The 288,358-nt window shown below is 40.4% G+C and overlaps 4 protein-coding genes and 1 long non-coding RNA gene across 7 annotated transcripts; 3 read left to right on the forward strand and 2 right to left on the reverse strand.

Moving 5' to 3' along the window:
- Positions 1-6,629: 6,629 nt before the first annotated feature.
- ccn2 (cellular communication network factor 2) lies at positions 6,630-12,071 on the forward strand. Its single transcript, XM_062978578.1, has 6 exons — positions 6,630-6,799; positions 7,052-7,471; positions 7,578-7,797; positions 9,136-9,393; positions 9,551-9,762; positions 10,670-12,071. Exons 2-6 carry the CDS (start codon positions 7,061-7,063, stop codon positions 10,964-10,966), a joined length of 1,398 nt encoding a protein of 465 aa, XP_062834648.1. The 5' UTR covers positions 6,630-6,799; positions 7,052-7,060; the 3' UTR covers positions 10,967-12,071.
- A 17,056-nt stretch (positions 12,072-29,127) lies between these two features.
- Positions 29,128-81,289, reverse strand: enpp1 (ectonucleotide pyrophosphatase/phosphodiesterase 1). The gene is made up of 25 exons (XM_008122381.3): positions 80,999-81,289; positions 63,904-63,976; positions 62,781-62,897; positions 61,625-61,750; positions 60,381-60,441; positions 58,799-58,896; positions 56,517-56,596; positions 54,187-54,306; positions 53,601-53,710; positions 53,255-53,320; positions 46,292-46,364; positions 45,549-45,657; positions 44,281-44,412; positions 42,634-42,665; positions 41,898-42,025; positions 41,342-41,411; positions 38,878-38,965; positions 37,711-37,886; positions 37,088-37,133; positions 36,833-36,987; positions 36,205-36,340; positions 34,333-34,413; positions 33,138-33,270; positions 31,816-31,972; positions 29,128-29,994 (listed from the first exon to the last, which is right to left on the reverse strand). Exons 1-25 carry the CDS (start codon positions 81,173-81,175, stop codon positions 29,827-29,829), a joined length of 2,712 nt encoding a protein of 903 aa, XP_008120588.1. The 5' UTR covers positions 81,176-81,289; the 3' UTR covers positions 29,128-29,826.
- A 7,080-nt stretch (positions 81,290-88,369) lies between these two features.
- Positions 88,370-176,541, reverse strand: enpp3 (ectonucleotide pyrophosphatase/phosphodiesterase 3). 2 transcript variants are annotated; one of them, XM_008122374.3, is made up of 25 exons: positions 176,262-176,541; positions 152,292-152,364; positions 146,792-146,914; positions 144,154-144,279; positions 141,774-141,834; positions 135,831-135,928; positions 135,633-135,712; positions 135,374-135,493; positions 133,980-134,089; positions 129,331-129,396; positions 128,466-128,538; positions 127,776-127,884; positions 127,550-127,678; positions 126,626-126,657; positions 125,920-126,047; positions 120,078-120,144; positions 119,325-119,412; positions 117,170-117,339; positions 117,011-117,062; positions 115,592-115,746; positions 104,391-104,532; positions 102,676-102,753; positions 100,719-100,851; positions 99,402-99,558; positions 88,370-97,538 (listed from the first exon to the last, which is right to left on the reverse strand). In XM_008122374.3, the coding sequence occupies exons 1-25, from the start codon at positions 176,334-176,336 to the stop codon at positions 97,365-97,367; spliced, it is 2,619 nt and encodes an 872-aa protein (XP_008120581.1). In that variant the 5' UTR covers positions 176,337-176,541; the 3' UTR covers positions 88,370-97,364. The 2 variants fall into 2 exon arrangements, with proteins under 2 accessions (XP_008120581.1, XP_062834674.1); XM_062978604.1 differs by lacking the exons at positions 141,774-141,834; positions 144,154-144,279; positions 146,792-146,914; positions 152,292-152,364; positions 176,262-176,541 and adding an exon at positions 137,801-138,012.
- Positions 129,619-142,530, forward strand: LOC103281230 (uncharacterized). Its single transcript, XR_507612.3, has 3 exons — positions 129,619-129,715; positions 136,543-136,668; positions 141,170-142,530. It is a non-coding gene; the product is annotated as an uncharacterized LOC103281230 (long non-coding RNA).
- A 4,704-nt stretch (positions 176,542-181,245) lies between the features above and the next one.
- On the forward strand, positions 181,246-229,421 carry med23 (mediator complex subunit 23). Of its 2 annotated transcripts, XM_008122350.3 has the most exons (30): positions 181,246-181,390; positions 184,795-184,826; positions 184,925-185,012; positions 186,321-186,445; positions 186,564-186,675; positions 187,483-187,581; positions 188,680-188,781; positions 189,597-189,666; positions 190,351-190,463; positions 192,536-192,631; positions 193,251-193,268; positions 201,375-201,575; positions 202,510-202,653; positions 205,398-205,543; positions 205,993-206,238; positions 206,379-206,521; positions 207,250-207,424; positions 208,679-208,842; positions 210,521-210,645; positions 211,928-212,133; positions 216,443-216,623; positions 217,108-217,278; positions 218,231-218,447; positions 220,393-220,629; positions 222,355-222,520; positions 222,711-222,783; positions 224,244-224,458; positions 224,698-224,818; positions 226,429-226,560; positions 228,342-229,421. In XM_008122350.3, the coding sequence occupies exons 1-30, from the start codon at positions 181,289-181,291 to the stop codon at positions 228,510-228,512; spliced, it is 4,191 nt and encodes a 1,396-aa protein (XP_008120557.2). In that variant the 5' UTR covers positions 181,246-181,288; the 3' UTR covers positions 228,513-229,421. The 2 variants fall into 2 exon arrangements, with proteins under 2 accessions (XP_008120557.2, XP_008120564.2); XM_008122357.3 differs by lacking the exon at positions 193,251-193,268.
- The last annotated feature ends 58,937 nt before the right edge of the window (positions 229,422-288,358 follow it).

Consider the following 288,358-nt stretch of genomic DNA (forward strand, 5'->3'; position numbering starts at 1 on the left):
TAAATGAATTCCTTTAAACACAAATGATTAATTCCTTGAAATGATTTAATCCATTGGCAGCCTTCATTTTCATCTCCCTTTGCAGTAAGTTCTTTGGCTCACTAATACATGGGCCATCTTAAATAACTTGGCCTCTTGGTTGTCCAACACAGTCATTTTATGATTCAATGATCTGCGTAATAGGAATTCTTCACTTTCCAATGATCATCTACCATATTTGGGCATTTTTTGAGCGGCATTCTGTTTACCTGGTTAAGTTTCCATTTTTGTAAGCATGTTGTACATAGTTTGGTGTGTCTATTATTTACTCAGAAGTGGGTAAATGCAGCCTTTTGGTTGCAGCCGTCCAAGTAAATATAGGTTTTGGGATGCCTCATAAATCTGGAAATGTGTATTACTTACCATAACTCCTTTTAATGGAATTTTTACAAATGAAAAGGATTTTTTCCTATAAAAATGGACAGGAGATTTTTAAACTTTCAAAACCAATGTGGTGTTGGAAAGAGGTTACATCCTGTATTATGCTGTGGTGGGAAAGGAGGGGAGAGATTGCAAGCATAATTCATTGAAAACACATCCTCTAGACACTTATTTTGTAAAGGGTAGATGGGAATAAAATAGATTCCACAAATCATCTCTGAAAATTCTACCAATGTGTAAGGAAAGGGTTTTTTTGGGGGGGGGGGAGCTGTTAGTTTTGGGGACTTTTTGATTAGTAGGAACAATGATATCATCCAACAAGCCCCCAATTCAAGCCTAGACAAACTTTTCTGTCCCTTCAAAGTAGCCCAACAAGGAATGAATGTTTTCAACAAAAATATATTGTATTTGGGAGTAGCTTTGTTTTGAACACACAATTAAGATCTATTAGTATCACAAAAGACCTGATCTTGCTTGAATTGTTTGTTTTTTGCTAAAGATTTCCAAATTTGGGGTTCATCTTGTTTCACCTGCCATGATGATTACCTGAACTTCAAAATATACTATTAACCATTGCTGAATGGAGACAAGACATTTCACAACCGAGCTTTGTAGACTCAGGCACACAACAGCCAAATGTTCCCGTCTGCGTTCTGAGAGGGTCCACTATAACATATCAAAATGTGAGCATTCCTGTGCTTGAGACACAGTCACCTGGCCATGCCCACCAGCATAGTTGAGGACAGGGATCCAAGCTTCACCATGCCAGTGCCTGGTACATCCTATTGGCTGCCAGTTAAGCTGAAAAGATGTAGATTCACATTGCTACTCAACCATAAAGCCTATCTTGGATACCATTGAGCAACTTACCATTTGTCAGCCTACCCACTTCATAGGATTGTTGCAGGGAAATAAAAGCACCATAAACTAAAATCCTTTTGGGTGAGAGTGCTAGACTTGGATGGGGAAACCAGGTTCAAATCCTTACTTAGCCATGAAACTTACTGGATTAACTTAGACCAGTCATTGCCTCTGAGTTCTGTCTACCTCACAGGATGGGTGTTACTTAAACACACTGAAAGAAACCATGTATGCTGCCTTCAGCTTTAAGTAGAAAAGACTGAGTATAGAAGTTAAAAACAAATGAGCAGTCTTCATACATTCTCTCTTTTTTGTCTTTATTTTTTGATTTGTGTAGATATGGGGAGGACACCAAGTTTAACGAGCCCTGAAAGGTGGAATGTTTTGCTTACGACTGACTTCTACACACGCAGTGAGAAAAATCAGAGCCACATCTTCCATGCTGTAGACTCACTCAATTGTGCCAAGCATTCCAAATACGTCTCTCCTCCTGTTGTAGTGCTCTCTCTATTCATAGAAAGTACCTATTACGGAAAAAATATCCTACTGTGATTCAGTGGTCCACAGAGTCTGTTGCAAAATAGGAACTGCATAATATCTGTGATCTTGACTGATAAACTGAGAAACTTTCCTAAACTGCTTATTTTTCATGGGAGAATAGTCCACATCAAGAAGAAAAAGGGGGAGTGTTACAGTCTGCAAGTCCGCATGTCATGTTTCTGATATAAAATTAGTTTGAGATGCTGTTTTTGTTTTGGTTTTTTTGTTCACACATGGGGGGGAAATAGTAAGGGGGGACCTAGGGAATTCCCTTGCTTGGTTCCTAGCAACCATCCTTGCCATATGGCAACCTCCTTTTCACACACACACACACACACACACACACACACACACACACAAACCTTGCACTTGTCTGCTTGTCATCATCATCGTGGTCTGGGATGGATCAAGTAGCACATTCTTACCTGTTTCTCTGGAAGCATTACATTGGTTGCAGGAGATTTGGGGGGGCGGGTAAGTTAGACTCCTTCTCTGAAAAAGACAAGGGTCCAATCCAAGTTTATTAAAATAAAACAGAACACTTGCCATTGACTTCACTCTACACCCCAAGCGATTTACTCCAGAATTATTGCAACAGAGCCAGTGAGATTATCCCAGTGTTGACAGCAGAGAGTGTTTGTTGATGTGCTTGGATCCATTTATAACTGTGCGCATCATCCATCGGAAGTGAAATTATGGTTTGTTGGTTTGTTTCAAATGAATCACATGCTATATTGATGACTTTACATTTCTCTGGAGGGGGAAGGAAATATTTTCTTGAACCTGGAGTACTGCAGGAAAAACTTGACCAAAAGGAGGGGGGGCATGCGGGAAGATCCAATAATGTATATCACAGTCTCCCTTGAACTGGAAGAAATCTCCACAAGAGATGTTTACAAGCACTTCCATTTAGATTTAGTGCACAGGCCCCCAAAAGAGGGACAGATGAGAATGGGGGGCTGTCCATACCCCAAAACGATTGGGAAAAATGGGACCACTAAGATTGCTGTGTAGTTGAGCCTGCTCAGGCACCAATCAGAAGTGTACTTATTAAGCACTGGAAAATATTAAGGCTAATATTAAGGCAGGAGTAATACACAGCATCCTAGGTACATTTACTTGGAAGTAAGATACACAAAATACATGCAAACAGACTTTATGTATAAGGATGTTAGAATGAACACTATGTAACAAAATTTAAAAACTTTTCTGTTCCTGGTTTGAAAGTGTTCTTTTCTGTTTAATTGTGTAGTCCTTACTTTGAAAGTAGTTGTTACTCCAGAAACGTTTTTGAGACTGCCACAAACTATGTTGAATTGGTTGAGATACTAATTGAAAAACTATAGCAAAATGCGCTGCAGGATTTAATAAACTTTTTCCATGTTGTTATGATGGAACCAATTAGGAAATGACATTTATAACACAGGAACAAAAATCATGTTACATAGTGTAATGGTTAGTTGAATTAAAGTTGTTAGTCCTCTGTCTGCAAGCACCATGGAGAAGGCAAAAATGATAACAACCTGTTTGGGTTGCTGTGAGTTTTTCAGGCTGTATGGCCATGTTCCAGAAGCATTACCTCCTGATGTTTCATAGAATCATAGAATCATAGAATAGTAGAGTTGGAAGAGACCTCAAGGGCCATCTAGTCCAACCCCCCGCTAAGAAGCAGGAAATCGCATTCAAAGCACCCCCGACAGATGGCCATCCAGCCTCTGCTTAAAAGCCTCCAAAGAAGGAGCCTCCACCACGGCCCGGGGGAGAGAGTTCCACTGCCGAACAGCCCTCACAGTGAGGAAGTTCTTCCTGATGTTCAGGTGGAATCTCCTTTCCTGTAGTTTGAAGCCATTGTTCCGTGTCCTAGTCTGCAGGGCAGCAGAAAATAAGCTTGCTCCCTCCTCCCTATGACTTCCCCTCACATATTTGTACATGGCTATCATGTCTCCTCTCAGCCTTCTCTTCTGCAGGCTAAACATGCCCAGCTCTTTAAGCCTCTCCTCATAGGGCTTGTTCTCCAGACCCTTAATCATTTTAGTTGCCCTCCTCTGGACGCTTTCCAGCTTGTCAGCATCTCCCTTCATCTGCGGTGCCCAAAACTGGACACAGTATTCCAGGTGTGGTCTGACCAAGGCAGAATAGAGGGGGAGCATGACTTCCCTGGATCTAGACGTTATTCCCCTATTGATGCAGGCCAAAATCCCATTGGCTTTTTTAGCTGCCGCATCACATTGTAGGCTCATGTTTAACTTGTTGTCCACGAGGACTCCAAGATCTTTTTCGCACACACTGCTGTCAAGCCAGGCGTCCCCCATTCTGTATCTTTGATTTCCATTTTTTCTGCCGAAGTGAAGTATCTTGCATTTGTCCCTGTTGAACTTCATTTTGTTAGTTTCGGCCCATCTCTCTAGTCTGTCAAGATCATTTTGAATTCTGCTCCTGTCTTCTGGAGTGTTAGCTATCCCTCCGAGTTTGGTGTCATCTGCAAACTTGATGATCGTGCCTTCTAACCCTTCGTCTAAGTCGTTAATAAAGATGTTGAACAGAACCGGGCCCAGGACGGAGCCCTGCGGCACTCCACTTGTCACTTCTTTCCATGATGAAGACGACGCATTGGTGAGCACCCTTTGGGTTCGTTCGCTTAGCCAATTACAGATCCACCTAACCGTAGTTTTGTCTAGCCCACATTTTACTAGTTTGTTTGCCAGAAGGTCGTGGGGGACTTTGTCGAAGGCCTTACTGAAATCTAGATATGCTACATCCACGGCATTCCCTGTATCGACCCAACTCGTAACTCTATCGAAAAAAGAGATCAGATTAGTCTGGCATGACTTGTTTTTGGTAAATCCGTGTTGACTATTAGCAATGACCGCATTTGTTTCTAAGTGTTTGCAGACCACTTCCTTAATGATCTTTTCCAGAATCTTGCCTGGTATTGATGTGAGGCTGACCGGACGGTAATTGTTTGGGTCGTTCTTTTTTCCCTTCTTGAAGATAGGGACCACATTCGCCCTCCTCCAATCTGCTGGGACTTCTCCTGTTCTCCAAGAACTCTCGAAGATGATTGCCAGTGGTTCTGAAATAACTTCCGCTAGTTCCTTCAATACTCTTGGATGTAGCTGATCTGGCCCTGGGGACTTGAATTCGTTTAGAGTGGCCAGGTGTTCCTGGACAACTTGTTTCCCTATTTGGGGTTGGATTTCCCCCAATCCTTCGTCCATTCCATGTTTCGCCCACATCTATGGCATCCTCGGAGGTTGTGAGATTTTCTGGCAACTAGGCAAGTGGGATTTATTTATCTGTGGAATGTCCAGGGTGAGAGAAAGAACTATTGTCTGTTGGAGGCAAGTGTGAATGTTGCAATTGGCCACCTTGATTAGCATTGAATAGCCCTGCAACTTCAAAGCCTGGCTGCTTCTTGCTTGGAGGAATCCTTTGTTGAAAGCTGTTAGTTGGCCCTGGTTGATTCATGCATAGAATTCCCCCGTCTTCAGAGTGTTGTTCTTTATTTATTTTAGAGTTTTTTTAATACTGGTAACCAGATTATTTTCATTTTCATGGTTTCCTCCTTTCTGTTGAAATTGTACACATGCTTGTGGATTTCAATAGGTTCTCTGTGGAGTCTGACGTAGTGGTTGTTGGAGTGGTCCAGCATTTCTGTGTTCTCAAATAATATGCTGTGTCCAAGTTGGTTCATCAAATGTTCTGCTAGGGCTGATTTCTCTGGCTGAGTGAGTCTGCAGTGCCTTTCATGTTCCTTGGTTCGTGTCTGGGCCATGCTGCTGCGTTTGGTGGTCCCTATGTAGACTTGTCCACAGCTGCACAGTATATGGTAGACTCCTGCAGAGGTGAGAGGATCCCTCTTGTCCAGGCCCGTAGCCAGGATTTTGATTCTTGGGGGGGTGGGGGGGGCTGAGTCTGAGTGAGAGAGGATCTACCCAAGCAAACCTTTGGTATCGTTATCCCAATACCCCCATGCATATGGGATATATTGAGCATGGTGATCAGATCATGATATGAATAAACATAACAGTTTAAATAATAAATGTAAGGCCTTCTTGCGGACCACCCTGAGAATTTGGGGGGGGGATGAAGCCCCTCGAGCTCCCCCCCCCCCCTACATGCCTGCTCTTGTTCTTTGCTGAATGTAGCATTTGTTGGATTTTCATAGTGGGTCTGCAGATAGCTTGTAGGTTGTGTTTTTTCATCAGCTTCCCTATGCAGTCAATGGGTCTCTTGATGTAAAACTGCCTATATGTATTTTTAAAAAACTTTTAAAATCAGGACAGTAAATAAAGAATGACACCCTGAAAATGGGTATTCCAGACACGAAATAATCAGGGCCAGGTAACACCTCCCAACAAAGGAATCAGCCAGGCTTTGAAGCTGCAAGGCTTTCCAATACTAATCAAGATGATTAATTGCAACATTCACACTCCAACAGACAAGAGTTCTTTCTCCCACCCTGGACCTTCCACAGAGATATAAACATCCCTTGCTTAGTTTTCAAGGATGCCTGCCATAGATGTGAGTGAAACTTCAGGAGAGAATGCTTCTGGAACATGGCCATGCAAGCCGGAAAACCCAAAGCCGTCAACAACACATGGAATAAAACTTGTGCGTCCCCTGTCTGTAAGCACCGTGGCGTAGGCTAAAATGATAACAACCTGTTTGCCAGACCGATCCCCAAAAGACAGTTCCAGAGTCCCTTTTTGAATGGATAACTTCTCCCTTCTTTTGATATGTGCCTGCAATTGATGGCATCCCCATGAACACTGCACCGGAGAGGCTGGTGATGGTTTTCTGATGTTCTTTTCAAACCCGAAAAGAGAGAGAGCGACAAAATCCTTCTCAAGAAATAAACCGTTCCCCGCTCCTCTCGGTTGGTCTCCCAAGTGTCGGCGAGGACGTGATTTATGTAACTTGGAGGAAAGACGGACACACACCGAGAGGTCGCATTTTTGTGGCATCCTTTGAAAAGGTGGAGAAGAGGGGAATATGTATGTGTGTGTGTGTGTATTCCAAAAAGGATGTATTTTTAAGTCGTATAAATCAGGTCTGTGGTGGTGGGAAGAATCCAGGCTGGTGAGCTGGAGAAAACCCATCTCTCTCCCTCTCTCCTTTTTATTTTTTCCCCTTTCCCTCTTGGTGCAAAACACAGCGCCTTTTTTGTGCGCTGAAGTGCGCCAGCTTCTTTTTCCCCCTTCTCTTTTTTTTTTTCTTCCTTTTTCAGACGGGAGGAATGCGGCGTGTCAAGGGGTCAGGATCAATCCGGTGTGAGTTGATGAGGCAGGAAGGTGGAGAGGCATCTCAGGAATGTGGCTGTTTGTGTGGGACTCCATTCAGCCCATTGGCGAGCGCCGGGCGCCTCCAGCCTATAAAAAGCCGCCGGGCTGCCGGCTGGAGACTCAGACTCACCAAGAGCAGCTCTCCAAGCAGAGTCCCGCTCCAGGAACAAGCCCGAGACAAGTCGGATCCGCAGGAGACTCTTCCAGGAGGAAAGCCGGACCCTTGGAGAGACAGACCTTCGCAGGCAAAGCCGCCCGCCCGACGACGCTTGGGAAACCCTCTCCCTCTTGCAGACCGGACCCTGACTGCCAGGATGCCTCTCAGCCCCGTCGCCTTGGCTCTCCTCGCCGCCCTGCTCAGCCGGGTAAGTGGCGCTGGGTCGTGTCCCTGAGAAGGGAAGACTCTTCTTTCCCTCCGACTCCCTCGTCCCTCGGCGCTGCCCCTAACCCGGCTCTTCTCTCCCTGCTCAGGAGGCGTTTGCTCAGGACTGCAGCGGGCAATGCCAGTGCCCTTCGTCGCCGCCCGAGTGCCCTCCCGGGGTCAGCCTGGTGCTGGACGGATGCGGCTGCTGCCGGGTCTGCGCCAAGCAGCTGGGCGAGCTCTGCACCGAGAGGGACCCCTGCGACCCCCACAAGGGGCTCTTCTGCGACTTCGGCGCCCCCGCCAACCGCAAGATCGGAGTCTGCACCGGTGAGTAGGAGTAGTAGTAGTAGCCCACTCAGCCCGGGGAAAGGAAGCAAGCAGTCTTCCTCCAGGAGGCGGCAGAGAGCAGCGCTTGGTTCTGGGTATCTGGATGTCAGGCTTTCCTCTGTCATGATCCATTGCGTTCCTTTCAACCTGATAGCAGGGCTATAGCCAGAAAAAAAAATCGGGGGGGGGGGGGGGGATGAAACTTTTTTTTTAGCGAATCATGAAGATAGTTCCATAACGCAAAATAATTTAGAAATCAGGCTCCCTCGATAAACTTCAGTAGACACTGAAGACAGATAACCTTCAGTGGACACTCATGAGGATTTGGTTAACCAGTTAAAATTCATGAGTAAACCAGGTTTAAAAAAAACCTGAAAAATTTTGGAGGTGTGGTTGAACCCCTAACACCCACCCTCCCCTTGGCTACAGCCCTGGTAGTAGTAGTAGCCCACTCAGTCTGAGGAAAGGAAGCGAACAAGGAAGGAAGAAGCCCCAAAGCAGAGCTGTTGTGTTCAGAGCTTAGTTCTGGGTATCTGGATGCCAGGCTGTTTCCTGTAATGATCCATTGCCTTCCTTTAAACCAGGTAGGGACAAACTTCGGCCCTTCAGGTATTTTGGACTTCAACTCCTACAATTTCTAACAGCTGGTAGTTGTCATCCAAAACATCTGGAGGGCGGAAGTTTGCCCATACCTGGTTTAAAGGAACACAATGGATCATTATAGGAAACAGCCTGACATCCAGATACCCTGATTTAAACCTAATAGACCAGTGGTTCTCAACCTGTGAGTCCCCCGGTTTTTTGGCCTGCAACTCCCAGAAATCCCAGCCAGTTTACCAGCTGTTAGGAGTTGAAGGCCAAAACATCTAGGGACCCACAGGTTGAAAACCACTATGATAGACTCTTTGGGTTGTAGACGTTCCATCTTCAGTATGGCACCACTGTAACTCACTATCTTCCCCTCAAACTGTTGGCTGGGGAGGATGGGACTTACAGTACACACATCTATGCTACAAAAGATCCTTAGTGTCAAAAAAAAAAAAACGATGTGTTGCTGTGAGTTTTCTGGACAGTTTTTCTCCCCTCCTGAATCTTCCATAGATATATAAACCTCACTTGCTTAGTTTGCAACAGACTTCACAAACTCTGAAGATGCCTGCCATAGATGTGGGTGAAATGTTAGGAGAGAATGCTTCTGGAACATGGCCATACAGCCCGGAAAACTCACAGCAACCCAGTTATTCTGGCCATGAAAGCCTTCAACCCCACAATGTGTAGATTCCTCACAAATGCACATGTCCAAGAACTTTTAATGAACGTGTCCCATTTTGTTTACAGCAAAGGATGGTGCCCCCTGCGTCTTTGGAGGCATGGTGTACCGGAGTGGGGAGTCCTTCCAAAGCAGCTGCAAATACCAGTGCACTTGCCTGGATGGAGCCGTGGGCTGCGTGCCCCTCTGCAGCATGGACGTCCGCCTGCCCAGCCCTGACTGCCCTTACCCACGAAGGGTTAAGCTCCCAGGAAAATGCTGCGAGGAATGGGTGTGCGATGAGCCCAAGGACAAAGACCAGACTGCAGTTGGACCTGCTCTTGCTGGTGAGCTTGTGTTTCCTTATTTTTCTATGTTGATGCCCTATAAAAAGTCCTGCTAGTAGTTCCATTATTATTAAACTGATAATATAACATCATTTCTATGGACTATGTCATCTGAATTAGCAGACTCTAATCCTTTCCTTTTGACTCTTCTTTTCAGCTTACAGACTGGAAGATACCTATGGCCCTGACCTCTCCATGATGCGAGCCAACTGTCTGGTCCAGACCACAGAATGGAGCGCCTGCTCAAAGACCTGCGGGATGGGCATCTCCACCAGAGTCACCAATGACAATGCCTACTGCAGACTGGAGAAGCAAAGCAGGCTTTGTATGGTCAGACCTTGTGAAGCTGACCTGGAGGAGAGCATCAAGGTAAATGTCTGCCTGAGCTTTTAAAAAAAGTATTTACTATAGACAAGGCCTTTCATAGTTGTCATGGTGCCCTGAAATTAATTTTTAACTCAGTCCAAATACAATAATTGGGACCTGCAACAAAATTAAGCTGAGCTTCTGTTTAGTCCTGATGCGCATCACTGATGCCATGTTGATTATATTTACAACCACACTTCAGGCTTTAATACTGCAGATTGAGAGAGGACAGTTTATAACCCCCCCCCCTTACATTTTAATCTTCTGCCCAAAGGTAAGTCCTGCTGAATTTATTGTGATCTACTCCCAGGAATGGGGGCACATCATACAATGAATTCATTGGGGCTTTTATGTAAGTGTACAAGGTTTGGCAAGTATAAACTAGGTAGAAACGTGATTACAATTGATTATATATGTAAAAAATGAGTTTATTTAAATGAATATGATGAAAATATTCAAGGGAATCAGACCAGGAATAAGCAATTTGGTACAAGTAGATGCAGATAGATCAAACGACTGAAGAGAATGGAACTTAATTTCAGGTAATTGATTTCAGTCAACAGAATGCAAGCCCTTGAAGGTTGTTGTCCTATAGTACATGCAAATCCAGTAATAGGTCTCATAAAAGCCAGTGGATTTTATTATTTGAGAAAGCATGCCTATGCTTTCTATATTTCTCACTTCATTCATTGAACATATGCTCAGTTCTGCCAATGGTGCAATCAAACCATTCGTCCTGGTTTAGTTGTACTTGGGGGACTGGAACCAAACTAAGTTAGCTCCCACTGATGTCAATGAGATAAGACATGATAGATTCAGCATCCAGGCTGTTTAGATGTGGAAAAATATGAATGGGACCCTTGTACATCTGGCCTGTAACTAAATGAATTCTCTCGTTTTTCCTCATCAGAAGGGCAAAAAGTGCATCCGTACTCCCAAGATCTCCAAGCCTATCAAATTTGAGCTGTCTGGCTGCACCAGCGTGAAGACGTACCGTGCCAAGTTCTGTGGCGTCTGCACCGATGGGCGTTGCTGCACCCCCCACAGAACAGCCACCCTCCCCGTGGAGTTCAAGTGCCCTGACGGTGAGGTCATGAAGAAGAGGATGATGTTTATCAAGACCTGTGCGTGCCACTACAACTGCCCTGGAGACAATGACATCTTTGAGTCCGTGTACTACCGGAAGATGTACGGAGACATGGCCTAAAGCCCCCTAGAGACTTTTAAACTTGACTGTCAACTTGAACTAATTGCATCTCATTTTGTAAAACCTGATTCAATAGCACAAGTTATTTAAGTGTTTGTTTAAAAAACCTGTTCCATGTGACTTCAGACAAAGTTGTCTTCTGACCCCAAACGTTGGTTTGAAGGAAGAAAAAAATAACAGTGATAAGATGGACAGTGAGGAACAACACCTAAGTTGCACCTCAGAATAGAGTATATGAGGGGTAGGGTATATATAGGGATTACTTAAGGGGACCCATGCACTCTTGAACAACATTTGTCACAATGTGGTAGCATGTGGTCCACTGAATAGTGCAATCGAAAAGGACTCCTTAGTAAGGTTACTGGCACTTTTATTTTGTGACAGTGACCACTGTACTGGGATTCTCACCCAGCAAGATGTTAAGGAACTATGTCGTGTTAGAATGACAGCAATTCTCCTTTGAAGTTCTGATTCAAATGGTTCCTTCAAAAAGAATTGGAATTAGACTGGACAGCTTGTGGCAGTGGAACTGTCTGTCACAAGCTCAATTTTTTTAAAAAAATTACTATTGTAATATTACAGTATTGTAAGATTGTAAATACTGTGTGTATGTGTGTGTGTGCTTGAATGTATGTGTATATATATATTGTACAGTTATCTAAGTTAATTTAAAATGTTGTTGCCTTTTCTGCTAATGCTTTGATACATCAGTGTTAGCCTCTCTGTTTTTCTCTCTTTCTGTTTCTCTTTTTTACAATGCAAGGCTTTTCTGATTTAAATGTATTCATTCAAAACATAAAATAGATTCTGTAATGGCAGTTCTGATCAGTCAGTAGAAGGAACAGCAAACTGAACTGATGTTTTGCTGGAGGTGTGCCAGTATTCTCCCAAAGCAGTTTGTCAAGTTAAGGGCAAGGAGGTGGCTGGGGATACCAACTTCTCTCTGCCTTAGTGAAAATGACCTGAAGTCAAACAAATGGCTCCTTCATAGCTGACCAATCTATCCACCTGGGAACAATTTATTACCTGTTGAGAAGTGTGACCAAAAGTTACATGTTTGCACCTTTCTAGTTGAAAAATAAAAGTATTTTATTTTTTATATAAACCAACTTGTAAGTCTCTTGATTGAAACAAAATGTTAACTGGCACATCCCAATATTTCTTCGTTTGTTGTTGTTGTGTGCCTTCAAATCATATCCAACTTACGATGACCCTAAGGTGAACCTATCATGAGGTTTTCTGAGTGTGTGACTTGCCCAAGGTCACACAGTGGCTTTCATAGACAAGTGGGGATTCGAGCCCTCTTCTCCAGTATTAGTACTTCATCATACTAGAGTACGAATCCACTTTAAATCCAGTTTCTGCCTCTTACAGAATTCTGGGGTTTGTAGTTTGGTGAGGCCCAGGACCTGTCTGGCTGAGCTGTTTAAAGCCCCCTCCCTAAAGTGGATTTAAAGTGAATTTAAAGTGGATCCAAGCTCTAGTGTGATGAGGTCCATAGTCCAATACTCAGTCCACTACACCACTCACCATTCTCTCCAAGCACTTTGGGGGCAAAGTAGGGTTTGCATGGTGGAATGACTAAGCAGCAAAACATTATGGCAGCCTAACCTTCCACACTAGCTTGCAATAATACTATCTCAGTAGCCTAGTGTTTGCGTTCAACACCACCTTATCAGTGATGGTAAACAATGAAACAGTTAAAATGAGTTCTTGCAAGCTAAGCTACAGAGAATGTTCTATCAAACCTATTCCTAAAATAAGTCATCATCCTGAAACTTCTTTATGGCAATGAAATTATATCTTAATTGCTTTCAATGAATAAAGTTTGAAGTCAGTTTATCATCCAAACTTGAGTCTAGAAAAGTCAGACATGGAAAGAATGCCTCTAGCCTTTAGACTGAATTCCATGTAGGGCTTGGACTAAAAGTTCTCTTCAGTCCTATGCCTGTTCTAAGTAAACATGAACATTTGGTCACTTCTAAGTAGAGGACATGAATTCAAAGGGACACCCAAAATATGTTTATATAGGAAAGTAGTTCTCAATCTGTGGGTCCCTACATGTTTTGGCCTTCACCTCTCAGAAATCCTAACAGTGGGTAAACTGTCTGGGATTTCTGGGAGTTGTAGGCCAAAACACCTGGGCACTCACAGGTTGAGAACAACTGATCTAGAACTAAGGATCTAGGAGGCACACTGCTTCTCACCAACACTTTCTAATTGCATCCTATGTTTTTCTGTTGTAATTTTTTCTGGACATATTCGAGCCAAGGTGTGTCTTCAAATTGGCTGTCAATTTACAGGAAACCCATGAATTTCACAGGGTTTTCTAAGCAAGATATGTTCAGATGTAGCTTTACCTAGTTCCCCCCTTTGAAATATAGCCTATAGCACCTGGTATTCATTGTCACCATCACAGTACTAACCAGGGATAACTCTGCTTAGCCTTCAAGACCAGACAGGATCTGATGCCTTCTAGTATTTAGACTGAAGTCAAGTGTATTTTTTTATATATGGAGTCCCCCCCCCCTTCAAGGGTTTCCCCATTTGTTACAATGAGTGGGAACAGCGTCCTGTAATGTGGAGGAAAGCTCTAAAGGGGTTATGCTTTAGCGCACACATACAGAGCTTTTGATTTGGACAATGGGAATTAATTGGCTTAAAGAGTTTACATTATTACACAGTGCAGTTGGCTCTGTTTACACAGGAGAAAACATTACCTATTAACAGGAAATGCAAGCTGGCTGCAAACTATTCTGAACTCCAGTGAAGTCATGAATTTGGGAATTAGGCTAATTTAGGGCTATAGTCCCATCCATGTTTACCAGGGAGTAGGCCCTGGTCTTCTGATAAGACATTAATAGGATGGCTCATATTTAAATCCTAGCATTTCATTTTAAATTGAGTGGTGGGATGGCTGAAAATTAGAAGTATTACAGGGTTTTTAAAAAACATACAGATAAAGATGATAGTGAAAAATAATTCCTTTAAGAATTGATGGATTGTTACAGCACACTTCACAACTTGAGGATTAACCTCAGGTTGTAAACACACCTACCTAAGAAAGTTGGGTATAGGTAAAGGTAAAGGATTTCCCCTGACATTAAAGTCTAGTCATGTCTGACCCTGGAGGTTGGTGGTCATCTCCATTTCTAAGCCGAAGAGCCGTAGATGCTTCCATAGTTATGTGGCTGGCATGACTGCATGGCACGCCATTCCCTTCCTGCAGGAAAGGTACCTATTGATCTCCTAACATGTTTTTGAACTGCTAGATTGGCAGAAGCTGTGGCTAACAGTGGGAGCTCACCCTGTTCAGTGACACAATGAAAAGGAAAGCAATGACATTAGATATCAATTGTTGTGGTCTGTAAACTGATGAATCTTCAATCCTACATGGATTGCTTTGCCTATAGATTTCCTTTATTCTACTAAAAAGATCATATTTTTTAAAATAACTCCAAACTCATACTGAACATATAGTGTCATCACATACAGACTGAAAGCACCGCACTGGCTGTTTATTCTGGACAAAGTGTCATGCAAATAGTACTTGAAGTACTTGAGGAAGCAAAATTAAATCTAAGAATGAGTTTTATTCTCATATCTCCCATATGTTTTCTCTCATAAAACATCATTAACCAGCCATATATTGAGACAATCAAAAGATTACTAAGCATAGTTCAATGAATAACTCATCAAAGCAGATTTTAACCACAGAGATATATAATACTTATAACGATTTAATCTTTTGACACTGCCATAACATTTTCAATTGCAGAGGAAACATGCACTTCACCAGAAACTCAAAGAAAACAATAATTTATTTTCACTTCTGAATTCTGCCTCACTCTCTTCCTGCTTATTTTTTTCACAACAAAATCTTATTTAGTTATGACTTTTAGGCTCCCACAAGAATGTGAATTCCAGTTGGATTCATCTTTTCCAGTGTGTTCTAAACACTGAAATAATTAAAAGATTTAAGGGGCAAATGGATACCTATACTTATATATCTTGTTATAACTCAGAATGCAGTAAAATAATGTATTGTAGATCTGATATTAATTTGCAAATCGCTTTTATTTGAGGCAATGTAAATTGTTGCAAAGTAATCAATAGCAACTATTGAACCAACGCAGCAGATCAGAGCCACAATCTCAAGCTATATTGATGCAACTAGCTGGCAAGGGTAAATATTTTTCATGAGCCAAGTCAGCAGGAGCACCACATGGCCTTTGGGTAGCTTCTTGGCCATGCTAGCTTGGAGATTCTGGGACATGTTGTGTGTAAAATTAAATTTTCCATGTTCTCATCTAGTCATTGGACATGTTCCTATCATCTGTTCAGATGGCAAATAGTTAAATGTGAAACATACTTGTTGGAACTATGCTCCATAACAAATTTGCTTGGAAAACTTGTCTTTTCCCATGGGCACTTTGACTCATATCTCCCATATGTTTTTCTCTCATAAAACAGCATTAACCAGCCATATATTGAGACAATCAAAAGATTACTAAGCATAGTTCAATCAAAGCAGATTTTAACCACAGAGATATATAATAGTTATAATGATTTAATCTTTTGATACTGCCATAACAGTTTCAATTGCAGAGGAAAGATGCGCTTCACCAGAAACTCAAAGAAAACAATAATTTATTTTCACTTCTGAATTCTGCCTCACTCCCTTCCTGCTTATCTTTCAAGTGTTCAGGGCCACACACATGAAGTTATACTATTTTAATCTCATAACTCCATGAAAAAAAGGGAAAGATAAAATAACTTCTCATTGCCCAAAATAATGGCAGGCTGTCTCTTTCTAAAGGAAGAGACAAGAAAAGTCCATGCCCAACATTTCACTGATAAAAACCAGGATACACCCAAATAAGCAACAACTGTGGTCAAAATGGCAAAAGTTATTAAGGAGAAAGAACACACAAGATAGGAGAAACTGCATCACTTTGCATTTGTCTGAGCCAATGGAAAGGGCAAAGTATTTTGAGCTCAGTTTGCAGCAAGTGAAGTAAGCCAAGGACAAAAGGGAAAAGTGGGAGAAGGAGAAAGCAACTGGGAGATTTTATAAGCAGTTCAAAAAGTGAGATAGCATAATTAATTGGAACTTTGTTGTTGTTTATTCATTCAGTCACTTCCGACTCTTTGTGACCTCATGGACCAGCCCATGCCAGAGCTTCCTGTCGGCAGTCGCCACCCCCAACTCCTTCAAGGTCAAACCAGTCACTTCAAGGATACCATCCATCCATCTTGCCCTTGGTTGGCCTCTCTTCCTTTTTCCTTCCATTTTCCCCAGCATCATGATCTTCTCCAAGCTTTCCTGTCTTCTCATTATGTGGTCAAAGTACTTCATCTTTGCCTCTAATATCCTTCCCTTCTTGTGGTCCAAGGCACTCTCAGAATTTTCCTCCAACACCACAGTTCAAAAGCATCTATCTTCCTTTTCTCAGCCTTCCTTATGGTCCAGCTCTCACATCCATAGGTTACTATGGGGAATACCATTGCTTTAACTATGCGGACCTTTGTTGCCAGTGTGATGACTTTACTCTTCACTGTTTTTTTGTTTTGTTTTGTTTGTGTTTTGTTTTTTGTGGCTGGCTGGGGCTTTTGAGAGTTGAAGTTTAAAACACCTCAAGGGCCAAAGGTTGGTAACCACTGCTCTAGAACAGTGGTTCTCAACCTGTGGGTCCCCAGGTGTTTTGTCCTACAACTCCCAGAAATCCCAGTTAGTTTACCAGGTGTTAGGATTTCTAGGAGTTGAAGGCCAAAACATCAGAGGATCCACAGATTTAGAACCATTGCTCTAGATCAGTGGTTCCCAAACTTATTTGGCCTTCCGCCCCCTTTCCAGAAAAAATATGACTCAGCGCCCCTGGAAAGGGGGGGGGGCTGGCTTAGAGGGGTGGGTGTAGCTCCTGCTCAAGAGGGTGGGGCTGAGCCTCTCCCCTAATACAAGATGCGAGGGGCTGCGAGGGGAGGTGGGCGGGGCTACAAATGGACAGCCAGGACTGGGATGGGCGGAGTTACGAGCTCGGAGGCAGGGTTGAGCTTCTATCCCTGTCCTGCGGTGCCTGCCAGGACACAGGGGGCAGGGCTAGAGGAGGGGGCAGGGCCTCTTCCCAAGTGCCTGACGAGGCTGAACCTCTATACCCCGCCTCCCGTGTTCTAACAAGCACCTCAGCGAGGTATACAGAGGCTCAGCCCTGTCTCGCACTCTTGAGAAGAGGCCCTGCCCCCGCCCCTAGCCCTGCCCTTTAGTCCTAAAAGGCCTCTCAGGAGAGGTATAGAGGCTCAGCCCTGTCTTGGGTTCTTGGAAGGAGGCCCCGTTCTCTTCCCTAGTTCCGCCCTCTGTGTCCCAACAAGCACCTCAGGAGAGGTATAGATTCTCAGCCCTGTCTCGGGCTCTTCGGAAGAAGCCACGCTCACTCCATTAGCTCCACCTCCTGTGTGTCCTAACAGGCGCCTCAGGTGCTCAGCCCTGTCTCCGGCACTTGGGAAGAGACCCCGCCCCCGTGTCCTAATAGGTGCCATCACCACCTCCTTGGATTGCTCCTCTGCCCACCGGGGGGCGGTAGCGCCCACTTTGGGAATCACTGCTCTAGATCATCTTCATTGACAGCACAGATGACACAAAATGTAGGTCTGTAACTATAATCTTTCTTCTCCTGTCTGGTTCTTAACATCTTGGCCTGATGAAGATGCCAATGAGGGTTCAAAAGCTTTCGTGATGTATTTTATGCTTTAGAGGTAGCCTGATAAAAATATCACTGCTTTGAGGACCAAAGTGTTTTCTCCAAAATTACACAAAGACGTAACCAGATATACACCTTCACCATTTGCACAACAACAGCTCTGCCTGTTTTGATCCAAAGAGGCCATGGTCAGCCATGGTGTGCAATTCCAAACTGTTGTACAGTCAGGAGGGAAAGAGCGGCCTTTGCCCTCCTTGACCTGAAAGGCCCCTTGTGTGATTTATGGTTTTGTTTGTCCCCTTACTCCAGCCAAGAATGGAAGGGCCTAGAGAGAGAAAACTGTGTCAGTCCCCATGAAGTCCAGTGGATCATGCTTGCTGGGATGGAAGTTGCAAAACAGACGCAGGAAGCTTTTGAAAATGATGATTTAATTCAAAAACTTCTCCAGGCTTTTAAATTTTGATATTCTGACTCAGACATAAATCTAGTGTGATTATTTGACAGCTAATTTGCTATGATTCATGAAGTTATGCACTTTTTTTTCATACATCTGGCATTGCACACAGAGTGATGGGAAATAAGGCTGGAGAGGTGCCTTCTTCTCTTCCCTACATCTTAGAGTCATCCATCCCTATGACTGTGCCAGACTTTATGGGGCCAGGACAAATCATGCCCCTTTCCCTCCATTGTTTTCAGAGCAGTTACAATGCATCGAACTTGGAGATGTTGATATCACAATAACCAATAGGGTTGAGCAAATTTTTCGTTAGTCCGTTAAATTCGTTAAAAATTCGGTTCAAAAGTACTTTTGAATTGATTTTTGAAACATCTGCTCACTGCCTTACAAATATTACGAATTTGAATAAAAAAGTACCTTTTTTCGTCTGTTTCTGATGTCTTCGGATGTAGCTGTAGCTCCTCTGAGAGGAGAAGCCATGTTGGCATGCCTCTCAGCCAATCAGAGCAGAAGAGAGAGGGAGAGAGAGGCGTGGCCATCGATCTGCTAACATTTTTTAAAAATGTTGCTTCAAAAATCCCCAAAAATCAGTGGATGGGTCAAACATTATGAAACTTGATAAGCAAAGAGTGGTTAATTTTTGCTTCCATTCTGGCAAATTTCATCATAATAGCTTTCAAAATGCAGGAGAACGAAGCCTCTGAATTTTGACCATTTTTTTAAGTGGAAATGAAGCAAGTCGCCATTGCCAACAAAAAAACTCCATTTCCCAGAAGCCTTGCAGCAAGCCAATCAAAGTGGAAGGAAGAGGGACAGGGAGGCGTGGCCATCGATCTGCTAACATTTTAAAAAAATGTTGCGTCAAAAATCCCCAAAAATCAGTGGATGGGTCAAACATTATGAAACTTGATAGGCAAAGAGTGGTTAATTTTTGCTTCCATTCTGGCAAATTTCATGACAATAGCTTTCAAAATGCAGGAGAACAAAGCCTCTGAATTACCACCATTTATAAAAGCATTGGGCTGAAGCAAACGTTTCTCCAATAGTACTATGCCCACTTTAAAACTACAATTCCCAGGTGTTCCAGGCCCTCTCTCCTCTTAACATTCCCCACCCCCTTTTGTCCTCACTTAGAATCATAGAGTCATTGAACAGTAGAGTTGGAAGAGACCTCGTGGGCCATCCAGCCCAACCCCTTCTGCCAGGCAGGAAGACACCATCCAATCCCTCCCAACAGATGGCCATCCAGCCTCTGCTTAAAAGCCTCCAAAGAAGAAGCCTCCACCACAGTCCGGGGGAGAGAGTTCCACAGCTGAACAGCTCACAGTGAGGAAGTTCTTCCTAATGTTCAGGTGAAATCTCCTTTCCGTAGTTTGAAGCCATTGTTCCATTGTGTCCTAGTCTGCAGGGCAGCAGAAAACAAGCTTGCTCCCTCCTCTCTATGACTTCCCCTCACATATTTATACATCATGTCTCCTCTCAGCCTTCTTTTCTGCAGGCTAAACATGCCCAGTTCTTCAAGCCACTCCTCATAGGGCTTGTTTTCCAGACCCTAGATCATTTTAGTTGCCCTCCTCTGACCATCTTGACCAAACTTTCATACAGTATGTGAATTCTTGGAAGGTATGAGAAGTTTAGAGAGAAGGAGGGAGGGAGAGGTTTGAATTTTGGACTCCAATTGTGGCTTGATTCCCCACTCAGCCACCCACTTGGGCAAGTCACACACTCTCAGCCCAGAAAAGCCAATGAAACAGGAAATAGCACTTTCAAACCAGGAACTGATTTCCTTATTCAGAGGCTGATGGCCATCTGTCAGGAATGATTTGATGGTGTACTATGATTTCTGTTCCTGGGTGATAAATGTCATTTCCTAATTGGTTCTGTCATAGAAACATGGCAAAATCTATGACACTGCCTGAACTTTGTCTTTGTGCAAGCGACATGGAACATATTATGGTTTCCTGGGTCCACTAATTTAACAAAGTTTCAGCCACAAAAACAAAGTTTCTGAAGTAGAACAATGACTTTCCCAGTAAAGACAACCCAATGAAACAGGAAATAAGACTTTCAAACCAGGAACAGATTTCTGCAATTATTAAAAAACGGTTTATTATAAAAGCTATGAAAATTCGCCAAAAATCAGAGGATAAGGGAAACATTCTGAATTTTGGTGAGCTATCAGTGTTAAATGTGTTCTATCACTGTACCATGTTTGAAGAAGATAGCTCAAAAAATGAGGGTGGGAGAGTCCTGTAAAGTCTCCCCTCATACTGTTTTTTTGGCTACTGCGCATGCGCGTCCGCCATTAACGAATTAATTTTGAAACTAATGAATTTTCATTAAATTTCAAAAAATTTTGAGGGCAAAATTCAGAAATGACATCAGAAACGAAACGCTAGCGCCCCCTACTTTTGAAACGAGTTTAGAATCAATTTTTTCATGGATCGCTCAAGCCTAATAACCAGTATCCCATGAGAGAATGACTGTTCAAAAAAGGAACTTTTCCAAGATCTGACATAACATGGGAAGTAGGATGAGAATGGTGGTGGTGGTATTATAGTAAATAATTGGTTTCTTACAGGAAATTATAGCAGGCATTGGCCCGTAGAAATCAGCAGTTGAATGGTAAATTGACTCTTATATAAATTCCATTGATCAATAGTGCTACTCTAGGAGTTGCTGTAAATAGGATTCAGACTCTACTCTGCAACCATCTAGGAATTTTAAAAAGTCTCTTGCATAGGATCCAGTTGTTTGACTCATGACAAATCAGAAGTCATTAAGAAAATGGGCTTTCGAATGCTTTCTCTGGAAATAGCAAACCTCAGTTAGGGAATTGACATTCCTTCCTATTACTGTACGTTTTTTTTTTTACCAAACACAATGCTGTAAGAGGACTATAGCAATGACTATCGTAAAAGGCACAAAATAAATGGGAGAGTGTCCGTATTCTACCCAATGAACACAAAATTAAAAGCTATGTCTCTATCATGTTATGCTTTTAGAACACAGTCCTCGCCTTTATTAGAAAAACGCCTGGGTGGGGCTCAGGCTCACGTAGATTAGTCTGTGTTTTATGTTCTTAACATATGGAAGTAGTTCAGTGACCAAGGAGCCTGTCCAGACAGTTGGGAAGAAAAAGCAATGTAAGCCTTGGCCCAAAGAACAAGGGGAACCTGAGAACAGAAGGAGTTCAGTTAATATATTTTTCAACTTCATTTTTCCATTTCTCCTTCCCTGTCAAGCTCTGCATTTCCCACATATGCCCATAAATGGAAGTTACCAAAATACCACATATAAACAGAATTTTCAGCCTGAGTTGAACCAGGAAATGCCAAAGATTTCTTCAAAGAACCTGTTCTGCGACCACATTGAGACTGCAAACTGGAGCCAGATTACTAGAGAGTAAGCACTGTTCAGTTAAACGAGCCTTACTTCAGAGGAAACACATTTAAAACTGGCCGGCAGAGCTTTGAATGTCTTCAAAGCTTTTGGAATGAATGGTACACCTATGCAAATGTAAAATTATATCAACAGACTTGTTAAATAGCATAGCAATATCAATTGGCTCTAAGGCAGTCTGATCCAGCTGCCATATATACATGAAACAGTCTTCACATTTCTGCTTGATGTTGTCGAGCTATGCATACAAGCAGATGCATGAATTTTGATCTGTTCCAGCAACTGATGGGATGCTGATACTGATGATCTTTCATTATACCCTATCTTCCTATCCAAAATTGGTTCTCAAGTATACACTGCTTCTTTGTATTCTTCTGTGGGTACAGAGGAAGGCTGCTGCATCATGATGGAATTCTTATTTGACCCAAGATAATTTTTTCAAAAATCCTGGATAAATTAATATTATTTAAGAACTCATCCTAGACCAGGGGTGTAGGACAGAGAGTATTCAAGAAGGAACAATCAGAAGTCTGTTGTTGCTATACAGAGAGAAAGATAATGCCTGCTACCTCCCTTTTTAAGAGCTGAGATGGAAAATATTTTCATTATTTTTCAAGGTATGGGATTGAAAAGATGTGGTCTGTGAGATACTTTACCAGTGACAGCTTATTTGGATATCTGTTGTATCTATATACTGCCTTTTTCCACAGTGAACTCAAATATTTATTTATTTACCCTATTTATACCCCACCTTTCTCTACCCCGAAGGGGACTCAAGGTGGCTTACATATGGCAATTGTTCAATTCCTTAAACACATACTAAACATAAGCTTAAAATAAATTGAATTAAAATTAATACATATTAAACATTTAAAAGCATTATATTCAATATTGAAATCACACCATCCAAAAAATATTCTTTATTTTAGCCTCACAGCAGTCAAACTGTGGGATAATGGCTAGTCCTAGATTGAATTGTGAATTACATGACTCAAAAGCAAATCTGAACCCAGTATCTTTCAACTCCATGTAAATATATAGGAATTGTGTCTTCATAACAGTTACAAGTGTGTAACTCTAGGTTATGTATTCATAATTGCCTTAATGAATTCTGATCATTTAATTTCTTTCTCCCAATAGCAGATTCAAGGGCATTTACAACAAGGTAAAATAACTAAAACAACATATATATATGTGTGTGTGTGTGTGTGAACTAAATTAGCTATCATATAAAAACAATTTACAATAACTTAAAAGACATATGGATAACAATAAAAATGACACAAATATTCCATTAAAAACCCTTCTGTACACTCCATTAAGCATTATGTGCCCGTTTAGTTTAAAAGGTCTACTCACTGGTGAAAGGAAAGCAGAAAGGGAGGAACAATCCCAGGGAGCAGTCTAGGAGCAGCCACCAAGAAGGTCCTCCCACCAGATGCATACATAAACATATTTCCTACTTTCATAACTTCAATTTCTTCATTAGTGTGATACTTTTTACTGCGTCTGCAGTAATGCCCAGGCTGACTGGCACCAAAATGGAAATAAGTCATTGGGGGTGTAGAAGTCAACAGTGCAAAACCCACACTGAAAATCAGCGCAAAATGCTAACACAGAATTGAAGAAATGCCACTCAGAGCTCCTTTGAATGAAGGAGAATTAATAATACTATGGAATCATTACTGAAGAATTGCCAGGTAATGAGGTCTGAGGATGCACAATGACCATGGGTCCAAATCCCATTGAAATGATGGGGACTACAATGTATTGATTCACCATGAAACAATTCATTCAATAGGTGCATTCTGCTAATAGGATTCTGACATATACAGTATTGACTATTTGAAAAGATGTGTGTGGAAAATGTGAGGACAAAAGTGTGGTATGTACAGTATTCGGGAAGAGAGCATAGCTGGAGGTATAGAGTGCCAAACAGGATCACTTCGCACTGCACCATTTTTTGGCAGGTCCCACTTGTATTTATAATACAATGGAAAGGAAAGAAAGTCCATGTTCCAGCTCATATCATACTGGTCACTGTTCTTCCTGGGTCAAAGACTGTCTGATTATGCAAATTTCTTCTTGCTGTCCTTCAGAGAGGCAAAAACAATCCTGGAGTTCAACACTGAACATTCTGAATAACTAGGTCTGACTGACCCCATGTGGTGGAGCCTAATAAAACTCACAAACCAATGGAGCAATTCCTGCAACTTGAAACTGTTTGAAATTTCCCTTCTGTGTAACCTAGAGGTAGGGCTGGCCCTAGGTAATTTTCAAGTGTAAGCAAACAGTATTCCCCCCCCCCCCCAAAAAAAAACCAATCACTGAAAAATAAAAGGTAGAAGTAGAGGTGAATAGAATAGATAAAAGAGTTACCTTACAAACCAGAAGTTTATTTACATCATTATATTCATATAGAATGCCTCTGGAACATGGGCATACAGCCTGAAAAACCTACAGTAATCCAGTGACTCTGGCCATGAAAGCCTTTGACAACACAGTGTATTTTTTTCCAGACAATCAAGAAATAATAATAATAATGATGCCCCTGGCTGTCTGTCATTCAGGCGGCCCCACCCCCTTCCCTTCCCTTCCTGGCTGAGCACTCTGAGCTCAGCAGCGACAACCAGGCCTTGGCGCTGAAACAAGATGGCTGTCCCTGCCTGGGCCAGCTGTGCATCCCACCCGCATCCCGGTTCAGCACCGAGGGCCGGCCTTCACCGCTTGGCTCAGAGCACTCAGCTGGGAAGGGAAGGGGGCAGAGCTGCCTGAATGATGGGCAGTCAGGGGCTGTCAGTCATTCAGGCAGCTCTGCCCCCTTCCCTTCCAGGCTGAGGCTAAGCTGAGCGCTGAGGGCCAGGCCTCGGAGCTGAACCAGAATGCGGGGAGGTGCTCTTGCAACCCTTCCTGGGCGCTCCAGGCTCTGGCGCTGCCAGGCCCTAGCAGATTTTGCACCACCTGCAATGGCTTACCCAGCTTATAGCTTCAGCTGCCCCTGCCTAGGGGGTTTTGGGTGTGTGTGTGTGTCTGTGTGTGTCTGTGTGTCACTTGTCAACTTATGGTGATCACATGAATTTCATAAGATTTCTTAGTCAAGAAATAGTTGGAGGTTGTTTTGCCAATTCCTTCCTCCAAAATATAGCCTGAAGCACCTGGTGTTTATTTGTGGTTTCCCATATAAGTAATAACCAGGATTATCCCTGCTTAGCCTTCAAGATCAGACAGGACCTGGAACATTTAGGATGTTTGTGGCCATTTTCAGCAGCAGAAAAGTGTTAATAATCACCACCATATTGTCATGTTTCCAATCCTGCTCACACTTAAGTCCCCACATCCTCTAAAACTCATAGAAACAGTTTTACTGACCTCTAGTGTCATCAGGAGAACATTCTTGTTTTAGTTTATTTTCTGGTCAAAGGCATCTATTTCACACTAAGAAATATAGAAAACCAGTACAAATCTGCCAGTGGACCTTGGAGTCCTCGTGGACAACAAGTTAAACATGAGCCAACAATGTGATGTGGTAGCTAAAAAAGCCAACGGGATTCTGGCCTGCATAAATAGGGGAATAGCATCTAGATCCAGGGAAATCATGCTCCCCCTCTACTCTGCCTTGGTCAGACCACACCTGGAATACTGTGTCCAATTTTGGGCACCACAGTTGAAGGGAGATGTTGACAAGCTGGAAAGCGTCCAGAGGAGGGCGACTAAAATGATTAAGGGTCTAGAGAACAAGCCCTATGAGGAGCGGCTTAAAGAGCTGGGCATGTTTAGCCTGCAAAAGAGAAGGCTGAGAGGAGACATGATAGCCGTGTACAAATATGTGAAGGGAAGTCATAGGGAGAAGAGAGCAAGCTTGTTTTCTGCTGCCCTGCAGACTAGGACGCGGAACAATGCCTTCATAGAATCATAGAATAGTAGAGTTGGAAGAGACCTCATGGGCCATCCAGTCCAACCCCCATTCAAACTACAGGAAAGGAGATTCCACCTGAACATCAGGAAGAACTTCCTGACTGTGAGAGCTGTTCGACAGTGGAACTCTCTCCCCCGGGCTGTGGTGGAGGCTCCTTCTTTGGAGGCTTTTAAGCAGAGGCTGGATGGCCATCTGTCGGGGGTGCTTTGAATGCGATTTCCTGATTCTTAGCAGGGGGTTGGTCTAGATGGCCCATGAGGTCTCTTCCAACTCTACTATTCTATGATTCTATGATTCTGATGTTTGTCCAAATATGTATAGCAAATTTGGTAAAATATCATCTCATAAGTTTCTATTCACAGGGTTGTAACTGCATGGAAGACAAAAACAGTATTCATCCCCACCCAAGCCTTCTGTTATCAATCTAACCTATGAATTTAAATTTACATTATAGTAGTTTGGACTATAATAATGATGATTTTATTTCTTACCTGCTTCTCCTCATGGCTCGAGGCAGGTTAAAACATAGCTAAAAATACATGATCATTGTAAACATCCTATATAATGCATATATTAAGATGTATTTCTGTAAACAACACATTAAAATACACAGATTAAATTAAATTAAAATTAAAACATGGGACGTGAGTTTAAAATTCATTATAGTTTTAAGTAATAGTTTTAATATGTTTTAATTTTATATCTGTTTTTAATATGTGTGTTTTGATGGTCTTATCTATAGGTAAAGGTAAAGGTTTTCCCCTGACGTTAAGTCCAGTCATGACCGACTCTGGGGGTTGGTGCACATCTCTATTTCTAAGCCGTAGACACCTCTAAGGTCATGTGGCTGGCATGACTGCATGGAGCGCCGTTACCTTCCCGCCGGAGCGGTACCTATTGATCTACTCACATTGGCATGTTTTCAAACTGCTAGGTTGGTAGGAGCTGGGGCTAACAGCAGGCGCTCATTCCGCTCCCGGGATTTGAACCTGGGACCTTTCGGTCTGCAAGTTCAGCAGCTCAGCGCTTTAACACACTGCACCACCACCAGGGGCCCCGTTTTTATCTATAGTGTATTTAATTAATGTATTTATATAATGCAGGCATGGGCAAACTGTTTTCACTTGGGACTGCATTGTAGTCCCGGCTGGGAGGGCCTGGTCAGGAGAGGGGTGGCCATTTGCATGCTGGGTGGGGCAGACCTGTGAGAGATGGGGCCCAGGAGGGGGCAGGGCAGGGCCTAGGTCATCCTCAGAGTTGTCCTCCCAACATACAGATGGGCCTACTTGCCCCATCCTTATGCCAGGAGGAAGGCGACAACTGCCCTGATCCTTCTTCCCTAATGTTTGGGCTGTCCTCTTGGCATTATGTCAGGAGGGTGAGACAGGCAGTCTTTTTGAGATAAGGATGCAGTGGGCCGCCATGTTCTTATGCCAGGAGGACAGGAAAAATTAGGAGGGTCTGAGGTAAGTAACCAGGCCTATTGATCTACTCACATTGGCATGTTTTCGAACTGCTAGGTTGGCAGAAGCTGGAGCTAACAGCGGCCGCTCACTCTGCTCCCGGGATTTGAACCTGGGACCTTTCGGTCTGTAAGTTCAGCAGCTCAGTGCTTTAACACACTTCACCATCGGGGCTCCATGAATGTTATATAGGTGATTTTAATTCTAACTTGCTGGAATCCAGGAACAGATTTATTTTTTAAGACTTGTGGATCTTCCATGTTCAGGAATATGCATCACAAAGCATAGTACTATGGGGATACATAATACAGCATTCTGTATGAAATGTATGTAATGTGCATTGTAATGTGAATAAGCTCAGCAGAAGATACCAAACAGACATATCTACTTCTGGTGGGAGAAGGGAGACACTCTTGTCTGCCTGCTTAAGTATAGTATCTAGACAAGCATATAGGTATTTGGAAAGGCCTGAAAACAGCTCTCATAAAAAAAGCTTCCTTTCACCAGCAGAAGCACATCCAAGAATACATCTATATATTGTTAGCAAGAACAAAATATTTTGAAGTATAGAACATTATGTTCTGAGTCACAACATGGTTATTGAAGCAGTGATAACACTATGTAACTTTATTTTTGTTCCTGGGTTATACATGTCATTTCCTAATTGGTTCTATCATAAAAACCTGGAAAAACTTTGTTTTTGCAGGACATCCTGCAGCACATTTTGCTATAGTTTTTCTCTTTTTTATAATAATTTTTATTTATTTGTGAGTGCAGATACAGCAAAAGTGAGTGAACAAAATGTGAATAGTAAAAGCTAGTGAGAAAAAAGGCAGAAAGAGAACAAAAAGAAAATAAAAAAATAAAAAAATAAAAGTAAGAAAAATAAAAAATAAGTGCTATTTGACTTCCCATCTGTGCTTCGAAGACTCTTCTTTCGTTTTCCTTTAGATTTTCTGTCATTTTCTCTAGCCTCCTTTCCATTGGTTCACTTCTATATGCAAGTCAGATCTATTGTGAGATCCATTATTCTTTTCCTCAAGAATTTTGTAACATTTGTCCAATCAGTTTTATTTTCCCTTCTCTTATTTTTTGTGTCAAAATGTCCATTTGTATGATATCTAATATTTTGGTTAGCCAATCTTCCAAGTTTGGTTTTTTTTTTTTTCCTTTCCAAACTCTTGCTAAGGTCAGTCTGGCCACAGTGCTAATGTGGAATAGTATTCTATCCTCATTTTTATTTAATATTGGGTTTGTGAATCCTAATAGGTATGTTTCTGGTTTTAATTTGAATTTGGTTCCTATCATCTCTTTTGTCATTTGGTGAATTGTCATCCAAAATTCTTTGATTTTCTCACATATCCACCATTGGTGAAAGAAAGTTCCTGTTTTTTCCCACATTTTCAGCATAATTTAGAGTTCTTTTTGTTGAATTTTGCTAATCTGTCCGGGGTATAGTACCAATGGAACTGCATCTTGTACCAATTTTCTCTTATGTTGGTTGCCACCATGTATTTTATTTTTTTCTTCAAATCTCTTCCCAATGGTCCAAATTTAAATTGTGGCCCATTTGATCATTTCTGCCTGTGTCTTGATTATAAATTCATTGTTGTTCTTTTTTAATAATTGTTGATATGTTAGCCAATTCTCTTTACTGAATTCTCTTTTATGTTTTGCTTCTATAGGTGAAATCCAAAGGGGAGTTTTGTTATAAAATCTGTCTTTATATTTTTCCCATACTTTTATTAATGAGGCTCTTATAAAGTGGTTACTGAAGTTTTTCTGTTTTTCTTTTATGATACCATATGTAGACATGCCAGCCAGATCGGAGATTGTGGCCTTCCAGGGCCAATAATTTACTATGTTTTAGAGTGGTCCAATCATTTTGCTATAGTTTTTCAATGAATATCTCATCGAGTCTCAGCCAATTTAACAATGTGGGGGGGGGGGGGGGTACTCTCTAGATTTAGAAACACATCCTAAAACAAAATAGAAAACTCTTCATTTGAGTATCTCAGAAATCTTCTGAGATTGTTTACACATACATTATACAGGTTTGAGTATCCCTTATTCTTAATGTTTGGGACCAGAAGTGTTCTGTATTTTGGATTTTGGAATAACTGTATTTGCATGTATGTCCACAATGACGTCCTTGGAGATGGGACCCAGGTCTAAAAATGAAATTCATCTATGCTCCATATACGCTTTATACACATAGACTGAAGACATTTTATATACAATATTTTTAATGATTTTGTGCATGAAACAACATTTGTGTGCATTGAACCATCAGGAAAAAAATATGTCACTATCACAGCCCCCCCCCCAGCCCACACACACACATACAAATGTCGACAATTTTGGAGTATTTTGGATTTCCAGATAAGGGAAGTAAAACCTATGTATTAAATAGCATAATGTGTCAAATATAATAAAGAAATACACACTATATTACTGTACACTGGATTTATTAAACATCCAGTGCAGAAAAACAATATCAGGACATGGATGTACTTTAGTATTTATACTGTCATTGTTGAAATAGACATGCCACTTAGTGGATTAACAAAGTGAATCATTTCACTGTATAAAACAAAAAAAATAAACAGACAACAAATGAAGAAAAATTTGGAGCATTGATGTAGTTGAGAAGTATAGCTGATTTTATTCTCCTGTGTATTTGCTTGTATCATATTGGCAGATTGGTTTTAACAACAATATAAAACACTTCAGACCACATTCATGTGTTTAGTAAGGCAGAGAGAAAGTGCTCGTCTCCATTATATTTGGTTCATAAAATGTCCCTGAGATATAAATGTGGCACAGATTTCCTCGTGCTTGCATTGTGCTCAAGCATCCTCAAAAACTCTTCATATAGTCTTTCTGTACAAAAAAAACCCCAGCAAAGTACAAAAATTAAACCATCAGGCCTTATCAAATGATGGCAAGTATGTTTTCAACTGCAAAATATCAGCTACTGGCTGTTTTCTATCGTGGTAAAAACTAAGTCCTGTAAGAAGTTCTACATCTCGCACTCGGGCTGTATGCATTTTCATTCTCTCTTCAACCCACAAGGACTCTGGCTTACTGGTCTGTAAGAAAAAAGAACAAAGTATGCACAAAAATGCTATAAAAATACTTTGTTATGAAGATGATATACAGAGCAGTCTACAATGATGACAATGACTTGCAGTGAAAGAATACATTTTGAAGGGTAACTTTTGTGGAACAAAGCAATAACCCACTTTAGATTTGGCACCTATGAAAGCTCCATGTTTAAAGTGGGGCACTGGGGTAAGCATCTCCACTCCCTCCTACTCCATCAATCTTTAAACATGGCTGTTGACTATGTACAAAAGAATACCTTCTCTATCTGTAGGGTACAAGTAAAGGTTTTCTCCTGACATTATTTCCAGTCGTGTCTGACTCTGGGGGTTGGTGCTCATCTCCATTTCTAAGCCAAAGAGCTGGCATTATCCATAGACACCTCCAAGGTCATGTGACTGGCATGACTGCATGGCGTGCCGTTACTTTCCTGCTGGAGCAGTACCTATTGATCTACCCACATTTGCATGTTTTTGAACTAAGTTGGCAGAAGCTGGGGCTAACAGCGAGCTCTCACTCAGCTCCTCGGATTTGAACCTGCGACCTTTCGGTCCGCAAGTTCAGCAGCTCAGCACTTTAACATGATGCGCCGTGGACTCTCTCTCTCTATCTGTAAGGGCTTGCAATTTAGAACTCTAATTTCCCAGGATTGTAATTCATTGGAAGAGTTTCCACAAACCAAGAATGCTGTCAATTATACCTGTCATTCTTTGTGTACAATGGATAACAAAAACAGAAATGGGGGCATGTCATTGGTACATTCCTCACCACTCCATTCTCTCACATACGTAGATTATACATGTGCAATCTATCAAGCAGTATGGTAGGATCGAAAGGATCCCACCATACTGTTAAGAGGGGCTATGAGGATCACACATACTAAAAAAAGTCTGGGTAGCAGTTAAAGGCTATATCCCTGCTTTTTTATGCCATTGATGTAATTCAAATTAGTCTCTCTACTCCACTTTTACTAATAGAATCTTGGAGTTTCATGTTTTCATGAAACTGTAACCAGTTTCACACTTAACCATGATATGGAATGAGACACCTGACTATACTCCCACTAATGGAGCTTGGACTCCCATACTTTTCTGGAATACCTTGCACTGTGGTTTACTACTAAGAGTATTACTTGATTAACTAGGGTTATTAGGATGCAACTTCTATCAGTGACAGACACATGGCTAGTTGTAAGGAATGCTGAGTGTTGCTATGCAACATTTGGAAGGCTGCATGGTCCCCATACCTACTCTAAAATATTCTTACTTCTTCTGATACACGTGCTAATGAGCCAGCCATTGACTAGGATTGTGTTAGCTCTGGGTTGTATGAAATACAATCAGCCTTCCACATTCACTGAGTTGCGGAGCACAGGACCCTCATAAAAATGAAAGAATGTGAATAAACAAATTGCTATTTTTTACCAGAGAGAACAACTTTCTACACAACTCTAGGTTCAACTTCCACTAGAAACTGACCACAAAATCCCAATGGAGAACTTAAGATCTTCCCTTTTAAAATTTCTAGGTCCTCCAGCATGACTGGAAGAAGTCAACCATAGAACTATATTGGAAGACCTATAGATTCCAAGAAATAATATTTTTGATAAAGTCTGTGAATAATCAAAAGTCAACACAGCAAATGTGGAGGGATGGCTTTATAAATCACTAACAGGATGCTATGTATCAGGATGTTGTGAATTCTGCCTCTACCTTTACATTCATGATGTCTAAAAATCTGCACGCTCAGATAATTATGAATTATTTTGGAAAGAACTGTAAATGTATGAAAAAGGAAGGATTACTCACAGCACAACTTTCACTGTTGTCCTCTCTGTGAGGAACAATATAAGATACAACATCAAGAAATCCTTCACACTGCAAAGGAGTCTGGGAGACATTTTTACAACTTGTTAATATAATGAAGTAGTGAGTTGGAAGTGGGACTTCTGAATAATTTGAGAGTCTGGAATTGAAAAAATAGTATTTTAGTCTTGTGCTCTTAAGCTTCAAAATTAATATATCACAATAAAGCAAGTAGTTAAATTAATAAACCATTAAATTACACCATTATACTTTTACTAGTACAATTTGCTGCAACACTGGTCTTTTAGAATAGTACAGGGAAAACTTCCTGCTAGATGGCAGCCCTTGAAAGTAGTGACAGGAAACAAGTGGGCACCATTGAAATTAAATGGCCATCTTCACCATGCCACACAGCTGCCTTTTTGTGGAACTAGAAGTGACATTCTGCTCACTTCTTGTCAATTTCAGGAAAAATTCTTGGTGTTCCAAGTGGGTCTCCTAAAAGAGAGTCTCACTGGCAAAACTGTACTAATTTCTTTAGGACCAAAGAGTGGGGTGAGTAGTTTTGCTATTGTTAATAACTAGAAAAGCAACACTTGTAAAATTGTGTAACATGTTAAATGAATGGATGGAGGATTTCTTTGTGGTGATTTTTAAAATCTGCTACTTAACTTTTTTTCTTACTTAATTACTTAATTATTTTCCTGTGTTCAGAGACAACTTACTACCCAACAGTGTTGATTATTGATTCTAATGCATTTGATATTACCTTCATGTAAAAATGCTTAAGGAACATTTCAACATTTTCAAATTCTGATATAAGATTACCTGATTCACACCACTCAGAATACACCTTCAGTTTACTTTATCCATCAGTTTTCATGCTTCCCAAATGTTTCTGCGAACATTATGGTCATAAAGTTTTTAAATGTGTTTAAAAATTAATAGTTTGAGAAAAGGTGCTTTCAAATTTATGAATTTGAATCTGAATGTTTGCATGCATGTGGTATTTTTTGTTTATTTGTTTTAAAAAGGGTTCGTGCAGAAATGAAGAACAATGGGTTTAAGGCTGAAATTGCAGAGAAGTGATGTTGATCCAAAAAGAAATTAGAAAAGGAGGGATTTGCTCTGTCCAGAAATACAGATTTGCCCATCCCTAACTGTCTGTGTTAAGCAAAGGAAGTGAGCATCATAAATAACTAGACCATATTTTATCTTATATGTCTCCATGGAAATTAAGTTTATAAAGAATTTGCTTTGGCAACTAATGTAATTAAATGAACACAATAATATCATTTAAAAGCTTAAACTGAACACAAGCCTACCTTGTTAGTTCTTCTGATGTATCATACACACCATTGTAATCATAATCAAACACAGGGCCAGTGATCACATTTACACCATTTCGGGCTGAAGCATATGTTGGCAGTAGGACTGTATTAAAATAGTTCCAAATCACTGCAATTAGAAGGGAAATTTTTAACAAGGAAATCCTCTAATTTTAACAGAACAAAGACTATAAGCCATACCTGTTGGTAATTCCTGAACTAAGATGTCTCGGTACTATCTATCTTCTATATCCACAGATTCAGTTCCATGCATCATGCTGCCACCACAAACCTGATTCACCCCCCCCCCACTCCCCTTTCAGAGTTAAGTGTCCATTTAGATGTGCTCCTAGGGCCTTTCTTGACAGGCCCAAAATGCAGGACCTGTCTTGCTTTTTACCTGAGGCATCCAAACGATGCCTCAGATAAAAGTGAATCAATGCAGAGTAAACGACATTTTCCTGGTTTACTCTGCATTAATTAAACACCTCTAAAGATCTGGACCTTAAGCTAAGCTGAGTCTGAGGTGAGAGTCCTGTGAGGACTGATTTCTGGGACTGCTTCCACAGTCCCGAGTGTCAGTCCCCACAGCCATTCCACTTCTTCAGGCTTCAAAAAGCCAGGAGGAGCAGGATGGCGCTCACCCCTCCCCTCCAGCCCCCTGTTTTGGCCTCCAAACATACTGGAGAGACCGGATGGAAGTGCAGGCCTCTCTCTCTAGTCATCCTTGTGCAAAATAGTGGGGCTGGATCAACCTTTGGTTGATCCGGGATGCCATCTAGCCACCCCTCCCAGGAAAGCCCGGGGTTTAAGGTGGGGATGGGGACTACAAACCGAGAAGAAGTGGGTTATGTTAATCCGCTTCCTTTCAGGTTTTAGTATAGTGTAAAAGGGCCCCTAGTCTACAAAAACATGTGCTACCAACTTCGTTCTTTCAGTTAGTCCCCAAGGTGTTACAAGACATCTTTGCACATAGTTATAATGTAATGTAATCACATCATTCTGAATGGGGCTAAACATAATGGCAATGGAAGAAACTAGTTATTTGTAGCTAGTTTCTTCTAGTCTCTGCACCTCATCATAGTTTTCATTCAACTTCACATGACACCAGTGTGATTACAGCTTTTAGATATTTGCCTCAATGTATTTATTTGCATTTTTCGTAAAAAGGGGAAATATGTTTAATGTTTACCTTGAAAAGCTGGATACATTGGTACAATGTTGCTTGAAAAAAGCCCTTCATATTTACTGTTTCTTTCATCTTTTATCACATCTAGAAAAAATGCAGAAAACTTGAATGCCAAAGTCATCTGAGAATATTTTCAAAATAAACTTTGAATGAAATCACCAGGAGATTATTCTGAAATTTTTACAGATCAGTTGTACTGAACACCGAATCATAAATACATTCAAATATTCACACTGTAAAATCTGCACACACAGAGAAATGGTTGGCTTACGTGTTTCATCATAGTCCTCCACAATCCATGGCACACACTTCTTTGAATCTTATAGGCAATTCCAAAAGGTGTTTGTGTGCTATACCATGAGGGTGTTCTGTTTTTTAAAAAAACAGCTAAAATCTCTCTAGGCAAAGCTACATTTTTTAAAAAATATCTGTCAACTACAGTTTTTAGAACCAGCATGTAGTGCTTTGATTGTTAGCCGATGAATCAGGAGAGCAGGGCTCAAAATCCTGCTTGGTCATGGAAAGCCACTAGATGACTTTGGATAAGTAAAGTCTCTCGGCCTTATAAGAAAACAAAGGCAACTCCCCTCTGAACAAACCCTGCCAAGAAAACCCCATTACACATTTATATCAGAGTTGCCATAATTTGTAACTGACTTGAAGGCAAACAAAGCAAAACAGTTTTTTTAATTAGTTAGCTGTAATGTTTTTTTTAAATGGATCAAGCTTTGGTGTTCAAGGGGATGATTTATACATTCCAGTGGTAAATTATTGCCTTTGTTTTATTGCCTTTGCTCCTAGCTGTGTCATTGCCATTTGGGGTGTGTGGCCAGTGGGACCTAATGTAATGGCCTACAGACACTTCTTCTATACCATCTCAGAGCAATATGCAGACTAACACTCTGTGGCAGAGATCCCATATAGCATGGCAGGAAATTTCACTGGTGGAGTTGTGTTACACTTGCTTTACGCAGCCTCTATACTGAATATCACCATAGCAGAACGTATGTGTGTGGATCAATGGCCAAAGTGCTATGGTTGACAATCTAATTCATCAATGTGCAGAAGCCATACACACAAGCAATGCAGATTTGCATGCGGCTCAGTAAACCTTGATGCATATCTGCAGGCACAATTCCATTTACACTTTCAACTGAATATGAACATTGCTTGTAGTCCAAAACAATAACCAACAGGATGTCAGCAATTATTTCTCTTAATGTTTTAATATTTTGAATTAGCTGGGTATAACATTATCTAAAATAGCTATTAGATATTTTCTGTTTCTTCCTGGTGAATTACAATGATATTGGAATAAAGCTATTGTAATTTGCCTTTTTGGTAATTGTACAGGCCACAGTTTTGTTTTGACTACACAACAATCACCTTGTAAGCAGCAGCACCCTTAAAATGCAGTCATTTCTGCATTGTTGAGAGGAGGGAGTTCAATAGAAATATGTCTATTTTTCTATCACTAAATGTGCTACAACAGGCATTGTACACAAATGGGTATCTAAAAATAACTGGACAAATTCCCATTAACCCTTCCATGCTCTGACAATGTGGAAATAGCACAGTTGCTGAAAGGATCTGTGCTACTTACAAGGTTGGGTTTGGGAAAATAGCACTGGAAGCCATAGCTGTATATTACACATATGTTTCCTAATGCAGGATTCCGGCCTCTATCTTCTATACATTTTCAATAGGAATATTGATTCTCTTCAACATTTAATCCTTCATTCCTCAATATATGGAGCAAAGTTTGTCCATGCATTGTTAAAATGTGTATATTTTTTACATACCAGCAGAAATACCAAATGCATCATGCCTGCCAATAAATTATTCTGGAAATTACTAGAAAGGAAATGTATTTACTTGGTGGGAAAAGAAATCCATATTTAAGCTCAGGGTGGCTTTTGTAAAATGTACAGGTCTGGCTGCCATTCAAAGGAATACGGTTGTCAACTTGGAAACAGCTTGAGATGGCTTCTGCAGAGGCATTCCGGATATCCTACATAACAAAACAAAACCTTTAGTTGCTGCACAGGAACTTCATGAAAACCTTGGCCAACACAGAAATCTCATGATTTATTGGACTACAACTCTCCATATCCCAAATAGCAAATGAAATGATGGAAGTGATACTCCAACAAACATGATGGGTACCAGACTGGGGGAAAGTAATATAAATAATGAATTATAAATGATTTTTCCACACAGTTATTGTAGAACTATTTGGCAATATGATATGTTCATTTGGCAATAACAAAAATACCAAACAGACCTCTCTAGTCAATTTCATCAGTCACAGGTTTGTTTGTTTTTTATATAATCATTCTTCATATACACAACTTTCACATAGAGAACAGAGGCACACAAATATTTTTCAGACTATGTACATCTCTCACTAGGTCATACAGTTAAGTGAGAGCCAAGAGACGGCTGATTTGTTTTACTATTTTCTCTTTCAAAAACTATCCTGGTGTACAGGCATAATACTTACAGGCTTCTTAATAGTGTAGGCACTCCACAAAGGCATCTTGATGTTCTGGCTATATCCAGTGACAGAGTGTTGGTTGTGAAGAAGGCAATGAATCTGCTTCTTCTGGAGTACTCTAGGTCTCCCAAATGGTACACTGTATTTTTCTATTTTCTTTACTAGAAGTGTGGGGAAATTAAGAATGAATTCAACCTCTTTGGAAGAGATTATCTGGACAAAATTAAGTTCTAATTTTCTCAAGTAATTAAAAATCCTTACTTTCTGAAGCTGTGAGATTTATCCGTGGTCGAAAAGGTGGCAAACCCTAGATGGAAGTGGATAAAGAAGAAGTAGTCATTCCTAGTATCATTCTAAGCAAACACATTACTCATCAGAAATCAGTATGAAAATGACTCCAGCATCTACTGTCTTTATTTGCATGTTTTCATATTTGCTGGCATCATCTGAATGTTTTGCAACAAATCTTAATTTTTTCACTTCATTAAAAATATGACTGTTGGAATAATCCTATTTATGGACCATGTAAGAAAATCCCATGATAGGTTTGCCTTATGGCCACCATAATTTGGAAGTGATTTGAAGACACTCAACAATTACAACAACGAGTTGAACAGTATCTTAATGTATAGAGTATTATCAAGTAGAATTCTGACTTCAGATCCATGAGTTCCCCTTGTGATTATTTTACAAATGACTGAGATCTTCCCCCAAACAAAAATAACTTTGACTATTTCTAAATAGTGGTGGGAACAGCAGTAGTAGCACACAGAAATATAAGAGGTCTCTTTCTTTCTCATACAGCATGCTGCAATATATCCAACAGAACACCCAGAAACCCACGGGATGTGTGATTAAACAGTGTTCTTCATCTCAATACATACCAAAGAATTACATGAACAGTAAGGATCATCTGCAGAGGTTCTACGCCCTGTGAAAGGGCATGAAGAAGGACTACTTTCTTCTTTGGGATGCTTTGGGATATAACTGGCTTTCTTTAATAGGTGGTTTAAGCTCCCATGCGTTCCATTATTAGGTGCTGGTGTCAAGTCAAGGAGATCTATAATAATTCATAAAAAATATTCAGATACAATTTTCTGCTCTGCAGTTCCACTGTAACAGTAATGCCATGTTTTCACTGTTTATGCTGTTTTGGGGGCTACCTTGGCAACTACCCTTCAGGAACTGTATTATCATTTATTTGAAATGGTAGGCAGTGGCCCTATCTTCTAAAACAATCCTCTTTCAACTGTTTAATATGAACAACCAAGTGTTATTTTCCCCCTAATCTCACTATTGTCATTACTAATTTCAGTACTGAAAAAGGCAGCTCAGTAAATCATCTGTTGCAATAACCACTGCTTTCTCATTCGTTTTTATTGTTGGAGGGTAAACTTCGAGATGAGGAAAACACATTATAAGGAAAATTTCTCCAAAGATAATTGAAAAAAGAAGGGGGAAAATATACAGGTCTAGCATCCCTTATCTGAAATTCTGAAATCTAAAATATTTTAAAGTTGTCCATATGGGTGATTGAGGTGACAATGCCTTTGCTTTCTGATGATTCAATGTACACAAACTTTATTTCATGCACAATTTTTTAAAAAATATTCTGCAGCAAGTTACCTTTTGGCTATGTGTATAAAGTATATATGAATCATAAATGAATTTCATGTCTAGACTTAGATCCCATTTCCATGATATCTCATTATGTACATATATACAGATACAAGTATTCCAAAATCTGGGAGGGATCTGAAACTCAAAACACTTCTGGTCCTAGTATTTCAAATAAGAGATTCTCAACCTGTGTAGGGCATTTTGAACAATGAAATGAGAATAAAACTTATAAGGAAAAATGAAATGTGTGAGGGGAGTTTAGCCAATGACTAAGTCCAAACTCAAACTCTTTGAACATTGCCATTGATATGGACAGGGTATAATAGATTCCTAGATCTATCCAACAGAAAAATATAGATGCAACCAATAAAATTCTAGTTAAAGCAAAAATATTGTAAAGGCTTTTTGGGCTTAAGAAAGGTTTACCATACCACACATTAAATTGTAGAGTTCAATGTTTTCAAAGGGCTCAACTTCAGTTTGAGACTTGAATCCAGGTCCATATCCAATAAACAGAGCCTAGAACAAAAGCAACATGCTATTTTAACTTGGAGAATCCACTTTGTACTAAACTGATTCAAGTGTCAATGGGGTAAATTTTGAATTATTAGATTGTGCTCCCAGATACATGAAGTGAAATCCTGTTGGGGCTTTATGTAAGTGGAGTTATGTCCGCAGTAATTGGAACTGAAAAGTTGCTACTATATTATTACACAGCAGGCTGGCAAAGTAGTAAATGTGCAAGATGCAAATCTGTACACAGTGCAATGCACATCAGTGCCAAATACACGTTGGTGAGTAATGCACATCAATGTGAATCATGCATCAATGTGTATTAGTCCATCAATGTGCATTGTGCAGAAATGTGCACTGCACACAAATAAGCATTGTGCACCAATATGAATTGCACACTAGAGGGCCTTTTTAATGGCTGCTTCCAGACTGTGGAACTCCTTCCCAAGAGAGACCAGGATGGTCCCATCCCTGCTGGCCTTCCACAAGCATGTAAAGACTTTTTTCTGCAGGCAGGCATTTGGAAAAGGATAAGGGGCACATTCCTGGAAATTTTGTGGGTAGGATTTTGTATTTATTGTATTTTTCCTGTATTTTTAACCTAAGACACCTAACCTATTTTTCTAAAAAAATATGTATTGGCTTTGTTTAAAATTGATCAAAGTATGTGACTATTAGCCACCTTGGAGTATAAATAAAGATAATAATAATGATGCACATTGGTCCTGATGTGCATTGGTTGCTCTTGCCAGAAAACATCTAGATCTTTCTTGGTGTCTTTGCTACATAGATAGATACACATAAAGTTATGTAATTGAACGTAATGTAGAATTCTGGCAACTAAAAATTAACAAGGGGAAGGGGTTTACTTTTCTTATTACAAAACAGAAATTGTTTTTTCCAATCCCCCAAACAAGATGGCTGGATTCCCCTATCCCAACCCACTTTAATCAACATTAGGATTCAAATGGCAAACCTATTTGTATTTGTTTCCAAGCAAAACTGTATAGTATTGTGCTGTATAAAGCTGCAAAAGACAAGATGCTACTGAAAAATGCAGGTTTAGATGTGAAAAGAAGAAAACATTTGTATTCTAAATAAGAAGGTCTTAAGTCTAATAGGTATCATGCAGCTTATATCATGATAATTTGAAAAGGCAACCAAAGGTAATAGCTGCATACTGAAAGAGTCATCACACAGGATTATGCATGTCCCATAATCAAAATGTGTGCTGTTGCATTAACATGTGTACTTTAGAGGCCATGTCACAGGAAGGAAGTCAATAATTCCTATAACTAAGGTTAACTGCTTCAAAAAATTGTTTTAACGGAGCGCTAGTTAATATGTCTCTTTGTGCAAATGTGCATATATTGGGAAAACACGATCTAGCAAGATGAACTGTATATTTGGTTCACATCTGTTTGCACATCTGTTATTTCTTCAGAAGAAATAAACAATTTAATTTATACCCCTACTTGTAGTGACACATCCCTAAAATAGAGTTGCTTTTAATTTTGTGTTTACCTAATTAAAAGGCATACAGGAAATTCAGAGGGAAAAAGGCATATTTTGATCTAAGGCATAGGATTTAGGTTATTATAGACATTTGGCCTGAGCTACTTCTATTTTCCTTGAACAATCAGAACATATCAGGTCATGTATATTTCTTTAATACTGTTATTGCAGCCATGGTTTATGTATCACAGCCTTTCATTCAGGCTGCATTCATGTCAGAACCAAATAACATGGCACTGTATTCCAACCAAACAGGTTTGTCATCTCTTATAGTAAATGTTAGTTTCTGTCAAAATCTGTTATTTTAGCAACCATTGCTATAAAGGGTGAACATCTGTTCCTCAGCAATAAATAGAAGCCAGAACAATAACTTTTTCTTTCCTTTACGACAATGTTTGCTCCATGAAGACCCAGGAGTGGGGTGGGGAAGGATGGAACAGAGAATAAACCCAATATTTCCTCTTTTGTACATCTATATAGCATATAGGCCAGGTGTGGGAAAGTATGGCCATACTAATACTACCAATCCCATTGGCCCTACCCAGCATAGCCAACATGGAGGTGTAATCCAAAGTAACCAAAAGACCTTTTCAGCTTGGAAAAGTTGGTAAACAACACAGGCCCGAATTTGGATGGCCATCTGTCAGGGGTGCTTTGAATGCGATTTCCTGCTTCTTGGCAGGGGGTTGGACTGGATGGCCCGTGAGGTCTCTTCCAACTCTACTATTCTATGATTCTATAATTCTAAGCTGATACAAGAAGCTGTATTGCTCACAATAGAAATTGCTCAAGAAACATGGAACAAAAATGATGGAATGAACAAGACCTCAGCATCTCACCTAGGCTTGGGAGCATTGTTCTATTTACCTGCATATTTGGAAAAACATTGTCTGATCCATGGAATCCACCAGTGCAATACTTGAGTTCAGAGGGCATCCTGGAAAAACACAGCCATAAATACATAATTATTCCAGATAGAATGTATTGTAGAAGACTAAGGTAACCTGTTCCTATCTTGCATTTCTCTTTCATATAACAGGCCTCTCACCACTAGCCACAGCTCCTCTTCCAAATTCATTCCCATTTCTCAGTAATTACAATGCTACATTTCACTTCCTGCACCGACTTCCCACCTTCTTTCATGCTCAACCCTAACTTGCTTTTCTGTCCTTTAATGCTGTGTTGAAAATAATAGACTTCTATGTGTTTTTGGAATGTATCTTCCAGCATTACCTACTATTGGCTATGTTGGTCATAACTGATAGGACTTTGAATCCAACAATATTCAGAGGATCACATCTTTTTCAACCCTGCCTCAAAATAATCCTAGACTGAAAAATTCCTGTGTAAATCCAGGCACTGTCCAGGCAAGGTTGCAAAAATCTACACTTTTGTAATGAGGGATAAAGGAACACTGACTTACCGAGCAAGTTGCCACTGCTGATCCATGTAAAAGTGTACAGGTTCAATACGGTCGTTCTTGGCATAATGAAATCGTTTGGGAAGCATCTGCTTCATGTATGCCTTGAAAGGCTGGTCTGGAGCCACACACTGAAACGTTGAAATTAAAGTCCGTGTTTAATCCCAATGTTGGTCTGTTTCCCTGATCTATTGCTTCTGCTCCTTTTTCTCTCCTCTCCTTTGTGACCTACAAAGTGACTTTGGGGTCCCCTCCCCTCTCTCACACACATAGAAGCATGCCACACACCCAAAGCACCATAAGAGCTATTTCCATTTTCACATTATCTTAGTTCCTTCTTTTTGGAGGAGTGGTATGGGATCTTACATGGGCTACTGTGTCTGTCTGTGGGGGCTTCTTGCAGCTGACCACCAACCTGCTCAGAATACCAGTGTCAATCATGTTTTCAGCAACATGGGGTTTTACAATGGAGAAACCGTTTCTCTGTATCAAGGGTGTTGTTTGTGTGTATGTCAAGTGGTGAGAATATGTAAGCTGTTAACACATTCTAGGAAATTCTGACCTATACCCAATTATTAGTTTTGATTAGAGTACAACGTACCTAGATGTTACTAGTTCAATAAGTCTACTCTAATTAGAATTAACAGGATTTACACCTCTGTATCTGATAAAAAACAATTCAGTGGTAGAAATAAAATGTTGTAAGCCATGAAAGGCAGACAGTGATGACAGTACTTACACTAAGTTTTCTGACAATGCCTTCATAATCAACTAGAAGAGTTAGATGAAAGAATTAGTTACCTAAAGGTTAAAATAAAAAATAAAAATGAAGCATTTCCTAATAAGTAAGGGTAACTTAAATATAAAATATATCATAGTCTTTATCATGTAAAAAGTCCTTTATCTTTCAAGTTAACGCTTATCTTAAAACACCAAAGATGTAACAGGCCAGAATAGATCCTACCTAGCTGGGATGGCTAAAAACTCTCCCACTTATGTTAAATGCACAAGTTTTAAAGAGAAACCAGAAATATCTAAATAAATATACTGTCATTTCTCTAGAAACTATACAAGATTTTAACTCAAAAGGTATTTTCTAAAGGACAATTGATTTAACTAAGCTGAGCTGTAACAGTAGGCTGGAAAAAAATAAAAGGGCAATATTTATTTATTTTATTTTATTTCCTCCTTTCTGGTTTTTCTTTCTCACAGAAATGAATCCTTGCTAATAAGTACATATTCAGTTAAGTAAAACTACATTAATTCAAAATTTAGATAATACTGTACATCATCTCTAAGATTAGACTGTAAGACTAAGGCTAGGTAACTAACATTAACAATTGCAAACTATTAATGTGAAGCACTATGTACACTAATGACACTACATAAATAAAGCAGCAGCAACAAGAGGAAATAAAATCCAAACAACCACAATTCAGGGAGATTATGCTAATGCAATCTCAAGTGTTTCACCAAATGCAACCTAAATGACATCACCTGTGCACACAAAAAAGCTATCAGCAGGTTTGGTATTACCAAACATTTGCAATAATATAATACTATTAAATTGCATATATTAAAATACCCAAAACAAAGACTGACACTGCTACTAATAAAATTTAAAGTTAGAATCCACAGTTTAAAATTGATTCATTTTGTCCTGCTGGGAGATATAGGTCTTCAATTGTGCCTTTAATTTTGAGAACTCATTTAGCAGTCAGGCAGGTCATTCCAAAGTCTTGGGGCAGCCAATGAAAAGATCCTCTGGGTAACAGTTGTCAATCAGGTTCTGGCCAGCTAAAGTAAAAGTCCCCCAGAGGATCAAAGTGTATTGGATGGATTAATTTGGGAGAATGTGATCCTGTAGATAGCCTGTACCCAAACCATGTAGGGCTTTCAAGATTATTACCAACACTTTGTATTTTGCCTAGAAACAAACTGTCAACCAGTGGTATGATTTAAGTATGGGTGTAATAGCCTCACTTCTAAATGTTCCCATAACCAATCAGCCATTCCCAAATTTTGGTCCTCCAGGTGTTTTGGAATCAAGCACCCAGGATTTCTAAAGGTTGGCTTAGCTTCATGGGGCTTCTGGAAATTGAAGTTCAAAACACCAGGAGAGCCAAACTTTTGGAACCACTTATTAAATCATTTCAAGTGCATATACGGGCAATCATTTATTTATTTGTTCAATGTCCATTTAAAAATTCTGTCACAAGATGTCAGAAATCAAGCAATTCCAGCATAGAAGCAGGAAGAAACCTTACATGGGTATTTTGCAACCAACTTCCATAATAAGTAAAGTAGTAACATCATTTCATTCCTTATAGTTTTAAACCAAACAATATACTAATAAGTAGATCAAATTAGTCTAGTGGTTACATACAAGTATAATACTCATCTGGAACTTTTTGGGGTCTCAAGCGAGCTGCAGGGCCAGGTACCACAAACAAATCTTGAACATCATCCATGTATGCATTTAAGTATGCTGCTTTGTTACAGCTGGCTGCTTCCATCCCTTCCAAGGAAAAGAGAAATATTGCTTTTCAAGAAAACAGTAGGAAGTTTCCTCATGCACTGATAACATATAGCTCATCAGGTATAATGACCGGTTAGGGGAGTTTAAGGACTTATGGTCCAAAAAACTAGCCATGCAAGTAGATAAGTTGGACTTGCTTCCACTGAACAGATGATCTAAGATATTGCACAGTATCAGTGAATGATTAGGTAAGTCTCAATTCAATCCATATGCATAGGCACATGGAAACAGGACTCTGTATAAGCATCACCTAAAGGTCCTTAGCCTAATCCAGTGTTCCTCAAACTCTGTTCCTCCAGGTGTTTTTGGACTTCAGGTCCCAGAAATCCCAGCCAATTTACCAGCTAGTAGGAATTGTGGGAGCTGAAGTCCAAAATATATGGAAGAGCACAGTTTGAGAAACACTGGCCTAATCCAACAGTCAGGATTGTAGCTGAATAGCTCCAACTGCAAAATGTGCAGTAAGGTTGCTCATACTTTAGCAGGGTAAGCAACGCTTAAAATTTTGTTCTTTACAAGTGCTTGGTGTTAGTATTAACTATACAAGTAAATGTAGATGCAAGTCTCTGAGGTAGCATTAGCAGAAATGGTACCAATCTATGCAATGCTTTACTCCGCCCCAGTCTGTTTATATCACTGATTCCCAACCAAATCCAGTTACTAGCTCAAATGAGAAAAAACCACAAAACAACAAAATTGCACAGGTGTTAACTTACCATTCACCAATAGATTCAATACGTATTGTGCAATTGCGACTAGCAGCTGACTTTAGGCCATCTTTAAATATTTGAAGGGAAGTTATAAATAAAATGGGCTGTGCTAATTTATTGCTACTTCAAAGACTATCACAGAACCCAAAGTATTCAAATTACAAAATATGTATGTGTATCTAATCCACTGGATGGTATGAGCTCTTTAACAGAGGAACAGACTGCCATGAAGGATGGAGGACTCCTTTTATGAAGGCATCTAAACAAAAGTTGGATGGCCACTTTTCAGAAGTGTTTTAGTACTTTATAACTGCAAGGCAGGAGCTGGACCAGATTATCTTTGATGTCCATCCCAACTCTAAGATCCTGTAACTCCATGATTCAATACACATTAAACAGATTTACCATGATCTGCAAGAAGAAGAATATTAATGCAATTATGCAAGTTCATCTCCTTCAGGCCATCCATCAGCAATCCAACAACTTTATCTACTCTTTGTAATGCAAGAATGACCTGTGGAACAAAAATGAAAAGAGGCAAAGAGGTTGACATCTAACATTGGAGCAAAGGGGCAACATCAACTGGTGGGTTTCCTGATGCTGGTGGAAATCATCAAGCAGTGAAAGATGGAGAGACAGCTTCTCCAAAGTCTGCTCTAAGAGATGGAAGACCCTTCAGGTCTCATCGAAAGTGCCATGTGGGGCTGCAGAAGCTGCAGAGTCCCCTCTAATTGCTCCCTTCCTTCCTGTACTGGAGGGGCACCTACTGGATACCACCCACTGTTAAGTGTTTTAACAGAACAGTACTCATATGAAGTAATTTTTGCCCCCGCCCTCTGAACAGCTCCCATAACAATCTATATTGTCTTTCAATCACAATGTCTGTTCATGATACTCTAACACGACTGTGGGTAGTAAATTAGGATGAGGGATCTAGTCTGAAGCTTAGAAAAGTTACTGAAAACAGCCAACGTATTTGCATTAGTAATTACTCTTTTACAACCACTTCTAAAAACACAATCCTAAAACACTAGCATTAGTATTATTTTGGATTTAATTCTTTTTTAAAAAATGCCAGGAAATTTCTCCCTAACATAATCTTACCACTATGCAACTGAATTTGAAAACAAAAGTAATAAGTTACTTACTTCAGAGCTGACTGGTCCATAGACGTGGCCTGAAGAATCTGGTTCTTCTAAATACAGAGTGTAAAAGTGTGGTCTATATCAAACAGCACCAAAATTTTAATATTTTGCATAGATGTTGAAAGAAATAGTAAATATTTATATTCATGTTTGCTTAGCAGGAACAACCATGCATTGACCTATGCAATAAAATATGTGCAATAAAAGTTATGCTTGGTACCAGAAGTATTTTGGGGTTTGGATTTTTTCCCTGAATCATGGAATACTTGTATTTGCCCATATATACATAATAAAATATAATGGTGATGGGACCCACATCTAAACACAAAATCAATTTATGTTTCACATTATACACATATCCCAAAGATAACTTTATACAGTATGTTTGATGATTTTGTGTAAACAAACACAGTTTATGTATACTGAGCAACCAGAAATCAAGGTTTTCATTTTCCCAGCTACCCATCTCATTTCAGCCTTAGACTTTGGTCTGGATCTGGATCGTGGGCACATACTTGAAAAGGAACATAAACTGCAAAGTACATATTCTATGTAGCATGCAGTTTAGCAGTAATGCAGCTACATTACTGGACCTCTTAACATATATTACACAGAGAATAAAGATTCTCAGAATGAAAGCAAGCTTAGTTTGGTGGTGATAATACAGCAGAAAGCAACCTTTACAGATTCAGAGGTCCCATGAAAGGAGTTCTCTTCATAGGATTGTCATGGAACCCAGTTACAGGGCTTTGGTAATTCAGCCCTGTAACTGGGAGTCATAACATAAACAATCCCAGGAGCACCTGGCAGAAGAAGATAGAATATGCCTGGGAACTTGGGGCCGAAAGTATAAACAATTATAATTGGTCTAGTGTGTGAAAATGGTAGTAATGTGATATTTGGGGGTGGGACTTGATGATGATATTTACGTGTGGTGTTACGTAGCATCAAAAGTTATAAAAATAGTTGTATGTAAACATTGGGTCATTCCTGACTTTTCCAAAGTCATGTGTTCTTCAATAAAGATTGGATTTGAGAGCAGCCATCTCTGATCTGCGTTCAGACTGATCCTTTGAAGTGAGCAGGACAATTAAGTCAGGAATACAGTTCTCACCCTCCTGCAAATTTGCAGTGAAGTGATAATGAGCAGGGAAGGAGATCAAAGCCATGACGGAGCAAAGGGGCCTCCGCTGGGAGCTCTGCCGTTGGCAGAAGAGACATTGCAAGCCATAGCTTCCTCTACGGGGTACCCCAAGCCGGACGGCGTGACCCAGAGGATTCCCAGAGGGGGAAGAGGCGTTCCGGCGGCGGCAGAAACCAGTTGGGGATCTGGAGGAAGCATGCCGGAGACCGTGGCCCTGCGGCTATCCATCCTGGAAACTCATTTATCCAGGCTGACGGATACCGTGGGGAGAATAGTGCCAATATTGGAAGAGAATCTCCAAAAAGAGCACATCCGATATGGCGCCGAGAGAGAGCCAAGCAAAGGAGATGATTGGAGTCAGAGGGGACAGCGAGCTTCAACGCAGAGTCCCGCGGTGGCAAGGGACGAGGGAGACGAGGAATATTGGCAAGAGCTTGAGTTCCGGGACAGAATGGCGCGCGAAGTGGAGCGCCAGCAAACTCTGGGAATTCTGAGGCCGCCAACCCCAACAGAGCTCCCAACCCCCCGAATGGGAGTCGGAGTAGAAAGACCACTAGGGCCAGGGATCGGGTCCAGTGGATTAGCAGACGAAGGCGGAGAGCAGCAGGAGACCCAGGAAGAGGAGGAGGATGTGCCGTACGACGGGGAAAGGCGAGATGAGGGGGCTACAGCGAGGCCAGTATGCAGATGGGCGGAAGGGCCGACAGCGGCGGCAGACTTTCAGGAGCCGCGCAGAATGACCACCGGAGTGGGGCGCGGCGTGTTCCAAGGAGCCGCCCGAGGAAACCTGATGCAACCCCTCCCCATGCCTCCCAGACAGCATCAACGGGCCGCAGAATGGATGCCAAGAAGAGAAGATCTCAAACTGGAATACGGAGGGGAATCAGATGAACTGAACTTTTTTCTAATTAGCATCAGAGGATACATGGAAGACAATGCACACACATTCCCCTCCGAAGCAAGCAGGGTTCGAGCCATCGGCAACACACTAAAGCGAGGAGCAGCAAGCTGGTACGTGCAACTCCACGCCAGACACGACCCATGCCTGAGGTCAGTACCCCGCTTCCTCGCCGCACTGGAAAACCGGTTCAGAGACCGGCTAGAGCAATTGAGGGCTCGAGACCAGCTGAAAGGAATAAAGCAGAGGGACAAAACAGTGCCCGAGTACGCTGAGGAATTCCTTCACCTCGCGGAAAGGGTACCAGAATGGTCTGAAGTGACCAAAGTGGAGTTATTTAAAGAGGGACTGCGCCCCGAGATTTTCAGCTGGGCAGCGCACAGAGACGACCCCGAAACGCTCCAGGGATGGATTCAACTAGCGGGGCGCGTCGAATCCACCCTGGCCCAAGTAAAGCGCTTCAGGAGCGGCAGCGGCCAGCAAAGACCGGTGGCGAGGGGTCGAGGAGAAACGAGGAAGCAGGAAAGACCCGGAGGGAGGCCGGGGATTCCCTCCAGAGGAGACGACAACAAACCTAAACCGGGATGCTTTGTATGTGGGAAGACGGGCCATCGAGCAGCAGAATGCTGGGCCCGGAAGGGGGAGCCGCCAAAAGCCCCAAAGCCCAAGCCAGCAACCGGGAGGCGCGCGGAAGAGGAGGTGCAGGCCCCAGAATCTTCAGAAAAACTGGTGAGTCGGGACAACCGCATGATAGTAGTGCCAATCTGCCTCTCAGGGCTAGAAAATCGGGCCACCTGCAAGGCATTTGTGGATTGTGGGTGTTCTAGAAATATTATAACCCCGGAGTTAGCAGGAGCGCTGAAATGCCAGCAGATGGCGCTTGACTCCCCAATTGCATTTTCGCAGCTAGATGGATCAGTCGCTGCTGGGGAAGTATCTACAAAGGAAATACGAGGAATCCCATGTAAAATAGGCAAATGGGAAGGAAGAATATCCTTTGTGATAGCCCCTATTGCCACATACCACGTAATATTAGGGATACCATGGCTCGAACAGGCAAATCCTGAAGTAGATTGGAGAGGAAAAAGCCTAGCATTCAAAGAACAGAAGATGCAATGGGAGATAAGCAAAATTGCAGAAGAGGAGGACGAGGGAGATGAAGAAGGTGAAATAGACCCACAGCTATTGCCACCTGAATACAGAGATTTTGTGGATGTGTTCAATCAGAAAGAGGCGAGTAAATTACCCCCCAAAAGGAATGTAGAAGTAGAAATTGAAATAACCCCAGGAGCAAACTTACCAAAACCAAAAGTGTATCCCATGTCTGTGCAGGAAAAGGAGGAATTGAGGAAATACATTGATAAAAACCTGGCGCGAGGCTTCATTAAGCCATCCAATTCTCCTCTCGGGGCCCCAGTGTTATTCAGGAGAAAGAAAGACAACTCCCTGAGATTGTGCATTGATTATCGAAATTTAAATGCAATTACTAAGGACAATAAATACCCTATGCCATTAGTAAAGGATTTAATTACCGTATTAAAGAAAGGGAGCATATTTACTAAACTTGATTTAATTGAAGCATATCATAAATTAAGGATCAAACCGGAGGATACTTGGAAAACTGCATTTTCCTGCGCATTCGGCCATTTTGAATATAAAATTTTGCCTTTCGGTTTAAAAAATGGAGGCAGCTGCTTTATGCAACTTATAAATGAAATACTGCACCCATTGTTGTACAGAGGGGTATTCATATTTCTTGATGATATCTTGATTGTGACTGAAGATAAGGAAAAGCACGTGAAATTGGTCCGGGAAGTTTTGCAGAGACTAAGAGAAGCAAAGCTGTACGCCAAACTGTCCAAATGTGAATTTAATAAAACTCAAATTGACTTTCTGGGGTATCGGATATCTCCAGAAGGGTTAGCTATGGATCCAGCTAAAGTATCAGATGTAAAAGAATGGGGAGTGCCTCAAACAAGGAGGCAATTGCAATCGTTTCTGGGGTTTGCAAATTTTTATAGATCCTTCATAAAAGGCTTCGCGCAAATAACCGCACCCCTTACTGAACTTTTAAAAACAAAAGGGAAAGGAGAGACAGCAAAAGTAAAAGCTCCTGGCGCCAAACTAAGTTGGACGCCAGAATGCCAAAAGGCATTTGAAACCCTAAAAGAATGCTTCACAGAAGGACCCATTCTAAAACACCCCGATATCAGGAGCCCTTTCATAATCCATTGCGATGCCTCAGACTGTGCGTATGGGGCAGTACTATTGCAAAAGGATCAAAATGGGAACTTAAAACCCTGTGGATATTTGTCCCGGAAGTTCAGCGAAACTGAAAAATGTTGGCCGATATGGGAAAAAGAGGCACTAGCCATATTAAAAGCCTTAGAATGCTGGCGACACTTTCTCGAAGGAAGCGGAATCCCATTTGAAATTTGGTCTGACCATAAGAACCTCCAGTATTTAAAGTCCCCTCGAAAATTGTCCCCCAAACAGATTAGATGGGCACAATACTTCAGCAGGTTCGATTTCCAATTAAAGTTTTTTCAGGGGAAGCAGAATGTCTTGGCAGATGCTCTTTCACGCATGCCTCAACACGAAGGAATACCCACAGCAAAAGAGGGAACAATATTCTCTGACAAACAATGGGGTTTAGCTGTCAGAACAAGAGCACAAACCCAAAAGGAGAACACTGCTATGGTTGAACTCGACGGAAAAGATAATTGGGGAAACGAGCTGAAACAGTCTTATGAAGGAGACCAGTGGATCGCATCCAATGCAGAACAGGGGGAGCAGAAGGGGGGATTTTGGTTTGTGAACAAGAAACTGTATATCCCAGCAACATTAAGGATCAAGATTTTGCATCGTTTTCACAACAACCAGAGCGCTGGTCATACAGGAATTACAAAAACAACAAAAGCAATAGCAAAACATTGCTGGTGGCCAGGGATGAGGAAGGACATAAAAAATTATGTTGTTCAATGTGATGATTGTGCCAGAAATAAATCGAGAGGAGGGAAGCCAATGGGATTATTACAAACAGTAGCAGAACCTACCAGACCTTGGGAATGTGTAGCTATGGACTTTGTGGGGGAACTACCGGTTAGCAAAGGACATCGTTATATTTGGACGGTATTGGACCTGTTTTCTAAACAGGCCCACTTTATAGCACTGACGAAACTACCATCAGCCGAGAAACTAGCTGAATTGTACATAAACCACATTTACAAACTGCATGGATGTCCCAGTAGAGTGGTCAGTGACAGAGGAGTACAATTCACAGCAAAATTTTGGGAAAAATTCCTAGAAATGCTAGGAGCAGAAAGGAGTTTAAGTTCTGCTTTTCACCCCATGACAAATGGGGCGGTAGAACGTACTCAGCAGACACTTGGGCAGTTCCTTCGAATGTACTCTAACATGAGACAAAATGACTGGTCTCGGTGGTTGGCTTTTGCAGAACTAGCTTTTAATTCGACTATACATTCAGCAACAAATAAAACCCCCTTTGAAGTAGTTTACGGGTATGAAATACAGCCTCTGCCCCAGCTGCCAAGATGGACAGAGAATGAGGGAACAGAGGCAGGGAAATGGAAAGCGCAAATGATGGAATGCTGGAGTCAAGTGACTGCATCCTTAAAGGAAGCACATAAAAAGTATAAAGTATTCGCAGACAGAAAGAGGGTGGAAGGTGATAAATTGGAGAAAGGAGATTTAGTGTGGCTAAGTACCCAAAACATCAAACTGGGGCTACCTTCGAAAAAATTGGGCCCTAAATATATTGGACCATTTAGAATACAGGGTGTTATCAACGAGGTGACTTTCCAGTTGGCATTGCCAAAAAGTTTAGGGAAAATACACCCTGTATTCCATCGTAGCTTACTGAAAAAATATATGGGTACTTTGGACAAAATGGACACATAGAATTATTGTTTTGTTTCAGACTTGTGATGAAAGAAGAACCGAAGAGGAGGACGAAGAAAAGGAGGGCACCATGTCATGGAACCCAGTTACAGGGCTTTGGTAATTCAGCCCTGTAACTGGGAGTCATAACATAAACAATCCCAGGAGCACCTGGCAGAAGAAGATAGAATATGCCTGGGAACTTGGGGCCGAAAGTATAAACAATTATAATTGGTCTAGTGTGTGAAAATGGTAGTAATGTGATATTTGGGGGTGGGACTTGATGATGATATTTACGTGTGGTGTTACGTAGCATCAAAAGTTATAAAAATAGTTGTATGTAAACATTGGGTCATTCCTGACTTTTCCAAAGTCATGTGTTCTTCAATAAAGATTGGATTTGAGAGCAGCCATCTCTGATCTGCGTTCAGACTGATCCTTTGAAGTGAGCAGGACAGGATGCTTCTGCTGTACAACAAAAGTAGGCAGTTTTCACCAATTCTGCCTTCCCTCTTCAGTCACTAGTTGTCCCCGTAATTCATTCTGGACAATTGGAGGAGCATTTTGTTGCAGAAGAAAGGGTTCGCCAACAAAAATTAGGGTTAATTTTTGTCCATTCACAGAAGAACATCTGAATCAACACTGAGTAGTGTATCCAGTTTTGAATTTATATAACAGGACAGGCAACATGACCTGAAGGCTGCATGGATTGTCAGTTGTTGATATTTGCAGCCACCCTCCTCTTCTACCACTGAAATTGGTAGCCCTGCCAAAAAAAAGCATCACTATTTCTTTCAAACAGGATATGTTATTCCCTGCCATCTTATTTACCAAAAGCTGTCCTGACATACATCTCTGTTTGTAAACAAGATGCATAGGGAGCATATATCTTGTTGAAAGGAGAATCTTTCCTGTTGCCACCATGGTAGTGGCACTGGTGACAACAGTTGGGGTTTAGGAAAAATTCCCAGAAATAGCCCCTATCTTTCTAATCACAAGTATAACTCTAAAATGTCATACTTACTTTTTCTCTTCTGGTAACTGTAACCAACTAAGAAAGGTTACCACTCTTTCTTCAAATGGTATTGATCTATATCAGAAAACACAATTAAAAAGTCAAAATGTTGTATAGCAGTTTCATGCTATTTTAATGCCGGTTTAACACCTAAATTTGATAAAGTGGCACTACCAAAAGATTTTCTTGGAAAAAATGATAGTGTTGCACCACATGAATGGGGCAGTGAGTGGAGTAGCTGTCCTAAATGTATCCTCCCAATGAAGTGAGCATGGAGATGTTAGACTATTAGCAAAAGCAGAATTTCTTTGGTTCAGTTTTGATTGCTACAGTTCATTAGCTGCCAAAAACTTACCCATTGTATAATTTATAGATGTTTGGAAAAGTTCCATTAACATCAACATCTGAAGCAGGCCAGAAGAAGGTAGCAGATTTGAGTCCTTGATACATGGCTGTCAGCCAAATCTGTACAAAGAGAGAAATACCAGTTGCGAGTCTGACTGGGTTTATGCAAATAATAACAATCTCACAGTTTCGATAAAAATTGGCTCAAACCACCCCCACTCACCCCATTGCCTTAAAGAACTTCTAAAATCAAAATTATAAGTGCTGTTAATCACTGTTTATTTCAATTTTGGCAGATTTTCAACTGATTTTGATGTTTCTGGCACGTTTCCAAGCTATTTGGTAAGGCTGTAGAAGCAAAACCACTGAATTCTGCAGTGGTTTTGAGGTGTTTGGGAAAGTAAAAACTCACCTATTTTTATTTAAAAAATAATAAAGCTATCCCAGGGGTTTGAAATCATTTTAGGAGCAACACTTTTCCCATTCCGATCTAAACTACCTTTGTTCCCCTTGAATCAGGTAAAACAAATGTTTAGAGTTTCACTTTATTCTGTATGCATTCGTATGTCATGGCAAGATGTAAAATTACGACTTACTGGCTGTCCTTGGTACCACTGGGGCATAAACTTCTCCTTGTTTCTGAGTGTGAAATAAGCATTTCTCTTTGGGTCATACATTTTGTTATCCACTAGACCATGAGATTCTGGGTAAAGGCCCTGCAAAAAAGGTATACTTATTTCATACATATCAACATTTGCCAAAATCCTCTCCTATAATTACGAAAGAATAATCTAGAGTTATGCAAATGTACTTGTTATGTCTTCATGACTCCTAGGGACTGTGAAAGTTCCCAATTCCTGTCTTACCACTGTGATTGGGGGGGGGGGGGGTCTGTTCCCCGGGAAGAAGCTGAATGACAATCCAAGCCCACCTCATGCAAGTAATCACCCGCATGAAGGAAAATTGCAATAGGGGCCCTGCTTTTTGCATCAGAGATTGCTTAGAGGAGGGGGTGGGATCATGACCCAGCTAATGTATTTCATTGCATAAAAATCATACTGCCCCCTGCCATTTGAGGGGGCACAACTATTGTGCACGGTAAAGAAATCCCCATTTGAGGGGCTTTTTTAACTGCATAATAGTCAAAATGAGGGTGCAGCCATGTGGGTGTGTGGGCCCTCAAATGAAGCACTCATACAATGATACTCTACTCACAGTGGCACTACCAAGCACCCACACGGGTGTACCCTCAAGGGGGACAACCGTGCAAGTGGGTGATGGTTGACCCACCCATGTAGCTGCCCCCTTGCCTAAAGGGAAGTCACACTCTTAGTTCATTCACCCAGGAGAGTAAACTATGAGTAAGACTAATATGTGGGGGAAAGGGGGTGCAACTATTATGTAGTAGAGCAGTGGTTCTCAACATTGGGTCCCAAGAAGTTTTTGGCCTTCAATTTCCAGAAATCCTAACAGCTAGTAAACTGGCTGGGATTTCTGGGAGTTGTAGACCAAAAACCTCTGGGGACCCCATGTTGAGGGCCACTGCAATAGAGACTATTGTGCGATGAAATACAGTATTTCCAGAGTACAGGTTAAGTCTCTCTTATCTAGAATTCAAAATATTTCCCTTTGCTGATATCAAGAGAGAATACACAAAGAAGCAGAGAAGCAGAAGAGATGAGACAGGGAGGTGGATTGGAGCTTGGAAATATGACCAGCCTTCTTAGGGGCCGGGCTGTGGCACAGCTGGCTAGTAACCAGCTGCTATAAATCACTACTGACCGAGAGGTCATGAGTTCGAAGCCCGGGTCGGGTTAAGCCTCCGACCATTAATAGCCCCGGCTTGCTGTTGACCTATGCAGCCCTGAAAGACAGTTGCATCTGTCAATTAGGGAAATTTAGGGACGCTTTATGCGGGAGGCTAATTTACAACACCATAAAACTGCCAGCAAAACACGAGGAAAGGAATGAGGAAGTACAGCCACTACTGGACAGTGAAGCAACAGCTCCCCCTGTGGCCGGAATCGTGAAGCTGGAAAAATTTTAAAATGCCTCTGAGTCTGTGTAATGTATGTTGTTTGTCTGTTGGCATTGAATGTTTGCCATATATGTGTTCATTGTAATCCGCCCTGAGTCCCCTTTGGGGTGAGAAGGGCGGAATATAAATACTGTAAATTAATTAATTAATTAATTAATAAGGTGGCAATAGAAGTTAGGTCAATTGCCATATCCCTGAAGTTGCTCACTACCACTGCCAATCACAGGGCATCAGCTTCTGTGGGATGAATAAATGAGCACATGTACTCAGTGCTACCGATCACCATATACTGGATGTACAGAACTCATTGCTATCTTTGCTGCTGCCCTAAGCTAAAGTCTCCTAAGGAAATCCCAGCATTTAGTATTTTTGGTATCCACTGGGAGTCCTAGAATCAATCCCTGCCCCCAGATAGCAAGGGCCACTTTATTTCACAATAAATTTTTTTGCAGTGATTATTCCAATTTTGTGCAACAACTCCCCAAATAATTGCAGAGTTCCAAATAGCTTCAGATATTATCCCCATCCCCAAGTTAATATTATTTCTTATTTATTTCATTTATTTCATTTGATGTATATTCTTCACTTCTCTCAATATTGGACACAAGAAAGCATATAAAGATTAAAACAAGACAGAATGAATAGCTAGATTATTAAAAATAGAATGCAAATTAAACAAATAATCATATTAAAAAACCATTATGTATGAAATCACCTAAAATATTACAGTGTAGAGATAAACATACAGCACATCCTACTCCTATAGAGATCCAATTAATCATGAAATAAAAATTTAAATTAAAAAAATCTTTTGTATGCCAGTGAAAGGAAATCAAAATGAAATTTAATAAAATCCATATTATTTGAGTATTCAAAATATATTCTTACCGTGACAATGCTGTAATGATTGGGAAATGTTTTTGAGGGATACACTGGTCTCATGTTACGAGCGTATGTTCCACATTTCCCTGGTGGTGGACAAAAATAAAACGAGATATGTAGTTTAACAAGATCATATAACTGTCGCTGTTATTATTATATGACTTCAAATCATTTGTGATTAATGGCAGCCCTGTATCCTTTTGCAGGCGGGTCTGCTGGGACTCAACCAAGAAGCTGCATCACTAAACCATCTGGGAAGGAACATGTGGTCCTCCAGCCCTTATCTCACATCCAGATGTGTTTTAAGTGACTTCCATACAGCAATTTGCTTGTGTCAAATGACCCTCATACACATGAACAAAGAAATAATTACACAGGAAATTATCACATTCTTTTTTGTCACTTTGGGAATGCAGCTGTTGAAAAAGAACCCTGCCTCTTCTGGTATTTGGTTTAAGAGAACCACACATTACTAGCATGATAAATCGGGTATTTAAAAATCTGAAGAAAAAGCTTTAAAGGCATCCATTTATTTCTTTTAGTTTTTTGTAAAAAAACAAAAACAAAACAAAGTCCATTCTCATTACCCTATCATATTGGGTAATAACAACCCAGGACAATTTTACACTGCAGAGTTATAGCACAATTAGTGATTCCACTTTTACTACAAATCCTGGGGTTTGCAGTTTGGACAGAGAAAACAGTTCTAAATACCTCTCACTAAATTGCAAATCCCAGGGTTCCATATGGTGGTGCCTGAATCCTTTTTCCAGAAACCCTTGAGAAAGATGTTGATAAGCCTATGTTTAGGTCTCATGACCTTTCTCCTTAACTTCACCTCCCTTTTTCATACAACAGGCTTTCAAGATTAAGCCAAATAAGACAACAATAAATAAGAAATGAAAGAAGTACAACTTATCTATCTAGGGCAACGTTTCTCAACCTGGGGTCAAGACCCCTGGGGGAAGTTGTGAGGGGGTTCAGAGAGGTCGCCAAAGACCAGTTTTTTCTGTTGGTCATGGGGGTTCTGTGTGGGAAGTTTGGCCCAATTTGATTGTTGGTGGCATTCAAGGGACTCTTTGATTGTAGGTATACATTCCAGCAACTACAACTCCCAAATGTGAAGATCTATTTTTCCCAAACTCCACCAGTATTCAAATTTGGGCATATTGAGTATTCATGCCAAGTTTGTTCCATATCCATCATTGTTTGAGTCTACAGTGCTCTCTGGATGTAGATGAACTACAACTCCAAAACACAAGGTCAAAGCCCACTAAATTCTTCCAGTATTTTTTGTTGGTCATGGGAGTTCTGTGTGCCAAGTTTGGTTCAATTCCATCATTGGTGGAATTCTGAATGCTCTTTGATTGTAGGTTAACTATAAATCCCAGTAACTACAACTCCCAAATGACGAAATCAATTCCCCATCCCACCAGTATTCAAATTTGAGTGTATAGGGTATTTGTGCCAAATTTGGTCCAGTGAATGGAAATACATTTTGCATATCAGACATTAACATAACAGTAGCATAATTTGTTATGAAGGAGCAACAAAAATAATACAGTTCCACAACATGAGGAACTGTATTAAGGGGTCATGGCATTAGGAAAGTTGAGAACCATTGATCTAGGGAAATTCACACAGCCACACTTTGTAATCAGTTATGCAATGCCATTTACTTTTTTTTACTCAGTATGCTAAACACTGCATGTATATTAAAGCATCCAGCACTCCTGTTGTCTCAAAATGGTAAAAATTGGATAAATGAAACAGTGGGTACCAGCTTCTTAAGTACGAGGTGAGTACTGTCATATATTAGCAGCAGACACAACATCCTTTTCCAAACTGTCTCCCTTCTTCCAAATTCTAGAGATAGAAATCAACCATGTACACATACATACACACACACAAAGTGGGCTTCTTTTTTACTGTTGTAATTTTTAAACATTGTGCTGTCCTAACCTTCCCTAATATCAACTTCTAATAAATAAAATGTTTTGTCTCCTCAGTTTTTCCATGTTTGGGAATGTAGTCATTGCAAAATTATCACTCCCCACCACGGGAAGAGCTCCCTAATCATGTCAACATTTTGAGAAAGTCCAAGCCTGACTCCTCTCTTGAATCATCCCTCGCTAGAAAACCACTGTCTTTATTTGGGTCCACAAGTGTTTATAGGAAGTGTCAACGGGTTTAGGGCAACAGACAGTGTACATAGGGAGAAAAATGTCTCCTTCAATTATTTTTTAAGACATCAAGAGAGCTGTTGCTGAGACAAAGTAGCTACTCACGTAATTTGTTAATAACAGGAAGAAGTCCACCCCATGTGTGCAAATACTCTGCTCTGAATCCATCCAAAGAAAACAGCAACACTGGAGGTTTTGTAAATCTGAGGAGTCAGAAATGAGATGGTTAAAGGCAAGCAATTGATGATTATTAGCTTCTTTTCTAGGTAATTATTCAGAAATGCCTGTGATTTATTTGTTTGCTTATTGCATATAAATTCTGTCATTTCTTAAGAACATGGCACATCTCCTCAGCAACACTGTGCTGGGCAGAAATGCATACTCTCCACTCATCCTAATTTGGCAGGGGCAATCCCAATTAATCCCACTTTTTTAGTTTCTTTTAAAATGTTCTTTTCTCTGATCCTCCGTGTTATCCCTTTTGTCCTCAATTTATGTCAACTATAGATTGAATTTAAAGTTCAAAAGCAGTTGCACTCAGATAATTCAGCTGGGAAATAGCACAAAGGGGGAACAGAATTTTTTCTTTCCTGTAGGCTCAGGCAAAAGCAAACCTCTCCATTCTTTCCTAGCTTCTCTTTCCATCCTGATTAATAACTTCTGCCATTTTTGAGCACACTCTGATTCCCCTGGCCACACATTTTTCATCTACAAAACATTGGAATGTGCACAAGCACAAAGGGGCACGTGTGTCAAAATAGGTTCCTTCAACTTGCACATGCACCACTCTTATCATCTGCAATTTTAAAACAAACAATATCAGTTCCAATCCTACATCTAAACCAATAACACACTGAAGAGATTAGACATCAATAAAAGAGGAAATATAGCTGATGAGAACTATACAGGAGTGTCACAAAGAGCAAAATGAACCAAGTTCCATGAAGGGGCTTGCAACAAATTTGATGGAGATGCTCTAAGTAAGAGTCCTGATGTTGGCAGGGAAGAGGATCTGGTTTCATTTGATACCCCAGGTAACTCATTTGCTCTTTCTTTCTCTTTCATTTCCATCTGTCTCACATGCTTATACTGAAAACAGGGTCTGAACATTTTGTATAAAGGGATGTGTTTTATACAAATCTTGGCTTTTGACCTCTTCACACAGGGCTTTTTTTTTTTTTTGCCCCGTTCTTCCATTTGTTGACAGGACCAGCCAAGCATCATCAGACAACACTGACTTGGAGTACCCCAGTAATGTCTAGATTTGCAGTAGTTCGTCTCCAGTAAAGTAAACTTCCATAGACTTACAAACATTCATCCCAAGAGAAGTAAACTTATCTCTCATGAATTTAGGATATGATTAACATTATCGGTTGATATAGCAGTTAAGTTCTTCCTTCTGCAGAGTGTTTCTTAGCACAAGCATAATTGTTTATTAATTGTTCATCAGTCTGTTCATTGGAAGTCCTCTATGAATATCAAAAGTTACCATTCTGTGCTAATATTTACATTTCTATTGAAGAAACATAAGCAGTCTTACATATCCTATTACACACAGGCATAATTGTTTATGAACTGTGTCCAACAACCTGTTCCTTGGAAGTTTTATTTACATTTCTATTGATGAAACATAAGCAGCTTATCCTATGTTTTAGAATAATGTAAAATGATGTTCAAATTGCCTTACCCTTCTGGGCACTGCGGTTCATTTAAGTCCTCACATGTATCTTCCAGCCAGCTTGTCTTCCCTTATTAGGGTAAAAAAAAATTCATTATATGACACTATTCTTTCAAAGAGAAGAAATGGATAGGCATCATTCTAGCTCTGTGACTGTTTAGGGAAAACAACAACAAAAATGAATTGAAAAACATCACCGTGGGCTTGCAATGCATTCTAAAATATTGTGTGTGTGTGTGTGTGTGTGTGTGTGTGTATACATAAAATTATACATGAACCAAATATAGTATCTACAGTATAAATGCATCCTACAATATAGTAATGAACTAAAGAACAGTATAATTCAATTATTTTCTTTTGCTGGTTGCACACTTTTTATATCTATTTCTTTTAAGTTCATTATTGCAATTATTACTCAGTTGCTTTTTTTTTTTAGGATGCTATGTATACTGCCCTAGAATGCTTGAAAATGCTGACCAAAATCATGTTGTGGAATTACAAATGGGCAACCAGGATTGATGCATTCATAACTAGGATGCGGAACAATGGCTTCTAACTACAGGAGAGGAGATTCTACCTGAACATATAGAAGAACTTCCTAACTGTGAGAGCTGTTAAGCAGTGGAACTCTCTGCCCCAGAGTGTGGTGGAGGCTCCTTCTTTGGAGGCTTTTAAGCAGAGGCTGAATGGCCATCTGTTGGGGGTGCTTTAATGCAATTTTCCTGCTCCTTAGCAGGGGGTTGGACTGGATGGCCCATGAGGTCTCTTCCAACTCTATGTTTCTATTCTATAACTGTGTGTTATGCACATAGTTTAGGGGACATGTAGGGATCATGAAAGCCCCCCCCCTTCCACTTAGTGGGAAACAGCAACTGCAGTTGATGCAAATTGGTTCTCCTGTTGATTGAGAACCAGCAGCCTGGCGTTTCCATCCACCTATCACACTCAAGGGATCTCTGGCACAAAATGGAGTTGTGAGAAGAACCCAGCATCTGCCTCTTTCAGTGATCATTCATGAGAGAGAGAGAGGTGAGAATATTAGTGAGGATTCGAGGTGGCTGTACATGCTCGAATTCACTGCACAGCTCTGCAACTAGAGATTACATGTTTGTTGTTCCCCAGCAAGATTCCAGCCATAATAAATCAATATATATGATGCAACTGCTGGATGGATTAAAATAAACAAGAGATCTTTGTTACTGTCATTTTACAACTTTCAGTGACCTTAGGTTAAAGCAAACAATGTGGTTTACCTTCACAAACTGAGTAATAATTTGCACAGCAATTATTATTTTTCACACAGTCATCTGAACAGGAACAACGGTACTCTGGTCGGTTCTTCTCTCCACATCGAAATTTAGTACATGTCCATATATGAGCTGTAAATGAGGGAGGCAGCAATATTTTTACATAAACACAGCTTAATTGCCCACAAAAGCATTCTGAATAGTGTGATATGTCAGTTGATGATTGTATAGCCAGTGGCGACATATCAAAGAAGCCATATTTTCTTCACTTGCTTTCTTTGAAATTTTGCCAGCTTGTGATGGAGTAAGCTTTGTCATTTTAGTTTATACAGACCAACTTTGCATTTGAGAAACCCATAAGAAAGCTGCCTTCAATGGGACTTCATGCTTGTTCATGCCCTCCTCCTAGTAGAATTACTAAATCGTTTTGGCATATGGAGATTAGCTACAATGCAGGGGCATCACAGCAGATGTACTAAAACATAATTGGTCGCAGTTATAGTTCCAAGAGAGAGCAACCTTCTAGTAGTCAGTAACTACTAGGTTTGCAATTTTTAAAAAGTAATGTTTTGCTCTTCCATTTCCTCCAAGCAACTAAATCAGGTATTATCCAGAAATCTGTTGTACTGCACGCAGAGAAGCATGCAGTACCATTATTTCACTCTTCCACAATGTCACATTGCTAGGACACTGTGTGAACCAAATAACAGTACAAGGATATCATACGAATGGAAAAGGGTGTCCTGGAAAAGGACAACAAAAATAAAATGGAGAGGGACCCACCAATAGTTCAGATGCCAGAGCCATTGTAGGGTTCAGCATCCACACAAACATGGCTAGTGCTGAGAATGGGTCTGATGACTGTACAATATGTAAAAGAGAACTGTGCAATACCACAAGAAAAAATAGTTTACTTTCTGTCTCAATGATCCGATTCAGTATTGTCCCATTCACACAGCTGAGAGCAAAATCATACTGTCTTGCTGATCTCTTAGTTTGTTGGTAGCAGGAGAAATCCAAACTTTTTTAATTCAACTAATTCTGTGGTCATGACAGAATACAAAGGGGACCAGTATACTAAGAAACCGACTCTCTCTTCCAGAGCTCATCTGCCTCAAGGACTGGAAAATTTTGAAAGATGGAGGGTAGGAGAAATGCTTACCAGGTTCTATACAAGCTTCTTGGAAATCTAAGCAGCAGTTTCCAAGTTTAGCACATTCACTGTCACACCGGCAGCTTCCAAAAGTTCTCTCGTAACAACGCCCTTTGCATGTTTTAACTGAAATATTTAATATTTGCTTCATGTTAGGATTTGGACACTGATTAGGACTGGCATGTATTGGAGGACATGTGCAAGAAATAAAGGAGTCTGCATGAAAAAAACCTAATATATTTGCACAAGAATCAACATTCACATTTTCTGACCAACCACATGTTTTCCGAGCAAGAAGAGTATATGTAGTTTTGGCAAATGATATTTTCACTAATAACAGCCCCTAATCCTAAGAATACTAATTAATTGGAATTTCTTTAATCAAATGAGATAGTTGATAAAACATAATCAGCAAGTTTCATAAATATTATAAGTCCATTTGCCATTTTTGTTAAATACTAGGGAGACCAATCAACACAAACAGACGGAAAAAGAAGCAGTTAACTGTCTGATGTATTACACATATGACTGGTGCATTTTCTTTTTAAGAAATAAGTTTCACATTGGACCACATTCAAACAGTGACTCAAGTTATTACTAAAGCTGAATTGTTTCGTAACATTTAAACACTGAGTGAATGCATTTAAGATGTATCTTTTTCATCAAAAAGGAATTCAGACACTGATCTATAATAGCATCGCCTGACTCACCGGGTGAGGCCGTTGCGACGTAGCGTGCCCTCCTGCTGGCCATGGCGTCTGAAGGGGGCTTCTTCCTCCCAGAAGCCCCCTGTGTGGTGGGAAAGTTTCCTGCCACCCGGGCCAACCGGCCTATCAGCGGTGAGCCCTCCCTGTCACCGGATGGGCTGGGGCCCACCATTCATTGGCTGAGGCAGCCTTTATTAGGCTGCCCCCTAGCCAGAGAAGGCACCTTGCCTGCATGGTTTGTGGTATTGGTCAGCATTGGGCTGTCCGATCCCTGATCCAAGGCCCATACATGTCAGCCAACCCTTACTCCTGTAATCAATGAACAAGTTGTGGCCAGTTTTATATCCCAAACGTGCTTTGGTGCCATCTTTGGGTTTGTCGGTGGGAGGTGTGTCGCCCATGCACAAACACGTTTCATTACTTACCATCTCTTGTACAGCTAGGTTTTAGTCCGAATATACATCCTAGGATTACTGTTAGCACAATGACACACAACACCTAGAACCAAGAAAAAAAAGAGTAATAGCACTATTACATTTGTTTGCTTCATTCACACAAACAGAAATATCATTTAAATTGTTTTCATATGAGAGGATTTTGCTTTGGTTGGTCCAACACAATTACTACAAGAGCAGATTTCATTAGTGCCTACCTTAGAGACCGCATCTCCCCCTACGAACCCGCACGTTCTCTTCACTCGTCGGGGGGGGCCCTCCTCTCGCTCCCACCACCCTCGCAGTCGCGGTTGGTGGGGACAAGAGAGAGGGCCTTCTCCGTCGTGGCCCCCCGGCTTTGGAACTCGCTTCCTAGAGAGATCAGGCAGGCCCCCACCCTCCTCTCCTTCCGTAGGAGCTTAAAAACCTGGCTCTTTCAAAAGGCCTTTGATACTTAATCTGGTGTTGGACTGATCGATCTGCCCATTTTATAATAGCCCCATTCTTGAGGTGTTGCCAATGCTATATTGCACTTTGTCCATTTTAACTGTGAAATTACCTTCCCCATTTTGGCCCATTTCGGCACATGTTGCACGTTGCCTGGGTTCTATGAATTAGTCTCCAGTGTTAATATTGTATGTTTTATGTTGATTTTAATAATTGTTTTTACTGTAATTGATGTTTTTATTGGATAACTGTTTTATTGCTGTGTTTTGATATTTGATTGTTTTATCGGGCAAGGCCCCATGTAAGCCGCCCCGAGTCCCTTCGGGGAGATGGGGCGGGGTATAAAAATAAAGTTATTATTATTATTATTATTATTATTATTATTATTATTATTATTATTATTATAATCAAGACACTGATTAGCCTGCAAAATAGAAATCTACAATTTCCTTGATTGTAGTTGTTATTGTTGTTATATTTTTTGTATCCCACATTTCTCTCTGGATCAAGACCCAAAGTGGCTCACAATTTTAAAAATAATATTATTAAAACCTAAAAAAATATAAATATTTAAATAGAATTAAGCATACAATTATTAAAACAGATCAAATAAAATAATGTTACAAATAGGTAAACTATTGAAAACTATTGAAATGCCATACTGTGCCCCCTGGCTAATTCTTAAAAACCTTCTGTTTTAATTAGAGAATAAAACCCCCAAATGATCTGCTTTAAAATAGACAATACCATGCTGCCTCTCCAACTGCCACATGTGAACAGTTTCACATTACAAGTGGATATAGCTCATCTTAATGAGTAGTCCCACAATATCATCATGGGTAGAAGAAGGTCTGAATCTTTTCCTGTGGTCAGGAAGTCTTACAGAAATGACCATGTTACTGCAGAGTTGCACTGATTCATGTCATTTTGGGGTTTTGTGCAAACCACATACAGGCAACTTCATAGCACCACAAACCTCAGAACATTACAAAAATATTCTGATGCTTACAACAAGTTGGTCAAAGGTGAAGGGGGAGAGGATTTGAACTCAATGCACAACAACTAGAGTTTGAAACAGATTGACTGAAAAAATCATAAGAACTCTGCAGAATGAATCAAAGTGGGGATAAATGGGGTTTTTTTTAGAATGTTCAAAAACATTCCTTTTCTGGAGAGAACGGTTATTAATTAGTAAATGTCATATGAATCTCTGCTATGGCATTGCAATTCTATTCAGAATTACAACTGGTAATGACAAATAACATTTCCTGTAACAGAGGATATTTCCTGAATTTATTGTGGAACCGTGTTTATAGTGAACCCAACTGAAATGAATTACCTCTGGAAGCAGCATATTATAGAATTGCTCTGGAGAAAATGCCTAGAGAAAACATATTTTTTCAAAAAAATTCATGTCAGGAGCAACTTGAGAAACTGCAAGTCGCTTCTGGTGTGAGAGAATTTGCCGTCTGTCCAGGGGACGCCCAGATGTTTTGATGTTTTTACCTTCCTTGTGGGAAGCTTCTCTCATGTCCCTACATGGAATTGGAGCTGATAGAGGGAGCTCATCCACACTCTCCCCAGGTTGGATTCGAACCTACAACCTTCAGGTCAGCAACCCAACCTTCAAGTCACCATTCCTGCCAGCACAAAGGTTTAACCCACTGCACCACCGCAATAGGCAAAATAGTGAATACTGATCTTACAAATACCTGGGCCATATTATAGTGATTATTCTTCTTTTTCTGGCAAAAAAAAGAGGAGGAGGAGGAATGCATCTTGCTACTAGCTGAGAACTCCCTGCAAAAAGCATGAGATTTGGCCTTCAATCTTTTAAGACGTAAAAAAATAAAATTATTTTGCACTTTGTTTTCATATTTTGTTTCCACATTTCCAAAGAAGTAACTGCTCCTTTTTGATGCAATTAATATCTCTGCTGAGATGTGACAGGGAAAAGACTGCCATAAACAGTGCACACTTATTAAATGTTCTGGTAGTAGCTTACACGTCATTGGGGTAGTGAATCACCACTGGGCTTTAGTCAGAACTTTAAAGGAGCTTTGCAAAGTGTTGAACTTTTGTCCCTTTCTCCATATGCTTAGAACTTTGGACAGCTCATTTGAAGTTGAAGCTACAACCAGGAGCAATCTGAGTGCAACTGACATCTACATTCCCTCTTGACTTCACTTTAATGGATTTGCCATCCCATCTTTGTTGCAATTTGCTACCATCCCCCTAGATCGTGATAGGCAAAGTACAAGGACTTGACATTTGGAAACACTTCTGCTTTCTATTTTGCACCCTCCCAATGTGTATTCCCAAATATTAAAGTATTTATGTTCTTTGCTGACATTAATTAGCAACATTCAATTTAGTTCTATTATTACTCAGTTGATTTCTTATTGATTTAAACTTGAATTAAACTTACAGTAGAGTCTCACATATCCAACGTAATCGGGCCGGCAGAACGTTGGATAAGCGAATATGTTGGATAATAAGGAGGGATTAAGGAAAAGCCTATTAAACATCAAATTAGGTTATGATTTTACAAATTAAGCACCAAAGCATCGTGTTATACAACAAATCTGACAGAAAAAGTAGTTCAATATGCAGTAATGCTAAGTAGTAATTACTGTATTTACGAATTTAGCACCAAAATATCACGATGTATTGAAAATATTGACTACAAAAATGTGTTGGATAATCCAGAACGTTGGATAAGCGAGTGTTGTATAAGTGAGACTATACTGTAATATATAATAAATCTGCTGAATGAAGTATATGCAAATTTTCATCAAAGACGTGATTCACATTACATGGACACATCAGCTCAGACGTCAGAGCTGTATCTCCAGAACGCCTTATAAGGAAGCATTAATTCAAGCTACCTGTGGAAGGAAAAAACCAGAGCAGATATTTTGAATTACACAGCATTACCTAAAGATAAGAGCAGTGCCTGGAAAATAGTTTAAATTAGTCTACTGAAATCTGTAGTCCTTTATTCCAAGTAATTCCAATTACATGTTCTCTCTTCCATGAGCTTCCCCCCCCCCCCCCCCCCCCCAAGTCTGAATGGAGAAGAGTGGGCAGAAACAGACTACCGGTAATTCTTTTATCATGAATTATTTTAATCTCAAAATTACCATCCTTCTTTTTTGTGTGTGCTGACAAAGCAGAGTAAGCAATTTGAGCTGAATAACAATGGAAGGGGGAGTAAGCTTTTGAGGCTCGGTTTCCACTCATATCTTTTGGGAAACACAGAACTCTGTGTGACTTGAATCTATGTTAAAGCATTCAACTATAATTTTACCTTCTTCCTCAAACCAACACACAGAAACAGACTAGGTGAACATTTTAAAAGGTGTTTGAAGAGCAAGGCAAGAAAAGGAATCCACTTGTGATACTTCATAAGAGACCATTTGACCATCCTATGGTATACATTGTAGCATTCAAGCGTTCTTGATCAGGATTTCAGTACAGAATCACAATGCTACATGGTACTGGAAGATATATAGTAGACTTGGTTTGTGAGGTTTAGAAGGAAAGAAGATAATGTCCTGTTTTACGGTGAAATGTATTTTTGTCCATGTTTGTATTGGAACACACTTTTGTTTTCTAGGCATGAGTCCCTATCCCCTTATTGCTTCCTCTCTGTGGGAGGAAGATGGAAAGCTGTGGCCTATAAACAGTGTGTCATAATGATTATATGGCACAGAGAGCAGGTGGTGAGATAACTGGGAAAACACTTTTCCATGCGACACAGAGGACATTTGGCGATTGCTGCTAGAAGGTTCTTGCAGATAAACATTGAACAAATAGAAAACCCATCTCAAATTTGGTTACCCTTTTTCCACTCATGACCACATTTACCATTCCAAATGTAAGCATTTCAAGGAGATCTTATGAAGCACATGGGTGAGGCATTTATATCTCCCAAAATCAGCCCTATTATTAGACAACATGTGGTGGCTTCTTCAGGCGCCAGCAGATATTGTCCTTCTCGTTCTTTCTCTTAAATTCACTGGTTTTTCCCCCAGTTAAAAAACAGTGATCTATGCAACACAGCCTGCCCTGAAGCCTATAAATTAGCCCACCAACTAAATTTAAATTGTCTGTGGACTTATGGCAAACCTAGACAGTGTATAAGGTTTATTAAGTAATATATACTCATAAGTGGTTTTGCCAGTTCCTTCCTCTGAGCCTACAGCACCTGGTATTCATTGTGGTCTCCCATTCAAGTAATACCCAGGGCCTGCCCTGCTTAGCTTCCAAATCAGACATGGTCTGGTGCTTTTGGGGTACTTGGACTCAGCACATCCCCCAAAATTTTATAGATGAAAACTGACACACTTGTGGCCAAGCCACATATATGTGTGGTCAAGACAGCAAAAGTTATTAATGAGGAAGAACAGACAAACTAGGAGCAGTTACCTGAGCCTAGTGGGAAAAGCAAGATTCTTCATCCTCTCTCCCTGCCTTTCACTGAGTTAACTGAATATTAACTGTTTTTGCACATAGAGCTCCGTTTACAGCAACTGGTATAAGCAAATGGGGAAACTGGGAAGAGGAAAGAGAAACGGAGACATTTTAAATGCAGCTGAAAAAAGTAGGATAGCAATGAATTAATGAGGACTGTCCCTGCCAAACTGGAACAATTGAAGGGAATGACTCAGGTGTGGGAGGGGAGGAAAGCACTGTGTGAAGAGCAAAGGCGCAGTGGGAAAATCACCCATGTTATGGCTCATGTGATTTTCCAAGACACCTCTGCTCCTCCCACAGAGCTTGATCCTGAAGAGCAAGAGACAGGGATTCAGAATGCTGCTGTCTCCCAGAGCTGGCTTCTGGCACTGGAACGCTGGCTTTGACTCTTGACATCTGTGCTTTTTACATTTGGGATTTGGGTGGGCAGCATCAATGGCAGCCAATGGCAGCTCTGGAGTGCCATGTGGAGGTGGATTAGTGGCAGTTTTCAGAGAGGAAAGAGCCCTGCCAGTATTGGGAAGAAGTGATAAATTTGCTGACCCTACTGCCTCCTCACCTAAGGTACTGTCCCAGCAAAGCTAATGGTTCTTAGTGCTGCTGCAGTTTCCTGTCATCTAAGCTTTTTTAGCATTTGATCCTTCACATTCCCTCAGTCCACCAGAGTGCTATCTACTTAAGTACTACCATCACTCTATTTTTCTGTGCACCTCTTTGCTCTTTGTTTTCATTCTTCTTCCCTTTCTTATTTTCAATTGAATATCTACCTCAAAAGCAAATAGCATGACTTAATCTATCTTGACCACAGAGTTCTACATTCTGACATGTCTATCAGATTACTCTGAGATTTAACATGTCTTAGACTATTTGCCAAAATTGTATATTTTGACAAATCGTAGATTTGCATGTAGCCCAAAGAAGTGGATCAATGACAAATTGGATAAGACAGAATAGACTATTTGGATGAGTGAAATTTTACTGTCCTAGGACCTCTTCATGAGTCCCCTGGTGGCGCAGCGGGATAAACCGCTGAGCTGCTGAACTTGCTAACCAAAAGTTCAGTGGTTCAAATCCGGGGAGCAGGATGAGCTCCCGCTGTTAGCAACCTAGCAGTTCGAAAACATGCAAATGTGAGTAGATCAATGGGTATCCCTCTGGCAAGAAGGTAATGGCACTCCATGTCATGCTGGCCACATGACTTTGGAGGCGTCTACGGACAACGCTGGCTCTTTGGCTTAGAAATTGAGATGAGCACCAACCCCCAGAGTGTGCGCCACCAAAGGGAAGGTGTGTGGGACTGCTCATGGTGCCCTGCACACCTTCCCTCCTTCCTCCATCCCACGGTGAGGACGGTATGTGTTGGCACCCTGTCCTCATCAGATGGCAGAAAGGGCAGCAACGCACATTGCCCCGCCACCCTTTCTGTCATCATATGGGGAAAAAGGGAGGAAAATGCAATGGAGCTATCCAAACTACACTTTCCTCCTCACACTCATGCAGCATGTGGAAGTGTCAGTCTGCTGAACTCTGGTCAACAGATGGACAGACCTCCATTGTTCACAACAGTGGCTGCCCAGTTAATCAGTATTGGGGGACATTTACGATACCAACATATTCCCTACACTATTGAACAAAGTGATTAGGAGTATGAATCAGTCACAGATATGTAGCTCTAAATTATGCATTTGTAACTGTAACTGGGGATTCCAGCCTGTGTCTTTTGAGGAGTGTGAGAACAAAATATTTTAAAGTCGGCTGGCGGCAGTCCTGCTTATTTCCAGTTGACTCTTGGTGTTACTTTTAAAAATTATATTCTGTGCACTGGCAATTGTTTATACATTCAATGCCTTTAAGAACATTTCAGAAAACTATTCATTGTATTATATAAAACATGCAACTATAAGAAGAAATAACCTCAAAAGGCATTACTTGCATTCTTACCACATTCCTACATGAAATATTTCTGGTTATCTGGATATCCAGTTAGAGGAGTTAAGCATGGTCCAGAAAAGAAAACATTCATTAATCAGAGGCTCTCAAAAGCAATGACCAAACATGGATATAGAGATGATATGGAAATCTACCTCTCAGAAATCTGACCACTGCCCATGACGGCTGCTGCCTCTTAAAGCTGTAATCTAGGAATCTTAAAGAACCCAGGTTTGGGGGAGATGTTCAAACGGTTTATTATTTAATATAACTAGATGAGGGAATGCTCTTTTCAAACTGAACTAGCAAACTTAAACAGAAATGTACTCAGACTACACATTTTAGAATCTGTAGAATACCGGTACATCCGTTAACAAAAAAAAAATGCTCAAAAAGGCAAAAAAAAATACAATGAAGAGTACTTGAAATGGATCAAAGCAATCCAAAATCTAGACTGGGACATCCCAAAATATTTCTACTTTCCTAAAAGCAGTCTCAGGTATCCGATGCTGGGTCTCCAGAACTGAGGGACAGCACTGAGGGTGGTAGCTTTCCTGTAAGCAAACAGTGAATTCATTCTGAGTTTTTGCCTCAACTTTGAAAGAGCCATCCTAGATGTACAATCTATTTGTGGGATGGCTTCAGCACTTTGGATAGCTTATACAAAGGAATGGATTTTTCACCTTACTGCCCCTGGGGGAGGGGGGGGGGGCTTTAACAACTAAAATCCCACCATGCAGCAAATGGGCCCCAGATTAATTCCACAATACAAATAGTCCACCACTGGAGTTCTACAAACCATCTAATTCTTACTTTTTCCACTATTTGTTTATTCATGCTAGAATGGCAAAAACAATTATTTGAATAGGCTTTCCAAACACTTAAATTCATTGATATAAAACATAAAAATCTACTCAAAAGCAGTAATCAAAATTACACTTATTTAAAACTGGTAACAAATGAATTGATTTAAAAATATATCTAATTTGCGGTATAAATTTTTATTGTGTGTGGGTTTTTTAAATCTAGCACCCAAAAATCTATTAAAAATAAAAGTTTTTCATTGCATGCCTGTGAATGGACATTGCCATCTCTCCACACCCAAGAGGACCTATGGAAACCACTGTTTCAATCTATAAATTAAAATGCCATTTTTTCTAGTCTTGAATAAATGTTTGGTGTCCTCAAACACAAGTCCATTATCATGTTTATTTGTATTGTACTTGAACATTAGCAATCAGCAGACCATTTTCCCTGTGCTTAAGATATTTTTTTCACACTGTAGACGGTTTACATGCTGGTGCATATAAAACAAATGAAAGTGTTTTGGTACTAGAATTCCCAGAAATCCACAATCAAGGATTTTACTGCAAAGAAAATCATGTTGCTATAGAGAAGGAGTAGGAAGTCTTGCAACCTTTGCAGCTATTGGATGGCATTCTTCATTCCTGGCTGGGCCCTGAGATCTTCTGGAGAGGCCCTTCTCAAGCTCGGTTGGTGGGAATGAGAGAGAGAGCCTTCCTTTTCGGTGGCTGCCCCTTGATGCTGGGACTCCCTGTCTAAAATTGTATAATGTACAGGTGATCTTTTCATCCCTCCTCCCCGTTGTAGGACACGGCTCTACAAGGGCCGGAAAAATAGTACAGGTCAATAACTGGCTCAGAAAATGGTGTCAAGAGGAGCATTTTGGCTTCCTTGACCATGGTCTACTTTTCCAAGAGGATGGACTACTGGCAAGTGATGGGGTGCATCTCACACAAGTAGGAAAACATCTTTTTGCACACAGACTCACAAACCTCATCAGGCGTACTTTAAACTAGATCCATTGGGGGAGGGGAACAACAGCCTGGTGAACACTATATTACCCACGACCACAGGGAACCGCCAAAAGGCTAAACGGAGGGCTGCACAAACACAGCAAGGACCAAGTACAGAGAGCACAATAATCCCAAATAAACAGCTCGAGGGGAAGGTCACAGGGGCTTACATGTCTTTACACTAATGCTCAGAGCATGGGAAATAAGCAAGACGAACTCCAACTCTTTAGCACAGCACCACACATACGATGTCATAGGCATCACTGAAACCTGGTGGGATGACTCCTATCACTGGAATTTAATCATTGAGGGCTATAACCTCTTTCACAGAAATAGAACAAAGGGGAGAGGAGGGGGAGTAGCTTTATAAGTCAAAAACAGTTACGTTGCAGAAGAAATGCAAGACTGTAATCCGGGAAACCAGCTTGAAAGCATCTGGATAAGAATCAAGGGAACCGGGACTCAAAAAGATCTTGTCGTGGGTGTCTACTACAGACCTCCGAGTCAGGATGAAGGACTTGATGAAGCCTTCTGTCAACAGCTGACCAAACAGGCACAAAGAAGAGATATAGTAGTCATGGGCGATTTCAATTATCCCGATATCTGCTGGAAAACAAACTCAGCCAAGAGTACAAAGTCCAACAAATTCCTCACTTTGTGATGACTCATGGGCCTTGTAGTCCTGTTCCTAGTACTATTGTGGCAGACGAAGAAGAAAACATGGGGTTTTCGCCGGTTCAGCAAGAGCCGGAGTCTCTTCACCTGCAGGATGTTGATGTTTGCCCTCAAGAATTCAGCCAAACAGGCCTTGGGCAGAACTCCTCCCCGTTTTCCAGGAGGGAAAATTATTCTAAAGATAGGGGAGTCAGGGAGGCTAATCGGAGAAGCCTGAGAATCGCTGCCAAACAAATGGCTGATTAGGTCTGCTTCCCTTGGGAAATTCTAAGGAGTCATGCATCTGGACAGAGTTGGGTTTCGCTTCTCGTTCTCTAGGGAAAGAGTTCTGTTGGCGGGAAAACGAGACTCAATATAGGTGTTTGGCGCGAGGGATTCTTTGTGGAGTCAATTGATCAGCTTGAGGAGAGAGATCGTGTGTGGACTTCGTAATCCCAGTTCCTTGCTTCCCGGATCAAGCTTCAAGCCTTGCCTTGTCTCACGGTTTTACCACGGACTCTGTTCATGCTTCATGTTCGTCTTGCCTCCAGTCACGGGTCTAGTCAAGAATCAAGTTTATTTCCAGCCTTGTTGTCAAGCTTCATTGGACTTTAAAGACTCTGTTATTTCCCCACACTATTGCTTGGCAAAGTGTGTGTTTCGGTCAAGTGGATTAAAACTTTGAACTCTAATATCTTATATTGGACAATACATTTCTGGACTATATTTGACCTCATCTGAAAGGTCTGCTTCTGAACTATATTCTTCACTTGTTTTTATTGATTTTATATATTTCTTTAATAAAGATATTAGATAGAGACTGGCCTCTGTGTAAGGTTATTGGTGCTCTGCAGCCAGGGTCCTGACACACTTGCCTTGCAGACAATTTTATGGTCCAGAAGGTAGAAGAGGCAACAAGGGGATCAGCAACTCTTGATCTAATCTTAACAAATGTGGAAGACCTGATCAATACAGTTGAAGTGGTTGGATCCTTAGGGGCAAGTGACCATGTGCTCCTGCAGTTTACAATACAAAGGAATGCTGAAACTAAGACAAGTCAAACACGCATTCTGGACTTTAAGAGAGCTGACTTCCAAAAAAATGAAGGAATTACTGAGCGGCATTCCATGGACGCCAATATTAAAAAACAAGGGAGTTAAGGATGGATGGGAGTTTTTCAAAAGTGAAATACTCAAGGCGCAAATGCAAACAGTGCCAACAAAGAAGAAAAATAAGACAAGTGCAAAGAAGCCAGAATGGATGTCCAAAGAACTTTTAACTGAGCTAAGGCTCAAAAGTGACATGCACAAGAAGTGGAAAAGGGGAGAAATCACCAAAGAAGAATTCAAACGTATAGCCAATACCTGTAGGGAAAAGGTTCGCAAGGCTAAAGTGCAAAATGAGCTCAGGCTTGCCAGGGACATAAAAAACAACAAAAAAGGCTTTTTTGCTTACGTTGGTAGAAAAAGGAAGAAAAAGGAGGCGATAGGGCCACTACAAGGAGAAGATGGGGTGATGGCGACAGGGGATAGGGAAAAGGCAGAACTGCTTAATGCCTTCTTTGCCTCGGTCTTCTCACAAAAAGAAAGCCATCTTCAACCTCAGCAACATGGAATGGACGAAGGATAGGGGGAAATCCAACCCCAAATAGGGAAACAAGTTGTCCAGGAACACCTGGCCTCTCTAAACGAATTCAAGTCCCCAGGGCCAGATCAGCTACACCCAAGAGTATTGAAGGAACTAGCGGAAGTTATTTCAGAACCACTGAAATTATCTTCGAGAGTTCTTGGAGAACGGAAGAAGTCCCAGCAGATTGGAGGAGGGTGAATGTGGGAAAAAAGAACGACCCAAATAATTACCGTCCGGTCAGCCTCACATCGATACCAGGCAAGATTCTGGAAAAGATCATTAAGGAAGTGGTCTGCGAACACTTAGAAGCAAATGTGGTCATTGCTAATAGTCAACACAGATTTACCAAAAACAAGTTATGCCAGACTAATCTGATCTCTTTTTTCGATAGAGTTACGAGTTGGGTCGATACAGGGAATGCTGTGGATGTAGCGTACCTGGATTTCAGTAAGGACTTCGACAAAGTCCCCCACGACCTTCTGGCAAACAAACTAGTAAAATGTGGGCTAGACAAAACTACGGTTAGGTTGATCTGTAATTGGCTAAGCGAACGAACTCAAAGGGTCTCACCAATGCGTCGTCTTCATCATGGAAAGAAGTGACAAGTGGAGTGCCGCAGGGCTCCGTCCTGGCCCCGGTTCTGTTCAACATCTTTATTAACGACTTAGACGAAGGGTTAGAAGGCACGATCATCACGTTTGCAGACGACACAAAACTGGGAGGGATAGCTAACCCTCCAGAAGACAGGAGCAGAATTCAAAACGATCTTGACAGACTAGAGAGATGGGCCGAAACTAACAAAATGAAGTTCAACAGGGACAAATGCAAGATACTTCACTTCGGCAGAAAAAATGGAAAGCAAAGATACAGAATGGGGGACGCCTGGCTTGACAGCAGTGTGTGCGAAAAAGACCTTGGAGTCGTCGTGGACAACAAGTTAAACATGAGCCAACAATGTGATGCGGCAGCTAAAAAAGCCAACGGGATTCTGGCCTGCATCAATAGGGGTATAGCGTCTAGATCCAGGGAAGTCATGCTCCCCCTCTATTCTGCTTTGGTCAGACCACACCTGGAATACTGTGTCCAATTTTGGGCACCTCAGTTGAAGGGAGATGTTGACAAGCTGGAAAGCGTCCAGAGGAGGGCAACCAAAATGATCAAGGGTCTGGAGAACAAGCCCTATGAGGAGCGGCTTAAAGAGCTGGGCATGTTTAGCCTGCAGAAGAGAAGGCTGAGAGGAGACATGATAGCCATGTACAAATACGTGAAGGGAAGTCATAGGGAGGAGGGAGCCAGCTTGTTTTCTGCTGCCCTGCAGACTAGGACACGGAACAATGGCTTCAAACTACAGGAAAGGAGATTCCACCTGAACATCAGGAAGAACTTCCTGACTGTGAGAGCTGTTCGACAGTAGAACTCTCTCCCCCGGACTGTGGTGGAGGCTCCTTCTTTGGAGGCTTTTAAGCAGAGGCTGGGTGGTCATCTGTCGGGGGTGCTTTGAATGCGATTTCCTGCTTCTTAGCAGGGGGTTGGATTGGATGGCCCATGAGGTCTCTTCCAACTCTACTATTCTATGATTCTATGATTCTATGATTCTATGATTCTATGAGACCTTTGAAAACCCCGGAGAACCTCAGTAGATGTCATCATTTTGTGTCTAGATTCAGGAACACAGCCAGATGTTTCTCCAAGTTTTCCCCTGCTATCAATAGGCATGGAATCCCCAAGGACAACGGCAAAGACTTGACACGAGGTCCAGGAATCAGAAAATGATTGGATGTAGCATAGTTCCACTTATAGCTCTACTATGCTATAATGGATCATATAGGATTGGCATCCTTTCACTTTGTGAACCAAGCATTTATTCCCATTCTCTGCTTTCTATGCTTGGTCCAGAACATCCATAAGAGAATCATCTTATTCTCCAACAGGTAAGTTAACTCATAAATCTTTGAAGGTCTAAATAAAAATTATATGTGGAATTACTCTGAGTTTGGGAACGTTATGAGTGACAACATGGAGCCGTCATCCAAAAAAGTAACTTTTCTAAGATCTGTTCATGACTGTTCACCTATCTATTGATATCACCAAAGAACTTTAAAAGGTTAAGATGAGTAGAATTACATTTGCAGAAATTCTGTTAATTTTTTTTTCAGAATAGTTTGTTCTACCATATATATTAATTACAATTTTAATTTGGTTCAAATCCTCTTGATAAGTTATGTTAACTTTCTGAATATTGCACAGAGGTCTCCAGTACTTCCTTGCTTGATGCTTCTTTCCAAGCTCCACAATGGCGGCCAAATGGCAATCATGTGCAGCTTAATCACCTCATCACCTGGAGCCTCCGGTGGTGTAGTGGATTAAAGCCTCGTGACTTGAAGGTTGGGTTGCTGACCTGAAGGCTGCCAGGTTCGAATCCCACCTGGGGAGAGCACAGAAGAGCTCCCTCTATCATCTCCAGCGCCACGCGGGGACATGAGAGAAGCCTCCCACAAGGATGATATAAACATCAAAACATCCGGGCATCCCATTGGCAACGTCCTTGCAGACAGCCAATTCTCTCACTGCAGAAGCGACTCAAGTTGCTCCTAACACATGAAAAAAAATCACCTGACCGAAATGATCAATGACTGGCCACAGAGAAGGAAGCTCCTTCAGCCAGTAGTCCAACTTATAGTCACAACCTACTAGGATTTCCAGGTTAAGTAAATTGGCAGACGTTTACATGCTACCAGCATCAGATAGGAACTTAAGACTTGTCTCTCTATTATATTATAAAACGTCATTAGCTTGAATGTAGTGTCATCAAACTTGGTATGTTATTTAACAGAATCAAAACAAAGAATGCAAAAAAGTTTGAAGTCTGTTAAGTACTTTGGATACCTTCCAAATCAATACTTAAGATTTCAGTAATTTTTCATCTGGAATGCATATTTGCTCATTGGATTTGATTACACAATGGCCAAGAATCTGCACCATCTCCAAATCAGATCTGTAAAAACCACGGTGGAAGCAATATCTTTCTAAAGTCTGGTTTGTGTCGGGAGGAGATTACAGGCATCTCTCCACATTTGCAGTTTTTACATTTGTGGATTTGATAAAAAAAATGTTCTCTCCAGAAATCTATAGGTCTTCCAGTGAAATTCCCTGGCCAATGATCACAGAATCATGCAGGAAGACTTAAACATTCCTAGAAAGCTGTTCTCTCAGACAAAAGAATGGCAATGTCTTTGTTTGCAATTCTTCACTTTCATGATGGGGTGGGCTAACCCAAGCAGATGTGGAAACTTGACTGTACTTAGTTTACTTCCAAAATGGTCTTGTGATAGACTTCAACAATCTCCTTTATATTTCCTCTTCTGGAGTGACAACAGGAGGTTAAAAACAGGTATGTCAGTACCCTTTAATTATACCAATTTTGTTTAAACTGTCTGCAACCTAGTTCAGACTTTCTTAAAATAGAGATGTTGGATATAAGCCCAATCTGAGAGTCCCATCATCTCAACTGTAACCTCTGCTGTTTGATGTCTCACCCGCATGAATGGGATTTTAAGATCTTGAGGAGTTCCAGAGCTTGTGGAATAAACTCAAAACCACTGGTGTCTCTTCAAACTACAACTCCAAGTGTTCAACAGCATTGAGCTATGACAGTTACAGTGGTATCAACCTGCATTAATTCTATAGAGTAGATGCACCCAGGAAAGCCAGTACAGCTCTAAAACGCTAGCCCTGAATGGCAATTCATTTGAGCCAAAGTGTTACTCTGAAAACCCAAGACAGGTCAGTCAACTTACCCTCTGTGTCCAAAATAAATCAATAAAAAATAATTATTAATAGGCTACTACTTTAAAGTGCCACTTCGCTTCCTGGAAGAGAGGAGATGCATCTAAAGGCGGTTTGACACTACTTATATTGTCATCGTTCAATACTATGGAATCCAGAGAGTTGCAGTTTGGGGAGGCAACAGCCCTGTTTGACAAAGGAGGCTGAAGGCCTTGCAAAACTGCTATGCCTGGAATTCCACAGCATTGAGCTGCAGCAGTGCAATGGGTGGCAAACTGCATTCATGTTACAAAGTGGATGCACCCGGGGATACACTTCCATTGTATGCCCACAACGCCTCTGCAGGATAGGACCATATTTTTTCTCTCCTTTTAAATTATTTATGGAATTCAATCCCATGCCTTGAGCCTTTGGGTGCATCTTTTAGGCTTTTAAACAGAGGCTGGATGGCCATCTGTCGGGGGTGCTTTGAATGCGGTTTTCCTGCTTCTTGGCAGGGGGTTGGACTGAATGGCCCACGAGGTCTCTTCCAACTCTACGATTCTATGATTCTATCTACATTGTAGAATGAATGCAGCTTCACACCACTTTTTCTGCCACAGCTCAGTGTTATGGGATTGTGGGAGTTGTAGCTCTGCAAGGCCTTGAGCCTTCTCTGTCAAAGGACGTGGTGCCTCAACAAACTACAGCTCCTGGGATTCCATAGCATTGAGCCATGGCAGTTCAAGTGGTGATGAACTGCATTGATTCAACAATGTAGACCAGACATGGGCAAACTTGGGCCCTCCAAGTGTTTTGGACTTCAACTCCCACTTTCCTCACAGCCTCAGGCCCCTTCCTTTTCCCCCTCAGCCGCTTAAGCAGCTGAGGGGGGGGGGGGGAAGGGAGGAGCCTGAGGCTGTGAGGAATGGTGGGAGTTGAAATCCAAAACACCTGAAGGGCCCAAGTTTGCCCATGTCTGGTGTAGATGTACCCAAAGACATGCTTCTTTTTTATGTGCATAACAATCCCTCAGAGGAGGACCAGTTTTTTTTCATTGTCATCCAAGGAATTCAATTTCAGACCTGGAGCCTTTGGTTGTATCGGTGTAGAATGAATGCAGCTTGGCACCACTTGTTCTGCTATGGCTCAGTGCTATGGGATCATGAGAGTTTTAGCTCAGCAAGGTCTTCAGTCTTCTTTGCCAAAGAACAAACTACAGCTCCCAGGTTTCCATAGCAACTAAGCTGCGGCAATTCAAGTGGTAGCAAACTGCCTTCATGCTACAAAGTGGGCGCACCCAGGGACACACTTCCATTTAATGCCCAGAACTGTGCTCTGACCTACAAGAAGCACTGCTTGACTATCAAGAAAAAAGTGGGCTCTAGGAATAATATCATACGAAAGCTGACTGACACAACCTGGGGATCACAACCAGACACAGTGAAGGCACCTGCCGTTGCGCTTTGCTACTCCTCTGCTGAATACGTATGCCCAATGTGGAACACATATCACCACATTAAAACAGTGGATGGCTCTTAATGAGACATGCCACATTATCACAGGATGTCTATGCCCACACCACTGGAGAAATTATACTGTTTAGCCAGTATTGCACCACCTGACATCCGCTGGGAAGTGGCCGCCAATAATGAAAGGACCAAGGCAGTGACATCTCCGGCCCATCCCCTGTTTGGATATCAGGCAGCATGCCAATGCCTTAAACCAAGAAATTGTTTTCTAAGATCTACAGAGATACTCGCAGGAACAACTCAGCAAGCAAGAGTTCAGAAGTGGCAGGCTAATAAACTCCGAAACCTCAAGCCTTGGCTGATGCGGAATGAGAGACTCCCTCCTGGGCACACAGAAGACTGGGCGACTTGGAAGGCACTGAGCAGACTGCGCTCTGGCACCACCAGATGTAGAGACAACCTTAAGAAATGGGGCCACAAAGTAGTGCCACGGCATGTGAGTGTGAAGAGCAAACCACAGAGCACCTATTACAATGCAGCCTGAGCCCTGCCACATGCACAATGGAGGACCTTCTGATAACAAAGCCAGAGCCACTCCAAGTGGCCAACTATTGGTCAAAGGACATTTAGCATAATGCCAAGTGTTTAACTTTGTTTGTGTTTTTAAATACATTACAACTATACCCTCGATTGGCTTCTGACACGATAAATAAATAACCAAACTCCAAATCCCAGGGTTCCATAGGACGGAGCCAAGGCAAATTAAGGAGTGTCAAGTTGTATGCATTGGATCCCTTTGCTGCGCCCAACCCTCCCGCAGGGCAGGTGCAGAAGGTCCCCAAGGGCTCCGACCCCAGCCCTTTCCAGGGGCTCCGGCAGGGATGGTCTCCTTACCAGGGAGAGCACTTTGTAGGAGGGGTCCTTGGCTTGGCCCCTGGGCGCCGCTTTCTCCGGGTCCTCGGCCACCTCCATCCCGGCCAGCATCGGCGAGGCAGCATTGCCGGGGGGCTCTTTGGCCTCCGCGGGGCTTTTCTCCCGGCAGTTGCTGTGGTTCACGCCCTGGCTCGCCATGGTCCACTCGCCCTCCCGCCTGCAGCCGGCGCGGTTAAGAAGGGCCCGGGGGGCGGCGAGGGACACGCCTCCTGCTCGCTCCCTCCCCCCCCCCCCCCTCTCTCTCTCTTCGGGCTTCATCCAGGCGGGGGCGGCCCCACGCGCGCCGGATTCTTTGCTTTCCCCACCCACTCCGGCCCCGAATCTCTGGAGACTTTTGCTTCCTGGTTTACATTTGCCCACCTTTTCTGGCGCGCAGCCCGCCAAGGAGAGGAAGGCAGTCTCGGGGGCAGGGAGAGCCACGGGGAAAATCCTGCCCTGGCCGGACAACACGCAGCTTTTCAAGTTCCAGAAGTATTCTCTCCTGACCTTTCGCCCACATCTATGGCAGGCATCCTCAGAGGTTGTGGGGTATATGGAGAAACTAATAGGAGAGAATACTTCTGGAACATGGCTGTACAGCCCAGAAAACGCACAAAGACCCAAGGCTAAAGACCTTCCCTGCTATAGGGACCACCAAACGCAGCATTTCCCAAACAGGAATCAAGGAACAGGAAAGGTCCTGCAGACTCACTCAGCCAGAGAAGTCAGCCCTAGCAGAGCACCTGATGAACCAACCTGGACACCGCGTATTATTTGAGAACACAGAAATGCTCGACCACTCTAACAACTGCCATGTCAGACTACTCAGAGTCGCCATTGAAATCCGCAAGCATGTGGACAATTTCAACAAAAAGCAGGAAACCATGAAATTGAACAAAATCTGGCTACCAGTATTTAAAAAATTCTCAAATCTCGACAGTAAATAAAGAACAACACTCAGAAGATAGGGGAATTCCAGACATAAAACAATAAGGACCAGTTAACATCTCCCAACAAAGGATTCCCCCAGGCAGAAATAAGCCAGGCCTTGAAGCTGCAAGACTTTTCATGGTGAGTAATTGCAACATTCACACAGGCCTCCTACAGACAAGAGTTCTCCCACTTGGATCTTCCACAGATATATATAAACCTCCCTTGTCTAGTTTCCAACAGACCTCACAACCTCTGAGGATGCTTGCCATAGATGTGGGCGAAACATCAGAAGAGAATGCTTCTGGAACATTACCATATAGCCTGCTTCTTGCAGGGGGTTGGACTGGATGGCCCGCGAGGTCTCTTCCAACTCTATGATTCTATGAAAACTCACAGCAACCTGCTAAAGACCTTGTGAAATGGCAAAATCCACGGCAGTGAAAGTGGTGTCACGCCGCATTCATTCTACAGTGTAGGTGCACCTGGCAAAATGCCTTGGCCAGAACTGGCTTTGCCCAGCTTTGTTGTCTCCTGGGGGAGACAGAACTGGCCATGTTTTCATTACCTCACAATAACCTCCTTGAAAGGTGCTCAAAAGGTGCAAGGCACATGCCTTCAAGAGCCCCGTAAATTTCAGAGGAGTTTTTTAGGACACAAATATTCCGAAGTGTCTTGGTTATTCTTTCCTATGAAACACAGTCTACAGGTCCTATTATTTATTAGCAGTCTCCCATCCAAGTACTAACAAGGGCCAACCCTGCTTAGCTTCCAAGATCAGAAAGCTCTAGCACCTTTAAGGTTTTTTTAGCTTATACAGGAGAAGACAGGCGGAGATGTTAGAGTCAAAGGCTGACAGCTTGGCCTGCAGTATTATGTTATAACATACAGAGCTGACACAATAACTCCACCAGCTCATTGAAAAAGTGTGGATCTCCGCTGGGAAAATCCTCGCAAGGGAACAAAATGCAGGCTACCTCTGTACATGGTATTAATTTTCCTCGCAAAAGCATTTGAATCGCAGTGCTCTCTGGACCATCCTCCCAAAAATTGGATGCCCTGACAAATTTGTGAACATTCTGCAGCTCCTCCATGATGACATGATGGCAACAGTCTTGGACAGCAATGGCTCCCAAAGTGACTAATTTAAGGTGGAATCAGGCATCAAACAGGGATGTGTTATTGCCCCAACCTTATTCTCCATCTTCATCACTATGATACTGCAGCTTTTGATGAGAAGCTTCCTACCGGCATGGAAATCATTTATCGGACAGATGGCAAGCTATTTAATCTCAGCAGACTAAAATCCAAAACCAAGGTCATAACAACATCTGTTATATAACTCCAATATGCTGATGATAATGTCACCTATGCTTATTCAGAAGAAGACCTACAAGCTACTCTAAATGCCTTTGCAGAAGCATATGAAAAACTTGGCCTCTCACTGAATATCGAGAAAACCAAAGTGCTCTTTCAACAGGCACCAGCCAATTCCTCTGCAATGACAGAAATACATCTTAATGGTGTAACGTTAGAAAATGTTAATAATTTCCGCCACCTCTCCACAAAAATCAACATCAACACTGAAATACAACACAATCTGAGCTCTGCAAGTGCAGCATTCTTCCAAATGAAGCAGAGAGTGTTTGAGGATTGGGACATTCGTAGGGAGACCAAGATGCTTGTATATAAAGTTATTGTCCTCCTACCCCTGTTATATGCCAGAAAAATGTGGACAGTCTACAGATGTCACCCTCGACTCCTGGAACAATTCCATTAGCGTTTCCTCCAAAAAAAATCCTGCAAATCACTTGGGAAGACAGGCAGACAAATGTCAGCATGCTGGAAGAAGCAAAGACCACCAGCACTGAAGTGACAATCCTCCGCTATCAACACATTGTCCAAATGCCCAGTCACCATTTCCCAAAGCAGTTACTATACTCCCAACTGAAGAATGAAAAATGAAAAGTTGGTGGACAGGAAAAGAAATTTAAAGATGGGCTCAAAGTCAACCTTAAAAACTGACCTAGACACTGAGAGCTGACCCTTGAGCAGGTCAGCTCTGACCAACAGTGCTGTGGAATTCGAAGCTGCATAAATTGAGGGCAAAAGGGAGAAATGCATCAAGAGGAAGGCGCGTCAAGCCAACCCTGACTGGGACCGTCTTCCATTTGGAAAACAATGTCCTCACTGTTGAAGAACATGCGGGTCAAGAATAGGTCTCCACAGCCACCTAAGGACCCATCACCAAGACCCTACGCTTGGAAGGCCATCCTACTCGGACACGAGTGATTGCCAATGATGATGACAACTTCATAATTGTTATCCTTACTGTTAGGAGTTGTGGTGGCACAATGGGTTAAGCCCAGCTTTCCATGAGGGGATTTGAGAGAAGCCTCCCACAGAATGGTAAAACATCCAGGGTGTCCCTTGGGCAACATCCCTGCAGATGGCCAATTCTCTCACACCAGAAATGACTTGCAGTTTCTCAAATCACTTCTGGCACAATAAAAAAAATTCTTATTGTCCTTGTTTTGTCCTATAAGGCAAAAAGGATATCCTTTGATTGGAAAAAGAAAGTATTACTAATCCCTCCAAAGAGAGACCAGGATGTCCCCATCCCTGCTGGCCTTCCGCAAGTAGGTCAAGTCCTTCTTCTGCCAACAGGCATTTAGGGAAGGATAAGGAGTAGACTTTCAGGATGTGAGGGGGGATATGAGTTTTAAAGGCCATTTTAAGTGTATTTATTCTATTTAAATTCTGATTTTTTTACCACATTGTTACTATTTGTTTGTTTTTTTAACTTTTGTATTGCAGTTTTTAAACTTGTCTGGTGTGAGATTGTTAGCCGCTTTGAGTCCCCACAGGGAGAAAGATGGGGTATAAATAAAGTAAATAATGATGATAATAATAATTTTTTTTTCAGATTCCACCAATACAAGAAAAAAATGGCCATTGTTTGACTTACAGTAATATCATCATGGGTTCAAATGACTGGAAAAGAGATTCCACCTAAACATTAGGAAGAACTTTCTGATGGTAAGAGCTTTACAGCAGTGGAATATGCGGCCTCTGAGCATGTTGGAGTCTCCTTCTTGGGGGGGGGGGGTTAAGCAGAAACTGGCCATCTGTCAGGAGAACTTGATTGTGTGTTTCCTGCATGGCTGAATGGTGTTGGACTGGATGGCCCCCGGGCCGCTTCCAACTCTAAGATTCTATTATTCTTCTGACAGAGCAAAAAAGGTCATCCATTTATTTGAATGAGAGGATATGCTTGTTGTTACTATTAGTAGTCATTTTATTCTCCTTAGGACAGCTTGGGGTAGTTCAACTTTAGTGCCAAATTACCAGTTCCTCCACTGGTAATTCACAATACTTCAAAAATCTCTCTCAAATAAAAAAAGTTTGAATTGAGGGATAGACCTTTTGATTACCATTGCTATTGTTATTGCTGCTTTTGTTGTTATTGCCGTCATTATCGATTTTGCCAAAGGAGCAAAAAGTGTCACTGCTTGATTCAAGTGAGATAATTCCGTTTCAGCCAAGTGAGTAGGGCTGTTTACAAGAGAGAGTGAGGTGATGGTTTCCTCTGTGGTGTTTTTCTTTGTAGGGCAGTGGGAAGGATGGGAGGGGGAGAGAAATCCTGCTTGGCTTTCTGTTTACACAGTTTTTCCTCAGAACTCCCGTCAAGCTCTCCAGGACAAATTGGAACAAGATGCTGAAAAATTCAAACACTGAAGGACACCGTCTTCCAAATGTATCAGTTATGGGAAGTATTATTTATCACAGTGGCTTAGCAAACGCTTCTGCAACTGAACACACATTATCGCCTTTCTTTGCATTCGGTTGGAATCAGTCTTGAAAGACAGACTCCATTTCCTTGAATTTTAGCTACAATCTTAACCCATAGTTTTGAACTCTGTTATACCGCCAAGGAGACTAGTTGCCTGTGTTAGATCAAGCAATTCCCTCTTAAATACGTATAGTACCAGTAGGCACAAAGACAACTCCTTTAAAATATCCCAACTCCAAAAGAATTGCCTTAAATACAGAAAGTGACACAGATTTTCATTTATCCCTTTCCTCTGCTGTACACATCTAACATGACTTGATTTGACTTAATTTGTTCTTTATTTTCTGTTCTGTAACTTCTTTAATTGATTTTGGCTGTAAGTCTATATATATTACCCTGGGAATAAGTTTCATAGAACTGAGTGAGGATTATGTATGAGTAAAGCCATGTAACACAGTACTGTTTGTTGCAGTACCATTTACTTATTCAATGATTACAGTGCAAACAAGAAAAAGTGCTAAAAGTAGTGTCAGTTCTCTTCCACCTTCCAGTTCTCATATTTCTACAAGCTGTTACTTTTCCCCCCTGTGCATGCATTTCCCCCTTTTGTGTGATGTCTTTTAGATTGTAAATCTGAAGGAAGGAACTGCCTTGTTTTAATCTGTATTCAGCACTTAATTTTTAGCTGCTTTATAAATAATTTCAAGAAGAATAAAAAAGAATAATTGCATTGGCAATGGCCCATTCTTTCCTTTTTGTATGATCTTCCACTATCACCTGTACCCAAACTGTAATGTAAGCTCCATAAGGCCTTTTGATTATGTGATGCTTTAGTTGGTCATGCACCTTCGGGGATGCATATACGTTGTTCCACTTCATAATCAAATAAGCATTCTCTTGGCAGGTTAACAGGGTATCTTGCAGCAAACTACTTACTTAGAACACCTGTTTGAGTGCCTCCTTCACTCTTGTCCTTCATGGGCTAGCAGACCAGTTGGAAGTTAAACTTTTAAACAGAAGAAAGGAAGCTGTTCTCTCAAACTTACCCTTTCTAACATTATTGCTCTTCAGGAATACTCAACATGCTGGTCATATCCTTCCCAGCCCAACAAGTCAGTGCTGACTGGATGAAAAGGATGTCCCAACAATACCACGGAAACATTAATGTAGCCGTCTATTTCACAATACTTCTAGTGTTTTGAAGAGCAAAACTGCTGTGAAATCCTAGTAATTCCAGATGTTATTTTTCCATTTGTCTAAAGCCAATCAAGCATTAAATTTGTGGCACTCATCCTGGCTCAAGTTGTGTTTTAAAAGATCCAGCCACCACCAGTTTACTTGTCTCTACCTCAATAGGAAAGGGAGAAAAGGTGTTTGTTCAAGCCTACAACCTTCAACAGCAAACCTATTCTCTGAGAAGTGATGAATAGCACATTCCACTGATGGGATGATGAGAATAGGCCTAAATCCAACATGATGCTTGTAAACATCATAAAAATTCATTTCATCCCGTACAGTCTGTAGAGCTCCCTATAAATCAAATCTGGATGGTATTTGGGGCACAGAATTAGTAGAAGAGTAAACTTTGGGTTTGATTGGAGGACAGCAGAAGTGGAGATCTCCCCTCCCACTCCTATGCTGGATTCTGTGGTTGAGCATGTAGATACCCAGCACTAGATACAGCCAATAATATATATTTCCATGCTACACATAAAGAGCATGCTATTATATTTAGATCCCGTGTATCTCTAATGTTTTGCAATGATACCTGCCATTATCAGTTAGTTGGTGATTTTTTTCTTGGTTTTAGACTACACTTCAAAGGAGCTCTCTGTGGTGCTGAAATTATTGAAGCTAGGGTTCATTGACAAAGTTCAATCAATACTCCACTGACATGAAAACTGCTAATCACCACTTCTAGCAAGATCAGTGATACAGAATGATGAGCAGTGAGGTCTAAAACATACAGAGGACACAAGCTATCAATAGCAATCCCTTCTCTACCATATATTTGTGTTGTCCAATTTGATGTAATTTTTAATATATGGACATGTATGTGAGTTTATGTGTGTGTATATAGAGAGACTTTCTGCAAGAATAAATAAGATTTTTATTTTTTGAACTCTGGTAGAAGTGCAAAATTATTTAGATAGGTGTTATCACCACATTATAGAGTGAGACATACAATTTTAAACAAATGTACATTAATCTTAGCCATCTTTACTTAAAAGTAAATCTAACTGTAATTAATGGGTAAATGAGCAGCCCATTCTTATGGATGTACACCAATCAGAGCTGACATTAGGATCGATGCAACATTTTAGCCATTAGATACATTTAGAGTCATTATTAAATGTTCATACATTTCTAAAATAAATATGATTGAAGGTCACTAATAATTTCTGGAGGATGTTACCATGATATCAAGCGCTGAAGCCTCGTGTTCATTCCTAGAGGTTTCATATGGAAATTTGCATATGTATTGCTTGGCCTTTATACCAACATCTGTGGTTTTCACCTTGGCCAAAAGTACTCTTTTCTGAAACTAGCCAATTTAATTTTAGCTATAGCTGGTCAAATGGAGTAACATCATTTTTAAAAAACACAGTTCAAAAGTTGAAAAGAGCTCCTGCAGTGTCCAGTATCTCAAAGATCTTGGACATTTTGACATTTACATGGGCTTTGTTTTTAAAGGAAGCTAACTATAGCCTTCTCCCAGACATGCACTTTCATTTGCATTATGTCACTAGTTTTCCATTTTTATTTTATTTTTATTTTGTTTGCAGAGCTACAGTGCAGCTAGGGCTGTGAAACTGGTTTGACTGAATACAACGTAACAATTGGGCTGATTAAGACTTCTTTGTGCCAGCTTGATACAAACAGCATGATATTGGCTAAGTTCCATTTCAGAATGAAATGGCACTGAAAATTTGGAATTGAAAGTGAATGGGAAGAAGCCAGACAGTTTGGCTGGAATTCTGCATCAGCTACAAAGTACACATAATTAAGTACACTGAATTAAGTAACCTCTCTTGAGCCACCCTGCCCAAACCTAAGGGAAATATAGTTCAGCTGTACTTCAGACACCAGCAGAATGGCTCTCCTTTTCCTAATGCAACTTCTGTTTGGTAAAGCAGATTTGAAGAAGAATTACAATTGTGGCAATAGTGTCAGAATCATGATTGAGTAGCAGGCATGAATGTAAAACATTTACCAATGAATACATCTAGGTAATAGTGTGCGTTTACAGCAATTTAGTTGACTATACTAGGGGTGAGGACACCAAAGCATGCACAACTCCAGCTTAGGCAGCTTAGGCCATCTTGCTGTTCCACTGTTCTACTTTCAGGTGGATTTAGTTGGCAATCTCTGCCTTTTTCCAATCCTCAAAAGCAAAACATCCATCCTGCGTCCTAGTTGCTTAAATTTAAAAACAATACTATCCCCCTTCTCACCTCTCTTTGTCAACTCTGTAGTGTGTTCTCCAGACACTGTGCAGGAGACCTGCTGCTTCTGGGCTATGCTTGCTTTTGTTGCCACCTGTTTGTTAGCTTCACCTTATGTACATATATCCAGAGATTCCCTTTTCATTGTTTGTACAACAATCTTTTCTGAAACTAGTTGGGGCAGTGGGGAGTGTCAGGCCAAGTATATTTAGAAAGTCACCTCATTGTTGTTTGACCAGAACAGTAGCTATACATTTTGGTCCATATCTCAACTTGTATAAGAGCTAAAAACTTACTTTTTTAAAAAAGGGAAAGAGCATGGAATCCATGCCAGCTGATGGTACAAGTGGACACCTGTTGACACACCTAGATTCCAGATAAAAGCTGACTAATCAGGTAATATGACAATCCTCCTCTCACCCCAGCTTCCTGAAAAAAGCAAATGTATAATGCTTCTATTCAGTAACATTTAGCTGTACTTCACCTAGATAGCTATTTTTTTCTAAAACTGGGGCTTGTGACAGCTTACAAGATTAAGGCATTTACAGTTAAAAAGACACAGAGAAAGCACAGGGAGACACACATTACATATCATACACACAATTAACATTATAAATATTCAATTAAATGAACTATAATATCAAAACATTAATGAATGAAAAACAAATTTAAAACACATCTGAGTAATGTAAGAAATAAAAGGTCCTTTCCTTAAAACAACCTGGTTGTGACACTGGGCCAATCATCCTCTCTCAGCCATAAATCATGACAAACCTCCCCTGAATAGGAAAATCCTATAATAACATTTCCATAAATTGCAGTTGACTTACGACCTCATCAGATGCAGTCTTTTTTATCTCTTCTTGTTTATGCTGTCGAAAGAGTCCTATGGAGTCCATCATATGATGCAAGGCAACTTCTAACGGGACCCCATGTTTCGTCAGCCTTTTGAGGAGTCAAGTGTTTCCTGACCCCTAACTGGAGAACATGAAAAGGAAGTGGGGAAAGGACAGGAAACAATGTGGAGGGGAGGCCATCCCAGAAGATAGGGAAAGACAGTAGTGAACGAAGGAGGACAGTTCCCTTTGTTTTCCCCTGCTTTCCCCCTCTTTCTCCCTGCCCATCTGATGAGGACCTTAAAGGCACACAGCAAAGTTGCTGGAAGCCTACTGGAATAATTAAGAATAATGTTTGCCCGTTGGGAGAAGAACAACAGAGAGGAGACCAACATAATCCCTCTTGGGAGTTCTAGTTTCAGAGCAGCCACTGAAAAGGCCATCAATAATTTGTTCATCAGATATGTCTTAAGTGTAGCAGGACTAATGGAAAGCCTTCCCCCAAAGCCTTTAGAGCCACTGTTTGGCTTTATGGAAGAATGAGGATATTTTCCCAGTGATGGTCTGGGTTTTTATTCTAAAACCTCCTTGGCAAAACCTCACATTGACCATCACTAGACCTTTTAACAGAAGCACAGAGTTGAGACACATAAAGGTATTATTATTTACTTTATTTATACCCCACCTTTGTCCCAGTGGAGACTCAAGGTGGCTAACAATCTTGCATTTTGGTCATAATTTTAAAAGTGCAATACAAACATTAAAAACAGTTAAATAATACAGTGTAGTTTAAGGTTTAAAAAAGATTAAAATATAAGAAAGACACTTAAAATAGTCTTCAAAACTCACAACCCTCCTCCAAATCCCACCCACGCTTCCCTACCAGTGTGCCTCTCATCCTCCCCCAAATACCTGATAGCAAAAATAGTCTTTACCAGCTTGCAAAAGGCAAGCAGGGACAGGGCTGTCCTGGTCTCTCTTGGAAGGGAGTTCCAAAGTCTGGGAGCAGCCACCAAAAAGGACCTCTCTTGTGTTCCCACCAAACGCGCTTGAGTGTGTGGTGGGACTGAGAGAAGCCCCCACTATTGTTCATAGATGTCTACCAGCTTCATAGAAAGAGATATGGTCCTTCAGATAACCTGGACTAGAGCCATGCAGGACTTTATAGGTCAAAACCAGCACTTTGAATTGTGCCCAGAATCATGTTTGCAGTGGAGCTGCTGCAACAGAGGAGTTGTCCGCTCCTAGTAGCCAAAATGGCATCAGATAATTCAAGCATAGGTTCTCTTTTTTTAATGAAAACTTTGCTGCCAGCACAGGAAGTTTATAGTCAAAGGGGTTGACGTTTCCAGGGTAAGAAGGTAAACTCAGCACACCATGTTTCCATCAATTCAAGTTATAGAACAAAAAGGATTTTTCTCTCTAAATTCAGCAATAAGGACTTTACAAACTCAGGACTCAGGACCTCACAATACAACCAAAAACAAACTCAGCCACCACTACAGCATCTGATCACATAAAAATTCCTCGATCGATCAAAGTTTGGGTTCCTGGTTTTCAAACCACCAGACAATTTCCTTTTTTGCAGTTTGCAGACTTCCGCACAGCTCAGAGAGTTTAAAAAGCAAAGAGGAACATGGCTAATAAACCACTTCCTGCCACCAGCAGATTACAGCCCAGCCACAAGAATAACTTCATAAATTAATGCCAGATGGTTGTTGTATGTCTTTCGGGCTGTGTGGCCATGTTCCAGAAGTATTCTCTCCTGATGTTTTGCCCACATCTATGGCAGGCATCCTCAGAGGTTGTGAGGTATGGATAAACTAAGTAAGGAAAGGAAATGATTTGGCTATGACCCCAGATGATCTGGATATTATATTTGGTCACCCTATTCATTTCCAGGATTCACTGGTTAGGCTGTTGTCTCCCTTCCTCCTTCACTGCTTCATGTGCGTCCTTCCTGAACCTGTTCACTTGATGGAAGAGGGCAAACAATCCAAGGGCTTTACCATTCTTTGGTCTAGGGCAGGGGTCCTCAAACTTTTTAAGCCGAGGGCCGGTACACAATCCTTCAGACTGTTGAGGGGCCGGATTATCATTTGAAAAAAAATACAAATTCCGATGCACACTGCATATGTCTTATTTGTAGTGCAAAAACAACAACAACAACAACAACAACAATAAAAGAACAATACAATATTTAAAAATAAAAACAATTTTAACCAACATACATTTATCAGGATTTCAATGGGAAGTGTGGTCCTGCTTCTGGCCAATGAGATAGTCAAGTTAATTAGGGTTGTTGTTGTTGTTGTTGTTGTTGTTGTTGTGTGCCTTCAAGTCATTTCAGACTTTGGGTGAGCCTAAGTCTAAAATTTATTTATTTATTTATTTATTTATTATTTACTGCATTTATTTACTACATTTGTATCACACCCTTCTCACCCCAAAGGGGACAGAGTGGCTTACAAATTATATGTACATACAATATATTATATTATTAGCATAGCACAATATTAGCATTATATATTACTATATTGAACTATACCATTATACTGTAATATTATTAGTAATATTATATGTAATATAGAATATATAATTAATATTATTATATGGTATTATTATTAGTGTTATATTGTATTACATTATAATATTATTATCAATATTATATGTATATACAATATATTATATTATAAAACTGAGGGCGGGGGCCAGGTAAATGACCTCGGAGGGCCACATCCGGCCTCCGGGCCTTAGTTTGGGGACCCCTGGTCTAGGGTATGTGATAGCTACACTCTCCTACTAGAATTTCCATGCTCCATTCTCCCTTGTCCCAGAATTAAAGGACATGTTGAGTTGCAGCCAAGAGCACAAGACTAACATTCTTCACATTTTCTTCATAAGCCATCTGGGAGAAGTCTAGGGTAATATGTGTAAATTCAACCAATTTGTCGTGGGGAATGCTGGATACCTACAAACTTTGAGGATTCTGTATGTGGGCATCTAGACTGTAAAATTAATGCAGTCTGACAACACTTTAACGGCTATGGATCAGTGCTATGAAATCCTGTGATAGTCTGATGAGGCACCAGCACTTTTTGACAGAGAAGGCTAAAGACCTTGTGAAAATACAGCTCCTATGATTTCATACCATTGAATCGTGCCATTTAAATTGCTGCCAAACTGCATTAATTCTCCAGTATAGATACAATAGAGTCTCACTTATCCAACACTCACTTATCCAATGTTCTGGATTATCCAACACATTTCCACACATTCTTTTGAGAAAGGAGAACCTTTTGCTCTCAGTGCATGTTATCCCTGTAGGAAATTCCTCCATTTCTCCGAACTTATTTGTGTACTACCCATGTTATTTTCCAGCTCCCAGATATATGCTCAGGGTTGGGATAGAGGATTGCTTGAGCAGTCACAGAAAGAGGGCCCTCCACAAAGTTTCCATCTAGCTCATCTGAAACCCAGACATGTTGAGAGTCATTCAGAGTGACTAGACAGGTTTGTGGAATTTAGTAGGGAGGGTGTTTTGCCATGATGGTCAATGAATATAAACTTAGGAAAGCCCATGGTTTCAAAAAGAGTCATAGAGAGTGTTAAATGTACCTGTGTTTTTGGGCAATAATGTCACAGTCCAGAAAATGTGTAGTTTGGTCCTGATGTCTATCTGTTTGTCATTCAGTCAGTCAGTCAAGCTATCATCTATACAAAGTAAAAAATGGCAATCTTTCTAGGTGAGAGTTCCTATTAATAGATTTTATTAACTGGGCTCCATTACTGGGCATGTGAGTTGTCCTTCTCTTTTCTTTCTGAAACACATGACATCTTCTGAACTTTACTTGACCATCCACCAATAATGCTTTTAAGATCCACTGGCAAACTTTGGTGGATAATTTGGAAGTGAGTTCACTACATGTGTTTTTTTTTATTTTTAGACCTGGAATATTTTTGAAGATCTCATCAAAAGGCAGGACATAAATATAAATAATAAATAAAACTCCAAAACTCGGGATGACCTCCCCCAATGATTTCCTATACAGTAGAGTCTCACTTATACAACCTTCACTTATTTGACATTCTGTCTTATCTAATGCTTTTATCCAGCACCCCCCTTTTCCTCCAGCATTTCCCCTTCAATTAAAGGAGCGCTCTCCAACTCTCTCTCCATTCCTAATAAGTGAAAAGGGCAAGACGAGGAGGAGGAGGAGGAGGGGGGGGAGGAAAGGGAAAAAGAGGCAGGTCCGGAAGCAGAAGCGTCCTCCCTCCTTCCCTCTGTGATTTCCATGCTCCTTTTCTGCATCTGGGCACTTCCTGCTGGGCCTCTCTATGCCTTGCCTTAGCCCTTTGAGTCCCTGTTATTAGTATTCTAGGTGTCCAGCACGGCGCAGGATGGATAACAGTAGGAGACTCTGTATTATCCAACATTTTCATTTATCTGATGATCTGCCAGCCCCATTTATGTCGGATAAGCGAGACTCTACTGTAGATTTTAAGTATCAAGGGGGATAAAATCGAGCCTTGTGGGACTCCACAAGCCAATGGCCAGGGGTCCAAGCATCCCCCCAGCACCACCTTCTGGGTCAGGCCCTCCAGGAACGAGCAGAGCCACTGTAGAATGGTGTCCCAAGTCCCATCCCTGAGACTGGTACCCAGAAGGATACCATGCTTGATGGTATCAAAAGCCACTGTGAGGTACAGGAGAACCAACAGGGACACACTCCGCCTGTCAAAACACAAGGCAGCATTTATGTCCAATTTTGTGATAAAATAGCGCAGACTGGGACCTAATCAGGAAATACCCAAATGTTCCATAGAAACTAATTGGCAAGATAATCTAGCAGCAACATGTTAATAGGTTTTACAAACGGTTGCTTTACATAAGGAAACAGGTGCACAAAAAGACTGTCAACTGGAAATTCCCAGATTTTTATTTCAAGTTGCAAAGCCATATGCATCCACTCACACACACACACCTAAGAGAAAAAACACAATGAAAAATACTTCTAAGTAGGAAAACCTAGGATTAAATTGCAAATCACAAAAATTTCTGTCTGAATGTGTTGTTGTTTGTCTTCAAATAATTTCTGATTCATGGAGATTCCATCATGAAGTTTTCTTGGCAGAATTTGTTTGGAAGGGGTTTGTCTTTGCTTTTCTCTGGGGCTCAAGATCACCCAGTGGGTTTCTGTGGATTTGAACCCTAGTCTCCAATCACAGTGCAATGCTCAAACCACGGCACCATGCTGGCTCTCAAAAATCTGCTAATCCCCCAAAATGTGAGAGTTTTAAAAGGAGACAACAATTACACATCAGCTATGCCATTCTGAATAATGGTGATTTAAATTACACTTATTTATTACTCAATGCCATTGAGGTACTCAGGAACACAAAATAGTTTGTGATGACACAGGTACATGGATTACACTTTTCTTGGTGTTTTGGTTTTTAGACTTGTTCTGGGGTTATTGGGGGCACTGATTCAGAAAATTGCACTGGATAGATGGTATCAATTCTAGTTTCTTAGATATGGTTGAATTTATAATGGAAGGTTTGTAGCATAAATCTGTGCTTTTGGTATGAAATAAGCAAATTTTCATATAGTACACTGTTCTTTTAATGTGTGATATGTCTTCTTCGCTCTGAGTCCCCTCGGGTGAGAAGGGTGGGATAGAAATGATGGAAAAAAAAAATAAAAGATATAAATTTAAACACCGCATGAAAATATCCTGTTTTTTTATGAGTGAGCTTAGGAAAGAGTTCTACGGCAAATGTTCTATATATTACAAAGTAGAGCTGATAGGGCAGTGGTTCTCAATCTGTGGATCCCCAGATGTTTTGGCCATCAACTCCCAGAAATCCTAAGAACTAGTAAACTGGCTGGGATTCCTAGGAGTTGTAGGCCAAAACAACTTAGGAATCCCACAGGTTGAGAACCACTGTGATAGAGGCTGGTGCCATTTCTGGAACCAGCAAGTCAAATATACCCAGAAGCAGGTCTAACATTTGAAGCACCAAAATGTATGTTGGCAATGTTGGCTTGTTTGTGAAATAATATGGTCCAAAACAATTCTTCAATCTATAAAGCAGTGGAGCCAAAGGTTATCCACAAAACAATAAAGACAAAAAATCAAAACATTTTACATACTTTAAACTGTATTATCTGCAGTGTGAGAAGCCACCAAATTTATTGAGTACGTACCAATCACATGTCCTTTTTCAAACTGAGATACAATAGTTATGGGTGGCTTGTGCCCAGATGTTGGATTGCAATTGCCATCCTTCCGTGTCTCCTAGGCTATACCATCTACAGCCAATGTGGCTTGTAGTCTGAATATATCTGGAGGACTGCCTGAATCCTTCCTTTCTTTTAGACTCAGCAGAGTTCAGGAGCTTGGGATGTGTGATCCAACAATACACATCTAAGCCATCATACTTGTGCCATACCTGTGACAGAATACACATCTAAGCCATCATACTTGTGCTATACCTGTGGAAGCTGCTCCCTCTTTTCCACTTCCTCCCTGGGTATGACAGAACAGCTGGAAAGTGACTCATTGATACATCTCCTTCCCTATGACCATTGATTAGATGCACAGCTTTGCCTGGGCACATGCTGGCAGTCTTTAAAAACCCCAGAAAGAAGAAACAGCTTCAGTCTCCAGCATGAATTGCAGAATGATGATGATGATGTGATGATGCAAAGATGTAAAAATGCACAAGCATTTATTATTGTTTGTAATTCCAGCTGTCTTTATTATATTATGAACTTTTAAAAAATTGTACAGCAGTCTTATGATCTTCGTGTTAGATTGTATTTAGATTAGTAGTTGCATGTGGTCAGAAGTCCTGGTATTGTGAAACAGAGGAAGCAGGGATGGAAAGAGAGAGGGAGAGAGGCAGGAATGAGAAAGAGACAAACTGGATGAAACTTGAAGAATGTAGGAATTTGGAAATGACTTTTTCCCCTTGGGAGAAGAATTTTTCTTCTGTATTTGTTTATTTTTCTTAATCAGCTAATGATCAGAAATTGATTTATGAGTCCAGTAGGTTTAGTGAGTGAGCAAAGAGGGAGCTTTTTTGGTGCTGGGTGTCTCCAGATGATGGTTTTATTGTTTGAATGTTTTCCACATTCATTCCACAGACATCACTATCTTCTCCTTGTAAAATCTCCCATAACTTCTATTTTTTCTCTTTCCACAAAAATAAATTAAAAAGAAAAAGATGGAATGATTTGACAATGTCTTTTGATTGATAGCACCAGCAGATACCTATCAATAAGTATTCAAAATGTTGCTTTCAAGTAAACTACATGTGCACATGGACACACATATTCAGTAAATTAGGGTTTCAAATGTTGGCAGAAATGTCTTCAGTTGCAGAATTTCAGGGAGAGATTGGTTTCTCTCTTGGTAAAAATCCAAACCTGTTAGAAGCTCTATATCACGGACGCGGGCTGCATGGGCTTGCATTCTCTCTTCAACCCACAGATACTCTGGCAGATATTCCTGATAAAGCAAATAAGCGTGGAATTCAATCAAGTATGTTTAAGAGTAGTGTAAAGACTTTCAGCATTTGGCTACCCTTCATTATTTTTCCTAGGAAATTGCAGTAGCTCTGTAATGCAACATCTGAGCACTAGACCACCACTGGTTATTGCTTTCATTCCCAGACTTTGCTCATTACTTCACAGGAATAGTCAATGACTTCCATGCGAAAGGCACAAGGAATATACTCTGGGTTATAGGAGACATCTACGTTGACCAAGTAATGTAGGATGAAAATGGCAGAGGAAGAAGTGAATCGAATGTGCACCTAGTCACACGTAAAGCTCAGTAACGAGATCGAGGTCTGGGTGGTGCATTGGAGAGCTTGGCTCTGACCCAGTTCCAGGAGCTGCAGTATCCACAGATTCAGGAGTTTTTTCCAACTCCCCCCCCCCCCCAATGTGCATGTGTTGATTTCTGCAATGCGATCCCTTACTTGGTTTCACCATGTGATATGGTTTACACCTATGTGCATTGACTTACATTATGGGGTCTCTTTTGAAGTATCCCATGAATTTTGCTTATCTTGGTTTAAAGCCTGTAATGCATGTTCCTACGTATGCTTTCACTGTGTGTCATTAAAATACCACATCTTTGAGATGCCTTCAACCCATGCTAAGTGATCGGTGTAGATGTGCCCTTAGACTGAACATTAAAGGAACTCTACAAAGTTCTGAACAGGATTCAACACTCTGATAGCTCCTTTAAAGTTAAAGCTAAGGCCCCTTCTACACTACCATATAAAATCCAGATTATCTGCTTTGAACTGAATTATAGAGCAGTATAGACTCATATAATCCAGTTCAAAGCAAATAATATGGATTATCTGTTTTGATAATCTGAATTATATGGCAGTGTAGAAGGGGCCTAAATTATAGCACAGATTAGCCAACATAATGATATCACTTCTGCTAGTTCATTTCCCTTGCAGTGAATAGGGGTGGTAAGCTAAATTTTCCCAATTTCTACCATTGAGAACAACTGAGACATTTTTCATCCTGGAACACAGTAATTTGCAATGGTGAGACAATTGCACAGAATGGAGGATCCACATTCAATCACACTTCCAGGAAAAATAAACCTTCTGCCAAGTTCATTAAAGTAGATGAACAACTGTACTCCAACAGGGCAGCATCTAGGTCCAATTTTTGACTGAACAGCCCAGACTGAGATCTAATTAGGAAATACCTACGCATTTCATGGAAACGAACCGCTAAGGCTATCCAGCAACAAAAATGTATTTGTTTCACATAAGAAACACATACACAAGACTGTCAACTGGAAATCCCTAGATATCTATCTAACATTACAAACTAACATCTGTATATGTACACCCAGAAACAATAACATAACAAAACTTATTTCTAAGTAGGAAAATACAGGATTATATTGTAAATTACAGTTTGTATGAGTTTGTTGCCGTTGTTGTTCGCCTCCAAGTGGTTTCTGACCTTTTGCACCTCAAGGCAAATGTATCATAAGGTTTTCTTGGCAATGTTTTCTTGGCAAAAAATGAGTTGCCTTTGCCTTCCACTGAGAGTGTGTGACTTGTCCAGGGTGACCTCAGGTGACTGGCACTCCCTTACCAATTACTGTCTTTTAAAATTAAAATCCAGGAATAGATGGGATCATTTTTCCCATCACCATTCAATGTGTATCTCTTTCCAAGCATTTCAGCTGAACACAAAAGGAACAACTTATTGGTGTAAAACTTGTGTGATCTAATAATACTTTTCTGTGGCCTTTTTGGGAAGCCAGACCTGTAGAAATCACATAATGCGTAAGAAGAAGTAGGTTCCCTGATAGAAATGTTGTCATACTTACAGCACAGCTTTCAGAGTTGTCCGGCCGATGAGGAAGAACAAATGACAGGACCTTCAGTGAGCCCGAACAGTTCAGTGGCGTGTTGGTCTGATTCTCACAACTCGTCAGCACAACAAAATAATGGGTTGGGATGGGAATCTGCAGGTTGGTCATGTTCCTGCAAAAGAACATTGTTAAAAATTCTATTAAAAAATCCACACCTCTCAGGATTCTACTTTGGGCAGGACAGAGGTAAGACGATTTACTGTTGCTCTTTCCTTGTTGATCTTTCTACGTTGTTCTTTGTGCTAACCCAAAATGGATAAATGGATGGACAAATGGAAAATGAGATAGCCCCCCATCAGCTTGAACTGAAAAAAATGTCATGGAGATCCATTCCAAGGGTTTCCTATCCCATAATGCATGGGGTCATTCCTCTTTGAACTCTCCATTCAGTCAATGGACAGGGTTATCTTGCCATGACCAAGTCTGTACATATTTTGACATGTTTGTAAATGCTTGTAAACAGCACTATGTGGCTAAAAGGATATTAAAGTCCTGTGACTGGAAGGAAGCTCTGGTCTGTCATCTCATCCAACCTCCTACATTGTGGCAGAAATTCTTTTCCTCCCTCCAAACCAATCCATTAAAAATGTGGCATCAGGTCTGTCCAGAAAAGACAGCAAATCCAAGAATATCAATGCCACAAACCTTCAAGCTTATTATTTTCCTAGGCAAACTGTTCAAAACTTGCAAAGTTTCTTGCTTCCTTCATTGGATCAGTGTTTAGTACTGTCCTCTGTCATTAATTCACTGCTCAGCTTATTCTTCATCATTCAAAATGTACAACAGATTATCTGTGAGATAACACATACATGTTTTATTCATCTATTTCAATTTACAACATGGATTTGTACTGCCTATCATGGGGAAATGTAGTATCTCGTTACGTCTGATCTTGTTTCAATACATATGAAGAATATATAATGGATTGAGTGTCCTGAGTTGGTCATCCATGATGCTATTACTCATGTTGGTTGTTTTTTAACAACACGTAAACCTTACCAACATTATTTCTAAAAAATATTGGTTTTTTTTGAGGAAAGTAAAATCTTCCAATGGTAGACTCCTCCTTGTCCATATCTGATATCATAAATTCATTCTAGAATGATGAAATGATCCCATCTCTCTCTTATATTATAGAAACATCTATTTAGTGTGATGGTATTGCTTGCTAAAAAGTTGGTGGGGAATCATTTGGAAATCACTCAAGGTTCATTGGGGAAAATTAAAAGACATAAATTTAAAGATATATGTATTTCCTAACATCTTACTTACTGTGTAATAATATCTAATGAATCAAAATGTCCATCAGCATTATAATCAAAAATAGGCCCACTGATCACATTCAGTCCATTCCTCTCCATAACATACTTTGGAAGTAAAGTATTATGGAAATAATCCCATATTCCTGTGGGTAAGAGCAGAGAGCAAGACACAATCAGTTGCAGGTGACCAATTCCTGCTTGTATTTGGTACATTGTCAAGTGATGAGAATATTTCTCAGCATCTCTTCACAGAAAACAAGTCCTTTTTATTTCTTCTTGGGGCCCCTGGTGGCACAGTGTGTTAAAGAGCTGAGCTGCTGACCTTGCGGACCAAAAGGTGCCAGGTTCAAATCCCGGGAGCGGAATGAGCGCCTGCTGTTAGCCCCAGCTCCTGTCAACCTAGCAGTTTGAAAACATGCAAATGTGAGTACATCAATAGGTACTGCTCCGGTGGGAAGGTAACGGCGCTCCATGCAGTCATGCTGGCCATATGACCTTGGAGGTGTCTATGGACAACGCTGGCTATTCGGCTTAGAAATGGAGATGAGCACCAACCCCCAGAGTCGGTCACGACTGGACTTAACGTCAGGGGAAAACCTTTACCTTTACCTTACCTTGAAGAACACACTGAAAACCTCTGATTTCCCCAGTACAGATTGTAACTGTTGAACACATAGCTACAGCAGCCAAATCATGACTAGGGAAATGTAGCATCAACTTTCCAGTCACTTCAAGTGGGGAAAGAAGCTCCCCTCCTCACTGACCATTCATGGGGAAAGACCTGGCAAGGAGACTGCTGAGTGCGGAATTACAAAACTCCTACAGCCAGACAGGATCAGTCAGTTTCCTGCTGGGCAAAATTTCTAACCTTTATATATAAAAAAGAGAGATGTCACTAAAGATTTAGAAAACAAGGAATTACTAATAGTTAAGAAGATGGGATGTGGGAGATCACACACTTTTTCCTACAAGGGTTTTGAAGCAAACTGTTCTACCAATTCCAAAGGTCCCGTGGCATATCTGCCAAAACAATGAGTCTCCAAGAAGCCACTCCTATTACTTTCCTACAAGTGAAGTTCCTAACTTGAGAAGTCAGCAGGCTTCATGTTCTATAGCCAGGATTTTATTTCTTTTCCTCCCCTCTCTACCTTCCCCTCATTGGTTATTTAGAAGGAGGCCTCTATTTGAAAGGGCAATTTCCCTCTAAAGAAAGAGTATTTCAAGTAAGGCAAGGTGATCACTTTGGAAAGCAAAAAGAGACTGCTTTATTTTAAAAAGGTCCTTTACTCCAGACAGAACAATGTGATAGCCAGGGAATTATTTAAAAAAGGAAGACCACAGAAAGGCTTACTCGCATATTTAATTTTCAAAAGAGAGTCCCCAACACCCTGTGTGACATAGTAGTTGCCTTTTGTTTTTCCAACTCAAAAAAGCACTTGAGGTGAAGGAAACACTTCCATGGCATCCAAGACCAACCTGATGAAGTAAACACTGCACCGCCTGGGGAACAGGAAGATTGTGTGTCTCTCCTTGCAAAGACAGGCCAGCCAAAGATGCCATTAGAGCTGAGATGGATAACCACTCTTTCTTGCCATTGGAAATACTGGTTAATGTTGATGGGATGTACAGTCCAATAACATCTACAAAGACACATGTTACCTAGTCCTGCATTCTAACAATGAAACAGTAAACAATTTGCTTATCTCTTAGCCACACAAGACAACAGATGTGAATGCAACACCCTGGTGGCTGCTATCCACTGGCTTTGATGTAAATTAAGTTCAGTTTTAAAGTTCAGTTTTACTCTGAAGTTTAAAGGACCAAAGTAGCTTCAGAACTCTGAGTATTCCTTTAAAAGACAGGGTAAACCCATAGCCACCAACCACCACAGTCTCCCTGTATATGCATGAAAAGACAAAGCAACAAAAATTCATATTGAAGTGTAGGTCAATATGATCAGAACTTACTTTTGAATTCTTTATACATGGGGACAATATTGCTCGTGAGTAAAGCATCATATTGTTCAAAATTAGATGAATTGAAGTCTGTGGGAGATAAAAATATGTTCAGGGTGGTGTGCAGTCAAAATCATGTATTATTTTAAAATTAATACAGTTTAATTCAAAAGAATACAATCACTGAAGCGTTACTTAAATATTATGACTTAGAGATCCTTCCTATGATTTCAGCAGAGTATCATGGCATGAAACCAATAAAGAGATAACAAATAGAGCTGCAACAAAATATTGCAAAATGGAGTTGTGCAAAATATTGCAAAATGGAGCCAGCTATAATCTACACTTTGGCCAGATCTCTCAGTTTCCTGCACATTGGGACTATTGGGGAAGGTACCCCATGTTTCAGATCAGTAAAATATGTACAATATTAGCATAAGACATGTGGTGCCATATCATGCCCTCTTTTTTCTGGGAGCAATTCTTGCTCTTCCGGTTCACTGAAATGATATCACAGGAAGCTTCCTGGCATCATCAAGATAGGAGGTGAGAGCTTTGTGCCTATTGGTTCTTGCTCTGTGGCAAAAAAAATATTCTCAATCTTATAATATGATCCAATGGTGCCATCAGACTAAACCATTGAGGTAGATATCCAGGGCCCTTATTTAACAAAATGGTCAACATGGGCCCTGAGCACAACAGGGCAGGCTTAGCACCTGTTGAAGTAACTACAGCAATACACGTTTGCCATCTTACAAAAGGAATAAGGAAAATAACCATGTCTATTTTCTAATTTTCCTAATGGCAACATTGGCCAAATGGATTCAAGAGGTAATGCTGAACCATCCTAAGAATGAATTCAAAGCTTGGAGATTTATTTTTTGTGGATAGCATTCAAAAACATACCCATTTTAGTCTGGAATATCAGTACACAACTGAAGAAGTAGGCTATGTTTGCAAAAGCTTATGTTACAAGATCTTTCTCTCAGTTAGTCTCAAGGTGTTATAATATCCCTCTGCATAAGTTTTCTGGAATACAACTCTGCACTCCAACACCAACTCTACACTCCTTTTGGTGTTACCTTTAAATAAAATTCTCCAGTCTGTGAAATAAATATTCCATAAAACAGATTTTTTTTTTTACTCATTGGGAGGGCTACTTTCATATATCCTTATTCAATATAGATCTAAAGCTATGAAATAAAAGTATTTTGAAATAAGAAAGAGGTAACAGATTTGTTTTTTGCTGTCCTAGAGACTAGTACTCAGAGCAATTGGTACAAATTACAGGAAAGGAGATTCCACTTGAACGTTAGGAAGAACTTCCTGACCATAAAAGCTATTCAACAGTGGAACTCACTGCCTCAGAGTGTGATGGAAGCTCCTTCTTTGGAGGCTTATAAACAAAAACTGGATGGCCATCTGTCAAGGGTGCTTTGATGGTGCTTTTTCTGAATGGCAGGGGGTTGGATTAGATGACCCATGTGGTCTCTTCCAACTCTATGATTCTATGTCCTTAAGGACTCCATGGTCCGGTACTACAAAATGTGACAACAACTATAAAACTTTTTTATTTCAAAAAATGCCTCCCTTCACTCTCCCCTTGAATGCTAGCTAACACACTTATCCCAAGTGGGCTGTTCTAGTGCTGGGTATATGTTTAAATGCTTGGCCACATCCAGATGATTAAAATGTTATGCCCTTTCTATATAAAGAGTGCTACAAACTGGGAGGGTAGAGGAAGCCGTGGGTGATGTTGTTCAGGTCTGGCTGGTAGTTGGAGCACTTTTGGCTCTGAGCTGCACGGATTCGAACATCAGGCCGCAGACAGTCTGGAGCAGTGGGAGGGAGAGAAGGTGCATTGACCGGCTGGAGGAGAAAAGGGGGAAGAGAGAGAGTAGCATTACGCCCACAGCTGTGGCTAACCTAAAGTTTTGCAACTTCCTAGCTGAGCTTTCATTGATTCTTTCTTTTCCTATTTTGATAATGAATCATGACAGTGTTAAAAATAGAATGGATGTGAGACACATCACAGCTTGTTTATTCCTTGAATCTTCAGGGTTTGTAAAATGTGTAGCTGAAGAAGGGAGAAAGGAAGGAATCTCGCCCTGATACAAAGTAGTATGATCAAAGCAACTGCCCCGAGAGATCAATCATTACTTGATCCTTGTGGTTTTTCTCAAAATCAAAACATGCCAAAGTTTAACTAACAAGTTAAAATGGGTGACTCATGCCAGGACCTCATAGAGATTACTTGGTTTTGTAATGCATATGTTATTTTCTGATAGGGACTGAGGAGGTAGGTAACTGATAAGGAAAGAAAGGGCTTCTACTATTCCTAAAATGGAAGAGATAAGCCCATTACTCTTGGAAATAGGAACAGACAACGGCAGCTGATGTCTCATATAACAGAGAGGCAACGAAGGTACTCTGGTATACAACCTTAATTTTAAAACAGCTGTCTAAGGCCCTAAACCCCTTGGTGATAACGTTCAGCACTTTGTATATCTCTACAGGCTACATGCAGCCCTTGGTATCCATTTGTATGGCCCTTGGGACTCACCCAGATTATCAGAATTGTTTTTCAAAGAATGTGAGTTGATTCTGGGGTAATTATTTAAGGGAGAATCTCCTAAACCCATTTTAAAAGGCAACAGTGTGCTCACGTAACACGTCCCCTTTCAACATCTATTCCAAATATCCCCAAAACATACAAAGAGAGAAAAGCAATCAGCCAAAATTGTGACTGGAAATCATGCCACTTGGAGCACAGTGAAATGCACTGCTTTGGCTCACTAGGCAAGCTCAGGAAGGAGAAACAGCCCCTGCCTTATTTGCAATAGTCAATCCCTATGTTTACTATGTTTACAATGTTTACTATCTTTAGATATGCAGATATCCATTGCCACTTTTGTGCCAGTCATCATAAATACAAGCCTTTTTTAAAAAAAATTCCCCCTTTTTTCATTCATCATGAAATCATGTTATGCTTTCTTGAAGCAGTTATTAAACCTATCATCCTGGTGCATTAAAACTGTCTGCACAATATTTTATCCGCACTGCCTACACAAACTCCACCAGGATCCAATCACTGAAACAGATAAGGAATTAAAACAAATAATCCAAGCAAGGGCTATAAACAGCAGTGAATTATTTAATTTTTCTATCCTCAATTGGCAACAAAGGTATTTCTAGGTGGTTAAAAATGTATTTCAGTCGACAACATGTTTATTCATCAATACCAAGTTGTTCTTATTATATGCTGTCAAGTTGCCTCCATTTTATGGCAAGCTTATCTTAGCATTTTCTTAAAAATATTTTTTCAGAAGTAGTTTACTATTGCCTTCTTTTGAGGCTGATAATGTGTGACTTGTACAAAGCCACTCAATGACACTCTATGGCTGAGCGGGGATTTGAACTCTGGTCTCCCAAAGTCATGGTCCAACACTCACAACTACTCTGAAATTGTGATGTTTCTTTCTGGTCTATTTCAAACCAGGGATCTTTTGCATGTTATGTGAATATCATAACCATTACATCACAGAAACGAACAATTTTTCAATAGGATAGACTGACATATGTTTTAAATGCACAAGATCCTGTCTGACCTTGGAAGCTAAGCAGAGTCAGCTTTGGTTAGTACTAGAATGGGAGACTGCCAAAAAATACCAGGTGCTGTAGGCTATTTTTCAGACAAATGGGCTGGCAAAACACTTCTGAATATTCTTTGCCTATGAAAACTGTATGAAATTCATAGGTTCACAGGTGACCTAAAGGCACACACATACATGTGCACACACTTATATCTTCCCAAGAGCTGCAGGAGGTATAAATGGGTTCTCTTACTCCAACACAGCAACCCTATGACACAACTCCAGTGGCAAAGTAATAAGTTTCATAGCTCACTGCAGATGTTAAACAAGCTCCCTTAAGTTCGAGGCCAAGAGTCTCACCATTCTCCTCCATTAGCAAGGGACGAAGCCTCCATAAACCCAGTGGCACTTTATTTTTTAATAGACATATGTATCCCATGCACAAGGACTGGGCTCTACTAGGCAATCCTGTCAGACATACATAAAAGATTCTGTTCTGCTTCTCTTTCTCCCTCTCAACCTTCTGGCTTGTTTGTTTTAACTTTAACTAGGGGTTGGCTCTGCCTTGTCCTCCCTGCATAACCAACAGCTAATGATGTGCAGCATAATCTGGCAACCTAAATCAAGCCTTCTGCAACTCAATGTCTCTTATAATTCTTAGTTCAACCTACAGTTAGGCTCAAAGGAAAACTACAGTCATTGACTACCTTTGGCAACAAGAAGTTGTTCTAAAAGGAAAGCCATAATCAATGTGTCAAGAGGTATAATTTATCTGTGTTTTGTAGGACTTTAGCTACAACATTCGGAAACAGTTGCTTTGGTTTACGAGGCCATCTCTTAGCCACTTCCAGGCTTGCTGTTGATGGCAGTATTTTTAAAAGTGATATAAGTAAATAAAACATATGTACATATAAATAAGCTATAAAAAGGAAAGATCCCACAAACTCATTGAACCTGAGATGAGATTATTACATTCCAAAATTCTATTAAGGTATCAAATCCCTAAACAGTTCAGGACCTGCTTATCTCCATGATTGTCTCCTATGAACCCACGCAGGCCTTGAGATCTTCCGGGGAGGCCCTTCCCTCGCTCCCACCTCTGTCTCAAGTGTGGATGGTGAGGACGAGGGAAAGGGCCTTCTCGGCGGTGGCCCCCCGGCTCTGGAACTCTCTCCCCAGAGAGATCAGACTGGCATCTTTGCTGTCCACCTTCCATAAGGAACTAAAAACGTGGATGTTCCGGTACGTGTTTGAGTAAATTGCCCTGTTAGATAGTAATTTTGTTTATAAACTTTATTGCACTTTATTACTACTTCTCACCTTGTTAAGTCTCCAGTGTTTTGTTAAGACCGTCCCTCCGCCCTATCTCTGATTATCCCAATACTATCCATGAACCCTGCTCAGAGTCCTGTGCAAGTCTCCCTCCGCTTATGCAGTATCTATGATCAGGTTTTAAAGAAATGGCTGTGCTTTATGTTGTTTTATGTATATTTCTTGTTTGCATTGTTTTTATTCATGGATCATGTTTTAACTGATGTTATTGTAGGGCTCATCCCCATGTAAGCTGCCCTGAGTCCCTTTGGGGAGATGGTGGTGGGGTATAAGAATAAAGTTATTATATTTCTCATCTTTGTGTGATCTTGACTACACTCTTCATGAATGAAGGTTCAGATTTCATGAATAAGTAACCCAATCAAATGAGCATTTGCATTTTTGAAAAGCTGTGTATGCCTCATATGAGAATATGCCAATTAAGTGAAATGTTGTGTTTGCACAACACAGAATACACTCACTTCAGAATCAATGGCACATGCAGTGCATTTTCAGTGAAGCCAGTAGCCAGTTTGAGCTGAAATTTATGAAGCAATGGGAACTCAAGTGTAAGCAAGCGCATATGTGACAGGCCCAGTATAAAGCTCTACTTGTGAACAGCAGATTGTCCATGGAACAATGGGATCATCAGTATTGTGGGATCACCGCAGGCATTCACAAGAAATCAATGTAATTTTTTCTGTCTTGCAGCAAACATAAAGTGTGGCCTGTGTATGGAAAGTTGTACCTGCATATGGCTCACCCATCCTGTTGTGGAATGATGGAGCATGAAGTTTCCTTAACTTTCAGTTTGATTCCTATTCCAAATAAAATGTAGCAAATTCAAAAAAAAGTAGTATTATTAGAAGTATAAGGAAAGAAAGGAACCAATAGAAGATCAAAATGATAGTGAGCTCAACTTGCTCCATTTCATCCTTGTACTACTTGTCTTTATTAGGCTCACTAGAGTCAGAAAACAGCAGCATTGTGCTAAATGCAGTTATGCTGACCTGCTGTGTTTATTACCTGTTGGACCTCACAACTGAGAATCCAGTGCATAAGTTTGCTTCCCCTCCTTTTCCACTCAACATCCTTTCCTTTTGGGTCATGTTTTCTGGAATAAATTCCTACAGGCAGAAATGGTCATATTTATGATATTCTGAGAACTCTATGTAGTATTTGTTGCTGTTATATGATATCCAGATGACTTTGACTTATGGTGACCCAATGAATGGGAGATCTCCAAGATCCTTGATCAGCAAGAGCACTGCTCAGATCTGCCTTCTGTTTTAACAAGCATTATTGTTCTCTATTAAGTCATGCCATTTCATATCAGGTTTTAAATAAATAAATAAATAAATAAATAAATAAATAAAGTGAACTACATTCTGTTACATATGCACCAATATCATTTCTTTTCTTTTCTTTTGAAAAGGACAATTTAGCAGTGTAGCAAGAGAAGGAAAGGGCCAGGACAATCGTACAACTGGAAGGGTGGTTGGTCAAGTGGAGATCCAGGTTCTAGGTGCCACTGAATCATAAAACGCACTGGATGACTTGGGTCAATCATTCTTACTCAACTTAACCTATCCCACAGGATTATTGTGAAAATAAAATGTGGAGGAAGAAACTATGTATGGCACCTTGATCTTATTAAAGCAAAGGAAGAATATAAATAACAAACATCACAACATATTTGAGGGAAATTTAGAGAAAACAATGGTGGATGGAGGAACTGTGAGACCAACATCTCTACTCTCGATTTCCTTCCCCCAGAGTGGATTTTCATTATAAAAGAGACATTGCAGATGGGGCCCTAGTTGAAGTTAGCCACTTAATGCCATACATTCCAGATGTTAACAGTACAGAAGTTTACATTCTTTTTAAGCAGAAGCAGGAAACAGTCACATTTCTGTAAGATTATGTTATATTTCTGGAAGTCTCTTTGTGTGAGAGTGTGTATGGGTATGAGCGTGTATGAGAAAGAGACAGAGAGAGAGTCCTTCCACACAGACATATAACCCAGAATATCAAGACAGATAATCCACAATATCGACTTTGAACTGGGTTATCTGAGTCCACACTGCCATAATCCAATTCAATGTGGATTTTAAACAGCTGTGTGGAAGGGAGTGTGTGTGAGTGAATGTGAGAGAGGGGGGGAGGGAGAGCAGGAGCATGTGCAGATCTCGTGTGGGAGGAATCAAAGGCTTACTGCAACCAATTCCTTCCTCTCCAGGAGATGAATGTTTTTCCTTATAATTTTCCCCACAGCCAGAGGTATTTTTTCCCTTCTAAAGCATAGTTTCCTTCTAAAGCATAGTTGAAAACCTTGGGAAATCTGGCTACTGTCGCTGCTGCTATGTCTCTGACTCATCTTACAGTGCTTGAGAACTAATTCTGCATAGCGTGAAGATCACTTATTTAAGTTCTAAGAACTTCTGCAATGTTGACCTGCCTTTCTAGGTGTCCCATGCTATTGTTGTGTGCCTTCAGATCATTCTTGTTACTACCAAGAGGTGAACCTATCATGGGTTTTTTTGGCAAGATTAATTCAGAGAGGGTTGCCATTGCCTTACTCTGAGACTGAAAGAGAATGTGAATTGCTTACGTCACCCAGTGGGTTTCCATAGCTGAGCAGGAATCTAAATCCTAGTCTCCAGAGTCATAGTCTAAAGGCCAAACCACCAGAGCATACTGGCCCTCTGATATCCCAAAGGTTTTCACATAAGGTCAAGATTCAATAAAAACAGTATGCAATAGGTAGAAAAATAGATATTTTGATAATAAGGATGATAAACATGTCACCTTTGAGGCACATGGAGACCCCCAGAGCCATTTCTGGGTCCCTTTGGACTTGTCAAGACCCAACCACCACCACCAAATGTGGAGCATATCAGGGGAAATACATCATAAACACTATGTGATGGTTGTTCTCTGTTCTTCATTCACATATTGTTGTTCTTATAAAGCAGAAGTGAGCATCACTCCCACCCACCACTTTCAGGGGAATGTGGAGATCCATTCAGTCACATTTCAGCTCCCCTGGGCTAGTTTGGGCCCAAGGAAGGCCCTTTTTTCCAGTAGGAAGTGACACATACATTGATCTTCTCATAACTTCTTGTTTAGAAAATTTAGCTCCTGGGCCCAAAACAATCTGGTGGACATACTGTGGTGAAATACCTTCACATTTAGGGGATAACAGAATGAATTTGCAGGTAAAAACATCTTTATAGATTTTTTTTCAGAAGCTATGGACAAATAACAGGGAAAACCAACTTGTGATTATATTTCTTCCATACAAATCGATTGTAAAAAGAACTGTTAGGTGGTCTAGTTTTGATCTATTTTGGGCTCAGTCAGGCCACCTGCATAAGTTTGACTGCCTTATGAGGTTTGGCCTCACTACCTTCTGTTCAACCACTGAATTTCATTTCCTAAACAAATAAACAAAATACAACAGGAGACACAAATCATTAGCAAATAACCTTCCATGACAGAGAAAACTGCAACTGTATTTGAAGGCTATCACTCTTCTAACCTTGAAACATGCCAAGAAGTATTGTTGTTGTTGTTGTTGTTGTTGTTATCATCATCATCATCATCATCATCATTTAATACACAACAAGATTAGTACAGAGCAAACAAGATCACTATGCTGGTTGTTGTATTGGATCACACGTTGGACACTTCCCATGTGTCTAGGACTATGTGATGTATTGACAAATAACGTGTGCAGATGCAAGTAAGATGGCCTTTTGCAACTGACAGATCGTAATTTTGTTAGTGCTGATTGTTTTTAAGTGCTGGCCAAGGTCTCTAGGCACTGTACCCAGTGTGCCGATCACCATGGCCATAGAACAGAAAAAAATCGGGGGGTGGGGAAGAGAGCCTTTGCAGTTCGATCTTTAAATCCTCGTATTGCACCAGCTTTTCCATTTGCTTCTCGTCAATTCTGCTGTCACCTAGGATTGCAACATCAATGATTCATACTTTTTTTTTCTACTATCGTGAGGTCAGGAGTAATATGCTCCAAAACTCTGTCAGATGATGATGATGATGATGATGATGATGATGATTTGATACACAGCAAAGAAGATCACTATTCTGGCTTCTGTATTAGATCACAAGTCAGACACTTCTCAAGTGTCTAGGACTATGTGAGGTATTTATTATTATTATTATTATTATTATTATTATTATTATTATTATTATTATTATTATTATTATTATTATGTTTATATTCCGCTTTTTCTTTCCACAAGGAGACAAATAGCAGTCTTTCTGGCATTGTAATTACCCTGCTGGATCAGATCAAACTTTCCTCTAGTCCTGCATTCTGTTTCCACTAGATTCCAACGGGAAGGTAATGAGCAAGGTGTGAACACAATCACACTCTCCTCCTGTTCCTCTTCCCCAACAATTGGTATTGAAAGGCAGCATCAATGTTCTTGTGCTCTTGTGCTGGGCTAGATTTATGGGCCTGTATCCAGCAGAGCTTTTCTTATAATCACAGTTTGCTGAAATGATGCTGTTGACTTTTTCTGCATCAGCTCAGCCTTTCCATGAGTGTCTGCATTGCCCACTGTAGTTTCCCTAGAATGAGACAATGGCTGCTTTATGATGTGGAACTGCTCTCCTGTCTACATGCTCACTGACGTCAGAAAAGCTCCCTTGGCAATGAAATCTCTGTCTTTGGGATTAAAATGAAAACAACCCAAATGAAATGCTACCAGAGATGAGAAGCCACAGAAACCGACACACGTCCTTTGGCCAACTGTGTCATATGTAAACATAATTTGAACAATGAAAAACAGTAAGAAGTTTTTTAAAAGACAAAAGAGGAATTGCATATAACATTTCCTCTCTTTATGTAGGTTCTGTATAAATATAAACTTTCACTAGGTTAATTCATAATAAACATCAGGTGGAAGCTCAGGCTGTGGCGCAGGCTGGAGAGCAGCTGCAATGAATCACTGCAATGAATCACTCTGACCAGGAGGCCATGAGTTCGAGGTCCGCTCGGAGCCATGTTTGTCTTGTCTTTGTTCTATGTTAAAAGGCACTGAATGTTTGCCTATATGTATAATGTGATCCGCCCTGAGAAGGGCGGAATATAAATGCTGTAAATAAATAAATAAATACAAGTCCCTGTCACTGAATGGGAATAGTGGGAGCTGTAGTGTAGTCTATGGGTAAAGTGCCACAACATTTGGCTTGTTAAAGACTGACTTCCTGGATTTTTGTAACTAACTCTATCCCTTGTCCGAGCAGGCAAATATAGGGACAATAATGGTATCTAGGTTGATTGCAGAACCTGGTTCCTGTGTTTCTATTTGTCTTTGTAGTTTGTTTTGGTTGTTATAGATTATAGGGGTAGGCCTATCAGCTATGGCTGCTGCCAGCCAACATCATTGATAAAGAAGGGCTACAGTTGGCTATAGCTGGTTTCTTGAAGACACTGTGCCCTCAATAGGATCCCAGTTCATTCTCTGCATTTTGGAGTTAGAAAAAGACAACCCAAGAAGAACCTTAATGAAGAAGACCAAAGGCCTCTCTGTTCCCTGCATTATCCAGCCACAGGCATGTAGGAATCACACAAGAAGTTCATGAAACATGAATCCTTCTCTCACACTTTTGCCTCACATTTCCCACAAATACTATTCACTGAGTTGCTGTGAGTTTTCTGGGCTGCATGGCCATGTTCCAGAAGCATTCTCTCCTGACATTATCCTCCCTCTGAACATGGAGACTATATACCAGGGCTTGCCAACCTGATATGGTAACACCTAGATGGGATTGTCTAATTTCTTCTTTTTAAAAATGATTTAAACCTATGGTCTTCTGCAAACATCTTTTATGACAACAAGTTCCATGTATTAAATGTACACTGTGTCAGTATTTTCTTGTCCTCCTTGAATCTCTTCTTGATGAGTGTCACAGGGGATTAAAAATGGTTTGCCATCTGAAAAAGCCACTTCCGTTCCCTGACATCTTAAATCCTTTCCTTTTTTTAGGCACCAAGTAAAAGAATGGCTCTTTAATAAAGTTTTTGAGATTGCTGATTTATTTGATATACTATGGACAGGGTTTTTTAAATTGTTTTCATCATATAAACCTGTTTAACTTGCTAGTGTGTTTAATATGCTGAATTATGTTTACTGTGTTAAATTGTTTTTATCCTGTTAGTATTGATTTTGCCTCTACATTATTCTTAGATTTTTCAATATAGAGTAGGAATATGTGCATAACTAAGATTGATGATAGATGGATGGATGGAAGGACACATACAATTCTTCCTATAGTTGTTTCACTGTCTCCCTGCCTGGGAGAACTTTTGATAATTTCCCAACAATCTAGGTTTCTCTCAACAGTTTAAAAACACTTCAGAGAAGCAAAAAAAGGGGTCCTTTAAAAGATTCACCCATCATTAGCCTTTATTTGTAAACACCCACAGATTTTTGTTCTTTGAAAGAGGAAGGCAGCACAGAAATGTCAGCAGAATAATCAGTGTCAAAGATTTGTGTACAAAGAATGGAGCTAATGTCAACAGAGAAAATTAGTATTGCCGGCATCCCAAACCAGCGCATAAGCACAAGAAAGAGAAATGGGTCTTCAGCTGGCGTTCCCCTTGATTTCCTTATTCTTACAGATTTGACAAAAAGCAAACTGCTGCCTAGATTTGAAGTGGATGTTCGTATCTTCTGCAGTAGGAATCGAGGCAGCAAAAATAGCAAGAATAGCCATAGACTCCCTGTACTATGAACATCTTCCTTTTTTGAGATTAAAAGCACTTCATCAAAATATGCAATCGTGTTATAATTATATAAGCCACCCTGAGTCCTCCCGGGGAGAAGGGCGGGGTAGAAATATCGGAAATAATAATTATGGGCACAGTTGGAAACACTTGTTTTTGGACTACAACCCACATAATCCCTCATGTTGCCTAGCCAATGACTATGCTAGCTGGGGCTGGCTGGGGGCTTTAGGAAGTTGTAACACAATTTTTTACAAAGATCTGGTCATAGTGCTACACAGAAACAAGCTTTGGTCTGATTGCAATAAGTCTTGAGATTAATACCCTATTTCATTGCTTAATAGTTGCACTTTCCCTCCTTACACCCCCCTGGATCTCATTAGAATCAAATTCATGTCAAAATAGGCTTTCAGTGCAAGGTACAATATACATGAATATTTTTCTGGATATATTTTGTCATGTCAATGCATTGAATAATTTTTATAGCGGCTATAAAGATGTAGGTTTTTCCATTACATTTTCATCACATTAATTGGAACTTCCAATGGCACAATGGGTTAAACCCCTGTGCTGACAGGACTGCTGACCGAAAGGTTGGCGGTTCGAATCTGGAGAGCTCCCCATGCGGGGACAGGAGTGAAGCCTCCTACAGGATGGTAAAAACATCAAAACATCCAGGCGTCCCCTGGGCAATGTCCTTGCAGACAGCCAATTCTCTCACACCAGAAGCGACTTGCAATTTCTCAAGTCGTTCCTGACATGAAAAAAACCACACATTATTTCAGTAAATTGTAACATGTCTTCTTTTAAGGGAGTATATTGCAGCTCATCTTAATCACAATGTTGTGTCACTGCTTCCACCACATAGAAAATTTCATGCAATAAGCGGTACGTGACCTGCACAACTCTTGACTCACCCGGCTGAACAGAACCTTTGCTTCTTGGTGTCTGTATCCACAAAGCAAAAACGGTGTAAGTGTGAATGATGTGTAAGTGAGAGTCAGGGTGTGTTAAGTAAGAGTGTATGTTTGTGAGCAAAGGAAAGACTGAAATGTGTGGTTCAGGAGCAGTGCAATCAGATATACAGACCACTTTTATAAAAATCCTGCTTACTCTTAAGACTTTCCAGAACTCACTCTTTCTAAATTCACTGGCAATATGAAAAGTGCCCTAGATACTGAAGGTCAAAATTGTGAGGATGGCAAACCAGCTTGACTTTGAAACAAAAACTTTGTGTACAAAAGAGTAATTAAAACTGCAAACTTACTGATTTGCTAACTGTATATGAACTCCATAGTGGCATCAGGATATTTTGACTGTAGCCATTCACATATTTATTCTGGTAAAGTAGGCAATAAGAACTCTCCTTCTGTAGAACACGGGGCCTACCATAAGGCAAATTATAAGATTCGGAGTCTGCTTCTAAAAAATAAATAAAACCATAATTACTGTCTTTTACATTCATATGATCCTGTTGGGAGATCATGGAATAATACATTTTAACATTTTTTTAAAAAAATAAATGTATATACTTATTCAGGAGTTTTGCTTTTTATCTGTGCCTTAGAAAGAGAAGGACACAATCTTATACTTTAATGACTAAACAAGTCTACCTAACAAACCTAAGGTTTGATTTTTCCTGTCAAGTTCAACCCAAATCTGCTTATGATTCAAAATTTAGAGTCCAACTATGCATGATTTCAAATTCATCATTTGATGTTGTGTGGGTTTAGAAAAAATATGTAACAAAGTTGAACCATCAACTTCTTGGGAACTTGATCAGGATTAAGATAATGACACTCAAATAGGGGCAGAGAGTTCAATTTTTCCTCCTGCGTTGATCTTTTTTATATTTATCCCAGCAACCAGCCAAATGGCTCTCTGGCTTAGGAAAGCAGTTGACTTCAGTATCAATGGTCAATGCAAATATAAAGGGGGAAAACATACAAATTGGGGTGAAATAGTTTGAGTTGGGCTACAATAATAAACTGGAAGGAAAAATGGTTCTCACGATGGGGGACAAAAAACTTCTTTAATGTTCAAGTGCTGGTCCTAACATCAGGCTAAGTGAGGCACCAGCCTCAGGCCCTCAGGCTCCCAGTAAAGACTGGGGAGCAATAGAAGCCATCGCTAAATCTTTCTTCCAGAGGAGACTCATACCTCATCAGTTTCCTCTGCTAGATGAAAGTCTTGTTTAAGACACACAGCCTGTATGCTTATCATAATACACAGAAATAGCGCTGCATTCCACTATAACTTGATTCATAGGCAATATCTTATTCAATAGACCTATAGAATCAAGTATTTGAAATTTAAGGGAAGAACACTTAAAATTCTTAGATGAAGAGCTCTTGGGCTATGATCAACTTCATCCAGTTATGCTGGAAGACACAGAGATTTCTAAAAAGAACATCTCTCTTGGAATCTCTTGATTCTCCAAAGCAATTCTATGGTCAGCTTCCAGTGTAAATTGAGTCATGCTGGAAGTCAGAAATTTTTAGAGATGTTTTTTCAAGTTAAAAAAAGCATTTTTATTTGTAGTTTTTCACTTTGTGGTGCTTCTAATCTCAGTGAGAGTGGAGGGGTGACTGTATTTAGATTAGATATCATCATCTTTCCCCTTAACCGAAACTAAAGATATATGCTAAAAATGATTATTCCTTGTCTTTTCGTTTCCTATACTCACTTGCTTCATTGATGAGGTTTAGTCTTTGATTCACTGCTTCTAAATCTGTTATCTACAAATAAACAAACAGAAATCCAAGAGAATGGTCAGGCATAAATAGTTCATATTAAAATAAATTGGATTTTTTTAAAAAGAAAAATCTTAAGCTGCTGGACTTACGGATTTGCAATTGCATCCTAGGGTTTCAGAAGGTACAGAGGAGGTAAAGGGGCAAGAAGATGGAGGTGACACTTCTCTTTCATGTGATGGACTGTAGAAAGGGACCTTTAGAAGGTGATTCAGGCTTCCATGTGTTCCATTGTTTGGAGCCGGTTTAATTTTAAGCAAATCTGTGAAGGGAGAAAAACAGTTAAAGGCCGAACTAGAAGCAGATATCAGGCCATGCCATGCCATGCAGCATTACAGTGTAGATCAGGCTTTCAAAAACTGGTTTCAATAACAACAAGAAGACATTTTATTTCTTACCTAATGGCACATTTTAATTGTGATTATAATGTTTTAGGGTTTTATAGTTTTTTAACAAATATTAATGTTTTTCTTTTTATACACAGTTTAATGGTTTCATAAATAACGTTTTATGTATACTTCTATTCAGGGCCGGTCGGAGATAAATTTAAATATTAAGCGGGGGCGCTGAAAAGTGCCCCCCGCCGGCCCCGCCTCCTGCGCCCTGGCCCCGCCTCCCAACCAGCGTGCCCTGGCCCCGCCTCCCGCGCTGCGTGGGAGGCGGGGCCAGGGCACGCTGGGTGGAAGGCGGGGCCAGGGTTGGCCCCGCCTCCCATGCTATTCGCCCTGGCCCCGCCTCCCACGCACCGTGGGAGGCGCGGCCAGGGTTGGAAAGAGGGAGGCTTCGCCGCCCGGGGAGGGGAGGAGGGATCGCCTCCTCCCCTCCCCGGGCGGCGAAAGAAGCAGGCTTCGCCGCCCGGGGAGGGGAGGAGGCGATCCCTCCTCCCCTCCCCGGGCGGCGAAAGAAGCAGGCTTCGCCGCCCGGGGAGGGGAGGAGGCGATCCCTCCTCCCCTCCCCGGGCGGCGAAAGAAGCAGGCTTCGCCGCCGGGGGAGGGAAGGAGGCGATCCCTCCTCCCCTCCCCGGGCGGCGAAAGAAGCAGGCTTCGCCGCCGGGGGAGGGGAGGAGGCGATCCCTCCTCCCCTCCCCGGGCGGCGAAAGAAGCAGGCTTCGCCGCCCCGGGAGGGAAGGAGGCGATCCCTCCTCCCCTCCCCGGGCGGCGAAAGAGGGAGCCACAAGGCCAGGGCGCACTGGTCGGGCGGCGGGGCACCGTCAGAGCGGTGCCCCGCCTCCCTCCCAGCCTGACGGCGCCCCCCGGGACCTGCGCCCGAGGCGGCGGCGTCACTGGCCTCTATGGTGGGGCCGGCCCTGCTTCTATTGAAGTTTTCATAGAATCATAGAATAGTAGAGTTGGAAGAGACCACATGGGCCATCTAGTCCAACCCCCAACTTTTTAATCTTAATAGTTTTGAAATACATTATAAGCTGCCTTAAGTCCTGTTACTGGAAGAAAGAGGTGATATAAATGAATCAAATAAATAAAATGAATTTTCCTCTGAAGAAATATCATTTCCCAGTCATATTTTTTTTGTAGAAATGTCCTATGTATCGAAAGTGGACAATAGTAGGGAGTATAGGTATCTTGTAAACATATCCCACCTGCATGTACTGCTCAGGGCCCACAGTAGACTTCACTGGACATTTGGGAATGAAATTCAACTTCAAAAAGCACCCAGAAATTACTGGAATTTAACTACTGGCTTCTGTCTCTTGGGTATCACTCAATTTCTGACCGATTTGAGGAATTTGAGATTTGGTGGGTGAATTACAAGTAAACCGGATATTGCAATGGTAATACACCGTTGAGGGTGGAGGAGGTTGCACAAATTTGGGGAAATCTAAGGGATTTGAGGAGGTTGGGGGAATATGTAGTCCATGAGCAGCACTTTCCTCATCTCTGATTTATAATAATAGAATAGATCAGTGTTTCTCAAACTGTGCTCCTTCAGATGTTTTGGACTTCAGCTCCCAAAATTAATAACAGCTGTGTGGAAGGGTTACAGGGCCCTTCCACACAGCCCTATAACCCAGAATATCAAGGAAGAAAATCCTACAATGTCTGCTTTGAACTGGATTGCCTGAATCCACACTGGATATTCCAGTTCAATGCAGATAATGTGGGATTTTATTCAGCTGTGTGGAAGGGGCCTGGGAGCTGAAGTCCAAAACACCTGAAGGAGCAGAGTTTGAGAAACATTGGAATTGATTATTAAACAGTGCAAAACAAACAGGTTCTTCTTTGTACTCACCACACATTAAATTATAAACCTCAATATTTTCAAAAGGCTGCACTTCAGTTTCTTCTTTAAATCCTGGTCCATGGGCTACAAAGATGGCCTAGAGAGTCAACATAAAATGGTTTCAGGAGGATTCTTGTTGTTTGTAAATGAAGTCAGCTGAGAGAAGTCTTAACTCAAGCCATGTATAGGAAATATATATTGTTACTGATTTGAGTCAGTGGACTTGTTACAGGGGGAAAACCAAGGCACTTCTAACACGATTTTTAAAAATGCCATCACTGCACATGAGATGCTGAGGCAAACTTTTTTGGCAAGTACTTCAAATGGGAATGCTGGGATTCATCTTGTAATAGAATTGACTAAATATTGAAGTGGGCAGCTTCTCCAGGCATCAAGGGAAGGAGCAGCACAGAAATTTCCATTGCCGATTTACCATCGACCATATGGTGCAAAGCTCCAAATGGTGCAACTGAACCAGGTTTCACAAAAGGGGGCACCCATAATTTAAAAAAATTGCAATTAGAAAAAATAGGAGAAAACTTTTCAAATACAAATATACTGAAAGTTTACAAAAATAAACATTTTCCATCTAAGTGTAAATTCTGTTTCATTTTGAGAAATAGCAATTTTATTGTACAGTTTATTAGTGTTCATATTAGATACATCTGGGACACGAAAAGTGGTTAGGTTTTCAAAAAGTCTTTATCCATCTTCTCTATATCTATATATCTTCAAATCTTCATTCTAGGGCTTCTCACTTACCTCCATACTTTTGAATTCATTGTCATAGCCATGGTTTCCACCATCACAAAATGTATACTGTTTAGACCTAGAAAAAAATCCAGCATTAGTGAATTTATAAATAACTCTTATCAAGAGATGTTAATTTCTCAAAATTAGGCTAGAATAAAAAGAAGGACTATTTTTGCAATCAGTGTCAAGCTCTTCGAGTGGTTTTTTAATAGTTTCAAAATAATAATTTCACTCTGGCAGAATGAAATTCCATCTCAATTATTTCATCAAAATGTAGTTAAAGAATGAGGAACCTCTGGATTTGGTCAAACTGCTGTTCCACCATCTTTTAGCATTGGCTGTGCGTCCTCCACTCCAACAGCATAAAAAGGGGCAGAAGATGTGCACATCTAACATAGGCAAATCTTAATATAGCAATTATAATTTTATCTTCCTGCCAATAGATTCTGAGTGGAAATCCTGCTGACCTCCAAGTTTTGTTGAACTGCAACTCTCAAGATTATGCACCATTGGTTATGCTAGCAGGGACTTGTGGGAGTTGAAGTTCAGTAACATCTGCATGATTCTCACCTCTGGCAAAATGCATTCACCTTCTCTTTGCAGCCCTCAATACAAACATATACTAGAACCACAAGTATGAGAGAAATCTCTATCCCACGCTGTTGCAAGCCCCTACCATTAAATAATGTGAACCGGGCACTTCAGGAAGTTGATACACCCTCCAACATTTTGCTGATAAAAACCGGGACACTTGTGTCCAAGCAGTATCAAAGTGTGGATAAGATGCAAAATCATTAATGAGGGAAGAACACACAGCGATGAGAGGCTGCCCTCTTTTGCTTTTTGCTTGAATCTAATGAGAGGAACAAGGCTCCCTCCTCCTCCTCTCTTCTTCCCACCCCCTGGCTGAGTTAACTGTGCATGAGATACTTTTTCTGAAGTTAGCTGAGGACAAATGGGGAATGTGAAAGCAAGAGAGAAAAACTGGGGCATTTAGGAGCAATTTTTTTAAAAGTGTGACAACAGAGGATTTATGCAGACTGTTGCAGCCAAACTAGGACAATAGAAAGGCAGGAGGTGGTTAGGTGTGCCATGCAGAGACTGTATTTTTTATTGTTTTTACAAGTCTCTGTAAATTGTACCATTACAGTTTTTTACGATTACTGTTCTATTTTAACTTCCAGAAAAAGGAATGCTTACGATTTCCTATCACATGTGGAAAAATAGACTACATGGTTATGATTCCTCTTCATCTTGAGCTGAGGGTTTCTTGTTTTGCTTTATGCAATGAAAGCCTTTCACCAGTCCTGTCCCTGGAGCTAATTTGGAGAAGGGGGGGGGGGGGGGAGAAGAAGAAGAGGAGGAGGAGGAGGAGGAGGAGGAGGAGGAGGAGGAGGAGGAGGAGGAGGAGGAGGTGGTGAAATATAAAAGGTAATGGTTTCCCCTTCACATTAAGTCTAGTCGTGTCTGACTCTGGGGGTTGGTGTTCATCTCCATTTCTAAGCTGAAGAGATCTGTAGACGCCTCCAAGGTCATGTGGTCGGCATGACTGCATGGAGCGCCGTTACCTTCCCGCCAAAGCAGTACCAATTGATCTACTCACATTTGCATGATTTTGAACTGCTAGGTTGGCAGAAGGGAAATATACTTGTAAAATATTGTATGTTAATCATCAGTCCTGATTAATAGTTTCACTATAGAAGAAGGGCACACTCCATCCAGAAAGGCTTGCTTCTTGCCATATTCATATTACATATATGGGTTTTCTCTTTATCTGTCTATTCTTTATCACCCTTTTAAAAAATTTAACTTAGAACATTAGTGGTTTTAAATAGCAAAGTACCATGGCATTTATTATTTTGTGACTGTCATTTACTTTACTTCATTACTTTAATTCTGTTGTTGACTTGTCAAGTGCCTTGGAAACTGTAAAACTGAAATATGGGATTATTTAATCAAGTACAGAAAGAATGATGGCTTTATACATAAGCATCATCTTCTTTCAGACTATTAGTAAGCATATCAGGATACTGCTATTTAGAGTTAGTGCTTTATCTCATTAGAAGTGAAGACAACTAAACAGGTTGCCATACTTTGGATATATTATGAGATGATATTTCTCACTGCAAAGACCAGTAATCCTCAGCACAGTGAACAGCAGTGAGAAAACTGCATTACAGGTGAATTACTTCAATCAAAGACTTTGCAAGACTTTCGCAGGGAAGTTGGCGACCAGGGTTCTTGTGGGTCTCTTATTCATAGGGTTGCAATAAGTTGAAGTTGGCTGAATAACAATAGTAACTTGTGAAAAAATAAAGCCAGAGTTATGGCATCATTTTCTGCTCTGTGAAATATGTACAAAAGTTGCACATCTTTGGACTCTGTCCACTAATTGTATGTATTGTATTTTAACTGTATTTTTAACCTAACACACAGTATTGTTTAATTGTTTTTTTAATTTGCATTTGCTTTTTTTTAAAAAAAAAATGATCAAAGTGTGTGGCTGTTAGCCGTCTTGAGTCTTCTTGTGGAGAAAGGTGGGGTACAAATAAAGTAAATGAAAATGATGATAATGATGATGATGATGATGATGATGATAGAGATAGGTGAGAATTTTTCATCTCTATCATGGATAAGCACTGGGAGCCATAAAATCAACTAAGGTACTCAGGCTCATGTACATAAAACTCTGTAGTTCTGCTAGTCACTCTGATAAGAATGGTGCAATTTATAGAAACATGATCAGCACATAAAGCATAAAATTACTCTAAGTGTTCTTGGACTATGTTTAACAAACATGTCTCAGATTACAGGAAGAGTTCATTTACCTGTTTTAAAATTAATCGCTTTTCCAACTAGTCATTTTAATGCTTTGCCTTAGAGCTACATTTCCTGCTATTTTGACTAATAATGACTGCATTTGCCTGGAAATTCTTGCTTACTCACTCCTGTAATATTTGGAACACATAGACGAAATGGGGATGCCTGCCAAACTAAGAAAGTTAGTTAGGGGAAATATTTAATGTTTGTGCAACTATACTGGAAACCAAACAGTGCTCCTGTGTTGTGGAATTTCTTACAGAGGCGAGGCTGGTTCCTTCCCTGAGGTCCTTTCACCAACAGGTCAAGACCTTTTCATTTGGACAGGTCTTCGGCAGTTTTGCTGAGCTGCAATAAAGGAAACTTTCCAATTGGATGGGTGCAGAGTAGGTTTCCTCCTTTACTAATGTTTTTAAATCCCACGATTGTATTATATTCCATTAATAATATGCCATATGTTTTAACTACGCTTGCTTCATTTGGTGCCTGAACTTGTTATCCAGAAAGCTGGGATAGAGACCTAATAAATAAAAATAATAAACAAGTGGGTAATAATCTTTGCTTGACTCTAAAAAAGTTTAAACATTGAGCTATGGTTCTCAGGTTCCATGTTTAGCATCCCAGCTTTATAGGCAATTTAAGGAACTGTAGCCAAAAAAGAAAAAAATTAATTTTTAGATCAGATGCAAGCAACTTTCAGACACTAGGAGATGACGCAGGCTCCCCAGAAAATCCTGGAAGGGTGTACTCCCTGTCCTACAACCCCTACAAGAATAAAATAAAAATATCCTTCCACTGCCCTCTAGGTGGTGTGGAAGGCATCCCTGTCACGTTTTGAGCCATCTACACAGAAGAATTGTGTGTTTAAATGTCTTTATAACAAATGAAAAAGTCATGTTCTTCCCCACATGTTAGTATCCACCTACATATAATTTCTCTTCCAGTAGGAGTAAAGACACTTTGTTGGCTTTGAAAGATAAACACTTGGGTTTATTCTTCTGGGAACAATCTTTAAGTATCCCGTTTCTAGGGCTTTAAAAAAAGACTGACGGAAGAGATATTGTCATCTGGAAAGAATCTGGTCCTTATCCCCACTTACCTCTATTGCAGGCAAATGCACATCCACACACACTTCTCCAATGATGCATCATGCAATAATTTAAAATGTGGGGTTCATGTGCATACATATTGGCGAAAATGTTAATTATTCTTAATGAGGGTACTAGGGTACTGTGGCTAAATTAGGGCTTCCAAATCAGGACTATCCCAGATCCTGAGAGTTCAGGATCTGACACCTACAGATGACCCATGGGAAATCACAGAAGGCAGGCCTTTAAAATGTCTTTAAACATTATTAAGCATCAACTGCCTCTGTGCAGTATACATAATTCAAATAAGGAACATCAAACCTAACAAATGGCAAATATATATATCTTGTACAAAAAAAGAAAGATTTGTCCTATTCATTTTTGTCCAGAGATTACTTCCCTCACCCTGAAAACTGGAGAAGGTTTACATTCTGAGTCTCAAGGCCAAGCTTCGAGATTTTGCAACCATATGTGACCTAAGGGGAACGTTCACCCGGGTTCACACTTCAATTATACAGAATCTGGCTTTCAACTCAAGTCATGGAATAATACTCAACTCTCTCTCCACACATCTGTCTGTTAGGAGTGAGAAGGAAATAAAAAAAAGTGTGCATAAAGATGACATATAAATCATGGTGATCAGTTGCATCATCCTATGAGGCCACTCATTTTTGGGAAACATTACATACTTCTTGGCTGCAATTTCCAAAAGATTCTGCCAACACAACAACTGGGAACTGCAACCCAACATCTAGATTGCCTCATATTTCCAATCCCTGCTCAAGAACTACAAGCAGCAGCATAGTAAGAAAAATGAAAGCAACGGTTGTATGAAAAATGTGTTAAAACCTTAAGATGCCAAAAACCTATGATTTTAAAGGGTTGGCTGCATGAAAAGGCCATCAACTGAGGCAAAAAATATATGAGAAAACCAAAATAAAAATAGTTTGATCCACTCAGCTATTGGATTTAGCTCCAGTAAAGCTGTACTTCAAACATTTGAACTGTAACCCAGAATTCTGTGTTTTCACATATATCCAGGGAATTCCTTGTCCTTTAATTTCTTTTAACTATCCTTTTGTATATAGGTTACATATTGTTCATTTGGTTTTAAAATGGTAACCTGCTTTGAAGGCATACTCCTCATGCATATCACTTCTTGGATGAATAATGGGCCCAATTTTAAAGTCTATAGGGAAATAAGTTGTACACCTGCACATTGGAGCCTTTGTGCAGATGTGGTACCTCTTGATTTGGGCATTTATCTAGATTATCATTAAAGAAAGATAAAACAGTTTTTAAAAATAATATAAAAAATGGCATCACACAGAGACCTCTAGGAGAAACCAATGCAAGAAGACCACTGAATGACATTTGATAGCTCCCAAATCAGCAGGGCAATGGATCTGCTCTGTGGTTTAGACCAAACCTTAAGCGAGATATCCAAAATTCTGAAACTATTTGGGGCAGAGAGTTGAAGTTCTTGGATTGATACTTTAAAATTCAGACTAAAATCTAGAGCAGTGATACAGAAGCCACCATCAGACACTGGAACCACTACAACATAAAGGTCCATTTGTTTATTTATCATATATCTGAAAGGTCAGGGGAAAGATACTTTAGAATTTGTCACCATCTACACACAAAAAATAACGGACTGGTGTCAATTTCTGCAAGAATACACCAAAGAGAAAGAGACTTCTTAGGGATATTCCCCTGCTCCCATTTTAATGTAGAATGTTAAATATTAATATTAAAGTTCCTAGAGCATTGACAGTAGAGCTGGTTATAGAGTGAAATTAATAAATGGGTGTGTGTATGTCTATACATATATATATATATTACTATTTGTTGTCCCTAAATTGTAACCCCCAAATCTGAGCAATCCTATCCCAACAACCAACCCTGGCTATATGTCCACTTATTAATCCCATAGCTCATACCTCACAGCCAACCATTGCCGATCCACCATAAGATGAACTTTGTCAATACGAATGTTGTTGACATAATGTAATCGTTTTGGTAAGTCTCGAGTCAAGTAGGCTTTGAAGTGCTGATCTGGTTTTCGGCACTGAAAATAGTAAAGTGCATATGTGGGATTTCCAGAATGGAAGACTGCATACAGTTATCAAAATGTAAACAGAAGACAATGTAGCTACATGCATTATTTATTGAGTCTGCTTGCTTGGGTTTTAGAAAGATTTCTAATGGTAAGTTCTTTCATAAACCCTTTTCATTTCAGATTCAGAACATTCATTTATGCAAACGGGATCTCTCTGATTTTAATCTACATAATGGTACCCATTACATGTTTATATAACTGTAGCTTAGGTTTTTCTGCCTCAAACTGGAAGTTCAAGAAAGCTTTATCTACTTGAAATAAATTCTAGAGGCACGGGTCTTTTGTGCATAAAAGACAGCAGACCATTTCCTTAACTGTGAGGGCACGGTGCTAGAATCTTCAGACACTTTGACATTTTCCCTAAACCCATTAAAAGGTTTGTTCCAATAGTTATACAAGTAGTACATAACACATCTCACAAAAGAAACAATGTGGACCTACTGCAAAAATGACACACTTTAGGAGCAATAACTCAGCAATAAAATGATTGCTGCTAAGGGGAAGAGATATCTTAAAAGCTTACTCACTGTAAGGTTTTTAACTATTCCTTCTGAATCAACTGTTTGGAAGAAAATAAAAATTGGTTATACTCAAGATAGCATCACCAGGCACATATTTTAGGTATGTATAATAGAACTCTATCAATTCCAGGTGCACTCCATCATGTCTATGAGATTCAACCTCTTCTATAGACTCCTTTAGAAAGATGAGTTATTAAGGTGTTACTAGCAGCAGAGAAAGTGGAAAACACATACAAAAAACGTATCTGTTCCCATTTTTTTCCTGTCTCACAGCTAATTGTAACCCTGAAGGATGAGGGAAGAGTGATTTGGATTCAATAATCAATGCTGGAGTAAAATATTCTCTTTCCGTAGCATGGGCTTCATCTAAAATCTCTTGTTGTAGTTTTGACAGGAAGGAAAACTTACATATTTCAGACATCACATCTATTTTGGTTCTTACTGGGCTTATATTCAACATGAATGGTAAAATACCATACAGTCTATGGGTTGGATCAAGAGCCTGCCCTCCATCAATGGCAGAGTTCCACGGATGAAAAACACATTAGCCCAGTTAAGGAGGATTTTCTCTCTCCCTACATTATGCCTCACAATGTTCCTACAACTCTGTTGAGAGGAAGAGATAGGGAATTCCTTTCCAGTCAGCATAGTTACAGGTATCAAAATTTGGATTCAGCATGTATCTCCTAGATTACGAACAAGCAATTATATCTAAAAATGGATATGTCACTTGATTAATTAATATGGGTTTCCTTTGTTCATGAAAACTCATATTAATTATGAGTTTCCATGAATTGCATCCAATGGACATAATTGTGTTTCCATTTCCTGTCCCACTTGCCGACCCCCATGTCGGATTGCTTAAGATTGTCCAGACCTATAAAATTGTCTCAATCGCCAGGAATCCAAGAATCTATGATCCAGACTTACAGGTAAAGAAGTCTTTTGGAATATTTCTTGTTCGGATACGAGGTGCTGGTCCTTCATACATATAAAAATTAATTTTATCAAAATAATCTGTCATATATTCCATCTTGTTGCAGAATGTCTTATCCATGCCTAAATAAAGGAAAAAGAAATATTAAAATGAGTACATATTTAATTTTTAAGATCAACAGCAAAGCATTCAAGATACAACATAATAAAACATTTATACCATGATCAGCCAGAATTATGAGGTTGACACAGTTGTGGAGGTTTCTCTGTTTTAGACCTTCCATTAACATTCCCAGGGTCCGGTCTGCCAATTGCAAGGCCTGAATGGTCTACACAGAAGAAGAAAAGATACAATTCACAGTTTTAACTGAGTGGGAGACAAACAACTTTCTCAAATAACAACTTCAATGGTTCTAATGGTAAATTCAGTGCACAGATTCCTCATACTCAAAACCTATGGTCTAATTCTGAGCTCAAAGAGCTTAGTTCAGTTTACAAATTCTGTCATATTCATACCCCAGTAAGGGATGAAAATGAATGCATATAAAAGACAGGACTTATCTATTAAGGAAGGACAATGTTTTGTTGCCAACTTTTCATCAAATAACACTGTTCAGATTGTACAACAGCTCTTTCTAAACAATAACTATTGTTGATATTACTCTGTTATTTCAGGAAATCCAAAAACCTTTTCACTAGGCAGCACTTCTGGAATATTGCATTTCCTTACTGTCTGAATTTCAGTATTCCATCTCTAGAAAAATTACAGTTGCTCCTCTTCACTTTTACAAGACAATACAGCCAGAAAGTATTAATTCATCTTTATAGTAAAATATGTAATATAATTATAACATCATGCAAATAAATAAGAAATAAGTAGAATGAAAAGAAAACAAGAATCAAGGCTTACTCCTCCACTAACTGGTCCATATTTGTGTCCAGCTTTGTCAGGTTCCTCAATATACAATGTATAGAAATCGGGCCTATGGTTCAAAGGGAAAGAACATTGTGACCACATGAAAGAGGACCCCACTAGCCATTCTGCAAAAGAAGTGGCAGAATTGTGCATTCTCAGTTAAGATTTATTGTTTTCTTTAAACCTGTAGCCCTAGCCACCAGCAGGAGAGCAGAGGCCTCTCAGTGCAATCTGGACAATTTTAACACAGGAGACCCTTTGCTTTTCAGAAAATAACTTTCTCCATGTCTGGTGACAGAAGAATGTAATTTGGATTACAATTCTTGGTTCAAGTTTTCAAACCTTTGGATTATAGTTTTGTACAGGTTTTCAAGCCTTTGGCTATAGTTTTGGTTTAATTGTTGAAACCCCTGGATTACAGTTTTTTGTTTTTACCTTTTGAGATTTTGGATTCATATTCAGAGTTTTTGTGTTTTTGTGAGACTTCAAGTCATTTCTGACTTATGGCAACTCTATGACAAGGTTTTTTTTTAAGATTTCTTCAGAATGGGTTTTGCCTTTCTTCCTCTGAGGCTGAGAGTGTGACTTGGTCAAAATCACTTGGTGGGTTTCCATGCTGAGTGGGGATTCAAATCATGGTTCCCAGAGCCATGGGTCAACCCTCCAACTACTACACTGCATTTGCTTTGGCTAGGATTAATTATGTTCCTAAAGGAAGTCAGGTGAGTATCAAAGGTCTGGCTGAGAGACAAAACAGGAAGGAAACAGGGAAATGCAGTCTTTGATTGGAATTGATTGACATCTCATGAGAACAGAAGCAACACTTTGAGTCAAATTTCAAAGTTTCCTTGGCAGTTACCTCTCAGACTTGGGCCTATCAAGCCATCTCAGCAATTCTGAAACTCTTGCTTCAAATGCAACTGATCTATATGAAAGAAAATAAAAAATTAGGCAATTTTTAAAAAATCCAGTGCAATAGATCAATGGCATTGACAAAAAATCTTTGGGTAAATTAATGGATTAAAACTGTTTCTATTTTGGGCAAAATGAGGATCAGCATTAAGTTTATCGCAGGTGCCTTGTGTGTGTCAATAAAGGCAAGTGATTTCTCTTACTACAATCAGTATGGTACAACAACAGAGGTCACAATATACCATTTGGAGCTCTTTATAAACTCTTCCTGTGAGTGCAGAACTCTCTTTTTCCTGCAGGTGCTATGCGCTCTGGGAAGGATCACTTGTTCTGTACGTAAGTTTGCAAAGCTGAATTAAGCTGTATTTTCTTTTGCATACTGAATGATTGTATTTTCTGCTGTATTTGGAGAATGCTGTTTATTTCATCTACTGGAAAGAGTAAAGTATTTTCTTTTTTGCAAGCCTTCTGCAACCCTGGGGACTGCAGCTGGACTTTAAGTTTAGTACGGACTGTTTTCCTGGCAACACAGCCCCCCAACAGTCAGAGGAACCATGAAACAGCTTTTTGCTTAAAATCTTTGAGGACCCTTGCTTTAGAACATTAAGTTAAATTCATTTTTTGTGTTGGCTATTCTCTGCTTCAGATTAAACCAGAAAGGCAAAATTACATTAGAGGTTGCAATGGCCTCCTGAAAACAAGAATGTCTGTACTTCCCAATGTTGCTGGACTACTTCTCCCATCATTCTCCTCCATTGACTATACTAGAACTGATGGAAATTGCACTCCAAAAAACCTGGAGTGCCCCTTGATTCTGCTTAAGATCATGAGCATTCTGGAGAAAGGATCCCTTTCATTTTTTTAAAACTATTGTCCATCTTCCCCTCCAACAGTCTGAAGGACCACGAATCGGCCCCCTGGTTTAAAAGTTTGAGGATCCTTGCATTACAAGCAAGGTAGATTCTTTAGTCCTGACACCAGCAAGAGCGATGGTTTTCACTAAATATGTTTTAGAGCTTGGAAGAGTTATTTTTTAAAGACTATACTTCCTAAGTCCATTCTGGAAGTTTATTTCAAACGAGCAACTAACGATCTTTTTGCATAGTGTTTGCTAAATAATCACATACCCTACAGCATTTCACAGATGAAAATGGGGACACACAAACTAGGAGAGAATGCAGAAGTTTTATCTTTGTCTGAGCCTACTGGTAAAGGCAAAATTCTGCCCCTCTCCCCAAGTGAATGGAAGCTACTTTTGCACTTTGAACTCAGGGGCAATAGAAGTAAGCCGAGGGAGGAGGAGAGAAAAACTAAGACCCCTTCGACACAGCTGTATAAAATCCAGATTATCTGCTTTGAACTAGATTATATGGCAGCGTAAAATCAGATAGTGTGGATTTTCTGCTTTGATTATCTGACTTCCGGTGGAGCAACGGGAGGAGCAGCGTCAGCCGAGCTCAAGGGCAAGTTCTGAAGCTGTTATCTTATTGCTTTTATATTATCTTAAACTCTCAATTTTAATTGAAGACTGTTGCCCTTGAACTCCTTGCTTCTACTAAAGACTGTTCATATGAAGCTAATGCAGTTTTAAAGATTTTATCGGCAACTGTTTGGAAAACACCTAAGCCTAAGCCTCCCTTGAAGGAGGGAAGGTAAGAAGAGGATCACATTGCTGAATCTCTGCTTGCCTCAAACTGCTTTCTTCCCGGCTGGCTGGAAAGCTTGCAGTGCTCCAGGTTTCCAAAGATTTTTTTATAATTTTTTTTTACTTTTTACTTTTTTTTTCTTATCTGGTCTCCTTTTGTTTGCTGGCTGCTACCCTGGAGTACATACTAGGAAGCAAAGAGCCCTCTACTACTCAAGGCTGCTGACTCAAGGAACACTCTTTGAGCTGTTTTTACTTCAGAGCTCTTTCAAAGCACTAATCTCTACTAAATAGGTACAAACTGCAAGGGAACAAAACAGCAAATGATATAAGGACTGCAGATAAAGGCCAAGTATTAAAACATATCAAGATATATTGGCGTGCTTTATCAAAGTCATTGCAGCAATCTCTATCAAATACCAACTAACAGTTTTTAACTAGTACCTAAAACTTTTGGTTGCTTAAAGACTCTGTGACTCCATTTTAAAAGAACCATGGTAATCAGAACAAGACAGACCTACAGAAACAGTGACAAATCCCTGTCTCCGCTAATCTCATCTCCCCCGTTTGGGAAAAGAAAGAAAACAAAACAAACAGAGATAAAAACTTACTTCTCTCCCATAGTCAAAATGCAGGAGCTGGAGCAAGAACAGAACACCCCCTCAGTTTTGCCTCTCAACTGGACCCTAGATCACTGTCGGGTAATTTTTAATCCTTATGAGAACTCAGGCATAAGTATTGCTGAGGAGTTTGCTTTCGCTACTGACAATTTGGTTAATCTGGATAGTAGGAGAGGGCACAGGAGGCATGTTTTAACATTCCCCCAATGAAGACGTGGTTGAGGTCCCTATGAATATAACAGAAGGCGATCTAGAGACAAATCTAACATCAGAGGCCTTCAAAAAACCACTCATTGCAGAGGATCTGGTCAATCAATTAACCAGTTTGAACGCTGATATTCAGGCTATCAAGATTTACCTTGCAGAAACCAATGCCCTCCTGATTACAATAACACAATTTATGGTCAAACAGGAAGCAAGCAAGGTGAAAACCTTCCCAACTTTAAATCAAGACACGGAGGTCAACGACTCCAGCACAAAAGGGCATCTTGGAAAAAAGGCAAGGAACAAAAACAACAACATAATAAGTTCCCCCAAACACAGCAAGGCTCACAAAAGGATAAAGTACAAATGCAGAAGTTTTCAAAAAGATCAAGAAAGGAAGAAAGTGTCCACATCCACAGTAAAACAATCAAATTTAAACTCTCAAAAGATCCTCAAGTATAAACACACAGATAAGAAGAAAGATCAAGGTACTACTGCGAAGCCCCCTAAAGATAAGAAAGACAAAATAAATCGTAAACCGGAATCTAAAAACGAGACATCAATAAATCAGATCGAGCCAAGAACAGTTCTTGATGTCCTGGAAGTCAATCAAGCGACACCCCTCCTGTGTGACCCAGCAATACTAGCAGACCCACAAGTCATACAGGATCCCTGGGAAACCGTCTTTGCTAAAGGAAAGGAAAACAAGGACAACAATGAAAAGAAATGGGTAAAGAACTTTGATGTTCCAGATGTGGGGGATTGGGAGATGATACTTGTGCCAAACAAGTTGGTGATCTCTAACTACCCTAAGCCCCAGGGCCTCCTCTCACCCACAGAAAGGAAAGGCCACCTTCTAAGGGTTTTAGAAGTTGTGGGGTGCAATGCCATTAGTCTAGCTGAAATAACCCAGATAGAATACCTCTTTTACAACTACTCACATGCAAGGGCAGTTGTAACATGTACAAACAAGCAAGTAACTAACAAACTGTATTGCCTTAAGGAAAAACTTATGGAGCTCGGGATGTCCATCTCTCGGTACTTTATTAACAGCTCCCCTCCCTTCCCACTATTCAAACAGGAACCTAAACAACTCTCCAGGTCTAACCAAATCCATTGCAATGAAGCCAATCTCATAGATCTAACAGATACCCCTAAACCTCTAAAACAGTTCCCTCTAGCAAAGCAGCTGGAATCAGTGCCCAATTGGCTCATCACTGAAACACCCTTTAGTGAGCTATACATAGATGAGGAAAGTGACCTGCTGGAAACATTCCAATGCTTGCCACAATTAAGTCAAAGGGAAATAATAGACAGACTGACTTTGCTACGGGTAGAGCTTCTCAGCAGGATAACCAACGGGGATAAAATTCAACCTGAGCCAGGACATTGCATAGGGGATCTAGCAGAGAGGGACAGGACTTATGGAAGGGCTAGAGGAGGGCGACAAACAAAACCAGTGAGCCATTCTAAGGGTGATCACTGACTAGTCAGGAATATACTAAAAAATGAAACACGTCCCACCCAGTCCATCATTCCGCAACCTCCAACAGTCCCAAAAGTGAAAGGAGTGCAAACAAAATCATCTAACCTGAACTGTCTATTTTGGAACATAGCAGGATGGCAGACCAGAAGTAAAGAGGAAGGGGTAAGCAAATTTTTGAGGAAGTTTGATGTGATCTCGCTTCAGGAGACATGGAGTAAAGGGCGTATAGATTTCAATGGATACACTATAATTGACTCCCCGGCTAAAATGGAAAAAGATAGAGGGCGACCGAAAGCAGGCCTGGCCATTCTGCTGTCTACATCCCTTGGGGCTTTGATTATCTGGCAGTGTAGAAGGGCCCTAAGACATTTTAAAGCAGCTGAAAAGTGGAACAAAAGAGGATTAATTGGGACCATCCCTGTGGAATCAGGGCAGTAGGAAAGTTATGTGATTATAATATGAATGAAGTGCTAATTCACTGTCATCATTCCAGAAATGTAATGCAAACTTCTGCATTTCAAAAATATTTTTAATTTTAAATTATATTCCAGTAACTGTATTCAGGTACATTAATCTGGATCTACGTAATTACAGCACAGGTATAAGTTATTTTTCCATGAAAGACTTCACATTCGACTTACCCATTATATACCATATATATATCAGGGAATGTTTCATTGATTTTTACATCAGATCCAGGCCAAAAGTAGGTGGCAGCTTTCAATCCTTGGTACATTGCTGTATGCCAGATCTGCAAGAACCATAGAGATTCAATATTTGAAGATACTAATTTCAACAATGCAATCCAATAGAAACCCTCTTAAAACCAGAGGGTTTTAGATTATAGCTTTTATTGGTGAAATTGTTATTATTAAATGCTTGTCAAGTTCATCTCAGGCAGTTGGAAACTGGTAAAAGCCTTTTAATATTAAATGGAGTTGGCAGAGGCTAACTACAGACCTGCTTTGAATCATCCCATGATTCTACGAAGCTGTTAATTTTCATAATGTCTGCTTCTGTCTCATTGTTTGGTTTGGGTTTTGGGTATATTAAGAAAGAAACATGCTTCTCAATACTGAAGTAACTAAACACTCAGTGCAAACCACACGATCTATGTTTGTGGTAAAAAATGGAAAATATGGCATGGAATGTAAAAAAGATTAACAAATACTCTAGGCTATAACTCTTCAGTTATCCATATTTTTTCAGTTCTAAGATGCCATCAATTGTAAGATGCACATTGATTTCAACATCACCAACAGATAGATAGATATATAGCACCCTCACTTCTAAAACACATTTTAGAAATGTTTATATGGGTTGGAAAGTGTCTTAGAATCAATGAAACACAGTATTTTAACTCTAGTATCTAAAAAAGAAGTCTGACGTGAACAACACTGTCCTAAATGGGAAACCTTATTCCACCGATCTTAACCACTAGTACCAGATACAAGTTAACAATGTTTGGAGAACTTTAGCAGTGCTGTTGCTTAAATCCTAGCACTTCTTTTTCCTGATACCACACACCCTCCAACTGTTTTGATTTGCCAAGAACAGTTGTGATTAATCCTCTTTTGTCCCACTTTTCTAATTGCTTTTAACATGTCCAGATTATTTCCCTCCTTCTTCTGATCTGCAAACTGGATTCAAAGTCCAAAGTGAGTTCAGAGTCCAAAAGTACTTTGCATTCAGCTGACCCAATATGAGGAAAGGGAAGAAGGCAAGCAGGATCTTGTTCTTCCCCGTAGGTTCAAGGTAAAAACAAACTACAGCAGCCTTTCTTAGCTTGTCTCATCAATACCTTTTGTTATGTTGACCGAACTCTGATGTTGTTTGGCTAAACGAGTCCCCGTTTTCATCTGTGAAATGTTGGAAGGCATGAAATAATTTTATAAAAGCTGTTTGATGGTGCAGTTTAGCCTTATATTTCCAACTTCCTTGCCCTTACTGACAATACTCAATAGCCAAATCTGCTTTATTCTGAGCCATGCTAGACTATTCCACATAGGTCTATCTAGATTCAAAGACTACTTACAGGTTGTCCACTCCACCAGGCAGGATTTGACTTTGCAGTCCCAGAAAGTGAGAAATTCTGGTTTAACTTTACATCATACATATTGTTGTCAATTATGCCATGGGATTCTGGATATAAACCCTGTACAGTGGGAGAAAGAACACACATTGAAGTAAGGAGAATCACTTGCGCTAATCTTAAAGGGTATAAGTACTCTAGGATCTATTATGTGCACTGCTATAAGAAGTTAATAGCAGTGGTAAATAGAAAAACGACTTACTGTAACTATTGTGTAGTGATTTGTGAAAGTTTTGGTCGGGTAAGAAGCTCTCATGTACTTTGTATATATTCCACATTTTTCTGCAACAGAATATGCTTAATTATTATAAAACTTCAATTTGGTATTATTATTCTGGCAGTTATAGTTTAGGGGTGTGTGATTCTCATACACATCCCTTAAAAGAATACAATTACTTACTGAGTCTTTCAATGTTTGGCAGTAAAGCACTCCATGTTTCCAAGTATTCTGCCCTAAAGCCATCCATGGAAAAAAGAATAAGTGGCGATTGATCATATCTGAAACATCAAAGAAATAAATATGGTATGAATCACGTGGTGTAAGTTCTTGCTGAAAACTATCCACATGTGAATTGGAAACAAACGCAGGCAATTATAGGATAATAAACACCTAAAGTGAAGTTTAGAAGGTTAGCTTTTAAAAACATTTCATTCATATTACTTGTTACAATGTTTTATAAAAGCCAAATCATGACTGTTGTTACTCATTACACTGTTATAAAAATAACCTATTGTGTTACTAACTATATTTAAAAGCTCATAAAACTAAGGGCAGTCCAATCAGAAATAAGGCTGTTATTACAATGCTTGAAATAAGCCACGTCAAATCAAACTTTTTTTTGATAGAGTTACAAGTTTGTAGATCAGGAATGTGCAGTAGATGTAGCATATCTTGATTTCAGTATGGTCTCCCATAATATTGTTAGAAACAAGCAGACATAATGTGGGCTAGATAGTGTTACCATCAGTTGGATTGAGCCCAAAGAGTACTTGCTCATTGCTGTTCATCCTGAAGACAAGTGACTAGCATTCTGTCCTGGCCCTAATGTTGTTCTACATCTTTAGAAATGCCTTGGATGATGAAACAAAAAACATACTTCTTAAATTTGCAGATGACATCAAAGCAGATCTGGAAGTCTTCGAATATTACGAGATAAACATGAGTCAATTGTGTGGTGTGACAGCTAAAATGGCAATGCAACTATGGGCTGCATCAGCAAGAATCCAGACAGAAGAAGGTAGTATTGCCAAATTCAGCTTTGGTTATCCCTCAGCTACAGTAATATGTCTAGTTTTGGGCACCAGAGTTCAAGAAAAAGATTGACAAATTAGAATGTGTCCAGAGGATGATAGTCACAGCCAGAAATCAAGATCTATATAGAATAACTAGCTGTGCCCGGCCACGCGTTGCTGTGGCATAGTCTGGTGGTATTGGTAAAAAAATGTTGTGGATTTTTTATTTTAAATTTTTTATTAGTTTTATTTTATTGTATTGTATTATTTTATGTATTATATTTTATTATTATTTATTATTATTTTTAGTTATTTTATTTTATTACAGTATTTTATTGTATTAATTTTGTTATTATTTATTGTTAGTTTTTTTCATTTTTTATTTCATTATTTGTATTTATTGTATTGTTTTTGTTATTCTTTTTTATTATTTGTTTTTGTATTCTTTTATTGGCCATGGTGGAAGAAAGAACTGTTGTTTGCTTTAGGCAAGTGTGAATGTTGGCAATGGCACTGAATAACCTTTTAGCTTCAAAGGCTGGATGCTTCCTGTCTGCCTGGAATGAACAAAATGTGGCTCCCAGTATTAAAAAAAAATCTGTGAAATCAGGACAGTTAAATAAAGAATAGCAGTGAGGAATCAGGGAATTCCAGACATGATGTAATGAGGGCCAGCTAACATCTCCGAACAAATGATTCCCCCTCCCAAGCAGGAAGTAGTCAGGCCTTGAAGGTGCAAGGCCATTCAATGCTAATCAAGGTGGCCAAGTGGAACATTCACAGTTGCCTCAGACAGATAAGAGTTGTCCCATCCTGAATATAATTGCTGAGATAGATAGAAATAAATATCCCACTTGTCTGTTTTTAAACTGATCTCATAATCTGTGAGGATGCCTGGCATAGACATGTATGGCAGTTTGGCAGTGGATAGGGTCATAAGGGCCGCAGTTTTGAGGATGGTGCGTCCGTCAGCACCATTTTCAGTCCCTCGTGTGGGTGCGGGCTTTTGTCACCTGAGAGGTGCCCGCCACCCCCTTTCCTCCCTCCCTCCCCCACAGGGTCTTGAAGCCTGCAGTTTGGGAGGCTACCTTGCTCTCCTGGCCCCTTCCCTCCCTCCCCTCCCCGCACAGGGTCCACCTTGTTGAGCCGCAATCGCCGCTTTCGCCGCACTTGCTGTCTTCCCGGGTGGTGTGTCATTCCCTCCGCCTTCCAAAGGACGCGGTGGTTTTGACGAAACCGCGAAGAAAAGCACCAAAGAATCAGTGAGAGTAACGCGCCGCTTTATTCGTCTTCTCTATTTTCTCGCATGGGTTGTGAGGATGGCTGTGGCGGCAGGAATAGGCGAGCGCGCATGCAACTGTTGGGGGGGCGCGTGATGGCCACACGCCGCCACGGCGGCATAGGCGCAGATGGCTTTTTCCTGTTTTTGGGATTTTTGGGGTCCTGGTTCCGTTCCAGATGTTGGGTTTTGTTGTAGGAACCTAGCAGCAAGGTTGTTGTGTTGTGTTGTGAAGTTTCGTGGTTCTGGGTCGTGTAGTTTTGTTGCCTACTTCTAGGCCAAAAGTACATAACATTTATATATATATATATAGATTAAGGGGGCTATATATGATTAATTTGCAGAAGAAGAGACTTAAAAGACAATAGGACTGATGTCTTTAATCTGATGCTGGAACAAATTAATTTATTGCTGCCTCAGACATGAACCAAAGGACTCAAATTTCAAGAAAAAGGATTCTGCCTAAATACTGGAATAATGTTTTTACTATAACAGCTGTTTAGTCATAGAATAGATAACCTCAAAGGATGATTAGCCCTTCTTTGGTGTTTTTTAAAATTCTTAACAAAGAGTTGGATTGCCTTTTTTTCAGGAATGTTTTAGTTGTAGATTCCTACATGGCAGGGAGATGGACTAAAAGCATGTTGTGATCCCTTTCATCTGTGATTCAATATTAGTATAAACACAGAGGCAGCCATGTTGACCATAAGCTAAATTACCAAGTCCTTATTGCGGTACTATCTTGATGGATTAACCAAAAAGGCACAAAATTATTTGTGCAAACCTTCAGAAACAAAGGTTTTTTCCATATGATAAAAATGGCTTTAAAAGTATGCAGGGGCTGAGGGAGAAGAAAGTGACACTGTTTACAATTAGATTATCTGTTTGTTGTTTTGAGGTGATACAGAGAAAGAATGCATAAACTATCAGATTATACCCCAATGGCCCTGAGCTCACTGAGAACAATAAATGCAGTACAGAAAGAGCAATAAAAGTCAGTTCTCCATTTGAAAAAATGCCTCGCCTTGAAAACCCAAACCTGACTCTATCCAGTACAAAGCTCATAGAACTCTTAATTATGAATTCCTCTAAAGTTCCCTATATCATCAGGGATGGAGTTAATTTTTAAACATCCCTTTAAACTATCTTTAACTTTTTAAAATATGGTTTTCAAAGTTTTCATAGAGAAACTAATAAAGGAGCTAACTAGTACAAATAATCAAACAGCCACTAGTTTATAAAAACATATCTAAAGAATTTGTATATTCTGGTGATTTAAATGTGTGTAGCGTGGCAGATAGGAAATCTGGACTTTTATATCCTAAAGTGTTACGATCTAGAAAGAAAAACAATCCATTCACAAGTTACACTATGATATGAACATATTTCTACTATTTTATCTTTTCATAATACATTAACTTATTCAAAAGCTATAATTACAAGTTATCGATGTAAAATGTGACCATTGGATTGTGACCTCTGGTTAAGGGGCAATAAACCATTTAAATACATACTGAAAACACACACATAGATAACATGCATACGTTTAAACTTCAAAGCTCATGATCCATAAACATGCATATTTTTAGAGTTGCTACTCTCCCCCCCACCACCATTTAATTATTTTTTATTCTTTTATAATGAGTTTTCCATTGAATTCCAGCTAACTTCTCTTATCACAAAAGCTGACAGTACATCACACAGGTTTAAATGTTTATTTTTCCATCCATGTTTGTGTGGATTGATGTTGTTTGGACCAGACTATAAGGGTACAATTTTAATTGGCCAAAATGGTCAAGAGCCAGACTACTTGAAGCTACATCACCAGAAGCTCTGCTGAAATCAAACTCCTCTTATGCTAAGGATGCTTGATTTTTTTTAAAGAGTACCCTCACCCTGGCCTCTGTCCCAGCATTGTGACTGTGATCTTAGGACTGACAATTTGGTTTAGCAAAACTTAGTTCTTCCCACAGTCCAAGGCCCCATCTGCACCAGATCTTGGAAGCTAAGCAGGGTTAGATCTGATTGGTACTTAGATGGGGAACCACAAAGAATACCAGGTGTTGCAGGCTACATTTCAAAGGAATACAATGGCAAAGCAACTCTTACCCATTGTCTAAGGGCCCTTCCACACAGATATATAAAATTCACATTGAACTGGATTACGGTTCACTTTTCACGGATTCGTTGTTTCATGGTTTTTCAATAAGCTCTAAAAGACTATTATAAATTAGAAAAAATTACAATTTACAGCCCAAGGAAGGGAGGAAGGAGAAGCTGAAGGAAGAGAAAAGGAGCCCAAGCGGCAACAGGAGGAGAAGGAGGCAATTTTTCAACACACAATTGGTTGATACAGACTTAAAATAGTGTATAACTACTAAAATAAAGTATAAATATTAAAATAAATATAGCGTCCCTACTTCACAGATTTTCACTTATTGCGGGTGGTCCTGGAACCTAACCCCCGTGATAAGTGAGGGAACACTGTATATGGCAGATAATCCAGCGTGGAGCCCCCCGTGGCACAGTAGGTTAAACTGCTGAGCTACTGAACTTGCTGACCAAAAGGTTGGCAGTTCAAACCCGGAGAGCAGGATGAGCTCCCACTGTTAGCCCCAGTTTCTGCCAACCTAGCATTTCGAAAACATGCAAATGTGAGTAGATCAATAGGTACTGCTCTGGCGGGAAGGTAACGGTGCTCCATGCAGTCATGCTGGCCACATGACCTTGGAGGTGTCTACAGACAATGCTGGCTCTTTGGCTTAGAAATGGAGATGAGCACCACTCCCCAGAATTGGACTCGACTAGACTTTATATCAGGGGGAAACCTTTACCTTTACCTTAATCCAGCTCAGATAATCAAGTTTAGCAAATATTGCTAAAGCAGATATTGTGGATTATCTGCCTTGATATTCTTTGTTATATGGCTGTATGGAAGGGCCCTGAATCCACACTGCCATATAATCCAGTTCAATATGGATGTTATGCAGCTGTGTGGAGGGGGCCTACGAAAATTGCTTAAGTCCACAGGTGATATGCAGATGGATAAAGTGAGTTAAGGATTAATGAGGGGCCAAACTGCTATTGAACATTTTTAATGATTTCTGGTTGAAAGACATCTAAAATTAGGTTTGGAGAGTTTGGAGTCTCCTTAGGAGCTTTGTGGACTACCAAAAAAAGAGAGAGAATGAAACTTAATGAAATGCACTTTTTCCATCCTGTTTTAGATGCAGGGAAAGTGGATGGATTGCTTCGTGACTAGAAAGAAGAGTTTACCTGATTTCCTAGTTTGCAGAGGAAGCATCCATAACTACGGCAGCAGATAAAACATTTGTTTCTACCCACACATATCAAATGGCAAATCAAAGCTATTTTGGGCACAGAGGTTAAAAAAAACTGGAGCAACCCACAAGCTGCTCTCCATATACTTGGTCGTAAATTCCTTACGAAGAACATAAATAAATAATTAACAATCTGGTTCCCTTTCATCATCCCCAACATAGTTGCTTGAGGTAGCTACCTAACTCTTCCTATTGATAGAGCTGGCCATTGAAAATAAGATATCATGGTAGCACAATAGTGACAAATCCGTGTTGAAAGAAAAGAAGCTAACAGTACAGTTAAGAATTCTGTAAACGATCAACATTCACTGAAACTTTTCATTGACTTGGACAAGCTGGCCTTCCCCATATATGGTCCTCTTCACTGCTATTTCTGCTTAGAGTGCCATTTCTCACCTGTTGTTTACAATGCCTCTTTGTGTGAGGAGACAATAAAGAATACATCCTTCTTTTATAACTTATTTACCAAACTTAACTGTGAAATCCTTACCCTGATGGGCAATGAGCAGCATTTAAAGACGCACATGCTTCATTTTGCCAAGGTGTTTCTCCTGCAAAATAAAACAGACATGTAACATTTATATTTTAAATGCAGACATTTAAATTGGGTGGAGATATAGGAGGCTTCCCAGTGCATTTATATAGGAGGCTTCCAGGTGCATTTAAGGCCCTTCCACACAGCCATATAATCCAGAATATCAAGGCAGATAATCCACAATATCGGCTGGGTTATCTAAGTACACACTGCCATATAATCTGGTTCAATGTGGATTTCATGGGGCCCCAGTTTCTCTCTACATCTGGAGGGTGATAAGATTGGTGAAAAAGGGAAGGCATAACTGGTACACTAATCCCAATTCTTATCCTCAGATACAGAGTCTACGCTCTTTCCCCAAAGAAGGCCAAACATTATCTTTCCATGTTTCTAATTAACTGTCTGATACAAAACTCCCTCCTATATGGTCAGACTTACACATTTGCAAATTGGAAGTAGATTCATTTTCACAAACAAGTTATAGTATGACTCCCATATCCACAGAGAATATATTCCAGAACTTTGCACGGATATGTAAAACCATGGACTTCTGGCCCAAGAATACCATAGAGTTGTTCTGGAGGACTTAGAAAATGCCTACAGGGGATACATTTTGTTGGACATGACTAAATGAAACCATAGGTGCCAGCTCCATGGATATAGGGGTTGTACTGCACTTCCATTTGGGGATTCAGGAACATGACAGAAACGGAGAAAGTGGCTTAAAGCTCTAAATGGCTTGTGGCCTTGATAACTTGAAGTGGCACCTTTGCCTGTAGGTGCCTAACTGAAGATTCAGGTCTACTGCATTGTGTCCCATCAATGAGGTAATACATTACATGGGGACATGGGAGAGAGATTTCTCAGGCATGGCACTCAAACTGTGGAACGTTCTTCTCTTGGAAGCCATATTGACTCCAAGAGTCATTTCATCTAGATTAGTGGTTCTCAAACTGTGGGTCCCCAGATGTTTTGGCCTTCAGCTCCCAGAAATCCTAACAGCTGGTAAACTGGCTGGTATTTCTGGGAGTTGTAGGTCAAAACATCTGGGGATCCAAACGTTGAGAACCACTGATCTAGATGCAGATTCCTCAGGGTCTTTAGGCCTCATTAATTCATCTATGAGATTGATGTACAGACTTTAAAAAACCTTTAAGTCTGATTTGAACTCATGAACAGGAGAATTCTTTGTACAGGCAGTCCAACTTGCAAATAACTCATAGTTAAGAATGGGGGTGAGACAACAGGAATCTACCCTTTCATCTACCCATGAAAGTTTTATCATGAGGAAAAGGTGTCTCCACTGAAGCCTTATCACCAATCCTTGTTTCCACAACAAGACAACTTTTTCAAAATCCAATTATCCCAGGGACAGAAAGTGAGTTAAAATCTTCTAAACAGGGGCACAGACAATAAAGCAAACACCACAGAGGTGTTGATTCCTCCCTATGCTACAAAGATAAAGAATATATATATTTTTGGCTGGAGTTACACTTGAACAATGTACCTGTTCAACTTAATACCAAACCTACAGAGCCTATGTTGTTCATAACATGAGGACTGCCTGCATAAGTCAAAGCTTCCATGTTTATATATTGCTAGATAGGGGCAATTACAGTCATATTTTGTAATATTTTGCTTTCATGCCACAAGATTATTCAGATGTTTAAACAACATAGGGCTGTTGTTGTTTTTTAAGTACACAGAAATGACAATCACACAGTTCTTCAACTGGAAATCCCAGCAGCTCTAGGAAGTATAGGAAATCATGGGGACACTGGGAGTTACAGTTCCTCAATATTCTATCCTGTAATATATTGGAGGACACCTTTCTAATAGTAAACTCAGGCCCCTTCGACACTGCCATATAATCCAGATTATCAAATCAGATAATCAACATTATCTGCTTTGAACTGGATGATATGAGTCTACACTGGCGTATAATGCCATTCAAAGCAGATAATCTGGATTTTTTATGGTACTGAAGAAGGGACCTAAGTAGGCCTATCCAGACTGGCCCATATCTTAGAACCTGTCTCGGCTTTATTGGAGGTGTCTAAACAATGCCTCTGGTAAAACCAAAATAATTCAGAACAAAGCAGGTTTAATATTTTTTTAAGGATTTTAACTTTTTACTTTTTAATACTGTTAATATTTAATTATATTTTAATATTTGTATATTTCCAGGGGGGGTTGTTTGTTTGTTTTTTTGTTTTTGAGGAGGGCATAAAGAATAAAAATATTTCCCCACTAAAGTTTTAAAATAACTTTTACTTAATTCAGCCAATGCCTTTTTTCTGGAATAGGAAAATACAAAAGAAATCCTTTTGGACACCTTTGCAAATGCTTTGGTAGTCTGTGCAACAATCTTTTTTCTGCAAGCAGTCTTCAGAACAGGAGCAGAGGGTTCTGGGCATCCGTGTCTCACCACAGCGTGCTTTAGAGCAAGACCAACTCTGAACTTTAAAAAAGCAGATAGTGATTACTTTAGGCATGACTCGGGATAGACATCTGCAAAGATTTTCTGATGGGACTAATGGGAAGAGAATTCCCAGTAAAAAAACATAAACACATATAGAAACATTTTCCCATGTGCTGGTCAAAATGAAGTGTGTATTTTTCACATATGCTGAATGCACATGTGGGCTTAAGTTTTTCTGGTACAAAGTCTTCAGTAGTGGTGGTAATATATGCCATATGTCTAATATTTTGCTTTATTTTGGGGCTAATGTGCATTACAAGCTCTGTTTTGGAGCATCCCCAGTTTTGCTCATCCCAGTTCATAGCCTTTAATTCACATTGCTGTATACTTTCACACTGTGCATCATTTCAATACTGCATTTCCAAGCTGCCTTCAATCTATGTGTGATATATATAATTCAGAAGTCACTGATTAACCAGTTTCCCCTTGCATCCAAACTGGAAAAGAACCAGTTTTTAAACAAATAAGGATCTTATGTCATGATTTAAAAGATTCTAGCTTTTTCTGAAGTTAGAAAACATAATTTTTCATCTTGGATACATTAAGAAACTATTAACTGGTGAATTCTGCATTGCTTTCAGGCATATCAAGGAAGGGAAACAGCTGCTTGTACTGTATAACCAAAAGGATTGTTCTTATTTTCTAAAAAAATTTCCACTCATGATCCCTTTCTGCCCAAGAAATTCTTACCCTGGATATAAAGTATAAAAATCAAACATTTCCTGATAATAAAACAGTATTTGCAAGGCTTGCTAAACAAGCTGATTTTCCTTTTTCTGGCACACAGCTGAAATCCACTGTAAACACAGCATTTTGTTGTTAACAGATTTGTGTAAATGAGTGATGTTCAGAAACCTTTTACTGTTGCCATTTTTTGTGACTTCCAACATTAGGCTAAAGGAACCTCATTTGGGATCAGGATCCAAGCTATGATTTAGATAATCATCTGAACTGAAGCAGTAAATACATGGAAAACTTGGGGACGCTTCAAGACAGCAACCAAATTCACGCCAAAGCAGGTTTTTAAAACCCACTTTAGCGTGGATTTAGGTCTACCCCCCTCCCACAAAAAAGGGCTTTCCCAGTGGGATGTCCAACCCCCCCCCCCCCCACCACCACCACCACCACCACCATCCCCACCACCACCACCCCCAAAGCCCTTAAAACAGTGGTTCCCAACCTTTGGGCCTCCAGGTGTTTTGGCCTTCAGCTCCCACACTTCCTAACAGCTGGTAAGCTGGCTGGGATTTCGGGGACTTGAAGTCCAAAACACCTGGAGGCCCAAAGGTGGGGAACAACTGCCTTAAAAGAAGAAATTACTTACCTGGCCACTCTTAAGGTACTCCTGGATTCCTCCTGGTGCATAGAAATGACGCATCAGGAGGCCCCCCCACACATCATGGCATTTCATTTCTACATGCCAGAAGGACTCCAGAAGTATTTTAATGGTAGCTGTGTAAATTATTTCTTATTTTAAGGGCTTTGGCGGGGGCGGAAGGTGCTCATGGAGTTCGAAAAATCGAGAGATGTGTGGATTGGGCCTGGGGATCACATGACAGAGTCCCTGGGCTCAATCCGCACTAGTCCCACACCTGGTAAGGCCCAGATCTTATGAAAGATCCGGGTGTTACCAGGTATCTAATTAATTTGGGACAAAGCAGAGTTTACCTGCTTTGTCCTGAATTAATTCACCTTTACCGGAGGTGTCATTTGGATACCTCCTGGAAAAGCACAACAGGCCCTGCATTTGGGGGCCTGTTTGGAAGGGTCCTGGGACTGTTCTCTGTGAAGAAGCTGCAATTCTAGAGGCTCTGGGCATCACTACACTCAGGGTGAGTTTAGACTGATCAGTTAATACACAGCCAATCCAGAGCAGAAATGGCTTAGAAATGGCCACATCCATGTTGTACATCTTACATTGACATCCACATGGCCCAGTCTTGCTGGACCGTCACCTCATCTTCCATGTTGTCATTCCCAGCCAGCCATAGAGCTCCTGGCCATCACAGGTGCCCCATTGTGATATCAGCTGAGACATCCACATAACTAGGAAGAATGGATGGATTGATGTGCACACTGTGCTGATGAGCCTGTGTAAATTCATCCTAAATCTTAGGGAAGCCACTAGTTCAAATCAGGTTTGTGTATAGAGTCTACCATGCAACATCAGTGAACTGTTGTTTGGTTTACCTGGGGACTGAAGTAACCATTTTAACAAACAGGATTAACAGAGTAAAATGGTTTAATTACTATTCGGATGGCTTGGCTTGCTTTCTCTTTCAAGAACATTGGTTCAATCTAGAATGAAATCATCTGAGGCTGGATCTATCAGTATGGATCTACACAGTCATATAATGCAGTTTCAGAATACAAATTAACTGCATTGAACTGGATTATATGAGTCTACACTGCCTTAACCCAGTTCAATGCAGTTAATCTGCATTCTGAAACTGGCAGTGTAGATCCAGTCTGAGTCAACAACCACACTTACTTGGCATAACACAGGCTTCCTCGTAATCCCAGCAGCAGGCCTGACGTTCTTTACATCTGTCATCACAGCTACAGCCAGCGGTCGATGTATCTGATTTTTCAAAGCATCTGAATCTACAACTCACTTGAGTTAAAACACAGAAAATTAACTATAAAACTATCGTGTACAAATATTTCCAGATCTCTTAGAAATGTGCACATTGATATAGGTCCCAAGTATATATATGGCATTTCATCCAGTTTTAAGCAAATGGATAGCTAGTGTACCACAAGTGGAGAAATAAGCTTTCCAGAGGTTGCTGGGATGCTACTCCTGTGGACCCTCAACATTAGCTCTAATGTACGACAATTAGAGATCAGCATTATCACAGTGGTAAAAGTACTTTCACTCCTTTCCAATACATAAACACACCCCTTGTGTTTTGTTTTTATTTTTATTTTTATTTTGGAAAGCTGTGCAACCATATTAAAACCCATGCATTGTTTCTGACTAGCTTCCATTTTAGTTCTAGTCCTGCTTGTGTTCCCCATCTATGGCCTTATTACGTATTATTATTGACACAACAACATCGTATGACACAGCAAACAAGATAGATATGCTGGATTTCATATCACAAAATCACAAGTCAAACACTTCCCAAGCGTCTAGGACTGTGTGATGTATTTTTGGATGATGCACGCAGATCCCAGTAGGGTGGCCTTTTGCAGTTGGCAGATCGTAATTTTGTCTATGTCTATTGTTTCCAAATGCCGGGTGAAATCTTTTGGCATGGCACCCAATGTGCCGATCACCACCAGGACCACCTGTACTGGTTTCTGTCAGAGTCTTTGAAGTTCAATCTTGAGGTCCTGATAGCAGCTGAGTTTTTCCTGTTGTTTTTCGTCAATGCGACTGTCACCTGGGATGGCAACATCAATGATCCAAACCTTTTTTCTTTTCCACAACTGTGATGTCTGGTGTGTTGTGTTCCAGAACTTTGTCAGTTCCGAACTGGATTCGGAAGTCCCACAGTATCTATTATTATTATTATTATTATTATTATTATTATTATTATTATTATTATTATTATTATTACGTTTATTTATACCCTGCCTTTTCTCTCCAGAAGAAGACTGCATCACATGGTAGTGTAGATGGGGCCTGAGTTTACTGTTAGGATATCACTTTTAATCTGAAGACATATCTCTGGGAACATCAAAAGGTCAAGAGTGAGAACTCAGAATGGGTGTTTTTTTACTCAGAGGAATACAAGAGTAACGGGATGTTCTTGGTCATAATATTTGGTAATGTAAGAACACTAGCATTTCAAGGAGTATTTCATTTCATTTCACTTTTACATTTAATTTGGCATAAAGTGCTATGAACAGAACATTCTGTATTTCTTTTTTTAGGCTTCTGTTTTTAGTAGTATTTTGCTTGAGATTTTCAATCACTGTTGAATGGAAGTGGGATGTGCATAAAAAAATTTTCTTGTACTTTATTGCCTTATCTCCTCACTTCTAGCAACATGAGCTTTCTGAATAGGGTCAAGATATTTTACCCAGATTTAACATTTCAGATAATTCTGAATAATGGGCAACCTAGTGTTCTTTCTTAGTATTATAGTACAATAGAGCCCAGATTAACCAAGCTCCAGTTAACTGAGACTCTGTATTATCCGAGGTGCCGCCAGGGGTGCCCCTCCCTCTCCCTCTCCTTCTCGTGAGCGAAGGGAGCTCGCGAGAAGGAGAGGGAGGAGCAAGCGCCCCGCCTCTTCCTGATCAGATTGCCATGCTTGGAATCAGTTTGAGGCTAGGAAGGTGATTACATTAACCAGGGAACCAGTCTCAAACCTCTTTGCATGTTTTTTCCCCTATTTTGGTGAGAGATGTTCATCAGAAGCATACAAGGTGCAAAAAAGAGAAAGTGGCAGTTAATAATGGAGGTATTAAATGCCTGGGAAGAGGAATTGCCTTTGGGGAATTATGGGAGCCAATTTCATCTTGGATCTGGGACACACTGACATTTGTTGCAGCACATGTTTTGGCTAAATTCAGAATTTCCAGATTTGTTTTTCTTTAGATGCATACTGCATTGCCCATTAAGAGTGTGCATTTTATGGCAACCACAGCCTCAGGTTGGCTTTGAACTGTATTATATGGTCAGTGTAGAAGGGTCCAATATCAGGGATGTTCTGGAATTTGCTTGAAGCTCTGGGGTATCATATCCTGCAGCTTTGGGTCAATGTGGACAGCTGTGTCAGACCTGATTCAGATTGGTCCACTGTCCACATGGGTAACTGCTGCCATCTGTCTTTCCCTGTGCTCATCAGGGCATTCAGCAGGTTGTGTGTGGCCACCTTTAGGGCCTCCCTGGAGCATTTCTGCTCTGGGTTGGCCACAGATTTACTAGTCAGTGCAGATTTTCCCTATCTAGCAGTAGCAATGCTATCTGAGGAATTTTTGGTGTTTTAGTCCAAGCAAGCCTAACTAGGGCCCCTTCTACACTATCATACAATCCAGATTATCAAAGCAGATCATCCACATTATCTGCCTTGAACTGGATTATATAAGTCTACACTACCATATAATCTAGTTCAAAGCAGATCATTTATATTTTATATGGCAATGTAGAAGGGGCCTGGGTGTATTCAGTGTTTATCAAACTGTTCTCCTCCAAGTGTTTTGGACTTCACCTCCCAGAAATTCCAGCCAGCTTGCCAGATGTTAGGAACTGTGAGAGCTGAAGTCCAAAACATCTGAAGGAGCAGAGTTTGAGAAACACTGGTGTATATCCATCCTAGTGCTGCAGAAAATGCAATTGCTTTCCATTAGTCACAAATAATAATCTCTCTATATAAAAATGTAATGTGCCTTTTTCCCATGGAGTAAACAAAACCACTGGACCAAATCACACCAAATTTGGCTGCAAAAGGCATAGTCAGACAATCTATGTCTTTCAAACAAAAAATCCTAGAAAAATAAAAAACCAAACAACATAGACCAAATAAACCCCAATTGCTTACTATGCAAGTGCAGAGTCCCCCCCCCCCCCGAACTGAAACAACTACATTACCCAGAGGACCTTGCACCTGCAAACATAGCTGTCATGTCTCCTTTCAACTTTCTTTTCTACAGATAAAGAGACCCAGTACTTTAAAATGCTCCTTAGAGTGATTATTCATCCTTTTAGGTGCCCTCTTTCTCTGGACATCTCCCACCTCAGAGTCATTATTATTGCTATTCTTCTTCTTATTTTTATTATCCAGGGAGGAAACAGCCAGGCTTTGAAACTACAAGACCATTCAATGCTGTTCTCCTTGACCTTGGGCCAGGCCTGGGTCAAGCCCAGATAAAAATAATAACAAAGTAAAACACATCAAATGAAAAAAGACATGTGCAATTATAAAATTTTAAACATCAGCATATAAAGATAAAATAGCAAACTTAATAAAAACATGATTGAAACACAGAAACGTTATAAAAAACGAGATGGGTAAAGTGCACCATATAAATTTGTAAACATGAGGTAGCTGCAAATTCGTGAAAACATGAGTGCTGCAAAATCATGAAAGAGCAGCTTGAGATGGGAATAGGCCCTGTGGCTATATCAAATTAACAAAGTGAGAAAAATGCAATCGATGAGAAAATGGTCACAGATGCAAGATTTATCATGGAGATGGGCAATCCTTATCCAAAGACCTGTGTGAAGAGCCAGGTTTTCAAGCTCTTCCTGAATGCTACCAGGGTGGGGGCTTGCCTAATCTCCCTGGGGAGCGAGTTCCAGAGCCGGGGGGGCCACATGGAGAAGGCCCTCTCTCTCGTCCCCACCAACCACACTTGCAATGGAGGCAGAAGTGAGAGGAGGGCCACCCCCAACAAGTGAAGAGATAGTACAGGTTCATAGGGGGAAAGGCGGTCCCAAAGGTAGGATGGTCTCTTTCTCTGCACACCCTCCACTTCAGAGGCATTATTATTATTATTATTATTATTATTATTATTATTATTATTATTATTATTATTATTATTATTATGGTGCTGTGGACCATGAAAATGAATAAAACCAGGCATCCAGCATTACAAAACTCTACAACCAGGACAGTAAATAAAGAACAACACTCTGAAAACAGGGGAATTCCAGAAAGGAAACAATCAGGGCCAGGCTTTGAAGCAGCAATACTACTCTGTACTACTGAAACTGACCAACCAAAGATTCCCCTAGGTAGCAAGCAGACAGGCTTTGAAGTAGTGAGGCTATTCATTGCAATTCTAGTAGCCCAAAAAACCATTCCCCGAGAACGCAAGTACCCAGCCTTCCAAGCAGCAAGCCATTCCTTTGTATTCCAGCTCACCAAACAGGGATTCCCATAAGAAGAAAACAGCCAGGCTTTGAGGCTGCAAGGCTATTCACTGCTATTCCACCTGGCCAACAAAGCATTCACATAAGCCACAGCAACGCGTGGCCGGGCACAGGTAGTTAATGTATAAATCCCTACACAACCCTGGATGACATGCAATGTTGGCTATGGGATTCTAGGAACTGTAGTCCAAAAAGGTAATTCTTTCAAGCACTATTTTCTATCATTTTACCCAAAGAACTGTCTTCTCCCTTACAAACTTGTAAAAACAGAAGGTTTGTCTAGAGAGATCTCATTAAGGATACTATATTCCACTTATCTTCTAGCAGTGACCTATGGATTTTTTTTCTTATAGCAATTGTACCGTGGATTCTCCTTATCCTTATTCAGGACACAGAATCTCTTACATAGTTTAGACACATTGTACATTAATATGTACAAAATTACTTACTATGGGGACATGTGTTGTGTTTTCTTTTCAAAATCTATATATGTATACATTAGCCCATGCCAAACACTTTTAAAACTGCTTAATTTCTTTTCATTGGTAAAGCATAAGGGACACTTAGTTTAAGTCTGCAAATCTACTCCCTAAACCCGGGCTTTCCTGGGGGCCTGTCCACATTTCAGCATGGTAACTACCACACTGGAATGGGGCAACTCCAACCCCCAATGAAGAAAACTTACCGGGCTGCTATTAGGCCTCTCTGGAGCTTCCTGGAATGTGCCAATAACCCGACAGGAAGTGGGGGAACCAATAAGGTTTTCTTTATTTTTAAAGCTTTTGGGGGGTTGGGAAGGGGGTGGGTGCCATCTTGCATCTTTGAGCTCCAGAAACATGTGGGTGTGTGGACTGACCCCTGGTAGTCAAGAGACCATGGGTCTGTCTCCAAGGGCCCATAGCTCATTAGATCCGGGTCTTTCAGAAAGGCCCAGATCTAATGGGGTATCTAATTAATTTGGGGCAAAGCAGGGATTTTGCTTTTCCCGGAGGCGTCATTTGGCATGAGAGCTCTCGCATTTTGGACCCTGTCTGGATGGGCTCCTAGAGGATTATGGCCCACACTCGGATCTACCATTTCAGTGAAAAGTAGGCTAGAGATATACCATGTATTCAACAGTTTTCATCCATTTTATGTGACATTGAAGCCATTTTAAATGTACCTTGTACCGGTTTCTTTAGTCCAAGTCCCAATCCTAGTCCAAGTGCCACAATCACAAGACAAGCCAAAAGAACCTGTAACACAAAAGAAAAAGAAAGGGAAATTACATATTCAAAATATGTTGCCAAGGAATGGTCTACACCAGTGGTTCTCAACCTATGATGGGGGCTCTTGGGGAGCAGAGATTCTGGGGGTTCTGCAAAAGCATGAAGAAATATTATGATTTTTTGCAGTTAAATCTGAATGAACAAATGAATGGACAAATGGAAGCAAACCAAACAAAGGAAATGGAACAAAATCTTAATTTTCTATGCTTCTTTTGGAAAACCTGGCATTTTTAACCTATTGTCTTTATTAAAACCAATCAGAAGTGGAAATTGGCTACGAGAGTAGCTGGGTTGGAAATGTACCATATTTATTTGAGTCTAATGCACACTTTTGTTTTTACTAAATTAAGTCTCCAAAATTAATGTGTGCATTTGAATTGGTTTTGTATAAGAGGCCCCCCCCCTCCTTGCCTGCAATGTTGCCAGAAGGGCATCGCCCCTTTAAGGTGCTGCTTATTCCTATACTATTATTTTAAATTCATATGAAATCATTATAATCAAGATATTATATATATTATATTATAATATAAGTATGTGTGTTAACTTATATCTCCTTCTCTCTAAATTTGAAATACTTTCATGAGATAATTGAAATAATTATTTGATGCAATCTAATGCCTTGAATCTTAAGTCTTTGGTGATGAAGGTGTATTGGAAAATATAATACTTGTATTGGAAACTATATATTGAATGTAATCATATTAGAAATGGGAATAGAATATATATATATATATATATATATATATATATATATATATATATATATATACACACACACACACACACACACACACACACACACACACACAAGCAGAATGTGTGCATATAGCTCAAAATACACTCTGCCTAGCAAATAACTGTCTCCCCATAGCAGAGACCAAAAGTTCACCCTAAGTTCCAGAGACATATGTCAAGTGTCAACAAGAATAGATAAGGTAATGGACAAAAGACAAATTAAGGCTTTTGGGATGTCAAGATAAGACCTGGCACCATGCAGGAGTGCTAATGACTCCCTGAAAGCTTGGATAAGGGGGAATTCCTCAATTAATGGGAACCCCAGAAAGCCTAGATAGGAATTCCTTAGATAAAGCCTAATGGAGGGTCAGAGGTCTTGAAAGTAGCCTATATTTTAGGAAAATGCAAAAGTAGCTTTTAGAAAAGTGCAAAGTAAGACTTTTTTTGACACTAATTGGTGATGGATAATGCCTATATGACGTAGGTAGATGAAGGCAAAAATAGTATATAAGGACCCGTGTTTCTTTGTTCTATACCCTTGCTTTCCTGATTACAGGAGAGGGTCCTTCCTATTGCTTATTCTCTCTGGCCACTGAGAATAAATGTCTTTTTCTACAGCAACCGGAACTCTCTTTGTCTCATTACCTTAAACCTCTGTCTGCCATTTCATTGGGATCCATGGCCACAAAAGGTACTGAAAAGAGAGTTCATGCTGAAAAAAAGATCTGGGCCCCTTCCACACAGCTAAATACAATCCCACATTTTCTGCTTTGAACTGGAATATATGACAGTGTGGACTCAGATAACCCATTCAAGGCAGATATTGTGGATTTTTTTGCCTTGATGTTATGGGTTATATGGCAGTGTGGAAGGGCTCTGAGAACCACTGCATGCTACATCCATGGTATTCAGTATTTCCTGTACAGCAGGCTTTCAGTATCTTCCTTCCAGACTTTATCAACTAGACTTGCTCTTTTAAATCCAGAGTGTTTCTTTGCTCAGAAAAAATATAAATATATTTGATTTGCCTGAACTATTCCTAAAATGAATCTCCTATACAATTTGATGGGGGAAATGCCAACATAAGTACCAGCTAGAGCAATTTCCTAACAGCTGGTAAGCTGGCTGGGATTTCTGGGAGTTGAAGTCCAAAACACCTGGAGGGCCGAAGTTTGCCCATGCCCGGTCTACACTGACCAAGTGACCATATAATACAGTTTCAAACTGCATTATATAACAGTGTAGATGGAGCCACAAGGCAGTTCTCTTCCTGGATCACACCACTCACCCAGCATGCGATGGAGCTTTGCAATGGGGGGGGGGGGGGGCTTCCTGCTCTAAAGCTCCAATATGATCTGAATGACGTGATCCAGGAAGAGGGCAGACTCCTGCGATGAGAAGGGTGAATCGCCATTGTTTTTGTGGGGAATTGGGGTTCAGGGGGGCTCGGGAGGCACTGCTCATGCCCAGCCATCTGAAATGGCGTTGGCATTGCTGGGCTGTGCAGCTGGTCCACCATTGCTGTGATGGGGTATATCAGTCATGTGTAGCCTCCATGCATCTCTGATTCAGCATTTTTAATGCCGGTTCAAACCACATTATGTGGCAGTGTGGCCCACCATTTAAGGAGGAATGCTTTGGGAAATTGTGAAGGGAGAAGTTTTAATTATTTGGGCAAGAGAACAGGAGAAGGCAAAGCAGTGTCTTGGTGTAGCATTCTTAGCTAGAGTGTGAGGGGAAAGTGCCATATCTGGAATAGTAATGATCAAATTAGGACAATTGCAGAAGTTCCTATATACCTTAGGTAAGTCTATGGGTACATCTACATTGTAGAATGAATGCAATTTGACACCACTTTAAATGCCATGGCTCAATGTTTTTGGAAACTATAGGAATCATAGTTTTACAAGGCCTTCTGTCTTCTGGTGCTTCATCAAACTACAAAACCCAGGATAACCATAGCACTGATACATGGCAATTAGTGGTTTCAAGCTGCATTAATTTTATAGAGTAGATGCACCTATGTCTCCAAAAATATTCAGAAAGTTTTATAAAGTTAATTTATAAATAATCTAAATAGGCAACAACTGTCTAGTTCAGACATGTTGGGCATTGGAATAAGGAAAATGTGCAACTGGGCTTATAGAAGTGACACTGCGTCACCAGGAGACAATAGTGATAGAGTCCCCAGGTGTACTCCCTTATTTGTACTGTTTGTTCTGTTCAGTTCTCATCTATAGGCTGAAGATCAAACTAGGCATTAAGAAGAAGCAGAATTTTTATAAATCTATAAATATAAAAGGATAAAGTTGTTTGCACAGTGACTATAACAATAAAATTAAACGTCCCAGAAATACGAAACTTGGCAACACAACGCAAAAGCCTTGCCTCCCGGTTACAACAACACAACCACACCACAAAACCACAATCCAGACCCACAAAACTCACAACAACACATCATGACTATAACAACACAACTAAACGCCTCAGAAATACAAAACTTGGCAACACAACAAAAAAGCCTTGCCTCCCAGTTGTAACAACACAACCACACCATAAAACCACACCGGACCCACAAAACTCACAACAACGCATCATGACTATAACAACACAACTAAATGCCCCAAAAATACGAAATTTGACAACACAACACAAAAGCCTTGCCTCCCGGTTGTAACAACACAACCACACCACAAAACCACAATCTGGACCCACAAAACTCACAACAATGCATCGTGACTATAACAACACAACTAAACGCCCCAGAAATGCGAAACTTGACAACACAACGCAAAAGCCTTGCCTCCCGGTTGTAACAACACAACCACACCACAAAACCACAATCTGGACCCACAAAATTCACAACAACGCATTGTGACTATAACAACACAACTAAACGCCCCAGAAATATGAAACTTGGCACACAACTAAACACCCCAGAAATACAAAACTTGGCAACACAACACAAAAGCCTTCCTTCCCGGTTGTAGCAACACAACCACACCACAAAACCACAATCCAGACCCACAAAACTCACAACAACGCATTGTGACTATAACAACACAACTAAACCGGATGGCCATCTGTCTGAGAGGTTTGGGTGGGTTCTTCCTCCATGATAGAAAGAAAGAAAGAGGTTGGACTGGATGCACCCTACAAATCCCAGCACCCCATGGCATGGAGTCTATGCATTTCAATTAGAGGCCTCTTCCTTCTCCCTTTCCCCGCCATCCAGCCCACTGACCCAGTTCCATAGCTCCGCAGGCAGGAAAGGCTGGGACGGATAGAACGAAGGAAGGAGGGAGGGAAGGGAAGTGAAGGAACGCCAAGGACAAGAGCCCTCCCTCTCTGCCCGGAAGGCCAAGAGCAAAAGGGAGAGAAAGACCATTGATCCGGTTATATTTACCCTCCTTTCTGACCAGTGTGTTCTTATCAGCGAGCTCAGGATCGGAGCAGAGAAAGGGAACAGCATAGGAATAAAGGAAACAAGGAGAGCACCCACTCTATCTATCCATCCACTCATCTATCCATCCACTCACCCACTAATAATAAACACCTACACAGGCAAGAATCAGCCATGCACTGAGGCTACAAGACCATTCAGTGTTCATCCACCTCCCCAATCCCTACATTCACACTTGGCCTTCAAAAAAACAATTACAATAATAACAATGACAACAATAAGAATCAACACCATCACAGGCAAGAAGCAGCCAGGCACTGAGGCTGAGAGGCCAGTCAGTGCTACACTGGGCCTCCAAAAAACAATACAGTAGCATCTAACTTATCCAACCTTCATGACCACTACAACAAAAATAATAATAAACACCTACACAGGCAAAACAAAAAAAACTATTGTACCACAATAAAAATATAAACCGCACTCAGCAGAATCAGACATCACGATCAACAACAAACCAAAGACAACAGGGATCTCAAGCAATTATCAATCAACACAAAAATTGAAGAAGGTAACAGACTTCAAATACTACTACTAATGTGAGTATAAAGAAGGGTGGAGGTCACAGCATAAATACAACCTAATGTAGACTGACCAACACCACCAGACTAAGCCACAGCAACACGTGGCCGGGCACAGCTAGTTTTTAATAACTGACAAGTGAAAACATTCCAGTACCAAACCATACTATTTTAGACCTAACAGAATCTTAACCATCAGAGTGTGTGTGTGTGTGTGGGGGGGGGGGGGGGTCAAATAATATAGATGACCACAACCAAGCAATGTGTCTGTGTCACATATTTCACCTTTCCTAAGATTATGCCAAGCAAAATTGAGACACAATACAGTATCTATTCTTAAGAGCATATAATTGTAGCTCACCAAACTTCCCATCCATGCAAAACAAAGAAATAGTTATCTTGGTAATGTTGTTACATGCTAGCACTGATCTAAGGCAACAAAGTATTTTTAATTTCTTTTTAACAGAAGAAATTTTCTTTTAAACAGAAGTTTTCTGCTGCCCTGCAGACTAGGACACGGAACAGTGGCTTCAAACTACAGGAAAGGAGGTTCCACCTGAACATTAGGAAGAACTTCCTCACAGTGAGGGCTGTTCGGCAGTGGAACTCTCTTCCCCGGACTGTGGTGAAGGCTCCTTCTTTGGAGGCTTTTAAGCAGAGGCTGGATGGCCATCTGTTGGGGGTGCTTTAAATGCGATTTCCTGCTTCTTGGCAGGGGGTTGGACTGGATGGCCCATGAGGTCTCTTCCAACTCTACTATTCTATGATTCTATGATTCTATGATTCTAGAAGACAACAATACCCACAAATGCAGTTTCTTCTCACATGTTCCATAGTATTTGTTGGAATGTTTAATATGATCCTCCCTTTATGCTCAACTTGTATATTAGTAAATTAATCAAAATATCACAAAATACCACAAGCTTCCAATAAAAAATTTCTAAAGTGAAACAAAATCTGGTCAGTGATGTGTCCATTATGACCAAAAAAGAGACAACTAGTTAGATCAGGGATTCTCAAACTTTTTCAGCTGTGGATCCCTTTTTGAAGTAAATGTCTCTCGTGGAGTCCCAATAAATGCTTATATATACAATAGTAATACACAGCCATGGAATGTATTATATTATATACTATATAATGTTTATATATCAGACATGGGCCAGGCTAGTGTCAGATGAATGGAGACTGTTTGCATAAACTCATTCATACAGTGTAAAAAATAAAATAAATACAATATTTAAAATGAAGAACAATTTTAACCAACATAAACAACAGTATTTCAGTGGAAGACCCCTGGGCCATCCAGTCCAACCCCCTTCTGCCATGCAGGAAAAACACAATCAAAGCACTCTAACAGTTGGCCATCTGGTCTTTGTAATAATAATAACAATAATAACAACAATAATAAGGATAGCAGAAACCGCAGAGGCAATCTAGTCCAGCTCTCTTTTGCCATGCAGGAAAAACACAATCAAAGCACCCCAACTGGCCATCTGACCTTTGTAATGTATTTATTTATTTATTTACGACATTTCTATACTGCCTTTCTCAACTCCTGAAGGGGACTCAAGTATAAGAATAATAGCAGAGACCCCAAAGGCCATCTGATCCAGCTCCCTTTTTGCCATGCAGGAAAAATGAAATGAGAACACCTTCAGCAGCCTTTGTAATTAAAATAAGAACAATAACACCAACAAGAGCATTCCCAGGGGTCATCTAGTCCTACCCCCTTCTGTCATGCAGGAAAAGCACAATCAAAGCATCCCCAGCAGATGGCTGCCCAGCCTTAGTAATAAAAATAATAACAAGAGCAACCCCAGGGGCCATAAAGTCCTACCCCACTCTGTCATGCAAGGCGACAGCAGCAGCGGGGGCTCCCCGGGCCATGTGCCTCCAGGAGGCCCCATAGGCTGCAGCAGTGGGGCTCGCAGGGACAGGGTTTGTTAGGCAGTACGCCCAGTGGGGCTCCGCAGACCGTGAACCACAAATGCGGGGGGGGGGGCAGCACAGGGCCCCTGAAGAGCCCCTAACTGTGCTTCATGGAGCCCTAAGGGCTCTACGGAGCACAGTTTGAAAATCGCTGGGTTACACGGTATAGTAATTTCTTGGTATACAATAGTAATACAAACACCTAGAATGTATGTAAAAGAAGGGAATGCAATGGCAAAACATGTGGAAATCTGTTGCCTAGCCATGCCAAGTTTTTTCAGGTTACACTCAGACCTGAAGAAACTTGGCATGGCTAGGCAACAAATCGGCACTGCTATGAATTTGACTGGCAAAATTGCTGGGAACAAGAGGTCACACACCTGTCTAAAGATGGTTAACATTTCTTACTGTTCTTTACATGGTTTCCTGAATAACTGCATTTTGTAGTCCTAGGAGCTCTGCAGGTGTGTGAAGGAGAGATAAAAAAGTAAAAGAGAGAAGACTTAATAGTTAGCAGTTTGGTCTGAAGAGGGAAATGGGCGTTTATAGCAGGTGGTTTGCTAACATAAAGTACAAAAGTTTCAGGAAGGAACCTGCAGACACTCTTTCCTTGCAAGCTGGAAGAAAGCTGCTTCTTTTATTTGCTTATGGGACTAACTATTGCAATTTCTTCCATTGGACACTGCTTGTGTATTAATTCAATAAAACATCAAAGGCTCAAATACTCATTTTTTCCAGAAAAACAAAACCATTCAGTATGCATGTACTTTATCACCAGTTGGTTCAGTGAGTTGCGTAACAAACTGTATTTTAAAGCTGTAATCCGAAGAATGCTAAATTAGGAAGCAGTATAATGCCAAAAAATGAGAGAAGTCTAGCTCTGGGATCTTTCTTCAGTATAAGAATGAGACATAACTTCACCAGAGGATTGGTGTAAAAACAGGTTTGTGAAATGAGTGAGGGTCCAACCAGACAGGCCCAAAACACGAGTCCTGTCTCAGTTTTACCAGAGGCATTCAAACAACGCTTCCGGTAAAAGCAAATTTATTTATTTATTTATTTCCATCATTTCTATGCCGCCCTTCTCACCCGAAGGGACTCAGGGCGGCTCACAATCTGGCAAAATTCAATGCCGTATACAGTACAAAAAATAAAACATAGGCAATTTAAACAATCAATTTAGCATAATACAATAAATACATTTAAAATAGTACAATAAAAAGACTTAATGCCAAGTAAACTGGGCTTTCCCTGGTTTACTCTGCATTAATTAAACACCTCATTAGATCCAGATCTTTATGAAAGACCTGGGTCTAATGAGGTGCTGGGCCTGTGGGATATTGGTTTGAATAGGACTTTAGGAAATTGGAATTTGAATCCCCACTCAACCACAGAAACCCACTCTGAGTCCCCACAGCCATCTTGCTCCTTTGGGTTTTGAAAAGCCTCAAGGAGTGAGATGATGCCCTTTTCTTCCCCTCCAGCCCCCCATTTGGGTGCCCAAATATATTGGAAAGGCCTTCCAGCAGCACAAGCCTCTCTCTACAGTTGTCCTGGTATGAGAAAATGGGATGTCAGGATGTGGGGGGTTGGGGGTGGAGTGATTTCCTGATGCATCCTTTTCTCATGCCAGGACTGTAGTGAGAGGCCTGTGCTGCTGGCAGGCCTTTCTGGTAAGTTTGGGCACCCAAATGGGTGGCCTTGGGGTAGCTTAATCAAATCCTGATTTGACTCAGGATGACATTTAGCCGCACACGCACACACACACACACACACACCCTGGAAAAGCCTGGGTTTGTGGTGAGGGTGGGGACTAGAACGTGTGCTGAAGCTGGTTACTTTAACCTATTTCGGTGCAGGTTTTAGTTATGTCTGGAAGTGCCTTGAATTGTAGTAATGAGTCTAGACTATTGCTTCTTAAACTGTGGGTCCCAACCCCAAATGGGGCCTCTTTAGATCAATGTTTGGGCCTCATGAAAAATTTGGCAACAGTGAAAGGTTTTTTGGAATGGCATGCATTTACAGAAATCCATTAGCCACAAAATATTGTACAGTATTTACCAAAAAAAATGGTTCAGCTGTACTCCACAAAAGAAGTAAATCAGCCTGCTTAGCATGCCTTGCAAATGCTCATTTATTATGTACCAATGATTCGCCAGGAGCCAGGGGAGAAAATCGTTCCTTCGCCCGCTCACATGCTTTCTGGTGCATCATTGGTATGTTCCAGGAAGCCTGCAGAGGGGCCTAATGGTGACCTGGTAAGTTTTCCTTTATTTTTAATGTATTTTGGAGGGGTGGCCCCATGCCAGTATGGTAGTTACTACGCTGGCATGGGGACAACCCCAGGGAAAGCCCACTTCTTTTGGGGGACTGTGGAGACAGCAACGGAGGCAAAAATGGGTTACTTTAACCCATTTTCGGCCACAACAAATTGCTGTCTGAAAGCGCGCTGACATTTTTTTTGTCTTTTGCTGGGGCAAATAGACAAGGGGCTCCTCCAGACAAGACAAAAGTGTTGAGAGGTTGCGGAATTTGTTGCCGTACTTTATGGGTATGCATGTATATGTATCCCAGTGACACTTCTGTTGTTCAGAACTAATTTCTGGAAATTTCTGGTTCTGTTTGCATCACTTTTTCCCATTCTCAAGATGTTCTTTTTAATTCCAAGACATATTCGAACAATCTATTTGACTTTTTTCTTCTGCTTTTTCTTTGTTTTTTTAAAAAAGGTAATAGTGACATATGGTATCAGTAAACCGACCCCTTCTCCAAAAAAATTTTTAAAAAATATTCAGAGAGGAGAAAAGCAGAAGAGCCCCTTGGCAAATATATATTTTTAAAATTTGGAAGAACCCTAATGCAGGTGGAAAAAATAGTTTCAAAGAGCTTGCACAGAGAATGGAAAAAGTGGAAACAAAATATGACAAAAACGAAAGAAAAAAAAACACAGAACTCTCTCACCAGAATTCACTTTCCATTGCACCAGTTTGGAAGAGCCTATGCTTTGAAAATCTTTTAAGAAAATTGTTGTTGCAAAGCATATTTTTGGAGTGCCAGAAACGGATGGCATATTCCAGCCACTTGGCACCCTTCTCCTCAATAGCCTTCACAAAGCAATCAGTTTCAGATGAAACAGAAATAGATAGAACATAATGCCACATATTTCAAAACCACTTCTAGAGGGCCCTATTTTAGTCTGTTTCAGCAAAATCAACAAAAAATCTTGTGGCTTCATAAGAATCACCAGAACATGCTTTTGGGGGGTGAAGTTAATGTACTCAGTGAAATGAAATGTTATCCTCTGTTGATAGGTGTGTGCAATCCGATAACATACCAGCAGAAACTATAAACAAAAGGCTATAAACATAGGGGCTAAATGTAACCTACAAAGCATTATACATGACACCATCATCAGCTATGAGAAAGATCCTCCAAACTTGGCTTAAAATAAATGTCAGAGTAAAATCTCTAAACAGCAATCCTTATGTAAGTATTTTGTAGTGCTTGCCAAGAATAAACAGAGATAAATTGGTAGAAAATATCTCCAGACTGATGTTTATTATAGTACATAATTTGCACAATGCTCCAATTAGGCTGTTAGGATTAGTGGGGACTGCAATGTGGCAAGCCCAATGCTACATAAGCCTTAACATGAACCTAAGAATCACCAAGGACATATATCTCATAGATTTCCCTACTGTTTGAGCAAATATGCAAAAGACAAATAAGGAGTGTTGCGATCCCTACAGACTTATATAATTTCCAAAGCACTTGTTTTGCAAACTTGCTATTACTATGAGTTTTTTTTCTTCTGCTAGGAATGGGATCTATCTCTGTGATTACCATTATCTGTCCTAACAATTCAGCCTTACCTGATGCAGCATTTCCACCAGGCATCTGCCTGCTCAGGATTTTTCCTTTCCTTTCCTTTCCTTTCCTTTCTGAGGATGTGTGGAATGAGGGACCAGTGATATCTTTCTTCTCCCAAGATATAAATACAGACTAGCACTGGGAGTAGGAGTAGAGGTGATTTGCACATGGATCCAACTCCTCCCTCAGGGATGCATGCATGCCAAAAACTAAGTCCAACTAAACTCAAAAAGCTTACTTTTATAGATGTTGTCATTATTGTGCCCTCAAGTCATTTATGACTTATGGCAACCCTATGGCCAAACTATCACGGGATTTTCTTGATAGGTTTTGTTCAGAGGGAGTTTGCATTTCCTTCCTCTGAGAGAGTGGGTTTCTGTGGCTGAATGGGGATTTGAACCTCAATTTCCTAAAGTCCTATTCAAACCAATACCCCATGCTGTCTCCTAAATAATTATGAGTAATCTATATAGAACTAAGGATATACAAAAATAAAATAATAAAACAGGCAACCAGGCATCCTTGCACATAATCTGTTTTTAACAGTGTATCTTCAGAACCACATTGTTAATTTGTCTTCTTCATTACACCTGTGCCTATAGATTAATTCTTTAGAAGGCAAATTCTCAATCATGTATATCTACTGAACAACATTTTAATAATATTAGGAGAACCTTGTTACAGATTATTCTACCAACCTACCTACCTACCTACTGCCGAACCAAAGAACTTCTCTTCTGAATCAAAGCAGCTTATAGACATTGCTTGCAACAGCATGTGATCACATAAAATAAGATTTCAAAACTGACAAGAAAGAAAGAAAGAAAGAAAGAAAGAAAGAAAGAAAGAAAGAAAGAAAGAAAGAAAGAAAAGGGAAGACTTTGGTCAGGCATTCAATACATTTAAGAATTCAGAATTGCATGGGGGAGAATAGGGATGAACCATCCTTGAGCAGGCAACTAATCTATTCAGTGCAAGGTCAAAGAGAGGCAATTGCCTCATGTGGCAGATACTGGGGGCAGCATCACTAACAAGCATACACAAGTCCATTGGGCATTCCTCTTGTTGACAGAGATGCATCCAGGGACAGTAGAAGAGGGAACAGAAACCCACCTTGAGCCATGTGGAGAGGCAGGTAAGAAACAAAATTGTTGTTATTATTATTGCTCTCTTTTGGATGGTGCTAAATTGGCGGGAGTCTGGAACACATGAATAGGGTTTGTATGGGGGAAGAAAAGCAGCCTAGAAATCCATTGGGATGTAATAGGTAGATACTAAAATATCTACTTAAACAGTTGGACTCAAATCAGGTAAGGACCAAGTTTTATTATGACCTGGAACACTTGGATAAATCAGTTTTAGCTGAATGGTAAGAAAGCCAAAGATAATCAGCTCCTTTATATTTTGTGATAGGCCACTACTGTTTTTAAAAGGAGCCCCCATGGCCTAGTGGATTTAAGCCTTGTGACGTGAAGGTTGGGTGGCTGACCTGAAGGCTGCCAGGTTCGAATCCCACCCGAGGAGAGCGCGGATGAGCTCCCTCTATCAGCTCCAGCTCCGTGCGGGGACATGAGAGAAGCCTCCCACAAGGATGGTAAAAACATCAAAACATCCAGGTGTCCCCTGGGCAACGTCCTTGCAGACGGCCAATTCTCTCAAACCAGAAGCAACTCAGGTTGCTCCTGACACGGAAAAAAAACTGTTTTTAAAAGACTGTGGTGGGGATATGAATTAATTAAAATGGGACAAAATTGTGGTGTAGTTTGTATTTTATCAAGATCTCTGCCATTATTTCAGCAAATTTAAAGTCTGGATCAGAGAGCTTCCTGTATATAAAGTAGAGTCTCGCTTATCCTGGGAGGGATAGCTAACACTCCAGAAGACAGGAGCAGAATTCAAAACGATCTTGACAGACTAGAGAGATGGGCCAAAACTAACAAAATGAAGTTCAACAGGGACAAATGCAAGATACTTCACTTCAGCAGAAAAAATGGAAATCAAAGATACAGAATGGGGGACGCCTGGCTTGACAGCAGTGTGTGCGAAAAAGACCTTGGAGTCCTCGTGGACAACAAGTTAAACATGAGCCAACAATGTGATGCGGCTGCTAAAAAAGCCAATGGGATTCTGGCCTGCATCAATAGGGGAATAGCGTCTAGATCCAGGGAAGTTATGCTCCCCCTCTATTCTGCTTTGGTCAGACCACACCTGGAATACTGTGTCCAATTTTGGGCACCACAGTTGAAGGGAGATGTTGACAAGCTGGAAAGCGTCCAGAGGAGGGCGACTAAAATGATTAAGGGTCTGGAGAACAAGCCCTATGAGGAGCGGCTTAAAGAGCTGGGCATGTTTAGCCTGCAGAAGAGAAGGCTGAGAGGAGACATGATAGCCATGTACAAATATGTGAAGGGAAGCCATAGGGAAGAGGGAGCAAGCTTGTTTTCTGCTGCCCTGCAGACTAGGACACGGAACAATGGCTTCAAACTACAGGAAAGGAGATTCCACCTGAACATCAGGAAGAACTTCCTCACTGTGAGAGCTGTTCGACAGTGGAACTCTCTCCCCGGGGCCGTGGTGGAGGCTCCTTCCTTGGAGGCTTTTAAGCAGAGGCTGGATGGCCATCTGTCGGGGGTGCTTTGAATGCGATTTCCTGCTTCTTAGCAGGGGGTTGGACTAGATGGCCCATGTGGTCTCTTCCAACTCTACTATTCTATGATTCTATGATTCTATGATTATCCAACCTTCGCTCATACAGTGTTCTGTATTATCCAATGCAGTCTGCCTCCAGCCAGATCCACAGCTGTTTCTCTAGGCTGCAACTGTCAAGACCCAGGCTACAGAACACCAATAACCATGCGCAGAGGCCAGATTCTATCTAATATCTTTATTAAGGGAATATATAAAGTCAATAAAAACAAGTGAAGAATATAGTTCAGAAGTAGACCTTTCAGGAAAGGTCAAATATAGTCCAGGAAAATAATGTCCAATATGTGATATTAGAGTCCAAAGTTATAATCCATTAACCGAAACACACACTTTGCCAAGCAATAGTGTGGGGAGATGACAAGGTCTTTTAGTCCATTGAAGCTTGACAACAAGGCTGGAAAACTAACTAGATTCTTGGCAAGACAAGACTTGATACAAGGCAAACAAGAAGCAAGAACAAGGTCCGTGGCGAGGTCCGCGGCAAAACGTGAAACAAGGCAGGCTTGGAACTTGGTCTGGGAAACAAGGAACTGGAGTTACGAAGTCCACACACGATCTCACTCCTCAAGCTGACGAGTTGACTCCGCAAGGTTTCCCTTGCGGCAAAACACCTAAATAGGGTCTCGTTTCCCGCCAGAAGAACACTTTCCCTGGAGAACGAGAAGTGAAACCCAACTCTGTCCAGATGCATGACTCCTTAGAATTTCCCAAGGGAAGCAGACCTAATCAGCTAGTTGTTTGGCTGCGATTCTGAGGCTCCAGCGATTAGCCTCCCTGGCTCCTCTATCTCTATTATAATTGTCCTTTTGGGAAAACGGGGGAGAATTCTGCCCAAGGCTTGTTTGGCTGACTTCTTGTGGGCAAACATCCTCCAGGTGCAGGGGCTCCGATTCTGGCTGAACCGGTGGAAATCCCATGTTTTCCTCCTCGTCTGCCACAATAGTACTAGGAACAGGACTACAAGGCCCATGAGACATCACACTATTCCCCCCCCCCTCAAGGCCCCTCTCCAACATGGGCCCTCTCCTCAGGGCGCGGGGGCGCGGCTTGGCAGGGTAGGCCTGATGGAAGCGGCGGACTAAATCGGGGGCATGGACTGTGGAAGCGTCTTCCCAAGAGCGTTCTTCGGGGCCAAAACCCACCCAGTCAATGAGATACTGAAGGCGGCGGCGATGAAAGCGAGAATCCAAAATGTCCTGAACCTCGAATTCCTCCTCCCCGTCCACCAAAACAGGGGTGGGGGCCGGCCGGCTCGCATCAGGGCGTACACCATCCGCCGGAAGGAGCAGGGAACGATGAAACACTGGATGAATGCGCATGGAGCGCGGAAGTTGGAGTTTGAAAGTCACGGGGTTAAGTTGCGCCACCACTGGGTAGGGACCAATGAAACGGGCATCTAGCTTCCGGCAGGGACGGTGGGAGGGCAAAAAGCGAGTGGACAATAGAACCCGATCTCCTACCTTGATCTCGGGGCCCGGCTGGCGATGACAGTCAGCGTGGCGTTTATAGTCCTCCTTGGCTTGATCCAGTTGCTGGTGCAAGAGTTGTTGCACCGCTGTGAGTTCTTGCAGCCAGTCCTCCGCTGCGGGGACTTCTGAGGTTTCAATGACAGAAGGAAAGAAACGTGGATGGAAACCGTAGTTTGCAAAGAACGGGGTTTCTTTAGTTGAAGCCTGGACACCGTTGTTGTAGGCAAACTCTGACAGAGATAATAGGGACGCCCAATTGTCCTGTTGATAGTTTACATAACAGCGAAGGTATTGTTCCAAAGTGGCATTGGTGCGCCCCGTTTGCCCATCCGTTTGGGGATGGTGAGCTGAAGATAAACGAGAGTCTATGCCCAATAGGTGTTGCAGTGCCTTCCAGAAACGAGAGGTGAATTGAGATCCACGGTCAGTGACTAAACTCTTGGGCAAACCATGTAGGCGGAAGATATGTTGAAGGAATAAATCTGCAGTCTCTTTGGCCGTGGGAAGGCCATCACAGGGAATGAAATGGGCCAACTTGGTGAAAAGGTCCACCACTACTAGAATCGTGGTGTATCCAAGGGAGGGTGGTAAGTCAGTGATAAAATCCGCGGAAATTATCTCCCATGGACGAGAAGGAGTGGGAAGGGGATGAAGTAGCCCTGAGGGCTTCTCCCTTCGTGTCTTGGAGCGCTGACATACAGGACTGGTATTGACATATTTCTCCACATCCTTGCGGATCTTGGGCCACCAGAAATCTCGCAGGATCAAGTGCATGGTTTTAAATAGCCCGAAATGCCCTGCTGGCTTGCTGTCATGACACAGACGAAGTGCCTTTTCTCTGCCGGGGACTGGAGGGATGTAAACATGGTTCCTGTAGCATAGCAGGCCATCTTTAAGTGAGAATGGGAAACGTAGTCCTTGGCGAATCTGTTCTTGAGCCCAGGCATCTGTCTGTTGACTGGCTCTAATTTCTTGAGAGCAAAGGGATTCTGGGTTAGAGGGAGTTGGTTCAGTTGGAGTGGATTTGGTGTTTCCCACTGTGAGCGTGGCAAAGTTTTCGGGTTGCAGCAATCGAGATTCTGAGGTCTCTCTGCGCCCTGCAGCATACTCCGGTTTTCGTGACAGAGCATCTGCTTGCTTGGTCTGAGCCGGGGTCACATAATGGATCTGGAAGTCAAAACGTTCAAAGAACAAAGCCCAGCACTGCTGCCTTTGATTTAGCTTTCGTGCAGTTCTGAGATGCTCCAAATTACGATGATCAGTATGTACCTCAATGGGAAATTTGGCCCCTTCCAACCAATGTCTCCAATTTTCAAAAGCTGCCTTTATGGCCAAAAGTTCTTTCTCCCAAATAGTGTAATTTCTCTCTGGGGCTGTTAGTTGACGGGAGTAATAGGCACAAGGATGAAGATGCTCTCCCACTGGTTGCATGAGTACAGCCCCAATTGCCACATCAGAGGCGTCAGCCTGTACAACAAAAGGGGTTTTAGGATCAGGGTGCTGTAGAATTGGCTGGGTCGTGAATAACTTCTTTAGCTGCTGGAACCCTTTCTCTGCTTGCTCCGTCCAGCGGAAAGGCTGTTTCCCACGGATGCAGCTGGTGATTGGGTCAGACCAGCGAGCGAAGTCTGGGATGAATTTGCGGTAGTAGTTTGCAAACCCCAAGAAGCGCTGCACTTCCTTCTTGTTGGTTGGCGCCCGCCATTCCAATACTGCTGAAACCTTTGCCGGGTCCATGGAGAGCCCCAGTGGCGAGACGCGGTACCTCAGGAAGTCTACTTCTTGCAGATCAAAGGCGCATTTTTCTAACTTGGCATATAGTCCATGATCCCGCAATCATTGTAGCACCATTCTGACATGTTGCTCGTGCTCCGATTGTGATCTAGAAAACACCAAAAAATCGTCCAAGTATATGATCAAGAACCGATCTAGATAATCCTGGAAGATGTCGTTGACAAAATGCTGGAATGTTGCGGGAGCTCCGGATAATCCGTAATTCATGACTAGGGACTCAAATAATCCGAATTTGGTCTGGAAGGCAGTTTTCCATTCGTCTCCTTCTCTGATGCGAACTAGATTGTAAGCCCCCCAGAGATCCAGCTTGGTGTAAACCTTGGCCCCTCGAAGCCGGTCTAATAGGTCCGAGATCAAAGGCAGGGGGTAGCAATTCCGCTTCGTGATATTGTTCAATGCTCTATAGTCCACAACCAAGCATAGGTCCCCTGACTTCTTTTTCACAAACATCACTGGGGAAGCAGCTGGGGATTGAGAGGGTCTGATGAATCCCTTGCGAAGGTTTGACTCTATAAACTCCCTGAGAGCTTCTTGCTCTGGTTCAGTCAGGGAGTAGAGGTGTCCTCGCGGAATCGGGGCCCCCTCCTCCAAGTCAATGGCACAGTCGTAGGGTCTATGTGGGGGTAGTTTCTCGGCTTCCTTTTCATTGAAAACATCCCAAAAGTCTGAATATTTCTTGGGCAAGGTGATGATGGGCTCAGCGTCTGTGGCATGGCAGACCTTGGCTACTAGACAATGGTTCTGGCAATATCTTGAGGCAAACTGTAGTTCTCTGTTGGACCAGGAGATATTTGGGTCGTGGAGCGTCAGCCATGGAATCCCCAAAATCACAGGGAAGTGGGGAACCTCGGTAACGAAGAAGGAAATTTCTTCCATGTGTTCCCTTATCCACATCCTGGTGGGTTCAGTCCATTGGCTTACTGGACCCGTCTTTAGGGGACGACCATCTATGGCCTGCACCACCCGGGCATTTTTGAAATCGTGATATTGTAATCCCAGAGAGTCGGCATACTCTCTATCGATGAAATTGTTTGTTGCCCCTGAGTCTATCATGGCATGGATCATGACGGGTCCCTTTTTCACCGACCACAGCGTAATCACCAGGAGAAATAGGACCCCGGTTTGCGGCTCTTGAGCGGGGGTTTTGACCGGGTTGTCGAGCCTCTCTACGCCCGGTCGCTGGCTTCCCCCGCCGGCTTGATTCCAGTCGCCGCGGCCGCTTCTGGCTCTGCGGAGGACGCCGCCGCCAGGCGGGTGGTGGGCTTTCCCTTGGCTGGGCATCCTTTGGCGAAGTGCCCCCCATTCCCGCAGTACCAACAGAGGTTTAAACGTTGGCGGCGGGCCTTTTCGGCAACATCTAGTCTGGAGCGCACATTGCCCAACTGCATCGGCTCCTCCTCGCCTCCCCTGGGGTTTGGGGCTGGTGGTGGGGGTCTCCACACTGGACGTGGCTGAATACTGGCGGAAGCGGGAGGTTTCACTCCGGCTCTTCCACTCTGGCCTCGGAGCCACTGTTTTTTGTTGGCAAGCAGGACTTCGGCTCGTAAACAATGATTGATAAGTCTCTCAAGGGAATCTGGAGGATCCACCTTAGAGATTTCTTCCTGCATCTCGATGTTGAGACCCTCACGAAACTGTCCTCTGAGGGCTATATCGTTCCAGCCAGTGTTCTGAGCCAGCACCCGGAACTCGGCTATGTACTGGGACAACGGCCTGTCCCCTTGGAAGAGACGCCGGAGTTTATGGCCGGCCGCCTCCTCGTTGTCCTCGATCCCCCATGTCGCTCTAAGGTGATTCAGGAAGTTGTGCGCAGAACTTAGGTGCATGGAACCCGCATCAAATAGCGCCGTCGCCCAATTGGCCACAGGCCCTTCTAGGAGGCTGTAAATCCACGCCACCTTGATTTCTTCTTGGGGAAACTCGGCTTGGCGGGCTTCAATGTACGCCTGGCACTGGCGACGGAAAACATGAACCTTGGAGGCTTCTCCAGAAAACTTGGTTGGAAGCGCTAGGGCAGGGAGCCGGACACCGCGTTCTTTCAAGCCCGGTATTTCTCCCTCCTGCGTACGGAGTGTGTCTCGGATCCTGTCGAATTCTTCCTTGGAAATGGTGTAGCTGAGTGGTTGGGCTTCCGCCCCGGTTCCTGTAGACATTCTGGCCTAGGTTAATTGGTGCTTAGGGTGGCGGAGTCAAACTGTCAAGACCCAGGCTACAGAACACCAATAACCATGCGCAGAGGCCAGATTCTATCTAATATCTTTATTAAGGGAATATATAAAGTCAATAAAAACAAGTGAAGAATATAGTTCAGAAGTAGACCTTTCAGGAAAGGTCAAATATAGTCCAGGAAAATAATGTCCAATATGTGATATTAGAGTCCAAAGTTATAATCCATTAACCGAAACACACACTTTGCCAAGCAATAGTGTGGGGAGATGACATGGTCTTTTAGTCCATTGAAGCTTGACAACGAGGCTGGAAAACTAACTAGATTCTTGGCAAGACAAGACTTGATACAGGGCAAACAAGAAGCAAGAACAAGGTCCGTGGCGAGGTCCGCGGCAAAACGTGAAACAAGGCAGGCTTGGAACTTGGTCTGGGAAACAAGGAACTGGAGTTACGAAGTCCACACACGATCTCACTCCTCAAGCTGACGAGTTGACTCCGCAAGGTTTCCCTTGCGGCAAAAAACCTAAATAGGGTCTCGTTTCCCGCCAGAAGAACACTTTCCCTGGAGAACGAGAAGTGAAACCCAACTCTGTCCAGGTGCATGACTCCTTAGAATTTCCCAAGGGAAGCAGACCTAATCAGCTAGTTGTTTGGCTGCGATTCTGAGGCTCCGGCGATTAGCCTCCCTGGCTCCTCTATCTCTATTATAATTGTCCTTTTGGGAAAACGGGGGAGAATTCTGCCCAAGGCTTGTTTGGCTGACTTCTTGTGGGCAAACATCCTCCAGGTGCAGGGGCTCCGATTCTGGCTGAACCGGTGGAAATCCCATGTTTTCCTCCTCGTCTGCCACAATAGTACTAGGAACAGGACTACAAGGCCCATGAGACATCACAGCAACGCGCAGTGGGCCCCTCCACACACCGGGCACCCTCCGGGAGGGGTGATACGCAGCTGGCACAGACTTTTCCCATTGAGCACAGTGTCTGGCCTGCAAGGAAGGATTAAGGAAAATAGGCTTTTCCTTAATCCCTCCTTATTATCCAACATTTTTGCTTATCCAACGTTCTGTCAGCCCATTTATGTTGGATAAGTGAGACTCTACTGTATGAATGCTCTATGTATTTGGGGGACTCTGTTTTTTTACCAGAGGAGTGACATTAGTTGGAAAGCATCCACAAAAAAATGGGCTAGGTAGTGCCCTCTCTTTCGACATGTAGATTGAACACAATTAGAGCATGGCTACATATGAGGATTATCATCTCTTCCTTTATAGGTCAAATGCAGGTCCGGGTATTGTAACAAAATGGACTAGATAAACATTTGCATTCTATGTACTGAGTTTCCTGTTGTGCTAGAAGGGAGGGTTCCATGAAGTAAAATCTACTTTCCATAAATTAGGTATAATTTCTGTATTCTTTTTATTATGGCAATGTAAACATTTGAACAGGCTTGGTTCAAATACGTACACAAAGAAAACGTGTTTTTCCATTAAGTCAGGGAAATGGTTTGAGGGTCAAGTTTCAGGAAAAGAAGCAAAAAGAGTTTCACTTTAAAACGAGCAATTTGGAGAGGACACATTTTATCCTGAAGCTCAGTGTTGCTTCAGGGAATATGATTTGTGATTAAAAACCAGGCGCATGGTCTTATACACCTTGTTTCAACCTGCCCTGTGAACTGCTGCAAGTTTTGCCACCCCTGCACTCTCTGAATGAGCAAGATTGGGCCTTGGACTCCATGTCATACTCTTTATCTATAATGAACTTGAACAACTGCATTAGTTATCATTTTCCAGCGCAGAACTTTAAAACATACCTATCCTAGAAAGCAAGGAGGGGGAATATAGCGCCCTCTGGGTCAGAGCTTTAAAACAATTCATTAAAGATTCAGTTACCTGAACTCCACTAACATTTTCAATATATTTAAAAGTTAATTTAATTATTAAATTCCATTAATGATAGGCCACAGTGGGCCCAGTGATCCAGTTCAACACAATGTTACTTCTTATATGCCAAGTGCACATTTTCAACCAGTTGGCTAATATTATCAGTCAGCATCCTATTGAATCCCGTTGTACCTTCTACTCACATGAGTAATCTACACTATCAAAACTAGCCATGCCGTTCTTCTGAGACCTCTTCCACACCGCTGAATAAAATCCCAAATTTTCTGCTTTGAACTGGAATATATGACAGTTCAAAGCAAATACTGTGGGATTTTCTGCCTTGATACTCTGGCAGTGTGGAAGGGCACTGAGAATAAAAACCCTGGAATGCTATTTTAGGGGAGAAACATCTGTTCAAATGTACATTTTAGATCAGATATTCTTCATTAGAATCCTTGTCTAATTGGCGCTTTTAATGAGTTATAAAGTAACTGTCAGGATCACTCTTGCAATGTTCCACTTTAGACTATCTCTCCATTGTACATTTATAGAAGCTGAATAGACCAGCAGTTAAAACACATTTGCTTTAGTGCAGTTAGTTTCTACTGCATACTCGCATATGGAATATAGGGATAGTTATACAGCTAGTGATGAAGGCCCTTTCTACACTGCCATTTAAAATCCAGATTATGTTCTTTGAACTTGATGATATAGCAGTGTAGTCTCAGATAATCCAGTTCAAAGCAAATAATATGGATTATCAGCTTTGATATGGCAGTGTAGAAGGGGCCATAGTGGAATCAGGATTCACATGGTCAAAGCCCCTGAACCTTTTGACTAGCAGGATTTATAACATCAACTGCCACTGTTTTTGGAGTCCCATGTTCCTAAGAGTTTAACTGTAATCCCCACACTAGCTGAAGAGCAAATGGATTTTACCAACAATGTTTCCCAACAACTGACTTTGTTGTAATCCAAAGTATTTCAGTGTGGCATGGTTGTGACTAGGCAGGACTCATGGGCTTCACAATACACCTCTTCCTGATGATGATGATGATGATGATGATGATGATGATGATGATGATAACTACTTTATTTTTATACCCCACCTCCATCTCCCCGAAGGGACTCGGGATGGCTTATATGGGGCCAAGCCCAGAAAATTACAGTCAACAAAAAATAAAAACACATCAAATAAAATACAGTTATACATGTTAGACATAATAAAATAGCAATATATCAAATAACATAATTAAAACCTGAACAAAGTTCATAAAAATGAACTGGGCCAAAGTGCATGGAGTGTATATTGCAAACTAGAGAATGAAGTAAATAACCAAAGTGCTAACAGTTTAAGGGGCCTTGGATGAGGTAGATGTTAGAGTTATGTCCAGTTGAAGGAATAGAATAAAGTGCCTCGAACATGATCGTTATCACTGGGACGGGGCCTATCTTAGGGGCGAATATTCATTCTCCAAATCCAAAACTGCTCGAAATTTATTACTTTTATAAAAATTATAGATGTATGTGTTTTTAGGACAGTTCTGAGCAAATGGTTGTGCTATTGGAACTGTCATGAGAGGGAACTAAATTGTCAAAATCTGTCACTAAACTGAATCCATGTGTCCTACTGTGCATACAGTTCTGTCTGCCAGTGTCTGAGTGTCATTCCATCTCTCACTTGAAACAGCTGCTTTTTAGTTCCCAATCCTAGGGCTGGGTCTACTTGATTATGTCATTTTTATCACAAATATACTTTCAATTTCTGAACATTGTTGTGAATTGTGTCCCCCTTCCCAAAGCTCATTGTCATCACCTTCCCTCCTCACTACTGATAGCAGGATGATGTTTTCAGGGAAGATCCTCATTCCCTATCAATACAATTTGAACATCAGCACAATAAACAGTGCAGTTGAATCTGGGTCAGGATGCAGGCATGTAGCCGGGGGGGGGGGGGGGGGGGGGTTGAGGGGCTTCAGCCCCTCCCCCCAAAAAATTCTCAGAGCAGTCTGCGAGAAGGCCTATCATTTATTATTTAAACTGTTATGTTTATTCATATCACCATGCTCAATATATCCCATATGCAAGGGGGTATTGGGATAACAATACAAAAGGTTTGCTAGGATAGATCCTCTCCCACCCAGACTCCCCCCAAGCAAAATCCCAGCACCCCCCAAATCAAAATCCTGGCTACGGGCCTGTCAGGATGTACCAATAATGCTTTGGCATTACATGAATTAGCCTCAGATGCGCATGCTCCCTTTTGTCCTCATATGTTCTGTTTCGTTTTTTTTTTTTAATCCAGGCTAGAACACCATGATTTGCACCTGTCTTCTTGATCAAGATAGCAAACAGGCATAAAATAGTGGTTTACAAATATGGTTTTGGGGGGTAAATGTAAACTCTTGGTTGCCATTTAGTATCTAATAAACTATGGTTTTGCCATGTAGGAAATAACATAACACAGCAAGGGGAAGGTGATCAAACTTGCAGTTCATACTTGCAGTACTAAACTGATAGGGCACTTTTAAAAAATTCTCTACTCTAGCAGTTCTATTTATTTATTTGTGATATTTGTATCCCTCCTTTCTCTACCCTGAAGGGGACTCAAGGTGGCTTTACATAGAAGGCAGCTATTCGATGCCTTGACAACAATACAACATTAAAAGACATTTAAAAATCATAAAATTCAAGTAAAACAATTAAAACATTTAAAATCACAGTCATAATTAGTTTCCAAACCTAGTCCTTTGGGTGTTTTGGATTTCAGTTCCCAGAAGCCCCAGTCAGTTCAGCCAGTAGTCTGGAAGTCTGGTGTCTGAAGTCCAAAACATCTGGGGGGGGGGGGAATCACTGTCCTAGCCATTGATTCCTACATGCCGCCTATGTCAGTCTGGAAGCATTTAGAAGATAGTTATCCATTATCAGAACACAGCAAGATCTAAATGAATTAAATAACAGCCTTGAGTACTGCTTTTAGCTGAAACATAGAATATGCATTTCATTAAAAAAAACAACCGTAGCAAACGTATGCTTCAAAGAGCCAAAAAGGAATACATGCTGAACTGCCTACACTAAAAGACAGGGATTAAAATCCGCAGCTTTCTTCAACTTTGAAAATTCCAGTATTTGTTATTCAGCAGACTGTAAGCTGATGACAATAATAGCCGTTGCACAGTGAAAACTGCTGCTTTGTCATGCTCTCCTACCTTCAAAACCTGCCAGGAAATTTCCAGATGATCAAATGTCAACTGGAACATAAAGAAGAGCTGAGCAGATAAATGAAACAATGTTAGCATTCAAAGTCAAACAGTAAGAACAATACTTACAGCACAAAGTATCTTGTATTTCTTCAGGGTATTCCTCTTAGCCCCGTCTTCTGCTTGCAGGCTCATATGCTCCATCTGGCTGTTTCCCCTCACCTTTGTCTCACTAATAGAATACAATCCAGTTTCTCTGGCTACACTTTACTTTCTTATTCTTTTTGGTTTTTGCCCTTTCGACTCCTCTTTAGCACAGCACAAACTGAGTGACTATCATTCTTAATCCTTGCTTATATATGAGAGCATAGTCCTTGATGACTGCACATGAGGAAATGATAAAACATTTCAGTCAACAAGTTCAAAGGGTGGGAAGCCTTTTTGAGCATGCTTTCCAAAACCATTTTGTGGAAGTTTTTTTAAGGGAAATTCAAGGGGGAGGGGGGTCAGAAAATTGGAATGTTCTTTGGTGGCAAAACACACGCCACTCGTGAATAATGCTAAAAGTATGTTGTGCAATTTAAGTAAGCACAACTAGAAATGAGTTATATGTTCAGGATTATATTTTAAAACAAACATCCCCCACTCCACTTTGCTTATGAATGTTAAATTATGCTTAATATAATTCTTCCAATACAAGAGAGATGGGCAAATTTTACTAGAGACAACATGAAGTCTATCTAAAAACTATCCAAAGCATGTAAAACTCTGGGGTTTGCCCTTTGTCTGGGTGGTATTCACTAGCCCTTGATTGCTTGCTGCCTGGAGGCCTCTAGAAAATAAACACTTCAAAGGGAACAAAGGCTTGGCTGCTTCCAGGCAGATGCACTCATTATTGACTATGCAATCTTCTTAGTTAGTCACATGCTAATGGATGGACACTGAGAACTGGGAAGCCCTGGCCCTTGAGTGCTCTAACTGGAGGTCAGCTGTGACCAGCAGTGTGTTGGAATTCAAAGAGGCACGAACGGAGGGTGAAAGGGAGAAATGTGCCAAGAGGAAGGCGCATCAAGCCAACCCTGACTGGAACCGCCTTCCATCTGGAATCTGATGCCCTCACTGTGGAAGAACGTGCGGGTCAAGAATAGGACTCCACAGTCACCTACGTACACACTGCCAAGACACTACACTTGGAGGACCATCATACTCGGATAATGAGGGATTGCCTAAGTAAATAAGTAAGGATGGATTCCACTCAAACACTTGCAAATCAAGCTTGCTAGTTGCACGCTTCACACGTAGTTAATAGACATTGGTTCTTTCTTCCACCCTGGACATTCCACAGGTATATACTCCACTTGCTTTACCACCATCAGATCCTCTGAAGGTGTCATCCACAGATGCAGGCAAAATGTTAGGAAAAATGCTGCTAGAACATGGCCATACAGCCTGGAAACCATACAACACCCAGTGATTCTGGCTGTGAAAGCCTTCAACAATACAAGTAAAACTCATTTAATGCAAAAGAAGAACATATCCTATTAATAATGGAAGCAATATAGAAACAGAACAGAATGTAACTTTACTTAAAGATATTGGAGGAGCAACTTGGAAGATGGCAGTTTCTTATAAGAAGATCAGTGTGTTTGGGACTGTCCCACAGCTGGGAGCCACCACCCAGAAAGCCCTCTCTCTCTGTGTATATGTAACACCTCTGTAACTCTAGAACCCATATCCAAATATCCAAAAAAATCCAAAAACTAAACCTTGATTTTGCCACACACCAAGCACTATGCTGATATGTAGGCATACTCTGTTGTATCCTCCTTCCATTTCACAGCACCATTTTACTGTGCCACTGTATACAAGGGGACTTGAGCATCCATGGATTTTGGTATCCACAGGGGTGCCCAGCAGACACCAAGACCCCACTATAGATTGCAGTGGTCTAGTTAGAAGGATGATGCAAAGAGCAGTATGATTACTTGTAGGCTTCAGTGAACCATGCAGAATTTTACTTCTGAATAATCATTTGCTGAATTTTGCTGTGTGCCATCCTGTGGCAATGGTAAAACCAGTGGTGCAAAGCCACATTTTGCCTTGGTGGATGACTGATATGTACCTCTTCATTTGTGCCAACAGTTCTAATGTGTCCATGGAAATAGACAGGCAGGAATAGATAGTTTCACTGCTCACTTCAGTGGTTTGTTCATCAGAATGATGTTAACAAGAGAGAAATGTGTACTAACACTGGCTTCCAGTGTGTTTCACTTCATTTCACAAGAGCTGCTGCTGTGACTTATCCAAGCTTACAATACAAAGTGTTTCTTTGTAGTAATTTGTAGGCCACTGATTTCTATCAAGTAAGGACTAAGTCATAAAAATAACTGGACAGCCCACGATATATCTGATAATGTATGTAATAGCATGCTTGTGCTCCACAGAACTACCTGCAGCCTGCCACATAAAGCAGCCACCAAGGGCTTGAGAACATATATACATATGTATACATGTATGTTGTGTGCATATGTAAATGTGCCTACAAGTTGCATGTCCACCTCTTGTTGACCCCATTCAATTCATAGAGTTTAGTCAGGGAAGGAGTGCTCAGGTGATTCGCCTCCCTCTGAAATTCCCTACCAGTCTCCCATATAGGTACTAACCAGGCCTGATCCTGTTTAGCTTCCCTCATATGATGGAATCTGGTGCATTCAGGGTATTTTGTCAAAACAAGAGAACTGTCAAATGCATAGCAGCTCAGAACACCTAGCTAACAAGCAATGGCCAAATTGGTACCTCACATGTGTTGTACAGACTGTAGTACTAAATCAAGGTTGGGTAATTGTTTCAAAGCAAAGTTCTGCCTTGGGACACTCCAGAAGTCACGTGGACTCTAAAGATCCTCCAGTAAAAAGTAACAGTCATCTTGATCTTTATTTACATCCTACCTGGGATTCAAAGCCATTTACATATTTAAAAGACACCAACTGAAGAAGTCAGCACTAAAAGAGAATCAAGATATTCATCATATTAAAGCCTACACATCTCAATGTTGTTGTTTTTTTAAAAAAATTAAGCAGTGCAATTTTAAATTCTACATCCCTTTCCTTAAAAATGTCAAATTCTAAAAGTATGCCTGAATACACACAGAGAACCTGCAACCTATTGGAAAAGGTGAATTGCCATAACTCCTGGGTATATTTGTTTATTTATTTATTGTATCAGAAGCAAATTGAGGGTACAGTTATAATGTATTTAAAAGCACAAACGAAGTTAAACACTTGGCATTATGCTAAATGTCCTTTGACCAGAAGCTGGCCACTTGGAATGCCTCTGGTGTCGCTGTAAGAAGGTCCTCCATTATGTATGTGGCAGGGCTCAGACTCCATTGTAATAGGTGATCTCTGCGCTCACATGTCATGGACTCCACTTTGTAGCCCCATTTCTTATGGTTGGCTCTACATCTCATGGTGCCAGAGCACAGCCTGGTCAGCGCCTTCCAGGTTGCCCAGTCTTCTGTGTGCCCAGGAGGGAGTCTCTCATCTGGTATCAGCCACTGATGGAGGTTCTGGGTTTTAACCTGCCACTTTTGGGCTCTTGCTTGCTGAGGTATTCCTATGAGTATCTCTGTAGATCATAGGAAGCTTTTTCTTGATTTAAGGCACTGACTTGCTGGCTGATATTCAAACAGGGGATGGGCTGGAGATGTCACTGTCTTGGTCCTTTCATTACAGGCTGCTACTTCCCAACATATGACAGGTGGTGCAATACCAGCTAAACAGTATAATTTCTCCAGCGATGTTGGGCATAGGCGTTCTGTGATAATGCGGCATGTCTCATTAAGAGCCACATCCAGTGTTTTAACGTGGTGAGATGTATTCCACACTGGGCATGCGTATTCAGCAGCAGAGTAGCAAAGTGCAAGGGCAGATGTCTTCACTGTGTCTGGTTGTGATCCCCAGGATGTGCCATTCAGCTTTTGTACGGTGTACTTAAGGTGAAAAGCACATGTCTGTGTTTTAGGTGGATTAGGAAATAGCTGGATTTCCCTGTATTAGGCAGTAAGATCACCTAAAGCTTTAGAGAGCTTCTGTTCAACCATTTCAAAACTCCCTGCTTTGGTGGTGATGGCATGATCGTCAGCATAGATGAAACTCTCTGTCCCTTCTGGAAGTAGGTGACCATTTGTGTCCGAACAAGGGATGGGCCGGAGATGTCACTGCCTTGGTCCTTTCACTACAGGCTGCTACTTCCCGACGGATGTCAGGTGGCGCAATACCAGCTAAACAGTATAATTTCTCCAGCGATGTTGGGTGTAGGCATCCTGTGACAATGCGGCATGCCTCCTAAAGAACCACATCCACTGTTTTGGTGACATATTTGGTGAGATTTCCTGCTTCTTAGCGGGGGGTTGGACTGGATGGCCCATGAGGTCTCTTCCAACTCTACTATTCTATGATTCGATATTTGTTGACGTTAAGAAAGATGGCTACCTGGAGCGCCTGGCTTGACCATTGGTCTCCATTCAACTCTGGAGGCATTCTCTGTGCCTCAAAGGCAAACCCTCTCTGAACAAGTCTTGCGAAGAAAACCACTTAGGGTCCCCATATGTCTGAGTACACATATGGAAGATGAGACTGCAACCCCATGCACTTTTAACTATAGATGCATCTACTACATCAGGCACAGGGAAACTTGGGCCCTGCCTCCAGTTGTTTTGGACTTCAACTCCCACCATTCCTAACAGCCTCCGGCCCTTTCCTTTTCCCCCTCGGCCGCTTAAGCGGCCGAGGGGGAAAAGGAAGGGGCCTGAGGCTGTTAGGAATGGTGGGAGTTGAAGTCCAAAACACCTGGAGGCAAGGCCCAAGTTTGCTCATGCCTGCACTACACTGTGGTATGAATGCAGTCCAATATCACTTAAGCTGCCAAGGCCCAATGCGATGCAATCCCGGGAGCTTCACTTCTATTGAGCCTGCCCTGCCAAAGAGTGCGGGTGCCTCTCCACCAAAGTCTGGCTCCCAATAGTCAGTGAGTTCACGTGAGGCCAAGCCTCGTTCACACATTCAACGCAGCACAGAGACTTGCGTTATCCCATTCCTCCTGCAGGGGTCGCTGCCGCACTCCCGCCGCCGCCGCCTCTTTCTAAGGAGACCCGGATGCGGAAAGGGCTCCCGTCAGCGAGGGGCGGGGTGCCTGTGCCGCTCATCATGGCGGTCCCGATGGAGACCCAGCTGCAGAGCATCTTCGAGGAAGTCGTGGTGAGCGCCACCTTCGCCTTTCTTCGGGGAGGGAAGTTAAATCGCCGGGGGAGGAATCATGAGTTGTTGCCTTCCTGATGATGTTGGGCTGCAGCTTACCATCGGCCTGGTTTCCATCATCCAAAGCGATGGGAGTTGTAGTCCAGTAGCAGCAGAAAGGAATCCTATTACACAGCCAAGGTGTCACTCTATCAGCCATTCATGCGGAGAGAGAGTTTCAGATTGTGTTGTCGGAAGGCTTTCATGGCCGGAATCACTGGGTTGCTGTGAGTTTTCCGGCCATGTTCCAGAAGCATTCTCTCCTGACGTTTCGCCCCCATCTATGGCAGGTTTCCTCAGAGGTTGTAAGTTATATTGGAAACTAGGTCAGATAGGTTTTTATATCTATGGAAGGTCCAGGGTGGGAGAAACAACTCTTTTCTGTTTGAGGAAAGTGTGAATTCACCTATTGGCCACCTTGATTAGCATTGAATAGCCTTGCAGCTTCCAAGCCTGACTGATTCTTGCCTGAGAGAATCCTTTGTTTGGAGGTGATTATTTCATGCTTGGAATTACCCTGTTTTCAGAGTGTTCTTTATTTGCTGTCCTGATTTTAGAGTGTTTTAATACTAGTAGCCAGAAGTTGTTCATTTTCATGGTTTCCTTCTTTCTGTTAAAATTGTCCACATGCTTCAGGATTTCAATGGCTTCTCTGTTAGTCTGACATAGTAGTCCCAGATTATCTGGCAGTGGGAACTCATATAATCCAGTTTAAAGCAGAAAACCTGGGATCAGATCCTGGAATATAAGATCTGTCTGGATGGGCCCTAAGAGTCTTGTCCTCCACAGATTTGTCTAATCTTATTACTCCTAATGTTGTGGCCTCCCCCTAGTCTTTTGTGGACCAATCCTGTAGGATACCCAGATAACAGTTTCCTTTTGTTTGGCCTGAATCTCCCACCATTCAACTTCATTTGATTAACTCAGACTCTAATATTCATTGAAAAGAAGTAAAACCTTTCTCTCTGCTTCATCTGTATCAGGCTGGGTCTACACTTTCAGGTGTTTTTGGAAACACCTGAAAACATGGCTTTTTACACATGCTTTTGACCATGTTTAGGGATTGTGCTCACTATATTTGATGACTTAATGAGTGGTCACTGATGCACTTTAAGATGACAGATATTGTATATAGCTATTTTATAGCTTATCAAGTTTTCAGTACTTGTAAATGATAGGGGTTTAATGCTGTATAAGAGGGTTATTTTTATTGTTATTAATTTTACCTCTCTGTAATCTATTATATTTGTATTATGTTGCATTATTGAGTGTGTCCTATGAGCCACCCCAAGTCCCTCTGGGGAGATGGTGGCATGATCCAAATAAAGTATTATTATTATTATATTCCGTATTATCTCATTTTAGCTGGTTTATATGAGTCTAGGGGCCGTGGTGGTACAGCAGATTTAACTGCTGAGCTGCGGAACTTGCTGGCCGAAGGTTAGTGTTTCGAATCCGCAGATCAGTATGAGCTCCCATCATTACCCTCAACTTCTGCTAACCTAGAAATTCGAAAACATTCAGATGTGGGTAGATCAATAGGTACTGCTCTGGCAAGAAGGTAACAGCGCTCCCTGCAGTCATGCTAGCCACATGACCTAAGCTCTTCAACTTAGAAATAGAAATGAGCAAGTGATTCCTGAAAATATTAAATATGATGGAATAATGTTAATGAAACATTTGGTTATAAAAAAGACATTTATAGGGTATGTAAATGCAGAAAGAGCGACCACAACTGTTATTGTCACTACTAGTCATTCCCATCAACAAACGCAAAAGAATACACAATCCCATCATATACAGTTTTCAATGTTTGCAGTGCACTCCTCCCCCCCTTCCCCCGATTCTGCTATCATAGGTTAAACACTTTGTGTGAGGAGAGTGTGAAATAAAGCACACACATTTTCTTACTCATGCATTAATGGCACTCATCCCCTGTGTTTACTCTTCTGAGTTCAGATCATGTGGAACAGAATCCTCAAACTTTTTAAAGCAGAGGACCGGTTCACAATCCTTCAGGCTGTTGAGGGGCCAAATTATTATTTGAAAATAAATATGAACAAATTCCTATGCACAGTGCACATGTCTTATTTGTAGTGCAAAATACCCCACAACAATGAAAGAACAATACAATATTTAAAAATAAAAACAATTTTAACCAACATAAACTTATCAGGATTTCAATGGGAAGCGTGGGCCTGCTTCTGGCTAATGAGATAGTCAAGTTAATTAGGATTGTTGTGTGCCTTCAAGTCATTTCAGACTTTGGGTGAACCTAAGTCAAAAACTGAGGGTGGGGGCCAGATGAATGACTTTGTGTTTATATATTGGCCGATTGTCCTTGCTTGGCTCTCTTGTCCACAGAAGTGGCTAGAGAAATCCATAACAAACAAGGAAGCAAAAAGTATTATGTCCAAACAGCAAATACTGATTTAACTTCCCCAAACAACATGGACTACAAAGCCAACTGCAAACCGAGGCTCCAGATTCTTTGTCAAAGGATCTTTTGAAATTAAAAAGTGAAAGATTTCTACGATCTGAAGAGAAACTTCTTTTTGACCATCCAGTTTACATTTACAGTACATTCACTTCTCCATGACAGCAGACTAAATTTACTAGTTAATAGACTTCTGAATATATCAGATTGCAAAGCTACAAACTTCAGCTGTCAACCACTAAGGGTGTATCTACACCGTAGAATGAATACAGTTTGACACCACTTTTTATGGCTCAATGCTATGGAATCATGGGAGTTGTAGTGTTATAAGGTCTTTAGCCTTCTCTGCCACAGACACTAAGCCATGGCAATTAAATTCACACCATTCATTGTACAGTGTAGATACAGCCTAAGACTGAGAGTTAGACTACTAGTACTACTAATGGGTATTAATGCAGGTTGCTGTTGTGCATTTCATTAGTAATGTTTCAAGATGTCCAGGGCAACCATTACCATCATTACCATCTTTATATACAGTTGGCATTTTTATAGCATTTTACGTGTGCATGATTTTTAATTTTCATCCACTTTGGGTCCCGCTTTTGGCTGGAAAGGAGTTTGTTTATATATCAGAGGAAGGAATTGGCAAAACCATCTCTGAGTGTTTCATTCCTAGGAAAATCCTGTGGAATTCATGGGGTCACCATAGGTCGACAGGTGACTTGAAGGCATATAAACACATGTTTCTATGTTAAACTTTGTTATTGAGTCTTTCAGTGATCTTGTAAGTCATTTTCATCTTCAGAATTATGCTTTGATTTCCTGGACAACTTTGCTTTCCAATTAGAGTGACAGAACATAAGAATGCTAGTGTGCTCTTATCAGTAAAATCATATCATTTTTGTTTATTAATTTTTTTCCTGTGTAGAAAACAGAGGTAATAGAAGAGGCTTTTCCTGGGTAAGTATAGTACTGCTATTTTCTTGTATAGTTGTAAATATTCAGTTGTATTTTCTAGTTGTATGTTTTACAAATAATAGTGGCTTTATTTGCAATAGCATGTTTATGGACACACCTGAAGATGAGAGAACCAAATTAATCAGTTGTTTGGGAGCCTTTCGACAGTTCTGGAGCAATCTTTCCCAAGTAAGTATAGCCAAGGATGTTTTTCAAAGCACCCAAAAATCATAGCCCAGAGCACTTTATAATCTGACAATATAAATCATTTTCTCACAGTATCTAGTGTAGGTTTCTTGTAGGTACAGTAGAGTCTCACTTATCCAAGCTAAACGGGCCAGCAGAAGCTTGGATAAGCGAATATCTTGGATAATAAGGAGGGATTAAGGAAAAGCCTATTAAACATCAAATTAGGTTATGATTTTACAAATTAAGCACCAAAACTTCATGTTATACAACAAATTTGACAGAAAAGTTGTTCAATGCGCAGTAATGTTATGTTGTAATTACTGTATTTACGAATTTAGCACCAAAATATCACGATATATTGAAAACATTGACTACAAAAATGGCTTGGATTATCCAGAGGCTTGGATAAGTGAGGCTTGGATTAGTGAGACTCTACTGTATTTATAAAAGTCTCTGGCAGATATAGAACACCTTATTATGAGGGATCTGATAAAGTTTTTGCTATTAAAATAATTAGCAAATGGTTAGCCTGAGCTGTTCCTCTTTTAAAATGCAGCCATGAGTTCTTTGAATTTTCTCTTGCCTTCTTTTTTCTCCTTTATAAGCTGCTGTTCTTAGCTGCTTCTTGCACATAGGGTCTCAACAATGTCTACCATTACCTTGGGGACCCGGCGATGCCTGGTTTATTTGAAAAAGGCATTATTTGTATTTGAATGTTAGGTATTCTCAATTTAGAGTGGGTGAACTACAATTCCCAGAATCGTGGTTCAATCCTCCCCAAACCCTGCCAGTATTCAAAGTTGGCCATTTTGGGATGCCTTCCTATGGTGCAAGGACAGGAGGCGGGGTCATGCAAATTCCCCAGCAATGGATTTAGATTAGATTAGATTTAGATTAGATTTAGTTTAGATTTAGATTAGATTTAGATTAGGTTTAAATTAGGTTTAAATTAGATTTAAATTAGATTTAGATTAGATTTAGATTAGATAGATTAGATTGTATCACCTTTCACAAAACCCAATGGCAACCCAATAGATTTTAATGACTACATAGCAATGGCTATGTACCTGTTCTGTTTTCTGCCATCTTTGTTGCTTGGTCAGATTCATAGTAGTTGACTGTACTGAACTCTATTACTGTACTTCCAATAGTTGCATCAACTGAGTACTTACCTCATATTACAAAAATTAGAGAATATTGAATATACTTGAGTCTGAGATTTTATCAGTTTTATCATTTTGTCAATAATCTTTAGCATTTAATGACATGAAGAAAGTGCTGAATTTTTGATAAACTTTTCTTTCACAGGAATCTCATGAACAGTGCATCCAGTGGATTGTAAGGTTCATACATAGCCAGCATAGCCCTAAAAGAATTTCTTTTCTGTATGACTGTCTAGCCATGGCAGTGGAGACTGGGCTTCTGCCACCCAGGTATGTCTTTTATTCCAGTTGCTGGAGTACTGTAGTAGACAGCTGATTATAATGGATCAGCTATTTCAAGGTTGTCCTTAGAAAATGCCTCACTCAGTTTTGTTTCTAATTTCTTTAGGATGGTCTGTGAGTCCCTGCTGAATTCTGACAACCTTGAATGGGAAAGAACACAGCTATGGTCTTTAACATTTAAACTGGTCCAGAAAATAATTGGTGGTGTAGACTACAAGGTAATGCTCTTAAAAATCTCAGCCTTGCAATATTTTTGTGTTTTATCCTGCCTGCTAGCAGATTTTAAGGCAACCTCTGTTTAGTTTTCATTTCTTTGTAAAAAGTAAACGGCTGATTTACCCAGTAGCTTAAGAAATGTTTTTGTATCTTGGTCTTATTTCAGAATTGTATAATGTAGAATTTCATGAATGACATATTGTAGTAGCATGATTGATATATAGAGAAATTAATTTGTTTAAGGTTACCTGTGGATTTCATGAACTGAATGCATGTTTTACTCTGCAGATTCCGGTTCGCAGTATTATAGTTAGTAGATGACTCAAATATACTTCTGGAAGTAGACTTGTTGTCATGTCTCTATTCCTATAATAGTTGCATGATATCAAAAATGTTGGGTATGGAGTAGACCTTTTCATCACCATCTTAATGGAGATAGAAGCTGCACTCTAGTCTTTGGTGTGCTGCATTTCATACACATCCCATTTGTTGAACCAGATGCTGAATGGGATAGACAACTGATAGGATTCTCATGTGCAAAGTTCTGAACCCAGTCCAGAGGAGATCATTGCATAGACACCTGTACATAGTTCTCCCAAGCAGGACCTGGGAAACAAATAATACTTCTAATAATAATTTAGAGGAACGGGGAGAGCTGCTAAGTCATTGGGTGATTTATCATATGTGGTATTTATAGTGTTAAAATACAATTCAAAATACAGACTTAGTGAAAATATTTACATGTATATTTTAATCTTAATGTACAATTTTTAAAACGTTTCTCTGTGATTTTTTCTGAATGTTTGTAGGGTGTGCGAGACCTTTTGAAAGGTATATTAGAGAAAATCCTAACTATTCCTAACACTGTCAGCTCTGCTGTTGTACAGCAGCTTCTAGCAGCAAGAGAGGTAAGCTTCTAAAGTGATAGCAAAATAGATTAAGTTAGACACATCTGCATGTTCTTAGTCTAATGATGTTTGAGAGGAGCTTTTGAAGTTTATATTTTAGATTTATCTCCAAAAGGCAGCTGAGAAAGTTAAGTTTATCTGGCACAATCCAAAATCCATACATGTCTACCCCTGAATTTGTCTCCTGGTGCTAATGAAAGTACCTGTTTGTAACATGTAAAATGTAATATTTTATGCTTCTATAGCACTTCTCCTATGTAAAATGTTCCTAAAGGCTCATTGACACACTTACCTAAAATACCCTGCGCTTAAAAAAATCCAGCATTTCAGCGGATGAAAATATTTAATTTGACTTTCCTGTCAATTCATTATGCAGCTGGTCAGAACATTCTTTCTTCAGTCTAAAAAGCTGTCATTGTTTCTGCTGTGCCATTTTAGCATTCTAGATTACAAGACTCTTATCAACAGAATCTTCAAATTGAAACTAGTTGACTGAAGCATTGTAGTCAAATTACCTAATTTCACCTTTGTTTGCAGTGCAAGATATCACTTGCATCCTTTCCATCTTTTTTCTAGTTACAAACTCATGTGCTTAGTACACATACCTTAAAGCCAAATTGAATTAACAAATAATAGAGTAAAGCTATTAAGGAAAGCACAGGATTTCCAGCAATACAGAAGGGGGGGACGAGGACCAAGACTGGCATCTCCTACACTCCACACCTTACAAAACAGTCAGGTTACCAGTATATTTGCTCAAGACCCAAGTATGACAAAGAACTATTCAGTGTAGAATAAAAAATTTAAATCATGAATAAATTGAGAGAGATATCCTAGAACAGTGGTTCTCAACCTGCAGGTCCTCAGATGTTTTTGCCTTTAACTCCTAAAAGTCCTAACAGCTGATAAACTGGCTGGGATTTCTGGGAGTTGTAGGCCAAAACACCTGGGGACCCATAGGTTGAGAACCACTGTCCTAGAAGAAGATATAGAAGGCTGGCTGGAGTTCCAAATAAGACCTTTCTATATGCTAGAAATTCTGTCTGAAGTTTTTATTTTTAAACACTCCTTTTTGTTTTTGTTTTGTTTCTTGCTTAGGTTGTCGCCTATATTTTAGAAAGAAATGCATGTTTATTGCCTGCATATTTTGCAGTTACAGAGATACGAAAGTTGTATCCTGAAGGAAAACTTCCACATTGGGTAAGATTTGAATATAAAACAATAAAAGGTAGTGCTTTTTTAAAAAAAGAAATGGACGGCAAAGTAGAGTCTTCAAGAGCAGAAGAATACGAGAAAATAGTCTGTAACATGCCTTTAACCTTCTAATGTGTAAGTATGCTTTTTATGAACTTGGAGCTTACAAGCATTCACTTAATGTTAATTGGAGGCTGTGTTGGTTACTTTTAACATGAGACTCTCCACACAAATGGTTTTATGAAACTCACACTGGTCAAAGCAGCTGTATAATTTAAGTATAGAGTAACTCCTGTATTTGCAGAACTGGTATCTGTGGCTTCTTTTATCTACATCCAACAAAATATATCCTTTCAAGGCATGTTCTAGATATACCAATGCCACTCTAGTATTCTTGGGCCAGAATTCCTTCATTTCAGTAGATTCACTATTGTCCTCAGTTTTGTGTATCTACACAAAGTCTAGGAAGGTATCCCTCATGTATACAGGGAATGTATTGTTCCTTTCCTTTAGGAGACAAACTAGCTCTTTTTATTACCCAGAGAAAGTTATATTTCATATCTGAACAGACTCTTACAGCTGAAACTATAGCTAAAATATCTTTGTTAATTTTTGAAAGGAATGAGAATATTCTTACTATGAGAACATGACCTACAGTAATTGTATTCACTTGCCCATCAAGGCCAGTTTCCAGCTGCTAGGTCATTTCCATTGCAGGTGCTGGAAAATCAAATACAAGGTTTTTAATTCTCAACTGATTATATTTGAATTTGTTTGATGAGTGAATTTTATTCAACTGATTTTTTTTATTTTATTTAAAGTTGTTGGGCAACCTAGTATCAGATTTTGTGGATTCATTCAGGCCTACAGCAAGAATAAATTCCATTTGTGGTAAGTTTTCCAATAAGGCATATGTTCATGTAATGTATTTGGGAGCTATCATGGTGTAGGGATTTGAATATCAGAATCAGACACTGGAAGCCAGGCTTCAAATCTCCATTCAGCCATGGAAACCCAGTCTGTGATCTTGAGCAAGCCACACTATTCAGCCTCAAAGGAAGGCAGAAGCAACTTCCCTCTGAACAAATCTCTCCAAGATAAGTTTACCTTAGAGTCACTATAGGTCAGAAATGCCTAAAGGCACACAACAACAAAATATAATGTAAACCTGGTAGGAGTAGCTCAAGGAATAAATGCATATAATTTAGGTAACTACAAAATTGGCTTAAAAACTGAAATTTGGTGTATATTTAATTTATGACATCTTGCTTATAAAGGCCTATATCCAATTACGTCTCAGTTGGAATAAACCCATTAAATCATTACATTCCACGAGTTTTACTTACTAAATTTATATTGATTCGGTTAGGACTAAATTGAATTTAGGCCTTCGACATTTGGCCATTTGACAGTCAAGCCCATCAGTAATGGCTACAGAATACTACTTTTTTACTAATCCACATGTGAAGTTGTGTATGTTTATGAAAATATCACTCGTATCTTAGGGCTTTTAATTCTTTAGGGAGTAATGTACTTTGTGAATTGTTTTTTCTCTTTGGTTTCTAACACCTGTAGGTCGGTGTAGTCTTCTTCCTGTAGTAAATAACTCTGGTGCTATTTGCAATTCATGGAAGCTGGATCCCACAACTCTTCGCTTCCCACTGAAAGGCCTTTTGCCATATGATAAGGTAGATGTGCATGTGACAGTTGACTGGTAAATATGGTTACTTCCTAGACTGTAAGCTGTTCTCCATCTCCTTCAGCTACTTCCAGAAGTTCCTTGTGCAGCATGATAATCCTTAACATTGTATTTGTAGCTAGTAAACATTTCAATAAAGCTTGACAGAAAGGGGAATCTTCTGAAGGCAAATGTATTTAGAGTAGACAGTGCTTTAAAAGAAATTACCTTCTCAAAATGATTTATCTTTTGTAATTAGAAAGAAACAGTAGCTTCTTCTGCATTCTGAATTTTAAATAGACTTCATGCCTTGTAATGTTTAAGGGCTTTTTTGAGAAAATAGTAAGTTACATCCCTTTCAAACGTTGATAGCTGTGGATTGTTTAAAGGGATGCAGTATTTATATTTCTAACCTGGAGTGAAAGGTTTATAGGACAAGTTGGCTGTTCTGACTTCAATACCTCAACATTCGCTATGTTTGTCAGTCTGAAAATGTATGGATCCTTTGTGCACTGTCTTCATGGCCGAGGTGAGGATCCAGCCACTTTAGATGCAGCCAGTTACTTTTACTGCATGCCAATGAAGCATCACATGTATAGCATTTTATGCTGAAAAGTGAAAAAAAAATGACTCTGGTTGCATGACATGAAAAACCAGGGAACCCTGGCTTGACCGTTAAGAGCAGCATGCTTGTCAAGCCGCCCAACCATCCCCCCTTCATGTTATAGGCTATGAAACATAACTGTATAATTTTGCACTTCATGGTTTTAGTAAGCTTAAATAAATTTGCTGGTGTTGGTGTGGGCATGGATGGTGCGATCTCAATGAAGATCACACTCAGATCTTTTTCTGTATCAATAAAACTAAAGAATGTATTCATGTTTTGGCCCTCTGGTTTATTGAGAGATAAACCAATGTGGTGTAGTGGCTTGAACATTGGACTATGACTCTGGAGATCAGGATTCAGTTCGCCATTTGGACATAGAAGCCATCTGGGTGACCTTGGCCAAGTTACTTTCAGCTCCAGAAAGCACTATGATAGGGTTCCCTTAGGATCGCCATAAGTAGGAAGTGACTTGAAGGCAAACAACAAAGCAGAAAGCTATCTGGTATCATCTGCCCACCTGCATTAGAACAACATACTGAGCAAATCATGGAGCAAAGCAGTTTACACTGCTTACATGCTCTTGGTATTCCTTGGGAGCCATAGGCTGTCAAGATTTCTAGAGTTCTTGGGCTTAATCATGTCCTGCATCCCAGGCCATGGTGAATACAATGTGAGATACAGATCTTGCATTGTATAGTAGTGACGAGTTTAAGGATATATGAGGTAATAGGTGTTGTGTAATTTCAAAAACAAAAAAGCATGTTTAAATAAAAGCACAACCAGCAATAGCAGCAGTTTAGCACATCTGAAGCTTCTTGAGCATAGCAGTAGCACAAATGAGCTTCAGCAATACAGGAGCAGAGTCAAGCTTTAAGTTATAAAACACTTTATTGAAATAACTACTTTCAGGACCTAACTATTTAACTCTGCAGACATCCTGTCGCTCTCCATGCTCACAGGAGAAGAAACTGGAGGATTCAGGGGCTTGTGCTCAGATACTTTATAGAAAGAGGAATGTTCCTAAGAAGTATCAGTCTAACAAGCAGTAGATAAGAAGAGAGAATAGAGTGGTAGGCAGACCAAGAGGGCAATGGAAGAAAGGCTTTCCTTGCCAGCTAATTCATATGGCTATCTTAGTCCTTGATGAGGACTTGTGCATAATGTGGTAGAATTCCAAAAATAGACTGTTCTGTGTAGAATTCCATGCCTACAAATTCAAAATGTTGCCAAGTATTTTATCAGTAGGTAAAAATTCAGTGCTGTGAAACAAGTTTTCAAATATAATGAAAATGTTGGTCTAAGTTAAAATTTACTCTTAAGTCAAATTGCTAGTCCCATCTCTTGCCTCCTGAAAAGTGCAAGGGGGGGAAAGAGGTCAAGATTCATTGTCTGTCAAGGTGAACGCTTTATTTGAGAGTGACTCTGTTCTGTGTCAATAGGTTGGTATTTGTTTCCTGTTTTGTTTTGTTTTCAAGGATCTGTTTGAGCCCCAGACTGCTTTGTTGCGGTATGTGCTGGAGCAACCCTATTCCAGAGATATGGTCTGCAATATGCTAGGTCTAAACAAGCAGGTACTGTATGGTGCTGTAATGCTTTGTGCTTTGCATAGAACCTGCACTTTTCTTTTCTCTTTTTCTTTGCTATAGCTAACTAAGCAAAACAGTTGAAGTGCAGATCATGATTGTTCCCTCCTTCCTTCAATATTACCGCCTTAGGTGAATTGGGCATGATTATTCTATTATTTACAGATTGCTTAAGGTTTCTAAATTTAAAAAGTAGAGATTTTTAAAAAATAATATTTTTGGCATTGCTTTTTTCCCCCTATAAGGCCAGCCTCAAATATACCCTCGACAGATTCTAACCTGCAGCAGACAATTTTTTACTTGTAGTAGAAACACTTTTTTTACTGTTTTTTTTTTTTTTTTGGTTGTGACACTGGTGGTAGATGTACTGCTTAGATGGTCTCTAGAAGTTGTCTGTTGGATGCCTTGGCATGTTTTCATTACCGTCAGTGGTAATGAATGGTTTAATGTTCAGTGACTTTTTCTTTTTGCCTTACCATGTGGGAGGGCCTGGTCTGACTTGGGGTAACTTGAGGCTGGCCTCATAGTCACTGTTTTGTCTTTTCTTTTTTTCTTCCTTTATTTTTGTTCTGTCCTGTCTTGTCCTGCCCATCCTCCAATGCTCTAGACCTTGAACATTGCTCAGGTATGTTCACAACCTTACTGTTGTATTGTGACTAACGATACGCTGGCTGCTTTGTAGCCACTGATTCCAGTTCGAGAATACGTGTCTGGCCAGGGCTTGAAATTGGTGGGACAGTCACATTCTAATATAAAATCTACGTTCTAGCAAAATATGAGATTTTAGAATGCAGTGTATTTTAAAAAGGACATTAATAGCCAGTTCAGTAGTTGGCTTAAGCTACATACCAAACATACCATATTTTTGTCCAGTTTATAAAATGCCCTTGCCTATAAGAAATAGCTTCTATTAAAATTAGAAAGAAAATCCCTTCTGTCAAATCTTAGCATGCTTGAATTCATAAATGAAAAGTCAACTTGACTACGAAAGGTCAGACTCAGCCTCCATAATAAGCTTCCCTTTTAAATATCTGCAAATGGGCCAAATAAAAATAGGTGAAAAGAAAGAAAGAAAAAAATAAATTGAAACAAATCCACTTTCAATTCACTTTTGTCTACTTATATAGTTAAACATTGGCCTCTTTGCTCTTTTTTGAAGTGATATTTACTCAAAGTACAATAGCGTTGGTGTTTGCAATACTATAGTGAAGGTTGTGTCAGTGTTTTCATTTTATAAAAACTCTTTATTTCAGAGATTGTACTTGACCATAATGTTTGCTTGATGCTGAAAGAGTTCATTGTAGAAGAAATCCCCATTCCCACAGTCAATAAGAGCCTCATACTGATTTTCTTTGCAATGATATAATAAAATAGCATGCCACTTTTATAATATACATTTTAAATATTCTGACCATAAATGCAGAGCCATTCATGACTGTCAGAGCTGTTTGAAGAAAAGGTGCTGATTTCCAGAAGAAGGTACCAATGGGCAAATCCTGCTCACATGTACAATTTGTTTCCAGCAAATCATGGCTCTGTGGGTGTCCTGATTCAGTAACCTCCTGATATAGATCCTTTGTAAATACATCAAGGATACTCAGTAGCATTTTCTTCTTTCCATAAACGAAATAAGGCAAATGCTATGTGCCTGTATCACATCCGCTACCTTGTACTGAGTGAAGAAGCCAATTAAGGCTGTAGCTCCATGTTACGTTAAAGTGCCCACAAAATGTTTCATTGTGGAAAATATATTTTCTGAAGTATAAAAGAATAAAATGATCAAACCAATTAGAATTAAGAAAGTGTAGTGTTGGATTAGAACTGATTTGCATTTTATGGCTGTAAGTATATTGATGTGTGCTTTGCTAAAAAAAAAATAGTGATGAGCAAACATAAATCTAAGTCCTGGAGCCTTAGACTATGTTTTCCTGTGCAAATCATTCAATATTTATTCCAAAAAAGCATGGATCAATCTCAGACGTGGAAGGCATGCTGAACATACTGCTGTGGCATCTTGTTTCTTCACTTCTCTGACTATTAAATAGCAGTCTTTTTTATTGAAGTCTAGAAAAAAAATGGCAACATATGTCACATGTTGCTGTTGTTGTTGTTGTTGTTAAATTTCTTACCTGCCTCTCCCTGTGGTTCAAGGCAGGGCACATCATTATAAAAATTATATAAAATACACACATCAAAATGTATTCCTGTGAAATACATATATTAAAATAAACAGAATAGAAATTAAAATGTAGTAAACACAAGATGTGTGTTTAAAATTCGTAGTTCAAACTGACGAGATCAGAGTGCTGGAAGGGATAGGTCTTTAGTTGTGTTTTCAATGCCGACAACTTCCAGCAGGTCGTTCCACAGTGTTGGGGTGGCTGATGAAAAGGTCCTCTAAGTAATTACCAATTGGATTCTGGCTGGTTGGAGTAGCCCCTCACAGAAGACCTCCATCTCCTAAGGAGCTGATTGTGTGGGAGAAAGCAATCCTGTAGGTAACCTGGACCCAAACCACATATGGCGTTAAAGGTCAAAGCCAACACTTTGTACTTTGTCCAGAAACTAATTGGCAGCCAATGGAGTGACTTTAATATGGGTGTAATATGCTTACTCCTGTCACTAGTCTAATTGGAGTTTCTGACATTGGAACAGATGTTGCCTAATATAAAGTGCATTGCAGAGGTCCAATTAATGCTAACCTCCCCACAAAGCTGTGATCAATAGAAGAATTATACAAATACCACACAAAACATGGGGAGGGTAGAAAAAGTTGGAACAAACTGATAAAAACTATCTTTGCTCCCTGCCTATATACCAAGTTACTCTATTGGAGCGTAATCCACATCTGGGCCACTCTGACTTTGGGGGGGGGGGGGTAGCTGCCAGCCAATGAGCAGGAAGTTGGCAGCTTTAAATCCATTGGCTGACCAGTGTACTCCAATATACTTTCTTCAATATACTTTTTTCATATTCATGAGATACCCATAAATATATTTGTGAGCAAAACTAAAACATCTACAAAGCTTTTTAATTTTAAAGATGTAATTGTAATGCTGTTCAATTCCTTTACTAAAATATTGCTACCTATCTTGCAAAAGTCTCAATATTTTGAAAGAGTTTGACTTCTAACTGAGTTCTGTCTGAGGTTACCTTTTCAAATCCCAGCAAACCTTCATGGCCAAGTTACAAAACTTTGGAATTCATGGTTTTTAATGGAAATGCTGACAAACTATTAATCATAGGTGTGCTGCCATAATAGCAACAGTTTGTGAAATTTTTGTTCATGTGTCACTTTAAAAGCATGAAGGGGTTGTGTGTGATATTGCTTGGTGGGAATTCAGGGTGAGTGATTCAAATTATATCAACTACTCAGTTCTCAAAGGATGTAGGTTAGTTTGATCGCAGATTAATCTCTTGCAAAAGATGTATGTGCACTGCAATATCTGGTAATTACAACTCAATAAAAATGAAATTCATATGACACCGCATATGTAACTCATGAATGATTAAATTGAAATTCGCATCAATGCCATGTTTGCCCATCTCATGTGACAATGTGTATTTGACTTCAGCCTATTTGCTCTGAGGCCTGAGTGTGTACAACCCAGTGCACATGTGCCGTATCCAGGTGATCTGCTTACATTGATATTGCTGTAAATAGATGACATGAATATGGCTGAGTAGATGAAATAAGAGCTTGCTTGAACTAGAGAGCAATGAAGCAATAACTCCCCCTTTTCTCCCCCTATTCTCTTTGGTCTCTTTTTGTATCTGGGAAAAAACATAATTCCCCTCTGGGAAATTGCTCTCAGGATTACTTTCCTCTGTTACTCTATAATCTACTCACTTGTACAGCCTCCACACCTACCTAGCTTATCTGAATGGAATAATGGTTCACTTACAGCCCCTTTATTTTCCATATAGGATATAGAGGATATTGGCTTCTTAAACCATACGCTTCTGCATTAAGGGGACTATTCCGTTCATGTAGTCCCGTTGCTAATGTTTCCAGCCCCAAGCTACTTTATGTGAAAGCACATTCAGAAGACAAGTTTTACAAGTTCATGTAAAATCTCTTTCACTGAATTATGTAGGCATTTCTTCTCTTTTTTCCAACCCATCAAAAAGCTACATTGGTTGGTCACAGAAGAAATTATCTGGAAGCTCAATGTTGCCTATCCTGTTGTGCCATCTTATCAGGTTCCAGGGCAGTCAATGTGTATAGATACATGTATTATGTGTATGTTCTGCCCTATGTTTAGAGAACCTAGAACATGGTACAAGCAATAAAACAATGTGAACAGGATAAAATAGTAGTAGGAGTTCTGTAGCCCTCCAGATGTTTTTGGGTTTCAACTCCCATTGGGTGTATCGGTTAGAGTTGCTGGGAGTTGCAGACCCACAACACCTAGAAGATGCTGTTGGTCTGCAACACAGTTCCCAACCCAGATAAAATAATAAGACATAAATCTACAACCTAGTAGATCAAAATCAAGCCATAATCACTTAACCTTTAAAGCTTGAGTAAAGAACTGTAGAGAACGAATATAATAGATGACTAGAAGCATCCAGAACCTAGAAAAAAGAATTTGAATTTCAAAATAATATTAATTTATTTGTGAATACAAGGTGAAGCAGGCTTAGGTACCATGTTGCCCCTCCCCACTACAGAGTAATGTTTCTGCATATTTGTAAACCAGAAGTAAACTAGTTAGTACTTCACAATGCTATCAACACAAAAAAATTCATTGTATAGGCTAACTCAAATACCAGTACAGGATAACTGTTTACTGTTTACTGCATCTTAGTTGGAGTAATGTAAACCACATCACTTGTTTTGTACTATAAACTCTCATGGTGGCTTTATCTGGAAATATCCACATGAGAAAAGTGTTTGAGGCCAACCATGTACTTACTGATGCAGTTCTCCTATGACAGTTCATTGTCATTGTGTAGGCAAACCAGCAATTGGGGTCTCTATGTAGCAAGAAATGGCACTGAGAGAGAGGCATTTCTATGTATGTTTTTTCTTGTTTTTTTTCCCAATCTATCATTGAAAGAGGGAAAGAAAGAGGTGGCAAGCGTAACAAGAACACCATATTCTACCCTATACTTACCACTTTTATGAAGACTATTTCCCCCACACAGTTTAACTGAGCAGAACATTTTAATTCAGAAACATTTCTGAGGCAAAATTATGTTTTATTGTTGAATTTGTCAGCAACCCTGCCTCTTCTTGTGAAGCAACTGAGAAAAACAAAACCCTGCCAGTGAAATGTAATTTTCACTTGTATAAAAAAATAAGAAAGAGAAGGTGCTCTTTAAAGTCCCCAAGAGGCAATAAATGATTGTTCAATTGCCTCATGGCTGGTGCATAAGAAAAGCACTCCAATAAAGTGGCACTATGTGCTCTTATACACGTGAGCACTGGTTCCTTCCAGACCAATGAATATATTGGGATATTTTTATCACCATATTAATATTTTTCAAAGCTCATTCACAGTTCACTCCAGAGGGGCAAACAGTAGACATTGACTTAGAAAAGTACAGGGTCATAGAGTTGGAAAATCCCATGGAGAATATTCTTCTCAAACTCTAGTCAGTACAAGTTGGGCGTTGCAGCTAGAGTTGGAATAGAATGCTGAGGCCCTTCAGATGTTGTTCAACTGCAAGTCACAGCACTCTTCAACATTGGCTGTGTTGGCTATGACTTTGAGGAGTTGCAGTCCAAGAACATTTGGAAAGCCTTGTGATTCTCATCTTCACTGCAGCAATAAACATTGCCCATATACCTTCAGGCTTCACAGTTCATGGCGGGTCAGTTGATGCTGGATCACCAGTAACTCCTCTGTACATTAGATCATTGAATGCTCTCACTAAGCAGAAGAAGCTAACCCTTTCTTCTCACGCTTCTGTCCTGATAAAAGATGCTCCTGTGAGCTTTGGATTAAAATGCTGTCAGTGTAAGGTTTGCTCCTCATCCTCTCACCTAGAGGAATTGGGGCCAGTTTCACTACATTTTTATTTAAGACCCATGAGACCCTTTTCCAAAATCAAGTATTTTCCAGCCTCTTTGGATCTTGAAAGATCTCTCCTATACCAAAAAAAAGTTGTGTGGAGGTGAAAAGATGGTGAAATAGCACATGCCCCTTAGAAGGTGCAGGAAAGTTGTATATAGACTATCCTTAATTGCTCCTGCACATTCTCTAGCGGCCTCAACCTAGTATCTCTTCTAAGGGAAAAGCAGGTATAAATAACAAGAGTGACAAGGAGGATAACTATTGGTCACCATGATAAACTGACCTAATTTGGAAGATGCAACATGTGTTATAACCACAGGAATGTAATTTGCAAGGTATGAGGAGTGGTACATGCTTCCCATTTGCTGGCAAAACCACTTGTACTAGAGGGAAATGAACAAATGAGAAACCTTCACTCCATGTTTTGTTTAATGCAAAGGTGGACGACTCTGAGAAGTCCTGGTGTCACACAGACATCCTAATCATCACATCCAACATACCGTGCAGCCAAATTCGTTATCTTCTGGGTCATAAAAATGCAGTCTTGGATTTCATTTCCTGGTCAAATTAAAGTATTACAGAAGCCTAGAACTAGCTTCTCTATTTTCTTCTACTAAAAATTAATCCACTTAGGGCTTTTTCATAGAAATCCTGGCTTTTTAATTCACATGACAGTTGTCTCTTAAATAATTTGATTCCAAACTGATATAGCCTTGCATTCCTGGGCCCTTTGAGATTTGCCCTTTCCCCCATCAAACTAGAGTGAATTTCAAGCCCTGTACACAGTAGTTTTGCATGCTGATTCATGAAATAGTTTGTAGTATTGTCTGTTGCATTCTGCTCTGCTTCATAAATAGTTGCATTTGGAAAAAACAAAGTATTCTCAACTGGTGGTGTTAATATTGCCCTTGTAAATCTGTAATGTGGTTGACCTGTGATAATGGCATTGTGTTTTTGAAAGACAGGGTCAAAAGCAACTAATGCTTTCCTATTGATTGGAAATCTTCCATTTTTAAAGCATGCTTCAAGAAAGCCCGGCTAGATTTGTAGCTTTTGGCAGTTTTGAGCTGACAAAGAGCATGTGAAAGAGAGAGTGCTGTTCCTAAGTTTGTCCAAAGTTTTGCCATTCTTGCATCAAATTGTTAATTTGAAAGCATAATCCCTTTTTCATGGCAAAAACCAATGCACATTGGATAAGGTTAGAATCTCTAGAAGTTCCCCTCAGCCATTTTTTCTGTTTTCTTTTTTCAAATTTGAAAGGGGCCTTTAAGCTCCATGTTAATTGAAGATGCCACAATAAGAGACCATAAAATCTATTTTGTAAAACCTTCTGAGTTGATGACATTTTTTCTTTAAATAAGTACATACTGTATATACCCACTTTTTTGCCTCTAGAAAGGGACAAGGCATATTCATGATTAGATTCTGAGCTGCTCCGTACCTTTTCTGTATTGTCTTTTTAAAATAATACATTTTCTTTGTATTAAGGCTGTGTTATGTTACAGGTGCACCATATGAACCTTTAAAATATACCTTGTAAAGCAGATGCACAGAAATGATATGGTGGTTTTCATAGCAGTGCTAGGGTGTGCAGTACATGAATCAATGTGTCTTTTTGTTCCCAAACCTTTGCTTCATGCCATACAGATACAGATGCAGAAGATTCCAAAATCTTGAGTGTAGAAGAAATATGCACATTTCAACTGTTTCAGTAGATGAAGATAAAATCAAGGAGAAGCAACATTGTTTAGAAACAGTTGTAATATTGCAATGAGACTCATTATCTCCACATAATGGCTGTACTTCCATGTTATACTAAAAGTTAATTTGCAAACAGGCAAGAAACAGTAATGAGACTTGCACACGCACGGTTTCCTTTCTTCTCTTGAACAGCTTTACCTTCTGCTTTTGATTTATTCACTTGTGCTTTTAATTTATTTAAACCCTGAGCACAAGTTAATGTTAGTTGTTGTTAGTTTAACTCAGTAAGCTTGAGAATGGCTGGCTTTCAACTAACCAAAATAAATCACATTTTTTAAAACCTGGGTGAAATTCTAAATCCACTTTCTCACTATCAAATATGCTCAGTTGAAGCTATTAAACCACAAGAAAAAAAGCCAGTTGATTGGACAGGAAAATCAAAGTCAATAGGTTTGCTAGTTTAATTGGAGCAGAATTAAGGTTGGAACTACATTTTTATAAAATGTAAGCCATATTCAATAAGTTCATCAACATGGACCCAGAGAACTCATTAATTCTATGTCTCTTGTTTTCCAATACAATTACAGTCCCCACATTGGGTGAAAACGAAGAGCAATCCTGTTTAGACTTGTCTCTTCAGAACTTCTACAGGGACAGTCAGGGGAATCACCCACCTGGTGACCTTTGTAAGGAGAATCCTAAGTGACAGCATAGGTAGGCTTTTCAGGTATCTTTTAGCTCCATGAGCTGCAGAAAACAACTAGATAATGGGGAAAGAGGGGATAACACTCCTAACACTAAAGCTATGATGTTTTCATTTAAAAGACTAATAATGTGACCTGTAACATCAAACAGTTTTAATACTTCGGCTTATCTTGTAAACCTTTATGTTCAGATCTCATTTCATGCTTCTCCCAACATAAGTTGAAGTAACTGTGTTGAAATGAGGAGAATCAAAATGATGGATGCCAGTCTTTGGAATGCCACATCTGATTTCTACTTTGCAGCATAAACAGCGGTGCCCAGTGCTTGAGGACCAGTTGGTGGATCTGGTGGTCTATGCCATGGAGCGTTCGGAGACAGAGGAGAAATTTGATGATGGAGGAACCAGCCAGTTGCTGTGGCAGCATCTTTCGAGTCAGCTTATCTTCTTTGTACTTTTTCAGTTTGCGAGTTTCCCCCACATGGTCCTATCTCTCCATCAAAAGGTAGATTCCCCACCATTAGCAGTTTCTCCAACCTCCCCAACCTTTCTGTATTCCTGCACCCCAAATCTAGCACTACGTATCTCTATGGCAGGCGAGTTCATTAATATATTTGCCTTCCTGCTGCTATATAGTGTAATTTTTGATCACGTTAAAGATATGTTGGTTATTTTAGTGAGATATTTAAAAAGATTTAAAAAGATTAATGTTGGGCACATACAGCAAGGAGGATACTAACCATTGAAAGATTTGCTATTGCTGTGTTTATAATGAGCGTGCAGGTTTTACAGCTTTGTTAAGGTGGACGATTTAGATAGCATTTTTGTATTATGACACTTTTAAGAGAGCTACCCATGCTTTAACATCTACAGTTTGATAGTGGTCTCTGTTTTCTTACGAATATATTGAAGGCATATATTAAATCCAACTTTCAAAAAACCAGATACATTCCAAACTTCTGATACTTTGGTGGGGACTTGTATCAGAAATGAGGGACAGATTTTGTCACCTTTCCCTCAATAGGCATGTAGATTTTGCTGTACTTTTATTTTTGTCTTTTCTGGATTTGATCTTGCTTTATTCTCATTTTTTTAACTTCAGTTTTTGTTTGATGTTTGTGGGCTATTGATGACATATCAACCTACCTGCTCTATTGTAATGTCTTTGAGCATTAGTTTGTTGATTACTCAGGGTTGTTGGGGGTGGGATATGGCATAGAAAAAATGGGGACAATTGTCCAGAGGGATTTAGGAAGTCACAAGAAAAGAGTTCATGCATCAAACTGTTGGCTGCATTTTGTCCACTCCTGATTTAGTGTATTTTTATTGAATCAAAAATATTAACCATGCCTTTCAGTCTTTAATATTGTATTTCCATTTTACATTCACTGTGTGAGAATGTGTATTAATACATGGGAATTTAATGTATTTTTTTACAGTTGGCAGGAAGAGGCTTAATTAAAGGCAGAGACCATCTAATGTGGGTGTTACTACAATTCATCTCTGGAAGCATCCAGAAAAATGCATTAGCTGATTTCCTCCCTGTTATGAAGCTTTTTGATCTCCTCTACCCTGAGAAAGAAGTGAGTCTTTTGTATGAAACATATTTACTATCAGTTGCAACATAGATTTTTACCTAAAAGGAAAACTGGATGGTATCATAATGCTCATTTCATAAGTTTCTGTCTAGAAATGTTGTAGAAGTTTGGAATCGGTACCTAGAGGAATTCAACGAAGTGATTGATTACAATGTAAAGCAAAAGTATGAAAGATGCAAAAAAGTATGAAGAATCATCACTAAGAGAGGCTCATTCTTAAATGCAGGAAAAAAGATCTGAAATGTATGAAACATGCTGAAGAATCAAATATGACAAAAAAATTGATCAAGAAATCAGGAAACAAAGGGAAATATGAATCATAGAACTGTTTTTAAATAGTATGTTCACAAATCTGTATAAGAGACAGTCTCTTTAAATGTAAGGAAATTATGGAAATGTAAAGAGCACCAGTTCAGCAGAACAACTATACCAATAAAAAAGTAACAGATATTAAAATTAAGCTTGAGACAAAAAGTAAAAGTTGAAGTTTGGATAATAAGGAGGGATTAAGGAAAAGCCTATTAAACATCAAATAACGTTTTGAGTTTACAAATTAAACACCAAAACATCATATTTTACAACAAATCGACAGAAAAGGCAGTTTAATACATGGTAATGTTATGTAGTAATTACTGTATTTATGAATTTAGTACCAAAACATCACAATGTATTGAAAACATTGACTACAAAAACATTGACTACTAAAAAGGCAGACTGCGTTGGATAATACAGAATGTTGGATAATACAGAACGTTGGATAAGTGAGACTACTATATCTATGACAGCGGTTTGAGTGGTAGTTCAAATCCCTGTAGACAGTAGTAATCACACAATTCACCCAGAGTCAGAAAGCAAAAACTAACACAATAGGAGAAACATAATAGCTGATCTGTTTTTGTCTATCTGTAGTTTCAGTTTTAGGATGACCAGCCTTGGTGACACTCATGGACAAATTGCTTCTTAGAACAACTGTGTTCCTGTTGGCTCTGCTAGACATTTGGCTTTTGATGCCACCTAGTGGCTTTAAAAACTATTTGCCATGTTACCATCTGGATCACTTGTTAAGGACTGGAGTTGAGCTCTCTGGTAGTTCTGGTTTTTCTTCAAAAACAATTCTAGGCTATGATGTTCTGTGGGACTTTAGTTTTTATTATCTTGGCTATTTTATCCATCATCCCCAGAAACCACTGTAGACAGTGATGCTAGTTGAAGGATGTCAGTTCATTGTCTTGGGCCCCTTCTATACTATCATATAATCCAGATTATCAAAGCAGATAATCCACATTATTTTCTTTGAACTGGATTATCTGAGTCTACACTACCATATAATCCAGTTCAAAGCAGATAATCTGGATAGTATATGGCAGTGTAGAAGGGGACTTGGTCATTTAAAGATAATTTCCCTTCATAAAACGGGATAGAAAATGGCAGAGAAGAGTGAAGGAGCTTTGCCTTTGCTCATGTTTCCATAGTGTGTTGTTATAACACTCAGAAAACAAGGTCAGTAGGGGTAGCCATGCTGACCAGAAGGACAAATTCCAGAGTCCATATAGTGATAGTACCTTCTTAGACCAACCCCAAAAGTACAACATCCTGCTTGCAAACTTTCAAACACCAATGCTGCTCTTCATGTAAAACTGCTTCAAAAAGCAGGGAATGAAGGAAGTGCCAATGTTAATATGACATTGTCTATGTTTTCCTGGAAGGTGCTTTTGAAGATGGATCTGTAGATTATAAAACTAGGGATGTTCCGAAATCCTCCCCAGAGACCAGGAACAGAGAAAAAAGCAAGGAAAGAAAGGCAGTAACATTCAGTTCTTCATTTGGAAGTACAAATCACCCTACTTGAAAGCTCAGTCCTCTTCCTCTCCCTTGCAAAATTAATGTTTTCAACACAGTCATCTTTGCTGTCTTCTTTTTACTGCCTTTGTTCCTGTTCTGCCTGTGGTCATTGATGTTTGGCTTGACAACCAACTGTGATAGTCCATAGGCCTTCAGGCACCTCAGAGCAAAATACAAACTCGTACATTATAATTTTATTCTACTTTCTCTCCCTGTTTTTCAAAAATATTTTTTTGCCAGAGGAAGAAGTGTGCACATGCATGTGCTTGAGGCAAAGACAGTTTTTGAAAAGCTTGAGAAAGGTTGTGCCTTTGGTTGCCTCAAGACTTTGGAATTAAATAAACACTGTGTTCTCTTCTGATTTCATTCTCATATATCGTGATAGTCAGGTTTTTTTTGATAAAACTTGTTTTTCTTTCAATCCTGCTGTAGAGTTAGGGCTGTAGAATTTCCGTGTTTGAATAAGGCCACCAAATACTGTAATTGCATGTTTTTCTTTAAAAGGGAGTGCTAATATACAGTTGCTGCTGTTCACAATGCAGGGAGAGAGCAAATGGAAAGCTTTGCAATGCTTTCAACTAACAGCTATTACAACACAATGCAAAGCAAAACTTTAATTTTAGCAATTTGCTATTCATTTATAGCAAAACAAAATGTATTGAAAGAGCTAATTTTGACACAAAAATTGCCCAATTTTCAGGTATACCATCTCATGGTAATCTTCCTGTTTCACTTAATTTCCTGAACTCTAGTGTACTGAAAATGGTTTCAGTTTGAGAATATCTACTACTTTTCAGCTACAGTTGCCTCTACAGACATGGAGGTGAGCTGTTTTCATCGGCTCCTGTTTTCATTTTCTCTTAACTTCATGTTTCTTTTTTTCTTAGTGTATTCCTGTGCCAGATATCAACAAACCCCAGTCAACCCATGCATTTGCAATGACCTGCATTTGGATACATCTGAACAGGAAGGCTCACAGTGACAATTCTAAGCTCCAAATTCCAATTCCTCATTCTCTCAAGCTTCACCACGAGTAATTCCCATTTCTAATTCCCCCTTTATGTTGTTATACTCTGGGAATTTATCTTAGACAAGCAATTCCTAGTCCTTTGCTATACAGTGTACTTTGTTAGTTTTTGTGAAAATAGGATGAAAAATAAATAAATCAGCCAGAAGAACTGGATTAAATTCTTATTATTTTAATATGTTGTATAAAAGCAGAAAAATGGCAATGCTCAAAATGAAAACAGTGAGGCTAAAAATTATAATCAACCTCCTTAGACTAAGAGCAAATAAAAAAACTTTTTTTTTTCTTAATCTTTGGAGGATGCCGCAGAGGCACAGATTTCCTCTGAAAAAAGATGTTTCTGCATTTTAAACAATCAGATATGATCCCAACATGATTTCATTGTCATATGTAAACTTCTTAGAATTCAGTTGTGTCTGAGGTAATCACTTCTATTTAACTTTCTTTGGTTACAGATTCCTTCAACAGAGTCTAAGGAACAAAAGTCTTCAGATGAATGACTATAAGATTGCCCTGTTGTGCAATGCTTATTCGACCAATTCTGAGTGCTTCACTTTACCCATGGGTGTTCTGGTAGAAACCATTTATGGAAATGGCAACATGAGGACCCCTCTTCCAGGAACCAATTGCATGGCTTCAGGATCTATCACGCCATTGCCAATGAACCTCTTGGATTCGCTCACAGTTCATGCAAAGATGAGGTACTGTCTGGTCCAATAACTGCAAGTGACAGAAGCGTCTCTCTATCTGTGTCAGTGTAAAAGATTTGTGTTGTCAGAGGACTAACTTCATGTGTGTGATTTTGAAAATATCACATTTCTCTTTCCTCTTTCTTTTCCAGCCTTATCCACAGTATCGCTACTAGAGTGATCAAACTGGCCCATGCAAAATCCAGCTTGGCCTTGGCTCCAGCTCTTGTAGAAACATACAGTCGCTTGCTGGTTTACATGGAAATAGAATCCTTGGGCATCAAAGGTTTTATCAGTAAGAGAACTTGCTTATTTGATGTTCTGGTATAAATTAATTTCAGTTGGGAGTTATAGTTGAAACTGGAACTCAAAAAGTAAATAAATATATAAAAACAATTCACCTTTAACCTCCTTGAGACCCCAAATGGAAAAAGGTGGGGTATAAATAAAGTTAATAAAATAAAACAGAACAAAACCTCAGAGGATGTCCTGTGAATGATACCAAATCAAAAACAATAAAACGTTTTGGTGTGTTTATACTCTTGGGGCAGTGCATAATAAAAATGTATATTTCAACACTTGTACCAACTTCGAATATTTTCTTACAACTTGCTGTGTATGTGTATGTGCAAGTCGTTCATAGCAATTGTCCACCTGCAACTACTCAGTAATTTAAATTATTTTTAATACATGACAATGGTATCACTGAAAAAAAATAAGCCCAAAATCAGTTGGAAAGAATATTGTTGCTAACATTGTTTCCAACTTATTGAGACATTAAAGCCAAGATTTGTCCTAATGCAGTTTGCCATTGCTTTCAGTTGTAGTTTTAGAGAAGAATGTTTTCCCTTAAGCTGTTGTGTGAAATAGTTAGAGTTGTGCTGTGTGTTGAATATTAATATATTCATTGGATGTCCAGGTCCTCCTTTGTAAAGATTTTACTATTGTGAGTAATGTAGTTTAATAAAGACACATGCATGTTTGTAAAAAAACAGCTTGACATCACTGTTTTTCCCCCCTAAGGTCAACTGCTGCCCACAGTTTTTAAGTCTCATGCTTGGGGAATCTTGCACACTCTGCTAGAAATGTTCAGCTACCGCATGCACCACATCCAGCCTCATTACAGAGTCCAGTTACTCAGTAATCTTCATTCCTTAGCTGCTGTGCCACAGACCAATCAGAACCAGCTTCATCTGTGGTAAGTTTTGTTTCTGACAAATACCATATTTACTCATATATAATGCACCACTGATTGTAATGTGCCTGACAGCACAGGCATAGCACATCAGGGAGGCAGGCAGCATGAATGAGGCCATTGGGGAAGCCATGCCCTTTAGTCAGGTTGAGGCTGGCAGACTCACCAGCCTTGCACAATTTTCAACTGGCCTTCAAAACTGAGTTGGGAACCGCATGGGAATGAGCTGGGGGGAAGGGCCAGATGAGAGACCCCAAGGGCCATCCGGAAGTCAAAATCTATGGCTAACCTCTTTGCCCTCCTTTCCTCCCTTTCCAGCCTTCTGGGTTCCAGATCCCTCCAGGCCTTTTCACACAGCTGTAGTTATGTGCGCGATTTTGATAGGCACATCTCAATTTTGTCAATGTAATTTAGCCAAAAAATGTAAGCATTATAGACTGAAGTAAATATGGTAGTTTTTAGGTGCTTTGGAGACATTACACACATTAAGAAATCATGGAAGCAAGATTAGATCAAAATTTGCATCTAGGCCAAAATGCATATCCATTTTAGAACAGCTAGAGGGTGATAAAAATACACCTTTTTCACATTGTTCTCCTTCAGATCTTTGCACAGAGGCCACACAAAATATGAAAGATGTTTGTTATTTCAGATGGTGGATTCAATGAATACTGTTACTAACTACAAACAATGGAGAGCTGTATTTTATTCTTATAATTTGTGCAATAGCCTGAACATTTGGCGTAATTTGGGAGCTCTGTAGTTCAACACCTCCTCCCTTCCCTTTGTCCCTTTTGCATATAGTTTTTATTCAATTCACAATTTGCTTTTTATACCTGGAAGGGAAAACCGCCATTTCATTTCAGCTTGAAAACTAGGATTTTAAACCAGTTTGTAGTTATTGCAAAGCCATATCTTGAGATTGCCTTAGCCACATGTTATAGCTTTGCTAGTTTTAGCTGTTTGTAATGTGGGGAATTGCTCTATCCTGTTTATTATAAGTCAGTCCTGATTTGGACATCCATTTCCGTTAGTGTGAACTTCTAATGTGAATAAATGGAAATATGTTTGATTATGATATTTAAGAGTGAATTTGGGTAAACCACAACTAAAAACTGGAATCTTGCATAAATATGTCTTTTCATCTTGAAACGTGTTCAGTAATGAAACTTGAGATGTTTGCGACTTGAATTTCCTGAAGTTATCATAAGAAATATTATTTCTCACTAAAACAAGACTAATGCATTCTCTTTAAAGTGTTGAAAGCACAGCTCTTCGATTAATTACTGCCTTGGGTAGCTCTGAAGTTCAGCCACAATTCACGCGCTTCCTTAATGAGCCCAAAACAGTCCTTTCCGCAGAATCAGAGGAGCTCAACAGAGCCCTCATTTTGACACTGGCAAGAGCAACGCATGTCACAGGTAACAGTCACTCAGTCATGTTTTGCTATTTTAAGCAGGAATGAGTAGCAGTATATGAAAGGATAACACAGATTCTTGGTTTTTATAGAGTAGTATGTATTAATAAATACTTACAGATCTTACATTTTCCAAATGATGCATGCTTTCCCTGCATTGTTAAATATGATTAACAGTTTAGCGTCTCCATATGTTATCTACTTTTTGTGTCACGAGCGACTTGAGAAACTGCAAGTCACTTCTGATGTGAGAGAAGTGGCCTTCTACAAGGACATTGCCCAGGGGATGTTTTACCATCCTTGTGGGAGGCTTTTCTCATGTCCCATGTTATCATACCATAGAATCATAACTGTAATGTAATATTACATTACAGTCTAATTCACAAGAATGAGCTGCAGTCATCCCATGGTGTCTTGCACAAAAATTCGTAAATGTTCACCTCTACTTTTAATTAAGTGCAACTTCTTGTGTCTGAATTTGGACAAGTGGTGACTAGTTTTGGCTATGGTTCATGGAAACTAGGCCAACTGCAAACCATAGTTTATTAAGATGACTTATTTTCCTTGTTATTCTCTTGGTCTTGGGAAACATTTGAACTGACTCTTCACAAATATATTTTTAATAATCTTAGAATCATAGTTGGAAGAGACCACAAGGGCCATACATTCCAACCCCCTGCCATGCAGGAATACAGACTTAAAGCACCCCCAACAGAAGCCCATCCAGCCTCTGTTTTAAAACCAAAGAAGGAGCCTCCATCACACTCCACTACTGAACAGATCTTACAGTTAGGAATTCTTCTTATGATTTTTTTTCCTTTTAAACTCCCCAAATCAGAATGTAAGATACAAAGTGAGCCATAAAATATGAGAACAAAATAAAGACATATTTTCTGATAGTCCACAATACCTTGTGCACGGTTATGTCAGTTAACTTCTATGACATGAAGTATGTTAATAATACACTGGGGAAGGTTTGTAACTCTTGACTACAATATTCTATAGAATTTCAATAGTTATATTTTGCATAGATTCTGTAGGAGGCATTCATCTTCCTGTGGAGACTTTCTGGAGAATTACTAACAGGAATTACATCTAGAGAAAAGTGGAAATTAGTGGAATAGTAAATTGTTAATAACAACTGAAACATACAGTAGAGTTCTGGTTAACTGATTTCCGATTATCCGACCTATCGTATTATCCGACGTGCCACGCCCTTTGGGGGTGCCCCATGCGCGTTCCTAGGCAGCAACACGCACGGGGCGTTTCCCTAAGCCAAGTGCTTGTAGGGACGAGCCCCATCCCTCCAGTGAACACTCGCCCCTTGGGAGGCGCCCTGTGCGCATTGCTAGGCAGCAACGCACATGGGCACTTCCCTAAGTCAAGTTTTCGCCATAGGGATGAACCCTGTCCCTCCGGTGGCCACTCGCCCCTTGGGAGGCGCCCCATGCGCGTTGCTAGGCAGCAACGTGCACGGGGCGCTTCCCTAAACCGGCTTGCCGGGAGGGATAATAGGGCCTCCCTATTATCCGTCAGTTCCGGTTATTCGACATTCGGCCCACCCGTTTATGTCGAATAACCAGAACTCTACTGTAATAGGTTTTATCAGTAGATGCAAGACCTACACTTCAGCAGATTTGTTCTTAAAATACATAATAACCTGCATGTCTATATCTATTTAGATTTTTTTACAGGATCAGATTCCATACAGGGGACTTGGTGCAAGGATATACTGCAGACTATCATGAACTTTACTCCCCATAATTGGGCTTCACACACCTTGAGCTGTTTTCCAGCTCCTCTGCAGGTAATATTTTTCAGCGATTTCATGTTCAATAGAATTATGCCTTATCAATGGGAACAGACCGATCATTAGCTCATCCGAGGGAGCAGACTGCATCTGAGAAGGCAGAGATTCAGGTGCAGGAAATCAGAAAGAATCCATGAAAGAGGCAGAAGCAGGCCCCTCAAGGTCAAAGGAAATGTGTTCATGTTTTCAATCCTTACATCAGAAAGAGCTCTGTTGTGATTTTAGATCAGGCAACATTGCTATCCAAGTGAAGAACTCCCTGTCTTGTTCCTAGTTCAGGCCTTAGTTCAAGACCCAAATTCATGTCATGTTTTGATGCTGGTTTGATGAATATACCTTTGGATTCATGCTAAATTTTAGCTCCTTGGTTCAAGTAATGTTTTAGGATTCATGCTCATGTTTTGCTCCTTGTTTTCTGGATTTACTTTTGCAATTCTGTTCATGTTTTAAGCCTTATTTCCTGGATTTTTATTGCCTTTGGATTGTTTTCCTATTACTAGTTTAATCTAGTTTACTGTCTGTGAGACTTGCCTCCTGTATTAACTTTTGAATTTTACCCTTTGACTTTCTTTTGGTGTTTTTCCCTTTTTGTATGTGTTTTTTTAATCAATAAACTGTTCTACTATCACATTTGGACTCTTGTTGGGTGCTGTGAAAAAGGTGAACTCCTGCTGAGGTGCAACAAGGGATAGGAAAAAAAGATTTCTATGAAAAGGGTAGGATAGTATATTTCTAGGTATCTTTTAAATGTCATAAAATAGTAAGCAAACTTCAGATTGGATATTAAGGAAAAACGAGGGCAAGAGATGGAAAAAAAATCTCAAAATCCCATGGAACTTTGAAAGGGTTGAAATGGCACATGGGGGATCATGTTGGATGTTTGCCTGCTGAATATAAATCTATTTTGGGATGTTGAAGCATCTGAGGCAATAGCTGTTTTCCCATATTTTGAAAAAACAAAATGTTTTATCTTCAGTCCAGACTGGAATAGCTATGGCCCGTCTAAAGCTGAGAGCTACAATAAGAAGAAATATGGTAGTCTTTAAGTGGCATAGCTTGTTATTTAAAAACTGATAGTAAAAAATTAATGTTGTTAGTGGCATCTAACTGCCTATATTCTGTTCCATCTTCACATAGTAAAAATAATCCTCCTCAGGTTTTAATATCCTTCTTTGCAGTGGCTAAATTATGACATTTTTCTCCAACTGCTTATTTATTTCAGAAAGAAACATTTGATATCCTCTTCCTGCCAAATGATGCCTATATTACTGTATTTCAGGCATTCTTTAAACAAAATAATGTGCCTCAAGAGAGCCGCTTTAATCTGAAGAAGAATGTAGAAGAGGAATACCGAAAGTGGAAATCAATGACTATCGAGAATGACATCATCACCCACTTTTCCATGCAGGGCTCTCCTCCCCTCTTCCTTTGCCTCCTTTGGAAGATGCTTCTAGAGACTGATCACATTAACCAAATTGGTTATAGGTAAGTCCTAACATTTCAAGTGATCCTATCATTCCCCCTAAAACCCCACCAGCAGTTAAAGTTGCTCACAATTGGGGGGGGGGGGGGGGGTGTGTGCCAAGTTTGGTCCAGATGCATTGTTGGTAGAATTCACAGGGTGAACTACAGCTCCCATCATTCTGGGTCAATCCCTCCCCCCCCCCCAAACCCCACCAGTATTTTACATTGGACATGGTGGATATGTGTACAAGTTGGGTGAACTACAATTCACATAACCCTTGGTCAATCCTCCTGAAACCCCGCCAGTATTTTCAAGCTGATTATGATTTCTTATTTCTGCCACAGCACACAGCATCCCCTAGAAACATGCTAACTTATGCCAGAGTTGTTTTTTGATATGATTTGCCAGATACTGAGGCTTTCTAGAGATGTATCAATATGAGACCCGGTGTGGTGTACTGGTTTGATTATTGGATTATGACTCTGGAGAACAGAGTTTAATTCCCTGCTTGCTCTGGAAGCACACTCTCAGCTCCAAAAAAAAAACCCCTGTGATAGGTTTGCCCTAGAGTCACCATAAATTAGAAATTACGTGAAGGCACACAGGAGCAGCAACAATGTGTAATAGTTGCAAACCGTATTAAGTAGCTTGCTACACGATGCTGAAAACCAAACTACGTTATCAGTGATCTCACAGCAAAGCAGTACAAAGTTCACTACTACAGACTTAGCAACTCAGAATTACAATCCATTTACTTGAGTATAAGCCAACCCGAATATAAGCTGAGGCACCTAATTTTACCACAAAAACTGGGAAAAGTTATTGACTCGAATATAAGCCGAGGGTGGGAAATGCAGCAGCTACTGGTGATAACAAAACTAACCATACGACCACTGAGCATAAGATATATAATATACAGGCAAATGGGAAGTAATGGGAAAAATAGGAGCAGTTATTAAAAATGATGTCTAATCATCATCTGATGTTGTCAAACAAAAACTAACATGAATAAGATATTTCTGTCAATGCATAATAAAAGCAGGTTCTGTCCTATGGAATCTTAGGAGTTAAAGTTTGTGAATATATTCTGTACTCGAAAACTGTAGCCTGTATAGATATTGGGCCCCCTAGAGGTTTTGGATATTGAGATTCTGTTGGATGGAGCCATGTCAGTTAAGACAGGACAAAAAAGCCTGTTAGGAATTGTGGGAGTTGAAGTCCAAAACCCCTGGAGGGCCCAAGTTTGCCCATGCCTGCTGTAACCTGGAGGGAGTTATGTGAGCTGAAGTCCAAAACCCCTAGGGGTCACTAGTTTGCCCATGCCTGCTCTAATCTATAGGGAGTTGTGAGAGTTGAAGTCCAAAACCCCTAGGGGGCCGAAGTTTGCACGTGCCTACTCTAACCTATGGGAGTTATGGGAGTTGAAGTCCAAAACCCCTAGGGGTCACTAATTTGCTTATGCCTTCTCTAATCTATAGGGAGTTGTGAGAGTTGGAAGTCCAAAACCCCTATGGGGCCCAAGTTTGCCCATGCCTATTTTCTAACCTGGAGAGAGTTATGGAAGTTGAAGTCCAAAACCCATAGAGGGTCCAAGTTTGCTCATGTCTGCTCTAACCTGGAGGTAGTTATGGGAGTTGAAATCCAAGAACTCTGGAGGGCCCACATTTGCCCATGCCTGCACTATGGAACTGGTGTACATAATCAGACGAAAGCCAAGGAATAGCCACCTTCGTCTTTGGAAACCCGGCTTCTGCTCTCCAGTAATGACAAGAAACAATCTGGGCCACCTAACACATCCCAACAAAAGATTCCCCCAGGCAGGAAGCAGCCAGGTTTTGAAGCTGCAAAGTTTTTCAATGTTAATCAAGGTGACCAACGGCAACATTCACATTTGCCTCGAATAGACCAGGGTTCCCTCTTCCACCCTGGATATTCCACAGACCCAAAGAGATCAAGGGTTGGGAAGGGACCACAAAGAATGGGTGAAGGAAGCACACACAAACACATCCCCTTTGGCTTCTTTCTCTCCTCCTCACACAGATTCCCTTTTGTACAGAGAGACCCAGAAGCAGCAAGCTGCCCCTTCCATTCAGATAATGCATCAGCGGCTTTCCAGGCTCCGTTTGCAAAATCTCCATTTCTCTCTCCCCCTACCTGTTTCGCAGGGATCTTTCCCTCCTCCAAACACATAATCTACACACAGAGATCCACTTTTTTGCCCTCTTTTGTATCATTATTTTCAGGGAGGGAGGGGGATTCACTGGCAATTATCTTCGAGAGTTCTTGGACAACAGGAGAAGTCCCAGCAGATTGGAGGAGGGCGAATGTGGTCCCTATCTTCAAGAAGGGAAAAAAGAACGACCCAAACAATTATCGTCCGGTCAGCTTCACGTCGATACCAGGCAAGATCCTGGAAAAGATCATTAAGGAAGTGGTCTGCGAACATCTAGAAACAAATGCAGTCATTGCTAATAGCCAACATGGATTTACCAAAAACAAGTCATGCCAGACTAGTCTGATCTCTTTTTTCGATAGAGTTACAAGCTGGGTTGACACAGGAAACGCTGTGGATGTAGCCTACCTGGATTTCAGTAAGGCCTTCGACAAAGTCCCCCACGACCTTCTGGCAAACAAACTAGTAAAATGTGGGCTACACAAAACTACGGTTAGGTGGATCTATAATTGGCTAAGCGAACAAACCCAAAGGGTGCTCACCAATGCATAGGGAGGAGGGAGCAAGCTTGTTTTCTGCTCCCCTGGAGACTATGATGCGGAACAATGGCTTCGAACTACAGGAAAGGAGATTCCACCTGAACTTCAGGAAGAATTTCCTCACTGTGAGGGCTGTTCGGCAGTGGAACTCTCTGCCCCAGACTGTGGTGGAGGCTCCTTCTTTGGAGGCTTTTAAGCAGAGGCTGGATGGCCATCTGTCAGGGGTGCTTTGAATGTGTTTTCCTGCTTCTTGGCAGGAGGTTGAACTGGATGGCCCATGAGGTCTCTTCCAACTCTATTATTCTATTATTCTTCTATCAAAGGAGAAAACCTGCAAGTTTTGTTTGTGCAGTTCAGTCTGATCCAGGGAGGGAAGGAAGGATAAAGGCTAATGAGCTGGAAAGAGGTGGCAGGAAGGCTTACTCACAACTTGCCGAGATAGCTCTCTCTCTCTCTCTCTCTCTCTCTCTCTCTCTCTCTCTCTCTCTCTCTCTCTCTCTCTCACACACACACACACACACACACACACACCCCTCAATATTGGTGGAAAACTAACAGCAACCCAGTTTTGAATTATTTTTTGGGATCTGGCCGGAGGGGGGGGTTTCTTTCTCATTGTTGGTGTATTTTGGCATAGAATGTTTACCATCTTTGGTTGGAAACTGCCCTAAGTCCATAGCTTTAGAAGAGGAGGAAGGAGAGGAAGAGTTTAACGCTCAGCCTGCAGCTCTGCCACTGCTTTGAAAGAACAGGAGGAAGGAGAGAAAGAGGAAGATGGCAGGCTTGCTCCTAAAGTCCCTCCTCCACCTGCCCGCAGCCTGGAGCCGGCAGAATAATAATAATAATAATAATAATAATAATAATAATAATAATAATAATAATAATGATAATAATAATAAAATAATAATAAAACTTTATTTATACCCCGCCACCATCTCCCCAATGGGGACTTGGGGCGGCTTACATGGGGCCATGCCCAGGACAATACAATATAACCATAACATAATGCAATTAAATAAGAAGCAGCACTGGGGAGAAGCAGCAGCAGCAGCCTTCCTCCTTTTGGTTGTCCTCCCAACATTCCTTGCCCCCTCTTCCTCCTCCTCGCCTGGCTGCTGCCGCCCGCCCTCCCCTTCCTTGTTCTCCATTGCCAGACAGACAGCCTAGGAGGAGGAGGAGCAGTGGTAACAGCGGTGACAGTATTGGAACCTCGCCTGCGGGCTCCACTGCCACCAGGGCGGCTACTCGTCGTACTCCTCCGGCCCCGCTCCATAGAGGCGAAGGACAATCGGCTTCAAAGCCTTGCCTCCAGGATCCGCTGTTCCTTGACTCCAATATAAGCTGAAGGAGGTTTTTTTCAGCTCTTTGTTAGGGCTGAAAAACTCGGCTTATATTCGTGTATATACGGTAAATGGTAGTCTTGAATAAATGCTGTATTGATTTTCAGTTTTATCAGTTCTATTTTTCTTTATGCAATTTAGGCATCAATGTTCTGTAATTAGAGGAACTCTCACTTCTTTAAGCTTAGCAGCCAAAAGTAGATCATCTACATTTTGTCCATATTATTACGTTATTTTTGTACCTGCTGCTATTGCATTTCTCTCTCCTGTTTCTTAGAGTGCTGGAAAGAATTGGGGCCAGAGCCCTAGTTGCTCACATTAGGACATTTGCAGATTTCTTGGTCTATGAATTTTCTACATCGGCTGGAGGCCAACAGCTTAACAAATGTATTGAGATTCTCAATGACATGGTGTGGAAATACAACATAGTCACACTGGATCGCCTCATATTGTGTTTGGTAAGAACACATAAAATATTGTTCCATTAAAATAATTCCAATAATAAAATGCAGTTTTGCAGCTTCTTAGGTAAATGCCAATGTTGTGTGATGGAATTTATACACTGCTCCATTATTTCACAATATAACCTGATTCAACTTTGACTGATTTTTAGGCCATCCCATTGAACTTGTGTCAGAATCCAAATCTAAACCTCCATGCATCCCTTTGACTACCACTAAAAATCAGCAAAAAAAAAGTTATATAGGATGGAATTTTTAGCTCTAACAGGCACTTAGGAAGGGATTGTACCTGCCAGATTGCTGGTTTAGTGATTTTTTTTAAAAAATAGTTGCATCTGGTTGGTTTGAGGAAAAATTCAGAAAATTTCATTTTCTTATATATTGTTATTTCAAATCAGCCAAAAAAATTGCTAATGTATCAAAAGACATCCTGAGTATTTGTTCAGTAGTCTTTGATGGCTTTTATTTATTTTCATTTCAGGCAATGCGCAGCCATGAAGGCAATGAAGCCCAGGTGTGCTACTTCATAATCCAGTTGCTTTTACTGAAACCAAACGATTTCAGAAACAGAGTCAGCGATTTTGTGAAAGAGAACTCTCCAGAGCATTGGCTGCAGAATGACTGGCATACAAAACACATGAGCTATCACAAGGTACTTCTTTGTTTGGTAGCGTGATTTGTTCAAGAAAATTAGCATTATACACAGGTTCATGTAAAATCTTTGAGAAAGGATAGTATTATGTTAGTATTAAAGTGGACAGTTAGTATGGTTTGAAACTGACAGTTTTTGTTTGTAGGCAAGTACACAGGAACTGAAATCCAATTGGTGGCTTATATGGCATAATACCTGGTGCAACCAAAGTGTATACTTTTTAAAACATTGCAGAAGGAGATAACCTGTACCTTTTTTGCATAATGCCTTTGCTCCAAGGTGTGGACTGTCAGCCAGATACTTTTGAGCACAGCTTCTTCCTCCTTAGTTATTGTGAGGATACACCCAGAAGCTGTCCCAGTTGTACTCCCACATGCTTTCGGTGACAGATGCAAAAAGCATCTTTATCTGGCCTTCCGTATCTAGAAAAGGAGAAATAGCCACTTAAGTGCATCCCCTGACATAGCTACATTGATGAAGTTTTGTGTTCCCCTAGTCAACATTGTCTATACTTAGAAATATGGGGTAGAGGTGATAGGCTTTTTGAGGTTATCCTTTCAACACCCGGAACAAGTTCATACTTGGAAGCTTGTACAAGTATGGTAAAACTGGTGGGGATGAATGCCTGGTGTAGAATCACTCTTTTGTTTAGTTGCGTAGATTTCAACAGGTCAGAAAAGATTACTTTTTGCCAGTGAGAAAAGCTCAGATTCCCATCCTCTGGATATTTATAAGTCTTTTAACACAATATGATGGTGTTTATATTGAGGATGAAAATGCAGTTCAGCTGCTAGCAGTGCAGTTAAGTAGCATCATAAAGTGCAGTCACATACGCTATTGCATTGTTTCAGTATTTGCATTCAGAGTTTTCCGACTGAGAACAAAACCTGGGCTTTGAAAATTTACTAAAATTAGGTGGATTATTTACTGTTTTAAAAACTTTTATTTCCAGAAGTATCCTGAAAAGCTATATTTTGAAGGATTAGCAGAGCAAGTCAATCCTCCTGTTCAAACTCAATCCCAGTATTTGCCAATCTACTTTGGGAATGTGTGCCTCCGTTTCCTGCCAGTGTTCGACATCGTGATTCACAGATTCTTGGAACTTCTTCCAGTGTCCAAATCACTAGAGACTCTACTGGATCATCTAGGCGGTTTATACAAATTTCATGGTAACTTCCTCCATCACCTTTTTTCCCATTTACAGCAAGATCACATATTTGACAGGCTGAGTTAACATTTATCGCCCGTCACCCTTGCTCAAATGTCCTATTCACTAAGCATGTGCCCATTATGAGATGCTTGTCATTGCAGTATTTAAAGAGAGCCAGGAAGATTATTGTCTCAGCAGTTAAGATAAACCTGTGTAGTTATCATGCTTGGCAGGATGCTAATAACATGCACATAGGCCTTTTTCAGCTTTTGAGATAAAGGATTAAGGAAGAAGCATCAACCTTCCATTGGTGGGGACTAAAACCCAATTATGTGATCAAACAGCTTGAATTTGAGATCAGTACAAATCGTACTGTGGCAGCAGTATTTATTCTAAATAATATCATTGCAAAATGAATTATTTGCCAGGTTTATTTTTGAAGATTTTGCCAGCTGCAAAGCGGAGGATATATGAAAAATAAATGAAGGTGGTCGGATTTTAAGATTATCAGGGTAGCCCTTCTTGTGGTGCATTTGTAGTTGTCTGATCAATAACATAAATGTATGCCTTACCATATATAATCAGTTAATGCATCCATCTTGCTCAAATTCTGCCTTGAAACTATTCACAGAACTGTTCAGAAGTACCCCCAGCAAAAGCCAAGGGATAACTGTTATTTCCCAGCTGGTTCTGCATATTGTTGTCCTAAGGTCTTTGGTTGCAATTCTATATACAGTTTCCAAGGAATATTGAATCAGATAGAGTTGTCTATAGGTAGACATACATTAGGCTCTCAGTTTTAATGGAAATATTTTTGTAGAATTGTCCTCAAGAAGGAGGCTACATCCAAACTTTGGTTGTTAGTTCCAAAGAAACAGAATGTTATTATTTGAAAAGGGGATTGGGGGGAATGTTTCATTTGCAAATACCACTCCAGTGTTCGTTAGGGGGGGGAAAGAAGTAAAATCAGAAATGTTTTAGCCAGATCTGGTACTTCAGCTGTTTTGGCTTAGCACTGTAGAGTGTTTTCTTATCCCATAAACAGAATATGCACACAGAATTTTGGAATGATTCTAGTTTAAGCTTTTCCTTAATTTGTCACACATTCTAGGACTAATGTGCTTAACTGTCCTGAAATTTTTACTGGTGAGACAGTAGGCATTCGAGCACATTTGCACCCCTGTTTCTGATTTTTATTACAATGCTGGAAGGATCTCAGTTTCCTGAAAAACTCTTTCCATTTAAAAAAATAGTAAGTTTCCATTCTTTATAATTGCAATCATTACAGACCATATGCAAAAGCCAGATTTCATTGTGAATAAGACTATTCTTAAATGTCATTGTTCTTCCCATAGCTTGTCAATTAGACTGAATGAAAGAAAATGCTGGCTGATTTTCAAAATATGAGAAACATTAAATTTGCAAAATATATACAGGACATAAATTCAGGATCTTGGCACAGTATTTCTGCTGCCTAGATTAAAAACCCGATATCTCTGGGCAATGCAGGAGAGGAATCCACAAGCACATGGGTTATCAATTAGTATTCTTTCTTGTGGCCTTGCGCGCTTTTTGCTTTCTGTAGCCAAGGGATACAGAATGGGAAGAAGAAGGGAAGACGTGTTTTTTGTTTTTGGAAACCTAAAGATTTAGGATCAAATTGAGAAGGGGAAAATGGAGACTATATTAATAGAAAGTTGGAAAGAAATAATTGAGAAGTGGGTGTTAATGTATTAGAAGCAGCAGAAAATAAGGAAGGAACCCAAAAGAGTTTTAATGCTGGCAAAACATGAATGAAAAAATTGCGGAAGGGAAAGAGAACTTAACAGATAAAATAGCTGAAGATTACGTGACTCCTGCCTCTGGACTGGCATAAAGAGAGATAAGCCATGTGGTTGTGGACTGTTTATACTGAATACTAACACCTGCAGCATGGGTACATATATCCATTTATCTCTTGGCAGATCGTCCAGTAACCTATCTGTACAACACTCTTCATTACTATGAGGGTCATCTCCGGGAACGCCCCAGTCTCAAAAGGAAGCTTGTTCATTCTATCATTGGCTCCCTGAAGGATAACCGTCCGCAGGGGTGGTGTTTGAGTGAAACATACCTGAAATGTGCTATGAATGCACGAGAAGACAACCCATGGATACCTGATGACATTTATTACTGCAAACTGATTGCAAGGCTGGTTGATAATATCCTTTTTTAAAATCTGAAGGTGGATTTTAGTTATCAAAAATACCTCAGGATAACCATTTGGTGCTTGAGACTAGAGGTGTTTGGATTTCAGATTGAGTGATTGCTTTTGGTATACCTGTATTTCCCTATACGTGCATAATGAGTTATCTTGGAGATGGGACCAAGTCTAAACACAAGATTCATTTAGGATCCAAAAAGACATAATCTGACGATAATTGTATACAATAATTTTGTGCATGAAACAAAGTTTGTATACATTGAACCATCAGAAAACTATTTTTGGATTTTTTTTTTTTTTTTGGATTTTGGAATTCTGGTAAGAGGTGCGCAATCTGTAGTAACTGATATAATATTGTAATACCTCCTGTACTCCATTCAGGAGCAAAATTTCTACTGCTAAACAATAGAAAGTCCATAATTACAACTTGGGATTGTTTAGAAGTATGCAAGTAACAGCTCATCCTATGTATAATAGTTATATACAAGTGAACTAACTGCATTCCTAAAGCTCACTAAGAAGTACATTCAGAATTTATATTATACTGCTAATGTGGATTTGATGTGGATTATATGCAAGTTTTCTTGCAGTATACTACTGAGATTCCAAATAGGATCCACTGTCTTTGGATTTGTGTGTATATATGCCTTTTTTTGCCTGTTGAGTTATTGTGGCCTCATGAATTTTGTAAGGTTTTTCATTTAAGGAATATTCAGAGGTGGTTTTGCCAGATCCTTCCTTTGAAATAAAGTCTACAGCACCATTTATTCATTGGTGGTCTCCCATCAAAGAACTAATCAGGGCTAACTTTGCTTAGCTTCCAAGATCAAACAGTATCTGGTGCCTTTATGATTTCAGCCACCCTGTTATCCTTGGACTCTGCCTCCCTGATATAGTCAGAGCTGCTTGGATTTGTCTCCTGGACAATTTTTGTGGCACAGTCAATGGCCATTTTTCCCTGCTTGTACACGATAGTAAAATGACTGGTGATTAATTTATTGAAAGTCAGACAAGTTTATACTGTGTCAAATTAGCCATTAGCTTTTACTGAGGAGTTGTCCAATTGCCCCATTTCCAGGAAGGAACTAGCATCACAGTATAGGGTTCAACCTGAGAGTGACTCTTCCTATGACAAGGGGTTCTGCAAGTGTCTGCTATGCTTGCAGCAATGGCAGAAGTATTTTTCTGCATTTGTATTTACAGAAAAATAGCTTCTCACACAAGGCACTCTTTTCTGACAGAGGATATTTCCTCAGAGAAGGCATTCTGGGAGGAAAAATGGCAATATATTTGGCCTTGAGAGGCGACAAGAAAGTGAATGTAGCAGGAAAAAACTGGAACAAAGATACATATTTTTTGACGGTACTGAGATTCACATCTTGTTGTAGGGTGGAAGTGATCACCTTCCAGAGATCAGGGGACCCAAATCTATCTTGGAAATTGGAGTCCTTGTGTCACCACCTCTAGGATGCAGGATGAGATTTTGCTATATTTTCAACCCACTGAGCTGTTTTAAGTGAAGGAGTGAGGAGCTTTTAAAACTCGATAGTGGTTTCGGAAAAAAACTCCATAAAAGGGTCTTTATAAGTTTGAAAAAATAAATTAAGGGGAACGAGGTCTGCCCCAGAATTCACATATGGCTGATGGACTGAATTTTCCTCACCCGTGTTTTGATGGCTACTTCTTGGTTTAAATGACAGTTTGTTGCCTTAATTGTGTTCACCGATGGCTGGGAAATCACCAAGTCCATTCCCAAACTGTGACTGGAGATTCAATGAATTTCCTAACCCTGCTGCCCATGCACTCCATGTTACCTGTGTTGAGCTCATGGCCTTGGCTGTTCCAGGAAAGGAAGTTGGTAATGCCTTGCTGAATGTCGTGCTGAAGAGGTAGGTGGAACACTTCCTCAGAGAAAACCTCAACATTGCAAAGTGCGTGGAGCTGTTTTTTAATGGTCCAAACAGACAAATTTGCCATATTTATCATCAAGATTCCCATATTTCATTAATGTGTTTCTGAAGTGTTTTCATCTGCCTGATACAAGTGTTCTGTTTCTTTTTCTCTTCAATCTCATACTAGTCAGCCTTTAGTGCCCAGGGACAATATCACAGCATGGATGAATGCAATTGGATTGATTATCACTGCCTTGCCTGTAAGTTGAATTCTTTTAAAATGTTTTAAAATAAGAAAAAGTAAGCCTACAATGAATACCAAAAAAAATTAAAATTCAGACAGAATTATTTATTGATTTATTTATTTTTAACTGAATTATGATTATAATAGACTATCACTTGTGGCCAAGTATGATTATGTTCCAGTCTTGGTGTTGGATCCATAAATAACAGTGAAGACCTACTCTAGATATACATGGTCTTTCACATTGAGGACGTAGATTTCCAGATGAAAGGCGATCACAACAAGGATTTGTTTGACGTGCCTTCCTCTCAGCATTGTTTTGCCCTGTATTTATGCCTCTTCAAAATCCATAGCACCATTGGTAACAGCTGACTTCTATTTAAGATGCTCCATTGCAAGGTCTTCCCAGTTTTTAGTATTTATACCACTTTTTTTTTAGGTTAGTGTACCTGAATGAAACGTTTGGGAGGTTATGAATAAATAACCTTCTAGATAAATGGAAAGCCATCTTTATGCTTTTTGAACAATACCTTCCATAATCCTGTGCGTTCTACACACACTGACATAACCTCCTGGTTCTGGTCTTGTAGGGGTAGGTATCCAACACCGCCTTTGCTCAATACACTCCCCACTCCACCCCACCCCCCGGCCCAATGCCAAATGTGCCCCTGGACCAGTTAGCTGCCATGGTAAGGGAGGAAGATTCTCAGGTGCCATCCATGTGGAGTTTTAGGGTCAGGAGAAAGATTTTACCCCCATAGGCACCTTCAGCTGAGATTCTTCGAGAAGCAAAAGTGGAGATTTAGCAGTAATGTGCCAGCAGAGTTTTATACTCCAGTGGCGCTAAACAGAATCAGTTCAACCGCACTCCACACCTCATTATTTTTGAGAGACATACAGGCGTCTTGTAGAACTACAACACCTTTGATATATGTCTCTAGGGATCAATAATAATGTGTGTCTTCAGTTCATTTGCAGTTTATAGGAACCAAAGGTGACTCTAACTAGGATTTGAACCCTGACCTAAAGTTTTCATGAGATTTTTTAAAAGGGTATTTCCTCACATTATAGGTTGTACAGTTTGCTTCATATGCAATATCATCTTTTAGATGTGTAGTAACTATTTAAATTAGAAAAAAAAAGTTTTAAATTTTTCTGTTCTTTAATAATGCACCATAGCACTTGTTACAATTTGTGTCGTTCCTTCCAATAGTAGTTGTTTTCCAAATGGTAATCCCACATCCTTCAAAGCTTGGAAACTAGCACTACTACTAACATGTGAAATGCTATTTTTTAAAAGAAAGAAATAAGGTTTAAATATTAAGATAAATGACGAATATAATTTTCTTTCACTAGCAAATACTAAATTGTTCAGTCGTTACACTTGAACAAATCATTTGCAATGATGTACATAGCTGGATGTCCCACCTACAATCAATCCTAATCCTTGTGGTGGGGTGACTTTTTCCTTTCAAGGAACCCTATTGGATAGTCCTCCATGAGCGGATTGTGAGTGTCATCAACAGCCCTAGCTTGACTTCTGAGACTGAATGGGTTGGTTACCCATTCCAGCTGTTTGACTTCACAGCTTGCCATCAATCCTATTCAGAAATGTGCTGTAGCTACACATTGGCGTTGGCTCATGCTGTCTGGCACCATTCAAGCATTGGGCAACTTTCTCTCATTCCAAAGTAAGTGTTGTATGTTTACTTTGCAATTCTGCATCTATTGCTTTCAGTTAAAGAATATATGCTATTTGTGTGTAAAATATAACTATAGGCTAACCACAACTGAAACTCTGGATTAAATAACTTCTTGAACTTACCATAAGTAACATTGCCACAATTTGGCTTCACTCAGTTAGTAAAACAAGGCACATTTTATTAGCTTTCGTTTATTTTTATTGGATGTGCTTTCTGAAATACTATAGGTTCCTTACTGAGGTTTTGATCCCAATCGTGAAAACTGAATTCCAGCTACTGTATGTGTATCACCTTGTTGGTCCGTTCTTACAACGCTTCCAGCAGGAAAGGACAAGGTGCATGCTTGAGGTAAGTTATTTTAGGGGTGGTGCCTGTGGGGGCTGTAAGCAAAGGTGTAAGGCCACAGACAGCCCTTTAAATTGTGCCTAATCCTTCCTTTTAGAAGATAAGTACTTATTTTCTGGAGAGAAGAGCCTTGCCAAAAGTATTTTGTATTTTTCCTCCTTCTGTTTGCTTTTCGGGTTTTTTTTTTCTTTTCCCAGGCTTTCAAATACAAGACTATTTTCAGAAAAACGAATAGCACTGTGAATTTCCATTGTATCCCTGTCATGAAGATAAGCCCAATAGTCCACATATCACATAGTTCAATTACCTCATAATACTTTAATGGGAATTTTCTTTGTTATCACCTGTTGCTGCTTTTTCATATTCGAACCTAAATTTATTTCTGGAAAGAGACTGTCTATTTCTCCCAGGGCTTCAATTTGGCACCATCCCATAGAAATATGTCATATCACTGCAGAAAGCAAAACACGTTAATTTCCAGGATTCACAGCTTGTCTTCTCAAATACAAGAAAAGTGTTTAAAAATAAACTATTCAAAGCCCTTTTGGGTGTCATAAAATTAATTATACCTATGCCATAAGGAGCTAAATTTAGTTTAACACCTAGTTGTGGCTTTGAAAGCAGGAAAGAACATCTGTGCATTTTTAGCTCAGGCTCTTAGCCAGGCAAAAACAAGAAAATGTAAATACTCGTTTAACTTATTCTCTGTTATAGTTCTGTCCTCTTTGAAAAGTGAAAATTCCTCAATTCCTAAAAGTTATCCTCATGTAAGGAGAGGCTATTGTCATCACATGGGATTTTTGAAGTCTGAATTCTTCTGAGTGGATTTTGTGAATGAGTGTTATATTCAGTTGGCTATCCTAGATCGCTATGATGGAATGAAATATATCCATTTGGTTCTTTGACAAAGCATGGGATGCCAATACATTGGATATATTCTGATATAAAAAATATATATCCAAAGTCAGTTCTGTAGTTTATTAATTCTCTTCTTCAAGCCTGTGTATTTGCTTACTTAGTCAATATGACCTGATGTGTGAATTTTAGGATGACAGAGTATGATTTGTTCTTTGTACACAAGCATTTCACAACACTGTTCACTCAGAACAGTACAAGACACTCTGTAACAAAATTAACATGTATATATTATTCTGAAAACCCATTATATAAACCGTCTTTGGAATATAAGAGAGGTGGGTTAGGAAAGTGCAGGTTACATATGGCTTCCAGAGGACTTCCAATATGTCCTCACAGCAAATGCTGCCAGTGCATTAAAAGGCCAATCTAAAAACGGTGGTAAATTCTATAACCATTTGGAAGATGTCATTGTTCATTTAAAGGTTGAGTCTCTTCTAGACCCAATAAGGCTTTTTTTTTTAAAGGGACTCCCATCCCTTTAAAAATAGGAGAGTGCAGCTCAGTAAAATCCAAGAAAGGACAATAATGGCTCCTGGCTCTTTCAAGGTGGTCTGCCTCACTGCAATATGATGTTCTTTGTAGTTTTTCACCTCATTGAGTTATTAATGTTGGAGACAATAAATATGATTGAAGCCACTAGAAAAATGACACAACTTTTCATGTGTGTTGTGTTTGTGTCAATTTGGTCACAATAGATTGGAGTAGCATTTTACGAAATGCTTTTGGAAGTGGACCAGTGCAATACACATCTCAACTACATGGATCCTATATGCGATTTTCTGTATCACGTGAAGTATATGTTTACTGGAGACAGTGTGAAAGATCAAGTGAGTAATAATTTGCACTTTAGATAAATGGTGTACAACATAGATATTTGTTTTCCACTTCAGATGCTGAAGAAAGTGAATGAAAATGGAAGACTATAAAATCAGATTTTCTGTAAATAGTGTGAGGCTGACTAAAAAGTTTTCTTAAGTCCTGATTTTTTTTGAGCTTTTAAACAAAAGTTCAAGATTAAACAAAAGTATAATGCACTAGTAGGTTTTGAAGTGGTATGAATTTCCACCATTTATATGTAATTATATGCATTTACTTTGTTTTTTTATACCTACAAATTCTGGGAACTGAGTATTTGAACTAAGATTTGCGGTAATGACCATATAGGTCAGGGACTGCATACAGTTGCTTTTTATACATGATCAATTAAGCTGTTTTAGAATATAGAAACCTGAAGAAATCTGGCAAGACTTTGCTGGATGTCTGAACACTGACAAAATGTCAGTAGGTATTGGTTAGGAAACAGTTGTAACCTGTCTGGCAGTTTTTTTCCTAGAGGCAGCATTATATTGTTTCTTTTTGTTTTCTGTGCTTAGTTTAAATGCAGAAAAGCAAAACTGCAATGTCTTATCAAACACTGTTAATAGTCCTGGTCTTTATCAATCTATCAGTCTTTATTGTGCAGCCGCAAACCCTTAAAGCACAAGATACTCATCATACAAAGCATGATTTAAAAGCTAACAATATAAAACTGGAATTATATAAATTCAAAAATTGTTTAAAATTTTTAAAATACTACGGTTAGTATTATTGGGTACAATTCAAAGTGGGAGACAAACTCCTGGTAGTACATAGGTGTCCGAATAATAATTTTACAAGTCTTGGCAGGAGAGAATAGGAACTTCGCAACAATTTCTGTTACCTAAATGCTGGTCTTGATTTCTATTATAGAATTAGAATGCTGTATCTTTACCTTTGGAGCCCCCGGTGGCGCAGCGGGTTAAACCGCTGAGCTGCTGAACTTGCTGACCAAAAGGTCGGCAGTTTGAATCTGGGGAAGTGGGGTGAGTTCCTTCTGTTAGCTCCAGCTTCTGCCAGCCTAGTATTTTGAAAACATGAAAAATGTGAGTAGATCAATAGGTACCGCTTGGGTGAGAAGGTAACAGCGCTCCATGCAGTCATGCCGGCCACATGACCTTGGAGGTGACTATGGACAACGCTGCCTCTTCGGCTTAGAAATGGAGATGAGCACCAAACCCCAGAGTCGGACACGACTGGACTTAACATCAGGGGAAACCTTTACCTTTACCTATCTTTACTTTTATTATGCTGTAAATGTAATTCCTGAATCTTCAAAGATTTTTGGGATGAACTTCATTTAAAAAGAGAAAGACACACAACTTTGGATTGAGGGCTTCAAGTAAGTTTGCAGCAGAGATAATTCTATATTAGAAATATCTACAAACAACATTTCACTAGAGCAGGTATGGGCAAACTTCAGCCCTCCAGGTTTTTTGGACTTCAATTCCCACAATTGGAGGGCCGAAGATTGCCCATGGCTGCACTAGAGGGTTCAACTTAGCATTGTCATCTTGGAAGATGCCTGTTATATATGTTCAAAGTAGTAATATCACCTACAGAAAATGGGAAACCAACAGAGAAGATTATATTACTGTATTACATTTCACAGTGAACAAAACACATAATGTCTGCAATACAATTGTGGAAGAAAATAAAATTTAAAAATGGGGGGAGAGAGAGATGTTTGGGATAAACATTGAACTATAATTGTTTTGCTATTTTTTGATTTTTCTCTTGTTTTCAATGAAAGGTTGAGAAAATTATCTGCAATCTGAGGCCTGCTTTGAAGCTTCGCCTGCGTTTCATACATATTAGCAAAATGGACTCGGCTTCTGTCCCTCAGCAGTCCATCAGCACCGTGTCTCCTGCTTCTCAACCTCCTCAGGTCCCAGTGAACATTGCTTTGCCGGTATCCCAATAGAACCCTGTATCCCACCCCTGCCGAGGTCTCCTCCTATCGGCCAAGAGAACCTACTCGTTCTGAATTCTTTTGCGAAAAGAAGAGTATGGGATCATTTCTAATATTTCTTCATAATGCATCTGAAGAAAATATGTGCTGCCCTTTCCAGATCCAAGGAACTCTAAGAACATTTTGGAAGTCAGGGATGTGCACACAACCCATTGTTTTAAACAACCGCACTGTCATTGTTGTCCCATTTTTCTAGCCAAAAGTAACTTGTGTGTGTTTTTAATAGCACAGATATTTTTACACTGGGAATATTTAATTTTTCAAGTTTTTTTCCAACTAAATGACAACAATAGAATGGTGTTATCCATTTATTTAAGAATAAGTTAAGCCATTTAAATTTCATTAACTTAAAGCCAGGTAGCCTTACTAGTTGGACTTTCTGTGAAATGGAGTTGAAGTGCAGGTGGAAAATGATAAATGTGACTTTTGATTCCTTCTTAATCATGGAGCCAGAATTTTGCTGAGCTTTCTGACTTGTACTTTACTTCACCAGCAGTCCTGCTGAAGCCAGAAAAACAAAGTAATAAAGATGTTGTCATCCAAACCAAGGGTGGTAAACAAGCTCTTGTTTCACTCTATTTCTGAAATGTAATTACTTTTAAAATCTGTATATTTATGTGAGTTTTGAGTTATTTTTATTGTCTGCTGGACTTTGAATGTTTAGAATAACTCCACTTTACTTTGGATGTATAAGATACTATTTTTGTTCAAGTTTTATTTTTCTCTTTTGTTTTTTTGTTTTTTTATATATATTTTTGAGGTATGGTTTGGCTGCTAATAAAAATCTTAAGATTTGTAAAATATTGCTCAAATTTGATAGCATTTTGAAAGTGATTAATAAAAATAGCTTTTACAACTGTCTTTAGCCACTTTATCTGATCTTGGTATTCCTCATGTTATGTCACCAGTATTGCTGCACTCATTGCTCCCACGTCATTAACTAATGGCAACAATGTGGTCCTCCCTTATTCAGATTCTTTCATTCCCATGGATCAAAAGGGGGTTCTCCTTCTTTTTGGAACAGTGACATTTAATTAATTAATTACTTAGAGTTTTCATATACTAGTTTTAGAATTTGTACCAGATAGTTCAACTCTGAGCCCAAAAGAAGGCTCCTTTCATCTAAGTTGTAATAATCAAATTTAGCTTAGAGATTGTGCCTGTTGGACCCCATCACCTAAATTCAAGAACAGTCACCATAGTGGTGGGACCCTCCACATGAAGGTCCAAAATGGTATAATTTCCATACCTGAGTTGATTTAGTCTGGTGTCTAAGCATAGACTGGGTTAAGTTCCATTACATCCATTGTTAAGAGAAAACCTATAAAAGACCAGCTTAATTCTGAAACAAATATTGAACAGTGTTCAGAATAGATTATGTTATTCACTTAGAACATTTGGGACCCACCAGGACATGCAAGTCTAAGCTGGAAGTCTGGAAACCAAAAAAGGATTCACAAAGATGTAGCAAATTTTGTATGCGCTAAAATGGCATCATGTATTCTGTTAAAAAGAAGCTTTTGATCATTATGAAAGTCATTAAATCGCAAATTTCCCTAAATAGAGGTCAGAGAGTGATATGGAAATCCAAGGCTTGACAAAGTGTTGCATGTTATAAATGAATGTGTACATATAGTGGCCTGATTTAATCGGTTTTGGATAAACATAAACATACTGGAGTGGCAACAATAGGTGACATAGGCTGGTTCTACACTGCCAAATAATGCAGCTTGAACGACATTGGAATTGCATTATATGGTTTTACAGTTCAAACTGCATCATTTGGTAGTATAGATCCAGCCATATAGCATACAGCTAAATGAACTGCATTACAAAGGAGGGAGAGTGTACAACTTGGTTAGAATACCATTGGCTAGCAGTTAGTTTTTCAGGACTGCACAGCAATGGCCAAGAAAGGCCAAAATCTGCTGGCTCAGAGCAGACTATTCCTCCAGTAGCAAGACAGAAAAGATAATGGATGGAGAGGCTGTAAAGCAGGAGTCCCCAAACTAAGACCTGTGGGCTGGATGTGGCCCTCCAAGATCATTTACCAAGCCCTGCCTTAAACTTTAGACTTAGGGTCACCCTAAGTCTGAAATGACTTGAAGGCATAGAACAACAATCCTAATTGGCTCGACTGTCTCGTCAGCCAAAACCAAGCCCGTGCTTCCCATTAAAATACTGGTAAGTTTATATTGCTTGAAATTGTTCATCATTTTAAATATTGTTCTTTCACATGCACTATGCATAGGAATTCAGTCTTTTTTTTCCCCCAAACTAGTCCAAATACACATACACCCCCACCCAAGCAGCCTGAGAGACCATGAACCGGCCCTCAATTTAAAAAGTTTGAGGGCCCCTTCAGTAAAGGAAGCTTCACGCCCTCTCAATCCATGTTCATTTCCCTCTTGCCAGGACTTCCTATAACAGTCTAAATTACTGTAATGCATAAACAGTAGGCTTGTCCGATCAATGGAAAAAATGTTTCAATTCTCGTTTCTAAAGTAGGGGGTGCCGGCTCTTCGATATAGAAATTATTTCTTAATGTTTCACCCAAAATTTTCGGATATTTCCGAAAATTCGCAATGTTTCTAAAATGGCGGACGCGCATGCGCAATCGCCAAAAAACAGGAAACCGGGGGGGGGACTTTTCTGGGGGTCTCCCGCCCTCATTTCTTGAGCTATTCTCATCAAATTTGGTACAGTGGGAGAACACATTCCACACTCTTTGCTCAACAAATTGCAGAATGTTTCCTGTCTCCTATGATTTTTGGTGAATTTTCATAACTTTTTATAATACACTATTTTTCAATATTTGAAGAAACCTGTTCCTGGTTTGAAAGTCTTATTTCCTGTTCAGTTGGGTTCTTATCACTGTAAAAGTCCCTCTTCTACTTGTGTAGACTTTGGATTAGAAATGCAGCACACGCCAAGCAATGCCTTGGCAGGAGTGCCACTGTCCTTTGGAAACTATAAATTGCCTTTGAACCTTTTGATCAATGGTGCCACTGGCTGACCTTGTGATTGCAAAAATGAAACTCTGGCTGAGGACTTTGGATTAGAAATGCAGCACACGCCAAACAATGCCTTGGCAGGAGTGCCACTGTCCTTTGGAAACTATAAATTGCTGTGGACCCTCTATTGAATCAAATCAATGTCTGACTTTGTGATTGCAGAAATAAAACTCAGCCCAAGGCTTGGGAATAGAAATGGAGCGTGAGGGAAGCAATGCCTTGGCGGGTGCCCCACGTCCTTTGGAAACTATTTCTTCCAATGTACCCTTTAGGTTTGAAAACAATGTGTGTCTTTGTGATTGCTGCAATAACACTCAGCCCGGGGGCTTGGGATTACAAACGGAGCGGGAGGGAAGCAATGCACTTGCAGGAACGCAGACGTCCTTTGGAAACTATTATTTTCAAGTTCCCCCCCCCTTTCAGGATTGCAAAGAAGGGCTGATGTGGTGATTGCTAAATTCCAAAAAAGAAAACAGAAAGGCAAAAGGTCTTCCTCAGGAGTAGATGGAAAGCACCCCAAGCTCAGCACTAGCAGGGACGCAGATGTCCTTTGGGAAAAAAAAGTTTCCTAAAGCCAGCCACAGCAAGGACTCTGCCCCAAGCCCCCAGCCAATTTCCCCCCAAAAAACCACAATATCGAACCAGCAACAACAGAAACACTCTACCCCCAGTCACTTAGCCCTCTCTCCCCCAAGCAAGCAAGCAGCTTCCCAGCGCGCGCGAAACACCCTCTCTCCTCGGTATCCCAACCCAGAATGGCTTGGCTCAGTTGGGGAGGGGATTTTTATAGAGATCCTCCACGTGGACGCAGAGGACACTAGCCCCCACCTTTTTCAGCCATCGTGGAAGTCTCTGATTGGCCAGGGAGCGGTAGCCATGTTAGGCTGCGCTAGGCTCCCATTCATGTTAGGTTACAGAAACAAAAAAAAAATTTAAAAAAAATTTAAAAAAAATATTTTAAAAAATTTGGAAGGAAAAAATTTAATGAAAATTTTAAGAAACAATTAGAGAATGGGCCAACGATGGTTCGAATTACATTGCCAGTTGTGCCTAGGGAAAACGTTTCAATACTCGTTTCAAAAAACGAGAACAATCCGAAATAATTACGAAACGAGAAACATAACGAATATTTGGACAACCCTAATAAACAGCTTTCCAACCTTCACATCTACCACAGCAATTGTGCGGTCAGTCAAAAGAGTCCCTCCCTCTACACCCAGCACAAAAAAAAGCCCAGAATGTTGGTATAAAAATGACAACAGTTTTTCATCCTTCTTACGCAGCTAGGAAGCTAGTGAAACATTTAGTACATTCATAGTTTCTTAACTGCAATTTATTGATTCAATTTATTGTGTTGGCCTTGTTTTTGAAAGAGGTATTCAGCCACTGTTAATAGAACTTATCTTAAATGAACCAGTGTTTTTGTTTCTACATAATTTTTTTATGATAATATATTTCAATATAAAATGTAAGTCTCCAGCTTTTAGCTCCTTCTTGTTATGGTGTCTCACTCGCATTTATTATGCTGCCTGGTAAACAGAGAGTTTTGTTTTACAGCCAAATTCAATCCCATGACTAGTTTGAAAAGAGAGCTGTGGCATGTCACAGAGATTTGTAATGAAGGAATTTGTAATGAATCTCAGTTTCTTCTCCTCCATAAAATTCAGTAGACTCAACCTAAGGATTTAAAAGCATGTTTCCATTATCCTACTTCAGTTCTTCTATCATTGTGACTCTATAAGCCCATGTGGCATGTTTTGAGCTGCCTCATTCTTTGCATATATAAGCAATTGAATCTGTGCCACTGAATGACTTTTAGGTAGGATTGATGTATAGCTGTCAGTAGCTGGAAAGGCTATCAGAGCAATGCTCCCCTGTGTGTCCACCTATCAGGGCTGGCTGGAGATAAATTTTAATGTTAAGCGGGGGTGCTGAAAAGTGCCCCCCCCACTGGCGCCGCCTCCCGCGCCCTGGCCCCACCTCCTGCCCAGCGTGCCCTGGCCCCGCCTCCCACGCAGCGTGGGAGGCGGGGCCAGGGCGAATAGCGCAGGGGCGGGGCCAGAGTTGGCCCCGCCTCCCGCGCTATTTGCCCTCGCCCGTCTAGCCTTTTCTAGCTGGCCAGACTGCAGCGGAGGGACCTCCGCTGCAGTCTGGCCAGCTAGAAAAGGCCAGACGGGCGAGGGGGAGTAGCGTGGGAGGCGGGGCCAACTCTGGCCCGTCTCCCGCGCTATTCACCCTGGCCCCGCCTCCCACGCTGCGTGGGAGGCGAGGCCAGGGCGAATAGCGCGGGGGGCGGGGCACCGCCCTGATGGTGCCCCACCTCGCGCCCAGTGCGCCCTGGCCTTGTGGCAGCTGGCCAGGCAAGCCTTGTGGCCTGGCTGGCCTTACCCAGCCGGCAGCCGGCCGGGCAAGGCCAGCCAGGCCAGGGCGCACTGGGCGGGAGGCGGGGCACCGTCAGGGCGGTGCCCCGCCTCCCGCCCAGCCTGACGGTGCCCCTCCGGACCTGCGCCCGAGGCGGCGGCCTCACGTGGCCTCCATGGTGGGGCCGGCCCTGCCACCTATCAATGTGAATCAGGTCTTTCAGCTTATGCTTACACTAAAAACAAATATAGAAGTACGTTGGGTGCTGGTCGTGCAGAAAGAGCTTTATCCCTGCTCAAGTTAACCTTCCCTGCTTTAAAGTGCATAACAATCCAAAGATTTGACAAGATCCCCACCATCCATTTTAACTCCTGGAGTAACCACATAAACAGACATGCACACAATCTATAGAAGCTCCCCATCTAGGGTGATCCCACCTGCAGGAGTGGCCCTAGGTGTTTTCAGGATGTAAGTCAGCCTAGGGCCGCCCCCCCCCCCCCGAAATTTCACCCCCTCACCCCAAACTTACCGGCGGCGGCAGTGGGTGGTGGCGGCGGCCATAGGGTCGCTCTCCGTGGAACAAGGAAGTATTTTTTATTCTCGTGAGATTTCCGTGAGATCTTGCAGAAATCTCGCGAGATTTTGCAAGAATACAAAATACTTCCTTGTTCTGCAGCAAGTGACCCAATGGTTGTCGCTGCCGCCGCTTTGAGTGTGCCCAGGAAGGGCTGCGCCCGAGCGGCAGCTTCAGGGGCCTCAATGAAGAACCGGGCCTGCCCATCTGCCAGTTCCACCTCTTAATGAAAGCCCTGCCCAGTAAGTGAATATCCTTGTATGGACGCATATGAGACGTAGCAAGGTTTTCCTTCTTGGTTTCCCACTCACACTGAGGCAGAAAGGAAATTTGTATACAGTTGTAAGCTAGAGCTTACAAATGTCATAAAACATTTGTAAGCTCTAGCAGATTGCACCTCAGTCTTCTCCACACATTTTAATGGGTTCTGAGTGGAATACACTCCATATAGCCATATAAATCAAAGCTCTCTAGTATAATTACACCATGTCTACATGTTAAATTACTTTTTAAAATGAGTATATTGGCACTGCATGCTGTGAATCTGTTAACAATAATGGAAACTGTAATGTTAGTTAATATATCTTCAGATCATTTTAAAAACAGCTTCAAAATAGAAAATAGGAAATTATTTTGTCCCAGTAGGATATATGAATCTTGAAGAAGGTTCAAAGAATCCAGTGTTTATTCCGATGTCCTCCCATTGGGTAAGGGCTATAGCCAAGGGAGGGGGAGGGGTTAGGGGTTCAACCCCCCACCCCCCAAATTTCAGGTTTTTTAAAAAACTGATTTACTCATGAATTTTAACTGATTAACCAAATCCCCATGAGTGTCCACTGACGTTTATCTGTCTTGAGTGTCCACTGAAGTTTATTGATTGAGCCTGGTGTGACGCCTCAGGGCATAATGGCTACGGGGTCATGACTTGAGGGTCTCTGAGACACTACACCTGGTTTCTAAATTATTTTGCATTATGGGACTACTCTTCATGATTCGCTAAAAAGATTTCACACACACCTCTCCCCATTTTTTTCTGGCTATGGCTGTGCATTGGGTCACGCCAGCAGCCCTTACATGAGATATCCAGAAGGGACATTTCAGCTGATTTTCAGGATCCCCCTTTGTTTGGGTGAGTATTTGGGGGTGGAGGGAACCACTTGTTTTGTGGTGTTTCTGAATCACTTTGGAGGGTTTTGGAAAGAATCATATTTATATATATATATATATATATATATATATATATATATATATATATATATGGAGAGGATTTGGGAGAGGGGTTCAAATCCTGCAATAAAGTGAGGCTTCATCTATACTGCCATACAATGCAGTTTCAGGATGTAGTTAAACTGCATTCTGAAACTGCATAAGGCAGTGTAGGTGTGGCCAGAGATCCGCCTATATTTAAGCACAAAGGTATGTAGTATTCATGAAGGCTACTGCAACTACCAAACTCTGAAAGACACACCAAAGCTTAAGTTTGAGCATTGAAGAGTCTGCTCTCTAAATAAGAATTAAGAGAGATGGTTGGAATGGTTTACATCTGTAACATATATAGCATCTTAGGGCCCTTCCAGGCAGGCCCTATATCCCAGGAACTGATTCAGGTGTTCTGTTTATTCCAGATTATCTTCACTGCAGACTCATATAATCCAGTTTAAAGCAGAAAACCTGGGATCAGATCGTGGAATACAGGGCCCATCTGTAAGGGCCCGTACTTGCATTTAAAACTTAGTGGAATAGCTGGTTTTTAAAAAAAGATTCTGCTGTTTTCTTTGCAAGTCATGAAGTACGTATTAAAATAAAACCTTCTCAGCCCTGCTGCAAAAAGTAACTCAGGCTGAAAAACAGACACAATTTTGGGTGAATTGCAACCATTATGTGGACATAATTTGAGGGTTTCAGAACCCTCTTTTGAACCTGTACCTTAAATCCCACTTATTTAATGCTCAGTTTGCAAATTATAGTTTAGCTTAATTTAAAAGAAACAACCTCAGATTGTTCAGACCTTACCACAAACAATCTGAGGCAACTTGGGCCTGGTCTGCAAGGAGCATACTCCCAACATTTGAGGAGCCAACTCCTAACATTTTTCAAAGAAGTTAATCTTAATAAATTCAACAACCTCAACTGCTGCCTCAGAGTTGTATTGTTCATACTTGTAACAAAATGAAAGTCTGCTAATGATGAGAGCATTAACCTTCATAGGTCAGAAATGGCTGGGACCATAGCGTACCTTATTATTTAGCAGCTTCTCTAGAGGTGACCTTCTTATTTCCAAAATACTTATGGGGAGCTTGAATTCTATATCCCCTGTCATAGGGCATAGTTACAAATATGTGAAGGGCCAGATATCAGTCATCTCCATTACTCTGGCTATATAGTAGTGAATTGATGACAAGATCTCTTGCCTATTGAATGGTATAAGTCAATTTTATTCCAAGCATTCAGCATATGTGCCTATTCTGTTACTCAAAGTGTAGGGCCCTACTCCAGTACCAACCCATGTGCCATTGGGTAGAGAAAAAAATATATATAACCAAATGGGTACAAAAGATGGTACTGGTCCTTGGCATATTTTTTTTAAAAGCCCCTCATCTTAGATAGTTTGAGAGGCACATCTTACTATTATTACAGAATTTTGACTAATTCTTGTGCTGACATCATAACTTGATTCCCTACTACGAGGTAGATTGATTACCCAGAATGTCAGTGAGCCGCAAAGCATTGTATGTAAAGAGACTTGGCACAAGCTCTATTTCTTTTTAATTTGTGATGGCTCATTCACATTTGCATGTTTACACGATATATGGTTGTTGTCACATTACAAATGTGTTTACGCACCAGCTGTCCATAGAAATGAAGCACTTCATTTGCTTGGCAGTAAAAGTTGTGATTTGTTTGGTTGTAGAACATTATATGCCTTAATCACAATACTGCCCCCTGTTCTGGAAGATCCCACTGTGTATGATAACAATACATTTAATTTGCTTCTCTTGACCACTGATTATTCTTTTCCCTACAGAAAAGTCAAAGTCACAGCTAAATCCTGAAACCACGGAAACAGAACAAAGTTTATCATCACTTGGAACAAAACATTTACCTTCAGGCTAGATCATGAATGACAACCTGAGATCAGCCCTTGTCAGAACAGAACAGCTGTTCTACTAACAGGTGACATCTGTGTGTTCTATAAACAACAGATAAATCAGTATTTATCATCTTCCTTTCATGATGACAGACTCAAAAGTTACACATGTAGAAAGTCACATGTAGAAAGTGGAAAATGGAATTAGGATTTCCAACCTTACTGTATGGGTTACATTGGTTATTTCCAAAATGAAAGATAAGAAAAACCTTTCTACTTCTGGATAATGAAGTCAAAGTCTCTGTATTTGAAAGGAACCTGGCTATCTTCATGAAACCATCATAGTCAATTTAACTTCTTTTGTGTCCTGATCACCTTAGGTTCTGGCCATCAAAAAACCCCCAAAAAAACTGAGAAGGAGCCTTGCAGTTTCGTCAACCAGGATGGGCTGAACTTTGACCTCTTATCAACCACAATTTCATTTTTACGATCATGTTGAACACTATCGGATAACCCAGATTTGAGAATTGTGAGATAATCTTTTTTATAGCAGAAATGGACAGAATGTGGAATTTATATATTAGATCAAATGCCAGATCAAGAATTTCTAACACTTGTAATATTGCAGACTATATATAAATCTTTAACTCATTATGAATAGATCTAAAATTAGAACATCTTTGGTGACCATGTATAGGCCATCAGCAGTAAGTGCTTAACTATTCATAATGTGTCAGTCATACTAACCCCATTCTTGGAGAAAGTGAAATCAATAAGGGCAGAAAGTATGTTGCTGTTTGAACAAACATTTTCTACATTATGTTTGTTTTTTAAAATCTCATGCTGCCTTGGATTCTGCTAAAGGAGCAAGGTGGAATATAAATTAAATACATATGTATAGATAGATACGTAAGTTGCCTAGCGAAATAATTCTAAAACAAATTAGGAAACACATGTGAAAGTTTATACCTAAAAGTTGATTATTATTGAATACCAGATGACATAGAATATTTTTTTTAAAAAAACACTCATAGCAATAATGAACAGGAAGAAATCCTTGAAAATGTCATAAGCAACATATTTTATTTGTTCCTTTCACAATCAGACATTGTCTAACACAGAAGTGCCCCAAAGTATGAAAAGAGGATTCAATAACGAACTGTCTAGAGCATTATTGTTTGAACTATATAAAAGCCAAAGGCAAAAACTTAATAATAAAATGCCATGCCTAGAAATAATTAAAGGTTGGCTGCGATCTGCTGCCCAGTATCCATATCGTAATGTTATTTGCTTCAGGTATGATAATCTATTTTGAACGATTTTGTTTCACACGCTGTATTTATGAGTAGGTACATCAGTTTGTATAAAGTGCAAACCAAATTATGAGAAACAGTAAATTAAATCCAGGCTTACTTTGAACTAACGTAATGTGATGCCTCATGGGCCTTGTAGTCCTGTTCCTAGTACTATCCTGGCAGATGAAGATGAAAACATGGGGTTTTCGCCGGTTCAACAAGAGCTGGAGTCCTTTCACCTGCCGGATGTTGATGTTTGTCCTCAAGACTTCAGTAAACCAGACCTTGGGCATTCCTCGCCTCCGTTTCCCAGGAAGGAATCTTACGCTAGAGACAGAGGAGTCAGAGAAGCAAATCGGAGGAGTTTACGGATCGCTGCCAAACAACAGGCTGATTAGGCCTGCTTCCCTTGGGAAATTCTAAGGAGTCTTGCATCTGGACAGAGTTGGGTTTCGCTTCTTGTTCTCTAGGGAAAGAGATTTGTTGGCGGGAAAACGAGACCCAATATAGGTGTTTGACGCGGGAGATTCTTTGCGGAGTCAACAGATCAGCTTCAGGAGTGAGATCGTGTGTGGACTTCGTAACCCCAGTTCCTTGCTTCCCGGATCAAGCATTCAAGCCTTTGCCTCGCCCTGCTTTTAACCACGGACCTCGTTCCAGGATTTCACCGGTTGCCTTGTATTTTGGTCACGGACCTTGTTAAAGAACCAAGTTAAATCCAGCCTTGTTCTAGCCTTGTTGTCAAGCTACCTTGGACTCTAAAGACTCTGACATTTCCCCACACTATTGCTTGGCAAAAGTGTGTGTTTCGGTATTGGATTAAGAACTTTGAACTCTAATATCATTTATTGGACAATACATTTTTGGACTATATTTGACCTCATTTGAAAGGTCTGCTTCTGAACTATATTCTTCACTTGTTTTTATTGCCTTTATATATTTCCTTAATAAAGATATTAGATAGAGATTGGCCTCCGTGTAAGGTTATTGGTGCCCAGCAGCCAGGGGTCTGACACGTAAGTCACATCGACTTCAGTTTGTCTGCTCAAAGGTATGATTTAAATACAAGTTTAGACCAAGCTCATTATGTTTAATGCCAAAATTGATACAGCTAGAGATAGTTGTAAGACCCCCAGAATACAAATTAAGGCAAAAGGGTGTAATTTTGGAACACATTATGGCATGACGTAGCATAATGATTAGGATGTCATAAATTGTGCTTCCATTTAAATGTCTCTAAAATGTAGGTAATGGGTATGCAGGGGGAAATGATTCATTTGCAAGCATTTAAAATCATTTACTAAAAACAATTTAAATCTAGTTGGAGGCATACTGTCTTTAGAAGAGCTGACATTACTAGAAAATACTACCACCACCACCCCCATTCTCTGGATTTAAACAGGTTTTTGGGTCGAGGCTATTAGTGTTTTCTTGTTGTCCTTAATGTCTTAGTCTTGTTCTTAATTTTATGAAGCCTTCTTTGGCAGAGCCCTGACCTAGAAAAATTACTTTTTTATAAGTCTTTCATTTATGTATTTCAGTATTTGTGAAATACAACATTGAGAAATTAACATCTTATGCCACTTGTTGCTCTGCTGATTACTCTTCCATTATTATCTGTAACTCTTTTGAGGCAGAAGAAATGTGAGGACGGATGAGAGAACATCACATAACTTTATAAATCTTTATTTCTAACAACTCTGTGAAGCCCAAAATGCCTTTGAAAGTATCTAAAAACTGTCACTCATTAGAGAAATCTACATATATTTTTGACACATGGATAAGGGAAGCCTTGGATATAGAATCTGTGGATAAGGTGGTAATACTGTAGCTGAAATCTGTAGTCTCCCAAAAGGCTGAAACTTTCCTGAGCTTGCTAGAGCCTGGTGGGAAATGCTAATTAAAGTAATTTTCAGCCAAATGACGAAGATCCCCACCAGGCAAGCAGTTAGAGATTTTATTCACTCTATAGAATGGATGCTACATACACCAATAAGGTGCTAAAAATGCAAGCATAAACACAGAGTCAAAAACAGGCTTCTTATACAGTAATTCCCCATTCACTTGCACTGCCCCATTCAAACTTCCCTCCCTTGCTCTGGATAGATCCAGGCCCCAAAAGCCAGCCAGTGTGTATTGGCGGAGGGGCTTGCTCTGCCCGCACGTTGATTGACTGGGGCTCTGGTGGTGAGGTGAAGGATTCCCTCCCAGTTGGTTGCCAGTGGCCTGAGGCGGCCAATCCGCAGGTGGAGGCATCTCTGGGGGCCAAGAGGATCCTTGACATCTGCATCCTTTTGGGTGTTTGGAATGGAATTCCTAACACAATGGATGTGACAAGGGATGAAGTGAGGTTGCCCAAGTCCAAGAATCTGGCACAATGAGTTTTAATTGTCCAGTCCTTGTTCCCAGACAATAAACAAAGATTTGAGTCTCTGTTGTGAGACAGGGCACTCCTGATGTCTGTGGTGAAATCACCATTGTTGGCATTTACATGTGTAGGGCTGGCCATTGTCCCATAGATTAGGGTGTTAGAAGGAGTTCTTGGAATGTTGTTCCGACCCTGGGGGTTGAAAGGGTCAAACTGCGGTGGAGGGGTTGGTGGTGCTCAGCTCCGCTGTCTGACCCTCTGCACCCCTGCTAACCTAAACCCATTTCTGATGTGCTATATTCCAAGATGGGTCAAATCAGATGACTGGAGCCCTGGTATATGTGTGGTGAGACGGGTGATAAGATTTGGGTGTTGTAGCTGGTGTGTGAGTGTTAGGAGGACCATCGAGCTGTCTGCCCATGTCCTTTAGAAAACCACAGATCCCATCCCTGAGGTTTTTTATTTTGAGGGTAGGGGCATGGATTTTCAACAATAGTATAACTAGATTGCTCGTAGTCCATGGCTTCCAAGCTCTAGAGCACTGTGAGGTGTGTAACCACCACAAATAAGCTCTAATGCCTGTTTCATTCTTATTCAAAAAGCAGCAGTCTTATGATACATCTTTAGTATTAAACTATGGGCCTCATCACAAAGGTCAGGAGAAGTGTTGAGGAGAAAAGAGAGGGGCAGCGAGGCAAATCTATAGCCCTGCACACAGCTTCATCTCAGTGACACTATCCCCATCACACAGGTAAGAGTCACCTTCTGTGAAGGATCCGTGCTGGCTCTATTGGAGCCAGCACAACACGGGAAGCCTCTGGTGATGCTTTCAACCTGGTTGGGGGTGGGGCCTCCACCCGAAGTTACATGATGTCATGTGATGGCTGGTAAGGGGCCACATCCAGAAGACAGGGTGAGTGTGATGAAGTCATATATGACAGAGTGACTAAGGACCCATCACACTTACCTTTTTTAATGTCCTAGGACACTAAAGGGACAGTCCAGCAACAGGTGGGCATGTTGCTCATTACACAACGTTGCTGGATTTCCTGTTGAAGCCCCGCCCCCAACTGGAGTGGAAGCATTGTAGGACGCTTCTCTCCTAACACGGAAAGTCTCCTTGTGATGGTGAAGTGGCACCAACACCAGGGAGGAGAGTGTCCATGTCATAAGGTCATAACAGTATATACATGATGCAGTATATACTCAGAAGTATGTATCATTACACCACAGTAGAGTGAATTACAGCTGGCTGACTGCAATAGACACAAGGGGGCAGCAGAACAGCAAAACCAGCCATATTACCAGCCATAAACGATCTTGTTCACTTAATTACTTTTAATGCTCCTTAGAAATTAAATGAACAAGATAGAACACTGAGTTTGTTGTATCAGATATGCTGTATCAGTAATTTTAAACTTTAACAAAATTATTACAGTAGGCTTTTAGTATCTTTTAGGGTTTAGGTCCAATACTTCCACCTCACTGTGCATACCAAAATTTGTGAATGCTCAAGTTCTGTTATATACCATAGTGTAGTAAAAGAGAGTCCGTGATAATAATAATAAAAAAAAGACAAAGTCATTGTTTGCATTTGGGGATTTTTAAAGAAACATTTTAAATCCAGGGATGATTGAATCCGTGGATAGTTGAATCCATTGATCTGGGGGAGGGGGCAATTGTACTCTGAATGTCACACAACCTGTAAAAGCTGGGGCATTTGGGTTAAATGCTTGGAATTATGATATCTGAGATGCAAATATTTTGGACACTCAACAGATGTGAGACACATTGTCATAATCCTCTTGCAATTGTCAGCTTTCACATTTTGGACATGCACCCGTAGGTACACAAAAAGCTCCATAGCAGAGCCCTGTGATTGTTATAAAGGGTGCAGGAAATGAGAAAAATGTCTCCTGCCATTAATGCCTCAAGAGGAAAATTTCCTGCTTATTTATAATGTTGCTGCTACAGATCAACTAGATTAGCTGCTCTGAAAAGGACCAAGGAAAACAAAGCTGAACTAAGACTATTCGTATCAGTATTATCTGTGTGAATGTGTGTGTTGTATGTATGTGTGTGTGTGTGTGTGTGTGTATAATTACTCCCCATCTCTTATCTCTTTTCCTGTCTATGACTACCAGAATGAAAATTGGAGATACCTCCAAGGATACATAAAAGGGAGAATTTCAGCAAATGTTGCTTGTCACACTACCAAGTAACAAGCACACCACTTCTATACAACAATTAAAGTGATAGGAGGGGTTTCCAGCTTTCTGGCAACCCTACTCCTTCTTCATGCAACAAAGAGATAGAAATTGTAGTAAAACGGTTGCCTTATTTTAGACTACAATAGAGTCTCACTTATCCAACATAAACAGGCTGGCAGAACGTTGGATAAACAAAAATGTTGGATAATAAGGAGTAGTTAAGGAAAAACTTATTAAACATCAAATTACGTTATGGTTTTACAAATTAAGCATCAAAACATAATGTTTTACAACAAATTGACAGAAAAAGCAGTTCAATATATAGTAACGTTATGTAGTAATTACTGTATTTACGAATTTAGCACCAAAATATCTGAATGTATTGAAAACATTGACTACATTGCTAAAAAAGCCAACGGGATTCTGGCCTGCATAAATAGGGGTATAGCATCTAGATCGAGGGAAGTCATGCTCCCCCTCTATTCTGCCTTGGTCAGACCACACCTGGAATACTGTGTCCAATTCTGGACACCACAATTGAAGGGAGATGCTGACAAGCTGGAAAGCATCCAGAGGAGGGCAACTAAAATGATTAAGGGTCTGGAGAACAAGCCCTATGAGGAGCGGCTTAAAGAACTAGGCATGTTTAGCCTGCAGAAGAGAAGACTGAGACATGATAGCCATTTACAAATACATGAAGGGAAGTCATAGGGAGAAGGGAGCAAGTTTGTTTTCTGCTGCCCTGGAGACTAGGACGCGGAACAATGGCTTCAAACTACAGGAAAGGAGATTCCACCTGAACATCAGGAAGAACTTCCTCACTGTTCGACAGTGGAACTCTCTGCCCCGGACTGTGGTGGAGGCTCCTTCTTTGGAGGCTTTTAAGCAGAGGCTGGATGGCCATCTGTCTGGGGTGCTTTGAATGTGATTTCCTGCTTCTTGGCAGGAGGTTGGACTGGATGGCCCATGAGGTCTCTTCCAACTCTACTATTCTAGGATTCTATGATTCACTGTGATGCTGTTCATCCTGATGAAGTTTCTGTTCAGCAGGTGAGAAATAAGTACAAGCAAATCAGAATTATTGGCACCTGCAGAGTTTTCTGTATAGAAAATTATCCCAGCATTTAAGTGCTGTGCATGTGACATAAACAAAAACATACTTAAACAGTTAGTCTGGTGCTGGGCTTTATGCAGCCTTCCTGATGTTGTTGGATTTCAGTTCCTAATATCTTTCAGGAATGAACTATTTCAGACATTGAGAGTTACAGTCTGACAACATTCAGAAGGTTTCTACCCCTGGAGTATTGAATATCTAGGATTGCTTTTAATTTCAAGCTTTCTATGAAATGCTGATGAATGCAAGTCTCTGAAAATGTCTGCATGCATAATGTGAAGATGCCAACCTAGCAGACCCACAAGCTGTGGCATAGCTTTATGTAGTAAGCCTGTGTTGCCATTCAGCTTTCTGCTGTTGCTACACCAGTGATACCATTTTAACATTTCATTTATACACATATAGGCCAGTGAATCTCAAGAGTGCACCCAGGAGAAGATTTTAACAGAGATCTGAAATGTAGATATGGAAGAGGAGTCTTTAATGAACATTGTGCTGAGTTGCAAAGTGAATTAATTTAAATTACAGAGTGAGTAAGAGGGGTCTTTCCCTTGTTACCGTTTTTATTTATGGTAGTTGTTGAGCTGCAATTGACATATTAAGACAATATAATAAGTTTTTTTCATGTCAGGAGCGACTTGAGAAACTGCAAATCGCTTCTGGTGTGAGATAATTGGCCGTCTGCAAGGACGTTGCTCAGGGGACGCCCAGATTTTTGATGTTTTTACCATCCTTGTGGGAGGCTTCTCTTATGTCCCTGCATGGAGCTGGAGCTGATAGAGGGAGCTCATTCACACTCTCCCAGGTTGGATTCGAATTGACAACCTTCAGGTCAGCAACCCAACCTTCAAGTCATCAGTCCTGCTGGCACAAAGGTTTAACCTACTGCGCCACCTGGGGCTTCAATATAATAAGATGGAGAAGAGCTGATCATAGCAAATTATTGTATACTAAGAATATGGAAAGCCCAGTCAGTAACATACATTTCTCTTTAACATATACATTACAATGAATTAACTGATGAATTTGGGAGGATTTCTGGTTACCTGTTAGAGCAGAAAATGAAAGGAGACAAAAAGAGAGAGGGAGAATACTGATAAAATAGGCAAAAGGCTTGTTCCACAGCATTGTCACTGAAATGACTGACATAAGAACAGATAGAGAGGAATTTAGCTGTTCTTCATCTCTCTTCTGTCTCCAAGATGGGTGTTTGTCTTGTTATTTAATAAATGCATCTTCATTTATCTGCTTACTCATCACCTCCGAGTTTTGTTTTTTTAATGATGGTTTATAGAACAGTTCCAAATCTTCTCTGCTTGTGGGGAAAGCTTTAGTAACATCACACTGTGCAAGTTAATCAAAGCTTTGCACAAATGGCTGCAATTTACATAAATGAGAGGGAAAAAAACAATCACAAGGTATGCCTTTCAGATAACATTTGTCAAATGTAGAGTTGATCTTTTATATGCTTCTTCCTTATACCAAAGATTGTTTTTAAAAGAAAAAGACATATTCTAGGGTTGGGAGCCACCCTGATCCCTATGGGGGCGAGCGGAAACATTTTGTGATTGTGATTGTGTTTTGGAGAATCAGGGCCCAGGAAATGGACCAAAATGGTTGGAAATTTTCAGGTGCAATTAGTGCTACTTTTAGGGGGCTGCACTCGGCTGTGTGTGCAGAAGTTCTGGAGATTACAAAAATGGCATTTGGACTTTATATAGCCCACCAGCTGTACTGTACTCACACGTGTTTTGAAACAAACAAATGGCTTCATATCTCAGTTTGGATTAATCAACATATTAGGAAATACATAAAACATGCTTTATTGGGTCAGTTTTGAGCTCTTTTACCCAAAATACAAAAGCACATGCAACATATTCAAGTCCCAGTCTTCCTTCTGGACCATTGAGTCCTGGTAATTTGTACTGATTTTCTCTTCTCTAACTCTTGGGCAATTTGGTGGTTCTGAAATAAAGGACTATTGGCTATGTAAGAGTTAAGATATGTAGGATACTATATGTGTTGTAGAACAAAAAACCACAAAATGTAGCCAAAACACACAAAACAAAATGACATTTAGGGCCTTTTCAGACAGGCCTCAAAATGCAGAGCCTGTCAAGCTTTTACCTGAGGCGTCCAAACAACGGCTTAAGTAAAAGCAAAGTAATTTGGAACAAAGCAGGTAAACCTTCCTGAAAGGCTCAGGTCTAATGGGATATTGGGCCTATGAGGACTGACCCCCGGGTAGTTCTGGGACTACCCTGCGGTCAGTCCCCACAGTCATCATGCTTCTTTGGGCTTCCAAAAGCCCTGATGAGTGAGATGGCACCCACCCCCTCCCCCCAAACCTCCCAAAAAGTCCTTAAAAGAGGAAATAACTTACCCAGCCACCATTAAGGTACTGCTGGAGTACTTCTGGCATTTAGACACACACACCCCTTTCAGGAAAGCCCGGGTTTTGGGGGGAGGTGTGGGGACAAAAGACTACACCGAAGCTGGTTTTCCCATGTCTGGAAGCACCCTAAGTCCCTTCACCCATGCGTTCAGCCTAATCTGTTTTGGATTGCAGTCTCCCTATTCAAATCCATCTCTAAACTCTGTACCACTTTGCCTTGTAATAATGCACATGCTATTCTTTGGTGTGTTCCCCTTCACATCTCCCATTCACAAGTATTTATATAGCACTCCGAAATACACAAAGCGATTTGCAACCTTTATCTCTCTCCATGCAGAAACATGGGTTTGTGCCAAATTTTTAGTCATCACGTCGGTTTGTGCCCTATCTCCCCTCGGCGAGATAGGGTGGAATAAAAAATAAAGTTTTATTATTAATTTGACCTTTTAAAAAGTGCCAACAACTGCTGAAATTTAAGAAATACACAGTACGTGACAAGTTGTTGCATTGAATAATTAGCTGCTTCCCCTCACATTTAAATTTAATATGACGACAACGATGACAATGATATTAAAATTGTGGGCAGTTTAAATTCTTGGTTTTGGGGCTGTATACAACAATATGCAATCTTTTCTTTGTTTCTAACCTCTTTCCAGAAAATTGATAATGTTTTCCCTGAGTTATACTTCACAAGAATTTTATAATGAAAAGGCATTAAAGTTTTTGGGTTGTTTTAAACACCTAAAGTCAAAAGAATTTACGATAAGTTTCCCTTTGTCAAATAGCACAATAGGGTTGTCAAAGAGAGAAATCAAGACCTAAATCCAAATTCGAATCTTGCCTAGAGCACACTGAATAAATTAATGGAATTTACATATGAGTACTGATCTACTAAATTTCTATACATTGCCTTGCTTTATTTTAATTAGAATCAATGCTGGTGTGCTTAGGCCATTGCATATTTACAAACTAAATGTTTTCCCTGCAGTACAGGCAGTGGCACCTGATACTTGCCATCTTGACCCCTACAATTTCAAACTGCTGGCTACATCCAGATTATCTGCTTTGAACTGGAAATAATAATAATAATAATAATAATAATAATAATAATAATAATAATAATAATAATAATACTTTATTTGTAACCCACCCTATCTCCCCAGGGGGGACTCTGCATTTTCCAGGCAGAAAGTAGCAAACGTTCAATGCCACAATAAACAAACAAACCAAATCAAAACAATAAATAAGATAGCATCATTACAAACTCATAATGACTAACCATGTATATGAGTTTACGCTGTCATATAAACCAACCCAGGGTGAGTTCAGGTTTTAATGCCCATGTAGATTGAAATGGCAGACAAAGGTTTGAGGTAATGAGACAAAGAGAGTTCCGGTGGCTGTAGAAAAAATACGTTTATTCTCAGTGGCCAGAGAGAATAAGCAATAAGAAAAAGGACCTTCTCCTGTAATCAGGAAAGCGAAGGTACAGAACAAAGAAACACAGGTTCTTATATACCCTTTTCCCTCCATCTACCTACATCATCTAGGCATTATCCATCACCAATCAGTGTCAAAAAGGTCTTACTTTGCACTTTCCTAAAAGCTACTTTTGCATTTTCCTAAAATATAGGCTCTTTCAAGACCTCTGACCCTCCATTAGGCCTTATCTCTGGAATTCTCATCTAGGCTCTCAGGGATCCATTAATTAAGGAATTCCTCCCTACCTTAGCTTGTCAGAGAGAGTCATTAGTACTCTTACATGGCACCAGGTCTTATCTTGACATCCCAAAAAGCCTTAATTTGTCTCTTGTCCATTAGCTTATCTATTCTTATTGACACTTAACATATGTCTCTGGCACTTAGGGTGAACTTTGGTCCTGCTAATGGGGTGACATTTATTTGCTGAGCAGAGTGTATTTTGGGGCTATATGCACATGATTCTGTTTGTGATAACATTTTTCCTATTCCTATTTTTAATATGATTACATTCAATATATAGTTTCCAATACAAGTATTATATTTTCCCAATACACCTTCATCAAGATGAATCCTGAATCTAGTCTTACAGTTATACTCAGGGTCCTTCCACATAAGCATATAACCCAAAATATCAAGGCAGATAATCCACAATATCTGCATTAAACTGGACTACCTGCATCCACACTGCCATATAATCCAGTTCAATATGGATTTTATACAGCTGTGTAGGAGGGGCAGACAGGTACTTCTAAGGACTGAGGAATGTGTTACAAAAAACTTGATCAACTAGCATTTTGAACTATTGGCATATTAATCATATCTACGTTCATGAATTTGGCTTATTTTGCTACTAAAAAAAACATATTAGCAATCATGCTGTTTAAATTCACCTTTGACTAAGTATACTAGGAACTAACTTCTGTATTTCTGTTCTTATTAGTCACATTCCTTGTTATTGTACAAGGTCAAATATTGCTTCATACCCATCTTCTGAAATCAAGCAAAACTTGTTTGTGAAGTAACATTGCATTGCATGTATATTGCATGTGTCTGTATGTGTGTAAGGGGGCCTTCCCATCCTCGCAGAATGTTTGCTAGCTCCATCTGCCATAGTGAGAAATTCTGACTAGCTTGCTCTGTGAACGTCACTACGACATCTAATTTAAAGCATCTGTCTTAAATCCAATTATTAATCCCAATTAAATTAGACCTGTAGAATCAATGTATTTGCATAAATGTTGATTTACCATTCATCAAGTCATTCAGTGGATCTACTCTGTTTGGGGCTCTGCCACGAAATGTGATATAATCCTGGTGTTTTCCGCTCTTTGCCTAAGATTGGATCTACATGGCCACATAAAATCCAGGTTAACTGCTTTGAACTGGATTATATGGCAGTGTTGATTTATATAATCTGGTTCAAAGAAGATAATATGGATTATCTGATTTGATAATCTGGATTATATAACAGTGTAGAAGGGGCCTAGTGAATACCCTAAACCACTTCACATGGGATTTCCACTGTTGGCAACTCAGAGCTCTCCTTCTGCAGTATCTCCACTTTCCTCTCCCTGTTATCATTAACCTATAGTTTGTCATAGGCCATTGGCCATTCTTTGGGCCCTTCCACACAGCCCTATATGCCAGAATATCAAGGCAGAAAATCCCACATTATCTGAGCGTGGACTCGGATAACCCAGTTCAAAGCAGATATTGTGGGATTTTCTGTCTTGATATTTTGGGATATACGTCTGTATAGAAGGGCCTTTGGTCTTCCAACCAAGACAAACAGAGGCTGCTACTGCAAACTGTTTCTCCTTGGTCATGTCATTGCTTATTTTCTTGGAAATTGAAAACAAGAGGGTGAATCATTGTCTAGTCAGTCTTGTCACAAGCAAACACAAGAGTTCTGCCACGAATTGCCATGCTAGATTGCCAGTAATCTCATCAACAAAGTTTCCTTCTAAAGCAGTTAAAAGTATAATTGAGAAATCTCTGGTAGTAAGAAGCAGTTCACACACACACTCACCCATACACACAAAATACCTTTTGCAGCTAAGCCAAAGTCCAAAAGCAAAAGAAGCTGTGTTACAATAGGAAACTGAACAGATGTGTATGTGTGTCAGACCTATTAGAGGCCATTCCCAATGACAGATGTTGGCACTATTGACAGCCACTTATGAAAAAGACTGGAGCAATGTAGGAATTTGCCTTCTTTTAAGACATACAATCCGGAGGTGGGGATTTTCTCTGTGCTTCTGGAAAATTGTTCACTTTCATGAACTGTTCTTAAAAATAAGGCCAAGAGAACATTGGTGCAGCAGGTGCTGGAGCCACCTACACCTGCTGAGACTGTGTAAACACATAGCTCTTTAATGGTGACATCAGTATTCACAATCACTCTGTGGAAACAATACTAGACTGTAGAAAATGTCCACACATATTGAACTGTGTGCAGATACTGGGCTAAAACAATTGCTAATTCTAAAGCTATAACAGTTTCAGGTCTAAATTATTGACTTCAGACCTTCACACATATTTTTGAATGGGCCCAGATCCAGCAAGGTCTAAAGTTCACATTTTTGGGACCTCTGGGCCAGAAGTACTGGTTTTTTCAAGGGAAGTTGGCGAACACAATAAATTGGTGGCCACGTGAACTTTACTTCCAGGGTACTCCTGAACTCACTGAAACATACTATATAAATATGTATATTTACATATCCTATCCTGGATGGGTATATTTTAGTGTCTGATGTGGACTGCAAGACTTAACAACTGATGGCAACTGCTTAGCCTATAAAAGCTAAACAACACCTAGTGAAACCATGGAATTCATTATTACAAGATGTAAATGCTAGCAACAAACAAGGAAAATTGTAAGAGGAGCCTGAACAAATTTATGGAAGACAAATCAATCAAATGGCTGACATTGATGATGGCACTGTATCACCACCAGCATCAGACGAAGTATGCTTCACAAAACTGATTGCTGAGAAGCATGGACTGGAAGGCAAAATGACCCTCCCTGATGTTCCTGTTAATACCTGGCTGGCCACTGTAGGAACATAAATTCAAGACTAGATGGACTTTTGACTGGCTTGAGAATAGGTCTTATTCTGTTCTCATGACTGGTGTCCTAAAATGAGATATAGCCACTAGTGACAAGAACATTCTTTTAGGACCCAGATCCAGACCACAAGCTGTCAGATAAATCTTCCATTGCCAACCTACTTAAACTAATGTCAGGACAGATTAATGTCACTGAATACTGCAGGTCTTCCAAATTCCGAGCCTGGCACAATTCTATATTCTGAAAACCTACATGTCATTGCTGACAAATCTCTTAAAAACTCTCAGGCTAAGTATGGCATGAATGATTGTCCTCAAATTATTTCTGTTTGTGGATTATGGGGAGAAAGTAGCAAAAAAATCTGCTTCTACCTATAATGACCTGCATGGTTTTATTGTTTTCTATTAAATTGATTTGACACCCTGCAATCCCTAAGAACAGCAAAAGAGCTATGCTGATTCAGATCAGAAAAGTTTAATAGCATCATTGTGGTTGCATCCCTTAGAAATAGATGCACAGAGGCAAACAGGAAGGAATGTATTGGCCATGACTTACAGGCATTGAATTTGTCCAATTCCCTTTCAAAACCCTCCAAGCTGGCAGCCACCATTACATCCTGTGGTAAGGATGAAGGAAAACGTTAAACATTTGAATAAACAAAGGAATGTGTCCATCCAGTCTTCTGAAATTTTCCTCCCTAAACATAATTCCTGAAAGTCAGGAGATGTGGTTTGTGAGTCTGCACCTGGAAAAGAAAAACATAGCAAAATTTCCATTGCCTACAGAGAGTTGTTTAGAGTATACACAGAGGCCTCTTCGGACCTTGGCTGTCATTTTTAATGTTCTGGCTAGTAAAGGCAGTCTCCAAGTTATGAACAAAGTATATATATGTGTGTGTGTGTGTGTGTGTATATATATATACACACACACACATACATACACGCACACATATACACACACACACACACATGCATGGATTCTTTGGATAATACAGGGAAGAGTTAACACCCCTGTGGTTTTTGGTTGTTATTGTTGTTTTTTGCTCTCTGTGCCCCTGTTCAGAAGATTTCACCTCACTTTCTTTCCCTGCGATAATTGGTTATTGAAAAATTTGGCTTTTTGTGGAAACAAGGATTGGTAAGAAAACTTCACTGGAAACACCTTTGCACCATGATAACTCTTTCAGGAGTGAATTCCCCTTCCGAGAGGTAGATTTCTTTCACTTCCTGTTGTCTCACCCCTGGTTCTAAGTATGTTTGTAAGTCAAATGGTTTCAACTCTGGAACTGCTAGTACAATATAAATGAGAGAAAGGCGGTAAAAATACAACCAGGCACCAACTACTGAAGATTAAATATGTAAGACATTGCGGGCATGACTGACAGAAATCTAATTAACAATAGGGAGGGATAAATTAACTTAATTAAAGTGTAAAGGTTTATCCTTGACATTAAGTCTAGTCGTGTCCGACTCTGGAGGTTGGTGCTCATCTCCATTTCTAAGCCGAAGAGCTGGCATTGTCCATAGACGTCTCTTAGGTCATGTGGCCAGCATGACTGCACGGAGTGCCATTACCTTCCCACTGGAGCATTACCTGTTGGTCTACTCACATTTGCATGTTTTTGAACTGCTCGGTTGGCAAAAGCAGAAGCTAACAGCAGGAGCTCACCCTGCTCCCCGGATTCGAACTGTTGACCTTTTGGTCAGCAAGTTCAGCAGCTCAGTGGTTTAATCCACTGCACCACCAGGGGCTCCCTAATATAAAGTGTAAAAACCTTATAAATTCTCTTGTAAGGGTACAGTGTCTAATTTCTGAACCTGCCATTTTATTTAGTTCAGTTGTGCAATTTATCCTCTTTTTAAAAATATCACAGACACACCACTGCTGGCAACTATTTTTGTCACTGTCGTTTACCATTCTTTATCCCTTTTCTGAACCTTTTCGCCATTGTTACGGCTGGTACCTATTCATACCACTGCTCAATAAAATCTGCCTCATTGTTAAGTTGGGCACTGTACAGACTGATAATCAAATAAAGGAGATTACTGGCATCTCATACTTTACAATAGTTTTATCAGAGCCCAGATTTCCTCTTTTCAGTAGCCTGCATTTTCAGACACAGCATGAAATCAGAAAAGCTCCTTTAAAACATGAAAGTCTGCCAACTGGATTTCCTGTTGCACAGCCCAGTTTATTCCCTCTCACTCCGACTGAGGTTTGCCTTACCCAATTAAGCACAAAGGGATGGATGGGAAACACTTTGCATGGTGCATAAGAGTATATTAAGTAAAACTGAGAATCCCTTCACTATCATTTGATTCAGACATCAGCAGAAATACATGTTAGACTTTCCACAAAATATGTTATGTGGGCCTATACTACTCATACTGTCTCATGAAAGCCAGAAATACTCACAAAGTCACAATCCAGCAGCAGAAAGCTAGAAACTGTTCCCTTGCCCTCAAGAATATCATATCTGCATAGTGCCTACATAATGCAAAAGACGAGCAGTCCCTCCTTGTGCTCCAGTCAGATGCAGCTGTGATTTAAATATCTTCTGCATAAAACATCTCGGTGTGCTCTCTGGAGTGCATCTGAGTCTCTCAGTGATTTCCTTGTCATCTCATTCCAACTCCAGAGTCGTCTTTTCCCTGACAAAAAGAATGCCACACAGAGGGAATGAATAATACATTTAGAACTGACCCAGAAAGAAATGACTTTCATTCATTCTCCCAAGCTTCTGGTTCTGCTGAGGTTACATTTGCCAAGCTAGAAAATCATGAATCTAACTGCTCCATTTCCAAAGCCACTTCTATAACACAGGTAATATTTATGAACTGAAATAGTGGCATGCAAATCTGTAAAACAGATGGTTGTGCTCTTCCTTTCTCTCCACCACATGTTGGTAATAAAACCATTTTTGCTGGATCCAGGTGATCTGAGGGACTGAATTCTTACATGTCTAGGCATTGAGATCTTTTTCCTATCAGTCATACACATGGGAGCCTGCAACAAAATCATCTGAAATACTATTCAAAGATTTTTAAAATGAACTAAAACATAAAAACGCAAAAAAGAAAAGAAAAAAAAGCACAGTTTAAAAAGGGGAGGTACAACACGCATTCCAGGGAAAGATTGGATGTAAATCAAATCAAATACAAACATTCTGACCCCAGTTTGTCATTATGAATTGTTTCTTCCTTCTCATCTCAACGTCCCTCCCATCTCAAAAAGGTGGAGATTTAACCATTACATTCAGGCTCTCAGTGGCTCACAGCCTCACAAAAGATTATTCTTGCCAATCGACTACATTTTACTGCTGAGGAACGTTTTTCTCCCACAGTATGTATTATATTGGGACAAAGAAGTCCTATACCATTTTGTGGCTGAAATGTGATGGAAAGATAGTTGTGTGAGTGCTGAGATGAAAACTACCTCTTCCTCTGTTCAAAAGTGAGGAAGCAGCAAAGGCACACTCACATTATCAAGCTGATATATAGACGGAAGCCAGGCAAAGAAAGTGAAATAATCCATAAAGAGCTCACCACAGAATAGTTCACAGAAATGCAACACCAAAGAGGGATGTGAACGAAGAAGTGCTACAAACTTTTGACCTGCTAGAAAAAGTGCTGGAAACCTCGAAGTTGGTCCTCACAGAAAGCCTTCTTTACCACAACATATCAAAACTGTAGTGTGCTCTTTGTGGGGTCACTTAGCCAATTCAATCTTGTGGATGCTATGCTCGTGTTTCCAGGGGAAATACTTCTCTGGAGAAATTGGAAGTGCTAAATCTTGGTGGGAGGAGTTATGTGGATGTGTCTATGTACCCAGTCCACTTGCAAACACATTTCTTTGGCCTTGTCACAATTACAGAGGGAGACATCTGTAGTGTAGGAAGAATCAATTTGCATTTGAACAAGATTAATGCTAACAGTATTATTTATCTCCTACAGAACTGGGGGGAAAATATCAGTATCAAAGAAGTAATAATGTTGAGATATATTTCCTTGTCAAAATGAAGGTCATGAATATGTTTAGCAGTCATCTTGAAAAGCAAAAATGTGTCATAATAGAAATACAGAAACATCGATTTGATGTTGGCTGACGTGGGATTCTAAATAGCTGTCTTAACATATACTTGTTGTGGAACTGTAGGTCCATAAAACATGCAACTTGCCATGTTTCATGAAGACCTGGGCAGGAGGTTGCAGGGCACATTTACAGCAAAACAGGAATACAACATTTATACACTACTATTTAGTCTCAATTACCTGTTTGGGTTGGGGCAGAAGGTGGAATGTGGATGCAGCAAATCAGTACTTCATCCAAGAGCATGATTAGGTGCTTAGAAGATGTGTGTCCTGGGTAATAGGATATACATCTACATACAATTTGCAAATGCTAGGTTTGGACACTGGATTTGCATATGCATAAAGGAAATTAGAAATAATGACTAGAATCCATGTAAAAAGTCAGCCAATCAATTTATCTTCCAAATTCCACCCACTAAAATAATTTCAATTCATTTACTCTTTCCCACATTTCATACAAAACCAATTCTTATTCAGTTACTCTTGATTTGCAGTAGTTTCATAAAATTGAAAATATGTGATTGTTTTTCCTCTATGATTCTCCCCCCCCCCCAGCTCTGTATCCCATATACACACATATGTGTACACAAGCAACCCAAACAGAGAGGGCTTTTGAATCAAAACAGAGCACTAATTCAAAATCAAGCTGTAGGCAAATCTCAATTACTTTCCCAATAACTATACAATTCCAGCAGCAGAATGTAAACCATTCCTCTTCAACTAATTAACCTCAACCATCAATTCTAATTACCTCCATGATTTACAATCAAAGTTAAAATGAAGTTGAGTCCAAATCTTTTCTGGCATGTGTCAGAATGCTAAGATGATGGTGGGAGGGCTATAGAGGAAAGAAATGTAAGAACGGAGGCAAGGTTTAGAAAGTGAATAGAGGCGGAAGCAGGTAGGCAGCAAGAAAGGGGGCAAATTTGGGGGTAGGCATCAGAAAATCAGACAGTGCATGACAAGGACTAGGAGCCATGGAAAAGGAAGAGGAAGTTTGGAAAAAGAAAAAGAAGTAGGTGGCAGATAGTTGTATTGATGATGGTGCAGAGAGGATATGCCTTTTCCTTTCTCCATTGAGTGGTTCCTTGTATCATTTCTCCATGTCAGGACTTAAGACTTTTCACCCAAACCCAAACATACACACCTAAACATAAACTGACGAAGTAATATGCCAAGCAGAGAAAGAGGAGCCATGCTGCATACCTTTTCTATATATGCCACAATAAAGATGGGAACATACAAGTCAAGATGAGCCAGAATATACACACAGGCTCCTTGGCTGCTCCTAAGCACAAGAACTCTGTTCCTATGGTGGATACTGTAGATTGGTAGTGGTGCTGTACTCTCCTTGCTGTCCATTCATCAACAGGCAAATACTTATTTCTTATCGCAATGGACTGTTGAGAATGAATGGTTTTTAAATAAAAGGTTTTTGAAAGCATAGTACATTATTTGAAATGTACTGCTTCTAAACCATTTTAGTATTTTTAATTGTATATTTTAAATTGTTTTAGTGTTGGCTAAGAGTTTAATTCAATTTTCACGATATTTAAGGAAATTGCATTGTGTCAATAAGTATTTGGCTCCCTGTTTTTGGGAGAAGATATGGTAAAAGCAAATTTAACAGTGGCAACACTTCAGGTACTTGGCAACTGACCTTCTGGCCAAGTTATTGCACTCCATATTTGTTTTTTTAAATCTTTGTTTCTCCCTTGGCCCCTTTTCCTTTTTCTCTATAGAATACAATTCTGCTGGGGTGCACTCTCGCATTGGTACAATTATTGGAGGTAAGATTCTCAGCTCTTCACTGTAGAAGGACAGGCCTTTTAATAGCATGTTTGGAAATGTATGACATTTCAGGGAGAAGAGCCCTCCCCTTGATTTATCCTTCTGCCTTGAGGGTCAAAACAAGTTCATTTAGCCATGGATTAATTAAAATGCTTTAACCATATTTTAGCTGCCACTAGAAAATAAAAACATGTTAGTAACATCTGTTAACTCCTCCTTCACAAACATTTGTACCGGGGTAAAAGAATGCTGGAGCCCTCAATGGTGCAACAAGTGAAACCACAGAGCTGCTGAACTTGCTGACCAAAAGGTTGGTGTTTCGAATCCAGGGAGCGGGAGTGAGCTCCTGTTGTTAGCCCCAGCTTCTGCCAACCTACCTGTTCGAAAACATGCAAATATGAGTAGATCAATAGGCACCACTCCTGCGGGAAATAGATCAATTGGTACTGCTCTGGTGGGAAGGTAAAAGCACTCCATGCAGTTATGCTGTCCACATGACCTTGGAGGTGTCTATGGACAATGCCGGCTCATCGACTTAGAAATGGAGATGAGCACAAACCCCCAGAGTCAGACATGACTAGACTTAATGTCAGGGGAAAACCTTTATCTTTACCAAAAATAATGCTCCTGGCACCTCTTATGTGATTCTGTTAAGAACTTTTAGGATAATTCATTAATGTCCTCAGTAAAAATACTAGCACTTAGAAAAATCATTGTTGTGATTGCCTATAACACATTATTCATTGATAATCATGTTTTAGTTGTGTCAGCTGTCCAAGCTTTACCTTTTAAAAGTTGTTATTTTATTTTGCACTAAACAGAGTATTGGATTTGACTAAAATGTAGAAAAAGACAAGCAGAAGGTTATATTTGATTGCCCTTTTTGAATCCTTTCAAGCAGAGTAAACATTAAATAATCCTTGAATGCCATCTTATTTTTCTGTTCAAGAATGCCCTTTAATAGCAGAGGTTACTGAAATGCTGAAGACAGCATAGAAAATTGAGCCAGGCAGGCAGACAGAAAATGGGAAAAGACACACTGTCGTATTCTCTCCACTTCCTCTATTTACATTTATTTTAGAGCTCAGGAATAAATTGTTTTATTGTGTCTCAGTTCCCCCCAAATGATGAAAAATTTATGGCTGTGTTTCTGCAATGGTTTTGATGTTAGGCATAATGTAACAAAATACCAAGAAAGCACTGATCAAAGCTGAATTTCAGTACATGACACTATCAGATTGGAAGTTTTCATCTTTCTTTTTTAAGTCAGCTGATACAGTAGTACCTTAAGATAACAGTTGTGAGGAGGGAAGCCTTCATGCTTGATCTGGTTCCTCCCTTGCACTTTACCACCAGGGTTTCTGATCTGCCAATCATCTTTATCACCCAAGGAGGGAGGCCAGACCAACCTTCCCAGTAATGGCATGACAAAGCTCCGGACAAGAAAAAATATACTGCCAATGACTCAAAATTTAGAAATACCACCATATAGGGTGGGAAGGGAACTTTCACAGTAAGGACCAATGAGTCTCCAAGTTTGGTTGTTTAATCATTCAGTCGTTTCTGACGCTTCGTGACCTCATGAACCAGCCCACGCCAGAGCTTCCTGTCAGCCGTCGCCGCCCCCAGTTCCTTCAAGGTCAAGCCAATCACTTCAAGGATACCATCCATCCATCTTGCCCTTGGTCAGCTTCTCTTCCCCTTTCTTCCATTTCCCCCAGTATCATTATCTTCTCCAAGCTTTCCTGTCTTCTCATGATGTGGCCAAAATACTTCATCTTTGCCTCTAGTATCCTTCCCTCCAGTGAGCAGTTGGGCATTATTTCCTGGAGGATGGACTGGTTGGGTCTTCTTGTGGTCCAAGCACCTCCAAAGTTCAAAAGCATCTATCTTCCTTTGCTCATCCTTCCTTATGGTCCAGCTCTCGCATCCATAGGTTACTATGGGGAATACCATTGCTTTAACTATGCGGACCTTCGTTGCCAATGTGATGTCTCTGCTCGAGAGACTCCAAGTCTCCAAGTAGACTCATACAAATGGACTGGATAGCCATCTGTCAGGGGTGATTTGATTGTGCTTTTTGTGCATGGCAGGGGGTTGGACTAGATGACCCATGTGGTTGCTTCCAACTCTATATTCTATGATTCTATGAAATATTAAATAAAAAGTTTTCTAGATATCAAAATGGCCTGGATGGCATCGCCATCATCAAAAACTCTTGCTAATAATGTTTTCTACTAAATCTCCATATAACTGTAGTCAATCTGGGGTGGAATACAGCAGATCTCTTTGATTTATTATTTATTTATTTATTTCCAATATTTCTATCCCACCCTTCTCACCCGAAGGGTGAGATGCAGCAGGTCCAGCCAAGGTGATGGAGACCAAATCTTCTAAACTTTCATGCTGAGTGTCTCAGAAAACAGAAAACCAAGTCTAATAAGACCACCTGGGTGCTAACAAAAAGACCTCTGTCCCTCGATCCTGATTTGTCTTCATACCTTGGACAATATACCTTGGAGGAAAGATATAACACAATACCTTTGACAAACATGAGAGCATTGAATACCTATACCCCCTCTCTCCAAAACCATATTCAACAAGAGGCCTTTCATATCAGGGTCCATATCCACATTCCCCCTTGCCTATTTACATGCACCCTGGTGGTTATGTTATCTGTCCAAATCAACACATGATATCCCTGAAGCTCCAACTACCCATAGCTCCAGCCAATTGATACTGCCCAAACAAAATGCTTTGTCTGCAGCAGTGTTGCTCAAACAGTGCTCCTCCAGGTGTTAGGAATTTTGGGAGCTGAAGTCCAAAACATCTGGAGGAGCACAGTTTTAGAAACTCTGGTCTGCAGCCAAAGAGATCGAACTGTCAGTTAAACAGTTTGATCTGATTGGCTGAAAGGGGCGACTGCTATAAAAATTTCAGTTTTCATTCAGGTCAGCTTCTGGACTATATCAGTTCTGGCCAGGTGTTTGGTCAGGCATTTGGCTTCTGAGCACCAGCACATCCACCACCCTATATTGTTATAATTCATTTATTGCATAATGTTATGTGCTATTTCATCACAACTTAGGTATAGTAGGCATGGGTCTGGATCCAGGGCTTGGGATAGCTATGCCTCCAGGCATTGAATAGTAAGTGGGCATCCAAGTCAGAGATTCGGGGAGTGTATGGAGGAAGTAGGTCTGCCCCAGCTTGGGTGGCCAGGCTACTTTATGACCTTTCCTGCTGGTAAGGGGGTGTCCTGCAACAAGAGCTTGCCTCCCTTTTCATCCCAGGGCTGTGGGTTATGATTTCACTGAGCAACAAAAGGGTTGGTCAGTGCCTGAGTCTGGACTATATATAGAGAGCCAACCATATTGCAGCTGTAACCAATAAAGTTGTGGCCTTTTTCTGTTCCAAAGAATTTGGTGTGGTTATTGGATGAAGTGATATCACTCTGTACACAGAAGAGACAAACCGTTGAGGAGAGCTCCAGTGGGAGACTGAATTGATTAAACCAAGTCGATTGACAATGTTGGCTTTTTAGATAACAGGGCACAGTAGCCAATTCATTCTTAAAAGCTGGCATTTTTCCAGGATCCCAATGTCTTGAATGTTAAATATAGCCTGCAAACTTCAAGTTAATTCAATAAATGTAATATTGTTATTGTTAGCATCTTTTTATTTCTTCCAGAACCTTAGTGGTCATTATCTGATTCCTGTAAACAATAAAAAAAACAGAGTAAGAACCACATTAAAAACCCTCCTTTAAAAAGCTGGCAGATGATACATTAATAGGCTGAAGCACCAAGATAGTGAAAGACAGAAAGGATCACCTGGTTAATTAAATTTGACAGCAAGACCACCACAGGGGAAATCGCAGAGGGATAACATGGGTAAGATGCAGAAAGGTTATACTGCAGAGGGAAGTTCTTCTCCTACACATTGCTATATACTTACAGGCTGAAACATCCTCAAGGGATCATAGCAAAAAGGTCACTGGAAGCAAACTCAAGGTTTGCAGCAATAAAATGAAGCAAATTCAATATCAGGTATTATTAGGAAAAGGACTAGAAACAAAAGAGCAAATATCCGAATTCCATTATTAATGGGATAGGTTATGCCAACTTTCAAAACACATTTGAAATGCAGTATGCAAAAGTGCTTTTTTTGTAACACCTGAAGGGTATGGCAGAGTGGGATATCAGAAACTTAAAATGACCCAGAGAAAGCTATGTTTTTTTGTGTGGAAGAAAAAAGAGAAAGAGTAAGGAGAGACTCATCATTAGGTATAAAAAGAATATTCTTCAATGTTTATTCCATACTCCAAAAATTGGATTTGCCAACAGTTGGGAAACCTTGGCAGCAAGACAAATAGGCTAGTTAGAATTTTGCAGTTTTCTCCCAGTACTTGAACATTTTGCATTTTGTGGGAAATTATTCTGTAGAAAAGAAAACTAACATTGGATTTCCTGCACAGAAACATTGTTTCCTACTACATGTGATGGTAGGAGATGGGGGTGGCAACGGTGGACTGGGAGCTCTGGCGTGGGCTGGTCCATGAGGTCACGAAGAGTCAGAAGTCAATGAACAAATAAACAACAACAAACATGTGATGGTAAAATACACAATGGTTTACCTGGTAGAGGTTTAAAAAATTGCAAGTTCATACAGATTCTACAGCTACAACCTTTACTTAATTAACGACATACAGTAGAGTCTCACTTATCCAACATAAACAGGCTGGCAGAACGTTGGATAAGCGAATATGTTGGATAATAAGGAGGGATTAAGGAAAAGCCTATTACACATCAAATTAGGTTATGATTTTACAAATTAAGCACCAAAACATCATGTTTAACAACAAATTTGACAGTAAAAGTAGTTCAATACTCAGTAATGTTATGTTGTAATTACTGTATTTACGAATTTAGCATCAAAATATCACAATGTATTGAAAACATTGACTACAAAAATGCGTTGATAATCCAGAATATTGGATAAGCAAGTGTTGGATAACTGAGACTCTACTGTATATGTCAGGTTGAGTGAAATGGGCACCATATTTTATGCACATAATTTAGATCAGTGCTTCTCAGCCTGTGGGTCCCCAGGTGTTTTGGCCTACAACTCCTAGAAATCCCAGTCAGTTTACCCGCTGTTAGGATTTCTGGGAGTTGAAAGCCAAAACATCTGGGGACTCACAGGTTGAGAACCACTGATTTAGAAGATGGGAAGAAAGCAAAATAGCTAGCTTGCTTAAAGCTTTCATGGAAACAACACCAGGTTCCACAATCAGAGATGGCATTGGTGGCGGCATACCTATGCTAACCACAGTAAGCCATATACAGGCAGTCCCCGAGTAATACACATCCAACTTACAATTCAGTTAAGAACAGGGATGTGACTATAGAAAGTGACAGAAATCTACACCTAGGAAGGGAAATCCACTCTTGGAAGAGTTATGGGGAAATGTCTCCACTGAAGCTTTAGCACCAATCCTTGTTTCCACAACAAGCCAATTTTTTTTCAAAAATCAAATTATCACAGGGACAGAAAGTGAGATGAAATCTTCTGAAATGGGCACAGACAGCAAAATAAACACCACAAGGGTGTTAACCCTTCCCCTTGTTATCCAAAGATAGATATAGATAGATATAGATATACATCTATATGGCTGGAGTTACACTTAACAAGAGCCCCCAGTGGCTCAGCAGATTAGACTGGTGAGCTGCTAAACTTGCTGACCGTAAGGTCTGCAGTTTGAATCTGGGGAGCAGGGTGAGCTCCCGCTATTAGCCCCAGCTTCTGCCAACCTAGCAGTTGGAAAACATGCAAATGTGATCAATAGATCAATTGGTACTGCTCTGGTGGGAAGGTAACAGCACTCCATGCAGTTATGCTGGCCACATGACCTTGGAGGTGTCTACCCAACAATGCTGGCTGTTCGGCTTAGAAAAAGAGATGAGCACCAACCCCCAGAGTCGGATACGACTAGACTTAAAGTCAGACTCATGGCGCCTTCAGAAACCGCATAGTTTGCCTAACGGTTGAACCGCCCCTGGGTCTACTGTATTTGATCTAGCCAACATAGTTTAGTAATTTCAGCATTGCACAACAACTTTGGAGATCAGAGTTTGAATACCCACTATACTATGGAAACTAGCTGGGTGACCCTGGAGAGTTCACACTCTCACAGCAAAAGCAAATCCACTCTGAACAAGTCTTGCAAAGAAAACCTTGGGATAGATTATTCTCAGTGTTACTATAAGTCAGAAATGCCATGATGTCACACATCAACAACAACAGATAGTAGTTGGGACTATTAAGAGTTTTATGAGAATGTCTTCATTACCTTCATTAAACCCGTTCAAGTACATTTAGAGATTCTAGAATGTTAAGCCCAGCTATGGGAATCTCTTTCCCATAAAATATATGTGTGCCAGGAAATACACAGGAGAAATCGATACTTTAAGAGTATTTTTCAAAAAAATGTTTTCAAACATAAATGGGAAAATATAATTTCAGATGAAATTGCTAATTACTCACTTTGGTGTAGGTTTGAGTAGTAGAGCACTTCAGATAAGCCTGTTGAATGTAATGAAGTCAGCTGCATCCTAAAGCTAATAGCTTTGTTTTCCCATTAGGAATTAATACACTATTCTCAGTCTGTTCAGCCTCAAAAAGATTGTGAAAGCAGTCACAAGAAGAAACTGCTTGTATTGCCTATGCCAAGTTATTAGATGCTATCTTGACGTTGCCGCTCTTAGAGGCTGGGATCAGTCAAGTGGAGGATCCAAGATTTGTCCAAGTTTTTTTTTTCTTTTGCATCTCCTCCAAGATGAAAAGGGATACAATAAATACATGGTGAATACCTTCGTTGAATTACAATGTTCTAGTTAATTTCCATATAGCTCGTACAATACTAGTTCCTGGTACAGTATTCTGTTTAGCAGTTGGCAATAGTAGTAGTAGTAGTAGTAGTAGTAGTAGTAGTAGTATGACTTCAAGGTGTTCTGCCTTATGGTAACCCTAAAGTGAACCTATAGCAGGGTTTTCTGGTGCCAAGAGTGGTGACTTGCCTAGAGTCACACAGTGGATTTTCATGGTCAATTGGAATTCAACCCTGCTCTCCAGAATCATAGTCCAACACTCAAACCACTGTGCTGGTTATATAGCTCAACCCAATGGACTATCCAAACTAAGATGAATGCAAAGTAAAATCCTTCAGTACTGATTCAGCCAGCAGTTTCAGTTCATGTTAAGGGCACATATGGCCGGAAATATATTTTCACTTGCTAGCTTTCTGCCTGGTTTCTGTTCTTTTTCAACCTGCTTTAGTTCTGTGTGGAGTTATCACAGTTATAATAATTTTCACCTTGTATCTGAAGAGACATTTAAGCACCAATTTTCTCTCTCAGCACTGAGAAAGACATGTAAAACAGTGTTATACAACAGTAATGAAACACTGAAGTCGCAGTGAACAGTTTGAAAAGAAGAATTACTATTCCTTGATGGAAAAATTGTGCCATCATACCAAGTTAGATGCAAATATTTTTCTGTCTCACTCAAGCAAACCAGAATGAAAAAAGTATATTTGAGGGTCTCAGATTATGAGAGGTCTCTGTACAGCAAAACCCAAAGCTGTTAAAATTTCTGATATTTTATATGGGTAAGATTTATCAATTTTTAAATAATGTTGTGGGGTCTCTAAAACTTGGTGTAGTTTAGGGCCTCAGCATATCCTAATCCAAACATATTTGAGTTAATGCATCTACTTGGAACTAGTGCAATGCACAAGTTCATTCTTCAGGTATTCATTACTGGTGATATATGGTAGCTCTCTGAATGATTTTGCGAGTGACCAGTGTATTAAGCAAGCACACAAGTCACTCATAAATTCATGATGGTTGGTTCCTCATTGACTACTTGTGATCAGCATGAGATATAGTGCTACCATTCAATCACAAACTGGTGTCTAAGTTCAAAGTTTCTGCAGCTAGATTCCCAACTGGACTGCCATTACCTTAAACTGTGACTATGACCAAATGCTATGAAATTACCTGATCTTGGGTTCCAGCATACCATATCGTTGCCCTGGAGGATCCAGAAATTCCAAGAAAGTCTAGGGATTTCCTAGGTCCTCCAAGAGTGACTCTGTGGTGACTTCTGAGGAAGCATAAAATAGAATTGCTTGGAGGACCCAGCAAATTCTTAGAGAGAAAATTTCAACCTCAGCATGGGTAAATGAAACTGCAGATATGGGTTCCACAGTCTTACTGTAGTTATTTTCAGAAAAGTACTCTGATACTTCATAGCTATAGATGCTTCTGGAGCATCCAACTAGTAGTTGAAGTTTTCTACATTTTTGGTAACACAGGTATGCTATGAAAATTGCTTTCAATATTGTAGCTATTTTCATGCATTTTGGGTGCTAAATTTGAAAAAAAACCTAATAATGTAAAACATTACTTTTATAAAGTTATGTTTTAAAATGAGTTCAGTCATTATTTGATTAAGTGTGGATACTGATGTTCCAGTATGATCCTTTGTAGTGCTTTTGAATTGATTTTTATGTTTCTCATCAATTAATTAAAATCCATTAGAAGTCTTTAAGCCCTTTCTGACTCATTCAGTCACAGAATGAAAACATCAAAGCAAGTTGTAAAAATGTATGGGTTGGAGCCAATCTGATGTCATTTTTGGATTTAGAATGCCAAGTTCACCTAAAACAATTTCAACAGTTTTGCAGGCCTGTCATATGTTCCCAAAGGATCTTCCTTGAAGGTTCATTTGCCTTCTAATCTTCTCTGGTTGGAGAGGGAAGGGAAAAATGCAGCAGAACCATGGTGTTGTACATCTATTCCTTTGCCACCTTGTCTCAGGCAGAGCATCCAATATAAGAGATCTGGTAAAACATGGCTTTCCTTCTCCTATACTACTATCTATTGAATGTTTAAATTGTGTTTTTGCTAGTTTTGTACTATGTGTGTCGCAGTTTTTATAATTTTTTTAATCAGATATGTTTTGGTCGGGGAGCAGGATGAGCTCCTGTTCTTAGTCCCAGCTTCTGCCACCCTACTAGTTCAAAAACATGTAAATGTGAGTAGATCAATAGGTACTGCTCTGACAGGAAGGTAACAGTGCTCCATGCAGTCATGTCGGCCACATGACCTTGGAGGTGTCTATCTGACAATGCTGGCTTTTTGGCTTAGAAATGGAGATGGAAACCAACCCCCAGAGTTGGACACGACTAGACTTAATGTCAGGGGGAAACCTTTATCTTTACCTTTACCTATGTTTTGGTCTGATGGTTATGTTTATTTTTATGCTATGCTGGGAGAAAAGCAGGGTAAAAATAAATAAATAATAAAATAGTAATAAAAGTGGTGGAGAAGAAAACTTAATAAGGAAATGCCATTTTACTAGTAGCCTTATGCCACATTAAACACGTTGTTTTCCTTTTACTGCAGTGATATCTGATAACGTCTCAATTAAAGATCTGGCCATCTGTTTTCTCTGACAATCCTTACTGCATGCTCCTAGAAGCATCACACATCGTCTGTTTTTGGACTGAATGCATATTACTCATACGTATTATTTACCTTTTCCTCCCAAGAGATGAAAGAGTCAATAATCTTCTTAGCTTTGGCTCAAAGCATCTGCAAGGAAGAATTCTCCAGACACATTTTTCCTGTCCTCCGTTGACTGGAAATACTATATTTAAAAGCTGTCAGATTTCACTTCTCTTTAAACCTTTAGTCATTTCCATGACTTTTTTCATGCCTTTTCTTATTCATAACAGAAGCTGCTGAAGCATCTCATGGTTCTGTCTAGAAAAATTGAATTATTTCCTTTCACTTGAAGGAGATAATGTTGCTCTTGGTACAAAAATAGACAGCTATTTAAGAAGAATTTTGAGGGAGGAAAAATCCTCAGTGTCTCTTTTTAAAGAGGCTTATGTTCAGGCAATTAATTTTAGGCAAATTGAAAAATCTGAGGTAGAGACAAAAAGGGGCTTATTTTTATTGAACATTTTTATTTCTTCTAGAAATCACACACACACACACACACACACACACACACACACACACACACACACACACAGGTTTGGAAACTTTCCAAGAAATGGGTTTAAAAATTGGGGAAATTATGCCCTACTGTGCAGACAGGACATAATCTTTCCAAGATGAAGTTGGTGAATATAAGCAAAGACTTGCCGGTCCAGACCAAAGCTCTGTATAGTCTCCGAAGTAGCCAGAGTATAGGAGATCAAGAAGCTAGATATGGAAGTGCTCCCGCTGTTGTTCCTCAGAGATAGATACTCAATTAAGATTTTTCTTAAGTTGTGAATTTATGTAGACTAAGAGCCATTGAGAGACATATCCTTCATGAATTTGTCTAATCCTGTTTGAAAGGTTCTTGCTTGGGACTTGTTACCATCTGGAACATATTCAGTTCAAACAGAGGAAAGGTGTTTTCCAACAGCCAATACTTCCCAATGTTTTAGTTTTTTGTGTATTTATTTTATTTATTTATTTACAGTATTTATATTCCGCCCTTCTCACCCCGAAGGGGACTCAGGGCGGATTACAATGAACACATATATGGCAAACATTCAATGCCAATAGACAAACAACATTCAGTTTTAGACAGACACAGAGGCATTTTTTTTAACATCTTCCAGCTTCATGATTTCCGGCCACAGGGGGAGCTGTTGCTTCACCGTCCATTGGTGGCTGTTCTTCCTCTTCTTTTCCTCGTGAGCAGTTTTATGGTGTTGTAGATTAGTTAAATTAGCCTCCCGCATAAAGCGTCCCTAAATTTCCCTAATTGACAGATTCAACTGTCTTTCGGGGCTGCTAGGTCAACAGCAAGCCGGGGCTATTTTTTTTTTTAATGGTCGGAGGCTTAACGCGACCCGGGCTTCGAACTCATGACCTATCGGTCAGTAGTGATTTATAGCAGCTGGTTACTAGCTAGCTGCGCCACAGCCCGGCCCCATGGTTTTATCGTAAGTCACCATGAGTCCCACTTATTATGGAATAAGTATATGCTATAATAAAATGAATGCATAAATGAATAGATAGATAAATAAGAAAAATAAAAAACAGATTTCCTGATTGGAAATTCCATGATTTTTCAACTGACTTTAACTATTTTCAGGTGTTCAGACTTTGTGCTCATGAAGGCAAGTGACAAGCAACTTCCATGACCATTCTGGATTGGAGGACTTTTTTTCTGTAGAAATTTAACAACATTTAGGGCTCTTTCACACTATACATGTATAGCACCATGATTTCACTTTAACTACCATGGCTGCATCCTTTGTGATCCTTAAATTTGTAGTTTAGTAAGGCACTAGATCCTTATGGCTAAGAATTTTAAAAGAACTTTTTAAAACTGCAATCACAAGTTTCCACAGGATGGAACCACGGGCATTAAAATGGAATCATGGCATAATAATTTTTGTATTATGGAAGGCTCCTTAGATGTGTTTTCACCCTCTTCCAAGATGACATCCATTTTGGGTGCCTCTCCCCATTCTTGCCATTACCTATGGACTTTTTTTTTCCATGTCAGGAGCAAATTGAGAAACTGCAAGTCACTTCTGGTATGAGAGAATTGGCTATCTGCAAGGACGTTGCTCGGGGGATGCCCAGATGTTTTACCAGCCTGTGGGAGGCTTCTTGTCCCCGCATGGGAAGCTGGAACTGACAGATAGGAGCTCACCCTCCTCCCCGTATTCGAACCACTGACCTTTTGTTCAGCAGTCCTGGCAGCACAAGGGTTTAATTCACTGCGACACTGGGGGCTCTATGGATTGGGCACCAGAGAGAAAGGGGAGAGAAGCCCACCAGTCCACAGAACATGAAAGGAGTGGTCAAGAACTATATGCAGATTTAATAGAAATCTATAGAGTAGAAAATTCCCTGAGGACAAGCACTGTTGTATTTCTTGCTGTTCCACATCATCACTAATACTGGAGAGAGCTTTAAATCAACTCTGCAGCTTCAAACTCATAGACTGATTCCTGGTCCTTCTACTTCTCTGGGTCACTTTCCTCCAAGTGTCTACCTCCTGTGTTTGGAAAGTGACCTCTTCCTCAGATAATTCCCCTGTGTGTTGCTCTGCTCTCCTGTATCCAAGAAAACCTGTTTCTGCCTCATATGTTGAAATCTGGACACGTGGGTTTCAAGCTGCTGGACCTTCTCTTCTAAGATGGCCATCAACTTGCACTTGCTGCAGTCAGCCCCCTATATGCATGGATTCTGCACTCACAGATTTAAGCATCCATGGCTTGAACATTTTTAAAAATCCAAAGAACAAACCTTGTATTTTACCATTGCATAACATTGCATACAATGCACTTCGAGCATCCAAAGATTTTGGTATCCACGGGAGGCCCTGGAACCAATCCCCAGTGAATTCTAATGGCCTTCAGTATATACTGTGAATCAAAAGTGTTGATCTAGAAAAATATAGAATGCCAAAAAAAACCCCCAACCTTTAAGGAAACATAGCTTTAGCTGTTATTAAGCTTCTCAACAGCTGAATTCCCTATTATTTTGGTTTATGGTCTTTGGCTGTTTTGCTTACTTTTCCAGCAAATATCTCTCCTGCTCTTGCTGTGTACAATCCAATATGTTAAGACAGATTCTCAAGATAGTATCTTTGTTGCCATTTCACTGAAATGAGTAGAAGAAAATTAAAGATAAGAAAACACACAGGTTTTGTAACACTTTAAAGACTTTACATTGTACATTTTGTACAATGTAAGCTTTTTTTCTAGATACGAAATCTGATGCTACATTTACTACAACAGACAATGAAGGCTAGCCCTCTGTAAACTAAAGAATAGCCTGCCCCAGTATCTGGACTTGGGTTTTGCCTATACACACACACGCACGCGCACACACACTTTCACATACACACACCTATTACAAATCAGAAAACACAAATATTAGAATTTTAAAAAATAAAATAGTGAATCTATTGAAACAAAAGAAAACATACACAGATAAATAATTCACACATTTCCTAAATGTTTGATGATGTGAGGGTATTTTTGTTGTGTTCTAATTGAAAAACCTTTTGCTGGCTCTTTTAAACACAACCATGCTAGAAAGCTTAATGGCTCAAGGGATTACTAATGGACCACATAGACATTATGTTCTAGGTCACTGGTTCAAGATATAGATTGATCTTTTTGTGATCAAAATACTATTAGAGGGCAAATTTCTATTTTCTTCTCCATTAATACCTACTCTATCTTGTATTGTAACTATTCTATCTGAAACTGATAAGACCAAAAGCTTATTGTAGTGAATCAGGGCTCTACTGCCAGGTAAATGGGAAGACCTATTAAGGCTTATGAGAACTATTTTAAAGATCATCGTGGAAACACAAAAAAACTGCTGTGTGGCACAACACCAAAGGCTCACTATTCTAGATAGAATAATAGAATAATAGAATCAAAGAGTTGGAAGAGACCTCATGGGCCATCGAGTCCAACCCCCTGCCAAGAAGCAGGAAATCTCATTCAAAGCACCCCTGACAGATGGCCATCCAGCCTCTGCTTAAAAGCCTCCAAGGAAGGAGCCTCCACCACACTCCGGGGCAGAGAGTTCCACTGACGAACAGCTCTCACAGTGAGAGATAGATGTTCCTTCCATGTTTCATCTCAATGTATTATCTTTATCCCAAAGAGAGTGGTATTGGGAGACCCACTCAGGATTCAGCTCATACAGGATTCACAAGTTTTAGTTGGTCCTCTTACTGTTTTATTTTAGCAACCTAAGCTACACTTTTTTAGAAGACCATAAAAAGGAAGAGTTGATTAAAGTTCATTAATGAACTCCTTTTCCCTCCCCTTCACAGCTAAATAGAATTGCACCAATTTGCCATAAATCTGTCTCCCTCTTTTAAAGAACCACATAGTGAAATGGTTCAGTCAGACCAAATTTCTATCCAAGATACTGAACCTTCCCCCAAAAGAGATCCAGCATCATTTATAACTTCTTTAGTAACCCAGAACAACAACAGCATTTAACTAGCATGGAAGCCACTTGTTGCCACTGACTGTGTAGTGCCACCATCAGAGCTGTCCACTTCTGCCAGACGTGTCTGCCAAGGGCATTCTATCATAGAATCACAGAATAATAGATTTGGAAGAGACCCCATGGGCCATCTAGTTCAACCAGTGCCATGCTGGAAAAGCACAATCAAAGTTCCCCTAACAGATGGCCTTCCAGCCTCTGTTTATCATACGGAGACTAACAGCTTCTCAATACAGTCCAAAGTTAAAGCACCATGCCTAAACATCTTTTTTAATTGTCCAGGGGCAAAGTATAGGGATTTCTCACCATTCTTCTGTCCCATAAAGCTTTTCTAGGCTATCCAAAAAGGCTACACTATTCTATTTTAAGAAAATGTTGTCTACCAGGCAAAGATTGGAACTGACTTTGATCTCCTTTTCCACTTACCTTGCTTTGGTCAGCCCTTTGAACAGCAGTTTTATCCCTGCCTTGATCTGAGAGCTGCTGTTTATAAGCAACTTCTTCCCTTTTAAAAACAACCATAGGGGCCTGGTGCTCCTGCTACAATTGTCCCCTCACCATTAGAAACCAAAAAGCTGTCGTAAGATTAAAAGAATCACACATAAAAAGCAAAGTTCACTAGAGCTCTGCTCCCAAAATACATCAAAAGATTAAGTTTTTTCTCTCTGTACTTTTAACTCATATTGACTTCAAAGTGGGATTTTTTTTTTCTACTAAGGGGTGCTCCTGGGCAAAACCAATGAAATTTCAGACTGTAAGCAAGTTGAAGATGACATCATTATGAAGGTGCTCTGAAAAACCAGCCAATGCAGCAAATTGTTGCCTGCTCAAATGCTTATTCTGAAATTGCCCTTGGAGGCATACCCTAATTGACAGGTTTTCTAAGCAGAATTCAAATGCTATCTAAAGTGTGTAGCCTTCCCCTCCCATCAGCACCCACATTTCAGAGTTCTTTATCTTGGCAACCATGCATTTAGCACAAGAGTCAGTAGCAAAAAGAACGTTGTGCATATATAGCTGTAGGCATGGTAGTTTCCATGGAAGCTAGAACCTTAATATAGCAGGGTTCCACCTCTCATGGAAACTTTCCCATATATAAGCTTATGCATAAAGGTTTCTTCACTTCAAAGAATCAGCTGAACAAAGCCCTCAGTTGGTAGAGCTAGAATATGTGACTGCCAAGGATTAAAAATAGTTCTGGTTCCTTGTACCTATGTCCAGATCAGTATTCTTAATGCAGCCTAATTAGATCATATCATGAGAAGACATGACTCACTAGAAAAGAAAATAATTCTTGATAAGATAAAAGGCTTTAGGAAAAGACCACCTTCCAGATGGATGCACTCATTCAAGGAAGCCACAGCTCTGAGCCTGTAAAGCCTGAGAGGAGTGGGATTTAAAGGTCTGCCAGTCATAGAGTCACCATAAGGCCATCTGTAAGGGGTATTTTGTGCTTTTCCTTCATTGCAGGGGATTGGACTAGATGACCCAACTTTATGATTCGATAATTCTATGAAGTCAACTTGAAGTGCAATTCAATATCTGAGACCGCCTTGCAGGCCTTGTGTTCCTGAAATCTATGACTGGGTCTGAAGGCATTAGGTGGGGGAGATACCTACATCATATCTCCTTGCTGTTCACTGTGAATGGCTAAAATATGGTTCTGTAGTCTTGTGCAGTATGGATTCAGTTCCCGGGGCTTCCTTTCCTTTGCTGATCAGAGCTACTAGAGATTGCTTCTTGACTCTGCCTGTGGTTCCTTTTTGCATATTCCCATCTTATCCCATGTCTACTTGAGGGTAAAAGCTTCTTCTTTTTTTAATAAGCCTTGAATTCTTGTCCCATGGTGCTGTGTGTTTCATCTGGATGGACATTCTGCCCAGGGAGGTATGTGAGTACTGTGCTGTGTAGACCCTCTTTTAGCTACTTTGTGAAAAGCAGGAGGGAATTAAAATTCCGTTGATCCCTGCCTAGGAACATGAAGGAGCACAACCATTCCTGGCTGTACCACAGAGGCCAATGGATTACAACCCTGTATTGTTAGACCCACTGTATATATTGTTGAATATTAAGCCAACACTTTTATAATTATTCTCAAGGCTACTCAACCTAAATAACCAATAGGATTCAGCTCAACTAGTCTGCTTTAGTATAAAAATACATAAAAGTTATCCAACAGTACCTTCTAGATTAATTGAGAAGAAGAAATGTCTAGCATAAACCAATGAAGAGAACTGTATAGACCATGTATGGGCAAACCCAGGTCTGCGGGCCGGATGTGGCCACTTGTCTCTTTCCTCTGGCTCTCTTCTGTCTCCCTGTCCTCTCAGCATGAGAACGTGGCAGTTTGCTGCATCCCCATGCTGAGAGGAGGGCTGAGGCAGAGACACGGCTGCTGATAGCTCTCCGGCAATGTTGGGCAAGTCTGCATTAAAACTGGTTCTAAATGCCAGAGAAGCAGAAAGGCAGAATGGTTTCTATGGCAATTGACACTAGGGTGATGGTCAGAAAGTGAGCAAATATTCTTGATCATGGTGATGTGGTACATTAGGGTACTTACTAGAGTGTTTTTCTATACCCAGGAAAAAAATAAAAGAGCAGCTGAAAAAACAAGGTCACCAAAGTACACTGATGCTTGTGAGATTTGGAAGAATGAGAACAAATACGATTGTAATGTAAGCATGCCATAAAATCCAAGAACAATGTGATATGTACAGGTTCCCTTACTGCTAGTGTGTTAAAACTTTAGAATAATATGCACATTCATAATATTTGCTTACTGTGTCTGATATAGTGAATGAAATGAAAACAGTCTATGATGTGAATGTATGACAGAAGGTCTCTGAAGGCATGAGAAAGCATGTTGTTTTTCTTCTGCATTGACTCATATATATTCTATGTTACTAAGTGAAGCGAAAGGCTACAGGGCTCCTCACTCCTCTTGGGTTTTCTGAGTATTTCAAGGTTATCAGGGGTTGTACAAACAAGTAGCAGAAATGACTTTGTGTCACTCTGAACTTGACAAGATAGACAGCAAGCTATTCTCTTTATTACCCATATATAATTTCCAGTATTCCTATATGGACATAGGAATGTATTTCCTGGATCAGACTAAATCTGATTTTCTGTATCTAGTACAAAAGTTGTAGATTCCTCCAATTGCCAGATGGTTGCTTCTGGAAATCCATAAACATTCGTGAAGTTGATAGTCATCCCTCCTTTACAGAATAGGGGAAAGTGTGGTCCATGGCTTGTATGCAGTGCCCCATGGCCAAACTTGAGACCCCCATTGAAAAAAAAAATTTCTGTTGGTTTATTGTTTTAAAAATAATAATTTTCTAAAGAATAGATTTCCAGGTGGGTAGCCCAAAAACAAGGCAAATGCATCATGGTCCAGAATATTTCTTTAAATATTGAGGTTCTTGAGCCAATGTAGCCCCTTTGGCAAATGTGACCCTATGGTTTGTTCTTAATACCAGAGATTCATAGAGAGGCTGTTACTGCGTATGGCGGACATGTGTCCAAAGAGCCAATTGCATAGCTGAAGGGGGTGTGTGAGAAAGCCGGAATCACGGTGCCATCTGACCAGTGGCAGCGAGTCTGATGCCTTGGAGAGCTTCTTAGAATTTAGATTAAACCCCAAAGTGGGTAAATATACCATTTCACTAATCTGATTGCCACCAGTCACCCTTTCATATGACAGACCAGTACTTCCATTGTCAAAGGTTTAGGCAGCAGCAGCATAACAGTGGTCAAATGCTAAATAAGAACAATGATATCTCATAAATTTCATTGATGCAGCTGGTTGAAATTTCTGCTCAGTTTGTTTTTATAAGGATTTATCAGATTTCTTAAATTTCTGTATAAATTCAGCAGATAGAACCTGAGCTTTTTCAAAATAAAATTAAATCTTTTTATGTGGTCTACTTGCACTTTCAGCTGACAGTCATGCTGAAGATGCTAAGATATATTTCAAAGATATTAACCTTTCTCCAGGCTGATTTTTTAAAAATCCCTTCTCTGTCAATGAGCTCTTTCAGACTACTGGAAAGTAATGAGAGCCATCACACAGAAAACCTTACTTATAGTCTCTTTGTGTCATGTTCAGATCCAAATTGGTTTTGCTTCCTGTAAAAAAAAGCATCATAGGCAACTTGGCCAAACATCATTCATCTCTCTAGAAACTGTAGATAATTTGTCTAATTAGTGGGAAGCTTGACTCAGTATATTTGCACCAAGCCCCAGTCTTCTTTTCAAAGGGAGGGTTTTGAAAATCTTAATAAAACTCTAAGGAGGGTCTGTTTCCTCCCATGTCCCAAACAGTGAAGAAGAGGAATGGTTAGAGAACACTGTGCAAAGTACAATTATAGAAACACAGGGTCTTGAGGATATTGGTTGTTTTGATGTATCCTGGATTTTAAAGGGAATAATACAGTCTGTGTTGGCATAGAACGTTAATTTGAAGAATTGCCACAGAATGACCTGTACCAACAGAAATGTAATCTGTTTGGGGAGAAACTTGCAGCAACAAATACAGCAACCAATAGCAACATTTACTCTCCATATTTATTCCCAGGGTCTCAATCCTGGATATTTTATGGCCCCAATGAGATGCCAACACATTGTATGTATGTGCCTTAAAGTCACCTGTCAACGTATGACAAATGCATGAATTTCATAGGGTTTTCTTGAATGATGAATACTCAGAGATCGTTTTGCCAGATCTGTTGTAGTTGGGTCAGGGGGCAATAATACTACTACTAGTAGAACTGCTAGCAGGAGGAAAAGGGCTAATGGTGAGCAGGTCTTTGATGAGGAACAGCAAGCAAAGCGGGTCCCGGAAATACTTATGGCTCCTTCTGAGGATGAAACGTTTGAAGGGTTCTCTAGCGATGATGAGTCAATGCTGGAAGAAGATGGGTTAACAGAGAGCAGAGGAACTAAAAGGTCAACTCGGGAGCAAGAGTCAGATGAGGAAAGGGAAAGGAAGAAGATCCGGGATCTACTCACTGCTCCCACAGAAGGTGAAACATTTGAGGGTTTTTCTGGGAATGATGGGTCTGGGAGTGAGATGTAAAGTGTTGCAGATTGGACTCAAGTAAATGTATGCGCAGAGCCAGTTTCTGGGGGGGGGGGGGCATCAGGGGATTGGCAAACTACTGATACACCAGGGACATGGGGAGATCTAAGTCTTGAACAAAGATGGAGGGACTGGAGGGATGATGGGCGAGGTTCACGTATGAGATCAAGATCAGCTGTGGATAATGATGACAGGGCGGAGGCCTCATCTGACTGGATGGATGTCCACCACCTTTGACTGCAAAGTATGGAGTCAATCTGATTTCGGTGTTGACCATCTGGTGAAGTCCATGGATAAAGCCGTCTTTTAGGTTGTTGGAAGAGAGTGTTTATTATGCACAGTGAGTTTTCCTGGCAAAATTCTATCAGCCTACATCCTGCTTCATTTTGTTGTCCCAATCCATGCTTGCCTTTGATCCTGGTTGTCATTCGACTGCCCAGCTTAGCATTCCAATCTCCTGTAAAGAAAATAATGTCTCTTTTTGGTGTATTATCCAGTAGGCACTGCAGATCCTCATAGAACTGATCTAATTCTGCTTCTTCAGCAGCTGTGGTTGGGGCGTATATTTGGACCACTCTGATGTTAAACGGCTTACCTTGAACTCGAATTGAGATCACTCTATTATTTTTTGGGTTGTATCCAACTGCTTTAGCAATATTATTATTATTATTATTATTATTATTATTATTATTATTATTATTATTATCTTCCGATGGTATACTGACATATCTCTGGTTGTATTGATCCATTTAGTTTTCATGGGTTGCCATTACCTTCCCCAGGGATCGTATTTAGTCTGACCACTCTGCCATGACCTTCCCGTCTTGGGTCCCCCTTCACGGTTTAGCTCATGGCATAATCAAGGCATGCAAACCCCAGCACTGTGTCAAGATAACAATCCTTTGCAGGAGAAGTGACTGCTACAAACCCACAAATGATTCTGTTTACTAATTGAAAAGTTCTGATAATTATAAAGTCAGTTTCAGCTTGAAATTTCTTCTTTATTTAAAGATGAAAGAACTGGAGCAAACATTCCTTCCTTTATCCATGTCAGTACAAACTATATTTGCTGAAAGTCTATACTCTTTACTGTGCATGCACAGTAAGTGTGCATGTGATCAGCATAAGCAAACATTTTGTCCTATACAAACAAGGAACAATGTTTGGGAAGCAGTATCCTTTTCATGAGTTTCATGAGGAAGAAATTGTAAAGTAGCCAAGTGCTAATCGGAGGACTGGACAAAACCTTGGATGCAGAATGAACCAGTTCTGTAATGTTAACGTCAGCTGTAGACTGTGTAAAAAAGGGCACCAGTTCCTCATGAAACCTTCCTATTTACACGAACTCCAGCTGGCTTTTACAAAATGAGAGACCTCATGAATGTGTGGGGCTCCAGAGTCTGATTGCCAGAATTCATCCGTGAAATAAGCTACATTAGAGCTCAGTTTGAGTCCAGCACTGCAGCATCTGATTAGGAACTGCTATGTTGTTTACTAGCTGTAGAATCCCGCCATCTAAAACACAATTTGGATTATACAGACTGCACATCTTCTGACTGTCCAGATTTGGGAGGAATGGCCCAGGTAAATCCTTGGTTATTCCACTTTCTCATCTGCTTTTAGAATAACCCAGCTTCATTCTCCTCCTCCCACTCTTTGTCCTCAGCTTACTTCAGTTGCCACAAACCGAGTTCAAAATGTAAAAGTAGTTTGTACTCAAATCAGCAGGAGACGAAGGGAGGAGTCTTGTCCTTCCTAAATTTAATATGTGCATTCCAGAAATTCTGTGTGCTTCGTCTTTGATGACTATTGTTTCCTTCTTACATGGCCACATCCTCTTGACTGCATTGTTAGATTGTATTGTATTGTACTTTTTGTATTGTATTGTACTTTTTGCTTTAACATACTGAGCCGCCAGCTTTTTGCTTTAATACACTGAGCCTTTCGGTCTGCAAGTTCAGCACTGAGCTGCTGAACTTACAGACCGAAAGGTCCCAGGTTCAAACCCAGGGAGTGGAGTGAGCGCCCGTTGTTAGCTCCAGCTTCTGCCAACCTAGCAGTTCGAAAACATGCAAATATGAGTAGATCAATAGGTACCGCTCCGCTGGTAAGGTAACGGCGTTTCATGCAGTCATGCCAGCCACATGACCCTGGAGGTGTCTACGGACAATGCCGGCTCTTCAGCTTAGAAATGGAGATGAGCACCAACCCCCAGAGTCGGACACAACTGGACTTAACATCAGGGGAAACCTTTACCTTTACCTTTACTTTTTGTAGATTCTTTTTGCTTTAGTAGTTTGAGGCTGGGAAAAAATATGAATGTACTGGATGGGTGAAGTGGTATATGACTTCCCCATTTTTGGTTGCCCTCCAAATGGCCTTGTGGTTTTGCATACCCTACTGTCATGTTATGAACAGTTTAATTGGCATTACACTAATATGGAGTCTTCTTCTTCTTCCTGACCTACAAAACTTGGCGTTTGATTTTATTTCCTCAGAAAGCTGTTGAGTGAATTCCTAAAACTGAAAGCATATTTCTTTTGTAAGTATTGCTTCAAAACATTACTCAGTCTTGAGCTTTGGCAGGCCTCCTAAACAATTGCACAGAATGGCTTTACCTGTTTTAGGTAAATCCACTGACTTGGCAAACCTGCTTGGGCAAAAAACCAAGAGGACAAAAGAAAATCACGTGGCTCTTCAGTTATCTAGTAACAGTACTTCAGGGCAAGCCAAGCACTGTAAGCTCACCTCTGTGAACCTCAACAAAGCTAAATGAAGATGGTTAACAGTGCTGCATTTGTCTTCACAGACTGCATGACATAAACTAACAAAAATTATGTTTAATGAATTAGCTTTTTTTGCAGGTACTTTTCCAAGAGACAATGCCCTGGCCATGTGTATGGATTAACATCAGAGAATGAACAAAGAATGGCCTGGCACCATAAAGTCTAAAACACATTTATTATGTCAGGAGCTCTCATTGCCTATAACCCTCCATGTCAAAGTTATGTTAGGGAGGCTGCTGTGTACTTACAGGGTCAATCTCAGAAAAATGCGCCAACAGTTGCAATCAAACAAAGCATTCCAATAAATAACTACTCAACACTTAGGACCTCATCAGACAGGGCTTGGGAAATGTTCTAGGATGCTTCCTCGCCAGTCCAGCAATGGAGGGGCATACTGACTATCCCACAACATCACTGGATGTCTGTCAGAGTCCCACCCACAACTGGAGTGGAAGTGTCATACGATGCTTCCCTCCCAACATGGGAGCTAGCATGGATCCTTGCCACTCGGGCAATGCTTCCCCGTGTGAGTGATGAGCAGGGTGATGAATTCGCCCTGCTGCCCTTCTGTTTGGCATCGAAACCAGGTGAAGCAGGATGCCTGGCTCACGTGATAAGGTCATAAATCCAACAGAGTGCAGTAAGACTTGCTCCCAGACAATTGGGTGCATCTATACTGGATAATTAATGCAGTTTGACCTCACTGTAACAGCCATGATTTAATGCTATGGAATCTTGAGAGCTGTAGCTTGGTAAAACACCAGCACTCTTTGGCAGAGAAAGCTAAAGACCTTGCAAAACTTCAACTCAGTTTTTTGCAGGTCTCACCAAACGTCCCTGCCATTAATATTGCCACAGTAGTAGCTGCAGCAGGAAAAAAACTAGACAAATTTCTTTCAAATTTATTCCTACCCTACTGTGGTACTGGCCAAAATATCATCAAGCACTTTTACACCAAAGCAAAGGGAGCATTCACCTTGTTTTAAGACCAATTTGTACTTATGAGAATCCAATACACTTTCAAAACAAAGCATATGCTCAGTTCATGCTGTATTCTAAACTAAGAATTATTTTTAAAACCCTGCACTCTAATCTCTAGAAGTTCCCCACCTGAAGTTTTTAAAAACTCTTATCTTTGGTTGCCTTTTTCTAAAAAAAAAAAAACAAAACTTTCTCTTGATAAGAGTTTAACAAATGATACTTTCCTAAATTTTTCTCAGCCTTGAGGAGGAAACTTTCACCTGCTTTTGTGGGGGTTTGTTTTGTTTTTGGCCTGCTAGGAAGATCCCAAGGGAACAAGGAAACCTTCATAAAAACATGCGATAAATTCCATTCTGTTTGTTTAATTATGATTAAGGATGAGGAAAGGCACGGGATAAGGAAATTTAGTCATCAAGCACAGTACTCAAACAATGGAAATGTTTAATGTCACTGTACCTTCTTTTAATTGCTCTGCTACTGAACATTTTGATTTCTAATTTTTTAATGTCCAAACACAAGCAAACCATTAAAAATGTAAAATTACCTTTCAGGGGAAAAGTGACTCAATTAGACAGATTGGTCAGATAGAATATCTAAATGCAAAAGAAAGATTAATTTTTATACCAGTGCTAGAGAGATTTCAGCACAGGCTATCCATTATAATATTATGGAAAAGACTGGATTTGCTTTAGTTACCTTTGCAGACCAATCTCCTGAAATGTTTGCTTTGGAGTAAGATCTACTGATTTTAATACATCTTTTTTCTTAAGATGCCCACAAAAATGAATGTGTATAATCCCTTCACAACACTTTGGAAGCTAGACACTCTGGGGAGAAATAAAATCTTCTGTAGCCCTCACAGAGCATAATTTTCTAACTGTGAATTAGGAATCAGAAAATTTGTAATTATGTGCCCTCAGGTCAAGAAACACATTTCCTATTAGCTGAGAAACCCTGCCAGGAAGAAGAATAGACAAGAGAGAATTTTGCATAATTTTCTCCTGATATTCAACCATCCCAAAGTGTTGTGAAGGGATTATACACATGAGATTTTCTGAACAAAAGTACTGGTTGCAAAGCAGAGATTGGGTTTACTGCTAAAAACAACAACAAGCAGTTTGTGTTTTTAAAAAGAACAAAATATGGTTCTCAGCACTGAAGAAATTATATGCAACCATTTCAGGATGTTTGAATACAGGGAAAATACTGTTAATGAATAATCAATTGTGCAAGTTGGAGGCCCCTTCTTCATGGCCATATAATCCACATCATCAAAGTAGATAATCCACATTGTATGCTTTGAACTGGATTATCTGAGTCTACACTGCCAGTTGAATGCTCAAATAAGATAATCTGGATTTTATATGGCAGTGCCAGTGATTCTTCAGTTTTGCTACAGTTCCTCATTTCAGATAGCAATGCTGTATATATGCATGTTCGTAGTGTTTTGTTATGTTCATGTCATTTCTAACCTACTGTCACCATAAGATATACCTATCATGGGGTTTTCTTGGCAAGATTTCCTCAGAGGATGTTTGCCTTTGCCTTCCTATAAAGCTGAGAGTATAACTGGCCCAAGGTCACCCAATAGAGTCCCATTGTTATCTGAAACTGGATCCCAAAAGGATGAACCCCGTAGCCTACAGCTCCATAGGATTCATCATTTTGGGGTCACATGTAGTAGTAGTGCCATCATAAAATGACTTTGGAGTTGACATCGATAGAAAACAGAATGTGATTTTCACAGCAATACTGACCTAATGCACTTGGTGTTATGTGATTTCAGGTCCACTAAAATCATGGATTCATGGCCCAGAGTGTCTAGCTTCAAGGGATCAAATGAGACACAGACAGGTGTCTAATTAGGAATCCTGCATTGATGTCATTCATAATTTCAGGTTGCATTTCATTGAACCCCCTGGAATGTTGTACAATCATCGCACACACCTTAGACCTCAGAAGATGGCTACACCTTAGTTAGCATAATATCTTCACAATACCCCTGGAAAACACATGAAACATACAGTAGTCTTATGAAAGAGCTGGTCTTTTCCTGTTTTTGCTGATATGATCTGATTTTATTTCTTGGAATGTTTCCTCACCTATGTTGCTAAATTGGACCCCCTCCTTGGGGTGTCCATTGAAATTGATAAACATTCCAAGCACCCTTTTGTTTATCCAACTGGCACTCATTGTATTAACAGGAGCTGAGGTATCTCTTAATCCATTTCAGCCCATTATCTCTTGCTCCACAGCACTCCTTTCTGCTGGCACTCCTCACTTGGGCAGATCAATAAATGGATACAATTCTTCAAAATAATCCAATGACAGTTTATTAAATTTCTCACCAAAAGTGAGGCCAACCAGCGATGATGATATCCTCTTTGGCCAATGAGAATAAATGCCTCTGATTTGCTTTCAACCTGTCATTTGATCCTTTGAAGCTAGACACTCCAGGCCCTGAATCCATGATTTCAGTGGACCTGAAATCACATAACACCATGCCTATCAGAGTTTCAAGTGTGTTAGGTCAGTATTGCTGTGAGAGACCACGTTCTGTTTTCTATAAATGTCTGCTCTAAAATCATTATATGATGGTACTACTACATGGGACCTAAAAGAGTATTAAGGACTACTGGTTTCTGGGATTTCCTGTATCAGTAGAAATAACCATATGTTTTAACTTCTAGTTTAATTCAATACCAGTTATTCCCAAGAGTGGTTTTATTTTATTTTGCAATGCCATTCTCCTTTCTCCTTGTTTCAATTTTCTTGAAATGAATTCTGCTTTAGCCATTAATTCCTTCTTTCTATTTTGCTTTCAGAATCCACTTATTTGAGAAAACAGCCCCCTGATAACAGATGTAGCCTTCGAATTTCATGACAACCCAAATCTTGGCAAGCCAAAAGACCCATCAGTTTCAAAAAAGATCTGCCAAGCTTTCTTGAAGGCAGATGTAAGCATGTCCTTACATTCTAAGTATTGCTCCCACTACACTTGATGCTTAAAGTAGGAGCTCCCAGCTACTAAGCATTTGGCATGCTGTAACATTCATTAACAATTTAATAAGAACTGTTGATACAGCAGGGGAAAGTCAAAACGCATCATTCAGTCTCTTTTAGAAACCTGATAGGCAGAGAGAGAACCAATGAACCAATGAATGTTTGGAGGTATTATAGTGTGGTCTATGGGGTCCATGGGGCCTCCAATGCCCACATTTTGAAATTTGACTTTAATAGTCTCCTCACATCTTCTGAGAAGTATTGGCCAGGGGAGCAGTCACACAATTAAAACTTGTGTACCAGTTTTACACACAACCTCCCTGTTACATCAGCTCCACTGGCTGCCAGTTTGCTACAGGGCTCAATTCAAAGTTCTGGCTTTGACCTATGAAGCCCTAAATGGTTTTGGCCCATTCCCCACTATTGGGGAATAGTGTAATATGGAATCCGATTTGAATGTAGCAGCTTGAATAATGACTATGGTACTTGGAACTTTGTTTTTAAATCTGTTTTATTGTATTTATATGTTTTAACTGTTTTATAGTTCAAGGTGTTATATTTGTTTACTTGTATGTATAATGTGGCATTGAATTTTGCCTTAATTTGTAAGCCAATCTGAGTTCCCTCTAGGGTGAGATAGAAATATAGTAAATAAATAATAATAAATATCATTTGCTATGTGGGGAGCACTCCTAACAAAAATAATAATGACATTTCTCTGTACTGGTGTCTCCATACTGGAATTAAACTATGTTCTGGTGGGACCACTTGAGATCAAATTAAAATGGTGGATGAAGCAGAGGACACGTTGGTGAAAAGCTAGATTTTTACTGCTGCCGTTACACACATACATGCCTTGTGCTACAATTGGGAAGGGATTAAGTCATTGCTAATTTTTGCAATCTATTCCCATCTGGGAAACATGACAATAAAGTGAATGACAGGCAACAATAGCAAGCAGCAGTGCTGCAAAGAGGTCTTGCCAGGCAGCTTCCCCAGTGCGTTAGTGGGGTAGTCATGATGGTCATGTGAACTGTAAGATGTCATCCCTCATTGAAGCTAGCAGGTATAGTTGTTGGGCTGAGGAATGCAGTGCAGAACAATTTTTACATCTATTTTTGAAATGAAAGGGGAAATGTATTTTTCTGAGACAGAAAATATCCTTGCTCTACAGGGCAATTTCCCTTAGAAAGAGGGAGTGCTGCTGTCAGCTATTACTGCTTGTTCTGATTAGTCATCCAAACCAGACTTCATAGGAGGAAGTGATAGATTGTGCATACACATTTGTCATTGACGGCTGAGTATGTTCATGCAAGGGCTAAACTGAGCTGTAAGAAGACAACTACTGTGTTTCCCTGAAAATCAGATGTACCCATAAAATAAGCCATAGCAGGATCTCTAAGCATTTGCGCAATATAAGCCATACCCCGAAAATAACACAAAGTGATAGGCATGGCTATGCAGCGTACTGGCGCGGAGTGATAAAGAAGACAGCCGCTTCTTCCCTCTGCCATGGCTGCAGCTGACTTACCAGCTCACACAAGCACACCCTCCTTCCTGCTCAAGCAAGGGAAGGGTGCAAGACACCCCAAAGTCTCCCAAACGCAGGGGGCAGGAGCAGTGGCAAGCTCCAGGAAGGGGAAATGCTGCAAGAAGACAAAGGGGGTGAGACCCGCACAGGCCCCCACCCCACCCACAGTGCAGCTGCAGGGCTCCTCCCTGGTGTTCTTGCTGCCGCAGGAGGATGCCGGAGCACTACTCACTGGGCCACCTCTCACTCTCACAGGGCTTGGGCACCACAGCGTTCCCTCCCTTGAAAGAGCAGCAGCCCCCTCTGGACGGAGGAAGGCATCTAGGCATCATGCCACCTGAGCACTTGAGTACTGGCCATGGATATAAAAATAAGAAACCCCCTGAAAATAATCCATATTGTGTCTTCTTGAGAAAAAATAAATATAAGATAGTGTCTTATTTTTGGGGAAACATGGTATGTTAGGGCCTCTCCATACCAGAAAAATAATCCAGCTGTAATTCAGATTAATTAACCCCAGAACTGCCTTGGATTCACCCTGTTAGCAGCATAACCACCTATGATATTCTACAATGGATTCATATTACTGTTCACACCCCAAATCTGGATCAGGACCATTTTGATGTCCCCTTCTGCAACACATGAAAGTGGGATATGGAATTAGATTGAATTCAGAAATGTAGCTATGGAAAGTGGAATGGGAGTTAAGGTTTGCTGTTTCTGGCAAGAAAGGATTGGGGGAACAAAAACAGTGAATTGAGGAGCAGTTTCAGGCTTTAAAATGAGGCTGTGAAAGATGAGAACTGGAGTTAAGGCTTGGCAGTGCTGGAAGCAGAGGAGAGGATTGGGGAACAAAATGGCAACACTTGTCACCCAACTAGTCCTGATCCTTTCCTCTGAAGCCAGTCCAAACTAGATTATACACACATGGAACAGACTGGATTTCCCTGAAAACTGTAGGATTTTAAGACTGTCTTGGCCAAACCCTAAAGTAATTTCCAATATCCAGAATTTGAATTGTCAGGTACTTGTCAAGGCCCATACAACACCCAGCATTTTGAATGGAAAACAGATGGAAACCAGTAATAGGGCTTTAGGTGATCTTTAAGTGAAAAAAGCACAACCCATCGAGCAATTATGATTCCAACTTGTTAGGCATCCCTTATATTGGTAAGAATACATATATCATACAAAGTTTTTTCCAGAATATTTTGTGATTGCCAAATTTAGCAAATCCCTCTTCAGACTAATATTTAAGTGTGCAAACAAGCCTAGCATCTTCAATACAAAATTCAGATGGAATAGGATTACTTTTCACACCACAGCCTAGTTAAAGTAAGTCCAACTCATTTCATTTCTTTGTAGGTGAGTTTATATGCTTAACATGGCAAGCTAAATGTTGTAGTATTATCAGATAATCTTCAGGATAAATTATCCTTGTATCTGCATCTGATGATGTGGCTGCAGCCCAGGAAAGCTTAGAAAAAAATAAAACTCGCTAATGTTTAAGGCGCCACAATTCTATTACTTCCTGACCATATCAGAATAGGAAAATATGAATTTTGTCCTGCTTACAGATATTTATCTGCTTCATTTGTACCCCTTTCGAATCAAGATTTCTGACTATTGTGATTTCCCCCAACTTCATTGAAGATTGAATTCCATTATTTGCTGCTGGTTTATTATCATTCTATCTCCAGGCAACATACTCTTTTCCCTAGATAATGGACATGGAGCAATTATCTGCACATTTCCATCTCATTCTAGTTGATTATGATAATTGAGGTGCTTTCATGAACATCACAAGAGCCCCTGGATTCAGACCAAAGCCTAACTCACCTTTCCTCAGTGAGCACCTGGGGGCATAAAAGAAGCCCTCAAGCAGGTCCCAAGAGCAATCGACTTCCTCCAGTCACTGATATTCAGAGGCAGAGGTGGCTCTGATCCAGGAGCAGACATATAAGGCTTCATGCATCAGTAGCCATTCTCAGCATTACCCTCCACTGATTTATCTGCTTTTAAAGCTAAATTGATGGCTGTTACCACACCTTGTGGTGGCAAACATTATAGTTTTTATATTGTCAAAACAGGTATCTTGCTTTTCCTTTTCTGAACCTTCATTGTATGGGTTCTGGTTTTATGAGACAAGCTGAAATGGGCCACTGTCCACTTTTCCTATGCCAGCAGATTTTATAAACCCTTGTTATCTTTCCCAAACATCACTCACTTATTAAAAAGCCACTGTAATTTTTCCTCAATGGTTCTGTTTTGCTCTAGACCTGTGGTAAACAACTTGTGGCCCTTCAGGTGTTTGGGACTCCAACTCCCTGAAGCCCTAACCAGCTTGTCCAATTGTCAGGAATTCTAAGAGCTGAAGTCCAAAACACCTGGAGAAACCAGTGGTTCACAGGCATTGGTTCTCTAGGTGTTTTTTGCTTCAAGGGCAGAGAACAGTTCTATTATCATCTGTATTATCTCCTGGGCTGAACAATCCAATATCTCTTTTTAAAGAATCACACAGACAATCATAGCTTAAAAAGAATACTAGGTGGATAGGAGAAAGAGAGATTCTGGCCCACTTTGCACCCACCCATCCCCAGCCCAGACTCAGAACCTACAAAGGAGGGGAAATCAATGCAATTTGCTGAGACCCAGAATATCATATGAGGATAAGATCTTAACTTTGTTGCATATGATTTTTCTCTCTCAGTAGTAAAATTATTTTTCATTTGTTTGTAGAACTGGTAAATGCAAAGAAAATAAGAATGATATACAAATTTTGAAATATTGTGTAAAGATCTTTAGTCATTCCACCAGGGTCCCAAAATTGCTGCCTGGAGAACAACTAAGGAAGCTGGACCCCTTGGGAGTTGCTTTCTCAGTCATCAAGGAAAATGGACTGTATCTGGGAGCAAAGGAAGAAAGTGGTCCTACTTCAGCCAAATGAGACTTCAAGTTGCCTGACCCCCACCACCTTGCTTGACATTGTGTATGTGGTCATCCCATTCACTAGTCTTCTCTGCTCCCAGCAACAGATCTCCAGAGTATCTTTCTAACCTGAAGACTCGGGGTGCATCTACACTGTAGAATAACGCAATTTGACACCACTGGAACTTCCATGGCTCAATGGGATGTGAACTTGAAAAGCAGTTAAATGGGATCATGGGACTAGTAGCTTTGCAGAATCTTTAGCTTTCTCTGCTCAAGAGTGCTGGTGTCTTACCAAACTTCAAATGCCATGATTCCATAGCATTGAGCAATGAAAGTTAAAGTGGTGTCAAGCTGTATTAATTCTACAGTCTCAGAGATGGGAGCAGGAGAAGGCTCCCTTTTTCAGATTCCCCCTCTTCATGTATAACTGGGAGCCCCTTGCTATTTGGCCCAAAGCCTCCTGGCTTGGAGGTGCTTATCTGGCCAGTCCACCAACTCATGGTCACTTACTGGTAGGCCTCACCGGTTGCACAGACATGCTATTGGCAAAAAGCTGGGCAAACAGCCTAATATCCC

The sequence above is a fragment of the Anolis carolinensis genome, chromosome 1 (genome assembly GCF_035594765.1).
Source record: "Anolis carolinensis isolate JA03-04 chromosome 1, rAnoCar3.1.pri, whole genome shotgun sequence".
NCBI classification, from domain to species: Eukaryota; Metazoa; Chordata; class Lepidosauria; order Squamata; family Dactyloidae; genus Anolis; species Anolis carolinensis.

Bases quoted from the DNA above. Each gene is read 5' to 3' on its own strand.
- ccn2 (XM_062978578.1), top strand. From the start codon at position 7,061: ATGCGGCGTGTCAAGGGGTCAGGATCAATCCGGTGTGAGTTGATGAGG. The intron at 9,394-9,550 runs GTGAGCTTGTGT...TCTTCTTTTCAG, and splicing joins AGTTGGACCTGCTCTTGCTG to CTTACAGACTGGAAGATACC. The intron at 9,763-10,669 runs GTAAATGTCTGC...TTTCCTCATCAG, and splicing joins ACCTGGAGGAGAGCATCAAG to AAGGGCAAAAAGTGCATCCG.
- enpp1 (XM_008122381.3), bottom strand. From the start codon at position 81,175: ATGGCGAGCCAGGGCGTGAACCACAGCAACTGCCGGGAGAAAAGCCCC. The intron at 46,365-53,254 runs GTAAGTATGACA...TGTTTGATATAG, and splicing joins CAGTTACCAGAAGAGAAAAA to ACCACACTTTTACACTCTGT. The intron at 33,271-34,332 runs GTAAACATTAAA...TTCTAATTGCAG, and splicing joins AATGTATCCAGCTTTTCAAG to TGATTTGGAACTATTTTAAT.
- enpp3 (XM_008122374.3), bottom strand. From the start codon at position 176,336: ATGGAGCATATGAGCCTGCAAGCAGAAGACGGGGCTAAGAGGAATACC. The intron at 146,915-152,291 runs GTACATTTAAAA...TTTTAACTCAAG, and splicing joins ACTAAAGAAACCGGTACAAG to TGAGTTGTAGATTCAGATGC. The intron at 120,145-125,919 runs GTATGAGCTATG...ATTTTTTTCTAG, and splicing joins CGGCAATGGTTGGCTGTGAG to GTCTAAACAGTATACATTTT.
- med23 (XM_008122350.3), top strand. From the start codon at position 181,289: ATGCGGAAAGGGCTCCCGTCAGCGAGGGGCGGGGTGCCTGTGCCGCTC. The intron at 208,843-210,520 runs GTAACAGTCACT...ATATCTATTTAG, and splicing joins AAGAGCAACGCATGTCACAG to ATTTTTTTACAGGATCAGAT. The intron at 218,448-220,392 runs GTAACTTCCTCC...ATCTCTTGGCAG, and splicing joins CGGTTTATACAAATTTCATG to ATCGTCCAGTAACCTATCTG.